At 43.1% G+C, this 288358-nt stretch overlaps 3 protein-coding genes, 1 long non-coding RNA gene and 1 pseudogene across 19 annotated transcripts; 3 read left to right on the top strand and 2 right to left on the bottom strand.

Annotated features, from left to right (window-relative positions):
• The first annotated feature begins 39311 nt into the window (after positions 1-39311).
• LOC306652771 (putative deoxyribonuclease TATDN3) lies at positions 39312-40104 on the top strand (annotated as a pseudogene). Its single transcript has one exon. The product of its transcript is annotated as a putative deoxyribonuclease TATDN3 (transcript).
• A 32384-nt stretch (positions 40105-72488) lies between these two features.
• Positions 72489-281893, bottom strand: FAM91A1 (family with sequence similarity 91 member A1). Of its 14 annotated transcripts, none has more exons than XM_079144071.1 (26): positions 279882-281893; positions 233652-233842; positions 166422-166504; positions 111917-112001; positions 110419-110570; positions 108855-108912; positions 108080-108147; positions 107440-107553; positions 106084-106174; positions 105614-105676; positions 101912-102018; positions 100882-100920; positions 100236-100348; positions 99301-99416; positions 98389-98501; positions 98008-98094; positions 96017-96149; positions 90842-90990; positions 89439-89573; positions 89198-89311; positions 84655-84727; positions 82228-82377; positions 80138-80242; positions 79469-79592; positions 78207-78276; positions 72490-76083 (listed from the first exon to the last, which is right to left on the bottom strand). In XM_079144071.1, the coding sequence occupies exons 3-26, from the start codon at positions 166458-166460 to the stop codon at positions 75898-75900; spliced, it is 2484 nt and encodes an 827-aa protein (XP_079000197.1). In that variant the 5' UTR covers positions 166461-166504; positions 233652-233842; positions 279882-281893; the 3' UTR covers positions 72490-75897. The 14 variants fall into 14 exon arrangements, with proteins under 14 accessions (XP_079000194.1, XP_079000188.1, XP_079000197.1 ...); XM_079144073.1 differs by lacking the exon at positions 279882-281893 and adding an exon at positions 255442-255460; XM_079144070.1 differs by lacking the exon at positions 279882-281893 and adding an exon at positions 247588-250910.
• Positions 143320-148978, bottom strand: LOC306663727. The gene is made up of 2 exons (XR_013764506.1): positions 143601-148978; positions 143320-143458 (listed from the first exon to the last, which is right to left on the bottom strand). It is a non-coding gene; the product is annotated as an uncharacterized lncRNA (long non-coding RNA).
• Positions 166652-197743, top strand: ANXA13 (annexin A13). Its single transcript, XM_079144257.1, has 10 exons — positions 166652-167841; positions 177597-177691; positions 180735-180905; positions 183730-183763; positions 183868-183947; positions 185338-185406; positions 185807-185908; positions 189826-189901; positions 193056-193168; positions 195719-197743. The coding sequence occupies exons 3-10, from the start codon at positions 180843-180845 to the stop codon at positions 195836-195838; spliced, it is 657 nt and encodes a 218-aa protein (XP_079000383.1). The 5' UTR covers positions 166652-167841; positions 177597-177691; positions 180735-180842; the 3' UTR covers positions 195839-197743.
• Positions 219517-227749, top strand: KLHL38 (kelch like family member 38). 2 transcript variants are annotated; one of them, XM_079144208.1, is made up of 4 exons: positions 219546-219844; positions 220501-221851; positions 225792-225897; positions 226703-227749. In XM_079144208.1, exons 1-4 carry the CDS (start codon positions 219603-219605, stop codon positions 226990-226992), a joined length of 1989 nt encoding a protein of 662 aa, XP_079000334.1. In that variant the 5' UTR covers positions 219546-219602; the 3' UTR covers positions 226993-227749. The 2 variants fall into 2 exon arrangements, with proteins under 2 accessions (XP_079000335.1, XP_079000334.1); XM_079144209.1 differs by lacking the exons at positions 225792-225897; positions 226703-227749 and adding an exon at positions 223849-225545 and having other exon boundaries at positions 219517-219844.
• Positions 281894-288358: the final 6465 nt, after the last annotated feature.

The following is a 288358-nucleotide window of genomic DNA, read 5'->3' as shown; positions in this document are numbered from 1 at the left end:
TTTGCTAACAGTAGCTTTGTGGCATAAGACATGGTCTATTTTAGAGAAGGATCCATGTGCTGCTGAGAAGAAAGTGTATTCGTTCTTTGTTGGATGGTATATTCTATATAAGTCAGTTAAGTCTAAATTGTTGATTGTGTTATTGAGATCTATGGTTTCTTTATTCAATTTTTGTTTGGACGATCTCACCTTCCTGCCTTCAGTAGCCTGAAGTCTTGGAGTAACTTGATAATGCAGTGCTTTCAAGGAAAGCTGCCCCTAGCCCGCTACTGGTTCCAGGACTTGTGGCTGGCTCTGTGTGGAAAGGCTCTCACTGGGGGGCCTGCTCCGAGAAGCTAGCCTAGAAAGGCGCTTCCCGCTGGAGGGGGCCGGGCTGCGGGCTGCTTGGGGAAGTCCCTGGCTGCTGTGTCCTGGTCCCTGAAGCAATCCGCGGGCAGGAACTCACCACCCTGGTTCAGGGACTTGAAGCTTGGTTCTGTGCAGAAAGGCTCTCACTGGGGAGCCTGCTCCGAGATGCTAGAAAATCTGGCCCTGTGGGAGAAGCCCACTGCCGGAGTGTGCAGAGCTGCCTGGGGAGGACTCTAGCTGCTCTGCCCTACTCTAATAAACCACCCAAATCCGGGCCTGCCACCCAGACAGCGCTTCACCGGGTGGGGGAGACTCACCCCGTGGCTCTGTTTTAGTCCGAGTCTCTCAATGCCTCCCCTTCTTGAATCCTGGGTTCTGGAGCGACTGGAGATGCAGTCACCCTCTAGTCCGCCATCTTGGATTGCCCAGATGTGTTTTTAGAAAGACCTTCTTTGATCACCCTAAGGGAGCCTTCTTCTCCCTTCCCTATCATATTGATCACACTTATTTCCTTCATATACTTAACACTATCTGACAATTCCTTTTTTACGTATCGAGGTTTTTGCTTGGAGACCCGCTTCATCAGCTCTGTGAGACGTCTTGTCTAACTTGTTCAATAACTGTGCTGTCTATGCCTAGCAAATAGTCAGTGCTCAATAAATATGTGAATGAATACAAGAATAATGAACCAGATGGACGTGGACCCCATTCTCCAGAATTCAGAACTTCTGCACCCACCCAATCAGCCTGCTCCCAGCTCTTCGATTTACACCTAAAGGACTTAAAATCAGTATACAACAGTGACACAGCCACATCAATGTTTGTAGCAGGTCAATTCACAATAGCTAAACTATGGAACTAACCTAGGTGCCCTTCAACAGATGAATGAATTAAAAAATGTGATATATATATATATATATATGATGGAATATTACTCAGCCTTAAAGAAGAATGAAATTATGACATTTGCCGGTAACTGGAGAATATCATGCTAAGCAAAATAAGCCAATCCAAAAAACCCCAAAGTCAAATGTGTTCTCTGATATGTGGATGCTAATTCACAATGGGGCAGGGACTAGGAAAGAATAGAGTTACTTTAGATTAGGTAGAGGGGAGTGAAGGAAGGGGAGGGGGTAGGAAGGATAGTAGAATGAATCAGACATTATTACCCTGAGTACATATATAGCTATATGACCGGCGGGGTTCTACATCATGCATAACCAGAAGAATGAGAAATTATACTCCATCATGTATGATGTATCAGTGTGCATTCTACTGTCATGTATAACTAATTAGAACAAATGAAAAAAGCTCTTTTTAAAAAAGCAGTGATTGAAAAATTAGGAGACTGAGTCGATTCCAGTGCCCTGTTGGGAAAGGAGGGCAGGTTGCGAGGCACGCTCTGTGGATCTGCTCTCCAGGACCCACAGGAGGAGACCTGTGTCATGTTGCTCTGTCCCAGCTTGAGAGAACAGGACCCACAGACCTCATTTTACTGGAAGGTCTGCCGAGCCCTGTGGGAGAAATTGTAGCTTCTCCCCAGTGAGTGAGGCTGAGCCAGTCCTCGGCCCTCACTCTTCCAGTCCTGGAATGTTGAGAGCTTGGCCTCCACCCTGGGGGAGCCTGCGGGGCTGGGCCGAGTCACCAAACTTGCCTTCCCTCACCCCCTCGGCCAGTGGGGCTCTTTGAATGAAGGAGAGGTGGAGAATATGTTCTCAGCGTCACCTTCGGACACCGGAACTCATTCTTTGCTCTGACTAAATATCATGACAATTTATCCTCAGAGTCTTAAAGGAAAATCAAACTAGTTCACTTCCAACGTGGAGATGGAGAGAGCCCGGGCCATCTTTGCCACAGGCCAGGCTCATCCGCCCTCTGGCCTTTCTTCCCCAGCTCCCCATTCCACCCCTTCAGGAAGGCTCAGCAGAAGACAAGCACGTAGAGAAAAGCCACTCTTCCCTACAGGGGAAGGATTTGGTATGTTCATCTTTCTCTCATTAACATTTTAAAATTTTTAGATGTTTATGAAAAAAATATTCATTTCCCAGTGAAGAAAAATGTTATTTACATATCTTTTTTGGGGGGGTTACAACTTTTCATTTCTATGGTTGTGCACAATGTAGATTCACACCATTCATGTAATCATACATGTACTTATGGTAACGATGTCTGTCTCATTCCAACATCTTTCATACCCCTCACCCCTCTCATTTCCTTCTACGTAATCTAAAATTCCTCTATTCTTCTCTCATCCCCCATCCCCCCACCCCCATTATATATCATCATCCACTTACCAGGGAAAACATTTGGCCTTTGGTTTTATGGGATTGGCTTATTTCACTTAGCATGATATTCTCCAATTCCATCCATTTATCTGCAAATGCCATAATATTATTCTTCTTTATGGCTGAATATTATTCCATTGTGTATATATATCACAGTTACTTTATCCATTCAGCTGTTGAAGGGCATCGAGGTTGCTTCCACAATCTAGCTATTGTGAATTGAGCTGCTTTAAGTATTGATGTGGCTTCGTCACTGTAGTATGCTAATTTTAAGTCCTTTGGGTATAAACCAAGGAGTGGGATAACTGGGTCAAAAGGTGGGTCCATTCCACATTTTCTGAGGAATCTCCACACTGCTCCCCAGTGCTCTGAGTGGCTGCTCAGTTTGCAACTCCACCAGCAATGTAAAAGTGTGCCTTTTCCCCCACATCCATGCCAACATCTATTATTGCTTGGACCAAGGAACTGTACAGACACTTTATAGAAGAAGACATACAGGCGATTAACAAATATATGAAAAAGTATTCAACATCTCTAGTAATGAGAGAAATGCAAATTAAAACAACGCCAAGATTTCATCTTACTCCAATTAGAATGGCATATTTACGTATCTTAAAATTGACCTCTCACAAAACAATCCATATGAATAAATAAATAAGTGAAATGAAACTCTCTGAAATGACACCTGAGGTGAACGTTCCCCATTTCCTGTGACTGGTCCCCATAGTGTAGACAGGACCACCTGGAAGAGACCTTTCCCTGGGGAAAGGGTGTGGGAGTTAAGCTGCAGATACGTGCAAGGAAGTCCAGCCTCTGTGGCACTGGGTGAGAGCTCAGCAGACTCTAAACACTGTCGAGTCCTGTTGTGTGTCTCAGGCGAAGCGCCCAGAACGGTATCTAAACAGATTACTGGCTGTCAGGCAGGGAATCCAGGGTCCCTACCTCATGGCAGAGTAGAATCAGGAGCCTGTTACCAGGAAAGTCAGGGCACAGAACAGAAACAGGGCCATGTGTTGGCCATTCCACCTTTCCTCCGCCCCGGCACACAGGAAAGCAGCCTGTCCGCACCCGAGGTGGCTGGCGAGCTGCAGCTCTGCCACCGAGTGCCGGCCAGGAGGAGGTGTGCTAGCCTGAGCTCCCTGGGTCTGCTTCCCTATTTGTCTTTCCCTGTCCCAACACTCAGTGGGAATTGGAACAACAATACTAGTGTCTCTGCAGAACTCGGAAAGCAACTCCAACGCTGGCTGTCCTACTAAAGCCCTCTGAGACATTAATTAGACTGAATTAAACTAGACTTGAAAAAAAGGGCTTCTATGGCCCAGAGATAAAGCCCACGCTGCAGACAGTCAGCGAAACGTCATGAAGAGAGGAGGAAGTTAAATGCAATGGACTTTAGAAGGAGGGGTTAGTTGGTAGTCAGTTTGTTGGTTGGTTAATCAGATGGTTGGTTGGTTTGATGAAGGAGAGTGTCAGAGAAGAGTGGAGGCGAGTGCCATAGAACACCAGATCATATTCCTCTTAGCAAACAATACCATTGAACCTGAACTTCTAAAGTTAACTGTATTTGTTTCTAAAAGAAACTGGGAATTGGGGGAAGAAATCTCTCTCTTACAAAGAAAATCGGTTTTGTGGGTGCATTCTCCAAAGACCCTGGGGGACAATTTTGATTTTCAAATTATTACAAGCTATGGTGTGAGTCTCTCAAATTACCTCCACCTCTCCGGAAGATTCTGATCTAGCCCCATCTTGTGGCATGGTAGTAGTGAGTAGAGGGTCAGCTCAATCAAGATGCAGCTCGACCCACAGTGACCTCAACCTCCTCTCTAGTTCCTGTGGACAGGAGGTGGCAGCCACTTGACAGGTCGTGTCCAAGGCTGACCACAGCATCTGCTCCCTGCTGAGCTGAGAGGGTGAGGCTGGTGAGGAGGAGAGAAGCCAGGTTAGACCTCCAGCACTTGTGTGTGTGTGTGTGTGTGTGTGTGTGTGTGTGTGCGTGCGCACCCTCATGCACGCGCACATGACTATTTCCCATAGTTGGGGACACCCACCAGATATTGGTGGTCCTAAGATTCTTTTAGATGACATTAAACACTATGGAAAATCATCATAAGAAAATTATGATCCTGCGATTACATTGGAGGGAGGTTTATCTGGTGCTGCTGTATCTTTAAGACTCAAGAGCAGGCACACCTTTTAACACCTTTTAACAGAGACTAGGCTGGGCTCAGAGCCTCACAGGGCCACAGGATGTACCTAGAATTCAATAGCATTGTTTTGTTCTCAACATTTTTATTTTTAGTTGTCTCCTTTTTACCAGTAACACTGGCTTTTCCATTTTCAGGTCTTCCTTCAGTAGGAGTTTCTTTTAGAAACAAATACAGTTAAATTTAGAAGTTCAGGTTCAATGTTATTGTTTGCTAAGAGGAAAGATCTGGTGTTCTATGGCACAGCAGGGTGAACAGAATTAAAAATAGTGAAGCATATCTCAAAAGAGTTACAAGAGAGGAACCTGAATGTACTTGCCAGCAGGAAATGACCAAAGTTTGAGGCAATGGGTGAGCTAATGATCCTGAGTTGATCACTACCAAGTGTCCATCAAGCAAACAACACATCATGCATATGCACAAATATATGTATCAATCAACATTTTTATAAAGTTCGTGAAGAATAGGTCAAATAGTATTTGGACAACATCCCCGAAAAATATTTTGTTTAACATACATATAGTTCTTGCTCTGTGTCGGACACGGTTCCAAATTGTTATGGTTTGGATGTGAGATGTCCCCCAAGATCTCACGTGGGAGACAGCACAAGAAGGTTCAGAGGAGAAATGACTGGGTTGTGAGAGTCTTGACCCAATCAGCGAGTTGATCCCTGATGGGATTCACTGAGTGGTAACTGCAGTGGTGGGTACGGCTGGAGGAGGGGGCATTGGGCATGGCTTGGGTGTGTATTTGTATCTGGAGAGTGGAGACCTCTCTCTCCACTTCCTGATCATCACATGAGCTGCTTCCTCTGCCACACACTCCGCCATGATGTCCTGCCTCACCTGGAGCCCAGAGGAATGGAGCCAGCCCTCTATGGACTGAGACCTCTGAAACCCTGAGCCCTCAAATAAACCTTTCCTCCTCTGCAGTGGTGCTGGTCGGGTCCTTCGGTCACAGCGGTGGAAAAGCTGATGAAAACACAAATGCTCCACAAACATCAGCTCATCCTCCTCAGGAGAATCCTGCGGGTGCGGAACCCTCAAGGTCACACAGCCCGTGTGGCAGGGCCTGGGGAGGAGCACAGGGCCATGTGGCCTCTCACAGCATCACCGCACAAGTGACAGAAAGCAGGAAACCCTGGTGTGGGGGACGGTGGCTCTGCGAGGTGGAATCACTCAGGCGTGGCTGCAGCGATGCCCTTGGGTTCGCTTGCCCCACGTGGAACCTACTCCTCTCCAGAGGCGGCTCCAGGCCTCCTTCCTGGCAGCTGACTCTGAATGTCGCCCTGCCCCGGCCGGAAGTATTAAAGCGCAGTTGGAAGAAAAATGCCTCCACGGGTCCCCTGAAGTCCCCTGCCCTAGTTCTCAGCAGTCCTCCAGCTCCGTGAGCTTCTTCCCGTCTCTCCTCTTTCCCGTGTCCACCCCTGGGAGGCTGGGGACTGGGACAGACAGTGCCACCCTAGCAGCCCCACCCTTCGCCCAGCTGTTCCCAATTCTTTCTAAGACATGCTCTCTTTAGGAGGGTGACAGTCCGTGACTCAATAGTTGTAAGTCTAAGTTCTAAAAGGAGGCCCTCCACCCTGCTTTAGAAATATATAAAATATGTTTACACAATTAGGACGTCAGCTTCTTCACATTAGAGTTCTCTCCCTCCCTCCTCTCTTTCTCCTCTCTCTCTCTCTCTCTCCCTCCTCTCTCCCTCCTCTCTCTCTCCCTCCCTCCTCTCTCCTCTTTCTCCTCTCTCTCTCTATCTCTTTCTCTCTCTCTCTCTCCTCTCTCTTTCATTATGCCTAGAAATGATAAATCTGCTGAAGCAAAGATCCCGTTGTCCTCCTCTGCTCCGGCTGGTGACTCATTTTCACAGTGGTACAAGCTTTTCTAGGCAAGGAAAACATCTATCTCATTGAAGGGTCCAATTTCTTTTTCTTCACAGAGGCAGGTCCAAAGACCAACATTAAAGGAAGTTCATTTCATTCACATGCATATTCAGTGTGTCTTTCACACGGTATGTTATGGAGTTCCTTGTCATCAGAGCAAGCTCACGAGAACGCTAATTCAAGTGCTGGGAGATGGGACTCAAACAAGAGGAAGCTGGCTGAGAGAACACTCCAGAAACTGCCCATCACAGCCGCAGAGTGACAGCAGCCCTCGTCCCTCCTGCCTTGGGATGGATTTGCCTTCTCCCCACGTCATCTCTTCTGATGCCAATACTGCCAGCTGCTTGGCTGCAAAGTCCCCGAGAGTCCTTCCTTCTCAACCCCACCTGAGCCCAGAGAACCCAGGTGCACGGCCAGGACCTTTGTCATTTTACACAGAGAAAAAGGCATAATCCAGAGAAAATTATACTGCTATTTTGGGAACACAGATAAAGTAAGATAAGGGGAAAACATGCTTAGCAGATGAGGGTTGGCGAAAACCATGACAGGGAGCAAAGGAGAGCAGCCAGTTCCAGACAATCCAAGGAATCCACTGTAACTAAAAAATAAATGAAAGAATGACTCTCAGGTGGGTGTTTGCCAAGCACTTCCACATGGGGTGCATCATCCATCCCACCAGTAAGCAGGTCCCTGTGCGACGCGTTGTGCTGGCAGCAGGGACAGGGCAGAGGGGAACACCTGGGCCATGCCTAGGAGAGTCTCAGAGCTGCATGGGGGGGACGGGGACTGGACAGACAGCAACACGCAGGTACAAAGCTCTGGGTGCAGGGACGGGGGGAGCAGAGAGGAGGGAATGGCCAACCCCACCTAGGGGCCCCAGGGACCCAGGGTCAGGAAAAGCTTCCCACAGGAAGTGGCGTGTCATCTGAGCCTGGAGGGCGTGTGCAGGTTCACCCGCACAAACGGTGGCCAGGACTGTTCTGGATTCTAAGGCTACATCAGCTGAAAGAATGGACATTTTTTTAAGCTGTCTGTTTTATCTCAACTCCCTAAGGTCTCCCTCCCAGTAATGGGAACGAAGCCCTTAAAGCTGTTCCAGGAAACAGCCCCAAACAGAGAGTAAAAGAGTAAATTGAGCCTGATAGCCAGATAGTGCTCAAACAGTAGGATTACCAGGAAACTATTGTAAAACATTGTGAAACATGTTGTATGTTATCAGCAGACCCAGACCCCCTTTGAAATTTCCCGGCAGCTTTGTTCCCCATTTTTCCTTTTTTTTCCCTCTTTTCCCCCTTTCATGTGCGACCCCTCCCAATGTGTGGTTTCTGCCTTTATAAACCTACAAGATTTTCTGCTAGGGACTTGACTCTTCGAGTCGGGTCCCAGGGCGCTGGAATAAACACCTCTTGCGGTTTACATCAAATGAGCCTCCTGCGGTTGATTGGGGTTGCCGTCGATCCATGGGACAGAGTTGGGGTTTCCTTTTTGGGGGCCTTAGACAGCAACAAAGCAAAGCCTCTGTCCTGGTGTAGTTCCTATTCCAGTTGGGAGAGAGAGAGATCATAAACACATACTAGTCATGTCAGGGGGATGAGCACTGTGGGGTATCAGGGTGAAGGTACAGAAGGGATTGCTATTTTCTCCAGGCAGTTAAGGAAAGACTGTCTGAAAAAGTGATATTTGAGTAGATATAAAGAAAAGGAAAAAGTAAGCCATAAATATGTGTAGGAAATAGGAATGAAAATATTTCTGGAAAAGGAACCAGTAAGTGCAAAGGCCCTGAGGTTGGAGCTTGCTTGGGGTGTTTAAAAAAAGAGCAATAGGGAGTTTGGCTGGAATGTAGAGAAAAAGGAAGGAGCAGCATGACATAACAGCAGTGTGGGCCAGATGGGCAGTGTCAGATGGCGAACATGGCCAGTTTCTGGGTATAATCTGAAGGTAGAGCCCACAGGTTGATTGAAAGTTTTGTGATGTGCAAGAGAGGGGGATGGAGGATGACTCCCAGGCTTTTGACCTGAAAACTTCAAGAAAGGGAAGTGTCCTTCACTCACATGGGGAAGACATTTACAAGAGGAGGTTTGGGCGGCACCAGAGGGACGCTGCAGTCAGCTGGGAAGGTGTCGAAGCTTCAGGGGCCTGTGAGAGGTGACCAGGGGCTTCATGTGAGCCGCTGTGTATCCACAGATGGAATTGGGCAGAGAGGTCCAGGCTGCAGATATAAAATTAGAAGACGGTATTTGAAATCATGAAACCCATAAGACCCCTTAAAAGATGAATGTGGATTTAGAAGAAAAGACAGAAGAGAGAAGCAAGAAGAGGAGCAGGAAGAGGAGAGGAGATGAGACTCAGGCCTGGATGTCCGAGATTGAAAGGACGCTGAGAAAAAATAGCACTGAGGTCAAAGGAGCACAGATCCAGAATGTTCCAGAAAATGGCCAAAGAGTGAAATGAGAACTGTTAGACTTTAGCAGCGTGGAAGTCACTGGTGTCCTCCTTCAGAAGGTCAGGTTCAAGAGACAGTGTTGGAAAACAGAAGGCGATGATCGTGAGTATAGATGTCTGAGATCTGCTTTAATGCAAAGCAGAGAAACGGGCTGGTCGCTGGAGGAACACACAGCGACAAAAGAAGGTTTAGGTGGGAACCGTTATCTATGTTGTATGTTCGTGGGAAGAATCTACTAGAAAGGAACATTAAATGATACAGGAGAAACTGCCCTTTACTAGTGACGAGTTCTGCTCCCTCTAATGTTGAAGTTTGAACACTAGAGAAGCAGCCAAGGCAAGCAGATTAAGCAGGTTTTATTTAAAAGTAATAATACAGACTTCTCCCGGGAGGGAGAAGGTGGCCATGGCTGATCTAAAGTCCCCAAAATTGGGCGCACCCTACATCTTTTATAGGTTAAATTCTCTTTTGTTCTCCAGTTCTCTCCCCACTTACCTCTCCTTCCTGCCTATGTGACTAGGCCTGGTTTTGCAGGTGAGATGTAGAAAGTGAGAAGCCATGGGCAGGGGGAGGGCCAAGTTGATTCAGCCAGGCAAGGGCCCAGGGGGCATTAATTAGCAGCTCCTTGCCTTCAGTCCTTGATAAGGGCAGGTAAATTTGGTAATCAATGAGCTCCGGAGATCCTTGACATCCCATTCTCCCAGGGCAGTCTCCAACTTCCAGAGGCAGATGGCTTTTATGACCTCCATTTTCTCAATTTGACCCGATCCCCTATTTCTACACTAACTGCCTGTCCCCGGTTCTGGCTTCCCAGGGAGGAGAGACAAGCTTCTGTGGGTGGCCTTGTGTTGGTGAAGGAGCTTAGTAATCAGGAAGGGACTTAGACAAGAAAGGTAGGAGTCATTTAATTAGTTCAAAGACAATGGAGAGAAGAAAGAATAGATGATCCTACCCAAATGGACTGGTAACTGAGGTGGCAGAAGTATGGGACAGTTCTTTTCTGATTCTTGGCTCAATCAGAAACAGGCTACCATTTCTTTAGTGCTTTCCATGCGCACGTAGGGCTGACCTGAGTAGTAACTGTGCACCCGCCATTTCATCATAGCTGTATGAAGTAGTTATTATCATTCTCATTTTACAGAGGAGCAAACTGAGACACAAAGAGGTTAAATAACTTGGATTAGTATGTGGCAAAGCCCAGATGTTATCCTAGGCACTCTGACTCCAGATTCTAAGATTAGAGAACAGAAAGTGCAAAATAGTCTTCTAGAAGAATGAGAGAATAAGTTAAAAGAACACACCAGCAAGGGCTACTTGAGTTTAGCAGTTCTGGAGCTAAAGTAAAACCAGTCAACATGGTTGGATATTTTTTCTCTAGCATGATTTTTGGAAGCAGACAAGGGTCAAGGGAAAGGAATAATTAATCTTGATCGAATTTGGTCAGGTGGGTACAATAAAGAGAGATAAAAGAACCAAGGTCTGTGCAGGGTAGCAATCACCAGATGGTTGAGAGTCTAAACCTGTCAAAAGAAAAGTGATAGCCTGAGGGGCAGTGAGAATATGATCAGGCTAACCTGTGTTAGGTCCAGTGGGCTGAATCCCGGTTGTTGGATTCAGGGTGTTAAGGGACAAACAGAAAGGTCAGAGTCACCAGAATGGAATGAAATAGAAACCGGATGCCATGACTGATAACAACAAGATCAGGGTCCAACTGCTGGATGGAGTCTGCAGTAGCACATCAGACCAGATCCTCGGAAGGGACAAGGGTGGGAGACTGAGAGGCCAGGATGTTGCAGGGTCACGGGCGGGGACATTCAGATCTCCCAGCATTTTATGAGAAGTAGAATTGGAGAGAGTCGCAGAGAGCCAGGACCTGCATCTTCAAGGGATGAAGAGGAACGTCTGGGGTTAGGGAAGGTTAGGGAAGCCAAGGGCTAGCAGGTGCTTTGGTCTGCTGACGTCAAATTCCAACCAGGAAGATCCCTGGAAGAAGAGGGAGCGAGCGAGCAACGGTTTCCAACCATCAGGGAGAAGAAAGGAAAACTTCCTCACTGTGAAGCCTAATAACAGAAGGACCTGGGGGGATTAAAAGACCCTCCTGGTCAGGCTCTGCTCAGTGGTGAGGCAGAGATGGATTAGAGCGAGGAGGTCAAGGCAGCCTTCAGAAAAGAAAATGAAGATGGGGGGAGTTAAGGGTCCCAAACAGTGGCTGGATCCCAGGAAACAGCGGGGAGTGAGAGGTGACTGCAAAACAGAAAATACAGATCCAAGAGGAGACGAGCCCCCAGGTGAGGCTACAGCGAGAAGAAACCAGCTGTAAACCAGGAGACGGGCCCTCTCCAGGAACGGAATCTGCTGGCACCTTGATCTTGGACTTTCCCTCCAGACTGTGAGGAGCTGGTGTTTGTTATCTGAGCCCCCAGTGTGCAGCGTATTTGTTGCGGCAGGCTGAACGAAGATGTTCCACTAGCTAGGAGCTCCAGAGGGGTGCAGAGTAGGAGTGATGAGAGGGACATTTTCATCTTGCTGTCAATCTTAGCAGGAAGCATCCAGTCTCTCATCATTAATGCGATGTCAGCTGGAAGTTTCTGTAGAAATTCTATATCACATTGAACCATCCCTGGTTTTCTGGGAATTTTATCATGAATGGATATTAGATTTTATCCAATGTTTTTCCTGCATCAGTTGATATAATCCTGTGATTTTTCTTCTTACATTGATTGAAGTTTCAATGCTGAACTAGTTGTGCATACCTGGAATGAATACCACTTGGTCACTGCATATAATTCTTTTCAGATATCATGAGACTCTATGCAATTTTAATATTGATCACTATGGCATCTGTGTTTAGAGCTGAAGACCACTGAAGTAATTTCGTTAAGGAATAAAAAGAACCAGAATTCTCCAGTGGCAATGATAACTGCAAGGTTAAAGGGTAGCATTTACGCTGCATTTAGAAGATAGAGTTGTCAGGACTTGGCAATAACGGGATACGTGAGAAAAAAAGAGAGAGAAGAGGGCCGGGGGCCTCTGTACCTGTAACTTGAGCTTGTGTGACTGGGCACCGCTGGTCAAGGCAGATATTGCAGAATGAAATGGACTTGGCAGGAAAGAGGCAGGGGATGAGCTCAGTGCTGGACATTTTAACCAAGAGAAGGTGATAGGACACATAGACATGCCCAGCCGGCATCTGGATATGCAGGTACAGAGCACGGGGCAAGGGTGTGCTTGGGGCACGACTTGGCTGCAGAGTGATGGTTGAAGTCACGGGCATATGCAAGGAAACAAAGATCATATCTGATCCTAACAACAACCCTGAAAATGCCTAACTCTGCAATGAGTTGGACAGTCACAAATTAATTCTTGGCTAGATGAGAAAGAAACTAATCCTTTCCTTTTTCTACCTTCAGACCTGACTCAAAAGCACTTGCTTCATTGTATCTGAGAACAATACTTCCATTACTTTATCTGAGTCACCTCTAGCAATCATGGGGTCTCACCTGGTGTCACCCTACACTCAGCCACTGGTTGATCCTAATGCATCCCTGGAGCCAACCTCTTAGGTCACAGCCCACAGCTCCACCCACCCTCTGGGTTGCTGATTAAATCATTTATGTTCTGTCTGTGGAGCAGTGCTGTTTATTTTCTTTATATTATATCTCCCTTAAACTGTCAGAAACTCTTTGGTGACTTCCGGCCTGGTTGGTCCATTAGCTCAGAATTGTTTTGTCGCTAGAGTGAAAGCAAAAGAAAATTTATTACCTCTATGTCCTGAAATTAAGCAGACAATGACTCCCGTTGGGTATAAGTGTAAAGATGAATATGAGTTCAAGCCAGCAGACTTCTACTTATTTTTCTCACAGGCATCCCAACAGGTCTCCTGGAAGGTGTGCGTGGGGAGAGCAAGCAGTGGGGTCGCTGGAGGGTACCTCACCCAGTGTGCACAGGCCGCAGAGAATCATTTTTCTGGGAATGAAAAACAACTTGTACTTTAGAGTGTGCTTTCATTATATGAAGAAATGAGCCTTGGTGATGATAAATAAAATGATGGAGGGAAATTGCTGAGGGAGACTGAAATGCTCTGTTGAACTGACATCCCAGTCTAGCGACAGGCCTGCTTTCCCTGTTTGCCCTAGAAAAGGTGCAATGTTTTATGTTCTTATGTATCGTTACCTGCTTTCTTTGATCCCTCTTCAAAGCCAAAAAATTGCTGATTCAAAACTTCCTACCATACTGGATTCTTAAGTGTCAGGAATTTAATAAGGCAGCAACAAAAGTTTCCCAAATCTTTTAAATTAGTCTAAGTAGAGGAGAATATCACGCTAAGTGAGATAAGCCAATCTGAAAAAAACCAAAGGACGAATGATCTCGCTGATAAGCAGATTATGACACATAATGGGGGTGGGAGGGGTTAGTGTTAGGGTTAGAGCTAGGGTTAGGGTTAGGGTTGGGGGGGGCAAGAATGGAGGAAGGAAGGACTGTATAGAGGGAAAAGGGGTGGGAGGGTGGGAGGAAGGGAAAAAATAACAGAATGAATCAAACACCATTACCCTATGTAAATGTATTGATTACACAAATGGTAAGCCTTGACTCCATGTACAAACAGAGAAACAACATGTATTCCATTTGTTTACAATTTAAAAAAAAACTTCAAAAAAAAAAGTCTATTTTCCTTTTTAAAAAAATTCCTAAGTCACCCACCCTGATAGTCTCTCTCTGAACTGGCACTTTATTCCCTTCCACCAAAACAGGAGAGAAGGAAGGAGAAGAGGAAAGGGAGAGCACAGATACGGTGCTGAGTGAAAGAAGCCCGGTGCACCATACCAATGTACTCAATATCCCCGAATCGTACACTTTGGAGGGGTTCGGTTTAGCTTGCGTGAATTTCACCCCAATAAAAACTTTATGTTAAGCTACTAGAATACAAGGTAGACTATGGTAGAAAAACGGATGCAGTCTCAGAGGCAGAGATGTCTCAGTCTCCCACCTCCCACTGCCCGGCCGTGCCTAGAGCAGCAGACCCCACCTTTGCTCATGAGCTCCCTCCTTCCAGAATCCATTTGCCTGTCCTGCTGAAATCTCACTCTCACTGCCCGGGCAGCTCAGCATGGTCCCAGCACAGCAAGATTGTGGCTTCAGGAGGCTCTCCGTGCTATTATTCCTCATCGTTTCTAACGTCCTTCTGGGCGCATGCTCCAAGTCAGCCTCTATGCTGATGTGGGGGCCCCTCAGGACAGCCCCGGGTCCTCCTGACAGCCAGGAGGGTGTAGTTTTAATGTGGACAGGTTCTCTCAAAATGCATCACCCACACCTGCCCAGATTGAAGCCCATCAGCTCCCCTTCTTCCTCCTCATTCACCCCTAAGTATTCAACTAAGTATCTCAGGAAAAAAGAAAAACCAACGATTCATTTTTCAGCAGCCTAGAGCTCAAATAATCTTTTGGATCATTTCCTTATCAAGGGCTCTCTAGGAATTATTGAATAAAAACTATTTCCTATATCTTAAAATCTGCCAGATAGGTAAGAATAGAATCTGCATAGAAATAGATATGTATGATGTATAGACCTATCTGTGCACATAATATTAAGGCAGTGGTTAAACTTGCCTTAGAATCTAGTTCCATAAAATAGAGTGTGCTATCCTAGATTGGTTTTTTTTAACAGGAAAAAAAGACATTAGTAGGATAGTTGTGAAATTCAAATAGAGTGAGAAATTTAGTTCATAGTAATGTGCCAGTGTTGGTTCCTTGGTGCTGACGACCGTGCCTTTGTACAGAAAGATGTTGCTATCAGAGGAAACTGGGTGATGACACATGAGAACCTGCCTCTTTGCAACTTTCCTGGAAAGTAAGAATTTATTTTTAAAAATCAATTTTGTGAATAGCCCGACATGTTCTGTGAGTTCCTGGGGCAACTTCCTCCATGCTACTTTTTGCCTACATAATCCCTTACCCATCTACCAGTCTGCCTCTCTCTCTCTTCCTCTTTTTCCCTCTCCTGCTCCCTTTCTTTCTACACACACACACACACACACACACACACACACACACTCACTCACTCACTCACTCCCAGCAACCTGAACTTCCACTCTCCGAGGCTGGCCTGGCTGTGACCACCACTGAGAGCCCAATCTGCCAGCAGCAGAGCCCAACAGTGAATCCCTGATATGGCACCATTCCCAGGGGTGACCAGCCAGCTACCTGGTGGCAGGTTGATTGCATTGGACCTCTTTCACTATGGAGGGACAGTGTTTCATCCTTACTGGAATAGTCACTTTCCCTGGATGTGGATCTGCCTTCCCTGAACACAATGCTCCTGGAAGAACTCGCCCCCATGCATGGGCAGATGCCTTGTCTATCTTCCTGGTGTTCTACACAGCATTGCTTCTGACCAGGAACTCACTGCATGGCCAAAGAAGGCAGCAATGAACTTGTGCTTGTGGAATCTGCTGGTCTTATCACGTTGTCCACCATCCTGCAGGGGCTAGCTTGAATGAACAGTAGAATGGCCTTGAGAAGTCACCATTACAATGCCAGCAAGGTGGCACTACCACACTTGGCTGAGGCAAAGTTCTCCTGCAGGCTGTAAATGCCCTGAATCAGGGCTAATGCATGGGGCTGTTTTCCCAGAGTCAGTATGCAGGGGTCCAGAAATCAAGAGATGGAAATAAGCACTCTCTGTCACCCCTAGTGACCCACCAGCAAAATTTTTGCTTCTTGTTCCTGCAAACTTATGCTCTGCTGGCCTAGAGATCCTAGTTCCAATGGGAGGACTCCTTCTGGCAGCTGATACATAATGGTCCCACTGAACTGAAGGTCAAGATGCTGCTGGCCGCTTTGGGCTCCTCGTGCCTCTGAATCAAGGAGCAAAGAAAGCAGTAACTTGGCTGCTGGTGTGACTGATCCTGACACCAAGGAGAAACTGGACTACCACTGCACCATGAGGAAAGGAAGGATATGTCTGGAACATAAGAGACCCGTGAGGATGCTTCTCAGTATTGCCATGCCTCAAGGTTAAAACTGAGAGAAAACTACAACCACCCAAGTCAGGCAGGACTACGAATGGCCCAGACCCTTCTGGAATGAAGGTTTGTGTCATCCCACCAAAGGAGAAATGTCAGTTAGCTAAGGTGCTTACTGAGTGCAAAGGGATACAGAATGGATGAAGAAGGTAGTTACGAGTACTTGAGATAACCACATGACCCGTTAAGAAGTGAGGACCATAAATGCCATGAACACTTCCTCCTTATTTTGTAATTAATGTTTAAGTGTGTGTATGCAGATTGCTTCAAGGGGAGCATTCCAGATTGGTTAGGGTTCTACCACCCAGTGTGCTGTTGTCCTACCTCCCCTTCTGTCCCCAGGTGAAATAACCAGACATTTCTTCTTAAAAAAATGTTCTTAAGAATGCTCTTCTTAAGAATTGTTATGCTCCCAAATAAATTCTTCCTTATCTTTTCTTCTAGCTCATACCACTGGAGGCCCCTTAGAAAACAAATAGAGATGAATTCTAGGGCCAATAATACGAGTGTTCACAGCAGCTATATTAATAATACACAAAAATGAGGGTCACCTAAATGTCCATCAGAAATACAGTAACTAAATTGTGGTGTACACATGATGGAATGCTCATCAGAAATAAGAAGCACACTAGGACCACAGGCAACAAGCTGGATCAATGTCACAGCCATGTTGGTGAGCCAAACTGTCTACCTGCTGGGGTCCAGCCCTAGCAGGGATCGGGGGTCCTAGGTGGATGGGAGGCATTGGTGCGTTGGAGAAACGGCACGCAGAGATACCAAGTGTTCTGAGGCTGAATCTGTCCTTTTTTTTCTGCCAGTCTTTTTATAGATATTTTTCTTTAGTAATGAATATATAATTTTATGGTTATTTTAAAATAAGAAAACCTTCAAAAGTACAATCTATGCTTCTTCTCAAAGTACACATTCTCTCTGTATGACACCCCAGACAAAACAATCTTATTTCCCAGCTAGATTAAAACAACCCTGTCTCCCAGCTAAACTAAAACAACCTTGTCTTCCAGCTAAACCGAGGGTACCATGATCTGCCAGCCTTTAACCTTCAGAACAAACACATCACTAGATTTTCTGAGAAACCACCCCCACCATGAACTCCAGTGTTTAACAGTGAAAAATTTTTACTATTATTAAAGGGCAAATGGGTAATATTTAGTCTATTCTATTTCATATAATGGCAGACTACAACCTTATTCTGATTCTCAAGGAATTAGACTAAACGAGGAAAAGCACAAATTATATTTACGACTAACCTAAATATTTTTATTATGTAAAGTATCCCTAGAATCAACTATTAAAACTAGGAAAGCAACAAAGGCTAAACACTGCATCTAAGTTCAGAGGAATGTCTCTTTATCCATCTATTATTATACTAAAGCAATCACAGGCTCCTTTTAACTCGAGCACAGCTACAATTGCTTATTTTCATATATTTTATCTATGTATTACTGCTAAATTTTCATTGTGCTCTATTTTGTGTCCCAAACAGTAAAATCTTCCCAATGTTTTCCCAATAAGTTTCTAATGATATATTCATTATTAATATTAAAAAGCAACTACACATGGAGACATGCCACACCTATGGCCCCCAAGAGGGCGGACGATCAACAGAACCATGTCAAGTGTTGAGTCTTATTCCAACAGAACCGTGTCAAATGTCAGAGTGGCAGGAAATAGATGCGGCAGCTACCTCTGAGAAGGACATTGGGAAGGGGCACAAATGGGTGTTCAGAGGTGCTAGAAATGTTCATTTCAAGTGTGTGCAAACACACCATACGAGTTCTCACATGTGCACGCACATGAGTGCACACACATTGTATTGGAGTCTTCCAGTTTCACAAAGAGATCAGAAAATGGGAAAGGTTGAGGGTTCTGCCATACATACAGCCCAGCAGAGCAAGGATGTAAGGATGGGAAAACATGGACAGGGTGACCAGCCAGGATCCTTTTAGACTATACAGTCTGTGAGTCCTTATTTAAAATACATTTTATCTTGATTTTAAGAAAAACTCGATTTGGTTCATTTTTTTCCTTAACCTTTGAATTGGTTTGAGTGAGCTTGATTGGCACAAGGTAATTTCGAGAGCTAGGTTAGAGGCAGTGTAATTATCTGCTCAGGTTTCAAGTTCCTCAGTTCCCAAACACGGGTCTCCTGAGAGTCCCCAGGCTTTACTGCTTATATTCAGCTGGAGATACTGGCAAGGATCTGATTAAGCTGTCACCAACTCATGTCCCCTGCAGGACACATCAGGTCTGGAAGTTTGATTACTGTTCAATCTCTAAAGAGAAATGATGCGTGACTGAATGCCTGCATCCCTTATTCATGAATCTGGTTTTATTTTATTTTTTCAAGGGAACGTTTTGGTAGGTGACTCTGCAGCTGCCGAGGTGGTATTAACAGGAAACTGTGCAGGGCATATTTGGTAGGACCATATGAAAGCGAAGCTGTTCTGTTCACCAGAAGCTCATTTTACCTTACTTAATCCTTGCATCGATCCAGAAGGCACATCTTATTCTCCCTTTTATCCCCTTTCATTTTCCTGGTGGAGAAAATAAAACACAAAATGAAGAGAGCAACCTGATTGAGGTTGTTCAGCCAGGATCCTCCCAAGCGAAACCCCTGCCCACATTGTTAGACGGCATGGTCCCAAGAACGGGCACTTCTTTGCTGCTTTTGAGGGCCATTCCCCTCATGCGACTGTCACCCACAGCATTGAAAACTAGAATGGGCCTGAGCTTCAAGATGAGAGGTAACTGCACCTGCAGTGTGAAGCTGGAGTCGTAAGCCATCCACAGAGGAAGGGCTCACTGCGCTGAGCTGATGCAATGCATTAAGTCAGGTGACCAGTAACGCACCTGAGGGTCCAGGGAGCTCCAAGGAACAGGAGACTTGGTTTTTATTAAATGGACCCTTAAAATATGCAGCCATTCTTAAAATGAGAGGACCATTCGTTATCATTCAAAATAAGGAGAAAGCAAAGATTCCTGAGAATAAAAGCAGAAAGAGGGTAAGAAAGAGAAACTGGGCACCTTCCCACTGAGCTTTCTAACCCACTCTTTCTCCAAGTCTAATATACGATGGTGAAGAAAGCTGCATGACCCCTTGGGTGGTGTATTAGGAGAGAAGAAAGACTTAAACAACCAGTTTTAACCTTGGGAAACTATAAAAAAGAAGAGCAAATTAAGCCTGAAGCAAGCCCATGAAAGAAAAATGCTATGTGTTCTAATTCTTACAAGATTCAACAGCATGATAATTTTTCTCAAATCAAAATTATGTCCTGGGAAGATCTGACTGTCAACTATATTCACCTTTCAATATCTATGCATTCTTCTTCTCCCCAGCATCCCTCAGCAATGAGCTGAGCCCAAGAGTCTCACACCACCACGTCCCTTACACCCATCCAGAGAGTGCCCAGGCCACCAAGCATCTAGTCCCCACCCTGCATCTCTGCCAGTGCCAGCTCAATTAACTCTTTCTTTCTTTCTTTCTTTTTTTTAAAAAGAATCTTTCCCCCTACATACACATTAACTCATTTATACCTGTCTTCCAGCTTAGTTAACATGTTAAATATCAGCTTAGGTTCAAAGGACAACTTCTATCCTTAAAATTTTCTGGTATAGGAATATATATTTCTACTTATCTCCAAGTTTAAGACCATTTTCAAATATAAGATAATAATTTTAACAAATATTTACTGAGCATTGACTATATGCCTTGCAGAAAGCTAGAGACTATTGTTAGGAGACAGACAGATGAGGATGGTGGAACGTGAGGTTCAGAAAATAATTCTATAAAATGGGCCCACTGTACTGCTTTCGTTGTGAAATAGCAATTTACCTGTAGCTCTGCCTGGTCTAAGTGGACAGGCTGTCACATGCCTCAGCAAGCTACCTGTTATCTGCAAGGAAATGCAGGGGGAAATAACATTGATAAGAGGAACTCAAGTTACTTTGAAAGGAGAGATTTTGTGACCTTTTTTACAGACCAGATTCCTCCTAACCATAAAACTTGTAAAAATGCTTAACAATTAGAACTGCTCAGCATGGGCCAAGGGAACCTAGACTTGTCATGGCTATAGGTACTTGAAAGTCTAATGTCACCCTGCTGTCAGTCAAAAGTCAAGAGGTGGACCTGGGTAGGACTTTCTGGAAACTTCTCTGGAATCCCCAATAAAACTGGATGGCAGGAGAGGCACATTGTCCCTGTCCTTTCTGAGAGGACCCACTCTCTCCCTTGAGAGTGTCTCCTTTCCTTTTCCCTATCCCTTCAATTTAACTCATGCCTGTACAAATTTTAAAAACAAAAAAATTCCATGCTTGTTACTCTGAGGACATATTTGAAATCCTTCTGACCTGATGGCAAGAATAAGGGCTGCTTCATGCTGCCTCATTTTGTCGGAAGGCCTTAGCTGTATAATACTATGAATATATTGTTTACTTTGGTTCTTGAAATAACTGAACAAATCAGGTACCACTATCTCTATTTTACATTGCATGCATACACACAAGGCTCATTGAGGTAAAGTAATAGATCTAAGGCATTCTAGACATCAGTGATGGAGCTGAGACCAGAAGCAAAACTTGTCTGATACCTGATCCAAAATTTTTAAACAGGGAATTTTACTGCTTCAGAGAACTTGGATCATCTGTCAGGTGAAGCATTTCTTATTCTCCTGTATGTATAGATTTGGAAAAACAGTGCAGATTATCCACCATGACAAGCAGAGTCAGTACTGATATTGTTGCTTTTGGTTGATGTTTTCTTCATGAGCAAACTAAGTCTCATGAAACACTGAAAGTCTGACTTTGCTCTTCATTGACTTATATGTATCATTCTCCTCAGTTCCTTCTGTGGTTGAACTACAAACATCACAGCCTTTATTTTCTTCTTCATGACTCCTGTGATAGAATCCAGACCAAAAAACCAAGCAAAAAAAAATTTTTAGTACTGTAGACAGATCACATTTGGAAATTGTTTAAACTTAGAAACTCTCCAAAACACTTTTTTATAATTTAATTTAAACTTGTTTAAAAAAAACCTCTGCAGAAAGAGAAAGCAATTTTAAATATCTCTCTAAGTTTTATTAAGCATATAAAACAAAAGACTTCACCCTAAGCAGAAAAATTTTTTTGAAAATTAATGTATGCTTAGATACAGCTGAAGTGATTGAAAGTTGGTATAATGTACTATATATCTCATGACAGATAAATCTTGCATTGTATTAGATTGTTTCTTACAGTAAGCATGTCTTGTTTTAATTTTTAACACCCAAATTATCTCCCTCAAAATTTGGCATCCATCAAGCATAGACGTTTACATACAAGTGATAAGAGATTAGTGATAAAACAATTTGACATCAAGAGAATCCTTATCTTTATGCAAACATAAAAGAAAAAATAATGAAAATAGACTACCTTTGAGTTTAATTACAAGACCATTGTCTCAACCTGATTATCAAGTAGGTTCTTTGTGACTCCCTGTGTCCTTTCAACTACTCCACAGAAATGGCATAGGACATAGAACTTCAAGAAATAAAGTATTTTTAGATTCAGTGATTTGCTTCATTTTCTCTATAATTAAAGATGATTACCTTCTTCAAGAAACTCAAATTTTTGATTTCTTATTTTCCCTTTTAGAGAAAAGGTTAGCAAAAATACCAGCAAGATGGTGGAACAGGAAGTCCCAATTCTTGTTCTTCCACAAAACACCAATTTAACGATGATGTACCAAAAAAAAAAAAAAAAAAACCTTCATAGGAAGTTGAGAATTCAGGTTAGGAGTTGCATTTCCCCAGGTAAGCTCAAAACTGAGAACAGTTACATTGAAAGAGGTAAGAAGAGCAATTTCACTGTATCCACATCAGTCATTCCCCAGTCAGCAGGCTCCGCATCAAGTGGTCAATTTAACCTGCAACTTCTCCCTGAGTGGGGTGTTTCTGGCTTGTCAATCCTGGAACACTGAAAAAACTAGCATAGTTCAGTAGGGGCAGCTAAGAACAAAGGAAAGGAGGAAGGCAACTTGCTGCACCCAGCATGGCTGTGCAAGATCAGGAAAGATACGGAATTCAAGACTTCTCCACAGGGAAAGCAGAAGGATAAAGGAACATACCTTACAAGTTCTGGCCCATGATATAGCAACCAGACATGAAAGGCAGCAAGAGATTATGGAAGAAAAGAAAAAGAAACCAGTAAATCTAATTGGGTATCTAAACGCCCAAGATCAAAGAAGATACAACCATAGAAAAGGTTTTAGAGATCCTCAGAAAATCAAGCTGGGATGATTGGTGAAGGACTTTCTGAGTCAAAGTCAGTCCATAAAGATTGGAATAAAGTGGCTTTTGTTCAAATGTACAGATATCAACAAGGAATAAAGATATCTACAATGAAACAAAGAATCATGGAAACATGACACATTCAGAGGAATAAATCTCTAGTAATTGAACCTCAAGGAATGGAGATCTGTGAATTTCCAGACAAAGAATTAAAAATAATTCTTAAGAAAGCTCAGTGAGTTATAAGCAAACACAGACAACTAAATAAAACCAGGAAAACAGTATGTGAACAGAATGAGAATATTGCGTTGGGGACATAACTCAGTGATAGAGTACTTGTTTAACATGTTTAAGATGCTGAGTTCAATTTCCACCTCTCCCACCACCACCAAAATAAAGAAAGGAAGAAGAAAAATAGAAGATTGACACTCAAATGGAAACTAAAAAAAAATTCTGAAGATGAAGAATAAAGTAAATAAACAAAAATATTTACTAGAGGAACTTAACAGCAGACTTTATCAAGCAGAAGAAATAATAAGTGAATCAAAGATAGGTCTTTTGAAATTATCCAGTCAGAAGAGCACGAAGAAATCAAGAATGAAAAACAAAAATTAAAAAGCAAGAGACTTATGGGACATCGTCAAACAAATTAATGAAGGCATTATAGAAGATCCAAAAAGAAAGAGAAAAGAAACAGAAGACTTGTTTAAAGAAATAACCAAAAACTTTGCAAATAAAGGAGTACACACACACACACACACACACACACACCTTTTCTGTAGCCTGTCCTTTTATTCTTAATGCTATGTCTTTATTTATACAAGTTCTTAATTTTAAGATCATATTTATGGTAAGTATAGCATTTATAAAATTTCCTCTTTAATGCTTTTGTGTCTATTTTAAAAACATTTGCCTACTTCAAATTCACAAAGGGTCTACCTTATGTTTTATTCTAAAATATTTTTACTTTCTCATACATGGAATTTAAACAAAGTTAAGTGAAATGTATAATAATGTTTACCGGAGGTTGGGTAGTGAGGTGGGTGAAGGGAAAATGGATTTGATCAGTGCACACTGCATGCATGCATTGAAATATACACTGAACCCCATTAATACATGATAAGAAAAAAAATAAAAAGTAAATAATAAACTTTGCTGTTTTATCTTCACCTTTATATCTACAACCTAGAATTAATTTTACAACTGGAATTAATTTTAATGTGTAGCATAAGAAAGGAGTCAAGATTCACCTTTTAAATGGATAGGTAATTGACCCAATACCATTTATGGAAAACATCATACTTCCGTGCTGCATTATAGAGTCACTTTGCCGTAAATTCCGTGGCTATATCTGTGTGAATTTGTTTCTTGGCACTCTCTTCTGTTCCATTCGTCTAACTTTGCAACACTATCCAAACTACCAAAGCTAGTTTTTTTTTATAAGTCTTGTTCTCTAGTAACTTAAAATTGTTTTTGTTGTGAGATCACCTTTTATATTATTTGTTCTCTAATTTTCCATATGCATTTCTAGGATCAGCTTGGAAGTTTCTAACACCACCCCCTAAAAACACCAGGAAATAACATCTTGGACAATGATTAGAATTTCTCCTAAAAAAACAATTTTAGGATGCTTAACTTATTATGTTAAATCTTCTAATCCATAAATATGGTATATCGCTCCATTTAATTAAGTCTTCTTTTACCCAATAATTATTTTGTAGTTGTCAAATTATGTCTCTCATTAGGTTTATTCCCAGGTAAAATGTCTCTTTACATAATTTTTAATCAGTTTGTCAAGGTTTCAGTTCTTCATTTATGTTGTTCGCTTTGTTTTGTTTAGATGATCCAATAGTAAATATAAATTCAGTTTTGGATGAGTGGTACTAAGTTACTACATGACATTAGCAAATCACTGCTATTTTCTGGGCCTCAACTATACCATCTTTAAGTGCGTTGACCTGGATTATGAACTTACATTGTAAACCTCTCATTCATAGCTCTTTACACAGTTTCAAATTTACCCTTCCTTGTGTGATGATGGACTAATGTATTTTCCCAATAAGACTACTTGCCCATTGATTGTAGAGACTGCATTCCTCTGTACTCCAGCCCCCAGTGCCTGACACAATTCCTACAACAGAGTAGATACGCAGCACATATTTACTGAATGAATGAATATAAAGCAAAAGAATTTATGTTTTTTCCTTCCCTAAAATTCCGTAAGTACTAAGTAGACCAGGAAAGAAAATGGGTAGATCTAAGAAAATCTGTTCTTCTCTTGGGAAAATGCTTTCACGGTATGTTGAACTCATTCTGGTGTTCACTTGACCAGACATTATCCCAGCTTCGATGATTCAGTGATGGTTGTTCCCAACAAAGGAAGACAACTAAAAGTCTACTTCTATGGAAATATTAGGTGCCTCATTATAACATGCTACGTAGCAGAAACACTCATAGATATCCAAGTGAGCATTTCCCAAGTAAACCTTGATCCTGGACCCTTCCACCTGTTGTTGAGGAGGTATACCAATGCTTGAACCTTTTTATGAACTTGAAGATTCTCTCTGTTGCAAAGTATGAAATTCAGTACTTGTTCCTAAAATAATGATCTGCCTTAACTCTCACCCTCACAACTGTTAAACCACTTTTTTCCATATATTTTTTATTTGTTCTAATTAGTTAGACGTGACAGTAGAATGCACTTTGACACGTCATACGTAAATGGAGTATAACTTCTCATTCTTCTGAGAGTATATGGTGTAGAATCACACCAGTCGTGTAATCATCTATGTGCATGGAGTAATAATGTACAATTCATTCTATTCCTCCTATCTCCAGACCCCCTTCCCTCCCTTCACTCCCCTCTGACTAATCCAAAGTACCTCTATTCTTTGCTAGCCCTCTCCCGCCTTATTGTGAATTAGCATCCCCATATCAGAGGAAACCATTCAGCCTTTGATTTCTGAGGATTGGCTTATTTCGCTTAGCATGATATTCTCCTGCTCCATCCATTTTCCAGCAAAAACCAACACAACAACTTTTGAGATGAGAAACTAGGTCACTTAATTCACCAACGTAGGGAAGTAAAGGAGTCAAAATTTGATTATGGTTCTGTTTCCACCTAATATCTGAGATTCTTTTCTCTGCTCACCATACCAGGGTTTTCCTAATTGCTTATTTTAAAATTTCCAAAGATTCACAGAGTTTTCCCAAAAAGTTCTTAAAGGTAAAGATACCACATTTTTCTTTCAAATTTTAATCAATAAAATAATTATCCAAAACCCTTCCATTTAATACAAGCAATATCAGAGTGCTTCTGTAAGAGAATCAAGTGAGCAAGCAACTCAGAGATTAGAAGAGTGTATTCGTGACTCAACATGTTACTCAACCGAAGGCTGCTGGCCACCATATGGTGACCACAATGCAGTTTTAAATAGCCTTTATTCTTAGCCATGCATTGTTTCCTTTGTGCTCTTATAGATCGATGATTACAAACAGAAAGAATGAGGCACACTGAGTAAGCACACAAGAAGGTTAATGAGAAGCATAAAATGAACATAATTCTGCATATCACCCTCAGCGTGGGCAACACAGACTAACTCACAAGCAGCTCGGCAGAATTTTTATTTGGTAAGTCTAACTGGCTCTGGGACTTCAAGAACTAACGTTAAAAAAGGGAAGAGACTGGGCTGAGGGTGGAACTCAACCGTAGCTTCCTGCCTGGCACCCACGAGGCTCTGGGTTCAATCCCCAGCCCCGCAAAGAAAAGCAGCAGGAAGCAGTGAACTTGGCTTTTCATTCATTGGAAATCAGGACTATTCATACTCCACACTTTTTGGGCAGAGAAGTGTAATGGTTTTAAAATTCATAAGGTAGTATTTGATATTATATGTAATTGTGAAAGCAGTTTGTGAGTCAGAGAGGCAAGGAAGGACCACACAACATTGAAAATATCACCACATGAATTTCTCATTTTCCCCTCGGTCTTCACAAAGGAGATCCAAGGGAAGAATAATATATATTTGAATAGACTTAGCCAAAATCTTAACTCAGTGGTTTTTCAACCCCAAATGCTCATTTGAGTCACCTGGGGAGCTTTGTCAAAGCGCAGACGCCTGGACCCTGTGACATTCTATTCAATTCTTGCAGGATGGGGTCCGTGCAGGGCTGTTTCAGCTCCTCCCAGGCGACGCTCATCGACCGTCTCACTCAAGCGGCCCCTTCCCTCCCCTCTTTGACAGTAGAACTCAATGACAGCAAATATTTATTTTACATCGAGAATCTATCCTGAGTGTAGGTGAGGAGAAAAGAGCACAGACTCAAAAGCCACGAGTCCTGGGTTCAAGTCCTGACGGCCACTGTGTGAACGTGAGCAGCCCACCTCTTTGGTGCTCAGTGGTCTGTCCTTTATTATTAGCACTTTCAGTCATTTAAGTCTTCAAGATCCCTACTGCCCCTATGATTCAGTTAAGTATCAAATATTATAAGTATTATATTAATAAGTCATAATAATAATCACCAAAGCAGATGAGCATTGTGAAAAGAGATTAAACTTCCAAGTCAGGGTGTACTCGATTCCAATTCCAGCCTGCCAACTTTGTAACTGTGTGACCTTATCCAAGTTACTTAACCTTTCTGAACCCACTTTTAAATGGAGATAGTACCTCAAAGAACTGTTATGAAGATTCAATAAAATTAACAACTTTGCACATTGTATAACTCAATAGACTTGATATTATTGTTTTTTATGCTCCAGTTATTGCTGTTACTGCTGCTATATGATTTCTCCTGCAGTAAGAAATGAAAGAATAATTCATTTGGGAAAGAGAGGGAGAAATTTCAAGAGGGTTGGTTGACATGGCTGGCCCTGGTTTCTCATCCAGACCAGCAGGAGGCTGACGGTAGATCACTCACACCAAGAGCTTTCCAAGAAGACAGTTTTCCTCTCCCACAACCTTCATGAACTTGACTGCAGACTGACCCTGCAGCTGGACTAAACAGAACCAGCCACCAAAACAATGCCCCAGAGAGTGGGAATGGCTTCCTGTTGCCACCTGAAGTTTGCACCCCGTCCGTCCAGCCCCACCTTTTCACCCCATCTCCATGCCCTCCCCCGACCACTGTCTCCACCCAGCACCTCACCTGGCTGAGGGCATCAGTCAGGGACTCCTGGGTTCTGTCAGTGAGCTGGACCTGACAGAAAGTGTTTTCTTCCTCCGTTTCACATAACTGTCCAGATGAAAGCAACCCAGGCTGCTAGGTAGAGATCAGGGATCATGGTTCCGAGCACTTTGCTGCTCCACCGTCCCCAGTCACATGGTCCAGAAATGTCACCCTGACCTTCTCATTACAGCTGCCAGAGAAGGAAAAGGGAAGAACGGAGCCGACGACTGCTCAGAGGACATAACCCACAGGTTGCACAGATAAAGCCTGCTTGCTCCCATTAGCCAGAATTTAGTCACCTGCTGCACCCAGCGATGGGAGGCTGGAGACTACGGAAACCCTGTTCCTGGCAGTTGTGTGCACAGCTTAAAACTAAGCATCTAGGGAAGCAGGGAAGAGCAGCTACTGAGGGACGACTCTCCATCTCTGTCACACAAGTAAAGACATAGGGTAAGGTTTGGGAAAGGAGAAGACGCAGACGTACTACAGGTAAAAAGTTGTCAAAGAATGCCCGCAAACAGGTCGTGAGCTGAAGCATCCTTAACTCTTCGTTTCTCTAGGGACTAGGAGGGCACATGTCTCCTACTGCCCAGCAAACACGGTATCCTTGTGGGTCAGGAGTAAGGAGTGAGGCTTCCTCATGCATTACTTGCTTTGTTTGTTTGGCCTTTGTTCCTGGTACTGGGGATTGGATCCAGGATGCTTAACCACTGAGCCATGTCCACAGCCCCTTTTAATTTTTTTTATTTTGAGACAGGGTCTCACTAAGTTGCATAGCCCTCACTAAATTACTGAGGCTGGCTTTGAACTCATGATCCTCCTGCCTCAGTCTCCCAAACTGCTGGGATCACAGGTGTGTGCCACCATGCCCACCACTTGCTCAGGAAGTTTTAGTACTATCAACTTTAGGCCATGTCAAAATGTCCCTTACTCTAAATAGACCATCCAAAATGTCATTTAATCCCGGGCCTCTCCTTAGTTCCGTAAGTCCTCTGAGGCAGACAATAGCTCTGGATCCTCAGACGCAGGTCAGGAAATGTCTGGCTTTCAGTGGACTGGTCACAGGAAAAGTCTGGAAGGCTGGACCTCACGTTCTTGCTTACTTCTGCTCTGGTGGGGTGTGAACCCCTGTGGGAGTCTGTGAAGTGCTCTGAACACCATGCAACCCCTACACCACTGACCTGACGCTCACAGTCACTGTACAAGTTCCCTGACCCCTGCAGAGGCCACGTCAGCTATGACAGACACCCAGGTGCCACTCTCTCCACGCCCTGCTCCCAGAATCAGACGTGAGACCCTGCCAGGCACAAGGTGGGCACCCTATAAACACAAGTTCTGGCTGGGGTGATGACTGCTTCCTGAAAACTGCTTCGGTTTGTGAGCTGCCTAGGGCAGGGATTGGGTCCTCTTTCATTTCTGCCTGCTCAGCACCTAATGTGGTCTGGGCCGAGAGCCAGGCTATTCCAGCTACATCCATGAAGCCTCTACTGTGCTAAACACCAAGCTGGGTGCTGGGGCTTGGTCATGAATAAAAGCCTTAATTCTTATTGTTGCTGACCTTGCAGTTCAATAGAGGCCCAGTATGCTTGTGGAAGGAGAGAAGGAGGAAAGGAAGGAAGGAACGCCTGCTACTTGACCATCACTGCAGGTACTGTCACAGGTACTTTAAGAGTGGAGCACGGAAGATGCACATTGGCCCCGGGCCACCTTGGAAATTCCTCTCAGATGCCCATCTCTGGCCCAGTGTTCATTGGTTTAGTCCTTAGCAATATTCCATTGAGTTGCTACTCCTTGCCCTGGGAGTTCAGATGGCTTGGGCTAAAGCAAACCAGCAAAAGAAAAGATGAGGATTAGACTCAAAGCAACCAGAACCCTGTAGGACAAGATGACCAAAGAGCTAACATTTTAAAATAAGAACCATGTAGGTTTAAATTTATCTACAGCTCTCTAATGCCTCAAAAGGAAGTAAAAGTCAATTGAATGTAGATATGCCTAATCCTCCTGTAGTAAGTAAATAAACTAGGTGAGAGTGACTCAGAGCAGGTTTCTCTTGGGAGGGGAAATAGGGTGATTACCTGGGAGGGGATATTTGATTAGGGCAGGCTAACTGCTATGTCAAACAATCTCAAGCAGGGGCACGGTCACAGCCCAAGGCAGGTTGAGAGAAGAGTTGGCTCCACACAGCCATCCAGGGATTTAGGATGCCTTAGTGTCTTGGAGTTCTTGCAGATCCAGCTGGTATTTAGTGAAAACAAGAGAAAGCTCCCTGCCCTTACCTGCCTTGGCTGGAGTCAAGCATCTCTTCTGCTCACTTTTCATAGACAGCATGGTCCTACCCAGATGCAAGAGGGCTGAGGAAACTAGTCTAGCAATTTTACTAGTGAGAACAGGGTTTAGAGAGCATTTAAGGAGCCTCTGCCAAAGAGGGCTTGAGTTGCTTTTAATGTAACTACATAAAAGTGAACTCATGGGTTTGGGAAGAGGGTATAGGGTAATGGAACTTTGTGTAGGAACATCTCTGGGTCCCCAGAAGAAAGAACTGTGAGAAGAGTCAAGGGATTAGGGCTCATTCATTCATTCCAGGAACATTTATTGAGTGCCTCCTATATGCTGGCTCTCCTGTTCTTGTGGAACTTACTCTCTACCTCAGAATACAGATAAGCAAATGAGAGCGTGCAATGTGCTGTGGTAAGTGCTCTCAAGGTGTAAACAGAATACTCTGAGCCTGACTCAGAGGGGGCAATTAAGGAAGATGTACTGAACACCTGTCTAGCTGGTCCCCACCCACTGTAGAGGATTTTCCTTACCTACCTGCCAGGGTCCAGCCCCAGCAGGAGTCCATGGGTTCCACGCTGGTAAGGGGGTGCGGGGAGACAGTGTCGGCGATGGATGGAGAATGAAAGACACAGACTCTAGTTCTGGTGCAATCATTCCCACTTTATTCTGGGGAAGGCTGGGTTTATATACATTTTTCTTTAGGCTTTGATGACAGGCTTGTGACTAATAAAATCAAAGAAGTTTCCAAAGCATAGGCAGAAATTGTTTTTACCGAAAGATTATGAGAAAACAGTAACCTTACAGATTATCCTTACTTAATCACCAGGGCTTGCCATTGATAAAATAAGCTGGTCCATATCTAGTAGCTACTGTGGGAGGTGCTTTGTGCTTAGAACTTGGGGAAACATTGTTATCTATAAGTTTCTGTGCCCCAACAGGTTCTGGCTGTGCCAGTAAATGCAGTGTTTGGTTTTTAACATAATAAAAACATTCTCCTGTAGTGAGGTTAATCATCACAGGGTTTCAACATGTGTTTTGTCTCCATGATGTTTTTCTGGAAATTTGTAGAATTATTCCCATCACCTCTAGCAAGATCCCCAGACTGAAGTGAATAATATATTATTAGGAAAACTCCACAGAATAACATCCAAGCTAGGGAGGCATACATCGGGCATGCAATCCTTTTAGGATGAGTCTTTGCAATCATCCTTCAGTGGATCTCTGTCAAGCACTGTAAGGAGAGCCAGGCGCCCCCGCACCTACCACCTATGTGTTCATTGTAGGAATAGCCAGTTTTTATAACATGACCAGCCACAATTGGTCTGGGCTCAGGGTTTGGATAGGCAAAATTCCCTTTCCTGAAATTATGGGAACTCAGATAAAGAGAGATCAGGCTCCCCCTGGGAAACTGAGCCCATAACATGTCAACCTTGGGAGCTGTTGGAGGCCACGTTTTCCTCAAACCAGACGAGACGCAGAGGAAACGAGCTTGAAGTAAAAGCAGAATGGAGTGGGCTTGCAAAGAAGAAGAGGACAGGAGAGTCCTGATATCTATGTTGTCTGTGACCTGATTCAGTCTCTGGCCTTGAATTCCTCCAGTCCCAGGACCCTTATACTACATGAGCCCACTTTCTAAGAAAACTGAACCAAATTTGTTTCTCTCACTCACGGCCAACCAAGAGCTCTAGTAATCATGGATGCTGCTGACGAGGCTCCTTACTGTGACCTAATGGGCAAGTAGGCGTGGAGAGCCGGGTGACAAGAGGCAGAGGGAGTATGACATTGAACGGCTCACTGTGCAGTGTGTTATAAAGAGAAAAAAGCCCAAGGTGGGCAGCATGTTAGTATGTTAGACAGGCCAAGAAAAGGGGCACCCCGTGTGGCCAGCAGAGGTTCAGAAGAGACACACAGAACCCTGGAAGGCAAGTCTGGGCAGTGGGCTGGACGTTGGGTGGGGACCTCCTCTCTTCCTGGATAGTCTTCAGTGATGCGTGTGTGCATTGCTTTCAGAGAGTGGCAGTGGGGAACATCAAGAGTGTGGCCTGAGTCACTAGGGAAGCTGAGGAGCACCTGCCATTGACCAGGTGGGCCACCTGGGGAGCCACCTCATCCGTCAACCAGGGGGGCCTGGGGCCTCTTCTGGGTCCCCTGTATCACCAATGGCATCTAGCCTAGATCCCGTCCCTGGATTCCCGTTTCAGTGCATCGCCCCCTGCCCTGTCCTCTGGCAGTGAAAGGTGACTCTTCTCACAATGACAGCAGACTATTTTTATTATTCATTTAGCTTCAAGGTTCAAAGTCAAGTTCTAAGAGGTGTCTGCAGAAGCACAGGCACCATTCACTCCTGAGCCCAGAGAACATCCTTGGTACTGCAGAGCAGGGGAGGCGGGAGGCTCTGAGGAGAGCGAAGGGTCAGCCATGTGGGTGGGACATCTGTTCCTGAGGACAGGAGGAGGCCCAGCGTGAGGCAGCACGGGCTGACGGGGTGTGACACTCCATTAGGGTCAGAGTGGACAGCCAGATTCACCTTTCTTTCATCTGAGCACCCAGCCAGTTTACCTGCCAGTTCCTCTCCAACCGAACCCTCCTCTGCGTCCCTGTGGCCACTGGTCCAGTTCACATCTTCACCATCTTATGCTCTCCTTTGGTAGCCTCCACTTCCTTCTCTTCGGTTCTTCCCTTGCTCCTGAAAACCACTAATCTGTTCTCCATTTCTAAAATGTTGTCATTTCAAGAATGCTACCCCAATGAGACTGTGTAGCTTTCCATTTTATGGGCATCCCACAGTTGGTTTGACCATTTGCCACTGAAGAACACTGGCTTGTCCCCAGTTTGGGGCTGTTATGACGAAAGCTGCTATGAGCAGTTGTGTAGTCTTGCACAGGCAGAAGTCTTCATTTCCCAGAATCTGAGCAGCTGAGGGCTCAATGGCAGTGGTGTCTTCCTTTTGGGTGGATTCTGGCATATTCTTTTCAGAGTGGCTGTACCCTTCTAAATTCCCACCAATAATTTATGAGTGATCATTTTTTGATCCTTACCTGTGTTTGGTCTTGTTTCTACTTTTTATTTCAGCATTCTGAAAGACATATAGTGCTATCTCCTTATGGATTTGACTTGTGTCTTTTCACATAGGTGCTCCATAAATGTTTAGTGGAAGAATAATGAACCCTGCTGCCAGGCTGGACTTGGGGTGAATGTCCAAAGCTCTTCCAGTTTCCCTGAGGTTCAGGTTGTGATGGGGGTTGTGGAGAAGGTGGGGGAGACTAAGTAAACACAAGACTGCCAAAAAATGGAGACTCAATACTTCCTTTCCCATAATCTCTACCTCCCCTTTTTCAAAAAAATGCCTTCTGCTCAAGAGAACGTAAATGATTGATTGGCAACCTGATTGGCTGATTTAATGAGGTTGTTAATTCAAGCTAGAGAATAACTGTAATTTTAGATTTAGAACATTCTGATTTATGTCTACTTTTTATTTTTTATTTTTTTATACCTAAAACACATCTATTTGTTCTTGTTTCTTTAAAGCCTTATTTATAAACACAAGCAGGTAATGGATGCTACATTATCAAGAGGACAAACTACCACATAATAAAGAACCCCAACGGAACTAGACAAAACAGGAACACAATCAACCAGGGTTATTTCATGCAGTCAATAGCTGTGCGGTTTGACCTTGACCTCCTTTCCATTGCTGTGACTTTAAGAGCAGTTTCAGAAGCAAAGATGGAGACATTTTTAAATGGCTCCAAAGCGTAAGCAGTCTTCAACTGAGACCTCAAACTTCTCTTTCTTGCTATTGTTAGCCTCCTTTCATAAAGTCCTGCACATCCTGCTGATTAGCAGTTTCTGCAAGGCTTTATTTGAAAGGAGAAAACTGCTGGCCTCGCAGGACGGCCGTCAGTGTCCAGAGGCTGGAGCACGATGGGCCCGGAGAACACCCCAGAATCTGCCTCCAGCAGCAGACGTGAGACCTCACTCATGCGTGACATCAGCACTCTGCTCTGGGATTATGTGTGATTTATTTTTTATTGGTACATTATAGTTGAACATACTGATGGGATATGTTGTTACGTATTTCTACAAGCACATGACACACAATCTAACAATATAATTTGGCCAATATCACTCCCCAGCTCTTCCCTCTTCCCTCCCCACCTCCCACCCCCTGGTCCCTTTCCTCTCCTGATCTCCCTTTGATTTTCATGAGATCCACCCCCATCTTTCTGTTCCTTTTTCTCTCCAGCTTCCACATGTGAGAGAAAACATATGCCCGTTCACCTTCTGAGTTTGACTTATTTCACTTACCACGATGGTCTCTAGTTCCATTTATTTGCGTGAAAATCACATAATTTCATTTTTCTTTATGGCTGAATAAAATTCCGTCCTGTATATATACCACATTTTCTTCATCGACTCATCTGTGGATGGACACTAGGCTGGTTCCACAGTTTGGCTGTTGTGAATTGTGCTGCTACAAACACAGGCATGCATGTATCCCTGTAGTGAGGGGACTTTAATTCTTCAGGATAGATACTGAGGAGTGGGATAGCTGAGTCACATGGTGGTTCAATGCCTAGTCTTTTGAGGAAACTTCATGCTGATTTGCATACAGGCTGTAGTAATTTACAGTCCCACCAACAGTGTAAAAGTGTTCCTTTTTCTCCGCACCCTCTCCAGCATTTACTATTTGAATTCTTGATGACTGCCACCATGACTGGTGTGAGTGAAAGCTCAGTGTAGTTTTTTCACTTCCCTAATTGCAAATGAGGTTGAACATTTTTTCAACCTCATAAATATATTTGTTGCCTATTTGTATTTCTTCTTTTGAGAAGTATCCGTTCAATTCACATGCCCATTTATTAACTGGGATTATTTGGTTTTTTGGGTGCAAAGTTTTTTGAGTTCTTTATATATTCTTAATAATATTAATCCCCTGTCAGAAGAGCAGCCAGCAAAGATTCTCTCCCTTTCTGTGGATTCTCTCCTCACATTCCTAATCATTTCCTTTGCTTTGCAGAAGCTTTTTAATTTGATGTCATCCCTTTATTAACTCTTGGCATTATTTCCTGAGCTTTAGGGATCCTATTGAGAAAATCATTGCCTGTGCCTGTATGCTGGAGTGTTGACTCTACATTTTCGTCTAGAAGTTACATAGTTTCTGGTTTGATTCCAAGGTCTTTGATCCATTTTGAGTTGATTTTTGTGCAGGGTGAGAGAGAAGGATCTAGTCTCATTCTCCTCCATATAGATAACCAGTTTTCCTGGCACTGTTATTAAAAAGGCTCTCTTTTCTCCAATGTACGTTTTTGGCACCTCTGTCAAGGATCAGATGACTGTATCTGTGTGGGTTTGTCTCTGTAGTTTCTATTCTGTACCATCAGTCTATGTGTCTGTTTTTATGTCAGTACCATGCAGTTTTTGTTACGATAGCTCTGTAGTATAATTTGAAGTCAGGTATTGTGAAGCCTCCAGCATTGCTTTGTTGGCTTAGAATTGCTCTGGTTCTTCTGGGTCTTTTATTCTCTGGAATTATGGATGATTTATCTTTGCTTCTTTCTGCTTCCAAATTATCTATAATTATATTCACAACCCAAAAAGATATGTGGGGCTCTTTTTAAATTTTTTATCATGTTCACTTTTGCTGTATTTTCCAGGATGCAACATGGAACTAATCAATTTTGCTAGAATTTCTAATTAGTAGAGGTTGAGGCAGAAGCACCCAAAAACTAATATTCCATGGCATTTGGAAATAGAAAATATAGAAAGACTGTTTCCTAAAAAGAAAGGAATTGCTTTTTTTTTTTTTCCATGAACTGTTGTTGCATTTCTACCCAAAGTGATGAACACCAAGCATTTTCTGAGAACTAGTTTGTTCTGTTTTCTGTTTTCTTTGATGGTAAAACCTGAGCATTTCAGTTGTCCAAGGAAGGTTGACTTCCAGCAAACTGGATTTTCCTGAGGTGGGTGAACAGGAAGGGGGTCAGCCTGACTGCACAAGATAAACCCTGATTAGAGACATAGTCCAAACTCAATGGCCAGGAAATGATGTGGTGGTCAGCAGGAGATGAGTCAGACTGACAGAAGGTCCCCTGAAGTAAATCCACTCAAGTAGGAAACAAAATGTTCACTTCGTAGTGCTAACAAAGTTTAAGCTGAAATTTTGCCTTCAAAGTACAAGCTTAAAAAAAAGATGGTCCTATTCACAATAGCTAAATGTTGGGAACACCCCAAGGATCCATCAACAGATGAATGGAGAAACAAAATGTGCTATTGTCCATGTATAACATAATCCAACCATAAAAAAGGAAGAACTGAAACATGCTATAAACACATGAACCTCGAAAACATCATGCTAAGTGCAAGAAGCCAGACAGAAAGCTCACAGGTCCTATGATCTATTTCTATGAAAGATCCAGAATCGGCAACCCAGAGGGTCAGACAGCAGATCAGTGGTTGCAAGGGACCAGGGCACAGGGAAATAGGGACTGACTGCTTAAGGGGTACTTGGTCTCTTCTGGGGGTGATGAGAATGGGTCAGAACTAGACAGAGGTGGTGTCACACAACACTGCAAGTGGAATCGACATCACTGAACGTAATGTCATGTTATGTGAATTCACCTCAACAATAAGAACAGATTCATTTTATCTAATATTTAACAAAATATGAGTTATAAATGTAATTATTTACCAACTCTTAGAATAAAAATGCAATAAACTAAGTGTTGGTTGTTGCTTTGGTATAGTTTTCCTGGAAAAAAAAGTTATGAGATAATGAAAGCACCCAGCTAAGGAGAGTATCTCATGTTTAATTTTTCACTCTCGCACAATAGATCTGGAACTTTTTTCCCATCTTGCAGACATGTTTACTAGATGAGTCATGGTCTGACTTGTGAGCCCCCAGATTCATTTTTTCCAACCCTGATCCCCAGCATGACTGCATCTGGAGGCTGGACTCCTAGGGAGGTAATTAGGGTTGAACTGAAGCGATAAGGATAGGCCTCTAATCTGATGGGATTGGTGTCCTTAAAAGAAAAGGAGCCACAGCTCTCTTGTTCTAACACACACACACACAAAGGAAAGGTCATATGAGGATGCACCAAGAAGGTGGCAGTCTGCAAGCCAGGAGGAGAGCCCTCCCCAGATTTCAAATTTGCCATCACCTTGGTCTTGACTCCAGAACAGTGAAAAAATAAACACTTGTTTTAGCTACACAATCTGTGCTAACTTGTCACGACAGCCCTAATTAACTAATACAAAGAGCTTTATCCTCTTTCCCCACAGCATTTCCTAATTCTTTAATATTCAAATCATGTTCCTTGGATGTGTGTGTCTCATCTCATCATTGATTTTCTTTTCTTCAGGAACGATGTGTCCTAATGCTCCCAGATCCTCAATTGTCAGTGACTCTGTGTGGTCAAGCAGGTCCCAGCACTCTTCATCAACTCCACCAAGCCATCTACTGGCTCATCCATGCACACATCCAGCACTTATTTGGACAGGCTAGCACTCTTCAATGTCAAGAAGTTGACATTAAGTTCATGTTGCTGAGTAACATTCCATTGTGTATACAGGCCACATTTTCTTTATCCATTCATTGGTTGAAGGGCACCTAGGTTGGTTCCATAACTGAGCGACTATGAATTGACCTGTCATAAACATTGAGGTGGCTGTGTCAGTCATAAAGAAGAATGAACTTATGGCATTTGCCAGTAAGTGGATGGGAATGGAGACTGTCATGCTAAGTGAAATAAACCAGTCCCAAAAAACCAAAGTCCAAATGTTCTCTCTGATATTCAGATGCTAACACACAATAAGGGAGGGGAGGGAAGAATAGAAGTTCATTGGATTAGACAAAGGGAAATGAAGGGAAGGGAGGGAGAATAGGAATAGGAAAGACAGTGGAATGAATCAGACATAACTTTCCTGTGAAACTCCACATGTACAACCACAAGAATGGGATCCTAACTAGAATCAGCTATACTCCATGTAGGAATAATATGTCAACATACACTCTACTGTCATGTGTATCTAAATAGAACAAATTAAAAAATAAATTCATGTTGCTTTCAACTTCCTCAAAACAGAGCCACACCCAGCAGAGACAGCTACTCTCCCACCCAAGATCTGCCTCTCCTTGCTGAGCTTTCCTCTGCTCTTTCTTCTCCATAAATCGTTCCTACTATCCACATCCCCACCCTTCTCCACTAGCCCAGGGTTTCTCAGACTTGAGTTATTTCCATGTCCCTTCTTAATGGGAAAAAGTCTCTTAGACAATTGGTGTGCATCGAGGTTACTTTTAATATAAAATTCCTGAAATGTGTGGGTATAAAATCCTCTTGCTTCTAAATGTTATAGTTTTAAATCCATCATGCTTACAATTCAACAAGCCAATCTTTGTAACCAATGAAAGCCAATCAAGAGCATTAATTGTACGTGACAGAGGTTCTGCTGTGTAGAGACCCGGTTGCCACACGCTCCTTGACCGTACCCCTCCCTGCCCCATGGGGGTCCACTGAGTCCTGCAGAGGATGGCTCACAGCCTCGCCCCTGTATCCTGGTTGACTCCACGAGTCCTTCCTGCACAGAACAGACCCTCAGAGGACCTGGCCACTGCTCCATCACTAGCGTCATCCCTAGCATCACTGGGCTTCTGTTCTTTTCTCGGTTGCTCCCAAAACTTAAATGAGCTTCAGCTGATATCAACAAGACGGTAAACACAAACTTGGAACTAAAAATAAGTGCCAACAGTTGATTCTAAGAAAGGCAGCTGAATATTAATATTTTAGATCGCCACTGAAATAAAAACAGAAAAGTATAAAATTTCTCATGAACCCCAACAACATGTCCATTTTTTGTGAAGCAGCAGATCTCACACTGAAAGACACTGTCCATTAGCTGTCAAGTCTCCATCTTTCTCAAGAAAGCCCTCTGCTGTGGTTGTTGCTAGCTTGGCAGGGCTACCATGCCCACCTGTTGGATCAAACACCAGTCTAGAAGGTGCCGTGAAGGCATTTTGGAGATGTGATCAACATCTATACTCAGTTAACTTTAAATAAATCATGTGACCATGTGGATGGGGCTTGTGCAGTGAGTTACGGGTCTTAAGATCAAACACCAGGTTTTCCCAGAGAAGGACCACAGCCTCAAGACTACCACAGAGTGAGCTCCAGCCACCTGACTCCCTGTACCAGCTGCCAGTATTTGAAGTTCTTACAACATGGCAGATATTGACAACGAAGAACAGGCGGAACTAGATCAAGATTTGGATGATGTTGAGGAAGTAGAAGAAGAAGAAGAAACTGGTGAAAAGAACAAAAATCAAAGCAGGTCAGCTGACTGACATTCAGAGGATGCAAAATCCTCAGATTCCTGCACATCTTCAAGAGCTTGCCCAGGTTTAGGGAAGTTGCGGCTGCAGGAGTGGCGATGCGGGCGGTCGGCGTGGGACTGGTGGATTGTCACTGCCACCTTTCCGCTTCGGACTTCGACAGCGATCTGGATGATGTATTGGAAAAAGCCAAAAAAGCCAATGTTATGGCCCTTGTGGCAGTTGCTGAACATTCAGGAGAATTTGAAAAGATTATGCAACTTTCAGAAATCAGGGAGGAAAAAGCATATTAACATAGTCCTAAAATACAGTGGATTCATCCTGCCATGCTTGGGTGTTCACCCAGTTCAAGGACTTTCACCAGAAGACCAAAGAAGTGTTACATTAAAGGATTTGGATTTAGCTTTGCCTATCATTGAGAATTATAAGGATCGGTTGTTGGCAATTGGAGAGGTTGGACTAGATTTCTCTCCCAGATTTGCTAACACTGATAAACAGAAGGAAGAGCAAAACAAGTCCTAATCAGACAGGTCCAATTAGCCAAAAGACTAAATTTGCCTCTAAACGTTCACTCACGCTCAGCTGGAAGACCAACCATCAGCCTCTTACAGGAACAAGGTGCTGACAAGGTACTGCTGCATGCATTTAATGGTCGGCCATCTGTAGCCATGGAAGGAGTAAGAGCTGGGTGGTACTTCTCCATTCCACCTTCTATCATAAGAAGTGGACAGCAGAAACTTGTGAAACAGTTGCCTTTAACTTCTATCTGCTTAGAAACAGATTCACCTGTGCTAGGACCCGAAAAACAGTGTCGGCAGGAAAGGCGCCGGCGTTGCATCCCCTGGCTGGTGACCGTGGCTCCCTGAAGGACACGTCCCTCTTGGAGCCTCCGCCATCCTGCAGACTCAGCCTGGAGGCTGGGCTGGCGCACATCTGCGGCCCTGTGGTCTCCGCTTGGCCTTTCCAGGCCTCGGGACCCCGCGGGCGTCTTTATGCAGATGGGGAATCAGCGGCAGGGAGGGCTGACCTTCGAGGACGTCGCTGTGACCTTCACCCAGGAGGAGTGGCAGTGTCTGAATCCCAAACAGAGACGTCTGTACCAGGAGGTGACCCTGGAGAACTACAGCAACCTGGTCTTCCTGGCAGGCCGAGAAGAAACCACCCCACCGGACGTGATCCTGAGGCTGGAGCGAGGCCAGGAGCCGTGGCCGGCGGAGGCCGGGGTGCAGAGCTCCAGCGCAGAAAAAGCCTGGAACATTGAAGGGCAGGTTTGGAGGCCACGGGCCGTGGTGGGAAATCCCCAGAGAGAAGCTGCGTCGGTGGACACACAAGTGCTGACCAGGAGCAGGCGGAGGGGCACCCCACACCAGGAGATGGTTGCACTGAGCCTAGAGGAGGTTCCCTCGAGATACAGGCTCCGAGACCGAGACCCGTGTGGAACGCACTTAAAACATTGTTCAGATAGGAAAGACGAGAATAGTTCACATAAATGTAATAGATGTGGGAAATCAATTGGCCACAAACCCTTCAAAGGTGTGGAGAAGCATTTTGAATGCAATGCCAGCAGAGAGTCGTTGAGCGCAAAGTCGGGCCTTCAGGGTCGCCTGGGGGTGCCTGGTGCGGAGGGGTCCCTGGCGCGCAGCCAGTGTGGCAGAGTGTTCGGGGAGCGACGCCGGCTGCGCACGCACCGGAAGATGCAGCCCCGGAGAAGCCGCACCAGTGCTCCGAGTGCGGCAAGGCCTACCAGCAGAAGCCGAACCTGGCCCAGCACCAGTGGACGCACGCCCAGGAGAAGCCCTACACCTGCAGGGTCTGTGGCAAGGCCTTCTCCTGGAAATCCGCCCGCACCAATCACGAGAAGATCCACAGCGATGAGAATGCCTATGGCTGCGGCCAGTGCGGCAAGTCCTTCAAGCTCAAGTCGGCCCTCGCCCAGCACCAGAAGGTCCACACGGGGCAGAGGCCCCACAGCTGCACGGACTGCTCCAAGGCCTTCATGTTCAGGTCGGACCTGCTGAGACACCGCCGGATGCACACCGGTGCCGCGTGTGCGGCAGGGCCTTTGCCCAGAAGTCCAACGTGGTCGACCACGAGAGGATCCACGCCGGAGCGCGGGCCTTCGCGTGCAAAGAGTGTGGCAGCACCTTCAACCAGAAGAAGAACCTCCTGCAGCACCGGGGGATCCACACCGGGCAGAAGCCCCACCAGTGCGACTGGTGCGGGAAGGCCTTCCTGCAGAGGTTCAACCTCCTCACGCACAGGAAGACCCACAGCGGCGAGAAGGCCTTCCGTTACGCAGAGTGCGGGAAGGCCTTCAGCCGCAAGCCGGGCCTCCGCCTGCACCGGAAGACGCACTCCGGGCGCAAGCCCCACGTGTGCGCCCAGTGCGGGAAGGCCTTCGCCGACGCCTCCTACCTCGTGAAGCACCAGAGGCGGGTTCACCCCAGGGCACAGCCCGGGGCGGAGCCCGGGGCACAGTGAGCACACTGGCAGGCAGGGCACGGGGCCGCACCCGGAAGCTCGCCCCAGATGGCCCGCAGCCCGAAGGCCACCGCTGGGGCAGTGAGGACATCTGCCTCTCCTTGGAAACACATCTGGCTTATGCATTCAGTGGATTTTGCTTGTTAGTTGTTTTTTGTTTATTTGTTTTATTTTATTTAGTACTGGGGATTTAACCCAGGGGCACTTAACCACTGAGCCACACTCCCGGCCCTATTTTATTTTGAGATGAGGTCTCTGTGGGTTGCTCAGGGCCTAAGTTGCTGAGGCTGGCCTTGAACTTGATCCTCCTGCCTCAGCCTGCTGAGCTGTTGAGATTACAGGGGTGCACACCACATCCGCCGCTCAGCACACATTTATTAAGGGCAATTTTTTGTAACAAACTCTTGCAAATACTGAATATACAACAATAATCAGAATGTGACAAAACCCTTCATGACCAGTGAGTAACGGCCAGTGCTGTCCATTCCTCTAAAACTTGGACACTTTCACTGTGGAGAATGTAGGAGATGGTCATGTCAGAGATTGCCAGGCTCACACATGTCATCTGGAACTTTTCTGTTAAGTGAACAAAACAAACTTAGAAACCCAGGTGAGAGATCGCCCCTTTAAGCACAGAGGTTGGGAAAGGAGGAGGAAGAAATCTGCTCTCGGCCTCCACCCCTCCCTGCCTCCCTGAGCATCCTTTCTCACTAGATGGGCAGGAGGAAAACCCTGAGCTTCCCATTTCCTGGAATCCATCTGTCACAGTGAGGCAGGAAAAGGTGTTCAGAGGGGCAGACAGGAAACCTGGGCTCTTTCGGGGTCAGGTCTCTGCCACAGGGCTGAGGATCTGGGCACAGGCCAGGCCGAATCCTGCGCAACCAGAGGGAAGAAAGTAACTGGTAGCGAGAGATCCACTGCCTGGTACCCAGACCCCACCATGAGAAGCGGGTGTGCACAGAGCACATGAAAAGCTGGAGGACACTGGGTGCCATACCCAGGATGGGGCAGGGGCCAGCTCTCGTAACCCTGTGGGTCCATGCACACCCCTGGACAGCAGCCACTCTGGGACCCCTCTGGGGATCCCTCCACGTGGGGAACACCGCTTGCCTGACTTCTGTTGCTCTAATAAATTCTGCCACTGCTCTCAAAAAAAAAAAAAAAAAAAAAACAACTCAGTGTCTAGAGTCAGCAAGATTTGATTCAAATTTTGTCTCTGTCACTGACTAGATGACTTTGGGCAAGCTTTTTAATCTCTCTGAAACCTTTTTCATTTATAAAATGTGGGTGAAATAATAAAATACTTCAAGGATTATAGTGAGGACTACACGAAGGTATGTGAAAGCACCTAACAGCAGCTAGTGTATTGTAGGTGATGAATAAATATTCATTTTTCTCCTTTTAATTAACATGTTATAATGTATTTCTTTCATTACAAGTATTGATAGACTCATAGATGTATGTATCTGATCTTTGCTTTAGTATCTCATTTTGTTATTGTAGGCCACAATTATCTTTTAAATTTCATACATTCATATTGCTACTGTTTTAAATTATTTTCTGAAAGGAAGTCACAGCATCTGCTTTATTTGCTTTAGACAGTGTCTGTTAGAGTTAGCTCATAATGTACAATCTGATAAGTGCTTGTGATGCCCATCAGATCTGTGTCTCCACATCTCCCAAATTCAGAGAACTGGCCCTTAAAATTTGGAGGTCTGGAAGCAGCAGAGATCATTATGCAATTATTAACAAATGACAGTTATTTGTAATTGCAATGTGAATTATGCTAATTAATGTCCAGTTAACTACATTTTTATACGTCATCTTTTCTCAGAATATAAAAGCCAGGAATTAGAAAGTAGAAGACCATAATTTCTTTTTTCTATTTGGGTATAGGTCAGAATGGTATAGAATTACTCTCCTGACTTGTGTTCAATGAAAGAAAAGGATCTAGCATTTTTCTCCTAAACAAGAATAAATTTTGAATGCTATTATAACTCAGTTTTTTATTTGTATTTAGGTGATTTACCAAAAACTGAGTTTTTGATATAGTGCCTTGTATATTCAATAAATATTTTTCAAAAAATAAAATTTCTAGATTTAAAAAAAAAAAAAAAGAGCTTGCCCAGAGTAGTTCAAAGGCAAGCGAATGCTCTCAGAAACCTTCAAGTTCGATATTCACAGATAGAAGCCAAATCCTATGAGGAAGTTCAAATCTTGAAAGGGAGTGTGTTGCTCTCTATCAGCCTCTTCTTGATAAGTGATTTGAGATCATTAAGGCAATTTAGGAACCTACGCAAGAAGAATGAATGGAAACCAGACAGGGAAGAGGAAATTTCAGAAGAAAAGAAAAGAAAAGCCAAGACTGAAGATGAGAAATAGGATGAAGAAGAAGGACCCTCCAGGCATTCCTGAAGTCCGGCTGACTGTTTTAAGAATGTTGATTTACTTGGTGACATGGTTCAGGAACACGATGAACCTCTTCTGATGCACTTGAAAGGCACTCACATGTAGGTCTCAGGTGCAGATCAGCCTCTGGAGAGTAATCAAAGAACTTCACCTTGAACCCAATGAATATTTCACACATGAAGTGTTCACGACGATATACAGGGTGAGGTCAGAACCAGATAATTCTGATCCCTTTTCTTTTGAAGGACCAGAAATTATGGGTTGAACGGGATGCCAGGTAGATTGGAAAAAGGAAAGAATGTCACTTTGAAAACTATTAAGAAGAAGCAAAAACCCAAGGGACGTGGGACAGTTCGTATTGTGACTAGAGCTGCTTCCAATGACTCTTTCTTTAATTTTGTTGCCCCCGCCCCCCAAAGTCACTGAGAGTAGAGATCTGGATGCTGCCTCTGAAGCTATCCTTGCTATCGACCTGGAAATTGGTCACTTTTTATGTGAGTATATGATCCCAAGATCAGTGTTACACTTTCTGAAGAAACTATTGAAGATGATCATGATTATTATGATGAAGAATGTGAAGAAACAAATGAGGGAAGGAAAGAAGAAGGAGATGAGAAAAATAATCTAGACTGCAACTCAAAGAAAGACCAAAGGGCTGGGGAGATAGCTCAGCCGGTAGAGTGCAGCACAAGGCCCTGGGTTTGATCCCCAGCACGGCAAAAAAAAAAAAAAAAAAAAGACCAAAGCCCAGCAAAGAGCAAGCAATGGGAGGCAGGCCACACCACCTTTTGCTTTTCTGGACAGGATGAATTTGTAGCATTTGAGTGGCCCATTTCAAGTTCTTTTGTCATTTGTTGGCTTGTTTTTGCAGCCTAAAATAAAAATGTCAAAAAAATACAAAAAAAAAAAAAAAAAAACAAAGCCAAGACTACCATTGCCAGGCACCATGTCCAGACCTATAGTTCTAGCAACTTGGGAAGTTGCTATAGAAGAGGATCACAAATTTGAGACCTGGCTTAGGGAGACCCTGTCTCAAGATAAAATTTTAAAAGGTGATGGGAATGTAGCTCAGTGGTAAAGCACTGCTGGGTAAATCACCAGTATCAAAAACAGTCTATACCATAGAACTCCTGCCCGAGTTTCCAAACTGCAGCCCACCCTTACGCATTCCAGGCTAGTGTGCCACGATCACAGCAGCACCTGAGCCAACCCCTTCAATTAAAGTGAGAGAGAGAGCAAGAGAGAGAAAGAATGTGTCTGTCTGTCCTGTTTTTCTGAAGAAGCTTAAATGCTATATTCCCCTCCGACTCTCCACACACTGAAAGGAAAAGGTGTTTAAATTGCTGGCCAATTTCCTCGAGTAACGTTGGGTCTACTTTAGTTCCTTTCAGTGTTTGTGCACTTTAATTCTTTAGCTTTTAATCTACCTCTTAAGAAAACAGACAAATGTAGGCAAGTTTCTGTCACATAGCAAGGAATCCAGAGGTTGCTGACATTGGTCCAACTGCTCAACAGTAACACGAGATCCTGCCTCTGTTTCTAAAGCAAAATTGCTGGTTTGTCATATGATGGCTGCTGCACCTCCAGATATCGTTACCAAGTTCCAAGAAAAGCAGAGAGGGCAAAATCCCTTTCTGTATAAGAATTTGTCTTTTGTCTTTTCCTTTGGGAAGAGAAGCAACTGCTCTCCCCAGCAGATGTTCCTTTTTATCTCATTAGCCAGAACTCAATCACTTCCCCTCTTTGATCAAATAAAGGACAAGGACCCGGTAGACTTACTAAGCCAATTAAGATCCATTGTTGTTGATTGCCTAGGGCTGGAATAGGAGCCAACTCATGCCAACATCCCTCCCTAGCTACTCCCATGAACACATTGGCAATCTGGCCACATCGATGTTCATAGCAGCTCAATTCACAATAGCTAAGCTATGGAATCAACCTAGGTGCCCTTCAACAGATGAATAGATAAAGAAAATGTGGTACATAAACACAATGGAATATTATTCAACCATAAAAAAGAATGAAATTATAGCATTTGCCAGTAAATGGAAGGAACTGGAGACTATCATGCTATGTGAAATGAGCCAATACCCCAAAACCAAAGGCTGAATGTTCTATCTGATATGTGGATGCTGACTCACAGTAAGTGAAGGGGTGGAGGAGTGGAGGTTCACCAGATTGGATGGGGGAGTAGGGGGAAGAGAGGAGGATGGAAATGGGAAAACAGTGGAATGAATGGGACATAACTTTCCAATGTTCATATACGAATACACAACCAGTGTCACTCCACATCATGTACAACCACAAGAATGGGAAGTTATACTCCATGTATGTGTGATATGTCAAAATACACTCTATTGTCATGTATAACTAAAAAGAACAAATAAAAAAGATTTAAAAATAAAAAAGAATTGGGGATGTTATTTAAAAAAAAGATGGGGTGGGGCTGAGGGCTGGGACAAGTGAACAAGACACATGGCCTGCCCTCAGGGACTCATGCTCTGCTGGAACAGGCAGGGAACGGGGAGAAGGCTCCGCAGCACAGCAAGGGTCCTGAGAAAACAAGCTCCTGCCCTGGGCGGCAGCCATCCCCGGCACTGCCCAGAGGGGTGAGCCAGGGGACCAACCCGGGGAACCTGCATGGCAGCAGATGCCAAGAGGGAAGGGACAGTGAGCTTTGAGGAGCCCGTGCAAAGGCCCAGAGATGAGGCAGGACTGCGCGCAGCATCTACAGGACGTGTTCGTGGGCTTTTGTAGGCGGCAGAATCCCAGGGACTCTGTCTGGCTCCTGGAAAGGCCAGAGCCTTACAAACGGGGTTAAGGAGCTCAGAAGGGAGAGAATGCCCCACGCCGAGAGGCAGAGTGCCCTCGCTCTGCAGAGACTGGTGACAGGACAGCAGGCACCACAGAGGCCTGTGGGTGCGGGTGGTGGCAGAGGCAGGGGCTGCACCAAGTTTCAGTGGTGGCCAGGCAGGGGTCCCGCCAGTGGCTGATGGTGTCGCTGGGGCAGTCTGAAGTGCGCATGCCCAGCAGTGACGACTTGCAAGTCAGGTCCATGGTGATGGGGCCCTTGACCTGTGGCCTTGAAGCCTGGCTCTGTCTTTTCTGGGGTTTCAGTTTTGGATTTTTTGTTTTTTCTGAGTCCCTTTGCTGCCTAATTCAGCCAGACTTGGTTTCTGTTTCTTTGAATTAAAAATCCAGATGGATCCAGAGCATCAACCCCAATACGTTTCCTTGGCAACGGATTCAGAAGGCCCAGCAGTGGCAGATGAGGGAGGGTTAACACAGCCACTGGAAGCATGGGTGACCTAGGGTCAGAGGTTGGTCAACTGGGCGCCGACTGCGCCAGGTTCCATCCCACCCTCAGGGCACATCCACCCTTACCATAGCTACCTGCAGAAATCCACTCCGCGGCGAGAAGCGCGCTCTTCCCACATCCTTCCCAGCCTCAGCCATGCCTCAGGCTGGGCCAGACACTAATACGTAAACACAAACACCTGTGCAGTTGTAGGAAACAGGGTTTTACCCAGAGAGCCGTTCTCCCTGTCCTGTGTAGAACAGTAATAACTCCATTTATGGAGAACTTGCTGCCTGTCAGACACGCTCTTTCCATCTATTATCCCATCTCATTCTGAAAACAGTCTCGAGGTGTCAAGATCCCCCTTTGCCCAAAGGAGAAACTGACAAATGAGAGGTCGAGCACTTTGCCCGAGGTCACGCCAGGGGTAAGTCAGGGGAGGCTGCTATTTGCCATGGAACCAACATTCCCCAAGTCACAACGAAGGCTTCTCCCTCATGCCACCTTGCATCCATCACAAGCGGGCAGGGGGCTCTACTCCGCACCGTCCTCTCCAGGGGACCCAGGCTGACCCATCCTCTGCATGGCAGTACCTCCTGAGAGAGTGACAGAGGGAAGGGAATGTGCAAGCTGCTCTGGCTTCCAGAGACTTCTCCCCAGAAATGACATCATCACTGCCTTTCACACCTCACTGGACGATGAAGTCATATGGCCAGGCCTGACCTCAAGGAGGTGGGAAGTAGGGGCCACAGATCAGAAGAGGAGAAATGGGTCCTTCATGGGCTGCCCTAATGCTGCCCGTAAACTGGCAGAGTTACAGTTTGAACCTAGGCAGCCACATGGGACTCTTCCTCCCCACCACACACCTCTCTCTCTCTCTTCTGTCATTTAACCCAAAACAAAAGAAATAGAAAATAAGGAAGTTCTCTTCCTTGATTCTCCATTCCAGACTACATGCAAATTTGCCCAACTAAATGACTTGCAAATTTGTTCTTAGACTGGTGTTGAGGATCCTAAATATATTGCTCAGAATACCTAACCATCACACAAACTCTGGTTCTGTTGTAGGCTATTTTCCAAAACAGATTCCACAGAGATAAGTTGCATAAACCTTTGTAAAACGACCCCCAAATCCTCTAAAACATACAAAGTTCTCTTAGGTCGATTTTGCTTTGAAGCTATTCATTAGTTTGGATCTTGAATTTTCACTAGATTTTTAAAAGAAATAATGGCTGTTTAGAATACATTTATTTTTGCATGATTGCAATTTCCAAGCAAAAAGATATCATCCATTTAAATCTTCACAGACTAGTTCTATTTTGGGGGAAAGGAAAAAGAACATCTTAATTTCAATGACAAAACTAACCAAGTATAGTTAAAGATATATGAGATAAACAACTTCTGGGATATATACCTCTTACATATATCTCACTGTGTTCCTGCAGGGAATTGAAAATCCTTTAATAACCCTCTTACCCAGACTGAGATATCTGCAGCAGCAGGTTACATCGTGACTAAGTTTCCTGTAACACAAATTCTTCTTATGGACCAATCCCAAATTGTCTTTCTCGGCATCCTCAGATGGGACTTTGAGACAGTTGTGATTTCAGTGCTGTGGCCCCACAGAAGAAACTGGAGCCCACCATGGTTATAGCTCCGAAGTCCCAGCTTGAGGCCCATGGCACTCCCCGTGACTTCAGGGGGCTGGCAGGAGCAGCCCGGGCTGGAGCATGTGCCAGCTGTGTTGATTTAGGCTGACCTGACCCCCTTGGACCCCAGCGTTCTCTGTGAAACAAAGGTGCACCTTCACAGGGTTACTGCAAGGGTTCAATTTGATAACACAAAGATAGTTCCCACACCAGGGATGACAAACAAGTTTCAGTTATCCCAACTCCAGTCATCGGGAACACTGTGTTCAGGTCTCTAACACAGCTGAGGTCAAGGGAAAGACTGTTGGATTGATGGTGCTAGGGATAGGAGGCCGATGGCCCAGGAGAGTCTCTTTTCTCTTTTCCTTTTTGTTTTCTGCACCTACAGGGTATTCATTAGGACCTTCTCAGTTACAGGAGACTTAGGCCCAATTCCAAAGGTCAAAATGAGGCTTAACTGGTAGGATGCTAGAGTATCTCAGAGAAATGAATAAGAGTCACAGGAGCCAGGAGGGCAATCCAGCAACCCTAGCGACAGGAACCAGTAACCAAAATCAGCCAGGATGTCGAGCACATAACCCTTCTCCCCTCTCCACTCCCTCCCTCCCTTCTCTCCTCTCCACTTCCTGTGTCTGCTCTGCTGGGGTCCATACTCACTCTCTGGCCTTCCAATCCCTTGCCTGTAAGTTTTGAGGGATGGCCTCAAGTCAATGGTCCTTTCCTCTGGTCTCAGGACCCCCACATGTGAGCGCCCCTTGTCTATCAGCCTCCATGCCTAATTGTGATGCCAGGTATTGTTTTGATGCCAACTGCCAATCCCAGGCACTTGATGCTCCCTGAAGCTCGCTGAATGCATGGCTGGCGTGACTGCCTTTTCCTTGATTGTTACCACATGGAGAAGCTCTTGTGTATCAAGTGCTTCTCCACTGAATACATAACTAGGGCCATTTTTAGTCACTACCAACCAGACCAGAAGAAGCCATAGAGCAACTTAAATAAAGAAGCTGATAGGACTCAGGAGGTTAGGGCCAAAGGCCCACCACTAAAGAGTTAGCCTCTGAGTTTCCTTTCTTGGCTGAGATTTGGAGATGGAGACCATCACACCCTGCACAATGACAACACAGGGTTAAGACCTTGCCAGTCTGCCAAGGCCACTGGAAAACGAGGGACCACTGCTGGTTTAGCAAATACCTCTTTTAGTTTACTCCTGCTCGAGTGGGAGGGAGTTAGGTTGTTTTCTTTGACTCCCCACAATCCCATAAAAAGAATGAGTAGTTCCACAGTCTTGAGAAACTGAGCCGGCTAGTTCATTCCTTCACTCATTCATTCACACATTCTTTCATTCACAAATGTTTACTGAGCGCTTCCATTTTCCACTCTAGAAGATGGAGATGCAGAGTAAACAGAGCAGAGAGAAACCCCTGAGCTGCGGAGGTTACATCCTAAGGAGGTGGGGACAGAAACTAAAGAGGATAAAGAAGGAAAGCATGTGCTAGGGCAGGTGGTGACAGTGATGATAAGGAGGGGTGGTAGGGCCATTGCTATTTGATTTCAGAGAAGGTTTCAGTCAGAGGCCAGCTGAACAAAGCTCCACAAGCTGAGTGACCAGAAACAACAGAAATGTATATCCTCTGAGAGGAGGATACAAAATCCAAAAGTCCAAAATCAAGCATGAGCAGGCTTGGTTCTTTCTGGAGGCCCTGCCGGGTCCGTTTCGTGCCTCTCTCCTGTCCTCCTGGGGTGCTGGAAATCTAGTCTCTACCTCTGTGGTCACCCGGCCTTCTCCCTGGTGAGGCTCCTCTTCTTTTTTAGTACCCAGTCATGGGATTTAGGCCTCACTCTACTTCATTATGACCTCGTCATTGCTAATCACACCTGTAAGGATCCTATTTCCAAATAAAGTCACGTTCTGAAGTTCCAGATGGAGGGGATTTGGGGTAGGGGTGACACTACTCAACCCAATGCAGTTACAGTCATATTTTTTTAGGAAAGACCTGAAGTAAGAAAACAGGTATCATCGCATCAGCTGGGGAGAGTGTTCCAGAGAGGGAAAGAGGCAATGGGAAGGCTCTGACGTGACATGCGCCTAGACATTCCCCTGCCAAGGAAGCTGATGAAATAGACTCCTCTAGGTTACACCATGCAGCATTGCAGAGCCCCCATGCCTCATTCTCCAAGACGAGGGACCCACCACAGCTACCAACTACAGGGTGCCCAGGGTCAGAGGGTCCCATACTTAACCTGTCTCCAAAACACCCCATCCCCATCCAGCCGCCATTCTCCAGGCTGGTGAACTTGTCCATGGCCTTCCTCCCCAGGGTCGGCAGAGCCATATTTCTCTTCCTTCACTCTTCGTGTCTCATCGTGTTGGGATTTAAGAAGGTTTGGATTAGGGACAGCAGTTAGACCTGTTACCCAAGCCACATCCTCCAGCCAGCCATGGGGCCGTGGTGACGGAGCACTGACCGGCCTTGCAGCCCTTGGTAGAATGGTATCTTGTTTCCCACTTGGCTAGTGCTCCTTATTGGGGCAATGCTGCAGGGAAGAGGTGATGGAGCCCAGTCAAATTTGGGCCACCTGGGCCCTGAAGTTATCGTCGGTTTAAAACATGCCCCAATTCTTCACTAATTGTATGTGCAAAGAAGCTGGCCCACAGTCTGCTTGATAAACTTATCAGCATTACTGATGCTGCTCTCATGGCCCCTTCTCCCTGCTTACTCCATCCAGGGAGACTTTCCTCATGAGACCCTGGGCCTCTTGAGGGCATGTTCTGTTTCTGTTTCCTCCAGAAACAGAAGACCTATAGCATCTCTCCAGAATGTACAGTCACCCCTGCCTTTGCCAGAAGCTCTAAGAAACAGAATCCCCTGCAAGTCTGAGACCAGAAGCAGCCATGATCTGCAGGGAAGGTGGCTCAGGAGCCCTCAAGGACCCTTGGAACAGTTCTAGACCTAAGCTCTATGTCTGAGACCCCAGAAAATATAAAGACCAATATATTTAGGAGCTAACGTAAGCAGAGAAAATTCAACTAGTAGACGTAGAAAACATTCCACTGTAGTCCAGAAAGAGGGGACTTGAAGCTGGTCTCATCTGCCCTTGAAAAGACTGACCACCCCCACATCAGTGTCCAGGCCTGGGCAGTGGAGAGAGTGAAGGATCAGCTTCAGATTTTAAATGCCACTAAAAAGCCTTGACAGGTATACGCTTTCATATCCACATGGAGGTAAGTAATCTTGCCCACTTTGTAGATGTGAAAATTGAGGCTGAAGAGGGCAAGCTGGCTACCCAACATCACAGAACCCATAAGGGACTCCCACTGTCATGACAGTCTTCATGGCCGAGCCAGGTGTTGGCAGAGCATGCTGCCTGGGCGGGGATGACACCTGGGAAGGTATGTAGTCTCCTTCTTAGGGTCTCCTGCACTGTGGGCTCATCCTGGGTCCCTCTGTCTGTACAGCACAGCCCTTCCTTACTGTTCCAAATGCTAACACGGTGAAAGCCTCTTTAAGTCATCAAGTCACCTGATTAGCAATCATTAGGAAAGGGGTTCCAGAGCCCCAGCAGCCTGCATTGAATGGAACTGTCTGAATGGAGACTGAATCAACCTCTCCCTCTCCTTCTCTCTCTCTCTCTCTCTCTCTCTCTCTCTTTCTCTCTCTCCCCCTAATGACTTATTCTTTTGAGCCTCTTGCAGAATACCTCCTACCTAACCACCCCTCCCAGAAAGAGACCACAGTGTGGGTCCTTCTGTCTCCCATAAGCTCACCATCCCCATCATTCACACAGGAGTGCTTGCAGGGTGACCGGAGCAAGGCCTGGCCCATAGGAAGTGCTGGGGAATGCAGGCAACTCTCTTACTGCTCTGTGGTTATCCAGGAGGGATCAAGCTGACCCAACATCAAGGGCAAGGGTAGCCTTGAATGAGGCAAAAGGCAAAAAAGACCGACAGCTCACCAGGCAGCCCCACCCACCTTCGTCCACACCAGGGAAGGTTTGTGGGTGACTCTAAGGCAACTAATGAAGTGCCCGCAGCGGGAGCTGCCTCCTCCTCACCTCTGCCTCCATGAACTGTTGGGTGCCATCAGGCCTGGGACATGGCAGCACCCTGAAGCAAAAGAAAACCTGGTACCTAGCATCGACCCTTAAGAGAGGCAGTTCCTCAGCTTCTCCCAAGAGTGACTTCTGCAGAAAGCTTTGCCACCTTGATCAAGTCCAAGGTGGCACAGATACTCCAGCCATCTCTGGCTGGATTACAGGCAGCTGTTTCTGCAGGCTAGCCACAGCAGTCAGCCAAAATCCCGAGTCTGCAGAATAGAGTTCCCATTCCCACAGCGGCCCGCAGTCTCCTGATGCAGCTGCCTCACTCTGGTAAATGTTCTCCAGCAGTGAAACCTGGGGGATCTCTGCCACCCTAGGCTTTGGTTTCTTTATCAGACATCGGAGGATCTCTTAGGGCCCACGTCTTCAAACACCGCACAAACAAATTGTAGTGGATGTGCTTTTTTACCTGCTCAGATCCATCCCTGATTCCCCTGGCTCTGGTGCAGCTGTCAATTACAGAATCACATGACCCCAGGGAGCCAAAAAGACCGCCCCATTCCTCCACCACAGTGATGGGTGCAGGGACCCATACTGAGGTAAGCACCTTCCTCTTTATGACTTTTTCTCTGGAGCTGATGGGAAAACACATTTTGCCTTTGAGAGGACAGAACAACAGGGACATGGAGAATGAAACGGGTGTAGAGAAAGAGCTGGATTTCTGTCACTTGCCCCTGAAAGCTGTCAAGTCCCCAGTACTGGGAAGTGTGTGTGTGTGTGTGTGTCAGGAGAGCGCCAACCTATAGCCACAGCCCAGAATGCTATCCCCCACGCAGTTCCCAAGAGGGCTCTGTCCGGACACCAACCTGGTGAAATCACAACAGGCCTCCACACACCTGGGTCACCAGCCCCACTGATATTCCCCTGGTCTTCCCCAGAGACCACCTGCAGCTTCGGTTCCTGTATATACTGGTGCCTTCCTGCCCCAAGCCCCTGTTACTCTACCTGACAGCATCCTCTGGCCAGGCCATGTGCTCTGTCCTCTGCAGCATAGGTCAAAAGTGCCCGAGTTAATAGGAGCAAGCCTCAGCCAGTGAGAACCAGGCTAGAGAAGCAATTCCCCACTCCCTGCCCCTCAGTGGGACAGCTCTCAGGTGGGCCGATTAGAGCCCCCAGCGAGTCCTTTTTGAAATTGAGTACTGATTGCTCACAGCATTAACCCTCTCACTAATCCACCCAGTAATGGCTTTTCTTCTCTCCCTGCCCCCACTTAACGGTGCTTCTTGGAATCTTTGAACTATTTATACCAAATCCTTATCATCTGTGTCTCCTTTGGAGATTATTCTTCTCTCTCCAAAAGAGCACCTTTAAGTTTACCTGAAAAGCAAAACATCAGAGCTGTCACTATCACTTCACCTTACTGCTTCAGTGCCAAACCTAGGGCAACTCAATGCTTGACGCTGAGCCAGAGCTGGCGTGCACCTGCTGAACCAGTCGGTGGGCCTGGCCAGAACCAGGTGCAGAGTAAACGTCAACATCTCTTTCCTCCATTGTTTCCATGCATTGTTCATGACTTTCAAACTCCTTTAAAATTTTCTAAGGTATTGCTCTTGGGATAGTAAGAAGAAGTTCTTGGGAACTAATGAGGCTTAGCGTGCACGCTATCTTAGCCCACGTTATGCCGGCTTCCTGGGCACAAGGGTCTCTGGTCAAGTCAAATTGGATCACTGAGGCTTAAGGGCCTTCAGGAGATTTTCTGCTTCTTCCAAGAAACTAAGCTGACCCCGTGTTCAGCACTGGTCCTCAAGCATGTCAGAACAACGGGGAAGTGGGAGACCAAAGAGGCACACCTGGGTTGGCCTCAGGAGGCCAGTACTGCCCACCTGCCCAGCCAAGGAGGAAATGCGCTGCACAGGCTCCTCTGTCTTCCTTCTGTTCCTCAGCAACCCTGAGCTCCGTCCGCCTCTGCGCTGACTGCTTCAGACGCCTAGGAAGCTTCTCCAGCTCCTCCTCCCTTGTTGGCTCCACTCATCCTTCAGTCCTCAGCTCAAGGGCACCTCTTCAGAGGCCTTTTCTAGAGAGCCATGGAAGGTGAGAGCTGTCAACAGTCATTCAGTACCTCCCTATTTATTTTCTTCATGAACACTTTATCTGGAAGTGTCCTGTCGACTCAACTCTTTGTTTATTGTATGTCCCCCACCTAACTTCTTGAGCATGTAACTCCACAAGACAGGGAGCTCAGCCCTCTTGTGGGGTTCTAAGACAGCCCTTGTCTTAGTTCGTTCAGGTCACTATAACAAAATATTGTGGGCTAGGTGGCTTATGAACAACAGAGATCTATTTCTCACAGTTCTAGAAGTCAAGAAGTCCTAGATCAAAGCTTGTGTAGATTTAGCATCTGGTGAGGACTGCCTCCTGGTTCAGAGACAGCCACCTTCTCACTGTAACCTCACAGGGTGGAAGGGTACAAGGGAGCTCTCTGGGTTCCCTTTTTATTTATTTATTTATTTATTTTTTATTGTAAACAAATGGGATACATATTGTACATGGCGTAAGGGCATACCATTTGTGTAACCATAAATTTACATACGGTAATGTTGTTTGATTCATTCTGTTATTTTTTTCCATTCCCCCCTCCCCTCCCACCCTTCCCACCCCTCTTTTCCCTCTATACAGTCCTTCCTTCCTCCATTCTTGCCCCCCTCCCTAACCCTAACCCTAACACTAACCCTTCCCTCCCCCCTTTATGTGTCCTCATCCACTTATTAGCGATATCATTCGACCTTTGTTTTTTTGAGATTGGCTTATCTCACTTAGCATGATATTCTCCAATTTCATCCATTTGCCTGCAAATGCCATGATTTTATCATTCTTTATGGCTGAGTAATATTCCATTGTATATATATACCACATTTTCTTTATCCATTCATCAATTGAAGGACATCTAGGTTGGTTCCACAGTCTGGCTATTGTGAATTGAGCAGCTATGAACACTGATGTGGCTGTATCTCTGTAGTATGCAGATTTTAAGTCCTTTGGGTATAGGCCAAGGAGTGGGATAGCTGGATCAAATGGTGGTTCCATTCCAAGTTTTCTAAGGAATCTCCACACTGCTTTCCAGAGTGGCTGCACTAATTTGCAGCCCCACCAGCAATGTATGAGTGTACCTTTTTCCCCACATCCTCGCCAACACCTGTTGTTGCTTGTATTCTTGATAATAGCCATTCTAATTGGGGTGAGATGGAATCTTAAGGTGGTTTTGATTTGCATTTCTCTTATTACTAGAGATGTTGAACATTTTTCCATATGTTTGTTGATTGCTTGTAGATCTTCTTCTGTGAAGTGTCTATTCATTTCCTTAGCCCATTTGTCGATTGGATTATTTGCATTCTTGGAGTAGAGTTTTTTGAGTTCTTTATAGATTCTGGAGATTAGTGCTCTATCTGAAGTATGATTGGCAAAGATTTTCTCCCACTCTGTAGGCTCTTTCTTCGCATTGCTGATAGTTTCCTTTGCTGAGAGAAAGCTTTTTAGTTTGAATCTATCCCAGTTATTGATTCTTGCTTTTATTTCTTGTGCTATGGGAGTCCTGTTGAGGAAGTCTGGTCCTAAGCCGACGTGTTGAAGATCTGGACCTACTTTTTCTTCTATAATCTGCAGGGTCTCTGGTCTGATTCCGAGGTCCTTAATCCATTTTGAGTTTAGTTTCGTGCATGGTGAGAGATATGGGTTTAGTTTCATTCTATTGCATATGGATTTCCAATTCTCCCAGCACCATTTGTTGAAGAGGCTATCTTTTCTCCATTGCATATTTTTGGCCCCTTTGTCTAGTATGAGAAAATTGTATTTATTTGGGTTTGTGTCCGTGTCCTCTATTCTATACCATTGATCTACCTTTCTATTTTGGTACCAATACCATGCCGTTTTTGTTACTATTGCTTTATAGTAGAGTTGAAGATCTGATATTGGGATACCCCCTGTTTCACTCTTCCTGCTAAGGATTGCTTTAGATATTCTGGGTTTCTTATTCTTCCAGATGAATTTCATGATTGCTTGCTCTATTTCTGTAAGGTACGTCATTGAGATTTTAATTGGAATTGCATTGAATCTGTATAGTACTTTAGGTAGTATGGCCATTTTGACAATATTAATTCTTCCTATCCCAGAACATGGGAGATCTTTCCATCTTCTAAGGTTTTCTTTAATTTCTTTCTTTAGTGTTCTGTAGATCTCATTGTAGAGGTCTTTCACCTCTTTTGTGAGATTGATTCCCAAGTATTTTATTTTTTTCGAGGCTATTGTGAATGGGGTAGATTTCCTGATTATTCTTTCCAAAGATTCATCACTTATATATAAAAATGCATTAGATTTATGTGCATTGATCTTATATCCTGCTACTTTACTGAATTCACTTATGAGTTCTGAAAGTTTTCTGGTGGAATTTCCTGGTTCCTCTAAGTATATAATCATATCATCAGCAAATAGGGATAGTTTGAGTTCTTCTTTTCCTATTCGTATCCCTTTAATTTCTTTGGTCTGTCTAATTGCTCTGGCTAGAGTTTCAAGGACGATGTTGAATAGAAGTGGTGAAAGAGGGCATCCCTGCCTTGTTCCAGTTTTTAGGGGGAATGCTTTCAGTTTTTCACCATTTAGAATGATATTAGCCATGGGCTTAGCATAGATGGCCTTTACAATGTTAAGGAATGATCCCACTATCCCTATTTTTCCTAGTGTTTTGAGCATGAAGGGGTGCTGTATTTTATCAAATGCTTTTTCTGCATCTATTGAAATAATCATGTGATTCTTGACTTTAAGTCTATTAATATGGTGAATTACGTTTATTGATTTCCTGATGTTGAACCAACCTTGCATCCCTGGGATGAAACCCACTTGATCATGGTGCACTATCTTTTTAATATGTTTTTGTATGCGATTTGCTAAAATTTTGTTGAGAATTTTTGCGTCGATGTTCATTAAGGATATTGGTCTGAAATTTTCTTTCCTTGATGAATCTCTGTCTGGTTTAGGTATTAGTGTGATATTGGCTTCATAGAATGAGTTTGGAAGGGTTCCCTCCTCTTCTATTTTATGGAATACTTTGAGAAGTATTGGAATGAGCTCTTCTTTAAAGGTTTTGTAGAACTCGGCTGAGAACCCATCTGGTCCCGGACTTTTCTTTGTTGGTAGGCTTTTGATGACTTCTTCTATTTCAGTACTTGAAATTGGTCTATTTAAATTGTTTATGTCCTCCTCGTTCAGCTTAGGCAATTCATATGTCTCTAGAAACCTGTTGATGTCTTCGAAATTTTCTATTTTGTTGGAGTATAGATTTTCAAAATAGCTTCTAATTATGTTTTGTATTTCAATCCTGTCTGTTGTGATATTTCCTTGTTCATTCTGAATTTTAGTGATTTGGGTTTTCTCTCGTCTTCTCTTTGTTAGTGTGGCTAAAGGTTTATCAATTTTGTTTATTTTTTCAAAGAACCAACTATTTATTTTGTCAGTTTTTTGTATTGTTTCTTTTGTTTCAATTTCGTTGATTTCAGCTCTGAGTTTAACTATTTCCTGTCTTCTACTACTTTTGGTGCTGGTCTGTTCTTCTTTTTCTAGGGCTTTGAGCTGTAGTGTTAGGTTGTTTATTTGTTGAGTTTTACTTCTTTTATTGAATGTGCTCCATGAAATAAATTTCCCTCTAAGTACTGCTTTCATAGTGTCCCAGAGATTTTGATATGATGTTTCCTTGTTCTCATTTACCTCTAAGAATTTTTTAATTTCCTTCCTAATATCTTCTGTTATCCATTCATCATATATGAGCATATTGTTTAATCTCCAGGTGTTGGAATAGTTTCTGTGTTTTACTCTGTCATTTATTTCTAACTTCAATCCATTATGATCTGATAGAATACAAGGTATTGTCTCTATCCTCTTGTATTTGCTAATATTAGCTTTGTGGCATAATATATGGTCTATTTTAGAGAAGGATCCAAGTGCTGCTGAGAAGAAAGTGTATTCGCTCTTGTTTGGATGGTATATTCTATAAATGTCCGTTAAGTCTAAATTATTGATTGTGTTATTGAGATCTATGGTTTCTTTGTTCAATTTTTGTTTGGAGGATCTGTCCAGTGGTGAGAGAGGTGTGTTAAAATCACATAGTGTTATTTTGTTATGGTCTATTTGGTTTCTGAAATTGAGAAGGATTTGTTTGACATACATGGATGAGCCACTGTTTGGGGCATAGATGATTATGATTGTTATATCTTGCTGATTTATGCTTCCCTTAAGCAGTATGAAATGTCCTTCTTTATCCCTTCTGACTAACTTTGGCTTGAAGTCCACACTATCTGAAATGAGGATGGATACTCCAGCTTTTTTGCTGAGTCCATGTGCATGGTATGTTTTTCCCCATCCTTTCACCTTTAGTCTATGAGTATCTTTTTCTATGAGGTGAGTCTCTTGCAGGCAACATATTGTTGGATCTTTCTTTTTAATCCAATCTGCCAGTCTATGTCTTTTGATTGATGAATTCAGGCCATTAACATTCAGGGTTATTATTGAGATATGATTTGGTTTCCCGGTCGTTTGGTTCATTTTTTAACTATTAACTATTATTTATTTATTTATTTATTTATTTATTTATTTATTTATTTATTTATTTGACACGACTTGGTTCCTCCTTTATTTGACAATTCCTTTAGGATAATTCCTCCCTTTGCTGATTTGCTTCTTTGTTTTTCATCTCTTCCTCATGGAATATTTTGCTGAGAATGTTCTGTAATGCTGGATTTCTTTTTGTAAATTCTTTTAGCTTTTGTTTATCATAGAAGGATTTTATTTCATCGTCAAATTTGAAGGTAAGTTTTGCTGGGTATAAGATTCTTGGTTGGCATCCATTTTCTTTCAGAGCTTGAAACATGTTGTTCCAGGCCCTTCTAGCTTTTAGGGTCTGGATTGAAAAATCTGCTGATATCCGTATTGGTTTCCCCCTGAATGTAATTTGGTTCTTTTCTCTCACAGCCTTTAAAATTCTGTCTTTATTTTGTATGTTAGGTATTTTCATTATAATGTGCCTTGGTGTGGGTCTGTTGTAATTTTGTGTATTTGGAGTCCTATAAGCCTGTTGAACTTGATTTTCCATTTCATTCTTCAGATTTGGGAAATTTTCTGATATTATTTCGTTGAATAGATTATTCATTCCTTTGGTTTGTTTCTCTAAGCCTTCCTCAATCCCAGTAATTCTTAAATTTGGCCTTTTCATGATATCCCATAGTTCTTGGAGATTCTGTTCATGATTTCTTACCATCTTTCTGTTTGTTCAACTTTGTTTTCAAGGTTAAACATTTTGTCTTCAATATCTGAGGTTCTGTCTTCCAGGTGTTCTATCCTATTGGATATGCTTTCTATGGAGTTCTTAATTTGGTTTATTGTTTCCTTCATGTCAAGGATTTCTGTTTGTTTTTTTTTTTTTTCAATATCTCTAACTCTTTATTGAAATGGTCTTTTGCGTCCTGTATTTGCTCTTTTAACTGTCAATTGGTACGGTCATTCAATGCCTGCATTTGCTCTTTCATCTCATCATTTGCTTCCCTGATCATTTTAATTATGTACAATCTGAACTCCTTTTCTGTCATTTCTTCTGCCATGCTGTCATGGGTTTTATTGATGTAACATCTAGATTTGTTTGCAGCATTTTCTTTCCTTGTTTTCTCATATTGTTCAGGTATCAGTGGACCGCTGAGATATTGCAGATTTCCTCTATTGACTTACAATGTCCCTGAAGATTTCTAGTATATCCCCTCTTAGCCTTCAGTAGGCTGAAGTCTTGGAAGAAGTTGATAATGCGGTGCTCCACAAGGAAGCTGCCTCTCTAGGGGTGGTGGCCTTCAGGTGGGGTATAATCCCTGCTAGTGGGCAGAGATGCCTCCACTTGTTGACCAATGGTCATCCAAAGGGTAACTAGGCTGCGGGCTGAGGCAAGGCCTGTTTGGGCCTGTGTCTCTGGTTTTACCGTCCTTGTGGGAAAACCTCACCGGGCAGGGAAGACTCACCTGGTGGGGAGGTCTCGCTCGTCGGTTCCCCTCCTAGAGGTTCCCCTCAATTTACAGCTACCGCCTGGGCTGGGCTGCCTTCCTCTGCAAAGTTCCCAGGGGCCCGGCCCTACTTTCTGGGCCTGGGAGCCTCACCCTTCGCAGATGAATCTCCTTAGGCTGCCCCTCCTCAGAGAATCTGCCCACAGGCCTGGAACCTTTGCTCCGCCCTAATCCTGTCTCTGTGCGGCTCTTCCACCAAGAAGACTCCTAGGTCCTGGGACCCTGCTCTGCACCTAATCGCCTGGCTATGCGGCCCCTCCTCTGTGCAGCCACCTGGAGCCCCGTACAATCACTCTGAGTCTCAGAGACCCACCACATGCCTCTTCCTCCAGACAGCCACCTGGTGTTCCGGTGCAGTCACTAGGAGTCCAAGCAACTCACTGCGAGCCTCCTCCTCCCGCCAACCGCCTGTAGCCCTGGGCAGTCACTCCAAGTCCAAGTGACCCGCCGTGTTCCTCCTCCTCCTCCAGGTAGCCCCCCGGGTGTTCAGGAGCGGTCACTGTGAGTCACTCTGAGTCACTCTGAGTCCACGTGACCTGCTGCACACCTCCTCTGGGCAGCTGCCCAGAGCTCTGGTGCGGCCACTGGAGCCCAAGCAACCCACCGCGCTCCTCCTCCAGGCAGCCCCCAGGTGTTCAGGAGCGGTCGATTTAAGTCCAAACAACTCACCACTCGCCTCCTCCTCTGAGCAGCCGCCTGGAGCTCCAACGCAGTCACTGTGAGTCCAAGCGACCCACCGCGCTCCTCCTCCTCCTCCTCCTCCTCCTCCGGGCAGGCCCTGGTGTTCAGGAAAGGTCGCTTTGAGTCCAATCAGCTCGCCACGCAGTTCCTCCTCCTGCAACCGCCCGTAGCTCTGGTATAGTCACTCCGAATCCAAGCAGCCACGCTTCTCCTCCTCCTCAGGGCAGGCTCTGGTGTTCAGGAATGGTCGCTCCAAGTCCAAACAGCTCACCGAGCAGCTCCTCCTCTGGCAACCGCCTGTAGCTCTGGCACAGTCGCTCCAAGTCCAAGCGCCTCGCCGTGCTGCTCCTCCTCCTCCTCCGCTCAAGCCCTGGTGTTCAGAAGTGGTTGCTCTGAGTCCAAACAGCTCTCCTCGCAGCCCCTCCTCTGGGCAGCCGCCCGGAGCCCCAGTGCTTGCTCCGAGTCCCAGCGCTGTGCTGAACAGCCTCCTCTACGACGCTCCCAGTTGTCCGCGTTCACTGCTCCAGCCTGGGTTCCCTTTTATAAGGACTTTAATTTCATTCATGAGGGCTCTACCCTCGTGACCTAAATTACCTCCTAAAGGTTGCGCCTCCTAATACCATCACAGTGGGGACTAGGTCTCAGCATGTGAGTTTAGATGGACGTAAACATTCAGTCTACAGCATCTACAAGACTCCCAGCCCCTGGTATATGCACACATGCTCTCAGTTGTCCAACTGGACAGTCATTAGGTGGTGCTGTGAAGGGACTGAGCAGATGGAGATAAGGTCCCAAATCAGGAGATCATGTGGTGGGCCTGGAGGCAAGACTGAGAAATCAGAGAGGGTTCAAGTTCAGGATTCAACAAGGGAGATTATCTGTTGCCTTGGAGATAGCCGGGGACATGTGTCAAAGAATGCAAGTGGCATCTAAGAGCTAACAGCAGCCCCTGGCAGATGGACAACAGAAAAGCAGGGACCTCAGTCCTACCAGACCTCAAGGAACTGGGTTCTGCCACATCCTGTGAGCTTGAAAGAGGGCCCCAAGCTCCCAAGGATGCCTTGCCTGGATGCCTTGATGTTATCCTGGGGGACTCAGCGCAGAGAATAAAGCCACGCCATGCCCAGACCTCAGACCTTCTGAGCTGTGAATAAATAAAGGGATGTTTTTAAACCACTAAGGTTGTCGCAATTTACTACACATCAAAAGCAACCTAGTAAATCTGGCATGTTTTCATTTAAGTGAATGATACCATAAGTGTTAGCCCTTAAGCCTCCAAAATCCACCTCCTCCCCACCTCACCTCTGCCCTTGCCTTGTGATGTCAGCACTGAGTCAGAGGCTCCTATGGCCCATGGTTAGGGAGAAGAGTGTTTCCTGGAAAAATCAGATAGGAAGAGGAGTCTGGGGATGCTGGGCAAGCCAATGAGTGGCCTCTCACCATCATTGCCACTCAAATGCATTTAAGTCACCTTCTAAGAGAGCTTCTGTGTCATCCTCCACACTGTGACAGGCTGACAGATTTGGCTCCATGGAAATGTTACAGGCCAGGCTATATGGGCAATGACTAAACAGACTCCATTTTGCTCTGAAACTCCACGTTATGTAGGAAATGCTTCTCCCATGTACCCACCATCAGTTTCTTAGCATGACATGTTTAGCAATACAAAATGACAATTCTTTTATGATGAAAAATCGTTTTCTTTTGATTCCTATTTCTCCTAAACAATGCACCATGTGAACGGTGATGTCAACAATGATTGTGTGGATGTTAGTAACCATTCTTTAGTTTGTACCTAGGTAGGGTCGTTTTGACCCACTTCTCCCTCTGCTGATGATCTCATGATGTTAGTTGTCATTTTGAATCATAGCAGCAGACACTTAAGATTGATGTGATTTATGATATAAGAACCCCTGCAACTCTATGGTCAGGGCTATTCTCCCAATAGCCATTTTGGGGGCATTGTGTGAGACAGTCAGCTGCCGGCTTAATAAAGACTCAAATTTGGACTTCTCAGTGGTCATGGGTCTGTTCTTAAATTGCGCCCCAAAACAAACACCAACACTCCCAGATGAGACCCTGTCCCCTGGAAATGCATTCACAATCAACCTGCAGTGTGAAGTCCTGATGTTCTCAAAGTAGTTCTGAAAGTGACCTCAGCATTTTTGGTTGAGACTACACTTGGGGTGAAGAAGAGGATATGTGAACTCTGCTGGTTCTTTCGGAAAGAAAATCTGCCACCCTCGTGCAAGTTGAGAAGTCCTAATAGAAATGAGGATTTGAAGGTGAAACACTGCCACCCACGGGAAGAGAAGGAAACCAAGGCCACGAGGTTCCCTGGCTGCTCAGGCCCCCGCCCTCACAGTGAGCTGGACCATGGCTGGGTCAACACCGACAACAGAGCAAGAAACACAAAGAGCAGTGTAAGGAGGCAACCGTGCCCTTGCGGTGTTCTGGATTACTGCAGAATGGTGCTGTTCAAGGGACAGTGCGAGAAGGGCGTGAAGGTGAAATTCTGCTTGCCGGTTCTGCTTGGGATTAAGTCGATTCATTGTTTTTCCTCATGTGGAAAACACACAAACGCAAGAAAACATTCCAAAGGAGAGTTGCAATTTCATAAAGCTCTGTCCTTGTCTCGTACACGAAGAGAAAAACCATACGTCTGGAGGCGGAGGCCTGACAAGGGACCCTCAAGATGTATTTAACCAACGCTCATTAGACTGTGATTTGGAGGCTTTTGATTGAGAAAATGAGCCACTCAGCTATGGACTTTGTTCTAAAATAAAAACTTGCTTTTCCTTCAGTTGCCCTTGGAATACCACGGAAGTTTTTATCTCCAGGAGATTTGAGGATGGTGTATTTCTGGGGCTCATGGAGCACACAGGGCAATGATGAAATTGTCCACCAATTTTTTTTTTTTTTTTTTTATAATTGGTCATACAGTGTTATTTATTTCCACTGTAGGACAGGGGTCTGTGGGACAAAGAGAAAGCGAGCCCCTTGCCGTGCCATTGTTCCCACAATGCCGGGACTTGGATTCGAACCGAGGCTGCTGCGGCCACAACGCAGAGCACTAACCACTATGCAATCGCGCGGCTGCCAGGGCCCTTGTCCGATATGTTGAAAGTACAGTCTCAGAGGCTATCTAATATGCAAAAAAGAGAATTTTCTAACGAAATTCTAACTTTAATTCTGTGAAGTGGAAAAAACAAGAGACCAAGCTTCACATGGACTGTGGTTCCAAACTCTCAGGCATTTGTGCGTCTGCATGGTTGTGCTTCTGTGAGGATGTGTTTGGGGGCTTAGTGGGAAAAGTGCTGCAAAGAAACACCCCTGCTGTTTATCTCTGAGCCATGAAATCGGGGTGACATTCTCCTCCTCTTTCTTTTCTACATTTTCCAATTGCTCTATATTGAATGTGAATTATTTTACTATCAGAAATAAAACTACAACTTAAAAAGCTTTCTAAAATTAAATTTTAAAATAAATAACTATATAGGCCATGACTAGTGGCAATTTAAATGTGTACATCCATAATTTCTGAAACACTCAGAATAGTGTAGGTGAGCAGTTCTCAAACTTTTTGATCTCAGGACTCCTTTACAAGTTTATCAAGGATCCCAAAGAGCTTCAGTTTGAGTGGACTATATTTATTGATGTTTGCTGTATTAGAAATTAAAACTGAAAAAAATTTTAAATATTTAAGTTAAAATTATTTTAAAAACATTATATAGTAACATATTTTATGAAAAATAAGTACATTTCCCAAAGCAAAAATAACTTAGTAAGAAGAACAGCATTGTTCTCAATCTTTGCAAATGTTTTTCATGTGTGACAACTGGATTCTCACCTACTTCTGCATTCCGTCTGTTGTGATATATTATTTTATTGATATACATGAAGAATAGCTGGTCTCATGATAAATACGTCTGTGGAAAAAGGAGGAGTAATTTAATGAGCAGTTCAGATAATCGTGGGTATTTTTTTCTAGTGGCCATCACAGGTCAGTGGGGGAGGGGGGTGGCCACTCGCTGCAGTCCCAGCTGGAGCACCTGCCATCTTGAATGTTACCAGTCACCTCATCAGATGGAAAGGAGAGGTCGAGAGGATCCTGCACTGGCAATTAACTCTTCTGCCCAGAAATGCCACCACTACTTCCACTCACCATTGAATTATGAATTGATTTTTCAGTTGGCCATTATACTTTTTTTATGAACTGCCTATTCATACCTTGGTCCACCTTTTCATGGTCTAACTTGTCTTTTCTTCTCATTGGGGGTTTTTCTATAGTAAGTGCAGCAGGCACAGAGACGGACCCGTTAGTCCCCCTTCAAAAATGGATGTGCTATAAAACTGCGAAAAGGGTAACTGTCTGGCAGCCTCCTGCTGTCAGTTCCGGCCTCAGTTTTCTAACCTGGGCGACAGTCTTCTCGGGGCAGTCCCCAGCCAGTGACTGTGTGAGAAGAAAGAACATTCAAGAGAGACAAGAACAAGATGGCCACCTAGCCAAGTGGAAGGCAGACAGACAAGGAGTGTGCACACACGCATGCTGACCTCCTTACTGCAATGTCCCACCCAGAACACCCACCACCACGGTGGTTTCCCTTGAGAGAAGTTGTCTCCTAAGGAAAGAGGGGGAAAGAAAGGCAGCTGACATGCAGCCTAGCCATTCTGTCCCCAGGGGACGAGGTACCCATGGGTCCATGCTGACTGGTCTGGCAGGTGCGCATCGTGGACTGACAGCTACCCACCAATTCTGCTTCCTCGTTTTTCCTTCCCAGGCATTATGACTCCCTAAACCCCCTCTCAGCATCTGCCTCCTGAAAACCCAACCTGCAATGGTAAAAAGTAAAACAAAAGACCAGGCTTTGTTTTATTTATAAGATTATTCACTCTCATTTGTCTTCAGGTCTACTTGGTCTTGTGTTAATATAGCGTGTATTTTGGTACCAATTTCTTTGTATATCTTTTTCATTGCAGAGAGTCTTTGACTTATAATGGGGTTATGTCCCAACAAATTCATCAGAAGTGGAAAATACCCTAAGTCAAAAATGCACTGAATACACCTAACCTGAACATGATTCTATATTTAGAAGAACCAAAAAAATTCCACCAGAAAACTTCTAGAACTCATAAATGAATTCAGTAAAGTAGCGGGATATGAAATTACAACCCATAAATCAATTGCATTCCTATACACCAATGATGAATCAGTTGAAAGAGAAATTAGGAAAACTATCCCATTCACAATGGTCTCAAAAAAATAAAATACTTGGGAATCAATCTAATAAAAGAGGTGAAATACCTCTACAATGAAAACCACAGAACATTAAAGAAAGAAACTGAAGAAGATCTTAGAAGATTAAAAGACCTCCCATGTTCTTGGATAGGCAGAATTAATATTGTCAAAATGGCCAAACTACCAAAAGTGCTATACAGATTTAATGACATTCTTCATAGAAATACAAAAGGCAGTCATGAAATTCATTTGGAAAAATAATGAAGCCCAGAATAGCCAAAGCAACTCTTAGTGTGAAAAATGGAACAGGAGGCATCACAATACCAGAACTTAGATTATAATAAAAACAGTATGGTATTGGCACCAAAACAGATATGAAGACCAATAGTCACAAACCCACATGAATGCAGTTATCTCATACTAGACAAAGGCACCAAAAACATATAGGCCTCTTCAAAAAATGGTGCTGGGAAAACTGGAAATCCATATTAGAAGAATAAAATTTACACTATCTCTCACCCTGCACAAAGCTCAACTCAAAACTGATCAAGGAACAAGGTATTAGATCAGAGACCCTGCACTCACCAGAAGAAAATGTAGGCCCAAAACTTCAACATATTGGCTCAGGAACTAACTTCCTCAATAAGACAACCAAAGCATAAGAAGTAAAATCAGGAACCAACAAATGGGATAATATCAAACTAAAAAGCGTCTTCACAGCAAAGGAAACAATCAAGAATGCAGAGAGCCTACAGACTGAGAGAAAATCTTCGCCACATTAATCTCCAGGATATACAAAGAACTCAAAAAACCTCAACACCAAAAATAAAAATAACCCAATCAATAAATGGGCAAAGGAACTGAACAGGCACTTCACAGAAGAAATATGGTCAACAAATATAAGAAAAAATGTTCAATTTCTCTAGCAATCAGAGAAATGCAAATTAAAACTACAGTGAGATTTTTATCTCACTCCAGTCAGAATAGAAATTATCAAAAATACAAGTAACAAATGTTGGCAAGTATGTGGGGAAAAAACTACACTCATACATTGCTGGTGGGACTGCAAATTGGTGCAACCACTTTGGAAAGCAGTATGGAGATTCCTCAGAAAACTTGGAATGGAACCACCATTTGACCCAGCTCTCACATTGCTCAGTATATGCCCAAAGGACTTTAAATCAGCATACTACAGGGACACAGTCACATCAGTGTTCATAGCAGCTTAATTCACAATAGCTAAGTTATGTTACAAACCTAGGTACCCTTCAACAGATGAATGGATAAAGAAAATGTGGTATATGCACACAATGGAATTTTACTCAATCATAAAAAAATTTTTTTTTTAAATGACTAGGATTTTGGCCAGTAAATGGATGGATCTGGAGACTATCACAGTAAGTGAAATAAGCCAATCCCAAAACACCAATGTCTGAGTGTTCTCTCTGATATGTGGATGCTAACACACAATAAGAGGGGGCAGGGAATAGAAGTTCACTGGATTAGAGAAAGGGGAATGAAGGGAAGGGAGAGGGGATGTGAATAGGAAAGATAGTAGAATGAATCAAGACATAACTTTCCTATGTTCATATATGAATACATGACCAGTGAAACTCCACATCATGTACAACCACAAGAATCAGATCCTAATGAGTTATACTCCATGTATGTATAATATGTCAAAATAACTCTACTGTCATGTATATAAGAAAAATTTAAAAATACATTAATAAAACATTGGAATAATATTAGAAAGAGAGTACACTTTGGATCCAGATGGTTTCTTTAGCAAACTTACCAATATTTAAGGAAAATGCAGAACTTCTTAATCTCTTCAAGGAAACAGAAGAGGAAACAATTTCTAACTCATTTTATAAAGCTCGAATTGCTTTAATAACAAAGCCAGACTATGATACCACACAAAACTATATACCAATATCCCTCAAGAATACTAACATAAAAATCCTCAGTATTAGAAAATCAGGTCCACTAGTATGTGAAAGGATAATCCATCATGAATACACGGGGTTCATACAAAAGCACAAGGCTGATTCAACATTCACAAATTAATAAAATTTATCCATATTAACAGACTAACAGAAAAAGTGTGTGTAAAGCAAAAAGATTTGACAAAAGCCAATATTCATTCATGGTAAACTCTCAACACAACAGAAGGGAACCTCTTAACCTAAAGCTTATCTATTTAAAAAAAAAAAAAAAAGCTACAACGACTGTTACTTTCTGACAGATCTGCTCTCACAGCTCGTGTTCAGTACTGCACTGGTAGTCCTGGGGTGTGTAACAGACATAGAAGGAAAATAAAAGGCATAAGACTGGAAAGGAAGAATAAAATGTCTTATTCATAGAAAACATGATTTCTATTTAGAAAATCCCCAAGAATCAACGACAAAACAAAAGCTTATTCATAAGTGAATTTAGCAAGGCTGGAATATACAAAGTTAACATAATCAAATTGCTATGTATCAGCAATGAAAACTTTCAATTTGACATTAAAAAACATTTCTAACAGCACACAAGAAAATGAATAACTGAAGTACAACTCTCACGAGATATGTGCAGGATGTGTATGCCAAAACCTACAAAACAGGGACAACAGAAGCCAAAAACACTGTCAATAAATACCGATCTCAGAAAAGATGTCAATTCTCCGCAGTCTGACCCATACATTTAATGCAGTTCTGATTAAAATCTTTGCAAACTTATGTGTGGATAGCAACAAGCGGATTCTAAAATTTATGGAAAGGCAAAGGAACTAAATGTGCCAAAATCAACTCTGCGAAAGAACAGAGCTGAAGGCCTGTTCACCACCCACCCAGTTTCAGGGTGGCACCGAGGAAAGGGCACACTTAGTGGAACTGAACCCAGACCACAGACAGTCCACATAAACACTGTCCACTGATTCTTAATAGAGTTTTATTTAAGTATAATCAACAAGATAAAATACACTTAAGTACCCTGCACAATGATTGTTTGTAAATGTACAGGTTCACAACCATCACCACGTTCTAGTTTTTGAACGTCTCCATCTCTCCACACAGATGTGTTATGCTCATCTGCAGTTGCCATGCCCCATTACCCGCCCAGGCAACCACCAATCTACTCTGTCTCTACAGATTTGTTGAGTCATCTTTGAGTAAGGCGATTCAATGATGAAAGAAGCACCTTTTCAAGAAACAGTGCTGATTTATCAACTGGGTGTCCCTATGCAAAAATAAACCTCAACACACAGCATTTATAAAAATTAGTGTAAGATGATCAAAGACCTAAACATAAAACAAAGACTTTTAGAAGAAAACAAAGGAAAAATCCATATGGCCTTGGGTACGGTGATGAGTTTTAGATAAAGAATCAAAAGCACCTCCTTTTAAAAAAATAATAAATTGGATTTTATCAAAATTAAAAATATTTGTTCTTCAAAGGCACTAACTCTATGACCACAGGACTATTAAGTGAATTAAAAGGCAATCCAGACTGGAAGTAAATATTTGCAAAACACATACCTAATAAAGGACTCTTACAGATAACATACAATGAATTCCTAAGTGTCAACAATATAAAAACCCAAAATTTTTTTTTTTTTTTTTTTTTTTGGTGGTACTGGGGATTAAACCCAGGTCTTTGATCATTCTAAGCAAGTGTTCTACCACTGAGCTACATGCCTAGCTCATTTTTTGTTTTATTTTGAGATCAAGTCTAAGTTGCCCAGACAGGTCTTCAACTTGGGTGATCCTACTGCCTCAGTCTCCTGAGTAGCCAGGATGACAGATAACGCACCGCTGCACCTGGCAACAACACACTTTTTAGAATGTAAGCAAATGATCCATACAGACAAGTCACCAAAGAAGATATATGGCTGGCAAATAAGTACATGAAAAGATGTGCAACATCAATTCAACCACAGTGAGATACTACTGCAACAGCAACTCTCGGTCACTGCTAGTGAGAGGGAAAATGATGGTTGCTTTGAGAATGGTTTGGCAGTTTCTTACAAAGTTAAATATATACTTACCAAATGACTCTGCAATCCCATTCCTAGGTATTTATCCAAGAAAGTTAAAATCCCATCATGAATGTCAAGTGATAAACCTTAATTTATCCATAGGTTGGAGTACTCGGCAACAGAAAGGAAAGCTACTGATTCATACAGACATGGATGAATTTAAAATGTATCTTGCTAGACAAGAAGCCAAACCAAAAAGGCTACATACAGTGTAATTCCACTACTTATAAGACATTCTGGAAAAGGCAAAGTTAATAGTACGGGAAAACAAGTAAGTGGTTGCCAGGGGTTGGGGGAGGTGTTGGGTACAAAGGGGACTTTCTAGGATGAGGATAATGTTCTGTGACTGTAAAGAAACTATGTGATATTGTACTTGGGTGTTAGACACAACTCAGCACATGTTAATGCCCACACAGATGAATTTACTGTATAATAAATAAAATCAACTGTCAGGATCTCAGATGGAATGCACAGTGTAACCAATGAAACTGTTTCACAAATGTGTGACAAACCTCAATGAAAGGAGTGGGGAATGAAAGGAATCAAACCAAGTTACTTGGGAAAATGGTGTTTGGGTCAGACACTGTAAGGTTAATGACCCCTGCACCCCACAAAAAAAGAAAAGAAAGAACATTAAATGCTGTATTTGGTCATCATCTTTCTCACAGAGACATAATTTAAGTATTCTGAAATCACTTTTAAGTATACTAGACTTGGACATGTAAGTATATAAATTGTAGCTAAAAGGAGCCAAGCTTTACTGTCAGACAAAGAAATAACAAATAAGCAGAGGTAAAGTTAGAATGAGCCTTGAGGTACTGGATTATAGTCAGCATAACCTCATGCTTAACTTAGATCTGGATAAACAGATCTTGAAATTGTAACTCAAGATGTGTGCTAGTACATCTATTGTTACTTCCTCGTAAACTTACTGAGAAGGCCTGGAAGCAGCGCCAGGGAAACTGCACGAAGCGTAGTACCCACTTCTCAGATTTTAGTTTCTAAATAGGTTTCCAATAAAGGGATCCAAAACTCCTCGGAGAAGCCACTAATTCTAGGGCTGGTACCAGAAGGAGGAATGATGGTTGTTTAAAAATGAACAAACAAACAAACAACAGAGGGTGAAGGGGGAATTATGTTTAAAAAATTTAGGTGCCAACCTCAAAGAGCTCCCATGGCCAAAACCGAAACAATCTGCCAAACCCAAAGGACAAAAAAAAAAAAAAAAAAAAAAGAAAATTAAAAAAGCCATGCTCATACCAATATAAGTGATCAAATAATTTTAAAATGGGAGGAACACATTTTCTTTAAAGAGGTTTTCTAAATAATATATGTAAATACTTCGCCCTCTAGGAAGTGGGAGTTGATTTCCTTCATCTTGACTCAGTGACCGTCTTCAAAGAATAGAATACAAAGGGTGGGGGGTGTGGATAGTTAACTTTTTGGAAAAACCTAGGAGCCACCATGTTAACCAATGAAGGAACATCAGCAGTAACACGTATTAACATCATTGTTCCCCTTGACATGAAATACAGAGAAGAGTGCATCACTTTTGCTGGATCCTTCCTGATAGAACAGCTTCAACCTAGTCATGAGAAAACATCAGATAAAACACACTGAGGAATAACCCCCCCACCCCACCCAAGCAGCTCATCAGTACTCTTCCTAAGAAACTGTCACATATTAGAAGAAAGGAGGCTGATGACCAATTAGGTACAAGGCATCCTGGCCTGGATTCTGGAACAGAAGACTGACATTAATGGAGAAACTGGTAAAAGCCCAATAAAGTCTGTAGCTTATTCAATGCCCAGGTTAATTTTTTGAGTTTTGACAACTGTGCTGTTATTTACTTAAGGTGTTAATATTGGGGGAAGCTCAGTGAAGGGTACAAAAAACATCTGAAATTGGTACAAAATAAAGTTTTTGAGACAGCATGGCTATATTTAAGAAAGGAACTTACAGAAGATTGTATACAGCTTCACAGCAAGTTGACCAACACCACAGTTTATTTGTAAACATGTTATATGTCAATAATCAAATTGACATTTTATACATTTCACTGTGTAATATTAACAGAAAACAATCCACTGTACTATTACAGTTTTGGTACTTTAAAATCTTTTAATACAAACTGTTTCTGAAACACCGAACATAAAAAAAGAAACATGAATGGCAGAGAAAACAAAGTAAAAGAAACCAGTATTTCCCCAGAAAACGAAAAAATCATCTGATACAGACTTTAAAAAGGAAAGAAGATAAGGAAATGACACAGTAGCATTTTTCTAAGTGATATAAAGTTGCATTTCTTTAGACCCAGTGGAGATATGAAATTTTTCTCCTACCAAATTCTATTCCCTTTTTGATATTCGCTTTTTGTTGTTTCTAAAGAATGTTTGCCATGGTTTATGATGCTTTAAAGGGCAGGAGAGGAAAAGAGGGGAGGTGGTATGAAGCCAAATGAAATCAACCATTTGAAAAAAAAAAAAAAAATTGATACAAATTTTCCAAGAATCTTCTTTGGCAAATGACAAAGTATTATTTAAAACTTTTTGTTGTTGTTACACTGGATCAACACTTGTAAGACTTAGGAGATGTATCTTTCTTTACATGAGTCAAAGTATAAATGAAACAAAACTACATTAAGACAGCAAAGCAGGAACATCAGAATTTCACATTTTGCTAACAGCTCTAAAAATGCAAATTCTCCCTTTGAAAGATTATGAGAGGTCTTCAGCTGGGTATCAGATGATTACTGTCCTCACTCAACACGAGAAACCTGAGTGGACCCAGTGTCCTCTCGAGTACTTTCACTGAAGTTCATGATCATTATTAGGTTCTACTTCTCCCTCCATTATCTCTCACAGGAAGTATAGCAGCAAATCACTCCCATATTTTAAGCTTTCGACTCAGCAACAACTGGGTTCAATGTCAACAACTACAAATGTTCAATTTTTTATTAGTGTGCATATCATTACAGTTGGCTTAGATGGTTAACACAAAAATAAATAAAATAACTACAGTTAATTCAAACAAAGCACATTAAAATGAGATTAAAGAGCCCTGATCAAAAGAAATACAACTTTCAGTTGAAACTGTAAAAGTTACATACATACATACATACATACATATATAACTAACAGCACTAGGAATGTACAATATCAATTATTGGAAAAATAAATGAGTGATTCACAGTCATAAGAAATTATTTTAATATTAGTACGTAGTTTTCCTTTTATAGACGCACAAAACACAGACGTGGTTCCTACCTTCTAGAAAACAAAGTAGAAAATTAAACATTACCGTATTTACCCCAAACACAGCAGGACTGTGCGATAGGTAATCTGGTCCAAAATATTCAACTCTATAGATAGGCCATGGTATTAAATGCATGGTTAACAATTTTAAGAAAGGCATATATTTCCAGAAGTATGTTAAATACACAAATATCAGTTCTATAAATAACGAAAATCACCAGCAAAAATGTTTGGTTATGACATTCCCAAATTTTCTAACTTTTTAAGTGTTTTAGATATATGCTGCTTAACCAGTTAGTTTGGTTACAGTTTTAAACTAGCAAAGCATTATCCTATAAGAGAAGCCTAAGCTAAACTATAACACTGCACAAACTTCCCAAGGAAGGTAACTTGAAAAATCTTTAAAAAGTGATTCCAATTATTCTAATTAACATTTGAGATGCTAAAGAATCAATGACTCAAGAAACACTTTGAAATTATTCAACTTTCCTTTTCATTTCCTCCAAAACTATTAACAGAAATTTAAAAATCCAAATTGCTTAAGAATATGCCTTCACAATAGGTTTATCACTGAAGTGTTTTGATCCAAAGACATAGTCTTAAAGCTTCTCATATGTACTTCTAATCTAAACTCACAATCCTTGGTTTGAAAACATCAAATTCAATTTCTAAAAAATTCATTGGTAAAGCTACAAAACAAAACAAAACAAACAAATCAGGGTGAAAACATGTAGCAATCTCAGCTATGAGTGGAAAATAAATTCTATTTTTCCATAAAGACTCTATGAAAATATAAAGCCCAAGGTGAATGACAACAGAAGTCCATATATAAACACTGTTTAAAAATAGAATGTTTTCCAAAGCTTCTCATGAGATGTCAATGAAAAGTCACAGCCTAAGACCTTATGAATCAAGGTTAAGTTATACATAGCTTCTGCTTACATACCTTCAACAATGTCCAATTGATATACATAATTTACAAACATCCACAGGAATTCTAAATGCCCCATCATATCACCTCTCAATACCAGATGTTTACTGTTTTACAGTTTCACTACTTTAAGTACCAAGAAGCCTTTTTAGAGGAAGAGTTCTGTCTCTTCCCTTGATCCCCTAAAGTATAGGTAACAAAATATAAAATTAAACAAGATTTATGTCTGATAAACTAACATATAAAATTACCATTGCAATATTCATAGTGACTGCTTATAAACATAACAGTCATTATAAAGCCTATAAAGTATATTATTAGTATTATAAAAGAAATGCAGATTGTCTCAAGGTAAAAAATACAGTGCTGGCTGCTAAAAAGCACTTTGTTGCAATAAAATGTGCAATAATGAACAACATGTCAGAAAACATGAACATGTTCCCCAGTTTTAATATCAGTTAAGCAAGAATTGCACTGTAGCAGCAGGATGCTTTTTAGTGGCTGACACTATAAAGCTAACAGTAAGAAAGAAAAAAGGCAGGAAGTGTGGGCAACAAATAGTGTAATCAAATTACTGCAAATGAAGATTAGCAATAAGAAGTGAGGAAGGTGACCGTCCACTCCATTCTGATAAGATGCCATCTTTAAATATTAAGTTTTTTGCAGGCAGTGGAACTCCCATATCCACATAGGATGACTGTGAAAGCAGACTTGAAAAACTGGGCTCTGTGTGGATATCCAGTGTTGAAGCACCTTCCTAAAAGACCAAGAAACAAGAGAAATAGCCCACATTCAATTTCACCAAAACCACTTACCAAATTAAAACCATTTAATTATAACTAATGAGAAATAAGGAGCCTGATTACCCAAGAACTATTCATAGACTATAAAGCACTACAGGAGATTGAAAGATCTACCTTGCAAGCCCAAAATAATAAATGGCAGGTATTAATCTACATAAAAATCAAAGTACAAGTCAGACTATAATAAATGCTTTGAAATAAACTGAAATAACATGCTATGAGACTGGGATAAGAAGAGGTTAATTTTTGGAAGACTGGACCTACCTTAAGGTATCACCTAGTAGGAAATCACCCCTAAAACCTGTTACAGCACTAAGCACCAGAACAATACACACACACCCAGGTTTCTTAGACTGATACACTCTGCTCCCAGCCCTCCATCTAACTGACCTGTGTCCTCAGCTATCTCCCGTGTATTCCGCACTGACCATGTCCATAATTGAACTCTCCAAGTTCTCCCACCTCTTCTCCCCAGTCTTCCTCACTTTGCACATCTAGCTAATCAAGAAATACAAGAATTGTTCTTGATCCCTGTCTTCCTCCACATCTTGTCTTTTTCTCACATTTAATTCATCATCAAGTTTTGCCAGTCTATCTCCAGAGTATATCCCAAATTAGTTTATTCATTCACCACTGCCAAGGCCAGTGGTCCCTGGAGTGAAGTACAGTGCTAAGAGAATTTTGGAACTTATCCACCTATTTATGTCATCCTTATAAAATTTCTCTTCTGTGTATTCTACAATATACTTAATTTATTGGTACAATAGTATACACACATAACAAACAACCCCTTATTAGAGTTACATCTAAAATTGGTTTGGTTTGGTTTGCTTTGGTTTAGTGAAAAGAGTGCTCAGCTGTCAGCATCTCTTGGGAGATTACAATGGCCTCTGAATGGATCCTGCTTCTACCCTTGTGACTTTCCAATGATAACATGTATTTTACAACATTGAAACAGAAATAATGTCTCTCCCTCGATTAAAAGCTTTTAATCACTTCTCTTTGCACTTCGCATAAAATACAAATCCTTTCACACACTCCCCCTGCTCTCCTCTTGCTACCTGCCCTCCTTCATGAGGTCTCTGCCACTCTGGTCTTCTTTTGTTCCTATGCACTGAGTACTTTCCTGACACAGGCCCTATCTATCTCCTAGGCTCTGCCTGGAATACTCTTTTCCACCCTACAGATTTCATTTTATATATTACTTCTCACCCTTGAAATTAGGCCTACCTTTATAGTCTATCCTAGCCTGGCTCCTCAAAGTAGTTATCAAATCTATAATTAATTTTACATATTTCAATGTTTGACTGTTGTCTCATACAACACTGCATTCTCCATTAGAGTCTAACACATCACTTTTGCCCTACTATTGAAACAGGCTCTGGCATAGGGTAAACTCAAGTATTGACTAAATGAATGAATGAAATAAAACTCCAAAATACTGATTTCCTAAGCTACATCAGATGTTATGAACAGAAATATTCTACTCTAAAAATCTGTCCGTAAATCAAGTTTAGAATGCCCTTTCCTTCCTAAGGGAAGACACAAGGTCCACAGCACTGGCCTCTACTGCTGCAACAGACAGAGACATTTCATCCCACCCAGCACCTGGCACGGTGTGCAGTCCCCAACAGATGCTTAGCACTGGCAAAGAGCAACGCAAGATTTAGTTTAGGAAGATGTGGTCAATAAAATATGCAAGTCAGTGAACTTCATGAATATCCGAATCTTCATTTAAAAAGCAAAATTAATGAAATCAGTACTTATTTCATGTCTTGCTGCTGTGGAAACTCAAAAACAAACATGGAAGTGCTTCAAATACTATAGAGCTATATACACATACCATTTATTTGGCTGTTATTTTATTTGTGGCTTTGGCTCTGGGGACTGAACCGAGGGGCAGTTTACAACTAAACTACAATGCCAGACCTTTCTATTTGAGAAGAGGGCCTTGCTAAGTTCCCCAGTCTGGTCTCAAACTTGCAATCCTCCTGCCTCAGCCTGTCGAGTCACTGGGACTACAGGTGTGCACCACCAAATCTGGTTATAAATGCCATTTGGAAATCACTTTTGTTACCTGGAATGAGTGAACAAAGTTAAGTACTTGTAGAGAGAGTTTTCTACTGGAATGCAAAAGATTTTGAAGGCTGAAAAAAAAGGAAAGAAAAAGTTCAAAACAAATATAATGGCAAATTAAATCTCACAAGATAATTTCAGCAATTTAAATGCATTTATGTATATATATACTTTCTAATTAATCACTAAAAAATTTTTAAATACAATTTCAGTGATTTTCATCACTAACATTTTTGCCTATGAGGATAGTAATAGTGTATAAAAAGGCCACTTTGAAATAAAACAATAACCAAAATTAAACTGTTAGACATATGTAAATATTATGTGAAAGAAATTTTGAAAATAAAGACTTGGGTACACTGAGGGACTTCCGACTCTGACACAAACTTCAAATTTCCAAAGTAATTTTAAAAGACAATCTGGGAAAAGGCCTGACAGATTTAACACATGGCAACTCACGCACATGAAATATTCTTCAAATCTGTAAATTGGTGAAAATCTTTAAAATTTTGTATTTCCACTTTTTATTCATGTACGTTATTTTCAGAGGGCAGCTATTGAAATTATCAGGTGAGCACTTTTAATTTTCTGATATAAGCTACATTAAGCCATCTAAATAAACTGTTGTCAAATTTTGTTTTCCTAAATAAAATGGTGATCTGTGGCTATCACTTTTCCAGCCACCCATCATGACAACAGACTCAGTGGTATTCTTTCCTGCTATCCCTTCCAGCACTGCCTCCTAGCAGCCACTCCCAAAAATTCAGAGTTTAATGAGATAAAACCTGTGTGTCATCTCTTAGAAAGGGGGGGAAGGGGGAGACACATGCTCATTTCAAAAAAAGGTAGAAAGTAAAAAATTTTTTACAAAGTCAAAATTCCACCACAAAAGACAATCATTATTAATATAACTTGAGTTTGTATATGCTGAGAGAAATGCACAAGATAAATTTCCTAAAGACATCTACATATTTATCTATATATTTTTAAAAAACTACATTCACATTCCATTATAGGCATGCCCTTTTCACCACACCCTCACCAAACCTAGGTACTAAATACACTTAACCAAAACATGGCAGAAGTTTGCTTGTGACTAATTTCTGATATACTGAAACTTAATTTTGAAAAATACAGCAAAATCTTTAAACTAGCAGTCTTTATTCAATCAATAAATACATATATAGAGCAATTACTACACTATATAGAAGAACAGTTTCAAATCAAGTAGATGAAAGTATGACAGTGACTACATGCCCTCACCTTTCTTTTCTACAGAGACCATGTGTGGCAATCTTCCTACACACTTTACGGTTTAATTCAGAACTGAACAGTGGAATTCCAAAGCACAACTCAAGAGGAACCCAATCTGCTTCTGTTGTGGCACCTAAAAAAGGACACAAAACTTATCCTGAACACCACACATACTGATATGTACTGTATAAGCAACAACAGCAGCTCCTTAACTTGAGGTCCCTAGGTTCCTCCCACCCAGTGATATGCAGCAAGGGCTTGCCAAGGGACAGGGACTCAAAGAGACTAATTAATCTCTGAAACAGAAGAGCATGTCTTTTTTGAGTGTGTATATGTATCTAGGGAGAAGGCACAACACTTTCATCAAATGTTCGAAGGAGTCTTTTGCCTCATAAAGGGTATTACAAGATAACTGCAAGAGAAAATGAAACAAGATATTTACCATAAGAATAATGAAATCAAAGTCACTATTCTCAGGTCACAATTTTATAGTACTTAAGTTATTATTCTAAGTATATAAAAATGTTTCTTAGAAGATTCATATTAAAAAGTCCACTGTGGATAATAAGAACAGATGAATAGTATTCAAATGACTCAACGGAAAATTTGAGCCTCTGATATCAGTCCAATAAAAGAATTATTAAAAATTAGTGTAATAAAGAATTTCTGACAACTTACCAGTGTTTTGTTTCACTGCTGAATCCATAGTTGCTTCCTCAATAACCATTTCAAATGACTCTGTACTCCCATTTACATCTGAGCCAGAAGCCAAATCAGGTTCTCCTATAATTAAAGGCCATACACAATATTAAGATTCTAGTAGTAAGCAGAAGTTGTCAATAAATCAGTCGTAACATAAAGAAGACTTCAGGCAATAGACACTGTGATGGGAAAGAATGAAGAATCACTGGTCTAATGTCGTGGTTCTAAAGCAAGGGTACACTGCAAAATGTCAATGTCTGGAGCCAAGCCTGGCCAGCCCCAGTGGGAACAATGCTGTAGATACCCATGAATGTTAAACATCCACCATGTACAACACCCACCTCAAAGAACTGTCCAGCTCAAAATGTAATTGATGCCAAGGGTAAGAAACCCTGGACTAAAGAAATTAAAATTCAAAACGCAGAACGCAAGTTAAGATTTTCACTTAGGTCACTTTTAAAGTCATTTTCCATTCCTGATTACATTAGTCCTCTTCGAAATTCTTTTTTAGATTCCCCACATCTTTTTTTTATTTTTATTTTTTAAAAATAAATTGGACACAATACCTTTACTTATTTATTTTTATGTGATGCTGAGGATCAAAACCAGTGCCTCACACACACTAGGTGAGCGCTCTAACAATGAGTCACAATCCCAGCCCTCCCCACATCTTTTAGTTTATAGATCCTCCTACATCTGACCTAATTCTCTATTCTCCAAATCTTTTCTTCTGGCCAAATTAAAGTGGTTTTTATAATTCCCTCTGCCACCCTCAAAAAAAAAGCAACCATCTTCTTGTTTACTCCCCTTTCTCAAAGTTCAGTTCCAAATGTCCCTTCTCATTTAACAGGTCTTCCCTGCTAGCTCAATGGGCTGAGATATGCCTTCTCTGACTCCTCCCAGCCCTCTAAGCAGTCCCCCATTAGTATTTTAACTTCTCTCTTACTCCTTAAAAATATGATCTCCAGCTTTTAAACAGGCATTTATTGCTTACATGTTTTGTGAAATGACTGACATAAAAAACAACAGCTCAGAAGTGACTAAGCCCTCTTCTCTGGAAAATGCCCCTGCAACATTTGGCAATCAACTGTTGAAAGCATCTCAACTCCTCTGGCAAAAGATAATGAACCAGGAGTGGAGAACTAACTCAAAGGGAGACAATTCAATCCACTGGATGAGTAGCAATCAATCACATTTTCTCAAGATTTCAAACTAAATGGAATAGGGTCAACCATGACAGACACTTGAATTGAAAGGTCATGCAGAGTCAATGGCCTAGAGCTGGCACCACGGCAACCAAACCAGATTCAAGCCAATATTATAAAAACATAAAAACAACTAGTAAGCAGGAGAAGGTGATTTGAAAATGGATTTTTAGATTAAAAAGAGAATATGGCATAATAAGCTGGTGTTAATATGCAGGACGGATTGGAGATATAAAAAGGACAGAAAGGCTAAGCAAGGAAATGGTGCAATACAGGTTTAAGGTATCAAGAACCAGACTAGATTGGCAATTGCAGAGAATTAAAAAAGGAAAGGGAAAGAAATGAATGTAAGAGACACTTCTAAAATCTGATTCACAGAACTTGGAAACTAACTACTAAGTCTATTTTTTAAATGTTTTTAACAAAATGACTTGAGTTCCAAAACCATCAATACTGAGGCTAACTTTAATTCAAAGCCTATAAACACAGATGTGACAGTAAAGGGTTAAATAGCCACTCAGTATTCCAACCTGATATCACCATTTTTTAAAAAAATATATTTTTGTAGTTGCAGATAGACAGCACACCTTTATTTTGTTTATTTTTATGTGGTGCTACCGATCAAACCCAGTGCCTCACACATGCTAGGCGATCACTCTGCAACTGAGCCACAGTCCCAGTGTGAGGTCATCACTTTTTAAATTATGCACCTTGGTGTTTGCTCCATTTAAACAACTGACATTTGTTGAAATAACCCAGAATATCATTGACTAATTCAACATTCCCACAAAGGTCTGCTGCTTTTTATATATTAAGATTGTGTTAAAACCAGTTATTTAAAAAATTCAATTCTTAGCTAACCTCTCTCATCAGAAGCATCACTGAGTTTTCTACTTGCAAGTTGGCTAGAAGAATTCAACATGGTGATATATCCACAGAAATGCTGCAAGTCCACTTTGTTCCTTAATATTTGTAATGCTTTATGAACACCCATATTGACACGAGTAAATTCTAAGAACAAAAAGATGATGTTGCATTAGTGAACAGCTCTATTACATAACACCAAACACTTAAAGATACTTTTCTTTCCTAAATAATTCTTTGACGTACTTTTATTCTTTAATCAATCAAGATTGAATCCAACAAAGAAATATATATAAGTGCAAAAAAAACTTCTCATATATATTTACAGTCTTCTAGAGACATTAACCATAGCAAAACAAATCACCTGCTAAGCAAGCAAAAATTCTCTTTGTAGTTCTATTCTGCTTCGAATACTTGGAGGGCTTTAATCAGGAAATGTAGTAAGTATAAATTATGTTTTTTAAAAATCTGAATAGTTATTGAAATTGATACTAAAAATCATATTTGAAACCATGTCTGATAAATTATTTATATATTAGCTTTTCATAAATATGTGAATGAATAAAAGAGAAAGATGCTCTATATCCCACTGTGAAGATACCTTTCCTTTAAATTCACACTATAATTTTCCATTAATCAGTTCTTGAAATTTTAAATTTCTTTTTATTTCTATTCACTAATATTTCAGTGGTGGGGTTTGAATCCAAGGCCTTGTACACACTAGGCAAGCACTCTACCACTGAGCTATAGCCCCAGCAGTTATTAAGATTTTATAAAACTTAAGATCCTCTTGTTACTGTCCTGTATGTCACTATCCTGTAGCTTCAGGTAAACAATTATTTTTTTCTTAGAATTTATGAAGTAGTACAGATTAAGTAGAAAAGTTAGATGCAGACAAGTATTCATTTCTGAATAAGACTATTTTGAGAAAGAAATCTCTATTTTCCAGGTTTTGTACATATTTACTCACAACAAGCAGAAGAAAGCATCTTAATTTCAAACATGATAACATATAAAAAGGAAAACAAAATTCTCCTTCCTTTCCCCTGCTTTGGAGAAGTGGGAGGGTAAGTGGTGGCTAACTGTGGAAGAACATTAAGTTCTATTAATATAAGTTCAATTATTTCAACTATTCACTATTCTCTAAAAGCCATGTAATATGGCTTTAAGAATCTGAAAAACAGATTACAATATAACAGTTGTACATGAAGGAGGAAAAAGAAGTGCTATTTAAATATGTGTAAGGTTTAATCACGTAGAACTTTTCTTTTGAATACAGCTGACCCTCTGTATCTGAGAGTTCTGCAACCACAGATTCAAAAATATCTGGGGAAAAATAAAGCTGTATCTATACTGAATAGACTTTTTTTCCTTGTCATTATTCTTTTAAAAACAGTCTAACAACTATTTATATAGCATCTACAACATATTAGGTAGTATAAGTAATCGAGAGAGTATGCTGGGAGATGTGTGTCAGTTATAAACATCTTATATAAGGGACCTGAGGATCTGCAGACTTTGATATCCTTTGGAGGGGGTAGATTCTTGGAACCAATCTTTCACAGCTACCAAAGGACAATTGCATACCATTTCTTAATATTCAACAGAGGAAAGTTATCTTCTATATTATAAGAGGACAAATGAATTTGTTTTTACAGAAATTTTTTGAGCATCTTTCATCAAATGTACTGTACCTCATATCTAAGTCTAGAGATGATAGTAAACAAAGCCTCCTCCCTTATTTCTCACTAGCTCAACCCAGCACAAACCCTGCATCCACTCAAATCCCTTCTACTGGCAAACTAAAATTTAATAGCAAAAACGAATATTAAAACAAGAAATATATGCATGTGCTCTGCATACTATAAATTCATACAAATGTTCATTAACATTCATTTTCAAACTATCTAAATTTTTTTATGATTACCATTAAAATTCTAGCAGCACTCCATAAGTGTATGTTGTGTGTACACACAGATGGATTTCCAATGACATTGGAAACTGCCTTGAATAATTTGAATAGTCTCTGAAAAAGAATGTATCAAACATATGGGGAAAAATATGAACTTCCTAAGCACAAAATAGTCCTCTATTCTGGCTTCTCCCTCAACCTTTAAACAACCTCTTGAAGGAAACTAAAAGGCTAAACATACAGAAAATCTTCCATCTAGACAAATATCTACTTACTCTCATCATTTCCAAGACAAACTAATATTCTTTCAAAGATATTAAATGGGTATTCATCTATCAGTTCCATGGGGAAAAAGCAAATAACAAAAAAGCTACTTTTTCCAATATGCTTAAATAGCAAAATGGTAAAAATCTAGAACTTAAAAATGCTAAGAATTAACTTCCTGTCAAGTTTTCCATCAAACAGTTGACATGATTAAGGATAAAGTCAAATGGATACAATTCAAAGAATACCTCCTTGCAGTTCTGTTTCATCAAATGGAAACGGTATATGGACAGTTTCTCCTATCCCATGCAAACCATGTCCCTAAACATAAGGAAACAAGAGTTGAAAAGTGTACAAGAAACCTATACTTCTAATCATTGATACGCAAACAATAAATAAGATTGTGACCTCTAATGCTATTTTCCACATAAATACTCCATCAGAATGCTTTCAATGATTTTTTTTTAATTTTTCTACAGACAACAATGACAATCTTATATGTATGTGAACATATAGGGCAATATTCCTCAAATTGAGCACATGAAAAAAATAGAGGCTTATTAACAGATAAATCAGGTAGATGTGAACCAAGTGAGGAGTGAATGAGGTAAAGTGCACAACACTGAAGAGAAGTGCAAGAATCTCCAGCCACATGGCATACCACAGACAGGAACAGAACTCAAAGACCCACCCTGAAATGGCATATAACCAAAGACACCTGATATGACAATATAACTACATACAATTAAAAACAAAATGGTCACCGACTGTTCAAATAAATTATGGTACAATTTTCATGCGGCAGAAAAAAAAAATAAAGTCTTCTATGAACTAAAAAAGGGAATGCTTCCAATTGGCAAATGGAAAAAGCAAGAACATGGGTGTATAACTGCCTACATTTACGTAAAGAATGCAATAAAATCTAATAAATGTGATTATCTCATATGAAGGATAGATGAGTGCAAACTGGGTAGACAGGTCAAGAAGGAAAGGGACTTTGTACCCCTTTAGTAGTATTTTTAAAATTAATTAATTAATCAATTTATTTATTTAATTTTTTTTAGGTGTTGATGGACCTTTGTTTTATTCATTCATTTTTATGTGGTGCTGAGGATCAAACCCAGTGCCCCACACATGCTAGGCAAGCACTCCACCAGTGAGCCACAACTCCAGCCCCTATTTATTTATTTATTTTAGTACCAGGTATTGAGCCCAGGGGCACTTAACCACTGAGTAACATCCCCAGTCCTTTTAATTTTTTTGTTTTGAGACACGGTCTCACTAAGTTGCTTAGGGTGTTGATAAGTTGCTGAGGCTGGCTTTGAACTTGTGATCCTTATGCCTCAGCCTCCTGAGACGCTGGAATTACAGGTATGTGCCACCATGCCCATCTAGTATTTTATTTTTGAAGAATGTGAATATACAATTAAATTAAAAAATTAACTTTAAAAAAGTCTGAGTCTACCCATGCCACTCCAATGTTGTAATTTAGTTTCATCCATCACATTCAATAACTGTTCATTTTAATTTTGTTTTAAAGTTTTACTTTAAATTTAATTTCTCAAATTCATGAATCCCTGGTATAAACGAGAGAAAGCATACTCATTTTAGCAGTTTGAATATATTTGACAGTACTTTTGTATCCTATTAAAAGATATATGATTTAGTCCTAAACTGGATGGCTGCAATAAAATCATGATTTTAATTAAAAAATTTGTAATATTTTAAAAATTACAAAAAGGTGAAAATTTTCTGTAAAATATAATAAAGGAGGTATTCTTTTTTTTAAACAAAAATACAATTCTTTAAAAAACACTTTAAAAACAGGTGCCATCTACTTATTTAGTTGTTTTTCTATCCATGTTTTTCCATACCAAAAAAGTTAACTTGCTTGACTTACTGAAAACTGCCTATAGAACAGACCTTGGCAATCTCACCCATTGTTTTACAGGTAAAAACTGAGGCTCAAAGAAGTGAATGACTGATCAAGAGTGACAGAAAAGAGTAATGGGTCACCACTGCCCCCTCACTCCACCTCCATTGCCAGTACCACCACAGTCAACATCTGTGAGATCTGCCTATGTGCTAAGTGCCACACTAAGCATTGAGTCAATTATCCACCTCAGCCTGGGGACCATACTGGGAATGGATGGGCAGGGCAGACACCTGAAGCAAGAGGGCAAACTAGGGTGGTGTGCAGCAGTCTAGCTAAGGAATTAGGTCACAGAAGTGGTAAGAAGAGAAAAGAAATAACAGACTTAAGAACTACTACAGATTTGGACTTTGTTATCTCCAGGTGACAAGTAAAGACACTCAAGTTCAGGGAAGTTATTTAACTGGCTCATAATGACTAGTAAGTGGTAGAGTCAAGATGTGAATTTAGGCCGTTTGACTTGATCACGTCCAGTCAGTTCCATTATGTTCTCTCTCACCACCACTCCTACCAAATGTTTTCCCTGGCTAATTTCATCCTCTTGGGGGTTCAATTACCACCTCTGTGCAGACATGGACACTTAGGACATTCCCCTTGTCCAACCTTGTTTGAATTTCAGAACATTCCTAAATGCCTCTCTACTGCCTGAATAGGCAGTTTATACTCAACATGCCCCAAAATAAAATGGCAATTTCAATCAAAATCTTAACTTGTAATATGTTTTAAATTCCAATAAGCCAGCTCTTTCTCCTACATCCTCTTGAATAGTGGCATCAGCAGCACTCTGTATCTTCGCAAGACTAACCACCAGGGCCGCTCCTCCTCTTCCCACAGCTTTCTCAGACATCTGCTCAATTCTATTTGTTTGTAGTAGTTCTTAAATCCATTATTTCTTTTCTCTTCTTACCACTTCTGTGACTTAACCCCTTAGCTAAAGTACTACACACCACCCTAGTTGTCCTCTTGCTTCAGGTGTCTTCACCCTGCCCATCAATTCCCAGTATGGTCCCCAGGCTGATTCCTAAAATACACTTGACCATGTTAATCCTTGCTTCTTAAGTGCTGCCACCAATCTATAGGCTAAAATCTAAGCTCAATAGCAGGACATTCAAGATACACTATACTCCAGGGCCTGCCTGCTTCTCCAGACTTATTTCTGTTCATGATCCCCAAACGCTCCAATCCACCTCTCAAAACTACCAAACAACTTGCAGACTCCAGCGTATGTTATGCCACTTTATATTACTATTCACTTGTTTATCAAACATTAATTAAGCAACTACTGAGAGTCAAGCGCTATGTTAGTACTTAGGGAAATAACAATGAAAAAAAAAACCTTCCTGCTGAAAGATTTATTCATGCTGACCCCTCTGCCCAGCCTGGCTCTCTTAAATCCTCCTCTTATACTTACCTGACTCTCGCTTTCTCTAAGGAGTTTAGCCCCCAATTCCCAAGGCTGGATTAGGTACTTCCCTTTAAACAATGGAGATAATTCTATTCAGCACAAAGTAAAAACTAAAACATATCATTCAACTTTTCCCACTAGACTTAAATTGCTGAAGATGGAAAAGATATCTCATTTGCATATTCATATTAATTAGTACGGACTTCAGCACATTCAGCTGCTAGCTGAAATAATGAGTGAGATCTCTATTAAGAACCTATCAAAAAATATCACAAAAAAGAACCTATCATATAGGAGAAGGTACACTACATACTTCATATGCATATTCTCATTTCATTCTCTCAACAACTCTGAGTGTACATTTCCCACCTCATTACTAGCTGCTATTATTATTTTTTGTTATTAAACAGTAGATACTGCCATCTATTTTATAGACAGGAAACAAAACATAAGGAGTATTACCAAAATGTCACATAGTCCAAGAAGTACATGAAAAGAGGTTTGATGTTATTAGTCATCAGGGAATGGCAAATCAAAACTACAATGATATGCCACTTCACACTCCCTATGGTGGCTATGACCAAACAATCAGATAATATCAAGTGATGGTAGGAATGCAAATTGGAACAGACACTGCTCAGTCTGTTCTGGCAGTTCCTTAAATGGCTAATAAGCAAAGAATTAACATATGATCCAGCAATTCCACTCCAAGAGAAACGAAACACATGTCCATATAAAACGTGTACACAAATTAGTCTAACAGCACTACTCATAACAGCCAAAAGATGGGAACAATCCAACTAACCATCAATGTAGTACATTCATACAATGGAATATAATTTAGTCATAAAAAGGAACAAAGTACTGATACATGCTTTAACATAATGAACTTTGAAAACACCATGCTAAATCAAAGTGTCTGTCTCTTTCACACACAAATACACACACACACACTCAAAACACAAATATGAGTCTATGTACATGTACACTCAGAATAGGCAAATCTATAGAAACAGAAGGGTTACTGAGAAGTCAGGGGGAAAATATGAGAATGATAACTAAACAGTATAAGGTTTACTTTTAAGATGATGAAAATGTCTAAAACTGAGTATGTTAACAACTGTATATATCTGCAAATATACTAAAAACCACTGAATTGTATAATTTAAATTCATAGATTATACAGTAGGTGAATTATACCTCCATAAAGCTATTATTTAAAAAAATGATACTGGCCACAGAGGTAGCAAAAGGTGAAGCTAAAATTCAAACCTGACTCTAACTTCAAAACTGTCAAAGGACCAGGACTAAAACCTGGATATATGATTCCCTATGTTTCAACTTTATAAATCTGAATTACTGATGTCTGACTGCAACTCAGTAGAAAGCTAGACAAATTAAGATCTTTATAATAAAAATGCATAATTAATTTTCTCAAATGAGGTAAGTGTACCTGAATTAAAACTGCAGAATGTGTTAAAGCATCATTCAACATGGTGAGTACATTTGACGTAGGAACTACCCCAGGATCGTGACCCCAAGACGTTATAAGTAATCGATCATAACCCTATTGGAAAAAAATGAATAAAAGATAGAAGGCATTTATAAATTTAAAAAAATTTAATTATCTATAATACTGCTTACCAATTTCTATCCTTAAAATTTTTAAATAAGAAAAACCCTCACATACACACCTGGAATATATCTGGCAGTTTTCGAAGTCTTGTACCTTTGGACAGTAATAGAGATGGTGGTCCTTGTCCAGTGACAAAGTAAATGTACAGTTTAAACCAGACAGAACTGACCTCTGGGATAGCTGGTCCAATATGCTACAATCATAAAATAAGTAAGCTCACGTTGTAGTAATTATCTAAAGAAACCAAATCTCACAAGTGATCAAGTATAATAGTCTTATAAACAGCAAATGCCTCATGTAAATTTTAATTGCCATTGTTGTTTTGAAAGTGAATGTTAAGTGTTCAACTAAAATAGTTTTGCTTTATATTGTAATTAAGGAGGCACAACATTTCCCTGCCGTTAAGATACTGGACTGCCTAGGTCTGAATCTGGGCTTCACCCCTTCAGTCATATCACTGTACAGTTACTTATGCTCTCTGTGCTTCATATTGCTCAGTCTATAAAAGAGCAACAAAATATCTACATTATGAATATGTTGCAAGTTTATTCAAAAAGGCTTACAACAGTACCTGGCATATAGTCAGCTCCACATTAATAATGTATTAACTACTGTTTTCATTAACCACATACAATTTTTCAATAAAGGGACTACCTTCTCTTTTTCCATCTTCCCATTTATCCAGACAAGAACAGATTTCTACTACACATACTGGTTGAGTTAAAGAATAAAATGGGAAGGGGAAAGTTTAAGGAATTACACAAAATTGGTTAAATAGAAACTCAGAAACATTCCTCTTAAATACAGAAAAAAAATTTGGAGGGGAGCTAGGTGCTCAATGCAACAGCTAGCACATAGGCAATAAAAACACGAGAACCCTTTTCTTCCATACTATTAAACTCTGCACACCTAGGAAATCTGATAGGCTGTAGCACTGAAGAACAGCAACATGAGCTCCACTCTGAAAATGGAATAGTTCACAACTTCCTAGCTAGATACAATTGATTTATTTTTAAAAAGTAAAAGACCGAAATTAGTTTTCACATATAAATTTCTGTAGTTAGCAGAATATTTAGAGTTCTACCTTTCGAGTACCATCTCTGGCCAATTTAGCACCACGGTTCCCCTTCTAAAACATCTGATTTTTCCTAATTAAACTTATCATACCCTTCAAAATGATCCAGACTCTCTTCTTAGAGCACCCCAAATATTCTCTTTAAAATATTCTGTACAGGAATAAATTTTAATCTAATGTATCACAAGTCACTAGATGATACATCAATTAAACATACCAACTGGACTTCATAAATTAAACATAAAATAGTATAAAATATAAAAGAGCTTTTTGAGTCAGTACTTTTAACATTTGGTATCTGCAAACTGAACATTAAGGAAATAACAATTTTATTTTCTTAATGAAATGATGGTACTACCAAGTGCATCTTCCACGTAGGGATTTACCTGAGGGGTACAGCTGCTGATGGGCCGGATTTCATTGGTGAGAGGAGCCATGGAAACAAGCAGGGTATAATTTTTGTTTAAAACTCTGCTGCAAGTGGCAGGGTCCAAACCAAGGAGGCTTTCACAGCGTAAGAGATCCAAGGGAAAACCTGAATTATGATTAAGCACATACAGAGAATAAAACAATCACGTGAAATGAAAATATTGAAGATAAATTATTGATAATTGCCTTTAAGCACCCCTGGGTTTAATTCCTGGTACCAAAAAAAAGAAAATTAAAGGTAAAATACCTCTATCTTAAGAAGTACCAAATTTCCAAGGAGACCATCAGGATACTTTGAGATATAAAGTTTTTATTCTGTGGTCTAGAAAGATAGCTGTCTAATGATGCTTCTTTGGTCTGTCTTCTACTTTAACAAAACAAGCTTGTTTTCCCCTAATATCCCAGTCACTATCTGGCATATTGCGACAACCTAAGTGCCAAGGGAAGCTGTGTCCCCCTCTCTCTCAATTTCTAAGTTCTACAAAGAGAATCACAGTTAGTTCTGATTTTAGCACAAGGACAAGCATTCCCCATTTAGAAATCTGTGCCATAGACCACTGGTCCATAAAGCATGGATTCAGTGTTCCTGTTGTTAATCCTTTAGAAAACACCAAATCCTACTGCTCTCTAAAATGAGAAGGTTGAAAGACATTGCAGATCAGTGCACTATCTCCCCGCTCAAGCAAGAATGCATCTTTAAAAAAATATGACCTAGTGAAAAGGGCCACTGAGCATAACCATCATCAGGATCCTGATCTCTAATACTATTCCCCAGGAAAAGAAACTGTGCTCCCAAGAGAAATGACCAAATCCAAAGCTGTGCAGAATAAGTAAAAGATAAGACCAAATCTCGTTTTGACATAAAGGAAATGCCCCCACCCCCAAAAAAGGAGGCAAGTCACAAGGAGACAGGATCCAGTTTGAAGGGATTCCCACTGACAAAATCTAACCAACTGGACTACAAAAATAACTAAGAGACAGCAATAACTAATTATAGGAATAAATCCACACTAAGAATATAAGAGAATGACTAATTTCAGCTGTTAGATATAGAGAAAGTGCTGAAGTTGGGGAAAAAATATCAATTTGCAACCATTATAATTCAGGCAAGAACCATCACTGGATGCTAAATCTAGGGGGAAATACTAATGAGTTGGATGTTTGTATGGTCTTAAAAGTACCTCCTCACAGACTGCTTAATTAGTTGTGGGAAAAAAATTAGTTAATGATACATAACTCAAACAACATGATAACTATGTAATAAAAACACATCATCAATGACAGGCAAAAGGATATCATGCACCTTTAAACATCACATCCTTAGAAACACCCAGTATCACTTATGTAGTACTCTAGACAGGAATTCCTAAAACTCAATCTATTCATGAGAAATCATGCCCCACCCAAAATGAAACTCTTCAGGAAAACCAAAAGTGGAACAGTATTCCCTAAACATAGAAATGTCATAAAAGGTAAAGGCTGTGTTCAGTGTAGAATGAAGAGATCAAAGAGACATGACAACTACATATGTATTATTTGGTACTAAACTAGATCTTGAACTTGAGCGGGTAGAAAATGCTACAAAGGACGTTAACACTATATCAGCTGACAAACTGAAATGTGAATGTTAGATTATCAATATTAAGTCTTCTGAAATTGTTATACAAGAATAGCCCTATTCTTAAAAAAAATATGCCCTAAATAACTTAGCAGGGAAAGGCCAGGAGAAGCAACTTACTCCTAAACTCTAGGTTACAAATTACTAGTCTTATTATTGCAATGTTTCTATACATTTAGTTTATTAAAGAATTAATAGTCTGATTTAATGGAGGAGATAGAGTCCTCAGATTTCTGGAGGAGCACATGTTCCACACTGAAGAGCAGGTAAAGGCAAAAGAGTGAAAGCATCAGTAGAAATGGCTTCTACCAATTTGACATGCCTGGCTGGAGCAGAGGATGTAGCCGGAAGTGAGGAGACATTAGCAAGTCGCTTGAGAAAGAAAGAGAAGGAAAATGTAACAAAATGAAAATTCTACAGAGACCAGAGACATTTATGTTTCACTAAGTATACTGAGAAACTGCACAAGACATGAGTGGGGAAATATCCAATAAAAATGGGAACTTAAAATGGAAAGACTATGTGAAAGAACTCAGGAATGGAGTACTGGTGCAATAGGAAAGAGGATACTATAGCAACAGTGATCTTAAGGGCTGCAAGAATCTGAAGAATTAGGCAAAACATGGTTGTTGTTGTTCTTCTTTTACAGAGTTACAAGTCAACAAAGTATAATGAACCAGGTGTGCGGGTGGGATCAAAGAGTAGGAAAAAATGTTCTACTATAGGGTCTGGGTTGCTTTTAAGTATGGGAACCTGAAGGAAGGAGAGAAGCATAACCACAGTTGGGTTAACAAATATTCTGTTCTGATTAATCAGCTGGGATCAAAAGTTCATCAAATCATTTATGAGGCAAAGAAAGGGAATATGAAGAGTCTGTTTCTGGTCTTATCAAAGGTGAACAAGGGGACATCTATGACTCTTATCTAACTTACAAGGAGAAAGGGTAGGTCCTTGTAGTAAGACACTTTGCCAGCACAAAAGAATAAGACTTTCTAAACCTTTAGGCAAAATTCAGCACTGTCAGTATCAAGTATAGAAAATATTTAAGGTAGACTAGGACACGGAAGGCATGAAGTCTAAAGAGTTCATGGTGTTTACACATTTTCTTAAGATTTTTACAACTGTGATTGATCTTTACAAATGTGGCTTAATTTAAAAACATCTCCACAGTATTAGGCTGCCGAATTACAAACAGTAGTTTTTATGTTTATACTGATCAGAGCAAAAAAAAAAAAAAAAAGTTTTTATTTTTCAGCAGGGACCTCACATTATTTAAAACCAAAAGATTACTAGAAACTAGTTGTCACATACTTCAGAGTTTGTTTCTAATGACAACATCACAAGGTTTTGCTTTAAAGTAAATTCCAAATATCACATAATATATCTAAAGTACAAATTGTTAGTGACATAAAAGGAAAATTCTACCTATACAAGGTGCTCATTAAAACCAGTACCACAGAATTTCTTTTCTAAAAAAGAGTAAGGTTCAGTAATCAAGTCAAGCACCTAGAGAAAGCACCATTGCTCAATAGGAGGTTGAAGCCTTAGTGCCTGGATATCCTCTGTATGGAATGAACCACCTTCTCCAATTGTACTAGTGATGCACCATCATTCCAGTCATCTTCTGGGTTCTCTGGTTCAGATGAGAAGTCCAGCTAAGAATGGTTAATTGAATAAATGAAATTCACAAGTAACTGTAGGTTTGGTCTTATGGGACAGAGTTAATCATGATTTAATTCTGGAGTTCTAACAATCATGATAAGCAATTATAGCTCCACCTGATGCAACAAGCAGTTGTCCATTAAACCTATCTTAAAGGTTAGGATTATACTTATTTTCATACAGAATAGATTTACGTTTACCATTTAACTTACTTGTTGGTACATACACTATCTGTGGCAAAAGCAAAGTATACTCCAGACTAAAGCAACAAACTGTACATGAGTAAAACAATAAAAAGCTTAATGTCCAAGAGAAGAAACTATAAGGGACAAAGCATTAGAAAACATGTCAAGAAAAAAATTCTGCCATTCCTAGCTTTTCTATACACTAATCATAAGGGCCTTGATGACTACATGGGCAGGAGATCTAACCAAGATAAATTTCAAATTTCTTAACTACAAAAGGAGTTGGCTGGTCACGATCACTCTCTAACATTCTCAAATTCTATGACAAGTAGGAAACGACAATGTATATAAAGGCAGCTGAAATATATGCTTTCAAATGTTCTTACCCACTATCTATAAATCACTAAAAAGTCCCAGAAATTGCAGGAATTTTATATCCAAAGACATCTTTGGTTGGACCACTATCTGATCATGTGATCTAAAATTTAGTAACAAAAAAAGTTACTCATCAATAAATCATTATTAGTAAGTGCTTCAGACTCTTGGCATTTGGTGATTTAATATTTAAATTCAGTTTTAACTACTTATGAATGACCTCAAAAAAAGAGCCTCAGTAAATGACAATCTGTAATTCTGCTAAGACATGATAAGGCTGCAAAAGTGAGTCACTAGATATTGAGTGAGTTCAGCTTCATTTGGCTAAGCTACCAAGCAACTCTGTTCTCAATTATTAGATAACTCTTGTTAAAGTGCTAATTGATTCCTTCCTTAATTTTTTAAACTGAGCTGAAGAGAGAGCCAGATGCTAGTGAGAGAAATAAAATGAAAATGGACATGACTAAGAAAATAATGGTTGTTGGCCAGAAAAACAGATTTTTTTACATAAATGAAATTAAATGTTATAGCAGCATTGAGAATTTATAAATTCCCAAGATGAACTCTTATGAAGGTCCAAGGACTTGAGCCAAATACTGTTCCAGGAGTGCCCAACCCCAGCTGAACCCCAGAATCACCTCTTTTAAAACATGCATTTCTAGGTGTCCTTCTCCAACTCAAAATCTTCTGAATCGGAAACTCTGGGTAGAGATGCTGGGACCATCAGTGCAACTGAAGTGTGGGAACCCTCATCTGTCACAAAACTGAGTGACTAACAGAGCAACAGCTTACATTAGAGTTCAGCCACACACTAAAAGTGCTACCACTTCTTTTTGTTTCCATTTTCATATTTCAAAGTAAAATACTTTACTGAATATCATAGTACCCTATGAACAGGAGGTTCATGTTTGTTATATGATAGAATCTATCATTCCTACATTATCCTCCTACCTTAACTAAGTTTTAGCACTTGTTTACCCAAGAGCTGATTGATGCCTGTTCTAAATCTAGTCAGCTACTTAAATATATATTTCAATCCTATTTGTAGGTACTAAGATTTAGATACAACAAATGTCAATGGCAAATGAGAAGAGAAAAAGTAAAAGTAATAAACAGTTGGCAAAGAAATTCATAAAGCAGCCTCAGTTATAAATTCAGTATATCTATACAAAACTTATTAAATAAGTGATTATTAAATAAGTGATGATAAAATAAATGAACATGATCTTTTCAATGTCTTAAAAATACATTTCTCATGATCATGTCTTCAAAATTACGTATATTTGTCATACCATAATTGGGTTGGTCTGGCTGAGCAGTATGTGCAACTAGATCTTTATTATGTCGCAGAAACAGTATTGTGTTTCTCAGAGTAAGTGCATGATCAAAATATCTCTGTGCTTCTCCTTCACCAGTGCTCTGAACCTAAACCAAAAGAAAACAGATTTTGCAATGAAAACCACTTCCACGCCACCGAGGCTGATAAATAATCATGTAATAGAGACATTAGGACATATTTAAAAGCAACAGATCAAAAACTTGCCCAGGCAATACCGAAACAATCTCTGTTGAGTTTCCAATTTTATTCATCTATAACGATGATAGAAATTACTCCAAGTAAAACTAATAATTTTAGCAAGAGAATACTGCTAACTTATACCATTATATAAGTTATAGGTCCATATATCATTCAAACAGGGTGCTTAAAAAACTCTAAAACCCATATGCTGCTTCATCCAGAAAGTACTCCAATCCCTGACCCCCAATTATATCTTTAATTCTCAACACTTTGCTCACAATTTTGTATCATCAGTTATGAGGCACACTGGAACATGTGAGTGAACATGGCTGTACCTCATTGCTGGACACACAGCTTAAATTCATTCACCAAGATTTACTGAATAATTTCTACATCATGTGACCTGTCTGTGAGATAAAGACTAAGCAGACCAAAGTTCCAACTTCGCTGACCTTATACCTAATGCATGCTGTTTGAACAATGAGACTGTCAATTGTTTTTATCTATACATACATATAATATATAAAATATATTTTATTCATATATATCCCAGGAATAAACACAGAAGATGGAAGGATAGATCTAAAGGGAAGAGATAATTAAATTTGATTGCTATTAAATTAACAAGATCAACCAATTAAGCTTAATGACAATCAGCCTACTTAAAAAATAGCTAAGAGACACTTTTAGAACTAAACTTTGGTCAGAAACATTTTACAAAGAATGACTATGTGGTAAAAAACAATACAGACATACAATGAGAAAAAGAGCAGACATGATCTTGGAATTTGCTACAAATAAAAAAAAAAAGACTAGCTGATGTAAAAAATATAAAAATCAGGAAACCAGAACTTAAATGTGCGGGAACATAGGAAAATGTTAATTAGCAAAAGATGATACATTATAAGAAATAGGGTTAAAAAGTGATTTAAAAAAGCCCTGAAGAATAACGAAGCAAATAAATGAAAATAAAACAGACCAATTAATAGCAAGGATTATCTCATATGCATTTTGTTTAAAGTAAAACTCCTATGAAGGAGAAGCAATAAAAAATACTTTAAGATATAAAAGATATACAAAATCATCAAAAATTCTATAAACAGCACATTTAACATAGAGTTCATTTAGAGTTCTTTACTAAATTATTAGCCAAGGAACAGATTAGGTACATAAACTCATGCACAAAGAAGAGCAGAAGACAGAATAATATATCCAGAGAATAAAAAACACCAATAAAGGGCAATCAGGATTTAGAACTAAGAAAAACTGGGGCTGTACTCACAGGGGAAAAGGTGGTTAAGAGCAAATATAGCTGAAGTCTTCAAGATACTAAAGGGATAGTGAGAGTGGACATAAATATGATACCCGGGGACACTGTTCCAGGTTCAAGATAACAGGAACAAAAACTTGAAATAAAACTGCTTAAAAGGTGAACTTAAGAATAACACCAGAAAAAAAGAAAGGTTATTTTAGAAAAAAATTAATTACAAAAATTACATATGGATGAAGATTTCTAGTCCCCATTTCTCATATGAAGAGAGAAATGAGGTAGACACACCGTCTTAAAAAAATTTTTTAAATTCAATCACCCAGTCAATGTTTAAGTCTAAATGACTGCCATAATACTAAGGTGGGGAATGACTAACAATGAGCAGGAGTATGCCAAAAATCCATGAAAATCGACAGCCAGCATAAATGATGCTTCATCAAGCAAGGAAAGGTTTCAAATGCCCTTTCATCCCCTAAAATGAAATCTAAATTTACCTTTTCTAGTTCTATAAGAAAGCTGTCCAGAGACTCATCTGAGAGTTTGCCTACTTCAAACATCGTGACTGCATGACTTTTCAAGTTCTGCAAAAAAATAAACAAAAATAATAAAATTCTAACTTTCCTTTTTTACACTAAACATAATCTTATATTTCTAATATACTTTCCAACACATTTAAACTTGAAAGTAGTTGAGGTAAGGAGTTGATTCTTCCAATTACAAAAGCAACCCTCATTAAAAATTATTATATCCCATAAGGAATATAAAACAAAGTCAGATATGTTTTCAGAAACAAATCCAATATTTAGTTATAAGAGCACTGAATTATTTTAATCTAATCAGTACGTATCTTTACATTAAACAAGCATTTGACTTACTGGTGAAAGATTTCCCATCATTAAAAAGGCAGTAAGAGTTGAATCAAATAGGAAGGCAATACGCTTTGTATATCCCGTAGACAGACTCAAACTGCTTATACTAGCTGTATCAGCTGAAAAAAATCATAATTTAAAATTAAGCAAATAAAAATTAATCTTTGTTTATTTAGAATGAGAAAGTATTTCATTTAAGCTTTATGAAAGTACATAAATATAAGCAATATTAGTCACAAGAGGTCCCAAGCATACCTATTTCAAAGCACAAAGAATTTATTATTAATCTTTTTTAAAAGCATTTACTTTTGTAATAAATTTCTTGAAAACTAATAATAAAGACTTGGTAACTATCAGATCAACAAGACTAACTGGCCTAACCCCTTCAGACATGTCACCTGGCTCAGGTAACAGAAAGTCCAGGTTGCACTCCTCTTCCCTGGCAACGTTAAACCCTAAGCAGCCCCCTCAGGCATTCCTCTTTACCTCCCTTTAGCCCACACTAAAGTGTGGCTTAGCCCACACTGTTCTCTTGGGCTGAAATGGCCCTCCTCACTGACCAGCAGGCTTGTATTCATTGGTAACCCAAATAACATCTTTGCCACGAAGACTTCCAAGAACACACCAGCCAATAAAGGGTCTCTTACTTGTACCCCAAGAGCACCATAATTAGTGCTTTCAATGTTATAGTTTTTTCAGTTGCACTCTCTTCTCCTTAGATTTAATTCTTAGAAAGAAGGTGCAATTTTTTTGTCAATTTTATACCCCAAAACTTAGCACAACGTCCAATATGCTGGTAAGCAATTAAAAACTGCCTACTGAATGAAGAAACTTTAAAAGAAAAAAACTATAAATAACTGTAAGAGTATATGTTTGGACAGATACTACAACCTCTAAATAAATGGAGTTATTGCTAACCTGGATCTTCTTGGCTATTTGTATCAGTGTCAGTAGCCGAAGAAGCTTCTTGAACAGGACTCCGACTTTCCCCACCATCCCATGATAAAAGCATCTTCTGTGGATCTAAAGTACTCCTATTAATGAAGAATACATCCACTTAAAAATAATATAAATTATCTTACATAAAAATAACTACTGAAGTCAGTACTTAAATTATGAACAATCTAAATTCAGTCTTACAGTCAAGTCTGAAATTAAGATTATAGGCCAAAAAATGCTCTGCCCACATACAACAAAAGCTTCTAACCAAGACCCATGGACAGGCTTAAGGGAATTCAAGAATTCTTCAAAATTATGTGTACAGTATTATATATGTTTTTTTTCTATAATGAAGGTTCTTAATTTTTACCAGATTCTAAAAAAGATACATTTTATACAAAAGATTTGAAATTACTAATATATAGGGTTTATACCACAACTGACAAACTGAATAAAATTTCCTTGTATAAAGTTAATTTCTTTTTTTTTTTTTTATTGTAAACAAATGGGATACAACTTGTTCCTCTGGTTGTACATGAAGTAGAGGCATACCATTTGTGTAATCATACATTTACATAGGGCAATGCTGTTTGATTTATTCTGTTATTTTTTCCTACCCCCTCACCTGTCCCACCCCTCCCACTCCTCTTTTCCCTCTATACAGCTCCTCCTTCCTCCATTCTTGCCTCCCTCCCACACCCCATTATGTATCATCATCCACTTATCAGCGAGATCATTCACCCTTTGGTTTTTTGAGAATGGCTTATCTCACTTAGCATGATATTCTCCAATTTCATCCAGTTGCCTGCAAATGCCATAATTTTATTATTCTTTATGGCTGAGTAATATTATACTAAATAATAGTAAATTTATACTAAATTTATTTTGTATATCATACTAAATAAATGAGTTACTTTAATCTGTTTACGGATGGAACATTCTTCCATGATGAATGAAGTTGATCCAAATTTATTACTTGTCCCTTCTTATGGGCAAAGCCCAATCTGCAATACATTGAAACAGCATTCTGAAAGGAATGTGAAGATAATTAGCATTTAAAATAAACTACACATCAGATTATCTGTAAAGAAAAAAAAAAAAATACTATAAGAGACATGCCTCCGGTGATACTCAAACATTTTCATACCACAATAGAAAAAAAAAGAGTCTCTTCAGCAAGCCTGTTCTTCCCTTCAGGTCTTCATATGTGCAATGGGGGCTGTGCGGCAGGCTGCTCCTCCTCTCTGGCCTCGCCCTTCTACATCTACTTCAATAAGGCAAAGTTGTGGCACTGACTGGGCTCCTCCCTACACGATCCCAATCAGGCCTCGGTTGGTGCACACATTAGTGCGAGTGCTCTCTTTAATTTCATCAGCAAAAAAATGATTCAGGGCTCCTCATCTTGTCCTTCTGTTTCTCTGTAAACATGCCTGTAATGTGCATTCTCCCTGAAGTGGCTAATAATCTCATACCTCTGTTACTCAGTAGTGTATCAAGATAAAAATCAACTTGTAAAATGCATCAGTCACATTATAAATAAAGAGTATAAATATATCATACCTTAACCAGAGATAAGTCTATCTCAAGGACATTGGCAAGCTGGAAAATAAAATTAAAATTTATTTTTTCATTCTTAGAATAACTAATCACTATACAGCAATAATAGATAAATGTAATCATTATCAGCAAAATTTAATTATCAATAACTGAAACTGAATAAAATTTTGAATTCAGAATTTTCTTCTTTCCTTATCTATAAGATACTAAGAGTTAGTGATCATACAATTTAAGATTCCTTACTCTTTAATTTTGTCTCATTTAAAATAAGAAAATTCCTAAATAAAATGAATATAGTCAGTAAAAGTAGGAAAATGAGGAAAGAAGGAAAGGAAAGGGAAAGAAATACAAAATGAATCTAACAGAATCATATGTATATATAAATAAACCAAAGAGAGTATCTCCTTTGAGTATATGTACCAATCAAAAATAAAGGAAGGCTGAGGCAGGAGGATCATGAGTTCGAGGTCAGCCTCAGGAATTTGAAGAGGGGCAAAGCAACCGAGAGAAACCCTGCCTCTATATAAAATATAAAAGAGGGCTAGAGATGTGGCTCAGTGGTTGAGCACCCCTGGGTTCAATCCCCAGTAGCAAAAAATAAACACGTATATACATACATAAATGAAAGGAAGATCAATACAGTACAGGAAAGAAAGAAGGGAGAGGGGGGGAAAAAGGGAAAGGAAGAGGAAAAGGGGATTGAAATCAAATTCCTTATATGTGTAATTATGTCAAAAGGAACCCAAATACTATGTATAAATGTAATGCTCTAATAAAAACATGGATATAGTCTATAATCCTTTACTATGAAGAGGCATATAGTTATTTAACCAAATTATAAATTATTGATGTAAAAATTTTATTATGCATATGCAGGAATTAAGAATGGTGACCTTTAAGTAAATTAAAGGTCTCTAATCTCCCAATGAATAGAATTTGAAAACATCTTAACCATATTATTAAAAAATTTTACATATTCTACGTAAAGTTAATTTGTAAGATTATTTTTTTCAAAAAATTTTACCATACTTACCTCTGCAACATTAGTGTGCTCATCTATTGAAACAAATATTTTATACAGTAGAGTTTCAAAATAATCACCCTGCACTCGATTCATTACAAAACCTTCAAGAGGAGGAACTAAAATAAACAAAATAGACTTTTCTCAGTTACATGATTTTATAAAAGAAAGCATAATTATTTATTCAAAAAAGAGAACTCCACCCCACTTAGAGACTGAATATAAGTTTTGATTTATTTTATCCACCCCACAGAAAGTTTTCTAAACTCCCAAAGTTAAAGTCATACAATAATACCTACATAGAAAGAACCAAAAAGGAAGACCACAAAATTTGAAAGAATCATTTAATTCCCTATGGAACTCTCAGTTATTGAGGAGGAGAAGCTGCTGAAAGATATGAACCTGGTCAAAATACAGAGGTATGGAGGCTGCTTCAGAACAGGGAAGCCTGCATGTGCCATGCCTCACAGGCAGCAGGAATCATTGGGCCAAAGCAGAAAAGTAAAGGACTTCAAGAAGAAACCAGGTGGATGGAAAGTACTGGCTCTCTGCCTTTCTCCCTGTCTCTCACTCTATCCTGAGAAGAGGGGGAATTCAATCTGCATGACTGCCACAATCACCAGCAGTCACCAGTATAATCTGCTCTTTGGGACTTTGTCTTTTTGGGACTCTAACTTCCTCAGTAGCAAGATGGCTAAGACCTCCTTCTGCACAGCAGGTGGCCCAAACACCACTCTCCACCTGAAGCTTCATTCATATTCATCTGGTCTAAATGCTCTAAATCTCATTTACCAGAGAGCTTTGCCAGTCAACGATAAAGAAGCACTATGCTTTCCTTTGCCATTCTCCCATTCGTACGCTTCTCAAGAAAATATCCTGGGAAAGAGGAGCGTCTAGGCATAGCAGCATTTGGGTATTCCTGTGTCCCCTGGCCCTAATGCCATCTCATTGTACACAAAACCTAAATTCTTCCTAAAAGTAAAAAATAAGATACAATTCAAGTGGGTAAAATTAAGACACTATAAAACTACAACATACATTTCAGGATACATTATATACTCTATAGGTCTGGCTCCTGTCATTTTCTAACTTAGTGCTATTATTTCCAGTCATCTAGGGACTTTAAATATGAAAGTCTTTTTAGAAATATTTTGGAAATTCCACATTTAATGCCATAAATTCTTACCTGCACTATAAGCTGTGTGAAAATAATATTGAACGATTATGAAACACTTACTAAGCACTGGACTATTCATATACGATTTCACTTAACCCTCTTAACCTCATGAGTTACATAGTCTAATTACCCCTATTTTAGAGAAAGAAACCAAGACACTAAGAGTTTAGAAATTTTCCTAAGTCACAATTTTGGCAACTCTATATAAAGAAACATGGAATAGTCTCTAATATATTGTTAAAATTAAAAGTGTGAACCAGAGTACACACCTCATTTGTGTAAAAATAAAAACACACCAAAAAGTATATATACAGAAATGCACATAGGCACGTATGCAGACGTGCCCATGTACATAGATTTACTCCTAAAAGGATACACCAGAAATTGGGTGGCTTGAGCACAGAAGTGGGAGGCAGACTCTTACACTCATTTGTAAATTTAAAGCTTTGCATCATAAGTAGTCCCTACTCAAAAATGTTTAAAAAAGAGTAAGTAAAAAGAAAAAAATATCCTGGAATAATCACAAGGAAAACCTGGTCATAACAAATATTAAAAGTTATTCTACGTTACCATAATCAAGAAAACATGGTATCATTGGGAGATAAAAATTATCAGAATTAGACCAATATATAGAGGAATTCAGTATATGACAAAAGTCATATTTCCACTCAACAAAAATGAGTTACTGAAAAAAAACAGCTAACATTTATATTGGCTATTCAAATAGAAAAAAATCAAGTTGAACCTTTATTTCACATCAAATATTAAAGTTCCAAACAGACTACAGATTTATATACATATATGGCCAAAGATTTCAAGATTCTTAAGATTAGTTATATATCCTAGAAGCATTCCACTCAAAGCATAACAGAAATCTAGAAGCAATAAAAGGGCAGACATAAAATACACAAAGTATGATCAAAGAAGAAATACATTCAATTACAGAGCCTTTAGAAAGATACTCCCTTCAGAGTACTTGTCCCCTCACATGTGTTTGTTCTACCACCCACAGTGTTTGTACTTTTGTTGAAACACATCTGAAATGCCTCCTCTGAAATCACCTTCAGGTGTCTTTTGTGTTGAGCTTCATGGTTTTCATGTTGCCAACCTGCTTTTCTCTCATGGTTTATTCCAACTTAGGGCCCAGCTAGAGAGGTAACATGGTGAAAAGCAGGGTGAATTCAGCAGTTACAATACCATGGATTTGTCTGTACCACCAAAAACTATCAAGTACCAAGTGTGGCAAAACACATCACTGTAATGGAGCAGCCATCCATTTGGCCCTTCTATGAAAGCTCCTTTCAAAATAACTTAGAGCTAATGTGTGTCAATGTTCAAGCTGTCAGTCAAAATGAAACAAAGACTAATCTTTTTAGGTGGATCTCAAATTAGTCAATGTCAGTTTATCAGATAAGAATGGGAACTAGAATAATGTTTTCATATTTTCCAACTGCAACAGGAAACCACTATCACTTGTCTTCCAGAAATCATTTCTTCATTAAACAGTTTTCAAGTTTTTAAACTAGTATTCTATGAGCCACCATCAACTATAGAAACCCAAATTAGTATTTTAACTTTTTTAGCTGTCTTTCCAAGTTTAAAACAGAACTCATGTATGCACATGATTAAAAATGCACTATTAAAGAACTGGAAATACATGTTAGCCCAAATGAAGGTCAGAATATAGTACAGCATGATAACGTGTCAAGATTCAACATTGACATGAGGGAATATTTCCTTCATGTCCCCAAATAATCCCTATCACCACTCAGTTGTTAACAGTATGTTCATTCCCTGTTATGATTATATAAATATTAAATATCTTAGTATGAATAAAAAAAATACCATGAACAAGAACAACAATTAAGACACACTAGAAAACAGACTTACTTGTAATACACACCTGAATATTTTAAGTGCTTCTACAAAGTGGCAAGAAATATAAACTACAGAAAAAGGATGTTAATGACTTTAGTACTATTGTAGGGGCAAAAAACTAAAAATGACCTAAATAATGAAGAACAGAGAAATGATTTAATAAATTGATATACCCATTAGATATAGAAGGAAATAAAAAGACAGGTTCTTAATATTGGTTTCACTTAAACAGATGGGAGGGAGGGAGAGAGAAGGAAATATAGACAAAAAAGACCATAGTAACATAAAAAAAATAAGACACGAATGTGTTAAAAGGAGAACATGGTTCTATGATATTGCTGAATATGTGTAAGAAATGCTATGCGCTAAACAATGACTAAAAGGTGACAATGAATTTATAACAACGCGGATCTGATCTGGGATTGTGAGAACTCTGACTTAAGGTTTTACTACCTAATACAGGGTGAAAAATGAAAATAAAAAATTTAAGTAGAACTATCACAAAGGATTAAAATATAATAAATAATAAATGTTTTTCCTTGAAAAATCTTAACACCTAAGATTCTGGAATGATCTGTGTCTAATTTATTGGGATGATATGTAGTGCCTAACACCTAGTAGCCATTCAAAAACCAGTAAAAATGTTAGCCCAGACTTACCTGCTATACAACTGTCATCAGATATTGGTACATCCAGATAAATAAATCCTTTGTTATATAAACCTACAGAAGTAAAAGCATCTTGTTTTATCTTGTTTATTAAATTACATAATAGTCAATTAAAAAAAAGAACTGACTCCAAATTTCTATAAAGATTCTTAAAGCAATGCTATGTAAAGAAGAAAAAAGTAAAATAGAAGAGAAAAAGAATTATATTAAAGTTTTAAAATCTTGGTTTCCTACATATGTTCATAACTATAAAATTTTTCTTACCATTTATATAAATTTCTAGTGTATGTCACTAATTATAGCTACAGTGGAAAATAACAGACTAGGGTCACACTTTAAATATTAACATCCCTTAGGAAATGGTAGTATTTGTGCCTAATTTTTAAGTAATTGCTATTAGTTATCCATAGTTGAAAACAAGTTTTTATGTTGATAAAAGACCATTTCTACTAACCACTTACTATGTACTACATTGTAATCTAGTGATCCAGAGAGTTGAGGGCCTGAATCGATGATCTTATCAATAGCGCATTTCTCAGGCAAAGTGCATATCTAAGAAAAGCAAAATATTTTCAATTAAGTTCTGTCCAAATTAACTAATTCATAAGTCTCCTGACTCCTGAAATCTATTCATTATTGAAATCAATGATTCCATGTCATTACTTGAATGAACTATACTTTCTTCATTTATCAGTCTAGAATTCAAAGATCTACAGAAATAAACATTACTTAAGTTGCCGAAATCTATACTACCAATAGAATTTAGAAAATGAAGTCACTATAAATACCAATATTCGTTGGTTAGTAATAAGTACACACTAATAAATACCAAGTCTACTCCTCTTCTTTAAACTGGCATCAGATCCATTTGCTGATTCTGAATCTCTCAAAAGAGAAATTGACTTAAACTCCACATATTCACATATTTCTTATCAGTGACAAGAAGGTTAATTAGCTTATAACACAGTTTAAAATCTTGGAAAGTACTTATAATGAAGCCAAACTTCTAAAATTTCTATTTCCTAGCTTCTAATATGCCCGCCAGAGAAAAATTAAATAGAGACCCCCAAAAAAAGGTCATCTACTCACTTACATTCAACTACACATAGATATAACCTGGTCTCTAGGCTCCCTCAATACTTCTCCCCAACACTTTCCTCTAAATCAACATCCCTTCCAAAACACATAAAGCTTTTATTAAATATTGTCAGACCAATGGGAATATCATTTCCCTGATCTTGACACTATTACCACATTGAAACACCTATCATTTCAGTATGGTAATTCAACAAAGTGATTAACACACAGGTTCCACAGCAAACTACCTAAGTAAAAATCCTTGATCTCTACTTACATTATGATTTGAGCCATTAACAGCTCTGTGCTCACTTTTCTCATCTGTGAAATGAGATACAAACAATACGTCCTCCTGGGGTTGCCATAAGAACTACATGAGACAATATAAGTAGTACTTGCAAGAGTACACGTCACACAGAGCACAAAACAAATTTTCAAAATTGATGGTAGCCATGTCATTGTTGTTGGTAGCTATAGCACTATGTAACACTTACATGAAACATCTGCCTACTGAACATGCCCAGATTACTGTACCTGAACCAAGTCAAGTTTCTCTCATTGTTAAAAAGCATCTTGAAAACTACCAATAGCAGAGCTTACTAAGATCATTTTAATTTAGAATTAGTTTAATTTTCTATAAGAAACCAAATAGTGTTATTTTTTAAAATAGTATATAACAGCAATTAAAAGTTGTAAAGTTAGTTTAAAAAAATTCTGTTTTCAATTTTAAAGATCTCTACCTTGATGTCATCTTCTGTGATATATCCAGACTGTACCACCCACCACGCCTCTATGGTGATTTCTACTGGCTTTATGGGCAGAAGATCCCGGGCCGTTTTCCTTCTGAAAAATTTCTGCAATAGAACAAACACTTGAGAATTTACAAACAACCTAAAATGACCACTTTCTTCCATTTATCCAATCTTATAAGGTTGTTTCTAACAGGCAAAATAAATACCTTTTTAAACTCTCGTGTTTTAAAATCTTACTATTCTATATAAACTGAATGGAGAAAGTCATTCTTAAACTGTTCCAAGTTAATTATCTTAAAAACTAATCATTGAACCTGAATCAAAATCCAGAACTTCAGAGGTGAAAAGTATACTTGAAAATATATACTTATTCACCCATTAAGTGAACTCCAAGTCTAGAATGGGAAAATAAAAAGATAGCAGAGCAAAATTATTTTAAAAACTAAATGTTTTATGCTCTGTTTTTAAATTTAATAATCACTTAAAATTATAACCTGAGAATACTAAAGAGTTATTTTTGTATTGCATTTGTTCAAAGAAATTACATACAATTCACTACTTTCACCCCTTCAAAAAACGACAAGATTGTGATAAAGAGGTCAAACAAGGAAAATGGGAAATGACTTACTTTTGATGATCTACACTGATTCATAAGATCAATATACTGGTTTCTTCCTATACCAAGAAGCCTCAGACCTGAAAGAAAGTCTTTCCTTTAAAAACATTTAACATATCTTGAAATGTCACAGACTCTCAAGTGATTTTAGGAAAAACCCTCAGGTTATATTCATCTTTTAATTATTAATTTACACAGTTCATCAATATCAAATTTTAAAAAATTCTTCAAAGTATAAAAGAAAACTAAACTAAACAGTGGGAGTGATGAACTCAAGCTAACACTAAAACAATGTCAAAAGAGAACATTTTTAAAAAGCAGAACTGCTCCCAATTTTAAGAAGTAAATGTGTACTTCTCAGCAAAAGCTTCTCATACAACAGAACTGTGCCACATTTCAGATACATACTTTATTAAAATAAGTATGATAAAACACCAACAAATTATGTTGATAGAAATGGCACATATTAGGTTGTAAAATTATTGTGGAAACATTTTCTCCTTCATTTGGTATATGCAGTCCAAATACCAAAAAGAATTAATTCTCTAGAAATATGATTAGTCCTATTTTCTTTATCCTACCACTCCAAAGTGTTCCTCTTCTAGACATTTATGTTAAATCTTACACTTGATGTGTATTACACAATAAAATTTCCATTAGCAATGTTCTTGCTGTTCTCATTTTTCACATCTCAAGCTAAACCACACTGCAATACTGACAAACACCACCATGCATTCACAAGGACAAAATCTTGGTGTTATCTAACTTGGTACAATTAAATACTTACAGTCAGCAGCAGTAAAATTGGGCAATGAATCATAACTTTTCTCACTGTTCATAATGTCCTTTTAAAAAGAAAAATATTTAAAATTTAAAATGCAAAATTTCCTTACATGAAATCATGAGTATAAATATATATTAATATTGACAAACAAAATACCAGTCAATTATTAGAGGAAGCAGTGAGATCTTAGTTTAGTGACCTAAAGCAAACATGCCACACTGTGGTACCCTAACCCTCCTAATAAGGGAAGAATAGACTTCTGGGTCTGAGTTTCTCACAACACTCTGAATCAATCTATGAATCCTAGACACTTTCCCTGTACCCTCTGCCCTATGGAAACTATACAAGGAATGCCTATTACAAGCTCAGGGTTCTAATCTCTCCACACTTCATACCTGATCCGAGATTCCTTCCCTAAGAAAAGGTCATAGCTCTACCAACATACACCTAAAATACATACTACCAAAAGTCACTTAGTAAGCTTTTACTCTTGTGAGTTCCAATTAGTTGCAGAGTTTAACTCAGTATGTAGCTTTTTCCACCCCCAATTTCTTTGTTCAACTGTTCACTGCAGATTAAGACCCATTTTCAAGCCAGAAGCTATACCAAATGGTGTAAGAAGAGAAACCAGAAAGCAACAAGCACATGAATGTAACTTGAATGAAAGCTGGTAAATGGACAAAAACTCCATCTATCTTAACCCCCAAACATTGTGGATGACACCAGAAAAGCAATCAGAGACAGCAATAAATATTCTACCACTAACTAGCTGCATCATGCCACCCTGGTTCTTTGTCATGCTACTAGGGCTGTTTGACCTCAAAAGGAGGACAGAGGAAACAGGACTACAGAAGTGCCCATGGAGAAATGGTTTATGGAGCTAAGTAAAGCGTGCCACGTCAACAAGGGAGCTAACCTCTCCTTCACTGCAGGTTCCCAGCTTCTTTGATTCTAGGCTTCTCTGCAATTCAAGTGGCTAGTAAGCCCAAAACAGCAGAACTCAAACATAATTAAATAGTGGTACTAGATAAATACTGCCAATCCTTACATAAAGCTCACTTGAAAGCAGCATATAACTGGTATTAAAGTTATTCGCCATAAGCCAAACATAAATTTCCTTTGGAAAAAGGCTAAAAATTAAAAGTTAATAATTACACAAAGAGATTCACAGCTCTACTGATATATTTTTCTCTTTAGACGCATGTATTACATAATGTTGGGTTTGATTCTGTCACCCACATTTTCAACCTTAATTATATATTAAAAGCAATAAATTTTATATAGATTCTGCTAAGATATATGACTGATTAATGCCAAAATAGCATTAAGGGTCAACAACACCTTCAAGAACACAGAATATAAAACAGGTACCTCCCCAGTGTGGACAATTATACAAGTGCACCTCCAACAGCTAAGTTATAACCAGCCATCCTTTTTACTTTGTAATTTCAGAAACCACGTTCACCGTAACTGGGGGCTGAACTGAAGAGCTGGCCATCCGCTACAAAGTGTCCCTGACATGTAGTCCCACCCCATTCTTAATGGTTCAGTCACCCTGTAAACTCACCTCCATAATTCCAGTATAGTATGAAAATGGTGTTATCCGTAGACCCTTCACCATAATATCTGATAAATGGTAAGGATACAGCATGAGATGATCTCTACTGTACTTCAGCAGTTCCTCATAGTACTTGCGTTCATCTTTTTTGACATGTTTAACTGCAGAAGAAGGAAATTTTTCAGTTTTTTTCAGGTTTCTTTTAGTTATGTAGTCACTATAAATGTAGTAAGAAATACTTTACAAACCAATATTAATTTTTTTAAAGTATATGTTAGAAGAAAATAAAATATTCTAAGTTGGAAAAAAGAACAATTATACAACAAGAAATAGACCTAAGCATAAAAGTAAAATGTACAGTGGTACATTTAAGTAGAGAAATAAATCTTAAATCAGAAAACAAACAGGAAAAACACAAAAAGGTAGAAAACAAAAGCTAGAAGTCTCAAATCTCTTACTGTGTTACTTTTCTTCCTTTTTATGAAGCAAGGTCAGGGCTGGGTTTATGGCTCAGTAGTAGAGCACTTGCTTAGCATGTATGAGGCACTGGGTTTGATCTCCAGCACCACATAAAATTAAATAAAGATACTGTGTCCACATACAACTTAAAATATATATATATATTTATGAAGCAGGGTCTTAGTAGATTGACCAGGCTAAGTTCAAACTTGAAATCCACCTGCCTCAGTCTCACTCGTAGATGGGATTACAGCTACTTGTAATCCTATATTATATATCACTGTACCCATCTTACTACATCACTTTTCAGAATAGACAAACTGCATGCTAGCTTTCAATGAAGTTAAGTATATTTTTGAAAAATCATTTAATTTTTTTTTTTTTTTTTTTTAATGTAAAGAGCATTCTGACTTCCATGGAAAAGGCTTATATAGAAAAACCATCTTAGGACTGGAGGTACAGCTCAGTGGTAGAGAACTTGCCTAGCATGTGTAAAGCCGAGGATTCAATTCCCACATTGCAAAAATAAAAAATAAAATATAAGAGCTAATGCATAGTAGGGTACAAATAGAACTAACAAAGTAATCTGACAAATAAAAAGCAAGTATTTTAAAAATGGAGATTAAAAAATGATGAAACCAATTTAAAATTTGTTCCAATTATTATAGCAAGTTTTTCATTAGTCTTATTATTTAGAAAATTTATAGCAGCAAAATAAAACTCACAGTTTAAAATTATTAAGAACTAAGCTTTTCCTTTTATGACCCCAGACAAAAAGAAGACACTGAATTAGGATGAATATTCCATAGGAAAAACGAATCTATAAACAACACTCTAAAAAAGTAATTTTCATCTGAAATGGAAAGAAAGTTGTATGTTCTAATACAAATTGTTTTTATTTGGAATGGATCAGTACAGTTCCTCAAAGTTTGTACATGGAATAATTTAAGTACCATGAAATATGTATTGAAAAAAATAGAATGAACTTATGAAAATGACAAATCAGCAACCATCATTTCCACCCCAATATAAAAATGTCTCTACTCACCTAAGTTATTTCTGTATCGTAGCTGATTGCGAATACTGTACAGGACAACCTGCTTTTCATATTCTCTCTGTGAATTTCCAAGACTCTAAAAGAAATTTCAGATAAATATTAAACAGCTTCCAAAATGAACAATACTATTTGTTTCACCCCACAAAAATTAAAACCATGACTCCTAACTTTATCCTGGCCTCTCTAATTTCCAGAACTGAATAAAAAATACTTTCTTAATTGTTTTGCTATGTTAACTTTCCCACTATGTTATTAGAGCAAAAGTTCAACGTTTCTTTTTAGTCTGCCTTTCTAAAGTTATTTACTAAAATTGCCCAGAGTATCAAAGAGCAGCATGAGTAATAACTTCACTTAACAAAGTTTTACATATAAAGATTTCCTTCTTGAGTGTCCCCAATTTGTGTGTGTTAAATGGACGGATGGATGGATGGTTTCTTACACCTACATTTATTCAAACTGAAGAACAGCAACTATGGAACAGATTCCTGACTCAGTCACTTGTAACAAAGGGTTAAGAGTATTAAAGATTAAGACTTTTAGATAATATATATTTCAAATGTACTTAAGAATGCTTCTTTAAAATGCCATTTCCTAGTGGCCTCATTAGAAAACTGTTTTAGGATTCTGACATACAGCCATCCCTTGGACTCTTCAGGGCATTGCGTCCACTACCCTGAGGATAAGAGGGATGCTCAAGTCTCTTACCTAAAATGGCACAGTATTTGCATATAACCTACACACATCCTCCTGTATGCTTTAAATCATCTCTAAATTACTTATAATACATAATACAACAAAAATGTTATGTAAATAGTTCTTATACTGTATCACCTAGGGAATAACAGTAAGAACAAAAATTCTGTACATGTTCAGTACCATTTTTTTTGCAGTATTTTTGGTCAGCAGTTGGTTTAATCTGCAGATGTGTATCCCACAGATACAGATACAATTGTATTTCTTAATAAGTAAAATACTTTCTAGTTGTGCATCTAAGTGTTTTAAGTTCAAAGTTGGAATCCTCATGAAAAGAAAGACCAACTTTGCTTGATTACAGTCAACATTATTACTTAATGTGTGTCCCTAAACTTAATTTAATATATGTGGGCTCTTTCCCTTCTAATTACTAGGTATGGTCTTCCCAACACACTATAAAGTGAAACTAGACATCTTTAATGACAGATCAGAGGATTCAGTTCATCATTATTTCTTGCCACAGGTTTTTGAAAGCAAAGCAAACTTCCATACCTATCTTTTGCTTAAGGCAATCTTCATAACAAGACAGATGAAACTCATATGTAAATAAACTGGCCCATAACTGAACACACTGATGGGACAAGATGTGAGAAAATTAAGTGTCCTCCTGCATCTAAATTACACTATCACAGGTTAAACAGAACTTACACTACCGCCAGAATATATGTGCTTATAGTATTTTCATCTGCTTTAAACATTACAAGTGATTAGGAGTAGAGTTCATTATACATAAACTACTCCACCATCCTCTATGTAGCACCAAAGGCAGAGTCAGTAATGAAGATATTTGGGGGATTCAAAATGACAGGCTTTCTGTGGAGCTTTTAAAGGTTTCCTGTAGCTCTACTGCCAAATAAGTCTCTTTCTCGAGAAACACAAAACATATACATGCATACTCACACAGCATGAATTCTGCTAAAACTTTAGCAAGTTCCAAACTTTGCTCTTCTGTTTCAAAATAAGTCTTTTAACAATCATTTTCTCCATTTCAAACTCTATTCCTCATAAGTCCAGAATTAAAAGTATAAATCAAACCACTCACATAAAATATAAGGGTTCATTACTTATAAGTCTCATAACAAAATACAAAATCTATTAAACATGTCAAGTTTTGCACTAGACAGTAAGCATTGACTGGCCCCAATCAATCAATATACAGATGTGTACACATAAACCCAAAAACTACAATAAAAGTTAACTTCATTCCTTTCTAGACAAACATATACAATAAAATGTCTTCGTTCAGAGATTCTTTGGCACTCCTTTCTACCCCAAATCTCCCATCATTCACATTCTAAAACGCTGTTGCCACCACAGAAAGAGTTTAAAAAAAGAAAAAGAAAAAAGTCACTTTACTCTGAGACAATGCTGGCCTTGCAGAAATACTGACAAGGCCTGACAAATGAAGTTGGTCTGTATATAAAAGAAGCTATAATAGAAGAAAGCGGGACATAGGAATAAGGTACTAGCTATAAAGCATTGTGCAGATTAAAAGCACAAAGACCTTTTAAAGCTTTTACTCCTACAATCCCCAATCTCAATGTATGCCATACCAGTTGTGTACTCCTCGCCCGTAAAAATGCACGCTTTTTTAAATTAACCCTTCTTGGATTACACAGAACTTCATCATTTCCTTAAAATGAAAGGAATTGTTTTGAACAATAAATACAAGTTATTGACAAACTACAGAAAAATCCAGAAACAAATGGTCCTACTCACGACTTTTGAAGGGATATTTTAAAACTCCAGTGTGACTTATATCACATAAAAAATAAAAAAGGTTTCACCTCATCCACATGAAAAGAACTAGCTTGAAATACTTTTTTTTTTAATCTGAATTTCCTCCCCCCAACTTTCAGAACTGGGAAATGTGACTCATTTCCAAATTAAACTCATCAAAACTTATTGGAAATCATCAGAATATTCCATTTGTATAATGCCAAAAGACATCCTTCCCTTACAAAGAATATTCCGCACTTTTAAAATGACTGTGTTTTAGCTCCCAAGGAAAAAACTCAGACTGATGGCATCGTCCAACTGAACAAATGTTTACTAAACGTCAACTCTGTAGAGGTACTCAGGGTTAAAAAAAAAAAAAAAGCATAACAAGTAAAGTAACCAAAAAATACACCATTGGTGTGAGTGCCATGAATGAGAAATAAAACACAATGACAACACATCCAAGGGTCAACTCCCCCAGGCTGAGGTTAGGAAAACCTTCCAGGAGGAGTATCTGAGTGAGATTCAAAAAGAAACTATAATATAAAGGAGACATTTGGTATTAGGACCAGGTATGATTTAGAAGTCCCACCCCAGCATCGTATGAAGAATGGATGAGAGGGTCCTAGTGTGTGGGCAAGAGACCAGGCAGCTAATATACATGGAGTCTGATCTAGAGAAACAGTGGTAAGAATGAATAGTGAAAGTCTAAGGAAGCAAACTTGTGCAGATGGATTTTGCAACATCTACAAGTGGCCAAGCTTATTCTAAGCTAAAACAGCCGATGTTTTAAGTGCTTTCACCAGAGGGGGAAAAAAAAATCTGCAATTTCAAATTTGGGCCTAATTTTAACATTGTCCTGTGATTATTTTTAATATTCTTAAGTAAGTTTTGTCTTTTGCCAATACTAGTTAAAATCAATTATTCATGCTGGACATAATCTAATCATGTATCTTTCATTATGCTATATTTATTTTGATAAAAATAGGAGCAGAGAAAAGGTGGAAACAAAGAAAAATAAGGACTATTGGTTCTTGCAATCATCCTCAGTTATGCCACAGAACTCTAAAGAACAAAACTGTCCACTAAAGCCCTCAATCAAATTTAACAAGAGAAAGATATTTTTTCAGGATTAGACCTTTTTATTCCAGTTTTAGATAAATGAATGCCACAAACACAGCCACTGATACCCAAGAATTCTAAGTCCCTGATTTATCTTTCCACTTTCTTAGGTTTGGATGTCTTAAAGTTAAAACTTTTTTTAGTCACATGATGCATCACCAGACCCTAGATTTAGGAAATTATTCATTTCCTAGATATACAGAGGAAGGGAGGCAAGTAAACTACAATAATTCTTACGCCAACACCACCAGCATTCCAAGCTTTCCAAAAATACTTTTGCCCAGTACTAACAGAAAACAAAAATTTCACTGTCCACCAAGTACAATGAGAGGAACTGAAGATCAGAGAAACAGTAACCAGAAAAACAGTACCTTAAACAGCACATTATCACTATCTTCATAATATTTAACACCAACAGCTGTGTTATGTATTTACTCACTTGTTTACCTTATCTTTGCTAAAATATAAGTTCCCTGAAGGCAGGGTTTTTGTCTTGTTTACCGGTAGAAATTACCTGTATAAAAACAGGGCACAAAACCTAGTAGATGCTCAATAAATATCTGTTAAACAACTGAGTAAAAGTGCACTCAAAAACTTTGAGCATTGCCTCAAACATCTTATCACTCTTACTGAATCATCATCTCTAACTGATCTTGTCTAGAGACAAAGTCCAACAAAACAAATAATGCAATCTCCGTCAAAACCAGGCCCTGACCTTTTATTCAGCCTCATCTGCTACTATCCCCACTCACTCACCAAACTCCACCTCCGAATACATTAATATATACACAACTCCAAACTGCGGTGATATTCAGTCGCTCACTACTCTTGAAACTTGTCTTTCAGTGATACAGGCCTTCGAAAATGACGTTCCCTCTACCTAGGAAAAATGTTTATTCCTTCTTATTTTACTGTTCTTAGTCCTCTCAAGGCCCAATTTAAATGCCTCCTCTACACATCCTCGCCACTCCCCCTGGACTGTACTGCTCACTCCCATATACACCTCGATGGAAATACGTTTGAGCTGCTATCTCCCATATCGTATTCATTTTTTCGTCCCTTCTGCATCTTCCTGAAGTTCTGGAGGTCAAGGACCACGTTTTAAATGTGGGTATCCCTGGCGCCTGGTGGTTCAGCGCAAAGGCACCAGGAGTCCTTTGGACACCATTCCATCCCCTTCAGCGACGGCCCCATCCTGTGCCTGTGGCCCCCAAGCCGTGAATCGGTTTTCCCCAGATCCTGGCGAGGAAAGGGCAGGAGTCCGGCGAGGGAAGCCAGCCTGGGCCCCGCCGGAGGGACGAGCAGGTGACAGTGGGGCGGGGCTGAGCCAGTCGGGGACCAGCCCCAGGTTCCGGCCGTACCTGTCTCACGTTGGCTGGCAACTTGCTCCAGGGGTAGTTGTGCCGGATGTGGAACTCCACGTCTATGTTCATGATGCCCGAGCCGGAGCCGGAGCCGGAGCCCGAGCCGGCGGCGGTGGCCGCGGCCGCGGCTGAAACGACGCCTCCCGCCTGCCGGTCCCCGGCCTGTCAGGGGAGCCCGCGGGAGGCTCCGCGCCTCACACTGCGGAAGGCCCGGGCTGCCCCATGGTCAGGCCTCCCGACAGCTCAGCGCGGTCCGGGCCACGGGGCACAGCAGCGGCGGCAGCGATTGGTAGCTGGAGCGCCTTGGCTGCTACAAGTTTCTTCCTAGTTTCTGCCCGCCGGAAATGGCTCTGGGCTTGCGTCACTTCCGTCCGTGACGCGACTGGAGGGGCGGGGCTCCGGACGGGCCTGTCACGCCCCCTAAAGTCTGGTGGGCGGGGCAACGAGGTGGTACCCTGAGATGCTCGGTGGAAGTCGCCCCCTGTCTGCCTGAATGGTATTGGGTTTTCCCTGGATGAATTAAGATGGTCGGTTGGGCCTGCGTTGCGTTGTTGGATGGACCAGGTTCCTCGAAGTGTGGTGGCCCAAAAATCAGAGGGTTATAGGCACTGGGGTCGGTTGTCTAAGAAAAAGCATCCTGAGAAAGGACCATTGCTGCTTCAAATAGCGGAAGAGAAGTGAGCACCCTGGCGGTTCTCAACCGCCCACACCCCAAGACAAGCCAGGTGAACAAAGTCCAGGCTCAGGAGCAGGGGGAATATGTAAATCAATACTTTCCCCTGATTGAGGAAGAAGCCGTGTTTCATCAAAGCTACGGCGAACCTTCCGTCCTTCCAAGTAGTTGCTGTATCTTGTGGAAGAACAACTGTGAGCTCCTTCAAAGATTGAAGACCTTTAAATGTAGGGATTTAAGGAGCAGACATTTTAAACTGGTACTGACAAGTCAGGCTGCCCAAGAGTATCTAGAAGACCATGACCCTTGCCAACCTTTGGTATGTCTCTGGGTTTCTTCTGCTCCACAAAAATGCCTCTAACGTCACTTTTTAAAGGCAGAAATCCAGCACATCTCCATTTTAGCTCCAGGGAGATGGTCTTTGGAAACGGTTTCTTCCAAAAATTGTTACACTGCCCAAGCGATCTCATGACTTCTGTTAAGGGCAGCAACTAGAGACAAGTTCTGTATTTTTGCAACTATTTTTCAGTTTTAAACAATGGTTTTAAATTGTTTTTATACACTAACAGATATAAACTCAGAACTTTTTCTATCAAATGCCTAGCCCACACCTAAACAGCTGGAGAATCTGATGGATAAATCCCATAATATCTGATTTATTGAAACAAATGTGATATACTCTGCCTTTGCATAGGTGTAGTATTAGTCACATTTTAGCCAACTGTACATAGAAGCTTTGAATCCTATGTTTACAGATCCTCATCAGCATAGTTGAAGTTAACTGAACTCCAACCATGAGACACATGTTTAATAAATAGTGATTGCCTACCTACTAAGTGTTAAACCCTTGACTTGCAGGAGACTGTCATTCCTCACAATCCTGATTACCATCCCAATTTAATACAAAAGTAAAATGAGGCTTGGCAGGGCTACATGACTTGCTCACAAGAGAACTCAAGCAGCAGTGACAGAGCTGTCTTACTCTAAAGCCATTCTTGGAATTCCCCAAGTCCAACTCTCACTAAACTATTCTGCCTTTTGTTCCAGTTTAGATAATATTCATGTAAAGCCAACAACATAAATTCCTCCATAAAATAACCTTTCTACAGTTCAAAGTGTTTAAGAGCCCATATCCTTCCAAAGTCTTAGATCTAATGTAACAATGAATATTAAGACAAATTAGTTTTAAAATCTCTGTAAACCATTATTTTAGCAATTAAGCAAGAGGGTGCCTGTTAAACTTATCGTAAACTTATCATTTTTGCTTAGCAAATATTAAATATAATATGGACATATCACAACAGAAAAGCAATGAGGGTATGTAGAGGTAAACTTATGCCTGCTAAATCCAGAAGGCACAGATTTTTGAAAATTTGATAATGGTGAATACAGAAAATTCTAACTAAATAAGTAGCTGAAAAAAATCAGAAATTTGAAAGAGGAAATGGTAATGGGTCAAAGCTATGTGAACAGGAAGAACACAAATAAAAATTCCTTCAGAGTAAGAACTGGTGACAGTTTAGTTTATGAAAATACAGAGTATTGAATTTTTCTTAAAGTACTGAACTGCCTCCTTTATCCACAAGGTGACCAGTCTTTGAGAATTTGGAAACACAGCAATTTGGATAGTTCATCAGTTAACCTGCAAGGCTAAGGTCTGTAAGTTTAAGACAAGGACTGCTTCCCAAACATCAGAAAGCAAAAACAACTGTTCACTGGGCTTCAGATACACACTCATTACATCATCAAACCTTTGTGGTAAATAATAACGACCATCCTTTTAGGTCCCTTATTCAGGTCTCTGCTGTTTCTGCTTCAGTAGACCTTTGTCTTTCAACCTCTAGAGAAGTCTGAAACTACAGAGTGTTAGCAGCCCCATCCCAGAAGTTGTTGTGGGCAAGCAATGAGTTCAAAAGCACAAGTGTAATGAGATTTGTTCTTATCTGGCTTTATCAGATTGGATTAGGGAAATTACCCAACTGTCTTGAGTAATGTACCCTTTATTAAGAGTACAGAGCTGTTTTATTGTCATTTTCAACAGAAACAATGAATAGAAGAACCTGAAACTAGGAAGCTGTCTGATGACCCTACTCACAGACCCCAGAATGTTATGCCCTATTGTAGAAAGAATAATGGCTCCCTATCTAATCCCTACAACCTGTAAATGTTACCTTCATGGCAAAAGAAGCTTTGCAAATACAATTACATTAAGGATGTTAAGATGGGAAGATTATCTGGGATTATCTAAATGGACTCAACATAACCCTGTGGCCCTCATAAGAGGAGGCAGGAGGGTCAGAGTCAGAGAACAGGATATGGTGATAGAAGCAGAGGTCAGAGTGAAGGGAGACCACAAGCCAAGGAATTTCATTTCTGGAAGCAGAGAAAGGAAATGGATTCTTGGAACAGCTCTTCAAAGCCAGTCTGGACTTCTGATCTCCTGAACTGTAAAGTAATAAATTTATATTGTCTTAAGTCACTACTTTTGTAGTAATTTGTTACTCCCCCAACTATAAAATACTCCAATACTCAACTGATGCATCAAATTTTATAATTAAAGTCATTGTAATTTAAGCATAAATACACTGAGAAGAAATAATCCCTTTTTGATCTTAGCATTTTGGGGTGTTTGAATTATCACATCCTTTTCCAACAGTAAGTATGAAAGAGAAAGATCTGAGGGATTAAATGAAGTCAGGAAATGGTTTCTAGAAGAAAGAGGAGAAAGTCACCGTAAACATTTTCTATTTCACAATTTTGCTGGGCCTGGCCTTGGTTGTGGGTTTCCATACCAGAAGTGCTCTACTCTGTTCCCATGAACCAGGCCATCTCCATGGTTGTTTGACATCTTGGCCTAGCTTCTCCCCGACCTGGATGGTTTTCCCTGGACCCTTGTACAACAAGCTCCTTGTCACTTAGGGAAACCTTCTCCCACTACCCTGTTCAGCCTATCCATCTCTGTAACACACTACCTTGGTTTATGCCCTTCCTTGCAAGGAATCACTATCTGACATCCTCTTTGGTTTTTTGTTTTTTATCTGTCTTTCCAAGGAAGGAAGGACTTGTCCATCTCATTCATCGGTGTATCTCCACTACCTTGAATCATGCATCACATATAGTAAGTGCCCAGTATTTGAGTATATTGAGTGAAAGAATTACATGAGCTCACAAATGATGCTTCTTATTTAAACCTTCCCTGACCACCTCATTCAGAGTTGTAATACATCTCCAACCTACTGCCTCCTCCCCTGCATTATTTTTCTCCATAAAACAGAGATGGCACATACTGCCATCTAAAACATTTACTACTCATTTTAATTAATTCCCCATTAGACTGAAAGCTCCCCTCTTTTGTTCTCAAGTTTAGGTCAGCAAATACTGAGTAGATGAACAAATGAGACATAAAAAGCAGAATTCTCATTAAAATCCAGATATGGGAATTCTCTGGAAACTGGAAAGTTCTGCCACATGGCCCTCCTTTCTCACACAAGTCAGTGGAGCTGGGAAGAGCCTGCCTCACTGAGTCAGGACACAAGCCTTCTCACAGGCCATAGTGTCCAGTCCTTCCTGCTGCGTCCCTGCTACGGAGGCCCATTGTGAACATTGTCACACTTGCAGTGTGTTTATCTTGGAGTGGAGAAACACATCTGTACCTTGTCTATGTTGAAATATGAAGGAAATGTGAGCTAGACAGGAAAGCCCAGTCCATCCTGCCCTGCCTCACACACTTCATAAATTCACCCTTACAGATTCCTTGACTTGCCTAGGGTTGAGTCCCTTTTGGTCTTTTCAAACAGAATACCCATCTCTGCAATGCTCATCCCTACTTCTCTACCTGGAAAACTTAGCATCCTGACACTGTGGGAGGAGTTCTGAAGAATCCCAAGGTGAGGTCGGAGTGGAGGAAAGGGTAAGATAACATGGGGCTATTTTCCTTTTAAGAAGTTTCTGGGATTTCTTTCTACAAATGAGGAAAGCAACTGAAGAAGTGCAAGTCTTTTTTAGAGAAAGATTAATATTATATCATCTACATGTAGATCATGCTGTATGTCGGCCATCTGGAGTCAGCCTATGTTTGGAACACCTGTGGGTCCAGTGTGGCCAGGAACATGCCAATATCAGGCCACCTCCCCTCCAAACTCTGGCAATTGTAGTAGTCAAGGTGACCACCAGGGGCTGATCTCACACAACATTTCTATATTTAAACCTTTAAGTTGTTCTGTTTCTGACTGTTGACTTTCGAACAAACCATTTTCTCAGACCTAACAGTCCTTGGAATTCCTTCTCTAGTTTATCTCCAGCAGCTAGTAGACCAAACACTGTTGCTTCTTCCTTTGAAATTGTTGCACTTGGGCACTCTGGGCAGTGGTCCAGCTGAGGTTTGCACAATCTCAAGGTCATCATTAGTGGCTCTTTTTAGCTCCAGTCCATTGCATGAGTTGTGTAGTTGTGAAGTTAGTTTTATCCTTAATTGAAAATATTTTCACAGAATCCATGATGAGGAGTAAAATCACATTGTGAGTGAACGAGGAGGGTCCATAGTGGTATTCAGTTTTGTTTTTTGAAGAAGTTGGACCAGTTGGAAAAATAGAGGCCAAAGAATGAGCTGAAGCAAGTTCATAGAAGTGAAGAGTCCCCTAGAGAGTTCTTCTCATTTTTTTTTCATTTCTTCATCAAATTAATTTAAATACATAGGTAATCTTCAAGGGATAAAATATAGAATAAAAATTTCCAATGCCAGTTTTTTTTTTTTTTAATTGGTGTGGGAGGAGGTAGTCCTATGAGCATTAGAATATGAGGAATGTTTTAAATCACCAAGTCCAGGCATCATTGCAGATTAGCTCTATCATAGTTTCTGGGACTAGAACCCGGGTCTGCACATTTATGAAGCATCTCCAAGTAATTCTAACATGCCGTAAGGGTTGACTTATCAGGCATCTTGGAGCCCCAGGTACTCAATAAGCATTTGTTGGGATGAATTTGAAAAATTAGGAGATTGAACAAAGATAATTTCTAGTGTCCAATTCTAACTCTATAAGTCAATTCCTGACCAAATATACTAATTCTCTTGTATATGCTAAATAATTTCCCCAACCTAGGCCCTTTGCTACAAGAAATAAACTGTATCTCCTCAACATGCATATAGTCCAAGGAAATTACTTTCTCCATTCCTTGGTAACAATCAAGACAGTCATGAGACAGAATCACACACTATTGGGCCAATGTGGAACTTATCTGAGTTTACATTATTCCTGTGGCATGGTCCTCCTCAGATCTTTTTAGCTTATTTAGATATATTGTTACAGTGGCTTAGAATTTGGCTGAAATATTTTTTGTTTCCTCCTACATTATGTCATTCAAACATGACACCTTTAGCAACACGTAATTTCTCAACTGTCTAACAAGAAATACAAGTCTGTCTACTAGTATTAACTATGATCATGGATTAGGTTCAAGTACAGTAGGACAGTTTCGTGACCTCTATAAACAAGATGTGAGTGAGAGATAGGTTACTTTCTTGGCTACAACTATAACTGATTCCAGGAAAATATCAATTGGCTAGTCAGTGGCTCACGTCTATAGAAGCATTTGTTACTCCCTGTACAGAGAGGTGGAATTCTGTTCCTTTTAGATTTAATTAATGACCACATCTTTTAAGAAATTATATAGTAATTTTTTCTTCATTTTCCTTTCCTTCATGTACATACCACATATACATACTCACAGACATATATAGCTAGCTTAATCATGTACCTAGAAAAATTAGGGCTTAGGAAACAAATAAGCAAAGTGTTAAAAAAAAAAAAAAAAAAAAAAAAAAAAACAAGAAATCAGAGACATCTACTTACCTTTGAGAAAAAATAAGAATTATTACAAAGAAAGGCAAGAAGAAAGTCAAAATTGAATACAAAATTGGAGTTTCAAGTTTAAGCAAGACAATAATAGTCTTGAAAGCCAGGCTATGTGAGGAAAGTTACAGGGGTGGAGGAATCTTTCACCAGGGAACATTTTCCAGGAGAAGCCACTGACCCCAGAAGACTGCATCTAAACAGGAAGAGGCCAAATGCAGAGTCTTTTAATTGGTAGCTTTCAGAATGAATGCATATGCATGCAAGTGCACGCAAACGTATACACACACACACACACACACACACACACACACACAAGGCTTACGCCTACCTAAGGAAATCAAGCAGCTGGGTTTTCTTTGTGTGCGAATATTCACATATAGACATTTTCAACCCCCAAAAATCTACCAACTTAAATATGAACTAAGAACTATTTTCTGTACACAGGAGATAAGGAGTGAGTCTGAACTGAAGTGACAGTCCCTCACTATCTGCCTGCTGAGACAGCATCAGTGTCCACACATGAGGATCCTCAGGAGCAAACAGCAGGGCTTGTCAGCAGGGGGGATGAGGCAAGTTGTCAAGGCACATTTTCCAGACAACTCAGAAGGAGAACCCAAAGAGCCCATATCTGATGTGAACTGCAAAGATTTTAAAGGCTAAAAAATTCTGTGGGATTCTTTAAGGCACATAATCCTGACTCAGCCTATCTAGAGCAGAGGGATCAAGATTGCTTTCTGGACTCCACCAGTAAAATACGTGAGAGATCACAATTCATTCCTAAGTGTGAAAGAAACGCATTTATTAAGTTCGGAGCAAACGAAAATTGCAGAGGAAAATCTCTCACTCTATAAACAGTGGAAGAGTATGGAAATACTCCATACCAAAATCCCACCACCAAGATGATCCTTAGGGCCCAACAGCAAAAACAGCATTAGTAAATGATTGAATTCTTGAGTCTAGAAATCTGAAATTAATCTGGGAAGGATTGATTTAAGGAAAGGATACATTATTTCAACAAATATAGACTAAGGGTTGCTATGTGCAAGGTGTCATCTTAAGTATTTGGGATGCACCCTTAAATAAGCATGATCCTACCCTTCAGTGATTTACAGACTGGTAGGGTTGAGAACCCAGGTACATAGTTCAATGGAATGTAAAGTAGAATGCAGAGATGGGTACAAGGTGCTAGTAAAGGAAATGGATCTTCTCAGTGAAGATTCTGGAAGCAACTGTGGAAGAGGAGGCTTTTTTACTGAGCTTGAACACTGTGCCATTGTGATCCGACGTAAGTGAAGGATAAGATATTTTAGCTGCCAGGGAATTATTTGGGAGTTCACAGAGGACAAGGGTGCACTAAAATAGATTGTCGCTCCTGCCAGACTCTGGGGTCAGGGATTTAAGGACCAGAAGCCCCTCCTGAAAGGGAACTTGTCCTTATTTAGTTCTTCAATGTTTTATGATGTATTAATCTATCATAGTCATAATTATTAATTTTTTCTTTAAAATCCTAATAAAGTTATTCAAATGTAGAGAAAGAACCTAGTTTATAATCTGTTCTAGTTTTACACAGAACCAGGAAAAGTTCTTGATATGATCGAATACCAAGTCAAGAAAGAAATGTGGACTGACTTAAATATTTAAAGAAATTCAAAATGATTTCTTGTTGAACCAAAAATACCAAATATTCTTGTTCCCGGTGTGGTCACTGAATTCTAGAAAATAAGAGACTGGTTCTTCAGTTTATAAGTAAGCCACAAAGTTAAAGGTTTACCACAAGTTTCATTAAAACCCAGTAGCTGGCACCAAATGGTACCGTCTATTTATTGCTGATATGCGAAGCAAGGCACACCCACTATTAACAAGAAATGACTTGATACTGCAAGAGACTACTTGAGGAAACATACCAGAGCCGATGAGTCACATCTTCATCATGCTGGCAATTATTAATGGGCCCCTCACAGAGACACTTTGTAATTCTCCATGCCAGTTGCTTTCCATAGGGGCAGTTGGGTATGCCCAGGGGTCGTTTGGCACTGTCTGGAGACACTTTCCATTGTTACCACCAGAGAAGATGCTGTTGGAATCTAGTAGGTAGAGATCAGAGACATTGTGCTACAATGCGTGGCACAACCCCAAATGCCAAACGTGCTGAGTAAGAACACTGCTCTGAACTACACAGCATGACTACTTGGCATGATAAAAAAAGTATCCAAAAGCATTCACCCCCGTATCTGACCCCTGATCCAAGTCAGTCCTGAAGGTATCAGGTGCAATCACTGCAGGGTTATCCATGTCCCTGCTCATCCTGTAGCTCTCAGAACAGGGATGTGGCCTGACTTCAAGTCCTCATTTGACTATTTACCATAGCCCCTGGTCATTTAACCACTTTGTGCCTCAGACTCCTAATCTGTAAATTGATAATAGTTACCATCACATGAAGGTGTTGTGGTATTTAAATCAACAGGATCATCTAAAGTGCTTAGAACAGTGTCTGGTCCCTAGCAACAAAAAGGGTCAGTTTCTTGTTATAAACACTATTACCTGGCACAGAAATAAACTTAGAGATTTGCATCTATCAAGCCCAGTTTCCAAAATCTCACTGCCATTTACTTAAGATTCTTCTTTAAATTGTTGCAATAGATATGAAACTTCTAAACTAAAGCCTCACAGGTTTGATATCTTATTTGTATTTTCCTGATACACATAAAATAATGCAATGCTATTAAAGTTTCATGTGTGTTCCACCCAAGATCATCTCACATGCCTTGGTGGTGGACATACAGTAGTCACTGGGAACCACCGGTGTACAGAGCCTCCGACTGGGAAAGAAACTCCAATATCCAAACCCTTTCTAAGGGACCTTCGCCACCATTTAGGGGAGTTCCCTTCTCATCAAAAAAGCTATAAATGCAAATGTCTTCTTTCCCAGTTTCCTTTCTGTCTAAGGCCTCAGCAGGTGCCTCAGCTTCACTCATTAGAAGGGGTGGCACCTGAATTGGGATCTGATGACCAAAAGAAGCAGACTGTGAACCTTGTCCTTTGCAACAATGAGCTCCTGGGGGTGAGAGCATCCAAGGGAGCAATGGTTTCTCAATTTTGCTGCATGATTTTTTGGTGATCTTATTTTCCAACCTGGTTCAGCAGCCTTTTCAGAATGTCTGTGAATTATACAATATTGTTTGATGAGACCTTTAAAAAAAAATCTTTAGTCCCACTGGTGTCAGTTATCATTGTGTGCAAATAAAGTACTGAGCAATATCTTCTCCGTTCCAGATGAGGAAACTGAGCCCTGCAGAAGTTGTGTTCTGCACTGCACAGCTGTGGCAAAGTCAAGATTAGGACCCAGGCTGGGGCTTTTCAACCATAGCATAGGTTTTTCTAGATTCTAAACACACTTTGCTGATGTTGGTTCTGGGGGGAAAAGTTGGCTCTTCAAAAATATTTGTAGGTTGCTTTGTTGGCCAAGTAAACTAAATGTGGTAACATGGGTAGACAAGTTTCTGCAACTCAGGATAACCATATTGAGTGAACTCCCAGAATTACAAACTGAAATGCCAAAGGGACAAGGTGAGCCAATGAGTGCCAGGTGCCAGGTGAGGGAGTGGCGGGTCTGTGCACACTTGAGCACCTCTGCAGCTGCCGCTCAGCCCCACTCATCTGTTTCCAGTGGAAATGAAATCTAGTTCTGACTTTGCAAGAGAAACAAGACTTTTGATTTTTATATGAAATTGATGGACAACCAACAAAACCAAAAATATCTGCTGAGCGGCCAATACTTACGGGTACATGCCCATGAACCAGTCAGACCTCAGGCCACATGTGTACGAATTCCAGGATATGCTTAAACCCTCTCTCTTCTCACCTCCTTCTCACTGGAGGTTCATCTGAGAGAGGATGAAGCAGGCCTCCATCTGCCCCAGCAGAAGTGTCAGGAAGACCTCAAAACTCCCACCTCCTCCAGTTTGCCAGGAAGAAGCCTCCTTCTCTGAATGCAGCACGTCTTCATGGCCGTTTTGGGGCTTATGTTATTTCATCTTTCATCAGCCCCACTTTGCCTGGCTACTGTACTTTTCCTTCTAGAAGGGTCACCTCCTTCTGGAAGCCTTTCCTGATTTCATTCCTTCCCCAGCTCTCAACACATTCCCCCTTAGGGAGGGCACCCCTCAGCTCTGGAGAGTAATGTTCCAAGCATTTAAAGAGCAACGGTGGCCTCAACCCTCTAGTAAACAGAGGGCTACCCCTGGATGGTAACACATGGTCAGAGGACATCAAGCTTGGGCAGACAATGTGGGTGGGGCGGACAACATGAGGCAGGAAAGGCAAGAGGCAAGTACAAGATACTGTTACCAGGAGACCACGACTTCCTACCAAAGTAGCTGCTCACTCCTGTGCGGCCCCTCTCAAGAGGCTGTGTGAAACCACCGTCCCCCAAGATGGTCACTTGGGGGAAGGAAGAATGGGGCTCCTTCCTTTCTTCAATCTTCTGTTGGTCAAAATGTGAAATATGGAATAGCAGCTGCCTTTTACCAGAACGAGCCTCCAGGTGCACACAGGCCTACCAGCAGGAATCCGCCACCCCAGCACCTGCCACGGGGTATGAGATGATGCCCTTGACAATTATTCAATCAGTGATACCAACAATATCTGTATCACTTCCATCTTTGGCATTTACGTAGTGCTCAGCACTTAGCTGGGGGTGAATTTGCTTTGTAGATCAACAAATGCTTACAAGACACCTACAGGTTACCAAGTGGAATGAAATGCAAAGGTGGGTTATAATAACGTTAAAATATCAAACCTATCTTTCAAATCAATGCCACACCTTTAACGAACCTTTGCAACCCTTGCTCTCCATTCCAAATTCCCTCTGGCTTCTCAAGCACATGGATCCTCTTTAGGTATCAGAGGAAAACCTTACCCTTGGTGGTTGCTCTAAACAAAATTTCACCAAATTAAAAATCAAACTGTGTATATAATATCTACAATCGTCATCTAGGGTTTTAATATTGTTGATATTGACAATGTTCACATGCCTACACAATGCCATTGAATTTTCAACAAAATAAGAATGTTCCCGCCAGGTGTGATGGTGCACACCTGTCATCCCAGTGGCTCGGGGGCTAAGGCAGGAGGATTGCAAGTTCAAAGCCAGCCTCAGCAACTTAAAGAGACTCTAAGAAACAGTGAGATTCTGTCTCAAAATAAAAAATGAAAGAGGGCTTGGGGGGTGGCTCCATGGTTAAGCACCCCTGGGTTCAATCGCTTTTACCAAAAAAAGGTGGGAGAGTTAAAAAATTAATTCTGGGAACTGAAGAAGTCACTATATGTAGATTAACAAAATGACCAGTAATGATAGATTCCATTTGTTACTTGAAGAATTTTGCCTCTAAAAGTAGGCTGGACTATCAGGAAAGGTTGGAAAGCCTTAGTTTTCTGCTAACAAATGATGTGTAACCCTTTGGCAGCTACATTTTCCTTGGGCACATTAGCCAGCAGGTATTAGCTTCCTATTCTATTAATCATTTATCCATTATCACTCTACATGACTAATATTACAGATTTCTACAGCTGTCATTTAAAAATTACTTGGAAGTATTCATGAGAGCTAGCAGGCTGGAAAAGGATTATTATGGTGCATGGGCTTTACCTTTTTCCAGGTGTAGATAATCAAAGCCTGGTCTGGCCCCTGAGTGGAGCCCATACATGTGTGGTCCTGGGGGGGAGCAACCAGCCTCACAGCTGATAGCTTTCAACACGGGCTTTCTTTGGAAAGTTCAGAGCTCAGACCCAGTCAGTAGCACAAAGCCAGAACACAGTAACGTCCAAAAGACAAGGAACTCTTACCATAGGCATCTTAGTCACAGTATCCCCTAGTAAAGTAAAATTTAATTTCTAACATAGAACAGGCGTTAAGCTGCCATAAAAATGATGGAAGTCTGAATATGGGGCTCTCCCATCTTGCTATTGGAACTGCTTTTCTAGAATTATGAAATGAAAAGTTGGCAATAAAAATATTCCTTTGCCCATTCCTGCAGGTGATGCTCATCTTAGGCAAAGTTTGGAATCAAAACAAAGAGAGTTTTACTGATGCAATTGCATTTTAATAAGGACTAGACAGATGCCCCTAATTGGGGTGGTAGAATCAAGGAGTCTGAGATAGAAGAGGATTTGCAAGCCATCTGGTCTACCTTCTTGCTTTAGGATTATGTACATGGAAGCTGTAAAGAAGGGGCTGACTCACAGCCATGCAGCTAGTTACAGAGAAGTAGCACCATGTGATAAGGTGACCAGCCAGACCCAGAGATCCTCGGTGACCTTATGAGGAGCCACCTGCTCTTGTTCATCCCATCAGACTGATACTGATCGTCTCCAAACTTCTTTGCACAAATCAAAATAAGTTAATTTTATATTAAATAAAGTAAGTTAATTATCTGAGAAAAGATGCTTCTGTTCACATGAAATGTATGCTCCTGTGAGGTTGGTTTTAAAAATTAAATGTATTTTGGACATTTTACTCTCTTCAGATGACTCCTGGGACTATCTGCTTTCCCTCTTGAAGCGCCCTGATCTCGCCACCTAGACCCTACATCCTTCTGCCCCGCTTGGCTCCTGCTTGCTTCTCTGTCTCCTCTGCCATCTCCTTCACTTCCTCTCTCCAGCAGCTTCATACAGGCACACCTGAGGCTCATGCTTGGCCCTCTTCCCCTCCTCCCTTCCCTATCTCCTCTCCTCCTCCCTCCCCACCCCCTGCTTCCCTCCTCTCCTCTCTTTCTTCACACTTCCCACCAGTAACAGTAACCTGACTTTTGACTCGTGTAAATGCAAATGACTCCCAAATGAACCTGCAACCCAGGCATCGCCCATACTCAACCGTCACTTTGACGTCCCCACGGGATGTCTAACAGAAATCCCAAACTTAACACCATCAAAGCCCACATCTTTATCCCCCTGCTCCACAATCTCCTCCCCCACTAAGCCTTCCTCTCCTCTATGAACGGCACTATCGTCCACCCAGTTGCCTGAGCCCAAATCTGGGGGAGACACCCTTGATTTTCCTTGGCTTCTCTTGATAGTTTCCCCTTTGCCACCATCCAAGTAAAGGTGTCTCACCTAGATTAACTTCTTGGTCTCAGTTTCAATTCTCCCCTAAACACACCACCCTCCTGACCACCTCCAATCATCCCAAGGATGCTTGCCACTCCCAGTGCTGACCCACGATGCCCTTCCCCACACCCCTCTCAAGTCCCTGCCACTCCACAGAGGTGGATCCCAGAGCACCAGCTGAGCTGCCAGGAAGTCTGCCTCACTCCTTAGGGCAACGACTTCTGCCTTCCCAGCTTCTGCAACACACCGGCTCCACAAGTCATTCGGTCTTTCCATCCTATCCTGGCTTCGGATCGCACACCTCGATATGCTATCCTCTCCAAACGGGTTTGGAGTTCCTGGGGCGCAGGTGCTCTATTTGTCCCTCCTTTTCTTCTGTCCCATAGTGCCGAGCACAGTGCTATAGCATCCCACACCCACCAATCAATGCTTTTGTGTTAGTGAGTGGAATTCTGCAGTGAGGCTGGCCGTGGTGGCTCATCCTCACAGAGGCCTTGGTGACACAGTGCTCTTCACCAGCCAGCACTGCAGCAAAGCTCAGGGTGGAGCAGACCAGGAGTGGATGCTGGGTGGGCACGTGGACACACAGTTGAATGTGCCGCTGCAGTGACCAACCACAGGTGGGCAAAGCTGTAGGGGAAGTGAAAGCCCCACAGGGCAGGGCATGTCCCTCTCTTGGTGGCTCTAATGTCACTGCTCGGCCTCTGAGCTACTGTTTCCACCTCCTCCCACTCTTCATGGTCTCTTCCCACCTTTCACCTTTTCTTTCTCTTCTCTCGAGTCCCTAAAGATTCTCCTTTTGCTCTCTGTTTTGGACATCTTGAGACAGGAAATCCCTTTGAGAGGGGAGAAGCAAGCACCGAGAACTGGGGAGAGAGAGTGCATCCTGGGGCATGTATTTTTAAGTAACTGGATCCAGCCATGCCTGAAGCTAGCATACCGTTTCAAATGTTATGAGCCAAAAACATTCCCTTATTTGCCCAATTTGTGAGTCAGATTCTCAGTTACTTATGTTCAAAAGAGACCATACCTGATGTAGCTTCCCAAAGTCAAATTGTTCATAGTATTTGAGATCTGGAAGTAAATTTAGAGATAAAGAAGTAGAGGGAGTAAGTGACTTATGACTTGGATACACCCCTAAAGTTGTAGCAGAAACCAGCCTCAAACCCAGGGCTTTGCTCTCTCAGGGGTTTTTCTACCACAAAATGCAAATTAAATTAAGGTGTGTTTCCTGATATGGATGTTTTATTTCCTCTTCTGGAGTATAAGCCACTGAGAGAGTAGGAGAGGGACATGTGTCCTCGATCTGTAGTATGCCCTGTAGCTCAGGTGTCTTGAACGTGGCAAATATACGAGAAGTACTTGTCCACACATCCGTGAGCTGAAGAAGCCATTTCTTTTCTTTTCTTTCTTTATTTTTTTAATTTTTTACAGACTGCATTTTGATTCATGGTACACAAATGGGACACTTTGTTCAGTGAGATTTTTGTTTTTAAACCTACAAGTTGAATGTGTGACTTTTGGTGTTTTTGCTACCAGAAAAATGTAGAAGTATAGAAATGTAGCTGCTTTCACCAATTATAATCCCGTGCTGTCAATTTCAGACTTTTTGTCTTAGTGAAGCAACAACTTTGAGGAAGTAGCCATTGTTTGCAGACACTGCGGAATGTGTCAAGCAACAGGCCTGTCTTTGCTCTTGGGAATTTATTAACTAATGTTGGGGAAAAAACTATAAGTAAACATGACAGAGATACCAACATTTTTGCTTTTGTTCGTGTGGAGAAAAATATCAGTGCAAAATTAAACTAGAATTCTGGGGTTCTACCTAAATTACACTGCAGGAATGAAATACTCTTAATTCTGTCTGCACAAAGGAAGATTGGGCACGCGATCAGGCTTAGAAAATTAGTATTTATACACTTTTGATATTTTATTCAATACTCTGTGGCTATAAAAGAATCTGAAATATTTATGATCTTGATATCATATTAAAGTTATTGTCTCGTGCCGCTTTCTGTTGCTATCACAGAACACCTCAGTCTGGGTAATTTATAAAGAAGAGATTTATTTTATCTCATGGTTCTGGAGGCTGGAGGTTCAAGGTTGGGTGGCTGTGAGGGACACAGGCACTTCAACTCATGGCAGAGAAACAGAAGGGGGAATGGGCAAGCGTGAAAGAGGCAGACTCTAGGGGCAGCTTTGCTTCTAAGGACCACTCTCACCAAAACCAGTCCACCCTATGAGGAAGACATTACCCTCTTACCAACCGGATCACTTCCTAACAGCCCTGCCTCCCAGGACCACCACAATGGCACCAAATTCCAACAGGTTTTGGAGGGGACAAACCATATTCATACCACAGCCATATTTTCCCAAAGATTTTCTAAATGGAAACAAACTGAATATAAATTGTATAGCATAATGTATTTGCTGTGAGAATTAAAGCAACCGATGGATCCTTTTTTAAGTGTGTTTACTTCCTAGGACTGCCCTATCAAAGCACCACAAACTTAAAATGACAGAAACCTATCATCTCCGAGATCTGGGGGCTGGAAGTCCGACATCAAGGTGTCAGCAGGGCCATGCTCCCTTTGAAACCTGAAGGGGACTATCCTGCATCACTTCATCCCCGATTTCTGGTGAAGGCAGTCAGACCCAGAGGTCCCTGGCTTATAGACACGTTGCTCCAGTCTCTGCCTCTGTCTTCCCTGTCCCTGTGTGTCTGTCTCCACAGAGCATATCCCCATCTGCTAAGGACCCCAGCCAGATGGGATTCAGGTCTACACAGATGACCTCAGCTTTACTCGGTTATATCTACAAAGATCCCATTTCCAAATAAAGTGGCAGTCACAGGTGCTGGGTCTCACATAGCATTTTAGGGGACACAATTTGACCCAGAGCAGATACATGAACCATCTTTTTAATAGAAAAGTGTTAGAAACTTAATTTTGGCAGATGATGCAGAAGGACCAGCTCTCTTGGGCCAGATTGACCTATGGCTTGCTTCTGAGACGCCTAAGGTGAGTGGAGAGTGAGGCTTTAACTGACCCACCTTACCCAGGACTGCAAAGAATGAAGTGGAAACCGACCTTCAGTCTGAAACAAACTTACTTCCACCTGCGGTTAGAAACCCGGAAGTCATCTTGCCCTTCCTCTTCTCCCTCATCGCCTGCATCTAATGAATCTGTTAGCAGGTCCCCAAACACCCAGGTCACTCATTCATCACTACAGTAAGCACATACGAGTGCCAGTCCCTGCCCTAAGCACGGGGAATACAGTGAACAAAACAGAAATCCTCACTCCCACACTCATACATTGCTGGTGGGGTTGCAAATTAGTGCAGCCACTCTGGAAAGCAGTGTGGAGATTCCTTAGAAAACTTAGAATGGAACCACCATTTGTCCCAGCTATCCCACTCCTCAGCCTATAGCTAAAGGACTTAAAATCAGCATACTACAGAGATACAGCCACATCAATGCTCATTGCTGCTGAATTCACCATAGCCAGATTGTGAAACCAATCTAGATGTCCTTCAATTGATGAATGGATAAAGAAACTATGGTGTGTATGTATGTGTATATATATATATATATATATATGTATATAATGGAATATTACTCTGCTATAAAGAATAGTAAAGAATAGTAAAATTATGGCATTTGCAGGCAAATGGATGAAATTGGAGAATATCATGCTAAGTGAGATAAGCCAATCTCAAAAAACCAAAGGACAACTGATCTCGCTGATAAGCAGATGATGACACATAATGGTGGGTGGGAGGGAGGCAAGAATGGAGGAAGGAGGGGCTGTATAGGAAAAAATAACAGAATGAATCAAACACCATTACTCTATGTAAATGTATGATTACACAAATGGTATGCCTCTACTTCATGTACAAACAGAAACAACATGTATCCCATTTGTTTACAAGAAAAATAAATTTTAAAAAAAGAATAAGAAAAAAAGAAATCCTTGCTCCCCCTGGAGCTTCTACACCAGTAAGGAGAAGAGACGCACAGAGAAAAAAGCATCCAAACAACAAGTACGAAGTCTGGTGGTGCCATGTGCAAGGAAGACAAATTCACCAAGGAAGGACTAGGAGGTTCAGAGAGGAGGGCGGAAAGAGGCAGGGAGACTTGCAAGTTTGAAAAGGGTCATCAGTGAAGGCAAATCTGAGAAGATATTTTATCAAAGACTGGAGGAAATGAGGAGAAAGCCACACAGACAACCGGGAAGAGCTTACCAGGTAAAGGGGACAGTGGTCAGAGTGTGACTACTGTGTTTATGGAGCAGCAAGGAGGCCACTGTTCTTGGAGCACAGGACATAGGGGAGAAGAAATTGGGGAAGAGGTTAAAGAGGGACAGGGAATGGAAGGGACACAGACCTTGCAAGGACTTGGTGGATGGTCATGGCAAAGACTGCTTTTACTGAGTGCAACGGGAAGCTCCTGGAGGGAAATGACGGAGGAGTGACATAATCTAGAGTGTCAATGGGATTGTTTGTGCTGCTGCATTAAAAAGAGACTACAAGGAACAAACATGGAAGCAGGGAGACCTCTGGGTGCAGTGATCCAGGCAAACTGTCACGGTGCTTGGACTTCAGGGGTGGAGAGAAGTGGGCAGGTTTTACATACGCTTCTTAAATAGAGCTGACAGAACGTGTTGACAAATGGCGTGTGGGGAAGAGTCAAGGATGACTCCCATGTTTTACTCTGAGTGCCCAGACAAATGCAATCACCATTCACAAGGTCGTTGCTTTATGCCTCTGTATCTTTGCTGACGCTGTTGCTGGGACTAAAACGCCCTTTGTCATGCCTCTCCTGCCAGGCTGACCCGTTCACCTTAGCCTCAGCTCAGGAACCAACTCCAGACAACTTTCCCCAGTGTTCCCCCCACCTGCCCACCTGTCCCCACACACGAAGCTCGCTAAGGACCCAGCTCCTGCGCCTGTGGCCACCACACACACAGCTCCCATTGCACCCGCCTCTTCCATTCATTCGTTCAGCAAATATTAGCCTAGCCCTGTGCAAGGAACTGAGCTCACTGAGAAATCGGCAAACTGGTCGCTGCAGATGTGACGTTTCTAATCTAGAGCTGTGCTCCAGTTGGCAGCCACCAGCCCCGGTAGACAGCGAGCACTGAGGTGGGACTGAGCTGTGCTAAGAGTGCAAAACAGACACCACATTCCAGAGACTTGGTGCCAAAGACTAAGAACATAGGGTGTCTTCCTGTGTGTTGAAAAGGTAACATTTTTGAGTTGTGTGTTCAGACACTGGGTTACAGAACATATTATTAACTTACCAAATCTATTGCTCATTTTACCTATTTCTATTTTTATGTGGTTACTCTCAATTGTTAAATTCCATACATGGCTCGTTTTATATATCCGTTGAACAGTACTGGAATAGAGGACGTAAGCATGATACAAAGATAATGAAGTGTACGCATCATTATGAAGAAACTGGGTAGGACTCCCTTGGAGAATCCTTCTTAGAATGTCCTAGAATGGCCCCTGAAGCTGGAAGGACAAGGTTGAGTCATGAAGAGTGAGAAGGGAAGAAGGCCTTGGGGTTGGAAAGGCAGGACTTTTCCTGGTGGGTAGAAAGCTTCTGCAAGACCCTCAGGGAGGAAGACCTTGGCATGCAGGGGAAGCCTGTGCAGCCCGAGGGAACACTGGGGAAATGACGTGGTGCGTGGAAATGACCTAGCAGTCCAAGCACACACTAGCCAGGATCCCCCTGATGGCATAAACATACCTTACTGTTGTTTTACGAGTAGCACCTAACACATTTTCTGCTGAATCCCGATTAATTAGGAACAGTCTGCAGCACATTTTTGATAAGCCAAAAATGTAAAAATAATTTGAAGCAGTTACTCATATGTTTTCATTACCTCAAGTCAACTTGGTGTGCTTCAGGAAGGGCCCGGAGGGGAAAATATTGAGAATTATAGATGCTACATATTCTCATCCCTCTGGCTTTTCTAGTCACTAATCAACTGAAGCTGTGTAAGCCACAGAGCTTCTCTGGACCCGAGTTTTCTAATCTGTAGAATGAGGGAGTTGTCCTAAGTGATTTGTCCCTTCCAATCAACCAGCTCACTTACATGTCATCCATCTTCCTTACCTTTCCTGGGTCAGAATTACACTCATAGCATTGCATCTGTCAGACCCAACAGACTGCAAAAGCCCAGGGACCCCGCAGAAGTACACTCCCCTGCAGAAGGGGAGCACCGTGGGCTTTGGGGCTGGACAATCCTTCCTTATGTGGAACTGTCCCATGCAGTGCAGGATATTTACTGTCCCTGGGCTGGGTTCCAATCCCCACTCTGCCAGTCATTACAGCAAGCCAGGCGCTCCCAAACCAACCGCCAAAGTCCTCTTGGTGGGCAGCTTCACCCCTTGCAGAACAACCAAAATCAAACAGATGCAAATAAATATGCCCAGTCTAGCCAAGGAAGCTATTACGCAGGACCTGCTGTAATTTATAATCATGAAATATTTATAATGATCCAAATAAAAGCCACCTTCCCATCCCTCTTCTTGTGCCCTTTCATTCACACGGATTCCTTACTTCTATCTTTCTTTCCAGGACTGTTCTTCTTCTTCTCCCCTTTGAACTTTCAATTATTCACAGCCTCCCAGAAAAGTCAGGAATGCCCTTTCCTTCCCCAAGGCTGCCGCTGCTGGGAGCTATCCCAGTCGCCTTCCAGCTGGGGAAGGAGAAAGGAGATGACCACCAGGGTTGTTCCCTTTCAGTACTGTCCAAACTATGTGCACATTTAACAACCAAGAGGTGTCCATAGCATTGGAGATCAGCTCTAAAAACCACGTGGGCTTCCTACTTGCCTCCTAGCTTTCTATCTCTCACCTCCCTGGAGCCATAAACTCTATCTCTTCTTTAATGAGGTATTTCCTGTGCTCAACAAGTCAGCACTCTGAACAGAACTTATCTCCACGGCGAGCATTGACATCCAGTGCCCTGCTCCTCCTCCTGACCTTTGAGCTTCAAAAACCAGAGGTGGGAGAGGGAGGAAGGGAGGGGGACATCACTGATGGGGGGTGGGATTTCCTAGGAGGGTGCATGACACAGACAGTGATTCTAAAGCCAGCATCGGGGTGGGACAGGGAGGACGTGGCCTGAGAAGAAAACTGGGGTTAACAACTATAAAGCAGAACTCGGATCCTAAAGGAAAAACAATAATAGCAAATGGCCAAAGCATTGATTGCTAACTTACATTCTCTCATTTTCTCCATATTCCACTCTGGACTCCTGGACAAGAAAGATATTGTCCTGTTCACTGTGTATCCTCAGTACACAGCACCCTACCTGGCACCCAGTGGTCTCCAGTCTCTTTGGCCATCCCTATTTCCTCCGATTTGCACAGCTCTTTCCTATTTTGAGCCTTAGAACAAGCTAATATCATCCACACTGGAACAGTCTGTTTTCAAATGACAACTCCTCCTTCTTATCCTTTAATTCATGGTCTAAATGTTAGTTTTTTGTCCCCATTTCAAGGAAATCACATGGACACAGACACATACAGTCTAGTCTCTGTTATAACATCCTGTTTATCTTCTTTAGAGCACACATAACCATTTCTTGTCATTTATTTGTTTGTGTCTTTTATAGGAATTTAAATATAAATGCTAGGAAGAAAAAAGGCATATTCATCCTGTTTTCTGCTGTAGTTACAGTGATTAGTACATCCAAGGCCCTCAACAGATAGAAGTTGAAAGGACAAAATGGTGACTATATACAATAAGGACTTAATAAACCCATATAGAATTCTAATTCTGTATAATAAAAGAATTTTTCATAAAGGTGATATCATATACCAATAGAGGAAAAATGAATTATTTAATAACTATCTAGGATTGACTATCTAACCAAAACTAAGTCAAATCCCTCTCTTCCTTAATCTATATCAAAATCAATTCCTAATGGGTCAAAGATGTAAATCTTAAAACAATGAAGAAACTGTGCAAGAAGATTTAAGTATCTTAATATAGAAAAAGCTTTTCTAAGCAAGTGAAAGACTGATATTTGATTACATAAGAACTAGTACTTTCACACATACACACACATATACACACTCAAAACATAAACAGAGAAAAAAGGCAAGCAAAGAAGCTGGGGGGAAATAATTGATACACTTAACAAAGGCCTACATTTCACTATAAATAAAATGGCTTACAAATACAAATGAAAAGACTAAGACATGAACAAGCAAACCACAGAAAAATCCATAAAAATAGCTTATAAGGAATGGAATGTAGAAGTCTAAAGCTATCAAATGAAGGACATATAAATTAAACAATAAATCATTTTTCATCTTTGAAATTGGCAGAAATGGCAAGTTTGATGTTAGCATTGGCCAGTATGTGGAGAAATAAGCACTTGCATATTATTGTAGGGGGTGTTCATTTTGTCTATTGTCATGGGCCAGTTGATCTCTGAGAGAGGCCCAGCATCTGTCCTTCCAGGTGGAGAGCAACTTGGCAACATCAATCAGAATTTGAAGTCTATATGAGAAATATTCATGTAAAAAACCAAAACAACCTAAGTGAACAATAATGGTGTACTCATGAAATGAGACTTGGTTCACACCCATAATGGATTTCCATCCTGCCTCTGGAAAAGAAATGTGCCACTGTTAGGCATCTCCTAATATAGGAAGCACAAGGCCTGGAGCCAGCCAAATGCATTGTACAAACTGATTTATTGAGTGGAAGAATAGACCAGAGATAAACAAAGAAAGAGAAGGAGAGAGGTAAATAGACAGACATGGCTGCGCGTGCATAGACCATTTCTGGAAGGATTTGCAGGAACCCTTTAGTGGAAGGCTCTGGGAGGTCAGTAGGCTTCCTTTTGTATGATTAGAAAAAATTACCATCTGCACGTATTATTATTTAAATTTAAAAACTACTAGATTACAAAAATGATGACCTAGTAGAACTAGTATAGACATCACTAAATGATAGTAATATTAATTAAATAGTAAGATTTTTCATTCTATTTGGTTAATGTTTTTATTACTAAAAGATCTAAATTTTCAAAAGAACGTGAAAGAATAATTCTAACAATTCAGAAGTGAGGCAGGGTTAACTTTTTAGTTGTAAATAAGTTATACAAAGTAGGAAGCTTAAATTTTATTTATTAGTAGTTATTTTTTTCTTCATGCTTTATTATTCCAATTTTTAAAATAATGTGATTTTTTTTAATTTAAAGGAAAATATAAATAAGGAAGATGCAAGAAGAAACAATATCCATGGCCCATCAGTAAAGATGATCATGTTAGCACTGCAAAACATTTCCAGGAAATATGTATGTGTGTGTGTGCCTGCATTTATGTTTGTTGATTTTAATTTCTTTCTCAGATTTCCCACTGATTAGGCATCCTGAGTGATGAGGTGAAGCTGCCTTTTCTAGTTGGAAGCCAGTTGATTGAGTGACATTCTTCTTTACTCTCTCCAGAAGCAGAAGGTGCCCCAGGAACATCATTCTTCTTTGAAGGTCTTACATAACTCAGCTGAGAATCCATCTGGTCCAGGGCTTTTCTTGGTTGGTAGGCTTTTGAGGGTATCTTCTATTTCATTGCTCAAAATTGATGTTTAAATTATGTATGTCCTCTTGATTCAGTTTGGGTAGGTCATATGTCTCTAGAAATTTGTCAATGTCGTCAAAACAAAGAATTAACAACCAATGCTCCTCAAATTATTTCATGAAATAGAAAAGGAGGGAACCCTTCCAAACTCATTCTATGAAGCTAGTTATCACCCTGATACCAAAAACAGATAAAGACATATCAAGGAAAGAAAACTTCAGATATTTCCTTTTACATCATGAAATTTAGTAATTTGAGTTTTCTCTGCCTTTCTCTTTATTAGCATGGCTAGGGGTTTATCAATTTTATTTATTTTTCAAATAACCAACTTTTTGTTTTGTCTTTTAAAAAATTTTTTTTCTTGTGTTTCAATTTCATTGACTTCAGCTCTGATTTTAATTATTTCCTTTCTTTTGCTGCTTTTGGTGTTGGTTTGTTCTTCTTTTTCTAGGGCTTTGAGATGCAATGGTAGGTCATTTATTTCTATTCTTTTAATAAATGAGCTCAGTGCAATGAACTTTCCTCTTAGTACTGTCTTCATAATGTCCCAGAGATTTTGATATGTTGTATCACTTTTCTCATTTACCTCTAAGTATTTTTTCATTTCATCCCTGATTTTTTCTGCTATCCATTCGTCATTCAATATTATTTAGTTTCCAGGTATTAGAGTAGCTTCTATTTTTTATTTTATCATTGATTACAAATTTAATTCCATTATGATCTGACAGAATGCAGAGTAGTATCTCTATTTTTTTATATTGTTAATTATTACATTGTAGCATAGGATATGGTATGTTTTAGAGAGGGATTCTTGTGCTGTTGAGAAGAAAGTGTATTCACTTGTTAATGGATGATATATTCTATATGTCTGTTAAGTCTAAATTATTGCTTATAGTTTTTTATTTAGTTTTTGTTTGGAGAATCTATCAAGTAGTGAGAGAGGTATGTTAAAGTCACCCCAGTATTATTGTGTTGTGGTCTATTTGGTTCTTGAAATTGAGAAAGGTTTGTTTGACGTACATAAATGCTCTATTGTTTAGGACATAAATATTTATGATTGTTATGTATGATCCCCTTGAGCAGCATGAATTTTATCTCTGACTTTACTCCTTACACCATCCTTTACCTCACAAATGGGTTTACCTCTGTACATTCTAAACTTCTTCTCTGACACTTCTTTCACTGTGGTGTCATTGAATTCTATTGTTGGCACTTCTTGGTTTGTTTGGGGCGATTTGTTCCCTTGTTTCTTCATGCTGTTTGTGTGCCTGCCCATCTAGCAGAGTGGATCTGAGGCAGTACAGTATCTACCCTATAAACTTATAAGTGCCCTGAAGGTTTCCAATACCTTACCTTTAAGGGGAGAAAAAATAACAGCAACCTATGCAAATATACAGCCTTAAACCAAATAGCTCCTAAGACATCTACTGCTTATTAGGAGTAATTATTTTATCTTAAAAAGGCGGCCTATCAATGCAGCTTGGGCAGCTTAGCTCATTCGTAGCCATGGCCACTCCCTACCCATCCTCAACAATGTATTCAAATCCAATGCCAGAAGTTACTCATTAAACACCAGAGATATTGTGCCCTGGGAAAACCATTATAAACTTCGTCTGTGGGAGGACTGATCTCTTAATGCAACACAGACCGACATCTCAGAGAAACGAAAATGGGCAATCATCATGTAAGTTTTTTCACTGCTTTTGGGGATTAGTTTGGATTTTGGTTAGCCGATGGAAGAATTTAGACAATGATTTATGATAACAATTTCATGTTTACTGCTTTAATCACCTTTTATTGTTGGTTTTGGCAACAGCATACCATGTTTCAAAAATGCATTTGGAATATGTTTCTCTCTCATAGACTAAAAATCCCCTTAGGAGGGGCTAAAGAGAAGTGTTTAAATTAAGGCAGTAAACGGTGCCTTGCAGAGAGCAAATGGTTGAGGGCATATATGTGAATGTATAACTAAAGGTATTAATTTTTGGCAAAGTTGTCCAAAACTTCATAGACTGGGCATTTAGAGTTTAATGGGAAAGACAATCCATGCTACAAGTATCAGTAGGCCAAGGCAAAAGTGCTTCTGCAAGGCCATATAATTTGGATTGAAAGGTAAAAATATTCCAGTATGATCTTTAATCAGCATCAAACATACAAGTATTTGCAAAGATCCATGGAATAGATTGAATATTTTACTTTTTCTTCTAAAATATCTAGGCCTAGGCTTGTGAATAGTGTGTCTATAACTTGCTAATGACTAACAATGAACAAAAATATTACCACTTGGAACGAATTATGCACCAGACAGGTAAGAGTTGATTTTTTACTTTTTTTACACTGAAATATGTCTATGTCAGGCTTAGTGCATCTACTGCAGTTTCTCACACCAAGTTGATATGTTGCCTGTACCCCAGGAGGAAAGAGAATAACCTCCCAAATGCCCTGGAAACTGTGGCTTTGTTTATAAGCTGTTTCCTTTACTGTATATGAAAAGAGCACTCGGAAGCTTAACAATCCTACCAAGATTTTCTACAGAGAGGCATTATTTTTGAAATTATATGTAAATAGCACTTTCACACTTGCCAAGATCATGAAGCTATCCACTCAGTTTATCTTTCACAAAAATTAACACCCAGTCTTAAGCTTCTTCTGCTGGCTGCAGAGGACCTCAAGAATCATCCTTTGGCCCTTGCATTAGCATTTTTGGAGGACAATTTTGGAAATTCGACCTCATGTGACAGTGGACTTTGACAGTGGACCAGCATCTTTATATATTTCTGTTTTGAATCTTCAGAGCCAGTCTTACTCCCTCTCAGAAGGCAATCAACAGCTGCCCAAAGGGGACACCCAACCCTCAGCAGCCGTGCAACCTGTCAGCCACCCATCAGGGACTGGAAAGCCAGAGGCCCCACAGCCTGTAAGCACTTTGTTTTCCCTCCCAATTGTAGGCTTTCTCACAAACTCAATATTACTCCCAATGATCTGTCATTTTAGACCCCCACCATCCTCCAATCTGAAAATGTCATCACCAGGCATAATTTCCAAGCCGGAGATTTTCCCCTAGAAAATGTTTCTTACAATATTTGCAGCTAATGTAAAAAAAAAAAAAATGTAATCTGGGAGCTCAGTTTATGTTGCCAGCAGTGTCCCATTAACACCCCCCTAGAGTCTACACTTAGGCCACTATGACACCTCAGAAAGTTCTTATATCTGTCTCAATTTAATTATTTTGTGCTACAGAAAATATTAAAATATTTTTCTGTTAAAAAAAAGAAAGTGGTAAGGAAATATAATATGCATGAGGAATAAATACACTCTAACAAAGTAAATGCAACACTTTCTAAACAACCAAAAGTCTCAGTCATGGCTTAACTTAATTGCATTAGAAAATTACTTGAATATGTACAAATTAAAACTAGAATCCTCATTTTGAAGCAATCACAGAACCAAAACAATTTTCAAATTAAATCCTAGTGAAATACAAGTCAATGATGTTTTAACGTACATTATGAATTTTGTGTAATGGACACTATTATTAAATTAAATGGCTATGTTCAATGTGAAACAGTTCTGATTTCTATAACATGATTTCCTTTGAGTTTCAGCATGTCTTAAATATGATGTGGTGTGACTTCTTAGTTCTGAGGGTTTCTCTATTTAACCCACTGAGCCACTGTTTTTTAATAATACTTCCTGTAAAGCCACTGGGCCTTCTCATGTGATGCTTATGTACACTCTCCTACTTTTCTTTTTCCCGTGACAATTAAATGAAATTTGGCATATATACAATTATAAATTCAAGGGCAAATGCAGGCATTGAAATCACATGCCAACACTTTTTCATCCTGAAAGTATCCTTTACATTTGTTTTTAAGTTACTATCAGCATGGGATAGGCTGTTTTAAAAGCCTCCTAGAAAAGTTTTAAATCCCCAAGAATATGTCACAGACCAAGGTCCATAGATAACTATTTGACAAATATTTTTTAAAGTGAATAGAACATTGGCCAGGAAATACATTTTCCAAGACACTATGATCTAGAATCTTAGCCAGTTCTCAAACTGAAAATTATTTTTGCTTTGTACTTTTCTCATTTTATTTTTTGCCATCATTAATGATTTTTTTAAAACTGAAGACATAGTTTCTGTGAGTAAACTATTTGGAGTGGCAATAACCAAGATAGTGAGTTATTATCATCTGCAAAATCACATGATGTTCAAAGAGCTTACTTAGCCTGATAGATATGTTCTTGTGCTCAGTGAGCTTCACAGATAGAAAAATAAAATCCACTAGGGGGGAAAATGGGCTTAGGTTTAGCTAGATAACTTCAATTCTTTTTGTGTGGGTTGTTTTAAGGAGAATTATTATCTAGAGAAATACAGAGAATGGAGCTTGCCTTACCATGAGATTGTAGCTGTGGAAAATGGGTAGAAAAACAGGGAAGAAATATGACTTAGGGAAGCCACTGACAATGTGGAAATAATTGCAAACTCAAAAGGATAATGATTTCTGGGAAATCATTTGCAAGGCTGATGAGGTGGTTCTAGAAAAGACTACAGTTTTGCAACTCAGCATATAGTCCCTGAACTAGTAGCAGCATCGTATTGCCTGGGCACTTGTCAGAAGTGCAGAATCTCAGGCCCGCCCAGACTTGCATTTTAACAAGCTCTTTAAGAGAGCCTTGTGCACATTACGGTCTTGGAAGCACTGGACCTGGGAACAAGTTCTCAAACTTGGCTGCTTATTGGATTCACCTGGAGAGTTCTTAGCACCACTGATGCCTGAGTGTGAATTAACTGCCAGATTGTGAATTAATAGGTCTGGTGGTTTTCCTGAGCATCAGGATTAGTAAATTCTCCCCAGGAGGCGCTAACATGCTGCAGAGTTTGAGGAACACCGAAGAGGTGTATAACACTGACCTTAGAAAACAGTTTTGCACACTGCTGACAAAAGCAGGTGTTATGTGAATGCCCACAAATTAAAACCAATTTGTAAATGTTAGAACATCTGTTTAGCGATCTGCCATGATATTTGTGAACTTGGCAAGCTAATCATGCTTGTGCCAATATTTAGTCAACATAAATATTATCTAAAATTGAAAACAGTCTGGGACTAGTGGCAGATGAACACCAAGCAAGTTCAGGTGAAGGTGGACCAGGGGGACAAGGGAGATGCCTGACAGGTGGGGAATAGGCCCAGATTCCTAGGAAAAGAGGGGAGATTTCTGGGGAAAGAAGGAAGACTCCAAAGGCAGATTAAAATGTGAGGAGTTTGGAAGAAAAGTAAGTATGGCTTTAACCAAGAGAGTGCATTAAAATGTGATTCAAAGCAGGGAAGAACCCCAGGGGGTCCCAAGCAGAAAGCAGTCTAAACCATGCAGTCATACCTTCCTTATCAGGAAGACTTTTGTTGAAGAAAGTTCATCCTTCAAAACGTCACCATGGGTATAGAAGGACACAAAAAGGACCTCTGACATCAAAGTATAACATACATACCTAAAGCATGCCTTCATTTAAAGACAAGTCTCCATCCACAATCTAGCTACATTTCAAATGCAATTACACTATCTGGGCTTTTTTGATTTCTTGTGTACAGTAGATAAAAAGCAATCATTTTAAGAGGTGTCAAGAAGGCTGCCAAAGACAGATAGATATACAAACAGAAGGAAGAGCCTGCAAACTAAAACATCGACACAAGAATTCTAAAGCTGCAGGATCCTGGGGTCACTTAGGGTAAGGCCTAGAACCCTGCACAGCCCAGTGCACATGCTGGCCTCTCTGCTCTCAGCACAGCAACAAGAACCAAAAATCCCAGTGATAGGGGCACAACTGGAGGTTTAAATGGAGCCTTCTGAGATGCTGATGATAATTGGCATCTATCTGATGCTTAATAGACTGTGAGTTGTTTTAGGGCATGAACTCTGGTCCACGCCGTTTGAGGTTTTCACTATTTCAAGCAGTACATGATATGATGTCACTTCAGGCACTCCTAAGAGACTGATACTGTTATTATTCCCTGTTAAAAATGGAGAAAGGGAGGCCAAGGGAGGTTGGGTGATTTGGACACCTAGTAAGAAGTAAAGCATGGATTTGGGTTTAGCAGAAGTTTTTCACTCTATCTTGGGTTTCAATAAAGGCGCCTATTAAAACAACTAGAATCTCACCTTCTAGGAGGTGCCTTTTATCAGCCTTTTCATCCCTTTCCCTAAGCCTCCTCCCCTCCAAGTCACCTTAGGTGTCACTTTCATGTAATACACTATGTATAACTGTCACCACCATGGGGTGTTAAAATCATCTCTCTTGTACATCTGCCTGCCAGCTCCATGAGGGCAGGTCTTGTTTTCCTTTATATTCCATCACCAGCATGATACCTAGAGCATAGCAAATGCTCAATAAATGTTTGATGAGTTCATCAATTCATCACATTTTCCAAATAAGTCTTAATCAAACCAGCGTTTCACTTAGCTGAAGTCCAAATCCCTCAGTCTGGTCACACAGACCAATTTGTGGGTGAGATCCCAGCTTCTACACTTTTTTCAATCTTCCCAAGGGTTCTACTATATCCAAAGCTGAGTTGTGGCCTAATGTCAAGTATTTTTCTAGTGCAGTTGTTTCCAAATGTGATCCTCAGGTCAGTATCATTGGCATCACCAATCATCTTGTTAGGAATGCAAATTCTGGGGCCCCATCTGAGATCTGCTGAGTCAGAAACTCAGGAGGCAGGACCAGTAACTCTATCTGAATAAGCCCTCCATGTGATTGATACACATTCAAGTTTGAGAACCACAGTTGAAGCATAAATCTCTCACTGGCCCAGGTTAGAGCTACATCCCAGCTTTGACTATCGACCCCTTTCTCTACTCAGCCTGCAGAGACACCTGCACTGAAAGCCCACTTAGCTCCATACTCTCCTCCCTGGGTGGGACCCACTTCCAGTGCTACTTGGTGAACTGTTTCCTTTGACTCCCTGATGCACCCATCCCAGATGCACTCTCTCCCAGCTCTCTTCCTAGGGCTGCACTGGGAAGGGGCCACTGAGAGACCACTCTCCTTCCTTGCAGTCAATTTCATGATTTCAGTTCAGTGCAACATATTCTTTTAAAGAAACTCCCACAATCCAGGTACTATGTGACATGGTAGTAGATAAAAAGAGGAGTAAGGCAGAAGACCACAATCTGTCCCCTCAAAATAGCTCACAGTCTAGTGAGGGAGGCAGACAATTCCAATAATGTCTGATGGATGCTCTAATAGGAAAGTGTGCACTGTGGCAAAGTTCTGAAAGAGATCATGGAGAGACTGCTTCTGCACAGGAGAAATTAAAAGCAGCAGATTCTTAGAGTGGAGAAGGGTATTCTGTGCCAAGAAGGAGCATATTCAAGAAGGTCTGGAGAAGGAGGTGTGTCCACGGGTTTCAAGTGCTGGTGGCATTTGCAGCTTTAGCCCTGCCAGAGCATGTAGCACACTGTACAGCCATTGCCCATCCAGCTGCTGCCCTGTCCCCTTAGGCAGCAAGCTTCTGCAAGACAGTCTCAGTCATCACCATACCCCTTGGGCTCGCCACATAATGGGAATTCCTTGCATATTTTTGATAGAATGATCAATGAACAGGGAAGAGTGACAGGAGATGGCCTGGACAGGTGCATAGAGGTGAGCCCCAAAGGCCCTCTCATGCTGTGTTCCATGTATCGGTTCCCTGGGTGGAGCAAAGTGCCACTAACTAGGAAGCTTAAAACAACAGAATCTATTCTCTCAAAGTTCTGAAGTCCATGTGTTCAAAATCAAGGTGTTCACAGGACACAATCCATCTGAAGACTCCAGGGAAGTATCCCTTCTTGCCTCTTCCAGCTTCTGTTGGGTCATGACATTTCTTGGTTCGTGGCAGTATAGCCCCATCTCCATCCCTATCTTCACCTGGCCTTCTCCTCTGTGTGTGCCTGTATGTTCTCTTTTCTGATAAGAACACTAGTCGCTTTAAGTCCAAGATGATCTCATTTTGAGATCCTTTGCTAACTCCATCTGCACTCTTTTTCCAAATAAGACCCATTCTGGGACTCTGTCCTAATGCTAACATGAATTTGGAGAAGACACTATTCAACCCACTATCCCAAGGAAATCGGATTCTGTTGCATTGCTCGGGTATTGGTTTTAATCTTAGCACACCAGATTCTCTTGGAGGGCTGTGTAGGCAGAGAGCTGGATCCCATCCCCAGAACGTTAGTTCAGCAGACATGCTAAGGTGAGGCCTGAGAATTTGCATTTGTTGAGTTCCTTGGTGATGCTGATGCTGGGGTTCCAGGTACCACACCTTGAGAACCACTGTCTTAGGCAAATAGAGAAGCCCTAATGAATCTCAGCTAAGGGAGTCACAAGGACAGAGCTGCTTTTGGTGCACTATCTTCTTAATATGTTTTTGGATACAGTTTGCCAGGATTTTGTTAAGGATTTTTGCATTTATATTCATCAAGGATATTGGTCTAAAATTTTCTTTCCTTGATGTGTCTTTGTCTGGTTTGGGTATGAGGGTGATAGAATATTCTTCATAGAATATTAGTTTCATGAGTTTGGTAGGGTTCCCTCCTTTTCTATTGCCTGGAATACTTTGAGAAGTATTGGAATAAGTTCTTCTATTAAGGTCTTGTAGAACTTGGCTGAGAATCCGTCTGGTCCTGGGCTTTTCTTGGTTGGTTGGCTTTTGATGGCTTCTTCTATTTCATTTCTTGATATTGATCTGTTTAAATTGTGTATGTCCTCCTGGTTCAGGTTGGGAGGATCATATGTCTCTAGAAATTTGTTGATGTCTTCAGTACTTTCTATTTTGTTGGAATATAGATTTTCAAAGTAGCTTCTCATTATGTTATGTATTTCAGTAGTGTCTGTTATATTTCCATTTTCATCATGAATTTTAGTAATTTGAATTTTCTCTCTTTGTTAGTGTGGCTAAGGATTTGTCTATTTTGTTTACTTTTTCAAAGAACCAACTTGTTGTTTTGTCAATTTTTTGAATTCTTGTTTCAATTTCATTGATTTCAGCTCTGATTTTAATTATTTCCTGTCTTCTACTACTTTTGGTGTTGTTCTGTTCCTCTTTTTCTAGGGCTTTGAGCTGTAGTGTTAGGTCATTTAATTGTTGACTTTTTATTCTTTTCTTGAGTGTGCTCCATGCAATGAATTTTCCTCTTAGTACCGCTTTCATAGTGTCCCAGAGATTTTGATATGTTGTATCATCATTCTCATTTACCTCTTAAGAATTTTTTTATCTCCTCCCTGATGTTTTCTGTTATCCATGCTTCATTCAATAGCATATTATTTAGTCTCCAGGTGTTGGAGTAATTTCTGTTTTTTATTTTGTCATTGATTCCTAATTTCATTCCATTATGAGCTGATAGAACACAAGGCAGTATCTCTATTTTTTTTTTTGCATTTACTAAGGGCTGCTTTGTGGCATAACATATGGTCTATTTTTGAGAAGGTTCCACTGCTGAGAAGAAAGTGAATTCACTCCTGGATGGATAGAATATTCTATATATGTCTGTTAAGTGTAAGTTATTGATTGTGTTATTGAGTTCAATGGTTTCTTTGTTTAGTTTTTGTTTGGAAGATTTATCCAGTGATGACAGCGATGTGTCAAAGTCACCCAGAATTATTGTGTTGTGGTCTATTTGATTCCTGGAATTGAGAAGGATTTGTTTGATGTACACAGATGCACTGTTGTTTGGGGCATAAATATTTACGATCGTTATGTCTTCCTGATTTATGGTTCCCTTAAGCAGTATGAAATGTCCTTCTTTATCCCTTCCGACTAACTTTGGCTTGAAGTTCACTTTATCTGAAATAGGAATGGAAACCCCCGCTTTTTTACTGAGCCCGTGTGCGTGGTAAGTTTTTTCCCATCCTTTCTGTCTGTGGATGTCTTTTCTGAGATGAGTCTCTTCAAGGCAGCATATTGTTGGGTCTTTCTTTTTAATTCATTCTGCCAGCCTTTGTCTTTTTACTGATGAGTTTAGGCCATTAACGTTCAGGGTTATTATTGAGATACGATTTGTATTCCCAGTCATTTGGGCTTATTTTTGGTTTTTAACTTGACTTGGTTTCTCCTTTGAATGGTTTTTACTTTAAGGTAGTTCCTCCCTTTACTGACCTACATTGTTGTTTTTCATTTTCTCCTCATGGAATATTTTGTTGAGAATATTCTGTAGTGCAGGCTTTCTATTTGTAAATTCTTTTAACTTTTGTTTATCATGGAAAGATTTTATTTTGTCTTCAAATCTGAAGGTTACTTTTGCTGGGTATAGGATTCTTGGTTGGCAACCATGTTCTTTCAGAGCTTGACATATATTGTTCCAGGCCCTTCTAGCTTTTAGAGTCTGGGTTGAGAAGTCGGCTGCTATCCGTATTGATCTCCCCCTATATATGTAATCTGATGCTTTTCTCTCGCAGCCTTCAGAATCCTCTTTATTTTGTATGTTAGGCATTTTAATTATAATATGCCTTGGTGTGGACCTGTTGTGATTTTGTGCATTTGGTGTTCTGTAAGCCTCTTGTATTTGATTTTCCATTTCATTCTTCAGGTTTGGGAAATTTTCTGCTATTATTTCATTGAATAGGTTGTTCATTCCTCTGATTTGTATCTCTGTGCCTTCCTAAATCCCGATAATTCTTAAATTTGGTCTTTTCATGATGTCCCATAGTTCTTGGAGGTTCTGTTCATGATTTCTTACCACCTTCTCTGTTTGGTAAGCTTTATTTTCAAGATTAAATAGTTTGTCTTCATTGTCTGAGGTTCTGTCTTCTGAGTGGTCTAATCTATTGGTGATGCTTTCCATTGGGTTTTTAATTTGGTTTGTTGTTTCCTTCATTTCAAGGATTTCCTTTTTTTTTTTTTTTTTTTTTTTTTTGAGAATTTCTATCTCTCTGTTGAAATGATCTTTTGCTTCCTGCAGTTGCTCTTTCAGCTGCTTATTGGTGTGATCATTCATTGCCTGCATTTGCTCTCTTATCGCATTCTTTGCTTCATGAATCATTTTAATTATGTATATTCTGAACTCCTTTTCTGACATTTCTTCTAACATACTGTCACTGGATTCTATTAATATAGAATCTATGCTTGTTTGGATCATTTTCTTCCCTTGTTTTTTCATGTTGTTCATGTATCTTCCCCTCTAGCAGTGCAGATCTGGGGTATAGGCTTATAGTGACCCTATAGGTTTCCAATACCTTTTCTGACAATGAGCTTCCAGTCTCCAACAGGTGTCTCTGGATGAGATTTGCCCCACCTAAAGATGGGAGATATGGTTTCCAGGGTTATCAAGATGGCTCTTCTGGCTTTCAAATGTGTTGGCAAATGGGGAGCCGCAGCACAGGGTGTGGGCATGGTCGGCTGGAGGTTCTGGAGGTGGGGCGTGGTTGGCCTGGTTGCGGGATCCTGCAGGCAGGACGCAGTCAATTCATCTGGGGGTCCTGGTGGTAGGGCACAGTCAGTCGGTCTGAGGGCCCTGGAGGCAGGGAGTGGTCAGTCAGGCTGAGGGGTCCTGGACAGGGCTCCTGGAGTCAGTCCAGCCAGGGGTCCTACAGGTCCTGGCTATAGTCTCAAAATTGCAGAGCTGCTTTTGGATGGACCATCTTGGGATCTAGTAGAGTGAGGTTGGGAGATGAACAAGACCAGAGGCAAGTAGAGTACTTAGCAGGCAGTGATCCTGGAGAGGAATGAAGAACCTCTGCCTCCCTCCTGCCGACTGAAACTGTGACAGTGAAATGGAGAGGAGAAAGACTGGGGTGTAAAGTACACCCAACCTGCCAATTGATTGGATGTGAGAGGCAGAGGGAAATGAGGACAGCAGAATAACTGCTAGGTAGCCAGCCTTTGTACCCAGGTAGACTGGCACATGGCAGGGAGGAGGGCAAGGTGATGGCTTGCTAAGTGAGATGGCCAGTTCAATGTTGTGACCTGTTGGGTTCGAGATGTCTCATCTGTGTATAATGCCCAACGGGTGCATGTCTGAAATTCAAGAGAGAAGTCTGGATTTGAGGTAATTGGGGAAGTAAGAACAAGTAGTTATTTTCACTTGTTAATTATTTAAACAACCAGTATGTGCTTGATTACAAGCAGTCCAGTACCTGACCAACATTGGCTTAAAGAACAAAGACACTTAATTGTCAGCCTTAATGGGAAGTCTGGAAGGAGGGTTCCCAGGTTGCTTCAGTTCCTCAATCACATCACTTAGGACCTGAGCTGTGTCTGCCTTTCCATTTTGCCACCCACCATGTGTGGGCAACATCTCCCCTCACATGCGAACTGGTGATCTCACATGATAGAGTGACAAGCAAGAAGGAAGGAGACAGACAGAGAGTGACCTTCGCTTTGGGCACCACTCCCCAGTCAGTGAGGAAAACCTGAAAAGGTTCAGGCTGATACTCCTTTCTACCTCACTGGCCAGAACTGGTCAAAATACCAACCCTAGACTGGCAAAGGGAAAGGGGAGAGCCATGACCCATGATTTGTACCTGGGCCAAGCAAATCTTCTTGTCCCCCTCTCCCACACACTCTCTCCCCCATGTTGGCCACATTCTCTTCTGAAAATGAGTTCTTACTTTCACTGTTCAATGGTGTGGGGTGCAAAAGGAGCTGGTGGGAGGAAAACCTGGTCACAAATAGCTCAGGTGCCACCCAGCTCCCGCTTAGCAACTGCAAGAAGACAGTTGTCCCTTGGTATCTGTAGAGGATTGGCTCCAGGATCTCCACCCCCTCCATGCCAAATCCACAGGTGCTAATTCCTTATATAAAATGGCATGGTATTTGCATGTGACATATCCACATCCTCCTGTACACTTTCGGTCATCTCTAAATTAATGTGTACATATCACCAAGTGCTATGTAAACAGTCATACTCTACTGTTGCAGAGTAAGAAAGACATCTGTTCAGCATATACACCTTGTTTTCTCCAGTATTTTTGATTAGTGGTTGATTGAATCTGCAAAAGGAGAATCCATGAAGAGGAATGGGTGACTTTATCTTCTTTCTCTCAGTATCTACATATAAAATGTCAGAGGAGAATTCTGGTTGGCTCAAGTCATGTCTCTACCCCTTGGATGATCCCTGGTCAAGGTTGATTTTATGTATCCTTGGGGGTGGGGACATTGCCTTGCCATTACTGATGTCTTATAACTATGATTTTTATTAACATTACTTCTATTCCCAGTACTAATTCTAACCCTTGGGGACAAATGAAAGGGAATGAAGTCTTGAATATCTGATAGAAAGGAAGTGAAACTATTCGCCCTTCAGGTGATGGGGCTTGGATGTTTACAGTGGGAATGAAAAGAAGAGAGAAATGTTAGAACAAATTTTAAAGAAAGAATTTGTGGATTTGGATCCAATGCATATTTAAGCTCTCTTACTAGGGGAAAGAATAACACTCCTTGTTTTGATACTGATTGAGACAGGAATTTGCTCAAAGCAAATTTAGCTGTTTCACCTCATTTCCTTCTCTGCAAATCAGAACTTGTTCACCACAGTTGCTTCTACCCAACTAGCAGCACATTTGATACCATGAGGTCCTCCTCAGCCCCCAGTATTTTCTCTTTTCAGTTCCATCCATCCACTTATCAATGGCCCTCAAGGATTCCAGAGTACACTAATCTCTCTTTTTTTTTTTTTTTCCTGTAAATAATGAATCCCACGTTTATACTCTCCATCGAATTGGCAGAAGAGAGCCCTTGGCAATCTAAGAAGGAAATGGGCCATTCCTCTCTAATGAGACACGTGCTTCCTTCTCTGTAATTCCCAAAGGCTTGGCTCCTCTCACAGCTGAGGAACGGTTGCCATCTCCCCACAACCACCTTTCCCCAAAGCTCACTTTTGTCGGTGAAATACATCAGACACAGGATATCTGGAAGTTAAACACTCTTCAGAGGTCTCTAGCTCCCAAAACAATCTGTGACAACCTCAAAGCAGACTGTCATTTTCCCCCTGGACACAAATCTTATTTCTAGATAAAGAATGCTATTCTACCTCTAGTGGAAGTTTCGAGTCCTCAACCCAGCTCCATCGGGCCCTAAAACGAGAGTGTCACATGACATCCTCCCAGTGATGCTGGGATGCTCACAACAGTCACGAGGCTGACGAAGGAGCGGGAGGTGCTGACCGGCTTCTCGCTGTGGTCCATCTCCACTCAGATTCTTCCCTCTAGCTGCTTATCCTGCTACTCATCTTTCAGATTTGTCCTCCGGGTTATTTTACAAACAATTAAAGAGAGACATCACAGACCACTTCTGATCTTCCCTGTTGGGTAACCACAGCAATTCCCTTTTGGTGACCAGAGGCCTTGCCCTTAATCAGCACCCATGTGACATTTACCACTGGAAGCTCAGCCTCCTTGACACAACCACGAGGCCAGGGTTACAGACCCTGGCACCGAGGACCTTGGCACCATTGACGTCTGGGCCTGGATAAGTCTTTGTTGCGAGGGAACATTCTAGGCATAGGTGGTCTAGCAGAATCCTTGGTTTTTGTCAGTAGGTATAGCGGTAGCACTCCCCTATTTGTGACAAGCGAAAATGTCTCCAGACATTATCAGCTGTCCCCTAGGAGGAGAAATTGCTCCTGGTTGATTGAGAGCCACTGCATTAGACACAGACCTGAGATAAGCAAGGCCGTGGGGCAGGAGATGTCTCCATGACGTCTTTCCTCTCTGGGTCTCCACCAGCAGCCCCACCTTCCATCCTTGAGGCCCTGGAACTCCCTCACACTGATTCCCTCTCTTGTGCCAGGTGGAATCCAAATGCTGTTGAAGGTTGGCTCTTGTTCTCCTGTTGAGGAAGCAGTAGCTGAGGTCACAGCTGTTCTCCCAAAGGCGGTCAGCCCACACTGTCATCTGATGGCCAGGCCATTAGAAAGGCTTCCCTCAGGAACACTGAGGAACTGGACTGCTGGGCTTTGAGCTGAGTGTTTCCCACCTAGATGAGCCGTGCTGGCCTGAAAAGACACCTAAAAAGCTCCTGCCTTGGTCTGCTCAGCTCTCCTATGCTTGGGGGTTGCCCCGCAAAAGGCTGGCCCACTTGGTGTCCCCACACCCGAGCACAGGGCACAGCAGGCTGGTTATGTGGCTTGCACTTCTCATCATTACCTGCAGCAACAATGGTGCCACCATATTAGGGCACCAGATGTTAAAGAACCTTAAGGTCAGATTTCCTTGTTCTTGCCCAATTCCACAGTCAGCCTTGATAGGTAAAAATCACATCAACATGTATAACCCAGAGAGTATACAGTCCAAGGATGCTGGTCTTTCTGGAAAATGACCTAACTATACCAATCTTCATCAAAAGGTACTAAAATGCCAGTACAAAAGCAATCCCAAGTGTAGAAGAAAGTCTTTCCTTCCTTTCTTCCTTCCTTTCTTCCTTCCTTCCTTCCTTCTTTCCTCCCTTCCTCCCTTCCTTCATTCCTCCCTCCCTCCCTCCCTCCCTTCCTTCCTTCCTTCCTTCATTCCTTCCTCACTTCTTGCTGTCCGTCCTTCTTTCCTTCCTTCCTTCCTTCCTTCCTTCCTTCCTTCCTTCCTTCCTTCCTTCCTCCCTTCTTTCTGTCCGTCCTTCCTTCCTTCCTTCCTTCCTTCCTTCCTTCCTTCCTTCCTTCCTTCCTCCCTTCTTTCTGTCCGTCCTTCCTTCCTTCCTTCCTTCCTTCCTTCCTTCCTCCCTTCTCTCCCTCCTCCTTTTCAGTCCTAGGGATTCAATCCTGGGGTTCACGCATGCTTGGCAAGTACTCTACCACTGAGCTACATCCTCTGTCCTTTTTACCTTTTTTTAAACATTTTGAGACAAAGTCTTACTAAGTTGATGAGGCTGGCTGCAGACTTGGAATCCTCCTGCCTCAGCCTCCTGGGTAGCTGGGATTACAGGTGTGCAATGCCATAGCCAGCTAAGAAAGGTCATTTTTTTCATCTAATGCGTTTCCCTCCTTTTTTAAAACACATAGTCAACATATGTAAGTCATATTGAGCTCTGATCACATGGATGTTTTCCCACTTTCAGCCTTATTTGTTAAATGATGAAAATATTCCTACCTATGTCAAGTGACGGTCAAATTATTGAATGTGTCACTTTAAAACTGCATTTCTTTTTCTTTCTTTCTCCCTTTTTATTTTTTTTTATTTTTTTATTTTTTTTTTTTTTTAGTTGTAGATGGACACAATACCTTTATTTTATTTATTTTTACGTGGTGCTGAGGGTCAAATGCATGCCTCACAAGTTCCAGGCAAGCACTTTAACTGAGCTGAAACCCCAGTCCCTAAAACTGTATTTCTAAAGAAGGGATCATTGGTCATCACCAGCTCGAGAACATTCCCAGCACCCTTCTGACTGGGCAAAGCTCAGGCTTCCTGATACACTTTCCTAGCTCTCTGATTCATGCCCAAGATCAATAAACTTCCAATGGATTTAAGTGGGGAGGGGATCTAAGAACAGGGAGGGCTTTGCTCCTAGTTGGAGTGGTCATGGGAAATCCTAATGAAAATAGAGCAATAACCACATGATGAAATACAAAATATTCTTATTAGATTCAAACTGCTTACATATACCCAACAGAGAATACAGACTTTTTTTTTCCCCCAATTTGGTAGTTTTACTTTTTGCTCATACAAACATTTAAGTGGGTTGACTAAAAACCAAAAAGTAAAAAAGAAAGGAAGATTTTCATTATATTTTTTTGTCCTAAGGAAACCATACTCAAGAAACAATCAACTTAATGAAACCAATATATGACTAATCACTGAAGAGTCATGTTTGAAATGTGGACCGCCTCTTGATTCTGCTTAAAAATGCACATTAGTCTCTACTAACCCTGCCTGCGGAAATATTATCAGCTTATATTCTTGCTCTGAAATCCGTGAACTTTAATAGTACAATACTTTGTATTCACACTAATGAGCTTCAAAGTGCAAATGAGTAACAAGTTAGAGGCAAAAGACTATTGTCCTGATGTTGTAGGATTCTCTCACAGTGACACAGGACTCCAGGGCTATCAGCAGGAAGCAGTGTCTGTTAGTGCCAGTTCTGGCTCAGCGGATTCTTGTCCCAAGGCCGACACTTTAGTGCAGGGCAGGGGCTTAGCCTTACATACTTTTGTTAGTTTTCTTTTACATACTAGTTCTTTGTCTCCCATAGAAGACAAGACACATTCCTGGTTGGGCTTTCTATGTCTATACTACAGAGTGGCAACAATATTGCAACTGAGTTGTAGAAGGCTCCCCTTGGTACTGATGGCATCATGTTATATTTTTCTTTGTTCTGAGAAAAGTCAGGTATTTCCATAAGCAAGTAGGTGACCCAGTGCAGCTGACCTAATAACCAGACTTCTGTAAAAATGAGGGTATTAGATAACTTTGATGTTTCCCAAATTTCAGACATAAGCATGACCCCCTGATGGTTGCCAAATACTGCATCATCAGTTCTGCTACTAGTTCTATTAATTATTGTCTTTTAATCCACTCATTTTTTACCTCAATCAATTTATCTTAAAGTCAAGTTTAATTTAGTACCATAAATGGGGAACTAGTGACAGTTGACACCAAGGTACATGAGTAAATGAAAGTAAAAGAAATGTATTAAAGACCAAATTTCAAGTTGCCACCTGAAGACTTGGATCCTGTCACTTGTTCTTTGACTTAAAACTGCTCAACTGCTTGCATGGGATAGAGCAGAAGGTGACAGAATAAAATTCAGGCCTTGTGGGCCATACAGCCTCTACCACAAGTACTTAACTCTACCATTATTATTATTATTATTATTATTATTAGCCACAGATCAAATATAAATGAATGAGTTGGCTGTTTCCAAGTAAAGTTTTATTTAAAAAAACAAATGACAGGGTGATGTAATTTACCATCCCCTGGGCGAGAAGAATGAGAGAGTTGATATCACAGGTGAAGATGTAATAAAAATTGAGACTGAATTTAAAAAGGAATTCTTTTTCCTGTCAGAGGTCCAGTGAGCTTTAATGGATTCAGGGTTCCATGTCACCTATTTGAAAAAATCTGGGTTGAATTTCCACCCTGAGATCCTATTATTTGCCTCTTCTCTTTAGCTCTAGCATCTAGATAAGTATTACACATGCATACCCTCAGTACATTTTTATCTTTCACCTTCCTTGAGATGTCAACAGGGAAAGTTCCTGATGGCTTTTGTTAGACCAATGGCTCTCAGTACTAGCTATACATTAGAACTTCTGGGGAGTTTTAAAAATGTCCCTGGTGTATTCCTATGTCTCAGAGGTCCTGACTCAGTAGGACCAGTTTGGAACTCAGCTATCTATATATTTTAAAGCATCCCAAATGATTCTAATGTGCAACCAGGACTAAAAAGCTATTAATCTCTATCTTGGCCAGGTCATTTTCCCCAGAGTCCATTCTTCCCTCCATATGTCATTAATTCTAAGAGCCCCAAGTTCTAATTAGCTCAAACTAGTCCTGTTGCTCTAGGATCTAGGCTGTGTGGACAGAACTCCCTATTCCATCACTCACTGGCCACAGGACCTTGGGCAAGTTATCAGTTTCCCTGTGTCTTCGTCTTCTCATCTGTACAATAGCAGGTTATAATACCTACCTCATAGGGTTATTGTGAGGATTAAATGAGTTATTATACATAAATTGTCTATACCGGTGTCTGACATATAATAAGTGCTCTATAGTTAGTTGTCATTCATAATTTTAAGGGGTTTTTCCCCACAAATTTCTTTTAGACTTTTAGCCCCTTCCATTACTTATATGTCAGTACAAAGTGATTTCTGATTTAAGGCAAAATTCTCTCATCAGTCATTCTGAACTTAGGGTGGTTTTGAAGTCACCACATTAAGCACCATGGAAGGGGCTCATTCAACACTCACTAGGAAGCAGGTGAAGACAGAAGGAAGTCATTGATAATGACACTGAGCACTCCCTGTGCCAAGCGCTCCGCCAGGCACTCTGAATATGTTCCTTGTGACAACACCTAAGAGGGAGAAGCCGCTATCACCATCTTTCAGGTGGGAAAACAGACTAAGAAAAGGTAAGAGGGAAAAAGATAGCTCCATTCCTGGTCAAGGGTAGATACCCATGAGGCAGGAGGGAGAACGCATGTGATCTCAAAGAAGTCCCTTCCCCAAACTGGACCTCCGTGTCCCCAATTCTGTAATGTTCCCAAAGTCTATACAAAACAAGTTTATAAGAGAATATTATTTGGCCTTAAAAACAGATAGAAATCCTGCCACTGGTGTCTATCTGAATGAACCTGTAGGACATCATGCTAAATAAAATGAGCCAGTCACAGAAGGACAAACGACATGAGTCCTCTGACGTGAGGACCCTAAAAGAGCCAAACTCATGGAAGTAGCCAGTAGAAGCAGCCAGGAGTCTACCAGGAACCAAGGGGAGGAGAAATATGGAGTTTTTCAGTTGGTATAGTTGTTTAGTTACAGCTACTCTAGACGAATTTGTTTTAGAAATCTCCGTACAACATTTTATCTCTGGCCAACAACACTCTAATGTACCCTTAAAAAATTTTTGTGACTAGGGTAGATCTCATGGTAGGTGAGCTCCCCACACACAACAAAGGGACACACAGACACTTTGGGAGGTGATGGGTGTCTATTATCTTGATTGTGGTGATGGTTTGGTGGGTATGTGCATATATCTAAGTGCATCGAACTGTATACACTAAATGTGTGCAGTTTACTGTATATTAAGTATAGCTCAATAAAGTAGTTTAGATGTTTTCCAGGAATTTCGTTTTAGAAAAATCTGTGCGAGGCAATTTAGGCAGAATTGTTGACATGGCCCAAGGTGCCACCACCTAGCAGTGCCATGGTAACGGGTCACACTGAGGAAGATCTGGGCACATCAGAGCCTGCCCCAGCACATCCTTCACCTGCCTGCTCTTTGCTCCTGCTTGCTAGATCCCGCTTGGTTCTAATCCTGGTCTTTCTTTAATCTCCTTGGTCTCCTCCTATTTCATGCCAGCCCAAACGGCAGCTCTTGGTAGATCAGTGTACAGCAAGCCCTGTGCCCTCTGCTCCCTGGCACTTCCTGAGAGCCCTCTTGGCTCAGAGCCTGGATACCAGGCAACCACTTTCAAATATTTACTGAGCAGAGTGCAGCAAGTCAGGGCTTCTGAGGAACTACACTGGAAATATTAGACAATCCAGGGGCCACTCCCCTTACATTTTTGATCATACCTCAGTGTTTACAAATGACCCTTCCATCCTTATGTCACCAGGCATCTCACCTCCTACGTGCCAACAACTGAGTGCTCCCTGTAATCCAGCACGGTGCTACTCCATCCCAAACACGACCGCATTAAACATCACGTGCTACCAAGAGCAGGTGCCGCTCCATCCTAAAGATGAGACAACTAAGGCTCAGAGACATGGGTCAGCCTGCCAGGGGTCAGGCACCAGCAAGGGTCAAAGTACAGTTGAACACAACAGACAGGGCCCTCAGGTCTATGCAGTGTAGACCAATGTCACCTTCAGATGCAACTGGGTTTGCAGCACTACAGCACATTTATGTCACAGTAAGCACATGAGCACGCTAACCCCAAAAGCATCATGCTGCCGTCCCTCCCAGCCACATCCTCCCTCACCTCCACCCATCCCTTCTTACTTTTTGCTTGCCTAACTCCTACTTGTCTTTCAAGTACCAGGACAAATGTCACCTCCCCCATGAAAATTCCTTTCTTGTCTCAGTTATTTGCACCTAAAGTTCTTACTTTATCACAGTGCAATCATTATTTCTCTGTTTATTTCACTGGAGACAAGGACTGTGATTCCTGGATCAATGTGTCCCCCTCACTTAGGACAGTGTTTGGTACATGATAGCTCTTCAGTACCTGTTTTTGAAGAAAGAGAAGAGGAAAGAGAAACAAGAAGAGGGAGGAGAAAAAAGAGAAAGGAGGAGAAGACAGGGCAAGGAAGTATACTGAGGAGAGTTTAATCTGCCTGCAATATATTTTTCAATGAATTCCAATGTCTCTCGTGAATCAGTATATTCTTAGTGTCCAGTCTCAATGCTATCCAAATAGAAAATCAGGACGTGAGGATTGACAGGCATGAGTGTACTGTGTGAATGTACTTCAAGCTATGTCCTAGAAAATCTTTGCTACTGCACAATATAGAGAGCAACCATATGTAAACCATTTCTCTCAGCCAACTCTTCACAAACTCCACCCCAGAGTTTGCTGCAACCTAGAAGAAGGTTTTTCTAGAATGTTCCATTTCCATCGTAAGTGTTAAGACTTCCTCGCCCTGGAAACTGGACTGGGACAGAAGGCCTTGATTAGGTGTCTTGCATTCTGGCCCTCTGGCTGGGAATACCAGGAACTTGATCCAAGAGTCTACTTTCCTCTGGGGCGGTCATTGTGATGCAGCAGGGACATCTGGGCCATTTCACAGAGCACGTTTCAGCATTCTTTCTTCCCCAGGTGACACTGCTACCTAGGATCATATCATCTCAGTTTATTTTCTGTGTCTCCTCCCTCAAGAACAATGGGTCACTTCCTTGTTTTAGGTATAAACACAGAGACTCAGGGAATGACATGTACACCTTCTAGAAGGAAGAAACTCTAAGATAGAAAGTCCCAGCTGTGCAAACAGGGGGTGCCTCTGGTAGGGCAGATAGTACTCACTTCCATGTTGAGTTGTTCTGGGATGACTGGCAAGCACCTCCCTGGGATTGTAGCCCGGCAAGATCCTGAGTCCCATGAGGTGTGAATTCTCACACTTGTCAAGTGAGACAGCTAACAAGGTGTGGTGTTGGGGCTTCATCCCAGGCCACCAGACTCCACAGCCAGAAATTTTAACCACTTTACTGCCCCAGTGCAATATGTGCCTGAAACTCAGGACCCAAGTTGTAGGTCAGAAAGGAAACATGGATCCTTAGGGTGCCCTTTACAAGATAGAAATTTCTCAAGCAAAAAGTATTCCAAAGATTCCAGAAAACTCATTGCTGATCTGACATTTATTATGCATAGGCTCTGCTAAGCTTCATTTGATGCTTGGCATGAATGACTTCATTTAAATTCTCACAAGAGCCTTATATAAAATAGGCACTATTATGCCCATTTACCATGAGGGAATTATGGCACAGAAAGGTTTGGTAACCTGCCCAAGGTCACATGACTAATAAGTAGTCATGCTGGGATTCAAATTTAGCCTGACTCGAAAGCCTTTTTCTGAAATTTGACTTCTGTATTTTCAGTGTTCACCTATTGTAAATTATGATATGATATTGTTTGGGGTGTTGTGAGATATAGATAGATTAGATAGATAGATAGATAGATAGATAGATAGATAGATAGATAGATAGATAAACAAGTTTGCAACATATCTAGATAGCTTCCAAACTTCTTGAATCAAAATGTGCGGAATTAGAAATCTATCTACATATGTGTGTGTATATGCATATATCCTCACATATCTAATTCTTTCAAACTTTTCAAATCAAAATACATATCATTGAAATCTGCATAAACATCACCTTATGAAGTTTTATAAATATCATTATAAGACAAAAAGCCAAAAGACGGCCCAAAGAAGCAGGGAAGGACTAACACTTGTACAGTTCCCTAAACCTGGCTCTTGGAATGTTATTCCATGTAAGCTTCAACCCTTGAAAAGTGTTGAAACCCATTTTACTGATGAGGACATAGTGACCTGGAGGTTAATGGCCCAAGTTTACATGGCTGCTAAGGGGCAAAAAACCACATTCAAAGCACTATTCCTATGGGCTCAAAGCCCAGAAGGGTTGTGATTGGCATCTAATTTCTTGTGCCGTCTTTGTTTCCTTAGTGTCAATGCAAATAATGTTAAAAAACAAACAAAAGGCAACAAGTCCTGCAGTTCTGCCTCTCCAACACTTAAAGGGGGAAAGCAAGTGGAGTCTCCCAGCCTCAGGAAGCGCCTGGTCAGGTGCTGGAGTCCCTAGCATGTCCACTCTGGACCTGACTTGAATTCCCACTTCATGTGGAAGTTCTGTTCAGTGGCTGCAAGTTTCAAATTAAATCTCCTAATTGGCAGGCAGGACTGAGGCCCCAGAGCCAGCTGCCTGTCCTGCCAACAATGGACAATGGGTGTGGAATGTGGTCCCTATACATCCAGAGAAGTGCTTTCCTAGCTCATCTGAAGGAGCCACAGCACACTCTGGCAAGGACACTGACATCTCTGATGGAAGCGTCCATTGTTGAGGCAGCTGCAGACACAGAGGGGAGGATTCCAGGCAGTTCTCTCTTCTGTCTTTCTCTCATTTTTAAATCGTCACATCACATGGTTCCCTTGCTCCAACACCACATATCCTACTGCTACAAGGAACAAGACTGTGTTCTCTTCCTGAGCCGATTAGGAAGGAAGACCAACAGGACTAACAGCGGTCCCTACAAGGAGCCAGGGGCCAGTGACCTCCGCCTGCCCTGCTGCTGGCGGTACCTCTGACATACACTCCTACCCCTCATCACTGCCAAGCGAAAAATGACGTAAGCCTCAGCATCATCTTCATTCCTAGCACGTGATCAGCACCTGTCCACTGCATCCCCCAAGCCAAATGTCACATACTGACTGACCTTTTGATCTTGGATAAGCAAACTAGACAAGTTCAGAGGGTCCTTTTCCCATCTCTCAGCTTCTACCTTTGTATGCTATTTGGATCGTGGAACAACCTTACTAAAACAGGAAGGGGATGAGGGCCAGGAATGTCATTTTATATCTGCCAGAATCAGAAAGTCCTGGTTTGGTCCTGGCTCCAGCCCAACCCTTGCTTGGCCAGGGGACTCTCAGACAAGCCTACACATGGCTGCTACAAAGTCGCACAGCTTCTTTGTGCGAAGAGGAAAAGGTGCCCCTGTGTGGGGAAGAGCCCTGCCAGCTCTGGGGGACAGGAGTGACCCCAGCCCTCAGGGCCCCCAGGTAGGGCACAACCTGCACAGCCGTTTCCAGAGTCTGCGTGTTTCCATTTATCAGTGAAGTGGGACTGATAGCAAGTGTCCCATCACACGCTCTGCCCTGAGAAGACTAGCATGACCCACAGGACAGTTTGTGAGCTAGTCTGTTAGTAGATTTCTGGTTCAGGTCTGCCTCTCTCCTAAAGTCCTCCATAATACTTCCAATGAAAAGCAAAGACTCCCACACACTCTTCTGAGATGGCCACTTCCACCCTCTATAGAATTTGCTGGAAAAGTAGGATGGGCCTCTTAGGTGCACAGCCTGTGCTCAGAAGGGTCTCCCGTTGGGTTTAATGCTCCGATGCATGTCACCGTGTTAAGATTCTGATTTTTGAGTGAGGGGTCCTGCACATTCACTCTGTGTTGAGTTCTTCAGATGACGTAGCTGGCCCTGCCGACAAGCCTTCAAAGGCACCCAATAGCTTCCTCACACCCCACGAAAGTTGCTGATGAGGAGAATGGGCTATGTCATCCTCTGCCTGAACACAAAGTCCTTTGACATATCCAGAGTGCGAGAGGGCGGTGGCCAGGTGGAGCGTGTGCTTCCGTTGACCAGTTGAGCTGGCTGCAATTCTGCTTGCAAGACCTCAGACAAAACCCTCACCTGTCTGAGCCCAGTCTCCTCACCTCTAAGGGGGCCCACTTGTGTTTACTCTTCCTTATGAGTGAAGAAAAAGGTCTAGAAATTACCTGGTACAAGGCAGGTGTTCAGAAAAATATCCGCTTCCCTCCCAGCTTGTTTCAGGAATAGATACCTCAAGGTGAACCAGGCCCTCATGTTCCGAAAGGCAGTGAGGTGATCGGTGGCCCTGCAGACCCTTTGGCTCAGGAGCTCGTGATTCTCCGTTAACCAAACCCCTCCAGACCATGGCTATTAGTCGGACACTTAGGTTGCCAAGGCAGAGATCCAGCTCAGAGTAACTTAACCAAGGGCAAGTCTGCCGTCTGTCAGTTAATGGAACTGGGAAGTGCAGGAAACAGGACTGCTGCACCTGAGGATGTTATTCCCTTTCTGTTTCTCTTCCTCCCTCCCTCCTGCCCTCTCCACTTCTCTCCCCTTTGTGTTGAGGACAAGATGGTTGACAACAGCCCTAGATGCTCTCAAGCCCGGTGGGGAGAGACATCTATCTCATTACACTAACCAAGGGAGAGACTAATGGATATGGTGTGGCCCACATCCCCACTCCTGAACCAATCACAACCACCAGAATGACAGGGCATGTGCCCACAATGGTGATGGGGCCTAGACCACTGGGTTCAAGTTCATGACTCCGTGAGACCACAAAAATGGGGGAAGGGGCATTCCCCCAAAGGAAATCTGGTGTCAGGCAGAAAAACGTAGCATGTGCTCTGAGCCCTGCAGGGACTACAGATCACTCCCGCTAGGAGACAAAGGACACGAAAGGAGGGGAGACCAGTGAGAGCATTTCAGGAACTAGCACTTAAACCAGCCTTCACGGAAGGACGGGAAATACACGCACATGTGCTGCCTTGCTGAGGAAGGGGAGGCAGAGAACCGAGAAAGCTCTGGGCGTGCTCCCGGTTACCAGCTGCATCACAGCAATTAGCCTCACATCTTTAAATTTTTAATAGTGATGCATATATTTTTATGGTTATCTTCTACTTATGCAAGCAACACTGGTTTTCCAGTTTAGTGCTAATGCAAGTTTCTTTTTAAAAATTAACTTTAAGTAAAAACAAAGTAGGTCGGTCGAAAGAAAAATAGTAAGTAATGATGATATCGACGTAGTAACTGTGGACACATTAGTGCATGAATTAAGCCAAAGACTGAAGGATGGGACATGGCTCAGCATATAAACAGGACTTTTTCTACCCAAAGAGCACTAAAACCCCAAAACTATGTTCATACTGGTTCTTATAATTTACCACTGACAAATTAAATGTATGTACTCATTGTGTGGATGGCAAAGATCCAAATGAATCTGTAGTAAGATCCTACCATTCTTAGCTTCTGGCAAATCCTATTCCCTAGATAGACTTGTGTCTCATGGCAAAGGCAGAGAACCCACATTCCAGAACATTGGCCCACTGTATTATTCCCTGTTTCAGAGACAGACACACAAAGAAGGGGTTGATATGAAAATTGCTTTTGACAAAGTTGGCCAGGACTATTGTCCTTGAGAACAGAAGGGTCTATTCTTCAGTGGTCACCAAGGCCAGCTGGCCCCGAGGAGTACCAGTTATCTCTCCAGGGCCAGAGCTCCCCCTCTGATTTCCACATCACCCACGTGAAACGTGGCAGCTGGTCTCTTGTTTAAATGACAGCTTGGTCCTCCAGTTAGCTACTAATTTCAGGCAGAGAAAATTTAAACAACTATATTATCCACTCACCTTTTGAATTATTTTCTCTAGGCCAAAGAGAGAAGTCATCAGGTTTTCAGTGTGGATCGAGATACCAGAAAGCTGTACAAAGCCTGCAAAGGAATGGGTACGAAATACATTTCTGTTTTCTAATTTATTTCAGAAATTGATTAAACTTGATCTCATGATCAACTTTCCCATGATGGTGAGAAAATGACCCTCTTATCTTGTGCATTCCAAGTTAATTCAATTCAATCACTTCTAATAATCTCTTTATTCAAATTCCTAAAGCTATAATCAGATACTATAACTTCAGTATTCTATATAATAGGCATACGGTGGATATTGGGACATTTGAGGTGAGAGAAAGTTCATGAGAAGTGCAGTTCATGCAATCCTAATGTCATCTAAATCCCTCTGACCCTTTTGTGGGAAATCAGGTCTGATGAGAACTGGATTAGGGATGTGGGAAGTGCACAGAGAAGTGGATCGAATGGGCACAAAGCTGTGGCCACAGTCAAGCGTCCCCAGGGTCAAAACTGGAGGAGCTATTTATGCAGTGCAAGAGTAAGGTAAATCTAGGACCAGGAGAGAGTACCCAGGTCCAAGGCCATGGAGAAAAGCTCTGGACCCAGGGAGGCCACTGGTGAAACAAGGATTTGATCCAGGAGTTTGGAAGAAGGAGAAATTGAAAGTAGACAGAAGAATTTGCCTTGAACTAGAAGGAGGAGGGAAGGAGCTGAGATTGGCAGCTGGAGGAGATACATTCCACAGTGTTGTCAGGGCAAAAATTAAAGGTACTCATGCATGAAAACTGGACATATTCAGGGAAGGCTATCTACGAAAGCGACAGTGCAGTGCGGCCTTGAGTCATGGTTTGGAATACCCCTGGAGTGGCAAAGAAATGGAGACAACCAGGAAGACTGCCACTAAGGGCCCCATTGAGTAGGAAAACCATGTCTTTTCACAGCTCCAGCTCACACGGCAGCCTGAGAGAGGAGGACAGGAGAGACAGGTGTGATTGACCCTGGGTCTACTGATGAGGGGTTTCTAAAGAGTAGTAAGTGAGGGCATTGAAAGGGAGAGAAGGGTCAAGGGACAAGGTTGATTCCATTTCCTAGATCTTCTTTTTACACTTATTGGAAAATTTTGAAGTGTTTAGACACTTTATATACAAAATCTCATTAGGTTCTCCTCATAAAAAAATCCATTTTTCCTATGAGGAAATGAAGGCCCTGACAAGTTACATAACCAACCCAAAATCACCAAGCCAGCTAGTGGCAAACACCAGGGTGGATGCCCTTTCTGTCACTCACTCCAGATGTCACCAATTCAGACATTATAGTGAGTCCACCTCGGTCACACAACTGCAGTACCAGAGGGTGAGGATGGCCTGAGAAGTCCTTGCTCGGGGTCATTAACAGCTGGCAGGAGCCATTTGAGTCCACAGGTACTTTATTTTTCTTGTTGCAATATAACTCACATGCCCTAAAATTCACCCTTTTGCAGCCTATAATTCAGTGGGTTTTAGTATATTCACAGAGTTGTGCAATCTTCACCACTAATTCCAGAACATTTCCATCACCCCAAAATGAAAGGCCAAACCCATTAGCATCCCTCTCTTCAGCCCGAGGCATTCACTAGTACACCACCTGTCTCTAAAGATTCGCCTGCTCTGCAACTTCATATAAACAGAATCATACAATACGTGGCCTTTGTCTCTGGCTTCCTTTCCTTGGCATGTTTTTTGCAAAAGAAAATGACAGATTTGTACTTAGAAGGAAATTAGTGGAGATTCACTTGCCTAGGAATGGCTGCGTGGTAGAATAAATACGGCCATACATTTTTTTGTTTGTGACTACAGAGGGAAAATAATCAAGATCGATGATGGGAGTTCTCAGGGGACATATTTTGCTTCAGTCAGAGGAATAGTCTGCCTTGCCCAAGAAATGCAGAGAAGTCCTGAGGAGCTGGGGTCGGGGAGATCTGGTAGGAAAGTGGTAGAAGGATTTTTACATATTATATATTCTTGAGTAAATCAGAAAGAGATAGAAGAGAGGGAAGGAGGGAGAAAGGCAAGGAAGGGGAAGAGAAAGAGAAGGAAAGAGAGAGAGAGATGAGAAGCAGGAGGAGAGAGGGAAGAGGGATAGAAAGAGGAAGGGAGAACACACACACTGGCAGTGAAAGATGATCAGAAAAGTCACTTGGTTGGGAGGCCTGGGAGGAAGCTGCTCCTTGCTCACAGCCCTGGGCTCAGTTTGTACTAGGAGGACAGCTGTCGGAAGCAGCAGGATGTTTATGACTGAGATCTGCTGAGCGGTGGGACTGCAGGTGCTTTCCAGGCAGGGGAAGCTTGCCTGCTGCTCTCAGGAGGTCCCGACCCCTGGCCTGGGGATGGAGACTGAGTGAGTGTGAGGTTGGCACAGGCCCTACTGTCTTACCCACTGTGAAATCCAGCTTCGTACACACTGACTGAGCGCCTACTGAATGCAAAGTTTCACAGCATTCTCTTTCCCCTTTTGGATGTGGCCATTGGGTGAAACCGATATGGGACTGTTTACCCTGTGGAGCACCATTTTTGCGCCCAGGGCTTGGCTGAATGTCACTCACCTGTCACCATATTCAGAACCCCCACAACCTGTCTAGTTGGTGTTGTTGGAACCACTTCACCGATGAGAACCCAGGGCTCGGCGGTTATGTATCTTGCCCAAGGTCATCAAGTTATGAAAAGCAGAGTCGCCCAGAGCTCTGATTTGAAGGTCCAGCCTCCCACCCTCTATTGATAAGTAGAAGCAGAAACAAGGTTACATTGCTGGCCAGGTCTATCTGCAAGACCATGTGCCCCTCTCATGGACATACCAGCCCTTCCAGCCTGGATTTTAAATGAAGAGTAGGGTCATTTAAAATTTTTGAGAAGTCACATTTTAAAAGAAAAACTGCAGGCAAAATGCATTATTTTAGATTATTTCAGTTAACCTCGTTTTATATCAAAAATATCACCTCCTTAGATCAATCAAGCTAAAACTCGTTAACAAGGTATCTTGCATGCCGATCTTCATCTTAAGTTTCTGGAATCCAACGAGCGCTCTACGCTTACACAAAGTTCAGACTCGGATCAGCAGCATTCCCAGTGAGCAGCCACTGAGGTTCTGAGCAACACTAAGATTATGTGCCCTCCCCACCCGTCACCCACCTGTGTGAGTTAAAATAATAATGGCGTGCCATAAAATTACATTTTATTTCTCCAAATGACACAGAATTTACAGATTTCATTTCCTGACATCTCTGCTCTCCTGGTGTTCTCTGCGTGTGGTCAAGGTCATGGGTGACCCCTAGCAGCCCCTTCATCCCAGGGCTCCGGCCCCTCTGCTGCCCTGCCCCAGCCCCCAGACACTGCACGTATCACCAAAGTCTTCCCAGGCCTGCTTTTGCTGGGTCAGCCCAGGAGGACTCTTTTAGAGGTTGACACTGCCAGAGGTGATTGAGGCCACAGCTTCTTGGGTCCTCAGGGGCGCTGGAGCCAGCTGGGGTCTTGGTAGAGTGTGGGAGGAGGCAGAGTTCCCACTTTCACTTCCTGTAGGCTTCCAGGTGATGCCCATGATGCAGGTCCCAGGGCCACGCTCTGGGGTCCTCCTGAGATGCTCAGCCACATAGGCGCAGAACCAGGCCCAGAACTGAGTCACCCTCTGCCCAGCACTTTCCATATGCCAGGCATGGGAACGAACTTCAGCTCCCACTCTGTCACTTACTTGTGCCTGCGAACTTAGCTTTATCATCTATAAAATGGCATAGCAAATGGCTCCTCATGTGTAGGTGACGAGGATACAGGTAGCACCCTGCTGGCCCTCATCACGTGCCGGTCTCCTCCTTCTGAACCACATGCTCAGATCCAGTCAGACCAGTCTGAGCACGAGGAGGCTCACCCTGTTCTCCGCCCTGGACCTGTGAAGGTGACCTTTTTTGGCAAAAGGGCCTTTGCAGATGTAATTAAGGGTCCCAAGAAGAGATCATCCTGGATTGCCCGGGTGGATCCTAGATCCCATGACAAGTGTCCTTAAGAAAGACAGAAGATGTGCAGGGAAGGTCGTGTGAAAACACAGGCAGATGAGTGATGTGACCCCAAGCCAAAGATCATCATGGATTGCCAGCTTCCAGAAGAGGCCAGGAACAGATTCTGCCTCAGAGTCTCTGAAGGGACTGTTCACGCTGATGCTCCATTCAGACTTGCAGCCTCTAGAATGGCACTAGACTGCAGGAGTTTTGTTTGTTTGTGTGGTGATCTTTTTGTTGTTTGGTTTCGGTTCTGGTTTTGGTAAAAAACCAGTGCACCCAGGGGCACTCTACCCCTGAGCTACAGGCCCAGTCCTTTTCATTTTGAGACTGGGTCTTGATAAATTGCCAAGGCTGGCCTCATACTTGTAGTCCTCCTGCCTCAGCCTCCTGAGTGTCTTGAATTATAGGCATGCACCACTGTACCTGGCAATAGATGGTTTGAAGCCACCAAATTTGTGGTGAAACTGATACGGAGAACAAGCAAAAGGCCATGATCTGCTCAAGCAGGCCAGATTCTGCCATTTGTTGCTTTATCTCTCTTCCCTGCACCCCCATTTCCAAGGAGAAATGAGAGGCTGGCCTCCTGGTGGTTGAGAGACCAGCTCTTGGGCACCAGAAACGGGGCTGCCGCCTCCTGGCTCAGCAGGGCAGGCCAGGGTGGCATTTGAAGCCCAAAGGGAAAGCAGAACTCTGCCACTGGCTCAGACTGTTTATCTGGCACACAGTTCCCTGGGGCCTTCAAACCCCATGACCTCCACCCTGTCGAAACAGAAACCCCACTCTGTATCTTCCCAGAAAAATGCTGGGAAAGCAAACCACAGAGAACCTCGGGCACTTCCTGAGGCTGATTGTCACCCGGCTCTGACCTCCACTGTGTAATCACCCCTCCGTGTCCAATGCTCAGTAGGACTGAGGGTCCTTCTTTTAAGACTCAGTTTTTAGAAAGTCTTTCCCAGAACCACTGGGGACTAACCCAGTGCCTCGAACCAATGTAAATGTTTGCTGGAAAACGTTGGGCAGCACAAACTTCTTATGTGACACAGGTATTGTGAAATGTAGAATGAGGTCACCTTTCACCAAATCACTGGTTGAGTAGCAAAAACAGCTCCCAGGATCAACCTCTGCCTGGGGCTTTAGGGCTTGAGGGAATTGTCACACCTCCCCCACCTCTAGTCGGGTGCGGAGCCCTCCCACACTGCCACACACCAGGCTCCCTCTTGTTGAAAAGCTTTCCAGGAAGAGAAGTCTAGAAAATCTTGTTTTTTTTAAAATATTAACTCAGTTTTCCCAACTATGCAGATTGGGTTGCTCATGGCCTCTGAGTAGTGAGGATGTTCTCTTGGTCCTTGCTGCACGCAGCCCAGCTGAGTAACTTGCCATTTCCACCAGCACCAGAGATGTGGTTTCATTGTAATGCTCTGCAATTATTAATTCCTCCACTCCTGCACTCACACATTCATTCAGCAGGTCATATGATCAATATTGAGAGGCTTTTGTGTGTGTGTAGCTGAAAACAAAATCCCTGTCCCAGGGAACTTGCAAGGTATCATGGCAGAGACACAAGAATACGTAGCATGAGGGACACAGCTATCAAGAAAAGCCTGTTGAGTCCTGAAGGAGGAAGTGAAGGTTCAAGGTCAGAAATATAGGTGTGCTGGAGACCCAGGCAAAGACCCTAGGGAGAAAGAAAGAATTGCTTAGGAGCTCAAATTTTTACTAGCATGGATGAACATGGGGTCTGGGAAAGGACAGCTAGGGAGGCAAGACTGAGAGGCTCCCAACTGAGCTACTCCCAAGGGCTGCACAGACTCCACTGCAGAATCAATTGAGGCTTCCTTCTGCACTTGAAGGGGCTCACATTGAACAGCTAGAAGCAGAGGAGTGACAGGTCGATCTGTACTTCAGAAAGGCCCTTCTGTGGGCAGCCAATGCTGACAGAAAAGGGGAGAGTAAAACAACCCGCCGTGTGGGCAGTGTCCGCAGTTCTTCTGGGCAGTATGGTGGAGGTGATGATGGAGAGGAGCAGGTAGACTTGAGAGGTACCAAGCCTTGGACGAGAGGGGCTTTGGAGTGACTAGCCGGATGTGTGGTGAGGGAAAAGAGGGAGCCGAGGATGAGCCCCAGGCTCCTGCCAGCCCAACACACCCAATGGACCACGTGGAAGTGGGAAGCTCCTTCCAGGGATGGCACTGCCAGAATACAGGCCTGAGGTGTGAGGCCCTTGACATGGACAGGAAGGAGCGGCCAAAGTGGAAGATCTTGCTGGACCCAAAGGGCGAGCTCTAGTGATAGTTATGAGAAAAAGAGACCCCTTTCGAGGTGAGATTTCTGGCACTTGGAAATTTAAAAATTGATCATAACATCACAGACTAAGTAACTGGATACACATTACGTAGGTGAAGCTCCGGGAGGAAATGAAGAGGAACAATGTAAATAATGGTGTTGGATCTGAACCAGAATGAGCAATTAATTCCTGCAAGTGAATTAACTTTTGCAAGTGAAGTCATCCCAGGCTCTTCTATTTTTCCAGTTGGAATCAAACAGCTGAATCTTCCCAGAATTATAGAGGTGGAAATAATAATAATATAGAGGTGAAGTGAGTGGTCCAAGAACACAAAGCTGGTGGTCTTGCCAGAGTTAGAAAACTCTCTAACTTCCAGGCCAGACCTAAGTCCCTGCTGAGCCTTTCCAAAGATGATTTTGAGGGCTGATGCCAGAGTTGAGGCAAGAGGGAAACATCTCAAGTTTTGCCAGCTTCCTTTTTCTCTCACTCCTTCTCCAGCCAGGTCCTCTCCATCCCATGCCCACACCCATGGCCCAGAATTTTTCCTGCTACCAACCTGTCAATCAGAATATATCAGCCTTCCCAGGCTTCCCTTATCGAGTGTGATAATGCCACCTGTTCAATTTCTCAACTCTCCATTCAAAAGTTACCAGCACATGCCCTTCAGAGACAGCAGATCATAAGAGTCAGACTAGTCAGCAGCAACTGCAGGAATTTGCACAGTTCTGGAAAACAGAAGTCCAAAATCAAGGGGTCAGCAAGACAAGGTGTCCCCTGAAGGCAGTAGGGGTGGATGTTCCTCGCCTCCCTCCAGATCCCGGTAGCCTCTAGTTTCTGTGACTTGTAGATGCCTCTCTCCTCTCCTTTCCCTCATGGAGCACTCTCCTTGTGTGTCTTCAGCTGTCATCCTCCCTCTGTGTGTATCCTTCTCTGTGTCCAGGTTTCTCCTTCTAATAAAGACCCTAGTCATATTGAATTAGAATGCCTTCATGACTTCACTTTGACTTGATGACCTTGTAAAGACCCTATTTGCAAATAAGGTCCCATTCTGCAGTACTGAGGGGTAGGACTTCAACACTGCACTTTGGAGGGACACAACACAACCCCTGCAGGTGCCTCTTCAACAGCCAGGATACAGGGAGCTTTGGATAGGAGGTTCTACCAGCGTACCCCTTCCTGTGGAAATGTACACGCTGCTGCAGGGCCCAGGATGGACAAAGTACTAACACCGGGCCAGAGCTTTACTGTTGTCTAGGCAGGAATTTTCAGAGTCCCCCTCCTCTCAAAGGCCCTGAGAGATCAGTGCTACGATCTCATCCCCTGGCAGGAAGACAAGGCTCCACAAGGCAGTGCTGTCTGGTGAGTCACACACGCAAATTCAAATTTTCTAGAAGCCACATTTTTAAAATGAATAAACAGGTGAAATTAATTTTAACTATATATTTTATTTGACCCAAAATATTATCATTTTGAAGTAACAGGCAATCAACATAAAATCTTGTGTGTGTGTGTGTGTGTGTGTGTGTGTGTGTGTGTGTGTGTGGTGCTGGGGATTGAACCCAGGGCCTTGTGCATGCAAGGCAAGCAGTCTACCAAATGAGCTATCTCCCCAGCCCCAACATAAAGTTATTAATGAGATATCTCACCCTCTCTCTATATATAAAGCTGTTGAAATCCAGTCTGCATTTTGCATTCCCAGCACATCTCAATTCCAACTCACCCTATTTCCAAGGTAGCAGATGGCCATATCTACTACAGGCTGGGACAATAGAGCCCAAGAGTCCAGCATCTTTTGGCTCATGTGGGGCAGAGATGGAAGTCCAGTCTGACCCCAAAGGTCATCCTTCTCCCTCCACACCAGTTGCTTCTCATCCCTCGGGCCTGCTAGGGAACAGGTGATCTCCATGAGCTATTCTCTGCTCAAGTTCATGTGCTGGTCTAGATACCAGTTCCAATGGGCGCCTTCAAGAGACTGCCTTAACTTAAGTTCCAACAGCAGGGAACTTGGGGCGTGTGACAGGAACAGTAGAGAAGGGGTTTGGCGACCAAGGAGATGCTCTTCCCTGAAACCTGGAGTCCTCCCATGGAACCTGCTGTCTACTTGCACCCACCTCTGACTTCAGAAGCATCGGATCAACTGATATTTGACCATGGGGTAAGGGAAGTGGCTTCAGCCCATTCCTGGTCTCCATTGCCTCTAACAAAGCTTCTTCTGAATGATGTAGACCAAGGAAAAAGAGCATTTGTTCCACGAAAATTCAGGTTCAAACAAGTCCCCTTACCTCCCTGCCTACTTCCTCTCACCAGAATATAGCCCTGAGGTCCTCCATGAAGAAAAATCTGCAGTAACAGCCCACTCTGAGGTAGGAGATCATGGAAGCTCATGAGTTGTACAAGAATAAAGAACTCCAGTTGCTCTTCTTCCTCCCCTGTGTTGGGCAAGACCTGACCATGAGCCAGCAGCCCCTCTCTTCACTTCTCCCTCCAATCAAACAGACCTTCCTTGCCTCTTCCACCTACGACTGGCTGCTAAAGTCCTCTTGTATGTCATTCAAACAAGATGGCAAAACATTGGCTATATCCCTAGACCCTCCGAGACCAGTGGTGCTCCCAGCCTCACGGTGATGGAGCTTCCCCCCAGCACACAGCAGGTCAGTGCATTGGGACAGGGCCAGAGAAGGGAATAGAGACCCTGCCTTCAGAGAAAGTCCCATCCACATAGATGGCCATGGGCAATTGACAAGAAGATCGGAACTCAGAGGACCAGAGGGGTTGATCTAGGGTCGTCAACAAAGGGAAGGGGTCATCTGTGGGAGGAGTGACCATACAAAGATGTTCTCCAGGCAGTGCAGCTGGGCACAGTGGCATACACTTGTAATCCCAGCAGCCTGAGAGGCTGAGGCAAAAGGATCACGAGTTCAAAGCCAGCCTCAGCAACTTAGTGAGGGCCTAAGCAACTTCGTGAGAGCTTGTCTCTAAATAAAAATATTAAAAAGGGCTGGGGATGTGGCTCAGTGGTTAAGTGCCCCTGGGTTCAATCCCCAGTACCACCAAAAAAAAAAAAAAAAAAAAAAAAAAAAAATCAAATCAAATCAGTGCAAGACAATACAACAGATATTTGGAAAATAGTAAGCACAGCCAATACCCACTGGAGGGTGGGGTTTCAACCATAAGACACAATCTGTCACCAAAGAATCAACTATCCAGTCAACAATCCAATCTAGACCTCAACCATTTGAACTTCCATGATTTTTGCTGATCTGAGTACTATTAACTTAGCATTTTTCTTTTAATCAACTCATTTTAGCTCTATTTTAAACACTAGGTTCGGATTAAAATAAATTTGAAACTATTAAAATAAAAAGGTGCCAAGTAACTTTTTATACCTTCAGTGATACACTTGGAAAACAGTTCTGGTGTGCCAGACAGATGCCACTCTCCAAGCATCCAATTATGGCCCAAGAAATATGGCCATAATTGGCACTGTAATAGTACACACTACCATTTAATGACCACTCCCCGTGACCCAGCCACCAGGCTCAGAATGTCTCACTCAGGAAGTCCTATAATCACTGCAAGGATCCTAGAGCTCTGTAAGCAATGGGCTATGGAGGAACGGAGGAAGCTGGAACCTAGTTCTTCAAGGTTTATAAAAGCCCTTGATCCACTGGCCAATGTGGTTGAGATAAAGTGAGTTCTGTGTCTGTGACAGCAGGGATGGGTTTGAGACCAAATTACAGGAAGTCTTGATGCTCCACTGAGGGATTCCAGAAGTCATGAGGAATCACCAAAGGTATTTAAATTGTGAAGTGAGATGAGCACAGATGTGGTCCAGGGTGGAGTGTGGAGCCTGGCATCAGAAAGACTAAAAGCAATCAGGACCTACTAGGCAGGGGTGGTGGGAATGAAGGAGAGGGACAGATGCAAGAGTTATCTCAAGGGCGAGGCAGATGGGACTTAGTGACATTGGAAAGCAAAGGAGACGGAAGGCAGGCACCCAGAGGTGACTTTGGATCTTCCACTTTAGGGGCACTGAAATGCCCCACAGCCACTAATCTACTTTCTGCCTCTATGGGTTTCCCTATTCTGGAATTGCATATGAATGGAATTTCATATGTAGTTTTCTGTGCCTGACTTCTTTTACTTAGCATAAGGTTTTCGAGGTTCATCTTTATTTTCCAGCACTTTATTCCTTTTTCTGGACAAATAGTATTCTATTATGTGGATATACCATATTTTGCTTATCCATTTGTCCATTGATGGAGTTTGGGGTTGTCTCTACCTTTTGGCCATTAGGAATAATGCTGCTATGAAAATTCATGCAGGGTGTGAGGGAGGGAAGAATGGAAGGTAATTGGATGAGACAAAGAGGAATGAAGGGAAGACGGGGCATGGGAATGGGAAAGACAGTGGAATGAGTGGGACATAACTTTCCTGTTCATACATGAATACGTGACCAGTGTAACTCCACATCATGTACAACCACAAGAGCAGGAAGTTATACTACATGTACGTAGGGTATGTTAAAATACATTCCAAAAACTAAAAAGAACAAATAAAAGAAGAAAATTCATGCACAAGTTTTGTGTGAATGTGCTTTTGCTTCTCTAGGACTGAAATGAGGGATCAGCTGTATATGTTCCCCTTTCCACTAGGATGCACTGCACTGTGCTTCCTGCAGAGAGAGGGCTCGATGCACTTTGTCAGAGTGAGTGCTGAGAACACGCTTTTCGGCACAGGGGCCGCCCCATTCCACCAAAGCCTCTGATCACCTTGAAGCCATGAGTCATGGCCTCTGACCTGACTGACTTGATCCTCCATCTTGTGTCTTGCTCACTCTGGCTTCACTTCTCTCTCCCGTACTTTAGGAACAGATGAAGCCACCATCATTGAAATTTTGTCAAGTAGGACCTCGGACCAGAGGCAGCAGATAAAGCAGAAGTACAGGGCGAAGTACGGCAAGGTGATTGCGGGGTGCCCCGGGGTGGCCTCCACCGTCTCTGCTTCCTCCACACTCCCCCAGCCACGGAGAATGTCTTCAAAGCTTTATTGAGTTATCCCCGGAGAAAAACTGAAATAACCATTTAAAACTTGTAATTGACTTCAGGAAACCTGAAATTGCTTTGCTAACTTAATAGCTTATACAATCAATACTCTTTAACTTGTTATTTTTTATATTGACTTCATTTTTCTATTAAGCCCTTAGTCATTTTTTCATTCAATTTGGACTAATTCCACATAATAACTTAGAGATTGGTCAGGGATTTGAAAATCAGTTTCCCCAGGTGGGTTTTTATGCACGAATTTTTCATATATTCAACTCTCTTCAAGAATGATATGGTCTTCATAAATATTGTTACAGAAAACTTAAAAAAAAACTCTTCATTCCCATCAATACTTTTTTTCTTTCTTTTTATTTATTCCCTTTTGAAAATTCTTCTTGTTGATGATGCAGTTATGTAGAGGAATCTTAAAATATGCATTAGGCTTTCTTGTTCCTTTATCAATGTATAATGAACACAGTTTAACCTTTTCATAATGTCACTCCAATTATCATTATGCAGAGTGAATATCCACCATTATGGTGTAGTCTCATCCATATTTATAAAACCTTTCCCATTTCAATAACCAGGCAGGTAAACAGACATGTAGAAAGAAAGATGGGTTCTCCTCCTTATTTGACACTGGGCAGGTAACAGTCCCTTTAGGCCCTTGGTCTCCTCACACATAAATAAAGATGGTCACTTCCCTCCTTTCTCAGGTTGCTGGTTTATCAAACAAGATAACATCAGCACACACCAACAAAGGGAAGCTGTGATGGGTAGGATTGCTCCCAGTGCACAGACAGAAAAGGAAAAGCTCACATGTTCCAAGGACTTGTGTGAACTCATGAACACAGAAGGGGAAAGGCAGCCGGCTCACATCTAAGTCTCTGACTTCAGGGCCAGCGTCCGTCATTCCTGGAGGACTCAGGGCCGGGAGCAGAGCTATTTCCTCATATTCTAAACAGCCAGGTGGCTGTGCTTTCATGCTTTTCCTGCTTCTTTCCTCATCAGGAGGCCTGTCAATGCCATTTTTTGTGAGTGTGAAAATAAGTGAGTCTCCATTCAACCGCATTTAATTGACCTGAATAAAGTGGGATTTTGATCCTGGTCCACATGACAAAACCCTAGCAGCCCCACTTGCCCATCTGTGTCCACCCCACCAAGATGGAAGGTCAGGCACAAGGCTCCTCCACTTTCATCCTGCAGTAGGAGAAAGGAGGTCCTGGGGTCCCTGCTGAAGCTACAGAGGGCGTGTTCCAGCATGGAACGGGGTGCCTGTCTGCCGATCCAGGCTGCGTTTCTGCTTCTCAGCTGGATTTTAGAGAGCTGAGACCAAGGAAGGGATGCTCACAGAGTGTGAGTGTGCCCAAGAGGAGGAAATCTGAGTCCCCATCTCAGCTGAGCTCCAAAGAGAATAGCCACCCCAAGGCTGGTTAGCAGGAAAGCCAGGAGGGGAGCTGAGGAGTCCCAAGTCTGCTTCTCTCGCCCAACAGAATATAAACACACTAGGATTTATTTCCAGGCTTGTGGCTTCCGAGAGCAGTCACCTGGGATTTCTCTTCTCCGCAGTTCTGTATAATGCCATTCTGACCTAGAAAAGGGTTTCCAGTTTCCAGGTGGATGTACACCACAGAGTCCTGAGCAAAGGTCACAGGATGCAGTATTAAAGGAAGAGGTAGCAGCCGGGACAGAGGTGTCACATTACAGCCCTCTTAACATGGTAAATCCCAAGGCCTCAAACAAAAATCTGGATTTTTCTCCCAGGCCCAGGACTCAGAGGTTCATTTGATAAACAGTTGATTTGCCTCCTCTCAAGACATTCCTTTCAGCATAGGCTAACAATGATAATATTTTATATAATATGCATATTATTAATAAGTATTTATTGAGCATTTCAATATGCCAGGCACCATGTTCATTATTTACATGGATCTCTCATTTAATTTTCCTATCGATCCTATAAGTCTGGTTATTCTTCCCATCTTCTAGAGAAGGAAATTCCCTGTTGATGTAATTAAGTTTTCCAAGGTCACAATGCTGCTGTGACTGTACCCTTAGCCACCAGCCCTGATACTGAGTAGCCAGCTCGATGGGGCCTCTGAGATGCCCACAGATCTGTGGGCCTCTGATCTGACCCATCCTGGGCTGTGGCTGTGTGGAGGATCCTTCATGTAAGTTGGGTGCATGGACTTACTTCCCCTCTGGATCTTGTCCTTATTCAACCCCCTCATCAGAGAGGGACAGGTAAAAAAAGGCAGTTCCCTCACCATGATGACAGGGTGCTCTAAGAAAAGAGGAAGAGTATGCCCCCAAAAAACAGGGAGCCAGGGGGAATCTCCCTGACACCTGCCTGTCTGAGTTCTTTCTCACATGCATCCCTCTCGGGGTTTAACAAGTTAACTAGACTGACTGTACGTCTGACTTGATCAAGAGAGTCCCTGTTTACTCCTGCTGTCTGCCACAATTGTTTAAAACAGCCCCCTTTCTTCTCAAAACTAGCCCAGTTTGGATGGTAAATTATCAGATCCCTCTAGAGAAAACAGACCTGCCTTTCAGTCCTTTCCAGGTGAATGTTTGGCAGCAAACCCTTCCTCGTCTGAGGCTCAGTGAAGGAGGACAGGCCAATACTTCTGCTAGTTTTTCAGGGTTGTCTTGAGGATCAGTTGAGAAAGGTCTCTGAACCCTGGAATGTTCTGCAAATACTGCTGTCACAGTGATCTATCTCTGGAGTCTCCAGCCCTGAGTGGGAAGTCTCCTCTTGGCCTCTCTGCCAGCCTTGCTGAGGGACTGGATGGACAGTCATGGTGACCACTATTCTCAAGAGTAGGTCACTTTTTCCAAGTCCCTCTGCACATGCCCAAGGCAGGTTTCCTGTCAGGCCTGAGCACACACAATAGTGCAGGGAGACACGTGTCCATCTCCTCCCAGTCACTCCCAAACAGGTCTCTGTGTTTCCTTTAGGACCTGGAGGAGGTGCTCAAGAGTGAGCTGAGTGGAAACTTCAAGAAGACAGCCTTGGCTCTGCTGGACAGACCCAGTGAATATGATGCCCGACGGCTGCAGAAGGCCATGAAGGGTGTGGGCACAGACGAGGCTGTGCTCATCGAGATCCTGTGCACAAGAACCAATAAGGTCAGTCCCACGTAAGCAGGAGTCCACACACCTGCCAGAGGTGGCGGCAGACCCTGGAGGGAAGCCACTTCCCTGCCTTCTGTCCACAGGTGAGCAGGAGTCTGGACAGAGAGGTGTCCACTTTGGCCCATGGAGGGGGGATATCGTGTCCAGTCTTCCATAGGTCAGTCTTGGTGTTGCTACCCCTGCTTGATAGAACAGATTCTTCCAAAAGAGCTGTGTCAATCCAGCTTTTGTTTCTCTAACTTGGTTCTACTTTCCCTCTCCCTGCCTGGCTTTGGGGACCCTTGGGCATGAGTAGTGCCGTAGGTAACACAAGTGTGTTTGTCACTGCCTCGTCCTTGGCTGTTAAAAGACCATAACCAACCTAAAGGTAGGTGGAGTCAGGACCCCAGTGAACACCCCTAGCGGCCGCCAGCACCTCCCTGCAGGATTCTTCTATCCACTGATACAAGGTCCCTCGGGCTCACGCCATCATTTCACGTGATAAAAAAAGCCCCAGCAGAAGCCCATTTGTCTTTGGTTCCAGAAGCCAGGAGGGCCAAGGACTTCATTGAGAGTAAAGAGAGTCCACAAATCATCAGTAGGTGACCCCTTCTTCTTCCACAAGCACCCATCACAGAGGAATGGGGAGACCCAGCAAGAAAAATGCCAAAAAGTCCCCATCCTGAGGCCTCCCAGGAGCGTTAGTGTTGGGGCAGACAGCAAGATCTGAAGCAGGGCTTTGAAGCTGGACATTCTTTGAAGCCTTGAGTGCCGGCACCTGCTGACTCTGTTCAGCCCAGGGCGCAGGCTCAGCCTCTCCGCCCAGAGTTCCATCACGCCCCACGCTAAGGCTGTAAATCCTTCTCCACATCCTCATGCTCCTTCCTGTTTCCTGCTAGGATAGTGCCTCAGAGGCTGGTTACCACCCACCCCTGGTGATGCCACGGGCCCAGGGTCACACCGCTTTCCCGGTTCATACCGCCCTTCCCAGATGGACTAAGGTTCCCGCAGTGAGGTGTCCAGTGTGGGGCAATCAGCTCCTGCCTTTGCAAAAAAGGTTAATTTTCTTATTCTTCTTCTCGCCTTGGCCTGATTTCTTTAAGATCCAAGCAATAAGCAAGTCCTTTCTTTCCATCAAAGAGGTCTGATGATAAAGAGAAGAAAAGCAGAGAGAAAGCAGGCACCAGGCGGAGGCAGGTCCTCAGGGTGGGCTCGGCGGGCCCATCTCCTGGTCGCCCTCCCTCCACCATCAGAGCCAGCAGGCGGCTCCTCACCTGCTGTCCCCACCTGCTCCTGTCACCGCTGCCCCGATGTAGGGACACTGTGGGCAAGCTGCTCTGGTACACTGCTGTTTCCAGTAGAAACTGAGGCAGCTCCCGAGGCAGCGGCGGCAGAGGACATTCAGTGTGATGTAACAGTTCCTCAAGCTTCATGCCCTGGGAGCAAGGCATACCCTGAGCGAAGCCTCGTTTGAAGTGGCAAAAAAACTAGAAATAACCTAAGCAGCCATCGGTGGGTGACTGGCTAAACCACAACCTCTTGTAGGACAGAACACTTTGTCTCCCTCTAAAAACAGCAGTTGACTACACGCAAGGACAGCTGGATCTCCAGGTCACTGTGGAGTCAAGAAGAGAGTCGCAGAACGATAAGGTCCCACGCCACCTCTAAACGTGTGGCACACACACGAAACCATCCCACATGCTTTAGACGGCACCCTAACTCTAACCCTAGCCCCCGCAAATGCAAAGGAAAGTATTTGGGAAGGTCCACAGGGAACTTTTTTTTTATGGGGGATTGAACCCAGGGGCGCTCAACCCCTGAGCCACATCCCCAGCCCTTTTTTGTATTTTATTTAGAGACAGGATCTCACTGAATTGCTCAGCACCTTGCTTTTGCTAAGGCTGGATTTGAACTCGAGATCCTCCTGCCTCAGCCTCCTGAGCTGCTGGGATTACGGGCATGTGCCCTTGCACCTGGCCCACACTAAACTTGTAATGCTGACTATGTGGGTGGATATGGGCCACTGAGACTGGCCCGGAGGTAGTGAAAGGTCCAGCTGTAACATGTCCACCTTTTCATTTTTAGTTGACATGGAATCTTTGTACATATTTGTGGAATACAGTATAACATTTTGACACAACTAGCATATCCATCACCTCAAACACTATTTCTTTGTAGTGAGAAATTCAAAATCCTCTCTTCTGGCTATTTTGAAGTATACAGTATATTATTGTTGGCTGCAGTCATCCTGATATGCAGTAGCACAGGAGAACTTTTTCATCTCTTCTCATTGTAACTTAGTGCCCATCGATCAGCCTTTCCCATTCCTTCCTCTTCCCTCTCCCCCGCAGACTCTGGTAGCCGCCATTCTACTCTCAACTTCCACGAGATCAATTTTTTAAAATTCCAGAAATGAGTGACATCATGTGATACTTGTTTGTGCCTGAATTATTTCACTTAACATAATGTCCTCCAGGCTCAAGCATGTTGTCACAAATGACAGGAATTCATTCTTTTCATGGCTGCATAGTATTCCATTGTACAAATATAATACATTTTTTTATCCATACATTCATCGATGGACACCTAGGTTGGTTCTGTATCTAAGGAGACTGTATGAATGTGTTACTTATGTGTCTGAAATGTTTGCACAAAAAGGGTCCCTCCACACCCCAGGAAATTGCCTCAGACCTGTGGGCAAGTCCCACAGAAATGACCACCCTAAGAAGTCAGGCAGACACGCCTGTGTCTGGAAACAGACATCTGCCTGGTTGGTGTGCCTCTGCCTCTTGCTGATTGACTCCACCTTGGATATTGATTTGTTTTAATTTTCTTCCAGGAAATCAGCGCCATCAAAGAGGCCTACCAAAGGCGTAAGTGACTTTTTATTCTGACTTTGGATAAAGTCCGTCCCTTTCAAAATACCTCCAGGAACTGAATCATCTGCTTTCTCCTCTCCCTTTTGCTTCTTTAAAAGTGTTTGACAGGAGCCTTGAATCAGATGTCAAAGGTGACACAAGTGGCAACCTGAAAAGGGTCCTGGTGTCCCTGCTACAGGTAAGAGTGAGCAGGTCTCTCCTGCGTTACCATCTGAGGGAATCATTCTTGGCTACATGGTACCATGACAAGAAAGGCAAAGTAGATCAACGTTTCCTTCTTTATTAAAAGTCATCAACCCTTGCTGCTTCATCAGCCCAGGGGCCAGGAAGTTATTCGACTGGGATTTCTCCTCATATCAATCTGCCCAGTCACATGCTGCTCCCAAAGCCTTTTGGTAAATGAATTACCTCATTAAGCATAACCACCTCATTTGGCCAACGAGAAAAGTCAGGCCTCCAGAGACGGTAAGACCCAGCCCAGGAGCAAGAACCAACCATCTGACCCTAAACCAGGTCCTTTCCACACCACAAATCTGCCCCTACTTCTAGGATCCATCCTGAGTCTAGGCCTGTAGGAACCGCTGCGGGGAACTCCGCCAGGGACCCAGCCCCCCTGCTCCAGGGTCTCCAGGTGGATAGCACCTGCGTGTCACTGACACAGCCATCTATTTGAGCTCTGTGCATTTCTTCCATTTCATTTATCCCACTGTGGACAGACTGACAGAAAAGAACCAAGAAGCAGGCATCAATGGCCACAGGAAGGTCGCACAAGTTTTCTCCAACTGCATCACAAATTGCCACACACTAAGCAGCTCAAAACAACCTAGATCTACTGTCTCACCCTGGCCCTGGGTCAGAAGTCCAGGGATGGGTTGGCTGTGTCTTTTGCTCAGGGTCTCACCAGGCTGCAATCCAGGTTTGGACCAGGATTGCCATCTCACCTAAAGCTCAGGGAGAATTTCTGGTCCTCCTGTTCACTTCCCAGCTGTCAACCAGAGACCACCTCAGCCACTGGAGACCATCTGCAGCTCCCAGCCATGTGGCCCCCGGGAACAGTTTGCAACACAGCCGTTTGGTTTCTTCCAGGCTAGCAGAAGCTCATCTCTCTGACTACTCCCATCTCTCACTTTTAAGAGAGTCCTGATTGGGTTAGGCCCACCAAGAACAACCTCCTTTTTGATCCGTTCAATTGATTATGGACCCAAATGACATCTACAAAAATCCCCCAGGCCATCTCTCGTAACATAACCACGGGAGCGACATCTCTGTGTCCACTGCTTCTACCCACATTCCGAGAAAGGGGATTGTAACCAGGTTGTGGGTCACTGAGGTCATTCCATCAGCCTGCTCTGAGGTCAGTGGGGTTCCTGAGTGACCCTGATTTCCACAAGCGTTTTCACAGAAGCAACACTGTTTATCAGTCATGCCCAAAAGATGGCAGCAAAGAGCAGACCTTGACGGTTTGCCAGGCTGAACTGAGCTTCAGGTCACTCTGAAATCACACTCAGCGTCCCAAGGCTGTGGTCCAGTAGAAACTCAAGTAAATAACAATGTATCAATTTTTCTAGGCTAATCGTGATGAAGGAGATGATGTGGACAAGGATCTGGCTGGTCAGGATGCCAAAGATCTGTATGATGTAAGTGTGCTAATGTGCCAGTCTCTACAAATTCTTTTGTTTTTAAATTATTAGCATTGTGTTCAAGAAACATTTCCTTATTTCATGCATACGGGAGTTACTTGGGAAGTAAGTGTGACCTTTAAGGAATAAATATATGCTTAGATCTGTTCAGATCTTATGTAGGGAATTGTTCCTATTCTTATACTCTGGAGCTAACCTGGATCCATTTCGGAACAAGGAAAAGTATAAATAATATAAATATATGACGTATGTTTGTGGGTTAGATCCTCAAAGTGCTTCGTCAATCCATTTGACTTTTATTCAACTTGTGTTTTATAATTGCCTCTAAGTGAGGTCTCATGACAGCACTCAACATTCAGTCTTTTCACAAAGTCTTTTTCAAATTGCTTGCGTCCAGGCAGGGGAAGGCCGCTGGGGCACTGATGAGCTTGCCTTCAATGAAGTCCTGGCCCAAAGGAGCTACAAGCAATTACAAGCCACCTTTCAAGCCTATCAAATTGTAAGTAAGGGGAGAGTGCGCCCTCAGAAATATCCTGAGTTATTTCCAAAGGAAGCCAAGGCCTGGGATAGAGACTGGAAAATCACATGCAGTAGTGATTCTCAGTGGTGGGGACGGGTAAGGCCCAGGACAGCCCCTAAAAGCTAAGGCTGGGATACCCTGGGATATCAGGGACATGCAGAAGTAATATGTTTAGGAGCAAAACTCTAGAGTCCAGGGCCCAGGGGCAAATGCTGGTTGTACCACTGGCAAGTGACCAAACCTCTTCTAGCATCTTCTGTAAATCAGGGACTGGAGCATCACTATCCCCAGCCTCGTAGAGCTATTTTAGTAGTTAAATAAGACAAAGGCTCAGAACAATATCTGACAGGTTGTAAACTCTTCTTATTAGGAGTAGTATTCCAACTGGGTTCACAGTGTACCCACAACTCTCAAGACAGACGCGAGATCCCTCATGAACTGCATTTTTAATCTCATGATCACTTTAAGCCAACAAAGTGAGTTTTGCACTTTCAGAGTACTTAGTGATAAGTCCTTCCTTGAAAAATAATCTTGGATTTGCAAAAAGCTCTCAATGGAGCATCGAATGTCCCCCCCCCTTTTTTTTTTGCCTCCTATTTTATTTTCGTAGAATGGCTTTACCTGTTCGAAGCATTTCTGCGCCTTGTGTTTCATTTCAATTTCACGACAATATCATCACTGTAACGTAGACTGAACAGCTGTGGGGGCCTGTAACTGTTGGACAGGCAAGTCCTCCGAGTGAGGAGCCATCTGTAACTTATCAGGACCACACAGCAAGTCAGTAGCAGAAAGAGGATGAGAACTCCAAGCCTCCCTGGCCCAAGCGCCTACCTCAGCTGGAGCTGGCTGCTCCTCACTCGAAATAGCCTTTCCTGTGAGCTGCCTGTAGATGAAAAGACAGCAAGGCTTTGGGATTTTATCATTACTGTACGTGAGCCTTGAGGGGCCTTTGCTTTCAAATCGTGCCCAGAGTCGTGATCAAAGGCAGCCAACCCAGCATCCCCTGCTCTCTGGGTCTACAGTCCTCTGGCCTCTGAGCTGAGGACCATGGTCCTCCTTCACATGATGGGGGCCACTGATGGAGTTTCCGAGGATGCCTGTCATTGGCAATCACCAGAGACTCACACACGAGTGTGTGTGTTGTGTGTGTGCGTGCACATGTTCAACTGTATGAACTAGTGACTACCTGCAAGGATGCGCTCTCAGCCGATATCTCTAAGTTGATTCCAAAACAGCAGCATCTGTATCACCTGAGAACCTGTTAAAAATGAGAATTCGCAGTCTCCACCCTGGACCCACTGAACCAGATTCTCTGGGGTTCGGGTCTAACCATCTGCAGGACTTAACAAGACCCACAGGTGATTCTGATGCATGATGAAGCTTGAGAAGCCAGCCCTATGCCACTAGCAGTGTGATTTGGGGCAAATTCTTAAAGATCTGTGCCTAAGTCTCCTCACCTAAAAAATGGGTTAAATGATACCCACTTCATAGGATTAGTAAGGATCAAATAAATTCACAGAGGTAAACATTAGATAGTACCTGGCATACTTTATGCATGTGCTCAATAAACATTAGCAATTGTTAGCCATCTCCCCATGTGAACCAACAGGACCAAAAATCAGAGCAAATCTCAAATGGTAATAAGGCACCCTACGGAGGTGATGATTCTTGAAATGAAACCAGCTCTAAAATGCTACCTGTGTATTCTAAAAACCCTGCTCAAATGTCATTCATCTTGATCTTCATTGCTTATTTTTTAGAATTTACCCTGTTCTTAGAACCTAGGTTCAATAAGTTTTGGATGATCTCTGACCAAGAGCACCAAGACACTCGCGAGATCACTGGAATTATTATGTATTAGATTGTCATGGCATAGAGTTGAATTTTAATTTTTGGTACAAAAATTCAGGGTATGTCCTTTACTTTTGCCTTCTAAGCCTGAGTTTTAACTTCTGACTTGCTCAGCAGTCAACCCAAGCAACAGAACCTCCCCAAACCGGTGCATCCTGCAAGATTATTCCAGTTCCAAGTTTTACCAAACGTGAAACACACTGTCCCAAAGCCAAAGTCAGTTCCACGAACGGGGCTCAGAATAAATAGTGTGTACACACACCCATGGACCAGCCTCATACCTCCCTGTCCTGCACCTCACCCTCTTGGCCCTTCCCTTTACACATTCCTTAGCCATCAAGAGCCTCTGACCCTCTGTCATCAAAGCCAGAGTTCAGAGGGCTCTGCTGTGGCATCCATTTTAAAAGAGAGATGTGTCTCCTATATTCTAATAATCTCCCTACAGGTACTGCTACCTGTTTAGTCTCTGAGACTGGTTTGGAATCTACCCTCATAATGCGTTTCTATCCTGAGATCAGAAAACCTGATTCTGTCCAAAGCCCCCATAGGAATTATTGTGGTAACTAAAGTGAAGAGTGAGCACAGAAGAGTCCAGTAGCTGAGTCAGTCCATTGTTTCCAGACTGTTCCAGAGAGTCCAGGAAGATGCCTCTGCAGCTTCCAGGAAGGGGTGGATCCAGAAGAGAAAAGGAGGCAGTAGCATCTCAGTGCAGCGTGTGAATAGTGCCCCCTGGAGTTGGGCAAGGAAGAGCACTGAGCGGGCAGAGCATGGCGTCAATGTCCAGGGCTAGCGTGAGGATCCCCTCCCCTCCCCAGACCAGCTGTTTGTCTGCTTTTATCTGATTTGTGGGCTGAGAGTCTACAGAAAATTGAAAATCACTCTTCAGGCCTGGTATTAAGTAGAAACAGAAAGTAGTTTAATGTGAGGATTTTTTTTTTTTTTTAAGTAAATACAGATCTGTGTGAACAAAAGTTTGTCTTGAAATGCAAATTTAGTCTGCAGAAGAAGAACTCTGTTTCTGGGAAAGTGGTAGGCATTCCTTCCTACCAACTTCCAGACCAAACCCCAGACAGGGGGTGTTGGGGGCGTGCAGCTGAGGCAGGGACAGGACTGCAAGCCCCTGCCTCTTCTACTCTGGCAACATGGCTGGGGACCCCACAGCACAGCCTCACTGGATCTGGGCCCTCCTCCTCTCACATTTATTGTGCCTGCATCTCAAAGAATATCTTGTTTACCCACATTTCCATAATACAAAGCATCAGCTCCACTGCTGTGTACTCAAAGGTCCCAATTATTTATAGGATCAATTGTACCATATCCTGAAAAGATCGTTTCTAAGAAAGAGGAAAGTGCTTAAACCCTGCAAAGAGCTCTCCTTTCTATTTGCCTGCCCTGAGCTTGGCCTGGGCTGTATTTGTGTTAAGCAGAGTCACAATTTACTCTAACTTTAGCTTCTATAAATATTTGGAAAGAAACCTAATGTGCAGAGTGACATGCAAGCCAGCGGTGGATATAAGATCATCTGCAGTCGCCCCAGAGCGAAGGAAAGTGGCATTTTGATGTGGTCAGCCCTACTCTGTCAGGAACGCTAGATCATGTCCCCATCATGAACTTCACAGCCTCTACTTATTCCACCCAAGCCATAAGTGACTGAGTCCCCAGTCCTAAGACAAGGAGACGAGGGAGATGCAGGTCAGATTATTATACCACCATCTCCTGGGAAATTGGAACTGGAAGGGATAAAAAAATATATTGGAAGTTAAAGTACTGTATGATGTAAAGAATTACTGTTGCAGTGTATGTTAAATGTTCCTGGTCGAGTCCAGTGCAGGTCCCCTTTGGACTAACTCCTCAGCAGTGAGAGCCCCTCTCAAATAAGGGGCAGCCACCCCCACCCTGAAGAGCAAGAGCCAGGACAGGAGCTCCCCACAGCTGAGGTACTAAGTCTGGAAGAGTTTAGCACTTCAGCTAGAGGAAAGACCCTGAGAGTTCCAGGACCAAAAGTAAATTCTAGAGTAACAGCCAGACTTTGCTTGTCTCTCCAGCTCATTGGCAAAGACATAGAAGAAGCCATTGAGGAAGAAACATCGGGAGACTTGCAGAAGGCCTACTTAACTCTAGGTAAAGTAAACTTAGGAGGGACCCTGTCCTAGGTGGGGCTTCCTGGAGCCAGACTGGGAGACTGAGTTCTGCATGCAGGAGGATTTCAGGAATGACACACCTAAGCGGCATCCAGTTTAGGTGATGCTGTTTCTGTCCCACAGGGAGCTCTGAAATGGGGATGGTCATAGTGGATCAAGGGGCCAGGTTTCTGCACCCCACATCAAACAGTAATGAGGTCTTTGCAACCTTGGACAAGTCAGCAATCTGCAGAGGGCACCAGACGTGAGCAGTCAGTAAGCAACCCCTGGGGTGCCTCAGCCCTGAAGAAGACATCTCATGGCGCACCAGTGTCCCCTACAATCCCACCAAGACGGGGAGTCCTGAAGATTGTTTGTCAATAGCCCAGGACCATCATATAGTCTCAGGTGGTAGGATAGGGCTCAATGACACATGCCCAAGAATACCCGTGTTTAGGATCAAGACAAGTTTTTGCACATGCCTGATGGCCAGAGGGTTTCCTTTCCATTTGATTCCCTTCAACATTTGCAAAGAATGAGTTTTGTGTAGAAAGGGAGGGGAGGGAGACTAGATCTTGGTCATGCCAAGCAAACCCCAGGACCTTCTCTCTACGTGTTGCCCAAAGGCAGGAAATAGCAGAGAGATGGGCACAGGGCCGTGTCTGGCAGGCTCCCTTTTCCTCTTTGAAAGCACTGGAATGGAGGCATTGTCCACTGTCCACACTGCTGTGGCGAGGCATCCAGGGCACCATCCCAAATGGCACGAGGAATGGAGAGGCTCATCCCCAGAAGAGGAAGAACCAAGCAAGCAGCCCTGAAAGTTCAAAAATGTGCTCCAGTTTCCAAACTCTTCTTTTACTTGCTTTTTGGTTTTTTTTTTAAACAATGTCAACAATTGGGGATTTTTTTTTTCATCCATGCTCATTTTGCATTCAAATTAGCAGGGCCTCTACTATAATGTACAGGGGCCTCAATGTCCCTGGTATTATCGTGATGCGCACTGGACACACGAGTCATCGCATGGACCACTGTCCTTAGAGCTTTAAGGAAGGGTCTCTTAAGCAGATGGAAGCCTCTGTCACGGCCTGGTTCTGAAGCTCTAAGTCCTCACAGTGTGGAGAAGAAAAATAGCAGAGTGTTGTCAGAGGATGGCCATGCAGCCGGTCAATGTTTTAACATTATCTCAGCACCTGCCTGGGCACAGGGACAGGGACCAAGCACAAATAAGACCCAGTTCTTGCTTTTTCCAGAGTTTAATATCCATGGTGGATACGCACAAATCAACAGATTGGGCTACAGTAAAGCAAACAAAAAATTGACAAAGAACAAGGAGAGTATAGAGGAGGGAAAAGCTAATCCCTGGGATTGGGAGCCAGGAACTGCAGGAGTGGAGATACCGGGTGATCCAAAAGTAAAAGTAATTAGAAAAGAACTTATGAACAAACCACACAAACAATAGAACATAATTTTGCAACTCCAGTTTCTAGACATTCCTCACCCTGCCCCCACCTGACTCCTAAAGACACCAATTTATGACAAAAATCTAGAAAGAGAGGCTGGAACCAAATGGCTCCTACCATGACCGTGGGGCCCAAGGACCACTTGCCTCAGAATCTCCTGTTACAACAGTGTCCTGGGCCCACTCCAGCTTTCCTGTGAAGAAACCTGATGGAATGGAGCCCAGAAGCCACACTACACGCTCCCCACTTCTCATCTTGTCCCTCCTGGAGTTCGAGAGCCCCTGCTCTTTTGAGTGAGGTACAGAATGCTGGCTGGCTGCCGGGCCTTCCGCTTGCCTGAGCCACTTAACCCCATGCTTCCCTGGTTATCCCGCCCAGCCTCCTGAGGAACTCCTGCTGCTAACAGCATGGGCTGCTCCCCAGGCACAGACGATCTGCAGTAGAAACGTTGAAAGTTTTCTTCCCATACTCTCAGGAAAAAGGAACGTGAAGGGAAAAGACCCTGAGGTAGGTACAGAGCACAGTGACGCTGGGCCCACAGTGGCTTCATATCCATTCATGCTGCCTGGAGAGGAAAAGTTTATAGATGTCATTAGTGCCAGTTGCCTGGGGACCAAACATGCTGTTCTTCAAAGCAGCATACAGGTTTCTACCAAGGACAACCACCCAGGAGCTTTTGGATTGTTCTTGGGATAAAGAGACCAGACATCTGGGTTGGCACTTTTCATTTCCACTAAAACTCTGGTGGCTGCCATGTGGCCTATAAAAGAAGACTGACCCCCATACTAGGCTCTCCTTCCCTAACCCTGCTCCCCTCCCTTGCTCAGAAGCATCAGCCATGCAGAGACTTAACCTGGAAAATAAGAGCCCCATTCCAGGCCATAATAAGCTTGCACAGTCCACACTTATGCTGAATTTATACTTAGTATTAATAAACATCAAGAAATTAAGTATTTAGAGAATACTGATTATTCGAGAGTAAATAACCTGTTCCTCTTAAGCGTTAGTCACAACGGATGCCTGTGAGCTGGAGGAGGGAGAGAAATGGTGATTTAGCCCAGGAGCAGAGAGGCACCCTAATGCCCAGCTGCTGCGTAGAAAGCACACTCCATTAATCTGTGGATACAGCAAAGTGGCAGACTAGGGGAGGGTAAGAAAGGAGAGCAGCATCATGGGAAGGCAATCTTCAGAGAGGATCAATCATCTTATCAAACCTACATCCCAAGTCTCTGACTGAGAAAATCATGGAGAACCTGGAGAAGGTTTGGAGGCAAGGCTCCCAAAAGTGGCTGAGCCCAGGAAAGCAGTCCACAGTCCCGCTGGGTCAACCTGCGAGATATGACGTTTTATTAGCAAGGTTGCTGGCCGAGGCCTGCTCCAGCACCAGGGATCTCCCTGAGATAGGAACGGTTATTTCTGCAGGTGAGAACCCTGAACCCCCAGGACAATCCTGAGGATGAGCCTTCAGGGAGCAGGATGTGTTCTTACTCTGCTGAAGTGCTTTTGATCTGGCTCTGGTTGAAGGCCCAGGTGTCTTCATCTGGGGAATCTTCCAGATTTCATTCCAAAACAGTGTGACATCAGCTCCTTCCAAACCTCTGCCTCAGGGCTCAGTCAGCTCCAAGGATCGCCAGGGGCCACTCTGGGCCCTTGTAGGGTCCACATGTTACCATCTCCTTTTCTCATCCTGCCCAGTGAGATGCGCCCGGGACCGCGAGGGCTATTTTGCGGGACGTCTGTACAAGTCCATGAAAGGTGTGGGGACTGATGAGGAAGCATTAATTAGCGTCATCGTGACCAGGGCTGAGGTAAGACACACCCCACTCCAAAGAGGCAGCTGCACCTTCACTTAGGTGCACCACTGATGTCGTGGACAAGTAGTCTTCATTAGGGACCTATTTATAGGAAAAGCAAAACGGAGACGGTCCCTGCCTTCCCAGAATGTGTAGAAGGCTGTGCTCTGCTTCAATCCATTTCTTTTTATAAAAAGACAATAGTGATAGCTGCTTCTATTTTTGTCCTCTGTGACTCTGGAGAGTTCATGGCGCTGTGTGGAAGGGGAACTTGCAGAAGCTACGCCTGGCTCCATTTTAAGGAAGACAAAACAGGAACACTGAAAGAGGTTGCCTAGCCACAGAGACAATAAGCAAATGACTCCCCAGTTCCTCAGAGAGGCCTTTTAAAATCGAACACACCATAGAAGCATGATTTTGCACAAGGAACTCTAGGGCCCAAGAGAGTGTTTCTCGACCTTTTCCTTATTGTCCCCACTAAGGACCCTTTTCACACACATCTTTTTCCTAATTGAGAACCTCCCTGCCAATTTTTTTTAAAACCACAGACAGTATTGCTGATCCATTTATGTGCCATTTGAATGATTTATTTCTGGGAACAGTAATGTGGCCTCTATACACTAAAAGATTAAGGATCTTTTTTTACATTCTATGGACAAATTTTTGTCCCCTGTCAGAGAACGTATGTGTCTAAGAAAGAAAAAGGAATGAATAGCCAAAAAGTTGGGAGCAGCTGCCAAGATGCCAAGCTAGCGCTTCTGGACATCGGGTCACAGAGGGGTGTGACACAAAGGGGAAAGGGCATTTTTGCAGTGGCAGCCCTGGAAGATAAGGTGGAACAAAGCAGGTAAAAACCACAGACATCTTTCCCCCATGAAATGTTAAAGGAAGAGGGAGAGACGCCAGCCCAAATTTTGATCCATGCCTTTTGAGGAATACTTAACATCTGACGCTGTTTTTAAATATAACTTCGCAGCAAGACAGTTCTTTCATTTTTCTTTCTATTCCTGGAATATCTCCTCCCCCTTTATCCCTCCTCCTCCATGACTTGTCTTCTTCTCTAAGTCTGTTTCTCTCTCTCCTCCCTCTCTCCTTTGCCAGTCTCTCTGCCACTCTCCTGGAGAGCTTTCCTTCTCCTCTGTCCTCTCCAAGAGCCTGCTTGCTCTGGCTCTCTGGCTCTTACCAGTGCATCTCCCAGCCCAAGACACCAGAGATCTTGAGGGACTCAAAGGAGTCAGGTTCACAACAGAGCAACCCAAGGTTCTGAAAGAGCCCCAGGGAGATTGGATCCCTCCAGAGTTCCTGTCCACAGTTCCCGTTCACTCTGACATGGACCGTGGAATGTTCAGTTCCAGGATGCTCTGTCCCACCTCACTATTGACCACGTGTCCTGGGTAGACAGTTTCTTCTGGCCACTTAGATGGAGTTTGGCCAGATCCCTTAATCCCTCGTAGCCAGAACAGAGCCCCACTGTGTCCCCATCCTGCACCCCACCTTCCTGCCCCTTCCCCAGGACTAGGTAAGGAGCCGGGCAGGGGGGTGGGGATACACACCCTCTGCCTCCAGTAGTGTCTCTCCTCCTGCTTGGCATCCACTTCAAACAATCCCTCACTCCCCCACCTTCTCCTTTCTCTCAGGTCAGCCCTCTAACTGGGGCAGGAGAATAAAGAATCAGATACCTGAGCCACAGTTTCTAGGTCTACAATGCAAGGCAGAGACTAAACCAAAAGAGAGAGAGAGAGAGAGAGAGAGAGAATACTCCTGGTTACAGAGAGCTCTTTGTTTCTTTCATGAGACTCATTTTGTTCAATCTTTTCTGATGCAAGTTACCTCTCAGCTGGAAAGAATCTTCAGCAGAACAATCTTCTTACCTGTTTTTCTCCCAAGTTTTATCCTCAGCGACAGCACCCAGGTTTTTAAACTCTAAAATAAATCCTACAAATGGATATTGATTTGAATTTTGTTGACTGGGTGCTAATACCCATGCTGATCAGAGTATAAGGGGAAAAAAATGCTTCACCTCAGGTTTCTATGATGATAATTTCTTTTACTTTCTACCAAGGGTCAGCAAAGGATGACCTGCTGGCTGAGTGGTACCCGCCACCTGTTTTTGTAGTCCTTCTATCTAAGAGTGATTCATTTCCAAATCAGGACAAAAATAACTCAAAAGAGGGCTGGGGTTATGGCTCAGTGATGGAGTGCTTATCTAGTGTATGTGAGGCACCAGGTTCAATCCTCAGCACCACATGTAAATAAATAAAATATAGGCCCATCGACAACTTTAAAAAAAAACAAAACTCAAAATAAAAATTGTCTGGCATTCAGGTTTTGGATTCCATCAATACAGTTTTAATGGCACATATACATACATGCAGACACCTCTGCTACCTTTGGGGAACGGACTTTAGCTTTCCTTTTCCCATCTACAAAATGGAAATAACAGTGGCTCTACCTCTAAGGCTGTTTAGAGGCATAGCGAACAAATGAGTGTAAGGGCTTAGAACTGCCTGTTCGTGGGGACCACACTATCAATGTTGATGTCCCCTGCCTTTATCTTTCCTACAGGTGGACCTGCAGGGCATAAAGGCCAAGTTCCAGGAGAAGTATCAGAAGTCTCTCTCTGACATGGTGCGCTCAGACACCTCTGGGGATTTCCAGAAACTGCTGCTGGCCCTCTTGCACTGAACCAAGCCAGAGCAATAGGAACATGGGGAGAAACCGCCTTTACCAAGAGCACATTCCAAACCAAGCCTGAAAAGGGACCACAGCACCAAAACCCCTCAAGTCCGGGTTTGTTTTCTTGGCATCTTAAGCAGTTGAGAAAGGCCAAGCTACCTACATCAAGATGCTTGGACAGGTCGCCTCGAATGCTGGCTTAGCACATATCTAGGTTGCTTTCTAACCTTCCTTTAGCATGGTAACTGAAAGCCTTCTAAGCACAAATAAACTCAGCATTTGATAAAATATTAAAAAAAATTTTCTAAAACTATGCCTTTGTAATAAAAATGTTAATACATATCACACAGGAGTGTGGGAGTGCATATGGTTCTGGTAAGGACTGAATGGTTATGGTACAGCCAGTTTGTTAATTTTCCTTCTGTGTGTTCAATTTCAAAGCCTCCATGTTAATTAAAGTTGTGGATTATGACTCCATTCACTGCTTTTCCAAACTGGTTTGATTAGTTTGGGCTCTTGTCCTGGAAATTATAGGACTAGTGAAATGCAAACATATTTGGAAAATGCAAACAGCTCCATTTATTAACAATCACCAAGGACAGGGATCAAGGATGGCATCAAGAAAACAGTGACCTGCCCATGTGACAGGGGTAAACTTCGCTAATCTGCTGCCTGGTTTAATTGGGTTTTCTTACTTCTGGAGACTTTTGACTCATCAGAGCATTCCTTCTGATCTCCAAACACCCTTAGGCTGAGCAATGTGCCAATAGGATCAAGGCCAATAACCTGCCCCTCAAGTTCTGCACCAATAGAATCTCTGTTGCAAGGTGTTGGTCTCATGGAGTTAGACACAGAGGGATCTGTCAAGAGAACCTGGGCACCTCTGTCTAATACTTACAGTTCCCATTCATTGGATCACTCGTACTTGGCACTGGTCAGAAGCATAATTTTATAGTCCTTCCCACAGTTCTATGAAGTTAAATATTACTCTCATTTATCAGTTGAGGAAACAAAGACATCAAGAACCCTGACTAAATTCATTTGCACACAATAGAATTAAGATTTGAATCTCAGGTTGACTGACTCTAGAAATCACACTAATGACCAAGGGGTAACTTTTTTGGAAAAGTAATTGAAGTGCATGGGAATGCTTAATTCCCTACTAACAACCGGTCACTATGCTGGGGACACAAAGGTAAGTAGAACACAGTCTATACCTTGGGCAGTTCATTCTCAAGATAGTAATGGAGATGGAAATCTCCATTAGTTAACAGAATGCTCCACCAGCTTTGAGAAGACCAGATAAAGGGCCCTACTCATGACTAAGAAGATGAGCACGGAGCTCCGCATGGGGGATCTGGAGAATGCTTCACACAGATGCATTTGTGTTGGGCTTTAAAGAATGCACAGACCTCTTCAGAGAAGTGAAAGAAGAAAGTCACTGCAGAGGCTCAGAAGCGTGCGTGGGCAGGATGTGCTCAGGAAAAGATGGACTCTGTTCTTTTGGAGCATAGATGTGGTGAAAGGAGGAATGAGCTGGGGCAGGGGCAGCAAGGAGTCTGCTCAAGACACCTTTGGATCCCATCAGCAATGGTTCTATCTGCCACATGTGGCCTGGGTCTTCTGGACAGTAGCAGGAAGCAGAGGTGTCTAAAACAATGAGATCAGTGATCAGATCTGGGGAGATCACTGTGGTAGTGTGATTAACATATAGCAAATCACCCCAACAGTCTAAAAATAGATGTCATATCGGGGTGTGTTGTTTTAATGGCTTTGAAACAGTGACTGACAAATTAAGAAGTTACATTCATGTTGGTGTTCTCTACCCAAGGTCAACATCACCCTTATGAGCTTTTACTTATAAAAAGCTATTTTTCAGGGCTGGGGATTTAGCTCAGTTGGTAGAGTGCTTGCCTTGCAAGCACAAGGCCCTGGGTTCAATCCCCAGCACCGCAAAAAAAAAAAAAAAAAAAGCTATTTTTCATATTTTTCAGAGTCAAGTTCAGTGACAAAACATACTCACTTTCACTTATTTATTGCCAAAGGTGATCTTTACTTTTATAAACAGAAACAAAGCACCCCATTCTTAGGCTCTGAGCTCATGGTAAGAACAGAAAAGCAAGCCAATAAGAAGAGATCTGTTAAGAACAGAGAAATTTGAGATCGCTGGAGGCCATGATATATGCAGAAGAGCAAAATGTGTTTCACAGAAGAAATGGGCAAAGTGAGACTATAAAGCAAGGTCATTTGCTCAAGGTTAACAAGGAAAGGGCTAGAGACAGAATTCAGTCCCAAGTCTTTCTGACCCTAAGGTCAATGCTATGATTTAGGGTCACAATGACTACTTGTATAGGTTGTCTACTGCACAAGACTGCCTGGTGGGGAGATATCTGGGGCCTAAAATTCAGCCCTAGCTCTGTCCAACCCCGCCAGCAGGGCTGCGGCTTCCTAGAGAGGGTACCTTCTGCTCCTTTGCACAGAGCTGCCATATGGGCTGGTTCCAACTGGCTGGTGTTGCACACAACCTGTTTTACCTAGGAGAATCCACTGGAAAACCTCTCCCCTTGACAAGATGCCTTGTTACCAGTTTTCTTCTCAAAATCTTAAATTCTGACTCTTTAGGCAACCCATAATACTATAAAATCAGTCTTTGTAAATCTCAGGAGTGTTGCAAAGGGAAGATTAAGAAGAAAAGGTATGATTAGCTAATAAATTCTTAGTCCTGGTTTTAGTTTATTGATTTAAGACTCGCTGTTTCCTTTTCAGCCTCGGTTTTGTATGCAACCCACTGTTTTACAGTTGCATGGAGGTTTAATGATATATATCAACCTGTATATATATCTAAGGTATATACTTTTATCTCTTAACATGTGCACCATGAAACCAGCACCACAATCAACAAAATTAACATATCCATTACTGCTAAGTGGACCTAGTGTCCTTTTAAATCCCTCCTTTCTGCTCTTCCTCAAAAATCTTTACGTAATAAATTTGATCTTATTGAGCAAAATGAGAGGACAAATATCAAAATTATATTAAATTCTTGAATTACCATAAAGATAACACATATATCTACTGTTTACATCAAGAAGCGAACATAATACTGTCCCACCGGCCCCTTTATACCCTCTTCCTCTTACTATCCCCTCCATCCTCCCTAATGGGAACTACAATCTTTGATTTCAGCCAGTACTGTTAACGTGTTATTGTTTAGTTAGGTCAAAATGAATTAAGATTCACTTAGACTCATGTTATCTATATCTAAAACAATAAAGAAAAATGTACTATTTTAAGACAAAATAAACAAACAATAAAGCAGAAGTGTGAAAGAAAAAAAGAAGGAAAATCAGATGCAAGTTGTCCGGAGCCGGCAGGCCACACCCCCGCGTCGCCACATGTTGAGCTAAGATGGCGCCTGCCAGATGCTGGGGCGTGTGCCTCTCCTGCACACATAACTGTCAGACAATACCAGGTGCATCCGACTAGATTGCGTGGTGCTTCACGACTGGCCAAGTACACTTCCTTATTTGAGCTCTGGCACGCACTTTCCCCTGATTGGTTTTTGTAATTTATATTAACTGGGTTTTATTCCCCTAATAAACGAGACTTGATCAGGCTTTTGTCTTGTCTCCATTTCTCGTGTCTCTTGTCTCTCCCAATCCCCGCTCCCCTCTCCAGGTTCCCGTTGCAGTCCTGCGGGTTGGGACAGCAAATAATGGTCCAGCCAGGAGCAGTAGCACACACCTATGTTCCCAGAAGCTCAGGAGACTGAGGCAGGAGGATCTCGAGTTCAAAACCAGCCTCAGCAAACCGAGGCGCTAAGCAACTCAGTGAGACCCTCTCTCTAAATACAATACAGACAGGGCTTGGGATGTGGCTCAGTGGTTGAGTGCCTGAGTTCAATCCCTGGTATCTAATCATCATCATCATCATCATCATCATCCAGAAGATGACATAGGGGTTTTTACCACATAAAGGAGATCAATGGTGAGGAAGCACAAGGAAGCAGAGCATGCCAAGGCACCCACTGGACATCACCCTGATTGAGCTGGATGTGACAGCCCCTGGGAGATGTCCCCATCCTCACCTGGCCCAGGAGCATGCAGCCTGGCTCCTGGAACAGCAAAAGACTAACACCCAGGACTCCTCCAGGCCACAAGCTATGTCCCAAACCACACACGGCCAGAAGAGTGCCTCAGAGAAGCCCCAGCAACTAGATCAGCTCAGGTACCAAAAAACCCAGAAATGGACTTCGGCCCTCCAAGTCGACAAGTGAGAGCCCACACATTGAGTACAGAGAGATGTCAGCTGGGCCAGCGTCCCTGCTACTCTCTAACGGCCAGGGCATAGAGTGCAGACCAGGTCAGGAGAAAGAAAGGGATGGTCTTGGAAGGGGTGAGAGTAAATTTTTCAGTTTCATGTGTACAGATTGTAGGTTTACAGAAGAGTTGCCGCCCTCTTAGAATTCGTGAGTCCACGCTCCCAGGTCCCACATCACTAACATTCGTTTGGGGCATTTGTGCCAGTCGACAAATTAGTATTGGCACGTTATCATTATGTCCTTCTTCTGTTCCAGGTTCCAACCAGGACTTCACCTTCAGTCTCCATGTCTCTTTAGGCGCCTCTTAGCCATGACTGTTGCTCAGATTTTTCTTGGTTTTTGTGATCTTGGAAGTTTTGAGCAGTACCAGTCAGGCATTTTATAGAATGTCCTATCAGTTTAGGTCTTTCTCTTGTTTTCCTCAGGGTTAAGGCTTTGGGAAAGGAAGATCCCAGGGCCAAAATGCCATTCCCATGACATCATATCCAGGGTGCATGCTGTTAACATGACATTCCTCTGTTGATGCGACTTGGATCACCTGGCCCAGGTGGTGTTTATCAGGGAGCTCCACTGTGACAAGGACAACCACTTTATTGTTTTGTTGTTGTTATATCTCTTTTCTATGCTCTACTCATTGGAAGGAAGACCTCGTGTGCACCTACACCTGAGGGCTGGGGAGGTATGTCCATCTCCTTGAATGGGAGTATCTGTATGAATTATTTGCAATTCTCCTCTACAGGAGGTTTGTTGGTTCTCCCCTGTTTATTTACATAGTCAATAATTCATTTCTTTCAGTAGAGACTGACATTTATTTTATACTTTGGGTTATAATCTACTACTACATTATTTATTTTGTTGCTCAAATTGTTCCAATTTTTTCTTTTAGGAGCTTACAGTTGGCTCCTGTGCTCCTTTGACCTATCCCCTCATTTCACTTTTGAGGTTTCCTTTAATTTCTGCACTGTAGGATGCTCTCTACCCATCTTACCTATCCTTCCCCAGCCCTAAAACCAGTCCTTTTTCCAGGGAAGTCCAGATCCTTTTATTGGAAAATAAAAATAAAATCATTCTGGATGGTAGAATTTTTTTTTAATTAAATACCACCATTTGGGCCCCATGTATACTTGAAGCTGCTGGGATGACCTTGCTTCAAGGCCCACTGTGTAGACAGAACTAGGAACTCTAAGTGTATATACTAATTACATGTATACGCACATTTGAAATCATTTCTATAGAGGTTGAGCATCCCTAACTGAAAACCCAAAATATGAAATGCTCCAAAATCCAGAACTTTTTTGAGAATCAACATGATCTCATTATATATGTGCAAATATTCCAAAATTCAAACAAATCTGAAAGTCAAAGTACTTCTGACCCAAACATTTCAGAGAAGGTTCTGATGGCAGAATTTTTTTCAAGGTATAAAGAAGTTTATTTAACTTATTGATTTGGAGGCTGGAAGTTCAACATTAGGTAGTGCCATTGGCGACTCCTACCAGTGGTCTCATGGCTACATCACAACGTGGTGAAGTGGAAAGAGAGCCAGTAACATGCAGAAGGGGCACATGAATGAAGCAGGAAGTGAGAGAGATTCAGGGGAGATGAGACTTGCCTACAACAACCTGGTCTCTTGGGCCTTCCCATGAGAACAAGAACTCCCTTGAGAAGAGCCTTAATCTCTCCCTAGGGCAGTATCCCTATGACCTAACCACCTTCCACTGAGCCCCATCTCTTAAAGGTTGCACATCTCAACACAGCCACAGTAGGAACCCAAGTTTCCAGCACACCAGCCTCTGGAGGACAAACTACTTCCAAACCATAGCAACACATATACAGACATAAATATGCGCATACACACACATAGCATTTCATTTGTTTTCAATATTTAGTTATAATATGCACTACTTTATTTGTGGATGGCTGAATCTGTGCCCAGGGACTGGTCAGAAAGGGCAGGCCATTGCTGAATGGTCCATTGACCTCCATTCCTAGATATCCATGGAACTGGCATTGAAGAGAATCTTCCAGATGTTCAAGACATCAGTAGTTCTTTGTGACTACTGATATCTTCTTTTCCCAAGCATTCAACTTGCAATGAGTTCAAAGTGTGTTCCGCCAATACTGATACCAGGCAAGGGGACAGGAAGGCAGAACATCTGAGAAATAAGAGGACAAACAGGAAACCCCAGGGAAGCTCGAGCTGGGGCCAGTCCCTGGAGGGTCATACGACTTTTGAGATAGATCGGGCCTCTCCCACCGGACAGAGCTGAGGCTGGGAGGGATTGTTTATTTGATGAGCATTTGAGTGAGAAGAGTTATTGATCCATATGGGCTGCCTCTGCAATAGTGTACTGACCATCGTCAGCCTCTGGACCAGGAGACAGTGACATTTGCTGTCAGTCTCTTCCTGTTAATGATTTTTGGTCTCCAATGAGTGGCACTTCAGGACCGCTTAGGACAAGGACAGCTCAGGACAAAAGAGACCGGAGGCATTTTTAGACTCTACATTAGAAAGGGGATGGAAAAAGCACTGGTTTGGAATTATTCCTCCCTGGGAATAATATGGACCAGGATAGATGACTCAGATTGAAGTGGATGACATTAATTGCCTGAACTCTGAACCCAACCCAAGTATTAATTTTTTTTTTTTTTTACTGTCCTAAAAACAAAATCAAAGTTGTTGTTTTTAAAATCTTACTGAACCAGTTCAAATTAGAACCAGTCTTTGGAAAAGGCCAAGCCAGAATTTTTAATCAGAAAAGCAAAATCATTTCCACACAAATATTCCATTCACTTTAAGTACTTGGCACATATAAAAACATACTGTTTATATGTATTTCAATCAGTCAGACCTTCTTAATGAAACCTATATGCCAGACTAATCAGCATGCCCTATTCCCCTGCAAAGCCTATTGGTTAATCCCCAGATGCCCCAAAAGCAGGCAGCTGGTGGGTACTGAGTGGGAAGTCGCCTCTCTTCCAGTGGATCATGTACTTTGCAACAGAAGATTGTATTTGTGTCCAATTCTGCTTATATCTATTTGTAACCAAATAATTTAATTAAATAGCTAAAAAACTGATCAACTGTAAGTGCAAAAAAAAAAAACCTGTTTCTGTGAAAGTCAAAGTGGATGTTTTTGAAAGACTAGATAAAGCTAGGTTGTGTTTGTGAAAAATGAATAAACAGTTAACACTGAATGCCTATCCAAGACTCATTTTCTAAGAAAAAAATCTCAGCAAATCAATGTGTATTTGAATTTTTCATAAGAAAAATAAAATTGTTATGGATGTTTTATTTTAATGATTCTCATCTTCAGGCTTCAATATAAATACGCCTCTCATGTGTCAGGTAGTTGTTGAGCGTCCACTGTACACACACCCTTTCTTCCTTCTGGAACACTTATCTGTCCATGAGTCTCCCACAGTCTTCTCTTCTGGTCAAAACCCATCACGGCATTGCATGGTCCCCCACTTTCCCGACACAGCCCCCCTTGGTTGAGTAGGAACAGGGGCTATGGAGTGAGGAGGACTAGGTAGGGGCTCCTGACAGCTCCAGTCACAGGTGTCTCCTTGGGAAGCCAAATGCCCGTCTGGGACTCAGTTCTTTGTCTGTGAAATGGGGGTAATAACACTGCAGAAGCTCCCCTACTTAAGAATCCAAAGCAAAAGCACCTTCATAGACAAGAACAAAACCACCTCCAGGGCAAACCGGCTATCAACAGATGTCTTTAGAGGTTATTTAGTGCCATTTTGAGCTTACCAAAAGCAACAGCAAGAACTACTAAATTTATTAATAAGTGGAGGAACTGTGTCCACCTTGTGGGATCTTTGTGTGGGTTAAATGAGATCAAGTATTGGAAGCCCTTAGTCAGAGATGGACCCACACAGAGAACTTGCCACATATCAGTGTTCTAGAACAACCTGGTCCTAATGTATGAGGACCTACCCCAAAGAAAGAGAGGCAGATGGATCCAGGACTGCACTGAGCACAATTTATTTGGAGGCTCTTACAGATAGAAGCATGGTCCTGGGTGACAGCAGGTCCAACTGGATCACTGCAATTTGGGTCAGAAAGAGAGGCATATTTATGAGTTAGGACACTGATGACTTCTTCCTAGCTGGTTGATCTTAAGATGATATTGAAGAGTTGGGCACATCCCTAGAGCCAGGTTCAGTTACAAAGCACCACATATTACTCTCATGGCTTTATCTATTTATTGTGCTGGGAAACTATGCAAGAAAACCAGTCAGGGTTACTTAGGAGCAATCATGGTGGTTATGACTCAAGATGGCTGCAGTCATGTCAAGCTCAACTCATGATTGGCTTTATTATTGTGTTATGATTATCTAACCAAGTCACCCCATCCTCAGTGCTGGGTATCCAACCCTGAAATTAGATCATGAACCAGTTCATTGCAGGAGGAGGTAAATCTAAGGTGCAGGTGCTGGATGGATTCAGGTCCTTGCCCTGTCCCACAAGACAGACCAACTTGGTCTCTCTACTTCTAGTCACCTTCTTCCTCCAAGTTTCCCCCAAACCCTACCAAAGGCCAGCATTGCCTTTCCCAACTTCCAAAAACTTGGTGCCTATGCTGTCCCCAGTTACCTGGCCTCCACAGAAGGATTTGCACTCTCAGCTCTCAAATCTTCTTGAGAGCAGCTTCCTCTCCCCTGGGATGCCCAATTAGCATCCCATTTTAAACACAACTAATACAAAAGTTTGATTTTCCTTGCAGAACTAGTTTCTTTTCTGGTCTTCCCCATCTCAGCATCCACTCCCATCCACGCCACAGCTGAGACCAAATGCCTAGGACTCATCTTTGGCTCCTCCCATCCCTCAATCCTCAAGGACCCTGTGCCATTAGTTCTTTTCCTCTAAACACCTATAGTTTCATGTTTCATCACCTCCACGGTAATCACCCAGTAACCACACAGTGCTTGCCTGTCCTTTCTAGCATGGACCCCCACGACGACTTCATAACTAGGCTCCCTGCTTCCCCCAGTGCCTTGTCTCTGACCCCTGCTGGAACGCCTGCTTTGCCCTCACTCACCAGGCACCCACCACCCCGGGCTTTTTCTTGTTGCTCAAAGTTGGCACACTTACTCCTGCCTCAGGACTTCTACACCCCTAGTCCCTTCTGACCAGGACCCCCTCCTCCCACGTGGCCCATGGTCCAATCTCCATATATGGATCTCCTCCTCCATGGCTCACACTGGCCACCCCGTCAAGTGGTGCCATCACTGTCCTCAAAGCACACCCAGATTCTCTCCTGTATTATCTTCACAGTAGTTGTCACCATTCAAAATTATCTTATTTATTCCTCATCCACTCCACCTTGCCACTAGAATGTAAGTTCTGGGAAGCCAAAGACTTGTTTCTCTATTGGTTCCCGTTGTAACGCCAGCACCTAGAACAGTGCTCCCACATAACAGGTGCTCAATAAAACGTGGTTGGCCAGATGGACACTTAATGTCCTTCCTCCCTTCCTCCAGCCAGCTTTATCTCTGGACTTCCCCATTTCCTTCTGGTGTTAGCTCAGTAGAATGACCCCAGAAGGCAAGTCTTCCCTTCCCATTGCCATGCGTTGGTCAGTCCCTCTGTGTGCTCCATTTTATATAACCGCATCACCACCTACTGCACCACCCTCCATCATTATCCTTATTCATATCCCCAAGTACACAGGGAGCCCCGTGAGGGCAAGAGTCACATCTTACTCAGCCTCCCGGCACCAGTGCACACAGTGACTCTCTACACGCCTGACCTCCTCACCACCAGGTACCAATCGACTTCCCCTCCCGCCCCCTCCTCTATCACAGCCTGTCTTCATCTCCATTGTTCATCTGTTCTGCTCATCTATTGTCTGCCACCCACTGTGTCCCTGCTGCCTAGAACAGTGGCCAAAGCATAGTAGGAACTCACTATAGATTTGTTTACAAATGACTTATCCAACATGCTGGTTAGATGAATGAATAATTAATTGATTAGCCACCTCTGGCACAATAAATCTCAGCGTACCCAAAAAGCAGGGAGATTCAATATATTTATAGTAGTTACTCATGTTTTCCAAAACAAGACACAAGGACATGATTCATGAAAATCACATCCCGAGACAAATGTGAGGGAAAAGGGTAAGGAGGGATTTAGCAAATGAGCAAAATGGGTCTCCGCAAGCTCCAGGGCACCCACCATCTGAATTATCAACAGACAGATTCCCCCTTTTGTTTAGTGTACAGAGCCCAGACAGGAACAGGAAGTCTCTCTGCGGCTCTAATTCTATTTCAATTAGACCAGTTAGAAACATGTCTATAGATAATTCCCCAAGTGTTCGATTACATCATAGGTCACATTGCACAAGCAGCCCAAGAAGATTAACATGCCTAACTGCATGCAGAAGATGGGCGGCAGTCAGCCAAACAGGTTTCAAATGCAGAAGAGAAAGCAGAGATTTAACAGCCTCTTTACAGGGAGCCCTTAGCTCACCTGCCTTCTCCAAGGCCCACATCCTGGGCCAGGGGGACAGAGGGTATGTGAGATCTGCTGGCAATGTCGGTTTGGCATCTTCTGTGTGGCATGTAAATAATATTGTAAATTAAGTCACAGTGGATCCACAGAACTGAAGAAGACATGATATATACAAGTTGGGTTATGTGGGAGCCACAAAGCAGAGAAAGTGGAGACTGGGTTGATCGACAGGACCAGCTTGGGGCTGTCAGCAACCAACCCCAAACAAACGTTTCATCAGGATGGCATGCAAGGCTGGCTGGAGCAGCCCCACCCCAGGTGTGCCTGATTCCAGACAGGTAACCAAAGCTAGCATTGTACCTGAGAACTGCCTGACCACCTTCACCTTCGGGCAGAGTCTCCACAAAAAAGATGAGAAGAAGTTATTGGTTTCCACTTCCTCTCTTACTGTAAGAGAAGCTGGTGAATCACACCTACAGCACCCGGAGATGTGTGTGGGCTGAGCACAGCGGTTCCCAACCTTCCCTACCCGTGAAACCCCCAGGATGCTCACAGAACACCGATGCCAGAACCCCCAGAGGTTCAGGCTTTATTGAACTCGGACCAGGGTGCAGCCTGGGAATTGGGAATGTTTAAACCTCCCCAGGAACTTTCATGTGAAGCCAGAGTGAGAAACGCTACCCTAACACAGCTTCAGGTTGAGGAGGTTCTGAAAACCTGAGGAGGCTCCAGCTGCACCCAAGGACCCCCAGTCACCCCCATTGCCCAGACCAATTTAAATCAGAGAGAAAAGACCGCTCATGAACTCATCGCCAGAGTCGCTCTTCTGAAACCTACAACATTCTCCTGCATAGGTTTTATTGAAACCCTTATAATTTTCTACAAAATCCTAATTCCCTAAGCTAAACTTCGAGACCTCTGGTTCCCTGCTCATATGTTCATCCAACAAATAGTCACTGAGCCCCTTCCATGGGCACAATGTCCTTATTCACATAGAAATTTCATTTTTCTTAAATGAGATGGAGAATAAACAATAAAACATCAATAGAATCATCGTGAAAACTGAATATGCAATTAAACAAATAAAACAGAGTGATGGACACAAAGAGGGAGGCAGGTGGGGGCTATGTGCTGCCTCTGGTGCTCAGGGAAGGCCTCTGAGGAAACCATGTCTGAGCTGAGTCTGCGCAGTGAGGAGCCAGCCCCATGAAGAGCCGCGGGGAAGCACTCCAGCAGAGGAACTTGCGGGGCAAAGGCCCAGCCTGGCCTCCGTCAGCCCCACATCAACTCCTCCTTGGCTGTGCTGAGTGTCACTGGCTCCCCTGACTTTGCACTTTACATTTGTGCCACCACAGGGCCATCTTCCAGTTCAAATCCATGACCTCTTCAAAAATCACCCCTGAATAAGAGGTTTCCCACGGCCAGCCCCAGCTCTCTCTGCGCTCGCTCCTTCACCTCAAATGTGTGTGGATGCCCGTGATAAATTGGAATGGGTATAAAAGCACAAGTCTTAGTTGCTGCTGTTCATGCCTCCTTAGCAATGTCCCTGAATTCATGGTGAATCATCACGACCTTGATTTTATTGTCTTGTTGTTTCACCTGGGTACAACTACTTTCCTCCCGTGGGATTGTCAGTCCTTCAGGGCATAGATTAGGTTTTCTGCTCCCTTGGTATCCCCAGTCTCTCCTCGAACAGAGCCAGGCATTCATTCACAGCCCCTGAACAGAGCCGTCAGAAGGAGGGGTTATCCAGGTTGTCAATCAGTGCTTGTGTGAACGAAAGAACTAATTAGCAAGGCCTGCCTTGAAACCACACAGCCCTCATTCTATTTTGCTGTCATTATCTCCATTTCATAGATGAGGAAACCAAGGTGCAGATGGATTAGGCATCTTGCTCCAGGTCATGCAGCTGGTAAGTGGTAGAGCTGGGGTTTGAACCCCAGTCTGTCTGGCATCAGATGCTGCACCATCCTGTATGACATGACCTCATGGAGACTGAAGATCAGTAGCCCCATCCTGTATTTTTCAATGAAGAAACTAAAACTCATGAAAGAATGAATAGAGGTGGCCTGGCCCATGGGCCTGCCAAGGCCAGGGCAGGCACTCATGGCTGTGGGTGCTGAGGGCTCTGACCCTCTGTTTTGCCTTGTGCCTTTCAGGAAGGTCAAAATTCTGGTCAAGAGTCAGCTATAGGACCAGATCATCACCGTGCCCTCTATTGAAGTGATGTCAGGGAGCATCTGACAAGAGTCTAACAAAATGGCAGATGGCAGAAGGCCAGAACATATTCATTCATTTTAAATAATTTCCTTCCTTCTTCCCTCTTTTTCTCTGTTAACCATTTGGTGGAAACAGGGAAGGACAGGAGCAAGAAAACAACCTTTATCAAGCACCCTGAGTAAGTTACATAACCTTGGCTGTAGTGCATGTTTAATGGAAAGTTGCCAGATTCAAAAAATAAAAATACAGAACACATACTAAAGTTGAAGTTCAGATAATGAGAAAATTGGGGGCATAAATATGTCCTATAAAATATTTGGAACCTACTTACACTAAAAACCCTTTAGCAAGACCTTCCACACAGCATTCTCAGGAGACTCAACATACAGAAGATCTGGTGGTGAAAGGTACCCAACAAGCAAGTGGCAGCACTTTATTGCACCTAGAAAGGACTATTTTTCTTCCTTCTATAATAGCTGGAATGGTTAATCCTGGACCCTCATACAGATTTTTTCAAGGGTCCTTATGGGATATTGACTCACTGTTTAAAAAGCAAATTTACTGAAGCAAACCTGGCTCCCTCTGCATGTGAGACTCTCGACGCTCTCCTCTCACCCAAGGAACTTCTCTCTCCGTGAGCAGCCCATTAGTCCTCCTTTGAGCTTCCTTGTCTTGAGCAGAGGTGGCTTCCACTCAGAAGCTATGACTAGAGAAGTGGCCCTTTCCATCCAGTCATCCCACTTGGGAGAAGTTGGGTACACCCAAGGAAAGAAGTGGGAAAGAGTGGAATCTGGCAGTTAAGTCCAGAGAAACACCTCATGAGGAGTGATAATGGAAGAGATAAGAGGAAAGAGGTTTTGCAAGCAAAAAATAATTTGAACAAGAAGAGAAACGAGCTGGGTAGATGATGAGAAGTGGGGTGAACAGGGCCTAGGGAGAGAAAACAGAAGAGAGCAGGGCATTGCCAAGTGGAAGGTCTGCTCTTCCTAGATCAGACCTCTGGGCATTTCGCATGAGGCACTGGGAGAAGGACTGTTTTCAAAGGCCCTCAGACAACCTCAGTATATCTGTAAAGCAGATGAGTTTGTCTTCAAGAAACTTCCACCACCATTCCAGTTCTTGTGCCACTGTTACCTGTCCCAGGAGCCCCTTCTCAGACCCCAAACAGCTCATCAGACCATGGCAGAACCAGAATATCCTTTCTAGGGATAAGTCACATTTTAATAGCACCTTCTGAAAGATCTCTTTCCCTCCTCCCCTGGGCTTTTCTCCTCACTGTTGTCTAACTCATCATCTGCTCTAACCTGGGGAGGGGCTCATTTTTCAGGTAGAAGAGGGCTAGCTTATAGCCTGGCAAATCGGGGTTCTTTGTTTTTTTTCCTCCAGATGCACTACATGAGTTGTGACTACTGCAGTTATGTAGTACATTTCAATAATTTCATGATGGTAATTGGTGAATATGAGTCAGTGGTGCTCCAAATTTCAGAAAAGATCACTTAATCCTCATTAATCTTCTTAGACAATTGTTTCTGGAGGAATTACTGACGGCTAGGAAGCTCAACCATGTCTACCTCCTCTGTTTGTATAATGTTCTACTTTGAGAACCACAATCAGAGGAAGTTCCTCCTTTGGGTATTTGTGTCGAAGAATATTCTGGAAATGACAATAGGAATAATATGCACATCTCCCAGGTGGAAGAGCAGATTCCTGGTTGCTATGATTACTACTGATATTATGTAATGCCTTTGGGCAACTGACAATGCACTAGGTGTTAGGAAGAGTTTAAATAGCAGACTCTCCGACCTCTAGCTCATGTCTGAAACTCCATGGCCTGTCCCGGCCTGCCCATTGGAATGGAAAGCACAAGAAGATACTCCCTACTTCCTTATCCAAAGCCCTGGGGACTTTGGCAAGTTTTCCTAGGAATGGAGGTTACCAAATCAACCATGTTTGCCTTTGCCCACTCTTGATTATTCAGCTGTAGGAGAAAGTAAAGAGGGGACAAGGGAAATCTTTATCCACCCAAAGGGATCCTGAATACCTGGTAGCTTCTGGGACTGAATCTCAAGAATATGTGAAGCTAGCATTTTAACTCAAATTGATATATGGTTGGTTACATCTATTTCCCACAAAAATCACTAACAAGAAAGATTGAACATTTACCACATCCCAGAAAAGTAGGGCTGACAATAATCCAAATATCAAAATTAGGAAGTCATTTGAATCATGACAAAGACAGAGTGGTTGGCCTGAGAGAAATACTGAGTGATATGTTCATGCTAACTCAGAGAAGATTCAATCTCCAGAGGTCAGTAAGGAAAGAGTTCATTTCTGACATATTCCTGCTCTTCTACTAGGAGACCCAAAGAACAGACCAATCTTAAGATGGAGCCAGTTCTTCTCTACTATCTGGGTGGTATTTTGGGAGGCAAACAGAGTAAAGCATTAAACACACACACACACACACACACTCTCTCTCTGCACAAAATCTTTCTGTTTCCTTCCAGAGACTGCAACTCTCAAGGCAAGGTGTGGAAGATGGTGGGAAGCATTCTTGCTGGGGAACCTTGGCATCCTGGAACGTGGAACAGCATTGACATAAATAAAGTTTTGAAATCCGTGGAGAAGACAGGAAGGACTGGAGGGCTGTTTGTAGGCTAGTTGAGGATTATTGTTTTTGAGGCATTGACGATAGAAGAAAAACACATCTCAGCCAGCAGCTCCAAAGTCCAGGAAGGCTGCTAGACCCTGGGCCCAGACCTCCTTCCAAGTGGAGATATAAGGACAGACAAACAGCACCCAGCAGGTCTGTGGATTGATATCACTGTCCCTGGGGTTGGATCAACCTTCTCATTTAAAGTTGAATAAAGAAAGAAAAAAAGTGGCCTATGGAAAACTACTGCAGGACAAGGAAAGAGAACATTCTAAAGACAAGGGTAAGGCCAAAAGACAAAATAAAAAATAGGAAGACCTTCAGCATCGATAGAAAGACCAAAAAAAAAAAAAAAATTCCTCCTGTGAAATATGTAGAAATGCAAAGAGATCAAGCCGAGTCCGAGCGGCAGATGAGTCAGGGGATTGCTTCAGAGGGATGAAAACACAATGACATTTTTCAAAACAGCAAAGAGAAAAATTAGCCCTTGTGGGAAAATAAACCAATGGTGTAAAGGATAAATTTAGCATGGTGTTTCAGAAAGCAGGGTAAGGGATAAGCAATTAAATATTTTTAAGAGAGAGAATGACTTAGATGAGGAAGACAAGTTTAAAAACAGACATCGTTGTTTAAAAAAAAAAAGCAATTGAAGTAACAAAGAAATGATTGAAGAAAAATTTCTTATGCTGTCAAAGGCAATGCACACAAATACACAATGCTGTCTTGAAGACCAACTTCATTATAGGAATATGGACTTAGATGTATCCTGGCAATATTTTCTAATTAAAAGTATAAAGAAAAAGAAGTATAACAAACAAAATGGTATATATATATATATACCATTTATATATATATCACTCAATTTTCAGTGTTCAGCTATAATATTTCTAGTTTTCCAAAATAAAATGAGTAAAAATTTGAAAAAAAATATTTTTTTATGCTAAACTATTATGCCTGATCAAGTTGTGACTCATAGGTGGCAAGAAATAGAAAGAGAATCTTAGAAAAAGAAATGATTCAGAAAATGCATCCTCCCATACCTTTTAAAAAAATGCAAATCAATGATGATCAGAAGATGTATCAGATTAAGCATTTAAATTGATTTTTATTTTTTGATACTAGGGATTGAACCCAGTTGTGCTTTACCCACTAACCACATCCCCATGCCCTTTTAATTTTTTATTTTGACACAGGGTTTCTCTCACTAAGTTGCTCAGGACCTCACTAAATTGCTGAGGCTGGTCTCAAACTTGGAATCCCCCTGCCTCAGCCTCCCTAGTTGCTGGGATTACAGGCATGTGCCACCACATGTGGCCAGATTGTACATTTAAGAATTGGAAAGGTGTAGCATAGAATTTGCAGTGAGGACATAAATCATCAAATATACAGCTAAGCATAAATAATTATTGTGAATAATTCAAAATTAAAAAGCAAAGTAATTTTTTTTTTTTGGTATGAGGAACTGAACTCAGGGACACTCAACCATTGAGCCACAACCCCAGCCCTATTTTGTATTTGATTTAGAGACAGGATCTCACTGAGTTGCTCAGTGCCTCACTGTTTCTGAGGCTGGCTTTGAACTCACAATCCTCTTGCCTCAGCCTGCAAAGCTGATGGAATTACAGGTGAGCACCCCTACACGCGGTGCAAAGTAATTTGTAAAAGATAATTATATAACATGATTTGATGACAATAATCTGAGATTTAAACCTCAGATTATCTTTATAAAAATTAGAAAATGGTATGAAAGAAGTATCTTTTTCAGATTGTTTCTTACCTATCAGGGATTTAAAAATACATATATGTCTCTGTCTACCTACGTACCTATCTACCTATCTATCTTCCTTAACTCTTATTTTTAATCATTAGAAAAGCTTGGATTACAAACATCTTTGGAAAATTTTAAGAGAGTCACTATTAAAGACATAAACATCCTGAAAGGGGCAAAACGGACCACCCCCCAGGGCAGCCTGATTCCATTACATTTTTCTGCCTTTACCAACGAAGGGCAGAGGAGCACCATCTTATCCTGCCTTGAGGAGCTAGTCTAACACAAGAAAGAGAACTGGAAACACATGATTAAAATTCAGCCTGATGTGACACCTTTTCAAATATGTAAATATAAAGTTCTCCTTCTTGGGGACCCAGAGTTCATGGGGGCGGGGTCTGAGAGGATGGTGAGGTGGGAAGGAGGATGATCAGAACACTTCAATCACTTGTTAATCTGCCCTATCGAGTTGTAAGCTCCATGAAGACAGAGACCTTGCTGTCTCCCTAGTGCCTCACTGCATGGATGGATAGATGGATGGACAGACAGACGGATAGACAGAAGTGGAGAGATAGGTGCCTGGTCTTAATCAATCAGCTCTTTGCTCAATTCCATTTCCCATGGGGAGTCTAATCCTATTTGTAAGATAGCAGAGTTGACCTTCCTCACCAGACCTCCCTCTATGGACTTCTTGCCTTCTGTCGCCCAGCATCCCTAAACGTCAGGAGAAGATGAGACCCCTGCCTAAATGCCACCTCACTGTCAGGGCCCTGGGCCTGGGCAGCAGGGATGCCACGCGGCGCTTTGTTCTTTCTGACTCAGTGCTAACAGGAGAGTAAGGAAGCACTCTTGGTTCTGTCCTTCTCCCTTCCCAGTTTGATTGAGGGCCCAGTAAACTGGTCTGTGGCATGAACGATGTATGAGGTCAGACTTGCATTTGCGGGAAGAAGGGGCCCAGACAGCGGGGTTATACCAACAATCTGCTAACAGTCCTGACGTCGTCTCTGTTGGCCTCTTTTACCCCTGTTTTCCCTGAGGGAAAAAAAAAATGAAGATATTTTCTGGTGGTAAAGCAGGGTGGAGAAAGAGTTGTGGATGTGGTCATTTGTGTTATCAGGCTAGTAACAGTAGTGACAGGCTGTTAGCCCCTGGAGGATGGTTGTCAAGGCAACTCCTGGATCTGGAAGCAGGCCCCTTTTTGTCTGGAGTACAAAGTCCTTGTTCAGTTTTCCACATGCTGGTTAAAAAACACATCCCGCAGGAGAGATACAGAGACAGACCCACATACACAGTCGTCCTTCAGGATCTATGGGGGTTGGTTCCAGGCTCCCCCGTAGATACCAAGATCTGTGGATGATCAAGTCCTGCATATAAAATGATGTGGTGTTTGCACATAACCTGTGCACATCCTCCCATACAATTTAAATCATCTCTGGATTACTTATGCCTAATTCAATGCATATTCTGTCATAGTCATTATGCTGTTTTGTTTAGAGAATAATGACAAGAACAGAAGTCTGCACATGTTCAGCACAGACACAGTTTCCCCCAACATTTTTGATCTGTGGTTGGTTGAATGCAGGACTGACCACTAGAAAAAAGTTAAAAATCATACGGGGGCAAGTTCCTTCCCATCACTTTTAAGGGTCCAGTTAGCCTTGTTTGTCTGTTTCTCTTCCACCTGCCCAAGGCAGCTGCTCAGTTGCCAGCAGGGAGCTGCCTTCCAGGACCGGGCAGCCAGCCTGGGGTCCTTGTGTGCAGTTTGTCCATTCTTCAAACACAGTTCCTGGGCTGTGGCAGCCAACATTCCCTAATTAATGTGAGGTAACTCCCTGCAGAAGGGGAGGCAGGAATGCACCCAGAGGGTGTGGAGGGTAGGAGTCGGGGGTGGGGCACATTTTGTGGCTTCCTGGCTATAGTCAAACCTGCTGCTGACCTGCACCAGCCCCCAACCCTTTCCACAGGAATCCAGGTCCAGCACACCCAGACGGGGAAGAAATCAAGGCTGCCTCAGAGTGCCCTATAATATCAATTGGAGCCTCCATGAGGAAAATGAAGGCTTCCTAACCTTTGCACAAAGGGAAAATAACAAAAGGCACTAGCTGGCCTCTACACCGGTGTTTCTTCTCTGCAGCTGCTTCAGGCCAGAGATGTGCTGAGGAGGCCTCATTGCCGAGGCTCAGCCTCTCTGGACCCGAGCTTGCAGAGGAAACCTCAGGGCACAACCACAGGGAGGGGCGGGAAGACACTCTCAAGGCCAGGTGAGGAAGTACCGAGAGGTGATGTGATTTGTTCCAAGACACACAACCAAGTTCATGACAGATCTCAGACTAGAATCCAGGACTCCCAAAGACTGAGTGGAGAGTGAGGCAGAGCAAACTGCTAGGACGCTCAGGAGGCCAAAGTAGACCAAAACCCAGACACCAAGACCTGAAGAACTCCACCAAGGTTATCTCTGGGTCACTGATAGAGTATTAACCATGCCAGGCACCTTACCGGACACAGCACATAATTTCTACAAGGACTGTTATACCCATTTAGCAGATGAAGAAATTAAGACTGGAGGAATATAAGTAACTTGCCAGAGACCACTCAGATGCTGGGGGACGTGCCCAGCTCTCCCCAGCCCTTCTTCCCCCACAGTCTGGGTCATGACTAGTTATGACGCTGATTTTCCTCAAAAGCAGGAGCAAGGTCCTGAGTATCCCTCACTTATCTTAGGTCACCACATGCTCCAACAGTAAGATACCCTCTAGATGAAACTTAAGATGAAAAGTCATGAAACACTGAGAGAAATGAGTAGGTGGGCTGGAATTACTGTGGAGAGGAGAGATGCTTTGGATTGGTCTGGGGGTCATATTGTGCTTTTGCTGTGCTGAACACCAAAGTGCCCTGTTATGGTTTGGCTATGAGGTGTCACCCAAAACTGTTAATGCAGGGATAGTCAGAGGTGAAATGAGTGAATTGTTAGAGCTATAACCTAATCAGTCCATCCCAGTGTGAATGGCTGGGTGGTACCTGTAGGCAGGGGAGTCATGGCTAGAGGAGGTAGGTCCCTGGGGGCATGCCCTGGAAGGGATTTTCTTCCCACAACCCCTTCCTCTCCCTCTTTCTCCTTCCTGACCCCACCATGAACTGAACAGCTTTCCTCCACTGGGCCCTTCCCCCATTGTATCCTACCTCAACTTGGGCCGTCTATGGACTGAGACCTCTGAAACAGTAAAACCCACATAAATTTTCCTCCTCTAAGTTGTTCTTGTCAGGTGTTTTGGTCACAGTAACAATAAAGCTGACTAAAACACTCCCTTTGTATCTTTTCCTGACACTTTACCTACAGCCAAAACTCTCCTAGCAGACCAGGCCAACAAGATGGGGCCTGCTTTTACTAAGTGTTACAACCAAAAGATTTATTAAAGTCGGTCAGACGTTGACATTGCTGGCCGAGGCTCATCTGAGCACTGGACAGGGCTGGATTCCAGAGGGACCAACGCGTGGGGAGATCAAGGGAAAATCCAAGATGTCTGCCAGTGGGCGGGGCTCATTGATGCACTCCCAGCATCCTACCTCTACCCGCAGAACAAGGCCTGGGCTTGCTGGCCAGCTGGGGAAAGAAAGAAACTAGGCACTACAGGGCAGTGGGGAAGTTCTATTTCCCTGGTGCTGACTCCCAGGGACCTCAGTGCAGTTCCCAAGCCAAACTTAACTTTTGCTCTATAACAGAGAGCAATTGTTCGCTTTCCACTTCATCCTATCATTGGGTTTGAGTAAAATAAGGGACACAGGGCAGTTTCAGGGTACCTCTGTGTAATGAGACTAGGAAATAATAGGAATTTCTATAGTTGTGTGTTATCCAGTAATAATAAGCTGCATTTGGTATTTGCCTGAACTTGTAAAACTAAAATAAAGGCACCTGGAGACAAACTTGCTGTGTGGCAGGATGACACTCCTGAACAATGCCGATATGAACCTTTATCTATGATTTGAGTGGTGGCTCCTAGTCTAGTCATGTTATGATCTTTATCAATGAAGACCAGAGCAGATTGGGCTGAAAATCACTACTTAAACCCCTGGACTTTTGGAGCAAACTGTCAGCAGCACCAAAGACTGGAGACCAAAGGACTCCACGTTGCTGTCTCTTGACTGTCCCGGCTGCTGTCCACTCCATCACTGATTGCTGACTGACTGTTGTCACTGAGGCCAGACAACTGACCACCTTTCCCACGGTGATGACTGCCACCCAGCCTCCGGCTTATTGGACACCCAAGGACAGCCAAAGACATCCGAGGAGCTGAGAGAGGCTACAGCTGAGAAGAATCCCCTCAGTCTTGCTGACTGACTTCTTGGCTAAGAGACATTGCATTGAGTAAGTCCACGGGGATTGGACTCGAAGTGAACAAGGGAGTGAATCTTCAATGTATTTGTGACTTGCTATTATTAGGAATGTTAAGTTGAGTGTGCATTGCATGAATAAAATCCACTTGTTGGAACCAAACTTGATTCCTCTCTTACTGCTCGCGACAGTCTGCAATGCCGTCTACACACCAAGCTGTTCGCAGCAGCCCTGCTACACTGCACAGCGACCTAGGTATGGAGGGCACCTGACAACGCTCCCTCCCTTGCCCCAGTCTCTGTTCTGCTACACTCCATCAGAGAACTGGATCTAATCCACCCGCTGAAGCCAGGCACATGCTGCACACCAGGGACGAGAGACACTGAAGGCAAGGTCCCTGCTGCCCCGGGACTTCCTCTCTGAAGAGAGAGACAGACGGGTAAATAGAGCTGCAGCGTGGTATGAGGCCTGCCATGTTAGAAGTCTGTAGCGGAAACGGGAAAGGCGCAGAGGAGAGAGCAACCATGCGAGAGGCTCCAGGACGATGTTCGCAGAAGCTGACATTCAAACGAAGTCTTGAAGGATGAATAGGACAAAGGGAATCACATATGGAAAGGCAGAGTGCAAGGTAGAGGGGCCCTCCAGTCACACAGGTAGCTACTTACCTGTAACTAGCATGATCAGAAGCCCAGGAAGAGTCAGCAGCTCTGACATCTGCCCTACTCCTCTCTCCCTCTCCTTGCCTGCATCTCTCTAGGTCTCTGACCTCCTTTGCTCAGGCCCTCTGCTCCTAATTCTGACCTCCAGGATCCTGATCCCAACCACATGTTTAGGATATACCTCTGTGATGTTGGCCTTCTGGACTCTTTTGGGCATGATCAACTCTATGACCTGCAACTGTGAGTGAGACGTCCCTCCTTCCACACTGCCCTGGGGTACCCTAAAGTCCAGCCTAGCCCAGCCTCCCCAGCACAAACCAGATACATCTGCAAGTTATTTGATAGAGCTAGAATAAAAATAGATAAATAGGAGGAGACACAGTCCTGGAAGCAGGAAGGAGACCTGGAATGATGTGGGGGGCTGGCAAATTCTGAGCTGCCTTCTCAGGGGTTACTCTGGTGGTGACAGGGTAGAAGTATGAGAGGGAGAAGAAACTATGAGCAAGCATTGAAGTAGCCTGAGCAAAAACTGAGAAGAGAAAGCGACCCCCTGCCACTCGTGGCTTGAACAATTGTGAACCACCCTGGAGGCAGGGAGAGCAAGGGCCTTCGTCCCCTTTCACGCTTCCCTGTGGTTCTGAAGTCCTCCACCACGGTCCTGATTCACAGGATTGGAGGCTGCTCCTACCCCATTCCTTCCCCCTCTTCCCCTTCTTTCTCTCTTCCTAGAGCAACAGGCCTTGCCTCCTGCCACAAGTTCAAGCCTGCCTAATGGAAGAAAATGGAAAAGGAAGTCAGGAGAGGAAGCCTGATGGGGAGGATGTGGCCACCTCAAACAGCAGCTCCCCAAGAAAGGGGGCCCAACAAACTCCAGGGTACTCAACAAATATTTAAAACAAAAAAGCGAAACACACAAAAAACTACTCTGTCATTCTGTCATGAATTCTGTCACCTTAGACCCTGGAGGAGGAGCTCACAGCCCTCTCCATGATCCTGCCAAGTGGACGGTGGGAAATTGAGACCCAGCCAATAGCACCCAGGGGTCCAAGCTCCGGCTTCCCTGTGACCAATCATCACCTTTACCATGTCCCAGAACTACTTCAGTGAGTCTGGGCAGGTCACAGCAACCTGTTTACAGACATCTAGAATTCCCAGGCAGTCTTAGGACAAGGGACTCGGGGACCGTTCCAAATGGGCAGCAAAGATTTACTAAGAGAAACCATTCCTCCGGGTCTATTTATGCCGATATAAACACTTGCCAAGGAAACAAGGCATGTGGGCATGCGCCGACCCTGCAGGCCCTCGGGTGGCTGCAGAAGGCAACTGGAAAGTCACATGTCATAACAGTGGAAAGTACATATGCAGCTATTCTTAGCCCTGGAATGTATACACGGTCTCCCTGCCCAGCGGCCCTTGCACAAAGCTCTAGAAAACTGTGGAAGTGCCTTCAGCATAAACAATCCAGAACTCTCCCAGGACAAATCGTTTGCCAACCAAAGGAAAGGCCTGGGGTTTATGGTTTCACTCGGAGCAAGAGGTGGAAACTTTCTGGGGGGACAAGACAGAACAGGCATCGGTGGGTGTCACGGCAGCAAAACAAGGTAAATATCCCTAATGCTTACTTCTCCACAGGTAGACTGATGGGGTCACCCAGTTGACCATGGTGTTGCTTTTTCTCTGCTTTCTACTGATTCCATCCTTAAAGCAAAGCCCCAAGACTCTGTGCAGTCATGTTTTCTAACTACAGATAGATAGAGAACTAAAGATACAACTCTCACAAGGGTCCATTTTCATCCCTCATCTCTGTCTAGTTTCCAGAATACCACACTCCCAGAATGTCATGCCTGGAAAAAGACTAACATCCAGACAGAGATGTTTGATGAGTTTACTAAATATCAGATACACTGAGAATCTGGGGAAAGGATCATCCTTCTGCTGGCCAAATGCACGGACCGTTAACTGTGCTTCGGGCTAACGTTTCAGCCCCAGCAATCAAGTAATGTCCAACAACTTTTATTTTTCCCCTTCAGATTAGATAACAATAGTATTTGCCTATCACTTTTGAGAATCATCATAACCAAAAAGAGACAGGTCAGCTTTGGGATCAGGGTGGGGGTGGCCTCCCTTTCCTGCCTTTACTGGGTGGCATTCTTGGCCATACCCACAAACCTCTTGGTGAGGGACAAAGGTGCACACCAGCTAGAGCCTGCAGTACCTGCTGCTGAGGCAGGCTTGACCGTTGCTGCCCTCTCTGTAGGATGGACGAGGAGTCGCCAGATGGGCTGCTTTTCAGAGACCACAACTTCTCCTCTGACTTACTGAGGCAGCTCAACAGCTTACGACAACACAGGATCCTGACAGATGTGAGCATCTGTGCCGGTGCCTGGGAGGTCCCCTGCCACCGCAATGTGCTGGCCTCCAGCAGCCCCTACTTTAGGGCCATGTTCTGCAGCAACTTCCGGGAGAGCAGTGAGGCCAAAGTCCAGCTGAAGGGCATCGACTCCCCGGTGCTGGACTGGATCGTAGCATACGTGTACACCGGGGAGGTGCGCATTGCGGCCGACAACGTCCTGGCCTTGATGGAGGCGGCCTCTATGCTGCAGTACCCCAGACTGTTCGAGGCCTGTTCCTCCTACCTGCAGAGCCAGCTGGCACCCAGCAACTGCCTGGGCATGATCAGACTCTCAGAAATCTTAAGTTGCCAGACCCTCAAGAAGAAAGCCAGGGAGGTGGCCCTGGCATATTTCCCTGAGGTGGCTGCCTCTGCTGATCTGAAGGAGCTCTGCGCCTTGGAGTTGAGAGACTACCTCGGAGATGACGGGCTCTGCGGGGAGGAGGAAAAGGTGTTCGAGGCCCTCATGGCTTGGATCAAGCATGACCTCCAGGCCCGGAAGCGATACATGCAGGAACTGTTCCAGCAGGTGAGGCTTCAGTACGTCCACCCAGCCTTCTTCCACCACTTCATCGCCAACGACGCCCTCCTTCAGTCTTCGCCCGCCTGCCAGACCATCCTGGAGATGGCCAGGAGGCAGATGTTTTCTCTGTGTGGCTCCAGTGCCCCAGACTGCAAACCCCTGTGGCACGTCCCTCCAAGGAGCTCCTACCAAGATTTCCTCATCCTCCTGGGTGGAAGGAAGGACAACCAGCAGACCACCAGGGAGGTCCTGCTCTATAGCACACAGACGGGCCAATGGCAGAGCCTTGCCAAACTCCCCACCCGACTGTACAAGGCCTCGGCTGTCGCCTTGCACCGCAGCATTTATGTGCTCGGGGGCATGACTGTCAGCGGGGGGAAGAGTCTGGTCAGCCACAATGTCTACGTCTTCTCCCTGAAACTCAACCAGTGGAGGCTCGGGGAACCTATGCTGGTGGCCCGCTACTCCCACAGAAGCATCGCCCACAAGAACTTCATTTTCTCCATCGGGGGCCTTGGAGAAGGGCAGGAGCTCCTGGGCTCCATGGAGAGGTATGACAGCATCTGCAATGTCTGGGAGAGTATGGCGACCATGCCCGTGGGGGTTCTCCACCCTGCCGTCGCCGCAAAGGACCAAAGGCTCTACCTCTTTGGTGGAGAGGACATCATGCAGAACCCTGTGCGCCTTATCCAGGTAAATAGCTGGCCCTTCCCATCATGTAAATGCATGAGTGTGTTTGTGTGCACATACATGCATGCACACACCGGCATACATATGTGCATGCATGCACATGTGAACATACATGCATATGCGCACATATGCACCTACATGCCAGAAGATGCATGTGCATACGCATACATGCAAACATGTATGTAAATCCTGACACAAGCATACACGCATGTATACAAGCACACATGAATACATGCATGCATGTATAGACACTTGTCTTTTGTAGGGAAAGAAGGGGGAGAGAGAACAGGACAGAGAGGTAGAAAGGGAAGAAGAAGGATAATTTTCAGCAAGAATTTTTTTCAATTTTTCAATTTTTTTCATGTAAGACTAACAACAAATACAATCTTTATCCACAAAGAGTGTGTCTTCATTTGAGAAAAAAAGTGTATCTAGAAATTCAAGCTAGAACATACTGAGTATGTCAGATAATGGAGCCCTATAGGACTCTAGCAGATGCTTCTACACCATAGCAGTAAGGTCTTAAAAGAAGATTCCCAAGCTTTGGTCCACACCTCTGTTACCAAATCTCCTGGAACCTAGCCCCAGACCCACTGAATCAAAATTTCATATTGTGGGATTCTGACATGTGTGATTTACAAGCCTCCAGGAGGTTCTCAGGTGCAGTTAGTATGGGGAACCCCTGCCTTAAATGATAGAAGATATTGATTTCACTAACAAGCTCTCTGAGAAGCATAATTATCAAAGGCCACATTTCAGAATATTAAGGGTTTTCCAACTTCATGCAAGTTTCTAGTAATCTCTGTATTCATCTACTGATATGAAAAATTTAAACAGCAAGTTTATCTTTCAAACAACCTAAAGACCCCATGAGATGCAGTTCGTTCATTTCTAAGTGTTATATTGAGCCCTAGCCACGGGAAGCCCTGGCTGGGGATGTCAGCCCTACACCTAATCCTTGAGGAGCTTGCAAGCAATTGCAATTCAGAAGCTGGATACAGGGACTCTCAGGGCATAGGGGGCATCCTTAAACCATGCAGACGGAATCGGAGAAGCTTGGGGGAGCTTTGGAGGGAATCCTGCAAGGTCCACATGAGGGACTTGAGCAGAGGCAGAAGAGAGAGGGCAGACGATGGAGAACAAGGAGGGAGGAGGCAGGGTTGGTGCTAAGAGAGCACGTAACAAGCTCAGGCCGGGTGGGGCCCTCTGCCAGCTGAAGCAGAAGTCAGAGCAACACTGAGTAGCACTGAGGGACGGGAGGGACCCCAGGAACTGGAACACTTTTCAAAGACCCTGAAGCACAAAGGGTGCACAGCCCGTTGCCCCCGGGATCAGAAAGCCTGACAATGGTGACCATGTCCTTGCTAAGCAGAGCAAGGAGGAAGAAGGGACAGTGCCAAGGAATAAGTACAAGTCCCCACGTCATCCCATCAGCCCTTCCAGCCACCCAGCAACCCCTCCACCCAGACTGCTGCCCCTGAGACCCTCCTCTCAAAATTCTGGAACATTCTTGAGGGATGGGCATTTGTGGAGACGAGGCTGGCCTGGCAGGGTTTTTTAGGTCTCGTCAAGAAACTGGGATGGCAGCCTGAGTGCAAGGCAGGGACATCATTAAAGGGATCCATGCAGGGTGAATGAGGTCATCAGATTTTCATCCACAGAAGTTCCCTCTGGATGCCGGGTAGGGAAGGGCTGGGAGCAGCAGGAGAGTCCAGTCAGGAGATTCTTCAAGAAGCCCCGGCAAGGGAGGATGACGGCCTGGACTCAGTGGGTGCTGGTGGAGGTTTTTTCCCTTGCCTTCACTCTAGCCCATGTTCTCCTTCACTATCGAGACAGATTCTTTGTCTTTCCAGAATGAAAACTGTACCCGGTTCCATGCATTTACTTGAGCTGGAAGAGACATGTTAGGCTCTGCTCCAAACTCTGACCACACAAAATAGATCTGACAAAATGCTTCTATGTAAAGCTAACACTCCTCACTCCTCTATTTTTCAAAATAGAATCAACAAATATGCTGATGATATCACATTGCAAAATTGTCGTCAACTTCCTAAGAATAAAATGCAAAGCTCCAAAAAGCTTTCAGCTAGCCTATCGAGAAATGCATAGTACGATCAAACAAGATCCTGGTAAAGCCAAAAAATTCTAAGCTCATGAGTGGCTCCTTTCCTTTATAGCCATGGATGAGGGAAATGGGTAGAAGTATTCATTTGGATGCTTTTCTTATCTATTGAGCACTAACTTTGAAATGAAAATTTTCCTCACTTGAATATAATTTAAAATGGGTGCTGGAAGGTCCTGGGTAGAGCAGGTTGGATTTTCAGGCTTAGCCTTGGAGTTTTCTTCCATAGCTTGGTTCCTCTGCGTCCATCACGTTTTCAAGAGCTACCCTATGGTGGCCGCAGATGAGAACTGCACTCCAAACTGTGGTGTGTGTCCCTTTCTACCTGCCTTTCTTCCTGCCTCCGTTCTTTGATGGCATTAGGCAAATCCTTTACCATGACAGTCTCACTTGCTTCCCGAAGACCTTCCTTTGTTTTCCCTGCCAAGGTATCTCTGGGGCATTAAGAGGATTGTGAGCAAATGAGGAATTTATTGTTAAAACCATACCCAAGGCTGAGAGAGAAGAGAAGGCCAGGAGGCAAGGACTCACCTGAGCAAATGCAACCGACGCTTGCGCTTCTTCTGGGGATCCCACTTTCCACGAATCTGTCACCTGTGTATTTTCAGACGAAGCCTTGAGGTTTCACAGCCCTGTGGGTGCCCCTGTCTCTAGCACCCAGACCCCTGCAGCCTTCACCACCCTGAAGAGCTCGATGAAGACCTCGAGGGGTCCCAGTCTCAAAATCCTCCACAAGAAAGGCCACACTTCCATGACCCCACACAGAGCCAGGAGTGTGGTAGTTAAGAGTGTGCACTCTGGACCCACCAAAGTGACTCTTCCACTCACTCAGGCTGTTTGACCTTGGGCAGATCACTTAACCTCTCTGAGCTTCAACTGTCTAATCTGAAAAATGGCAGAAATAATAGCATCTACCTATAAGGATGGTTGTGAAATTCAAATTTTTCTCAAAAAAATCTAGCAACTAGATTTCATATGGAAAGAATTTCCCGCAAAGAATATCATACCTTTTTTCTCTGTAAATAAATGTTTTGGTTCCATCTTTTCTTTGTGGAGTCCATCCTTGATCTCTTGTGCTAAACTTTTCCTGTAATGAACTAAACCCACCTTTGGCAGTTGAATTTTAAACTGAGGTCATTACCAGAACATGTTCTAGGGACCGTTTCAGAGCCTGGCAAAGGAGCCTGCCCTCTCCTCCTTGGTCTTGCTTCTCTTTCTCATGCTTCCTTTTTGTTTTCCTGAGACTCTTAATTCCTTTCAGGCATACACTGTTCAGAAGCCTTCCTCATTTAGCCCCAAATTTGTTCTTGGCTCTATGACCCTCTTGGATACACCAGAACATTTAGAAATTTAAACATGAGCTAGAAATAAAAATGATTGGATAAGTCACTGATTTTCTAAATACCCAAGTTGCTTTATTTCTCAATAAAAGAAAAAAAAGTTCCAAGCAAGTTCAGCAAAACATATATCACCGTGCAGAACTCTCAGTTCATTCTATAGAACTACAGCCACTGATCTCATGCACTCACAGAAAGACCAACTTCTAATCATATATATATATATATTTTTTGGGGGGGGTGCTAGGGATTGAACCCAGGGCCTGTGCTTGCACTCTAACAACTGAGCTATCTCCCCAGCCCTCTAATCATATTCTTCTGTCATCTATAAATCATCAATAAATTTTTATTGATAGTCATCCAGCTACACTTTAAAACCTGTAAAAATTAGAAAGAAAAAACTCGTGCCCAGTTCACCTTGTTAATTACAAGTTTAAAAGAAAATTTTTTCAAATATAGTGCTGTGATTCTGCTCCTCTCTCAGGTTTATCACATTTCCAGAAACACGTGGTTCAAAATGGAGACGAGGATGATCAAGAACGTGTGCGCCCCTGCGGTGCTGCTCGGGCAGCGGATCGTCATTGTGGGAGGTGAGTCTGAACGGAGGCTTGCTGTGCTGGACGTGAACTTGGCACTGCTCGTGGAAAAACGGGTCACTAATAGATGTTGTTCTGCAAGACAGTCTTTTATAAAGCACATCCATCCATGCAGGAGAGCATGGACAGTCTGGCAAAGCTCTTTCCTCTTGCAGAAGTTTCTCCCTGTCTTCATTTGTAAACAAGGGACCAAATAATACTAATTTCACAGAGCTGTTGCTGTGCTCAAACGTGCCAGGATATGTGCAGCACTTGACACTGACCCAGTCGATAAGCAGTGATTGCTACTGTGAACGGTATTGGCCACAATGCATCGCTGCTCTGAGACTGCGTAACGTGTCCTGGTGAAGAGGGCAGGTTTGGGGGGTCAGAGAGGTCCTGGCTCACCCACTAACTAGCTTTCCACACTTTGGCAACCTTTATGTTTTTCTGTGCCTCAGTTTCCCCATCCGTAAAGTGGGGATCCTTAAAGTGCCCACGTAGAGGGCTGTGGTGGGGACTTAGGTCTGAGTTCCCACAGAAAAGCTTCTTTGGGTTGTTAAGCTCCTGGATGGGCACACGAGACGGAAATGCCAGTGAGGCTGGCATTCTATGAGTAGCTTATGTGGGTTGCAGGGGTCAGGGTGAGAGAGACCTGGGGTGCCAGCCACAGACTGGGCCGCGGTCAGGTACCTCAACATCCCATGCTTTAGTTCAGGGTCCCAGCCTCACTGTCAGCAGCGAGCTGACACATTGCAGAGCTGCGACCCCCAGGCCAGAGAGCCATGCAGAGCTTGCTCATGTGTCTTTTGGTTTTCAGGTTACACAAGGAGAATTCTTGCTTACGACCCTCAGACCAACAAATTTGCCAAGTGTGCAGACATGAAAGACCGGAAGATGCACCATGGGGCCACAGTGATGGGGAACAAGCTCTATGTGACAGGTGGGCGGCGGCTGACCACAGACTGCAGCATTGAGGACTCGGCCTCCTTTGACTGCTATGACCCTGAGACAGACACCTGGACATCCCAGGGACAGCTGCCTCACAAACTCTTCGACCACGCCTGCCTCACGCTCCAGTGCATACCCCACATGTCCGTCCACTCTTAAAGCCCACAAGGAACCTCTGTCAAAACGCTTTCTGTTGCAAAGGACAGAAACCCAGCTCCAAAGAGCCTAATGAGGATGCAGGGGGTGCTCTCAGGACTGAAGGTGCCAGGCCCCAGGCCCTGGCACCAGGCCTATGGCCAGAACTCTCTCCTCCCCCAGCCTCTCCCTCTCTGCCTTGTCTCTACTAGGCCTCATGCCTCAAGCTTCTTTATCCATACAGTAGGAGGACTGTGCAATGATAGACTCTGACTCACATTCTCTAGCTTTGCATCTTCAGGAGACAACTTTACTGTCCCACGATCCACATATTCATCTTTAAAAACAGTGCTGGTGGCCCCTTTGTGAATTCCATGCCTGCCTCTTGAGGCAATCACTATTGCCGGGATGGTGCTATGGTAACTGCCTAGTCCTGAATCAGGTCCCTATGAACAGAGTGGGGTTAACTCCTATGATTGACAGCCCATCCAAACCACATGTAACAGGATGGAAGCAGTTCTCCAAAGGAAGAAATTCTGGATGGACAGAAAGTACCTCTGGCCCAGGACACCATTGCAATCTGGAACGAAAGGGCTGAGAGGCCCAAGAGACCCCTAGAAGCACTTGGTTCAGGTGGCAGCGTGAGAAATTGGCCATGACTATGTTTCTCTGAATTCTATGGATGTCGTGCATTAAATTTCCAGAGAAGTATGTGTAATTCAGTATCTCATGTTGGCAAAATTATCTTGCACTGCAGGATATAAAAACAGAACAAAGCTGGTTTCTGGTGCCAAATGGTGTTTTTCTCCAATCTCTGGGGAGCTGTAAACCTACAGAATTAATCTGGGTTTTCATTTTAGTCAATGTTATGAGCTTTGCTCTTCTGGGGAAAGCCGACGAATTCCTTCAGTGATTACAGGAAACATTGCCCTCCAGAAGCCAGGGCTGAATCCCCTGCATCCCTTTATCTTGAAGCACCTCCTACACTGGCTCAGTCTCAAGTGGAAGAACAAGCTGAAGCCGAGAGCAGCCGCTCTCCATGCCACCAACTTGTCACAGTCACCTGGGGAGATGTTTGGAACCAGGACAGAGCCCCCTTCAAGACAGATGATTGGGGTTCTACTAGGTGGGGCCCAGAACTCTGGATTTTTTTTTTTTTAAGTTTCCTAGATGAGAAGGTAAAGAAGCACAGCCCTGCTCAGTCGTGGGCACTGAAGACCTTCAAGTCTGGTTCCATTCCCATCCTGTCCTGGCCAGCCCTATCCAAACCCAGCATTGTACACAAAGCACCCCCCATGGAAGCATCTGGAACGAGTCTTGCTGCCTGAGCCTGGCACCAGAGTGCACTCATGCCGGAGCCTCCCTTCCACCCAGCTCTCTCAGTCCACGTTCTGGACTTTCTGTGCACCTCAGGGTCTCTTGCTGAGGGTGAAGCTCTGCACACTTCCTGGGCCGCTTGGCTGTGGTCCAGAGACTTGCTGGGCTCCCCGTTCTTGCTGCCCCCAAGCTGCTGAACGGCATCTTTCCCCAGCTGGTTCACCTCAATCCCCGCTTCCCTGACTCTGCTTGGAAAGGTAACCAGTGGCCAAAATCAGCATTTCCTGTCCTGTTGATCAGGTGGCAGCATATGACATTGGTGCCCTCCCTCCATCTTGTACAACCTCTTCCCCACCTCGGGGGACACCACTCACTCTTCTCCTCCCCACAGTTAATTCTCGTCTCCTTATCTTCCCAACTACTAAATGGGGACGCACCCCGGCTCTGTCCCTAGACCTTCCGTGTATCTACTCTCCCTGGATGGGTGACCCACGGACTGGCAAACCACCCCTACGCTGCTCGCTAGCCAACGTTCTCACAAGCCTACCCCTCCCATAGGCTTCCCCACCCTGGGGAGAGTGACACCTTTCCCACACACACTGCACTCTGCTCCAAGTATCCAGAGTCCAGCCCAAGTGCCACCTTTTCTCTTCTGCTTCCACCTTCGATCCCAGAATCCTTCTCCACGTAGCCCACCTGTTTGACTCCCTATGCCCCCAGCCTTGGTACTGGGGATTGAACCAGAGGCAGTTTTTCACCATACTCCCTCCCTAGCCCCTTTTTTATTTATTTTTTTTTTTATTTTTGAGACAGGGTCTCACTAAGTTGCTGAGGCTAGCCTCAAACTTGCCATCCTCCTGACTCGGCCTCGAGAATCGCTGGGATCACAGGCATGCTCCACCACAACTGGGCTGTCTGATCATTTAAAAACATAAGTGAGTGTAAGTTGACAGCATGGCAGAGAAAAAAAAAAAACATGAATATAAGTTGCAATAGGTCTTTCCCCCCTTAAGTCTCCTAAGCCTTCCCAGCTCACTCAGCTGACCCTCAGACACCAGCAAGGTCCCTCCACCTGGCCACCAACTCTCTGTCCTTCACTTCTCATCTCATCTCCCACCACATCCCTCTCTCTCCCTCAGCTTCAGCCTCACTGGCTCTTGGGCTTGCACATCCCAGGCAAGTCCCGGCTTTCTGATTTCACACCTCTGTCCCTGCCTGGAAATGCCTGGCCCAGATGACCCCCACACGGTCCCTCCCCGCCTCCCCAGGGCCCTGCTGGGAGGCGCCTCCCTGACCACCTCCCCCATCCATCAACAGGTCCTCTTGGCCAGGCCCTGAAATAGCTCACAAGTACCTTCAGCCCCTTCACTGCCACCTCCGAGGGCAAGCCATCCTCTCTCCCGTCCAGCCTCCTGGAGGGACTCGGCGCCCATCCCTGCCCCTGTGACCCTTCCTTGAACAGCAGCCAGGACGGTCTTTATACAGCACAGACCTGAGAGTGCTGTTCTCCTGCCGAAAGTGTTTCATGGCTTTGAACGAAGTCCCCACTCTGTCATCAAGGCTGGGGCCATCGAGGCCCAGCGCCCACCTCTCTCTCTGACCTCATCTTTCCCCACCGCCCACCCTACAGGTGTCCCTGGCAGCCATCCCGCATCACCCTGGGCTCTCCTCTCTCTTGCTTGGGGGCTTTGCAAGAGCAACTGCCACTACCTGAGAGATGCCCCCCAGGTTTCACCTGAGGCCATTTCAGTTAGGCCTTACACACCAGATTAAAAGTCCCTACATCAGGGGGCCACCCGTGCCTCCCGCCCTGGCTGGGGTCAGCTCTTCCATTACATGCCCCGTCATTCCCCATGCTATACCTGGAGACCCTCATCCTATCTGGAATTACTCCATCACTCTGCTCCCTGCTAGCTGCTTTTACCTGCCCCATTCTCCCTCCTCCACATTCCCAAAGCCGGCCTCTGGGTCTGCACATATGTTGTAGATGCTCAATAAACATACAACAAATGAATTAAAGAACCGGCAAATGAATAAAGAGGCTGAATCCATCTCATCTCTGGGTTTTCATCTCAAACTCAGAGGGAAGTCCACACAGGCACTACTTAAGTGTCCCAGAGCCTCTGCTAAGGGTGGCTCTGCCCTTCCCTCCATCCCCTGTCGTTACCCTGAACCAAAGTTGGCAGGTCTGGCTGGTATGAGGTGACTTGGCCTTCCTGGGTCTAGCCTGGAGGTTGACAGCCTTTATTCAGGGGGCCCCATTTGCCTGGAATTGGAAGTGAGAGTCTATAAACTCCTTCTGTGGCCTCCAAAAATCCTTCTGTCAGAAACTTGCTAATGCCTTGACTTTCTTTTCCTTTCTTCTTGGTGCAATAGTTGATAAATGTCCAGCGCCTGTGGCTACTCGAAGCTTGTCCAAGTCTCCCTAGGGGACAGAACAACTATGTAAATCGCCTCCTGGGATTCATAGAGGAGGATGGCATCAGGGCCAAACTCTCTTGAAAACACACCCCAGGCCAGCCGTGTGTGACCAGCACAAAGCCTTTGTGGCAGATGGATCCGCACACCTGGCCAAACCCAAAATCCGAGTTGAGTTGCGAAACAACCTCGGCCTACAAGGGGTCCTTCCCAATCTGCCAAGGACAATCTGTCTGAAACGAAGGAGAGGGAGATGGTTTTGGCAGGAGGCTCCCTGGGCCTTGCGGGCTGGAGAGAGAGTCACCGTCCATAGCCGAGGTCAAAATATATTTAGCCAGCGGCAGTTAAACTGAAACATTTTCAGTTAAAAAAAATGTCAAACGACCTGACTAATTATCTCAACAAGCAGCAAGGCAGGGAAATGACATGGAGCCAGAACTCAGACTCGTCTCAGCAAGAAAACACCAACAGAAATACCAAACGCCCTTCCAGCCTGAACCAGGAGCCGAGGAGCTGGGAGCCAGGGCAGGGAGCAGGCAAGGCTGCAGGGCCCTGGCACCACGCAATGTCCCCCAGCCCAACTCCCAGTGGGCCCCCAAAAAGAAGGCCTGCCTGTCCTGAGGCCACCATCAGACCCAGGACGTGGCCAGCAGGTGCTGCATGGGACAGTTACCTGGCAGAACGACTTGTCCCAGGCAGGACAGAACCACTCCTTTCAGACCCTCCCTGATCCTGTGCCCACAAGCAGATGGCTCCAAAGGTGGCTCCCTGCCTCCATGCCCCCTCCAGGTGGCCAACTCCTCATGAGCCTCCTCATCCTCCACTGTGGCCCAAGCCTCTGAAGAACAGTACGAAGGCCCAACTATCCACCTGTTAAACTCGAAGCCCAAAGCCGGCTGGATTCACCTTCATCACCTCTAATTAAAATCCACAAATCCCAGAGAGCAAAATGTGACCAGCTTTACACAAACGCTTCATCCTTCCCAGGATGCCTGGTCCCTCCCCAGCCCCAACACATCAAGCATGTCACCTCTGCACCTTCGCACAGGCTGTTCCCTCTGCCGGGTGCCTTTCCCTGCCCTGCCTAATGAACTCTTCCTCAACCTTCGCCTCCCCTGTGGAGCCTCCTCTTCCCAGCCATAGCCCCTTTCACCCTCGAGCCCCACAGCGCGGGCGCTGGGGAAGGGGCCTGCTTTCTGAAACGTCAGCTCTCATGCAATCAGACGGGAACTCCAGGCCCCTGTTCAATGCCACATCATTCTCTTCATGCAGGGAATTTGGTCTTTGTTTTCCCCTAAGATACTCATGAGTGTCTTTTCCTCTTCGTTTCACTTGTTTGATTTAATTAGAAGGACAAGACCTGCGCGCCCAAAATTCTCGATGTTTCCCCACAAGTCAGTGGTCCAGAAAATGGAGCCCTGAGGGCACAGACAGGCATTCGAGAGCCCGAAGTGTTTGGAAGCTAGGAAGAGGCAAGCTCGCCGGCTCACCTCAGAGTGGATGAGAGAACACACTCTGGTCTGAAGTCCTCGGTTTCAACCCAACTCTGATCTCCCCTGGCTGTGTGGTCTTGGGAAAATGAATCAATCTCTCTGTTACTGTTTCCTCATTTTCTCTCTAGCAGAATACCTTCCCCCTCACAGAGTTTTTGTGAGGATTGATTGAATTGATATTAAGTGTTATCTGTGAATTCACCACTATTTTTAATTGTGTGGCCTAGGGAAGGTCTCTTTACCCCTCTGAGCTTCAGTGTGCTCACTGGTAAAATGGAGAAGATGATATCACTGTGCAGTGGGTTGAAAGCGCCCCCCTCAACTACCCACAAAAAAAGATATGTCCGTATTTGGGAAAAGGGCTTTGCATATATAATTAGTGAAGGATCTCAAGATGAAATCATCCTGGATATCTGGGTGGACCCTAATTCCAACGGCAAGTGTCCTTAAAAGAGAAAGGCAGAGGGAGACGAGGAGGCGAGGAGCAAGGCTGGGGCAGGGCAGGTGTGATTCAGCGACAAACCAAGGAACACCAGAGCCACCAGACGCTGGAAGAGGCAGGATGCTCCCCAAGGGCCTCAGGGCCGCAGGGCCCTGTCTCTTGCTTGCCCACCTTCCAGGACCATGAGCAGAAGTACAGCTGTGTCCGAACCACATCTGGGTCCATCTGTTACAGCAGCCCGGGCAGCTGCCGCACGCCCTCCCAGGACCCGCAGGCGTGAGCGAGGTCCTGTGTGCATGGCCAGCAAGGATCATCAATGTTCCTGCCCGGCCCTGGGCCTTGGTTTCCTCCATAAAAGGATGATATGGACTGGGACAGAGATGGCCAGGTCCCGGCTCCTTCACCACCCGGCTCCTTCACAAGACCTTGGGACCACTATTCTCCATCCCCCCACCCTGCTCCCCACCCCAGGGTCCACGACAGGCAAGGGGCCTCATTCACAGGCCTTCACCCATCTGTGTCCACTGCAGAGGACAGTGGGCTCCGGATGGTCACCCTCTGCTCTTCCAATGCAAAGGAAGGCGGCAGGTGACTCAGTCACCCCCACAAGGACATGGTGGCCCAGGTTCCATTTTAGGAGATGTGATATCTTCCTCCTCCTCTTCCTCCTCCTCCTCAGGGCTCAATGAGGAGGAAACAGTTAAGAAAACCATGTAAATGTTTAAGCCAGAAATCGTACCTGCATGGTGAGAGTGGGGTCGTGTACACGAGTGAAGCGTAGCAAGTGGCCAAAAAGGCGGGGGCGGGGACGCCACTGCTCCAAGCTGCACTGTGTGGGATCCAGTCACCTCCCAGCCAGACCATGACAGAAGCCCCCTGGCTATTGTCCCTGCCCCGTCCTCTCCCTCCTACTCCAGGATCAGAGGGCCAATCCCAGTCGGGATGGGGATGGAATAAATCCATCTGTCATCTCAAGTTCCCTTCCAGGTTAACCGCCTTCAGGGCTTTCCTACCTCAGGATTCCTGACTCCGTCTCCAGACCCCTGAGTTCCTTGATGTGGGAAAGAATAAACAGTGTCCTCTTGATTGGGTAAGAATAAAATGGGAGCGAGGTCCCTCCACAGGCGCTCAGGGGTGCAGGCTCTCTGCTCCCCCGACCGGCTCTCTTCTCTCCAACGGTCCGGAGGAGCGCTCTCGCCTTTGCCTGTGGACGAACAATGCTTAGCTATAAGCTGTGGACACGTAGAGACTCAATAGATCGCCAATGCCTGGCCACCACACCTCATCTAGTGGGGACACAGTGACCTGCTCTCTGTGCCTGAGACACGGGATCTTTGTTCCATAAGGGCCGAGTCCCTGCGGACGTGGTCAAGGCCTTTGTTTCTCAATAAGTTTTCAAGGAAATACTTTTGCCCTCAAAATTGCCCCCTTCTTTTTGTCTGGAATGATTTATTTCATTATTCAGTGGCTGAAAATTCATGAAATGCTGTGGTCAGAGCAAAAATGTGTCACACGCAATTCCATATGTCCATGGAACAGGGCTGGAAAAAAATCTGACAATGGAATCCACCATTTCTCTCCCAGGGTTTAATGGACCGCTGACCTATTTTTTTTAATTTATAATATTTTTTATTCTTTTAATCAAAAACATAGTCTTTTTAAAAAAAAGTAATTAGAGATAGGCTGTACAAATAAGAATAATGGTCAAAGCACTATAATTTCTTGGATTCTGTTTCAAGACTCAAATTCTCAAATGCCTATGTAGCGTTTCTGACTCAAGGAGGTAGACGGAGGCCTGTTTCATCCAGAGAGGCATCCCGGAGATAGGGAACAACGGTGGGCTTTGGAAGAGCATCTGAGGACCTGTGTTTGAGATGCAGCCCTCCTTGGACTAGGCACGAGACCCTGGGCAGGTCACTAAGCCACAGGATCCTTATGGTCCATGCTCACATGCCAGCACTCCTGAGAAAAATGAAACAACAAACGTGAGAGCAGGGGTGAGCTACGACCACCAGGAGGAACTGTCCCCCACAATCCTCCCTCCATCTCCCAGCATCAAGGCCCATTTGGCCAGTGGAGGTAAGAACAAAGGAATATTTAGAGGAAGACATAAAACCTACTCATGAACCAGCACCCAGATCAAGAAATAGAACTTTATAGGATCCCAGGTGTTGTGGTTTGGGTGTGAGGGGTCCCCCAAAAGCCCACATATGAGACAGTGCAAGAAGGTTCAGAGGAGAAAAGATTGGGTTGTGAGACTCTTAATCCAATCAGTGATTTAACCCCCCTGATGGGATTAACTGAGTGGCAACTGAAGAGGCAGGGTGTGGCTGGAGAAAGTGGGTCTTTGGGGTACATATTTGTATCAGGTGAGTGAATCTCTCTCTGCCTCCTGATGATGTGAGCCACTTCCTCTGCCACACTCTTCCGCCATGTTGTTCTGCCTCATCTGGAGCCCTGAGGTATGGAGCCGGCCTTCTATGGACTAAGACCTCTGAAACCATGAGCCCTCAAATAAACGTTTCCTCCTCTACAATTGTGCTGGCCGACTCTTTCAGTCACAGTGGCAAAAAGGCTGACCAAAACACCAGGCCTCTCAAACCCACTTCCAGCCCCCTAGACTCTCTAAGGGAAACCACCATCCCGACTTCCAACACCTTTGCTCAGTCATGCCTGATTGTGAAAGGCATATAAATAAAATCGGAGAGTTGGAAGTCTTCAGACTGGCCCCTCTTGCTCAACACTAAGCTGAGAAGCTCCCCATGTGACCATGTGCCCTTACAACCTGCTCATTCTCGTGGCTCAGAGTATTGGGCCACAATGACACCATAACTCATGCACCTGATTGATGCCCGGTGAGCTCTTGTGCCATTTCCCATTTGGAGTTATTACGGACATTCTTATGCAGCACTTTTGGTGAATGTATGAAGGCAGATCTATTCCGTACATAACTGGGAGTGAGGGTACTGGGTCATAGGGTTTCACAAACTCACTTTTACTGACACGGTCAAGCCATTTCCCAAACTCGCCATCCCAATCTCTCCCCCTGCCAGCAGTGTTTGAGGATTCCAGTGGCTCCCCAGCCTCACCCACACTTGGGATTCTCTGCCTTTTTCACCATGGACAATCTGGTGGGCGGGAAGTGGGATCACATTGCAGAGTGATATTTTTAAATGTAAACCGGATTCTGTTGCTCTGCATTGGTTTCTCTTTGCACTGACAATAAAGCCCAACCCCTTCACCCGATCTGCAAGGTCCTGATTACCTCCAACTTGCTACTCACTGTGCCCCTGCTGCCTTCTCACTAGTGTTCAAAAGCAAGGCCATTCCCACTCCACGAGATTTACGTTTACTCTTTCCTCTGCCTAGGATGTTCTTCCTCCATTTTTTCCCATGACTAACTCCTTTGTGATCATCCAAACATTCAACAAATATCACTAAGTAATGATCAGTTTCCTTCTCACATGTCACCTCCCTCCAAGGACCCTTCCCCAACCTCTGTCTAGTGTAGCCATGGTAGCTCCTACCAGCACTTTCCATTGCCTCTATTAAGATTTGTTTTCTGCCTATCACACTAAAATACAAGTTAAGACCTGAGACAATATGTTTTCAATGCCTAAAATAAGCACACGGTTAAGTATTCACTGTGTTGGATAAATGGAGAATGGAGGGGAAGAAGTTCATGGTGGCATTCTCAAAGATAATTATAGAATATTAAAGCTAGTAGGAACCTCTTCTGCCCCTACCCCAACTCAACTGATCAAAATGACGCTCAGAAAGATAAAGTGACTTGGCCACATTCATGGCCAGCAGCAAAGACGCTCATGATCTCAAGTCCCAGCATATCATGCTGCCTTCAAGAAAAGGAGACAAAATCTTATTCCATATAAACAGTTTCAGATTATGTGAATGTGGGCATTAGGAACTGATTTAGTCTGGAGAAGTCTCCCCTCATACCATGAAAGCCAACAACACATCAAAAAGATATGAGATGGGAATCCTTTCTGGGTCCCCCAAATCACCCTGACCTTAGTTCAGAGGAAGAGGATGATGTTGAAAGGGTAAATATAAATAGAGGTGGCTCCCAGTTCATCTTCCATCCTCTGAAAAGAGGAAAAAGAACCATCTTGGCAGGAACAATTTCCTTGGACTCCAAGAACCTGAGATCTACCAAGAGATCACACTGTACCAGGTGAGAGCCGGCCTCACATTCTTAGATTGGGTGAGAATCAGATTGGACCACAATGTGGGCCTTGGGCCGGTTGCATAATTGGACCTGTAATCTGTACCTTAGAGAACTTCAGCCAAAAGCACTCCTGACGCCACTTCGCTCTTGCTGAGTCATCCCCAAACCCTGTGACTGGATGATTCACTGATCTCCACTGGGGTCATGACTATCAGGTGCTGATCCAGAAATGAGAACTAAATTTATAAGGGGAGATATCCTCTAACTGGAACTCTAGTTTTTCCAATGGTTCAAACTACCACTCTTTGGATTTCCAAAGAGTAGTGGAAGCCATGTTGGTCTCTTCCTCAAAAATCTAAAAAAATGGAAAAAGACAACCAGAAACCCACTGAAAAAAAGAGGGAGTCCATGTTTGGGAGGAAACCGACCTGAAGTGATACATATCCACAATCCTTTATCACAATTCTAAGATCTAGAAAACCCTAGAAACCAAGATTGGGGCTTGTTTCTTTTGTATATTTGTAGCAAATTTACTTGGCAGCAAAGCCTGACAACAAAAGTGATATAAGACTATTGTTAGTCTTTTATATCACTTTGGTTGCACACGCATGCATTTTGGTGTAGGAATGTTATCATTTGATTATGAGGAGCTGAATCAAATTCCAATATGGTGTTTCACAATATATAGCACAATGTGCATCTCATTACCTATATAAAAGCTAAAACATTCTTAATACCAAAATACATTTTGTACCCAAGTTTTCTGATGAAGATGGTGGACCCATAATTCTTCAGTTATTTTATATGCTCTTTGATAAACCAGGTTAGGTGATATTGTCCACATACAAGTGGATAAACTGAGATTTAGAGGTTAAACCATGTAAGTCCACAAAAGTAATTACTATGAAACTGGAACTAGAACCCAGATACAGTGGACATCCAGTTTTCCCCATTGGACATCCATTCATTCTACTTTAGAAAACCACTCACCTCTCCTCTACTGCTTGCAGACTTGGGAGGTCCCATTTTCACCTAGGCATGGGAAGGGCACATGCCCAAACTAAGCCAATAGTCACTCACTCTTCCTAAAAACTGGATCCAGAGAGGAGTGACTTAAAGGTTAACAGGAGCCAAAGTTGAATGGTCCCAGCAGTGGTCCCTGAAGATGTGCTAGGTGTTGAGAGCTCCCTGGCTTTCCGAAACCTGACTATATGGCTAGTCATCCTTTATTTGTATAGATTGGTCAGAGGGGATTTCTTTAGCTTTCATTCAAAGACCCTTGACTGAGATACCATGCTTCTAGCACCTAGGCCTCTACTCTTTCTTCCCTCCAATGGGGAAGAATATCGTCACACACAAACACACACACATACATGCATAATAGATAGACATTAAATATATATATATACATATATATGAAGTACATAAAATGGAATATGGTACCTTACAACATTCTGCATTTCAGAGTTCCTGTGAACATGAAAAACATCTTATACAAAATACCTAGCACCTAGCCAGACATAGCAGCTCACTCCTGTAATCCAAGACTCAGGAGCCTGAGGCAGGAGGATCACAAGTTTGAGGCCGGCCTCAGCTCTCACTTAGTGAAAACCTCTCTTGGGATATAGCTCAGTGGCAAAATACTCCTGGGTTCAATCCCCACTACCAAACTAACAAAAATCAAAAGTAAAAAGCAAGTGAACAAAAAACGTAGCACCCAATATTTGGTTCCCAAGGCTCTCTCCTCCCTCCCTCACTTCCTCTCTGCTTACTCTTCTCCACTATGTCTTCACTCATCCAATTATTTTCTTTCTTTACCCACGTGCTTTTTTACATCCAAGTCGACCTTCCTCTTAGTTTACTCTTGCATTCATATGCGTTTGCATGTAGGTACTTCTTGACCCTGTAAATAATCGTGAGACTGAAGGAAGTGACTGACCACGGATTTTAATACCCTTGCTGACACTCACATTAGCTTTGGGGGCCTGTATTCTTGACACATCCCACAGTTCTTGCCTCTCCTGCATCAAAGTTGTTTTCTAGACTCTCTCAACTTATGGTTTGCCTACCCCGTCAAACATAAACAGTGCTTAAGCCACAATGCTTTGGAAAATATTTTGAAAGTACAGATGATTTTAAATAAATAACCTAAAACAGTCATTGTAGAAAATCTGGAAAAACAAAACAAAACAATATAGAAAAAATTAGCATCATGTCATCCTAGAGATAACTATTTTTAACATTCTGGTTTATTTCTTTGTACTTTATTTTCATCATATTTTATCATATAGATACATGAAATTATAATTATGAAGTTATAATTACATATAATACCTACTAAGTGAAAGACCATGTGCAAGTTTCTATAAGTAATATATTATGTAATCCACAAGACACCTGAGTGCCCCCAACCTTGCTGCTGGGTTCCCCCAGAGTGAATAATCCAAAAGAGCAAAATGGAAGCCACACTGTCTCTTATGACCTAGACTCAAAAGTCACGTTCCATCATTTTCACACCAGCTACTCGGTACCTAGGTCAACCTTTCCAATGTGGGAGAGAGCCACACAAGGACATGTTAAGGTCTGGGTGTGATGTGTCCCTCAAGCAGGCGGAAGATAAGCTCCTCAAAAACTGGAGGTTGGTTCCTCAATGTGGTGGTATTAAGAGTGGAACTGTTCAGAGGTGGGCCTAGGGCGGGGCTTGTGGCTCAGTGGTAGAGCACTTGCCTGGCCTGGGTGAGGTCCTGGGTTCCATCCTCAGCACCACATATAAATAAATAAAGTGAAAAAGGCCCTTTGACAACTAAAAAATGAAAAAAGAGGTGGGGCCTAGTGAGAGACAATTAGGCCACTGGGGGTGTTGCCCTTGAAAAAGATTAATGCTGGCCTCACAGCGTCTCTTGAGAATGGATTTTTGTAAAGTAAGGGCACCCCTAAATACTCAGTCCCTTCTGCACAGGTCACTTCCCTTTCCACTTCTCTGCCATATTTTAATATAGTCATGGGAGGAGTGGTCCCAGAGGCCAAAGAAATGAGGCCCCATGAACTTGCAGTTTCAGCCTCCAAAATGATAAGCTAAATAAACCCCTTTTCTTTATGTACCTAACTTCAAGTATTTTGCTATAGCAACAGAAAACAGATTAATACACACATGAGTCTCAGGAAGAGGGTATCAATAGGAGCCACCATGGAAGGATGGATACCTCAATTGGGTAATACTAGTTTCTTTACATTTTACAGAGGAAAGTCCAAAAGCTTGGCTGAAGGATGCATGGCTTATCAGCCTCAGAAGAAGACCTAAAGCTGGATTGACCAACTCAGGAACACAAACTTTTAACTATGGCATGATACCACCTCCTTACTTCAACCATGCTATGAATGTTGGATATTTAAGTAAATTCCAATTTTTTGTTACTATAAATAACCCTGAAGTGAACTCTTTCTACATAAATTTCTATCTCCATCTCCTGCTACTGCCTCAGGACAACTCCTAGAGATAAAATTGTTAGGTCAAAAGGTATGATTTCTTTAATGCTCTTGGTACATAGGACAAAATATAATTTCCAGAAAGGAAACACCAATAAAAGTCCATGTCAATGTCTGTCTGTCTCTCTGTATTCTTAATACAACTGAATATTATCATTGTTTAAATCTATTTTTATAGACTAAAAATGCTAGTTTTGATATGCATTTCTTGGAACATTTCTTAATTTACTCATCATTATTATGTATTTGCTTCACTTAGAATCTTTGGTTATAAGCAAAAGAAGTCAATTAACTAATTGGCTAATTTTTTCTTTTTTATTAAGACATAATATTTGGACATGGCAATATAATAATTTGATACATGTATGTAATTTACAGTGATCAAATTAGGGTAAAAACACTTCCATTTCCTCAAAAGTTAACCATTTCTATGTGTTGGGAACTTTTATACTTTTTTCTATTTATTTTGAAATATAGATTGATATAGATAATTGTTTGCTTATTGTGCTATAGAAAATCAGAAGTAATTCCTCCTGTGTTTTTTTCCATAGTTTTATTGGTGCGTTGTAGTTGTGCATAATGTGGGATTCATTGTTACTCACTTGTACATACATGCAATATAACATAATCTGGCCAACGCCATTCCCAGTATTTCCGCTTTCCCTCCATGCCTCCCTCCCCCTGGTTCCTTTCCTCTGCTCTGTTGGTGTCCCTTCAATTTTCATGAGGCCACCCCACAACTTTCTTTTCCTTTATCCTCTCAAGTTTCCACATGTGAAGAAATACACATATGACCCATGACCTTCTGAGTTTGGCTTATTTCACTTAACATAATGTTTTCAAGTTCCATTTATTTTCCTGCAAATGACATAATTTCATTCTTCTTCGTGGATGAATAAAACTCCATTTCTAACTCTTTTGGTGCCCCTTATCTGAGCTCTTTCCACCTCGTCTAGTCACTAGTGACCACTCTTCCATTCCATTCTGCTATGAGATCAACTTTTTAATTCTCCACAAATGCATACCAATGTGGCATTTATCTTTCTGTGTCTGGCTTATTTCATTTAACACAATGATCTCCATCAGTTCCACCCATGTTGCTACACATGACAGGATTTTATTCTCTTGTATGGGTGAATAATATTCGTGTGTGTGTGTGCGGTGTGTGTGTGTGAAAGAGAGAGAGAGAGAGAGAAAGAGAGAGAGTTAGATATTTTCCTTATCTATTCATCCACTGATGGACACCTTGGTTGATTCTATATATTGGCTATTGTCAATGGTGCTGCAATAAACACGGGTGAACAGAGATCTCTTTCATATAATGCTTTCATTTCCTTTAGATATATACTCAGTAGTGAGATTGCTAGACCATATGGTAACTGTTTTTAGTTAGTTTGTTTGTTTTAAAGAACCTCTATACTATCTTCAATAGTGGCGGCACTAATTCACATTCCCACCAACAGTGTCTGAATTACCCTGTCTGCATCCTCGCCCACATTTATGTTTTGTCTTTTTGATAATAGCCATTCTAACTGAATGAGGTGATATCTCATTGTGGTTTTGATTTGAAATTCCCTGATGATTAGTGACACTTAAATTGGATTTGTTATTGTCGTTGTTAAGATTTTTTTAGTTCCTTATGTATTCTGAATGTTAATCCCTTGTCAGATGAATAGTTGGTAAATATTATCTCTCATTCCATAAATTTTCTCTTAATTCTGTTGCTTCCTTTCCTATGAAGATGATTCTTAGTTTGAATAATGCAATTAATTAATTTTAATTTGGAAAATTAAAAGAATACCTGGGCCAGGTACTGTGGAGCACACCTGTAATCCCAGCAGCTCAGGAGGCTGAGGCAGGAGGATCATGAGTTCAAAGCCAGCCTCGGCAACTTGGCAAGGCCCTGAGAGACTCAGCGAGACCCTGTCTCTAAATGAAATATAAAAAAGGGCAGGGGATGTGGCTCAGTGGTTGAGTGCCCCAGGTTCAATCCCCCCGCCCCCAAAAAAAAAACAGGAGGAGGAGAGGGGGAGAGGAGGAGGGGAGGAGAAAAAGACAACCACTTAGTAGCTCATGTAATTAAAGGGAAGGTTGGAAAATCTGACTTGAAATTCGGCAGGGCCCAGAGCATCTCCAGGGCTCCAGGCAACAGGAAGGGATGGCAGATGGTCTTGCAGACTACCATCACTGGGCTGAATCAATTCAACACTCCATCCATCCTGGGTCACATGTCTAAGCTCAGGTGGGGCAGGGCAGGACAGGGTGTTTGATTCAACCAAGACAGCACTTAGTGGGGGGAAAGTAAACAAATTTCTGTTACCAAATAAAAAAGAATGGATCCTAGATGGCTAAAGAAAAGTAGATGTCCACCACAAGGTTTGATTTTAATGGCCCCCAAACCCATGCTCTTTTCATTAAGTTAAAAGGTCTTGCCTCCATATGCTGGTTCTTTGTTCTTTTTCTCAATGTGTGCATTATAATTATGCATTATGTCATATTTGTGAACGTACATAATCTCATCAATCTCATTCCCCACACTGTCTGTTCTTATTAGTTGGTCAAATCAAGAATGATGACTTTGCTTTTACTTAAGAAGTTCAGCATCATTGGAGTCACCGCCATGGGTAAGCTGAGGAAGAATCCTCCGCAGTTGGGAGAAATGTCTAGAAATGCAGAAAGATAAGACTCCCTGAACTTCACCAACTAAAATAACCAAGAACAAAGGGATTAAGGGTAAAGAAATCAACCCCTTTCCCAGAGGCCAGCAACTTTCTCTGGAGGGGCTAGGTAGCAAATATCTGAAGTTTTTCAGGGTCATCCAGTCTCTGCCCCAACTTCTCACTTCTGCTGTTGTCGCACAAAGATAGCAATAGATAGCAAGAAAACAAGTGGGCATGGCTTTGTTCCAATAAAAGTTTATAAAATCAGGTAGCAGGCAGGATTTGACCTGGGGCCATAATCTGCTGATCTCTGCTTAAAACCAAATCATAGCAACTAAACACATTATGCTTCTGTTTGTGGTTATTTCAATTCTGGCTTCAAAATATGGTTATTTCATCCTAGTTCCTGTGATTTTAAAGAATTAACTTTCAGTTGTCAATTCTTAGGGCAGTGTTCACTGAATTTATCTGCCTGCATTATAAATTACATCAGTTGATTTTGACTTGGAGAAAACATGACAATAATGAACATCAATTTTGCTATTTATGTAGATAAGGAAAAGTAATTGTGATTATTCATCTAGATGACCAACACACATTTGCTTACCACCTACTATGTGCCAGGGGCTGAGACTAGATGAACAAAATACACAGACCCATGCCTTACAGAGTTTGAGTCTGGTAGAGAAAGTCAGAATCAAGAAAACCAGTCTATAGTAAGTGTTCCTCTCACTGGTGATGGATGGGTGTGACAGAGAACCAGAGTCAAGTCTGAAAAGCAACTATCTCCAAATGGAACAAACAGACTCATGGAATGGTCAGAAGAACACCAGTAAAGTCCAGCTAGCCAGTGCCCATGGGAAGTTCCTATTTCAAGTAAGAGTTCAAACTAGAGGATCTGTCACACTCTATAATCATCAGACATTTCCTGAGGTGACTGCAAGATTTATAACAATATCATCAGTATGCCAGGTAGGTTGAGCTCCCAGTGGCTAAAGCTATTCCATGTTCATATCCATGTGCCCACAACTGACTGACCCAGGGGTCAACAACTGACCCAAGAAGGGTATAAGAGAAAGTGATCGAAGATGACCATCGTCAATTCCTTTGCTCCTTCTATGCATTTGCTGTTCCTCAAATTAAGAGTGAAGCCTATTCTGCCAATGCTTAAATCTGGGCTGGTCTTTCTCTTGACCAAGAGAATATGGCAGAAGTGCTACACTCTGAACTCTGTGGGTAGGTCAGAAGAAACTTTTCAGCTTCCATCTTAGTCTCTCAGAACATTTTCTCTTAAAGCCCAGTTGATGTGCTGTAAGGGAGCCCACACAGCCTCATGGAGGGGCTGATGTGAAGAAGACTGAAGTCTTCTCACTGATGGTCCAGTTGAGCCCCAACAGGCTGCCAGCACCTGCTCGTCGTATGAACATGCCGTCTTGGAAATGAATCCTTCCTCCACTCTTCAGTAGCCCCAGATGATGATGATACTGCACAGAGCAGAGATGAGCTACCCATCAAGCCCTGCCCAAATTTACTGTCCATAAGTCATGAAATAAAATTAAACTATTTTCAACTGCTACATTTCAGGATAATTTGTTATTCAGTGATAGACAATAGGAGCATGATGTTTATCAGTTCTTTTCTCTGAAGAATTTGAAATTTTTGTTGGATGTAAACAAATATTAGAAATTTTTAGAGCCAAGTCTCATGAAGAAGCAACCATTGGTGTGCATTAGAATCACATGAAGAAACTTTGCAAGATAGAAAGTTCTAGGCCACCTCCCACCCAAATCTCTGATTCAGTAGATTTGGGATGGAGTCCAGGAGTGTTTTAAGCAAGCATTTAAAACAAGCATCCTATGCATCTGTTATCATGTACTGAAATTCTGATTTGTGTCATCAACATGGAATACCAATACACAAACCCCAAATAGCCACAACAGTCCTAAACAAAAACAGCAATGCTAGAGGTACGACAATACCTGATTTCAAAATACACTACAGAGCCATAGGAACACAGTATGGCGCTTGCAAAATATAGAGATGTAGACTGACGGAATAGAACAGAGGACACGGAGAAACCCCCACGGCTGCAGCCATGTGATTCCTGACAGAGGCGACAGAAACACATGCTGGGGAGAGAGAAGATGAGAACTAGACCCCCGATTCACCCAGTACAAACATCAGTTAAAAGTGACCAAAGACCTAAATGTCAGACCTGAAACTGAAACTGCTAGAAGAACACAGCGAAACCCTTCAAGACATAGGCACCCCAACGGCTCAGGAAGTAACAGCAAGGACCAAGAAAGGGGATGGCATCCAATTAAAAAAAAAAAACAACTTCTGCCCCACAAAAGAAACAATTGACAGAATGAAGAGACTGTCTACACAATGGGAGAAAATCTTTGCCAGCTGCTCTTCTGATAGAATCCAGAACACATGAAGAGTTCTAAAGAACTCAAAAAAACTTAGCACCATAAAAAACAAACAAGATCACTTAATGGGAAAATGAACTGAACAGACCCTTCTCAAAAGAAGTACAAACGGCCATCAGGCAAATGCAGATCAAAAGTGCATTGAGACTCCCTCTCACCCCCCTCACAATGGCATTCATCAAGAACACAAAAGACAATAAATGCTGGTGAGGAGGCCAGGCAAATGAACCCTCACGTGCAGTTGGTAGAACTGTAAACACGTACAGACACAATGGCAATCAGTATGGAAGTTTCTTAAAAAGCCAAAAATGGAATGACCACATGATCAGCAACACCACAACTCATTTATACCTGAAGAAATTAAAATCAGCGTACTACAGAGAAACCTTACACCCACGTTTATTGGGGCACAATTCACAATTGCCAAATCGTGGAATCAGCCCCAGAGCCTGTCAACTGATGAAATGGTAAAGAAATAACATCTGTATACATAACGAAGTATTATTCAGGCATAAAAGAAGAACAAAATTATTCCATTTGCAGGAACTGGATGGAACTGGAGATCCTAATGTTAAATAAAATAAGCCGGACTCAGACAGACAAATGCTGCATGTTGTCCCCCATATGTGGAATCTAGGGATGGAAAAAGATGACAAGAAAATATAAGGAAATAATAAGGGAAGAGGAAGGGGTTCGGGGGAAGGGAGGGCATAAAGGAGTAGAAAGGATCAAAGTATGTTATTAGCATGTATAAATATGCCACAATGAAACTTTTTATTCTGTATAATTAAAATGTACTGATAAAAAAGAAAGAAAACCAACACACACACACACACACACACACACACATACACATACACACTCAGATTTTCCCTCGCCCTGTGTTCCCAAACTGGTCTTAACTTGAGCCCCTGGCAATGCAGTCTTGGCTATTTGTAGCCTCAGATGTGGGTGGACCTGAGGGTTCAGAAAAAACTGTCCATCAAAAACTCAGCAAAGGAGATGGTAATACTTTATTAACTCACAGTTGAATCCAAACTGACCTGGAAGCCAATCTTCCCAACTTTAGAATCCTAAAATAACTAGGATTGCAAAATTAAAGGCCTCTGTTTAAAATACAAGGTGAAATGTGTTATAATTTTCATTATAATTTTTCCTCCAAAAGGCAAATCTCATCCTACACCTTGGGGAATCTCTTGGAGTCTCTCACAGATGACAGGCCAGTGACTCCGCCATGATCTGCAGACAGTTTCAAAGGGCTGGGCAGCATGCAGGAGCCCTGGCTGAGGCCTTCGGGGGAGACTGGCTTTGTGGAGTTCAGACAGGAAAACTGATTTACAGGCACTGAACTCCCACGGCCCTGCGCCAGTTAGACACAACCCAGGTCAAGGTCTGCATGTTCTTTCCTGCTTAAACATTTATTTGGGAACGAGAAAAAAGAGGGGAAAAAAGTCTGGAAGCTTTTCTTCACCTCTTCCCACAGCCAGTCCAAATAGGCAAACACTAAGTGGTCATTTGATGGGTCTCCAAGTGACAAGTCTGGAGTCTCCAAATGCAGTGGGCACCATGAACGTGTCCTGAGCAGGTGAAGTTGACTTCAGCAACCTTCTCCCAGGTTTCTCTCCTGCCTTCACTCTCGATTTCCATACTGCCATTCTGTCCCTCAACTGTCCCCCAAGCTCAGGTGCCCCACCCAGAGGTGGCTTATTCATGAGCTGTTTTCTTTCTTCAGTCTTCCTCTCATCCACCCACTTGCCTCAAACATGGCTTTCCCTGTTCCGGCCCCCTGGGGACCCTTCTCCCAGCCCCTCACCAATCCTCCCCCAGCAGTCATGGGTGATCATGTCAGTATCACCCTCAGGCTGCGCTCCTGCCATCTCACAGGTCCTCCTAGAAGAAGTCCCCCAGGGTGACTGACGGTGGAAGCAGCACGGGCTCCCGTCTTTCCAGCAGGCACGCACGAGGTGCAGAGGAATCCAGGTCCCAAGGAGAACCCTGGTTCTGAGGGAAGGAGAGAGAATTCCTAATGCAGCTATAAATGACATGACTAGATTTTGGAATAGAAATAGCCTTTCCTATGACTTATTACCTGTTCTTCTCCTGCACAAATGAACAAAACTTTTTTTCAAGCTAGAAAATGGAATCACCCCCCAAATAAAATTAAAAACAAAAACCTGACACTCACCCTCACAAGCTGTTACTGGCCGTTGCTGTGCTACATATGGAAGATGGTTTGCTTCGAAGGCACATCATAGCCCTTGGCTGTGGCTCACTCTAGAGGAGGAGGGGGCACCAAAACTCTTTTCCCATTCTGCCCACTTGGCTCCTGAGATTGAAAGAAATCTGGACTGGGAATCAGAAGACCTGAACTTACCCCAGGTTCTGCTCTAGCACAGGTTCTGTGGGGTTTGACCACAACTGGAAAATGAGGAATTGAAACCCTGGAAATTCTCTCCACCCTAAAATCTATCTGCAATTCTAAGACTGGAACTCTCTGTTAACGAGTTACCATTTAATGAGCAGTAACATATTATTTGACTATTACACACTTAGCTCAAAAGAGCCTCCAAGTTTCATGTGCCCATCTTCTTACTAAAAAAAAAAAAAAAAAAAAAAAAAAGCGATTTAAGTAGAGAAATGAAAAAAGAAAGATCTCAAAGATGGGGGTCTCCCCAGGGAGAAGCAGCGAAGCAGCAGCGGATGGGAGACCAGGCTAGACCATGGGAAGCATAGGGCTTCCTTTTGGGAGACACCAAAGAGAAAGAGGAATAGACAAGGTCCAAATAAAACTTGTTTTTCTTATTTCATATTTTTTCTTGGCTGGACCTTAATTAAAACTACAAGGAGTCTGCCCTGGTAAGAGGCTTTTAGACCATTATGGATGCTCTTTAAATGGTAAATAGATACAGTTATACCAATCCTCAGAAACGGTAATCCCTGACACCTATTGAAATAGCTACTCTCTTTCCTGTTTGGAAAATGATACTCACTCATGTGGGGCCAGGAGGGGTGAGAAAAAGAGAAAAGAAGAAAATAACCACCCAAGTACCTTCTCCAGCTTTCACTCCGTGATGCACTGTACTGGTTGTTGGCTTCTCATGACAAACTTACAAATGTACTAATACTAATCATTCCCATTCTACATATAGGGGATATTGAGGCTCACCAAAATCCATACTCTTCCTACAGTAGACACCAAAAAAAAATGATCTTTTTCAAACAAGTCTTAGCTTTCTACTTCAGTGATAAGCAAAGTAATAATCACAATAAACATTCCATGACGACGTGTGATTGGCCAACCACTACACCATCATTTATCAGGACTTTTAATCCTCACTTCTACCCTGTGAAACAGCTCACATTGTCCTCATTTCACTGCTGACGAACCTGAGGTGAAGCAACGTGCCCAGGGATACACGGTGAGATAGCAAAGATTTCAGCCAATCTGACACCAAACACCAGAATCTTAACCACTGTGCATAGCAAACTTATTTTAGCTCAATCGCCCATAAATAAAAACTTGTTATTGCTCAGTGTATTAAGAGAGATGAAGAGAGAGCAGATTTCAGTTGCAATCCAGCCTGTTGACAGACCCAGAAATCGCTCTTTGACAGAGACTTGAGGTTACTGAGGGGTGAATGTCTTCAGAGGGGCAGGCCAGCCTCCAAATGGATTTTTTTTTTAAAATAGCAATTTCCCTCTCTGCCCCAAAATGCAGTCAAGGATTATACATTGCATTTGGTCAATCCTTGCATCAAAAACTTTCTGACTCCCTGATGTTCTTAAAGAACACAGGACTATTGTAATCATCTCAGGACACATGGCTGTCCCAGTACCCCATCCCAGAGAAACAACATCCTGGTCCTCTCCCCTCAGGGTCTGGAAAATGTTTCTGGCATCTTGGCAGAGGTGAGAAACTGGAGCAGGAAGAGGCAGAAAGGAGAGGTAAAGAGGGAAAAGGAGCCAATGTTCACGTATGTAAAATGCAGAGGGAGGCTAAGCTCACAAAAGAACATATTTTCAAACCTGGAACCAAAACATATTTCACAGACTCTTGGCCTTGTGAAGGATTAGCTGCTAAAGGACATGACTGTGGGTACCCACTCTCTGTTTACAAGCTTGCCCTCTGCCCTGCATGTAGACGTGACTTTCTGAGTCCTGGACCAGGGCTGGTTATCCGGTTACCTGGGCTGCATAAACCCAAACAATTCCGAGTCTCTAGGACAAAAATTAAGGATCGGGACTCACAGGAGTACTGGCTGTGGTTGCATTTTTCTCAACCCATGCAGACATATGTGTGTATGCTAGGGTGTCCCCACCACGACTAGACTGTATGCTTCAAAAATGTCAGTGCCGTGAAAGACAAAGGCTGAGGAGCTGTTTGAGATTAAAGAAAATGAAAGAGGCATGACTACCAAATGCTGGGTGTGATACATGTTGGGCTGGGGGGTGGAGAGGGGAAACCACCATGGGGGATGTACTGGGGGCAATTGGTGAAATGCAAATATGGAGTGTGTATTAGACAACAGTGTTAAACCAAAGTTAAATCTGAACTTGATTGTTGTAATGAAAGACCAAATGGACAATGGCCAAATCATACATAAAAATGGAACTTGGACACACAACCTGCAAGAGCTTAGCCAGGAAACCAACCCTTTATGATAATCAGCCTAGGAGGTCCGACTGGTATGATTCAAACTTGTAGGAAGCCAGATGGCCACCTCCAGTGACAATCCAGGAAATAAAACAATCACTTCTGTGACAATCAACACCAAATGGCCAGAACTTGATTAATAACTGACAGCTTCCCTAATTTTTATTCCACCTCCAAGTTAGGACCAACCAGAGAAAGTCAAAATGCCCCCTAGCCAATCACCTAGAATGCCCAGACTCAAGCCCAGCTTCCCCACGGAGACAGCCTCCAATAAGACATGCCCGCACCTTCCCCATAAAGCTTCCCCACACCCTGCCTGCCTCTGCGTTTCTGCCAACACGTAAATGATGGTATCTGACTCCTTGCTACAGCAAGCTCAGAATAAATAGCCTTGCCTTTCTCGTTTGGTTGCTCTTGGTTTATTTCCACAGCACTGTGGTTATATGAGAGAAGGTCCCCATTCATCATCAGGCACACATGCTGAAGTGTTGAGGGACTGCCCTTAGTCCTCAAATGATTTGGAAAAATGCATACACATACAGAGAGGGAGGAAGTGACAAAGCAAATGAGGTCACAGTGATGGATCGGGGCAGATGGTCTCAGACTTCTTTGTCCCCCTCTTGCAACTCTTTTATAAGCTGAAATTATTTCAAAATGAAAAGTTTTTTTTTTAAAAAAACCTCCCCAGTTGATTGCTCACATTCTGTCCAAAGAGTCACACCTGTTCACTGAAGACCTCGGACAATGCCCAGGTGTACTGTCTGTGTCACTGTCTGTTCTCCTTGCAGAATCACAAATGCAGAAATGGGGGCTTCTTAGCCTATCCCCCAGAGAACCATCACACTCTCCCCGGCCCCAGCACCTTCCTAATCCTTTCTGACAGATTTTTTTGGGGGAAACTTTCCAACAGATCATTTCTGTAAAGACCTAGTGAATCATAACCACTGCAGGGGAATTGCCCTTATGGAGCGGGGAGGTTTGGTGAGATCAATCTTGGAGGGAGTGATCAGGAGTCTCCCTAAAGTAACCAGAAAGAGGAAATGTCTGGAAGGGAGGAGCTTCATCGATCGGTGCCCACGGCTCCTCTCTCCGTATGTGTGTGTACATATATTTTTCTGAACCATATGAAGGTTAAGGGGAGAATTCCAGCTCCTTTGTCCCTAAACACTTTAGAAATATATTTCCTACAAACAAATTCTGGCTCCTTTGTCCCTAAACCCTTCAGAAGTGTTTTCCTCCAAACCACATGTTAAGACAGTGGTTCTCAGTCTTGGGTGCACACATTAAAATCTAACTGCACAGAAGAATCTTCCATGGGGATTTTGACTGCATAGAGAATCTTGAAGCCCCTTCCTTTCTCCCTGGGCCAAGGGGCACAGAAGCTTAGGGCGCTGCTCTCATTATCAGCCCTCACATGTGCCCTGGACCGCGTGACACCAATGGCTCGTGAACTGGGGATTGCAAGGATGTTTGGAGGTTGGCCATCAGTTTCTTAAGGCTAAGCCAAGTCCTTGGAAGTAGCTGGATTTAACTATTACTCTCCAAAGCTGTTGTCTGTGACTATTTCCCAACCTGACTTTGACTCTTCTTCCTCCCTTGCAAAATATTGGAGCATCTTCTTATTTTCAAGCCTCTCTTATCCTTTACTCAGTGGTTTTTTTGTTGTTGTTGTTTGTTTGTTTGTTTGTTTTGAGGGGGATGCCAGGGATTGAACTCAGGGGCACTCAATCACTGAGCCACATCCCCAGCCCTATTTTATATTTTATTTAGAGACAGGGTCTCACTGAATTGCTTAGCACCTAGCTTTTGCTGAAGCTGGCCTTGAACTTGCGGTCCTCTTGCCTCAGCCTCCTAAGCCACTGGGATTATAGGCATGTGCTACCACACCCAGCTACTCAGTGGTTCTTAACCATGGCTGTATCTTGGGATCATCTGAGAAGCTTTAAAAAATACCAGTGTTGGGTCCCATGCCCTGGACACTTACCCAGTTGTCTCCAGGGTGTAGCCTGAAACTTTTTTTAAGATCCCCAGAAGATTCTTAAGTGCAATTAGATTTCAATGTGTGCACCCAAGACTGAGAACCACTGCCTTAACATGTGGTTTGGAGGAAATATACTTCTGAAATGTTTAGGGATAAAGGAGCGGGATGTCTGCCCTTAGCTCGCACATGGTTCAGAAAAAATATATACATGTAGGGAGAGAGGGACAGACAAAACATCAGGCACCCATCTATGAAGCTCCTCCCTTCTAGACATTTCCTCTTTCAGGTTGCTTTAGGAAGATTCTCCACCATTTCCTCTAGGACTGATCTCACCAAAGCCCCCCATGGGGACAGTTCCCCTGCATTGGTTAGGATTCACGAGGCCTTTCTAAGAGTGATCTGTTTGAAAGTGTTTCCCAACAATAAATTAAGGAAAAATAAGCCATGTGTAAGCTGCTCCATGTGCAAAGGTGATCATCACATTTCTTATAAACAAACTCACCCGGCCTGCGTTTGCAGGACACAGCCCCAATGGCACCACGTCCCCTTGGGACTGTACAAGCAGCTACAGGGCAGAAAACAACAGGTCATCCATCCAGATGTACTTATAAGACACCGAAAATACACGGGCAAAGAGATGATGAAACACCAGATTTACAGCAACAGGTGGTGGCCTCTCCAAGCAGCGAATGCACGGTCATCTGGCCTCTCAGTCACACGAAAGAGAGAACAAGGAGACCCAGCACCAAGACGTCTGTTGAAAGATCTGTGGCTGGCATTCAAAACAGGGGGGCCACAGAAAGCATGCATTTGCCTGGTTCTCAGACTGAATAGGCATAAAACGTCTCACAGGGGGCTTCCAAAAACTATTTGTCAGTCTCTGATCCCCAGCCTGGCCCAATTAAATCAGTATCTTTAGATAGGGCCCAGGCACTGGTGTTTTTTAAAGCTCCCTAGATAGACGAATATGCTGCCTGCTTGACTTTGCATGTGACCTCCACAGAGAATTCTCTTATCACACTAGCAGGGCAGGACACTGAGTTCCCCATGCCTTCTGAGCCAGGTTCTGAAGCCATGATTGCTTTCCCTCTCCCCTCCTCCTAACCCTTCTCCTCCTCTCACACTCTTTCCCCATTACACACTCACACACACACACACACTCTTAAAATCGCACATATAGGACCACAGAGCAAAAACCCCAGAAAGACCATTTGAGTCATTACAGTTTTTTTGCTTGGTAGTCATTTTCTTAATTACACTATATATTTTGGGAAAACAGATATTTCCTTTTACCCTATGAAGGGGCCCACAACAACTAGCAGAGTCTGGGCTCAATATAATATAAACATCAACTGGCTGAAAGTTGGGTTGATTTGTTCAGCCAAAAGTATCAGAAGACAGACTCACTGAGGCCTGGTATCCTTCGGTAGTCAGCCCCTGAATAATAAGTACCATGGGCTAGATTTGAATCCTGGCTCCAACAGTTATAAGCTATATGATTTATTTGTTTCTTTAGTGCTACTGAGGATTGAACCCAGGACCTCACACATACTAGGCAAATGCTCTACTGCTGAGCTACATTCTCAGCCCCAAACTGTGTGGCTTTACATAGCTAAATAAAATATAAATAATAAAAGTTTTGAGGTGACTCAAAACTTTTTCTCCAATCCTCAGTTTCTGTACCAAACAAATGGGAATAATGATATCTAACTCGTAAGTCTGTTAGATACTACAGGCACAGCACTTTGCAAAGTGCCTAACAAATAATAAACATTTCAAAATGGCAGTTGTTTCAATAGCCTCATCTGTGGACCAAAGTTTGCTCTGAAATGTCGCCCAAGTCTGATGTGAACATATATAACATCTTTTCTAACAAGTGACTACGATTAGCAAAAATGGGATGGATCCAGATGGGAGAGGTCCCCTGACTTGTGGCTTGCTAGCAAGGTTCCAGGGTCCTGTCTGGGTGATCCTGCAGCTCCAATTCTGACTGTTGTCACCCTAAAAGAACCAGTCATGCAGTGTCAATCCTTGACTCTCCTGTTTCATTCTTCCCTTACAAAATGATACTGAGCAGGTAGCAAGAAATCAGACCAACTTCGCAGTCTCTGAGGACTGTGTATTCCCAGAATCTTAGAGATGCCCATAGGCCACCCCATGACACAAGTGACATTAGAATCTCCTGAAGAGCTTTCTAGAAAGGCCAGGGGTGGCACTGTAACGAGACTCTGACTCCACAGATCTGGACTTAGTCCATACCTCTGCCCAACAAGCTTCCCGGTGATTATGAGGTAGGTAGCTGGAGTAGTACCATTCCTGGAGAAACACTGACCTTGCAGAATAATAAACACAGAGAACCCTAAGAAGCAGTATGGAGATGGAAAGAATGTGGCTTCTGACATCAGACATAGTTTAAGTTTCAATCAGTTACTTAACCTCAGCACGAGTTTCATCACTTGCAAAATGTTAGCTTCGTTACTTGAACAAGAGTAACAACACCCATTCCACAGGATTATTAAGAGAATTAAATTCAAAGATACCTGTAAAGCCCCCAACACAGTGCACAGAACACTTACCTGAATACAAGTTTATTCTTTATGAACTAAATGGCACATCACAAAAGTAACTTGACTTTCTAACCTGGGATACCAGGCAACCATGATGCCCTGGACCAAGATGGCAGCAATACTTAAGGTGAATAGGCTGGGAGCAGATACAGGAGTTCCAGCCTTAAAAGAATTTCTGCAGACCAATATGGCCCTTCCCCTGCCAAGAAGGAGAGGCCCCAAGGTCAGTCCTTGTCTGAACTGGCATTTCCCACCCAGACCAGGGTCTTTCTTTCATCCTGCTGCCCCACAGCTAATCTTACAGGTTCCTCTTCTGAGATTGGTTTTGTATCACCAAAAAGCTTTTGTATTGCCACCCCCAAGACGAACCCACAGGCCTCGCTAAGCAACAGACAACCACACATGTATTCTTCCAAAATATGTAAAATACCAGAGTTTTAGGCTGTCCATGCTGGCTCCTCTCTGGGGTGGTGCCTGGCAGCCCCTCTAGCTCTCCATCTCTACTTTCAGTCCTGAGGCTGGTGCTCACCAAAGCTCCACCTCCCAAGCTCCTCCTTTTAATGGGGAGTAGGCTCCCCTTTCTGCATGACAGGCCCTCAGTAGAGAGGTTTAGGGTCAGAACTCCTGGTGTCTGCCAATGGCCCTTCAGGTACCCAATTGTCTCAAGTGGGTGACTTGCATCTTTGAGGTGCCAAGGCCAAAGTAAGACTCATCTCTTGGTCCTGGCCTCTGCGGACTTTTCTTCACCCAAAAGGTAATGAGCAGTGAACCACAATATTTGCAAGTCTACAGAGCACAACACACAAATGTCACTCATATTTGCCCAGTCATACCTACCTTGGGAGCACAACAGGGTCCCTATGACAGCAATGACACAGAATTTGGGGGGAACTTGTGAACCCCTCACACCACCACCTCCACCCAACTCTTTCTCAGTTGGTTCCCAAGAAGATGCTCACGTGCTGGGAATGTAGGCCCCTGGGTTCTTGTATGAACTGCTTCGTGCAACAGCAATGGCTCTGGAGCTCCTGCCCCATCCAGAAACAGGTTGGTCTGGCTTCCCACTCAGCTCAGGCTCGGTGGCCATGGTCTTTTGCCTCTCAGGTGCATGATGTTCTCGCCTGTCTCCCCACCCTCAGTGTGTGCTCCATGAAGTACAGCAGCCTTTGTACCAAGCTCTTTCCAGAGTATGACTCTGACTTCGCCACATAACCACCTCTTCTCTCTGGGTCAAAGAACCCAGAGAGAGAAAGCTCCTGAGACACACTTACTGCGCAGCTCAAAGTTTCCTTCCTTCCAACACCATCCCATGCCCTTACACCAACTGTGTGGGCGCCTGCACCTCTGTCTCTCCCACTCCTAAGGGCTCTTGGTCCCTCCCATTCACAGTCCCCTGGAAGGCTGGCCTTAGTGGCCTCTGGACGAATCAGAGGTGTCTACAACCAACAGAAAATTCAGCTGTTAAAACTTCAAGCTAGGAACACCACCCATAGTTCTCTGAGGCATAGCAGGGAAGCACTGGGTCAGGAAGGACATGGTCCTCCAGGGGTTTAACTCCTCAGACCTGAGGAAGAACCACAGAATGTAAGATGATAACCTCAGGGGACACCAAAATGGGACAAGGAATATATGGAAACTCTCTGCAGTATCTTTGCAACTTTGTTGTAAACCAAAAATTATTCCAAAATATAAAGTTTATTTTAGAAAGAAAAAAAAGAGAGAAGGAAAGAAGGAAGGGGGAGGGAGAAAAAGGAAGGAAGAAATTAACTTTCTGTAGGGGTTGAGACAAGGAAAGACAATGTCTAGTCAGGGGTGTTAGTACAAAAAGTATTACAAAATAAAGAACTATCAAATCTTTAAAATATACATACACACACACACACACACACACACACACATATATATGGGGGTAGGTCCCTCTTTCCCCATGTACACTTACACACTACCTCCCTACACACACACACACCCCTACCATCAGTCCCAACCCATTAGCAGGGAATAAAGGGTTGGCCACAATCCTACCCTCTCAGGTGAATTCCATCTTGCCATCTAACCACTGCTGCTCACCAGAGAGCTCTGACTCTCCTCCTACACAGTGGGAGTGTATGTACTTCCTGGCCCCCTGGTAGGCAGTAGAGTCATGTGACAAGTTCTAGCCAATCAGAAATGAGAGGTTCCAGCAGAACATTCAATTAGGAGATGAGAGTCTCCAGAGCTTACTTTGCCTCTGCCTCTGTGGTTACTGGTGACTGTTCTGTCATCCAGAGTTTTAGAGTGAGAAGCATGGAGCCAAACCTCCAGGTGGTCACAGTGGTTATGTGACAAGCCTGAGAAATAAGCTTTTGTTATCATAAACCCCTTACATATTTCTGTTACTGCAGCATAACTTAGCCTGTGCTGGATGATATACCCTCTTAACAGATATTCTAGCCTTTCTCCCAACTGGCATATCTGTGAGCCAGTCAGAGCAAACTGCAACCTGATTTTCATTCTTCCTAGATACTCTTTATACACCTCAGAATAATAATGTCTTTATGCCTTTCTCCATCTCCTCAACCTGAAACCTCCTTCCTCTCCATGTATTGAAATTAGATTCATCCTTCAAAGCCCTGCTCAACATAACCTAAAACCTCTCTAAAAGTCCCATATTGAAACTAATGGCTCCCTCTGCCTTCCATAGTATTTATTCAACTTGTGGTTATAGATCTTATCATACCTCCAGAGAAGTTTGGGTTTTTGTGTTCCATGGACCATCTGCTTCTTGAGGACCAGCACCAGAGCTAGTTCCCCTTTGTAGTCCTGTTTATAGCTGGAAAGTTCTAACATTATTATCCCCAGTCTTGAAGTACACTGACTTTGAACCCATAAAACCAAATTATTCACTTATTAATTCAATGTAGGAGTACAAAGGTTTATTGAGTCCTATTTAGGGGCAGACACTGGGTGCTGTGAATTCTGAGATGTAAATTACATGACCCCTGCCTTCCAAACCCCTTAATCAAATGGAGGAAAAAAAGAGACATGAGTGGATAATTACAAATAAGTACATATATGTTCAGTTTAACTTGCTTCATGAATTAAATGATCAAATTTACTCATTTGCTTTTATTTTTCTAATAACTCATACCAATATTGGAAGAAAGTCCATTATCTTTCTATGAGGCATCCCTGTCTCCCTCAGCACATACCCATAGTGACTCATACCAAAGCAGAGCAAGTAGGGCAGGGCTTTGCTGGCAGGCCCATCTCTTCCATATCCATGCAAGGGAGAGCTAGCGTCACCCCTCCGCCCTCCCACTGCTGCTATGGCTGCCACCTGCTCAGCTGGAAGGACAGTGGTCAGCCTGCACTCATAGGTTCAGTTCCTGCTCATCCCACAGATTTGCCTCTGAGTGGGTGTCTGCTCCACCCTTCTGCTGAGCCATGGTGCTCCAAATCTGAAGCCCAGGCTTCTTGGTCTAGAGAAACTTCCATCATCAACCCCATGATCACATGGCACAGAAGCACAGAAGTGAAGGACCACCTCTGCCTGAGAGGTCCAGGAAAAACTCAGTGGAATCTTGGAGGTGGATCTATAGGGCCTCCATCAGCCTAGACAATGTCTTGAAAAAATTAGAAATGGCTCTTGCTTTGGGGAGATGAGTTAGAAAACTCCACCTGCCCCTGGGAAGACAGAGTGGAGGCTTGATGAGAGGAACACAGGCTGGGCCTCAAGCCTACTTGCAGGCGTGCAAAAGGTAAATGCACTTGAGGTGACCTGGCCTTGCAGGACGAGGACAGTGAAGGATGAGTGTGAGCTCCCACAGAGGGAAGGGCATTCCAGGCAGAGGAACCTGGACAAAGGCCAAAAGCTGAGGCAGAACGTGGTTCTGAGGCTCCTTTAAACTTCCTGCCTGAGCAGGAAGTGGTCCCAGTGTGCAGGTGATCTGGGTTCACAGGTAGGAATTGTAAGACACTTGCCACCAATTAGACAACAAAAGGAAACACTCTACTATTGAAGAGCAGTTCCAAACCTAACAGGGGTAGGGTGGGAGAGTTGAAATGACTGGGTGGCTCTGTCAGCCGCAGAGAAAGTATTCAGCAAGTTTCCAAAATCTGGAAACCACCTGGGACCCATCCCTTTAAAAATGAAGCTTTCCCTTCTAAGCCAGGATTCAGAGACCCTCCCTAAATAATTGTCCTTCGCTCTTTGCTTCTCTCTGTGAGTTTGGAAAGGAATAAACACATCTCACTTGGCTGGACCTGACCTTCTCTGCGGTAGACATACCCCCACCCACCGGGGGATGAGTCACCAGGAAGAGCATTTTAATCAGACCACCACCATCCAGACAATCCGAGGAGATAAAACACATGTGAGCAAGAACTTTTAGAGCCAATTCTTTTATGAAATAAAATAAGCCATCGAATTGCTTATTCTAGATATCCTGGAATTCACCAAAAGAAAAGGTAGAAGAGGCCTACCGCCCCACCAAGCCACCAGTGGTGTGATTGGAGAGAGGCAAAAGGGTCTTCCAAATCCATCTCAAAATAGCCCCAACCCAAGCTATAAAAACCGCTTCCTTAGAAAATGGTATTTTCTCCTGAAGGGCCTGTCTACTGAGCAGCCCTGTTCCCCTTCTCCTCCTCACGGTGTGCTGGTTTCCGGGGCCCTCGCCCTGGTGCTGCAGGGGACTCAAGCCCAAGCCCAGCTTCAGGAATTGAGTCAGGACAGGTTCATGCACGTCACAAGGGTCCGGCTCCCCCTGCCAGTCTGGGTTTAGCCTGGGCATGTGATACCATTCTGTCCAAGAGCGAGGAGCAGCTTACAAAAAAGACCTCTGAGCCCTTAAAAAAAAATAACCCGTAAAGACACAAACTGCATCTTTGCCTGAGACTTTGGTGTGAATGGATAAGTTTCTGAAACGGATGGCAGTTAGACTGATGGACACACACTAAAGGTGGTGAAGCCAAAAGACACAAGAAACCTGGGTCAGGGATGAGATTGTGGAGCCACAGAACCAGAACAGAAATGTCCCTACTCCACGACTTTTATCATACAAATGTTCTTAGTTTTAAAGCATTTTAAATTGGGTTTTCTATTTTGTATAGCCAAAGAAATTCTCATACAGAACTTTCGACACCTTCACTGCCTTGACACTTATTTATCCCTACACACAATCATAATCTGGATTCTGCATGTCCCAAATGCCAGTGAGCCTGTCTTGTCCTCAATCCCCAGTCGTGTCCCAAACATGGGACTTGGTGGCCATTGCCAGGCTTCTCTTCCTCAGCCTCTCTCCCGGGTTGGATGGCTCACTCCTCCTAGACCCTCGCTACTCCCAGTTGATGGCACTGAAATCTCCTAGTTCTCCTTCTACCTGTCTGAACACGGTTCTCGGCTTCCTTTACAGACCCCCTCCCTCCAGTGTGCTCAAGGAGGCCTTAGGCTGTCTCTGGCCAGAAAACATATTTTGTTTGGCCTCCACAGTGTACATTTTTAAAATTCATTGCCAACATTAATAATTGAGAAATTTCACCAAAACATGGAGTTTCCAGCTTGTTGATCACTGGAGGAATGGGTAACTCTGGCCTGGCATTCCCACACAGGGTCCATATGTTGCGACTCAGGAGCAACTACCCCTTAAGTTGTGCCCGAATGGCTTTACCCTCTACCAACTGCTTCATCAATTTATATGACCTGCTGGCACAGTCGCTACCAGGTTCCTTGATGGGCAAGGCCTGCTGGCTTCTGCCCTTGGCCTGCCACTCTGGCCTCATCTCCTGCCTTTGCAGCCCACCTTGAACTGAATGATCCAGTCACACCTGTCTGTTCCTGTAGTTCCTAACTTCTCTTGGCTGGTTCTGGACCCCCAGGCCTGGCCTCTGACTCCTCTATTCCACCTGCCTTCCTCCATCACCACTTTTGCCTTAGTGTGTCTTTGTCACCTCATAAGCTTTGGGGTCCTCTAGAAAACCTTCTGTGACCCCCTCTTTTCCATGCAAAGGACGCTGTGGACATAACATATCTGTGTCATGGCACTTATGCTGCCATATAATGACACGCTTATGGGTCTGTCCCCTGTGAACACTGTCCTCTGTGTGGGCAGGATCTACATCTTATTCATTCCTGTGTGTCTAGAAGGTAGGACATTCCCTGGACCATTACAGGAACCCAGTAAATTTTGTAAACAAATTCATTGCTGAATAATACACATACAAAGAACATGACCTGGGGGGAAAGGACACAGAACTGGTAAGTTTTCACAGAAGAAAAGAAAGATCTTTAACAATCCAGAGCAGAGCTAGCTAGAGAACTTTCCTGAAGGTCTTGGCATTCAAGGGCCACCTGAGAGGATTGGGGTTCCTCCTCCTCCAACGGTGACTGTCCTTCATGCCCACTGTATACCTTTATAACGTGGCTTTTAATACCTCATCTAATTTCTCTTGCTTAAGCTCTTAATTTGCAGCTAAGAGGCTAAAGAGCCACCTGGAACCCTGCATGTGTGCTTTTCAACGTCACTACGTTCATCTTCTGTGTGATCTGCAGGACATACACTCTGCTCCTCCGGTGGATATCCACTGCCTCCTTCCGGCTCCTCCTGTGTCCCCGACCCCAACTCATCTGTACTAATGCTTGATATTTCCACAGCATTAGAAAGGCAGCAGATTGTGATTAACACACAGGGTTTTGGAGCCTGGCCACTTGGATTGGAGTCCTGGCCCTGGTCTGGGTCTTAGTTTCCACATCTACAGAATGGGAATGACAACAGTATCACCATTGGGTGGCTGTGAGTTAATAGAAGGAAAGCACTTTCCATAGTGCCCAGCAGATCCTGAGCACTATCTTTATACAAATTTTCTTTTACTTCACACTTTGGAAAATGCAATGTTAAATAATTAAATAAAATGTGATACTTGTTTTGATGATGGGAGTAACCATATGAGGTAGGTCTCATTATCCACAAATGTGGAAAGGGAGGCTCATAAATTTGAAGTCATTTGTCCAAAGTCACCTCTGAGTGATGGAGTCAAAAGTAAGAGCCTGACCACTAAATCCATAGCCATGCTCTTTCCTAAGGGGTCACACCCGCTCCGTGGTCTCATAGCAGTGGCCCAAGCAGGTTTTCGTTAGCAAAAGAATTCATTTGTCCTCGATCCCCCAGTCTACCTGCACACCTGCCTTTTCCTACCAGCCTAACTAGCCAACATATTTAAATGCACAGCCAAGGTCACTGATGGTGTGTTTAATATAAGCCAGGAACCAAGCTAAGCACTTTGCTTATATCTGATATAATACAACAACCTCACATGGCAGAACTTAAATAACCTACGTAAGATCACACAACTAAGAAAGTACAGAGACAAAACTTCAAACCAGGTCTATCTGCCTTCAGATCGAGGTTTCTAACCACTAAGTTATTAGACAAGCCTTACTTTAAAAATGTGTTTTGTGTAGTTTATAAGTGGTCATTCATGTATTCATTCATTGAATAAGAATCTATTGAGTGTCTACTATGTGCCAGAAATGCTAAGCTTTGGGAATACAATGGTGAATAAATCAGACAAAGATCTCAACCTCATGCACAGCAGACGGACAATAAACAAATATATAAACATATAGAAAATGTTTCCCTTTCTTTTCAGGTTATGCTATGAAGTAAGAGGACAGAAATGGGGAATGGAGTTTGAAGGGGAGGGGTCAGGGAAGAATGTCTGAGAAGGCAGCATTTGAAAAGAGGGAATGATCCAATCAAATATCTCAGAGAACATGCCAGGCAATGGCAGCCAGAGTGAAGGGCTGGGGGTGGGAGTGTATTCAGCAGCTCCAGAAGCAGCCAGGAGGCCAGGTGCTCAAGGGAGTTGACAGGTGGTCCCCTTATGCCAGGAGACAGTTTCAGGAGATGAAATCAGAGAGACCTCAGAAGGAGCAGGTCCAGTAAGACCTGAAAGACCACAGAGACTTCAGATTTTATTTTGAGCAAGGTGGGAAGTTGTTCAAGGGTTTGAGAAGTAACATAACATGAACGGACACGTTTTTAAAAGATCGCTCGGGCCACTATGTGAAAATCCATGGTAGGAGGGCAAGAATGGAAACCAGGTAGGCAGTTCCTGCCAAATTGTAAATGAGAAATGGTGGTGTCTTGGACCAAGATGGTGACAAGTGGTGAGCATGGCTGGAGTCGAGATATGCTTCCGATTTAAACGAAGCAAGACTTGTTTATCAGTTGAACACCAAAGACAAAAGAGAGAAGCCAAGGGTGAACCTCAGACTTCTAGCCTGAATGGAGATGCCATTATCAAGACAGGGAACACAGGGGTGGTACAGCCTTGGAAAGTGGAGCAGGATAGAAAGTTTTATTTTGGAAATAATGGTATTTTTAGACCTCCAGGATGGACTATTAAACACACAGTTGAGTATTGTTATGGGGCGCAACTTAAGAACAGACTGATCAACACTGAGAAGTCCAAATTTGAGAGTCTTTATTAGCCGACCGACTGACTGTCTCACACAATGCCCCCAAAATGGCTATTGGGAGAACAGCCCCGACCATAGGATTGCAGGGGTTTTTATACCATAAATCAGCACATCAACTGTAAGTGTCTATTGCTAACATTTAAAAGTACACACTAACATCGTGAGATCTGAAGTCGTTAGCAGAGAGGGAAGTGGGTACAAACTAAAAAATAGTTACTAACATCTAAACAATCACTGTTGACATCCTTGTTAACATGGTACATTGTTTAGAAAAATAGGAATCAAAAAGAGAACAATTTTTCATTTTACAAGAATTGCCATTTTGTGTTGCCAAACAAGTCATGCTAAGCAATTGATGATGGGTACAGAGGTGGGGTGTCCCCATGGGAGAAGCATTTCTTACATAACATGGAGTCTCAAGGTAAAATGGAGTCTGTTTAGTCATTGTCCATATAGCCTGGCCTATAATATTTCCATGGAGCCAAATCTGTCAGCCTGTCTATCATAGGTATATCAGTCTGGAGTTTGGGGAAGTACGTAGGGATGAAGATACAAAGTTGAGAGTCATCAGCCAATAGAAAGTATCTAAAATCAAATGATGAGAGGAGACAAACTAAGGGGTGTACACACATAGGACCAATCCTAGGGCACTGCGACGTTTGTACGTTGGGAAGAGGTGCAGTAGATAGGCAAAAGAATTTTCCAGAATCCATGTAAAAGATGAATTTTGAAGAAAGAAGTTTCAATTATGTCAAAGGCTGCTAATGGATCAGGATGAAAACTCAGAACTGGCCAATGGATTTGGCAACATGGAAACAGAAGGTGACCTTGAGGAGACTATTTTAAGACTAAAAATATTCTTAAAATAAGGGAGCAGTTTCAAAACATAAAAAAGTGGAAAATAGTTTGCATCACTAACAAAGTGGTTGATTCACATAACCCACAACGCAGCAATTCTACTTCTAATACCTACCACAGAGGAATTCTAGCACAGTCTACCTGAAAACACACAAGAACGGTCATGGATGCGTTGTTCATAATAAGAGTCCCAAACTGAAAACAACCATCAGTAGTAGAACAGAGAAGTGCATTTGGGTATTTTGATACAATGGAATGATGTACAGCCTGAAGATGAATAAATTATCAGAACAACAACATGAAAAAACATCACAAACATATTACTGAGCTTGTAAAGGAAATAAGACACAAAAGAATATGTATGCTATTCTTTAATTCATATAAAATTCAAAAATGGGTAAAAACCAAACTATGTTATTTAAGGATGCATACACAAGTGCTAGAACTCGGAAGGAAAAGCAGGAAAATCATTATCTGAAACTAGAGAGTGATCAGTTCTAGAGGGAAGAAGTGCTTTAGGAAAATGTAGGGGGACTCTGGGTGCTGGCAATGTTTTATTTCTGGACTTCAGATTTTGGTTACATGAAGGCTTGATTTATAATTATTAAATTGCATATGTGTATTTTAAGGACCCTTCTAAATGCATATATTAAAATTGAATGAGGGGCTCAGGGTGTGGCTCAGTGGCAGAGGGATTGGGCAGCATGTGCAAGGCCCTGGGTTCAATCCCCAGCATGAATGAATGAATGAATGAAAGAGAGAGAAAGGGAGAGAGACAAAGAGAGAAAGAAAGAAAGAACAACAGAAAGAAAGAAAGAAAGAAAGAAAGAAAGAAAGAAAGAAAGAAAGAAAGAAAGAAAGAAAGAAAGAAAGAAAGAAAGAAAGAAAAAGATTTAGACCTGTGATCCATTTCCTAAGCAACTTAGTAAGGCCCTAAGCAACTCAGTGAGATTCCTGTCTCTAAATAAAATACAAAATAGGGCTGGGAATGTGGCTCAGTCAGAGCACCCCTGGGTTCAATCCCTGGTACCAAAAAAAAAAAAAAAAAAAAAATACAACAGAGGAAGAGCTAACAGACAAAAGCGTTTCCTATGCATGACTGCGTTTGACCGCATCCTGGGCCACTGCTGAATGGACCACCCTCAGTCACTTCCTCAGGAGTGTCCAGGACCACTCAGGTGGAACTGTCCCAGCCTCCTCCCCTTCATTTCTTCTTCATGCTTCTCACTTATATAATATCACAGTCATTCACATTGTCCCTGGTTTATCTCCCCAGTGGGGAGAAAGGGAGACTAGAGACTGAAGAAGCGGTGGCAAGCACATGCCTCTAATCCCAGCAACTCAAGAGGCTGAGGCAGGAGGATCACGAGTTTAAAGCCAGCCTAGCAACTTAGCAAGGCCTTGAGATCTTGTCTCTAATAAAATACAAAAAGGGGCTGGGATGTGGCTCAGAGGTTGAAGGGACTGGGGAGGTGGCTCAGTGGTTAAGTGCCCCTAAGTTCGACTCCCTGTACCCTGTACCCCCCCCCCAAAAAAAAAATCCTGGAGGCGGTTAAGATTAGCAAATATTTCTGTGATTTTTTTTTTTTCAGGGGAGAATAAACACAGCAGGAGACAGACCAGGAGTGGAGAGGGACTCTTCTTTCCTTTTTTAAAAAGGTATATGTTACAGTGTGTCCATGATGATGGGAAGCATCCTGGAGGAACGGGGGAAGGGGTGATGCTGGGGGAAGAGGGCAGTTGGGAAAACCAGAGGCCAGAGAGAGCGATGGGAATAGGTTGGGCTGGATGCAGGAGGGCAAGGTGGGCCTTGGCTGAGGAGCAAGGACCCCGGAGGAACAGGGTAGAGTTCAGGTGAACAGTCACAGGGAGGTCATGGAGTTGACAGCAGAAGGAAGAGGAAGTTCTCATCTGGTTTTTCTGTTTTCTCAGTGGGAATGAGAATAAGGGAAGGGATGCTCGAGATGAAAGAGGAGACGTAGAGAAACAGCTCTCTAGAGAATGGGCCATGCTATGGTGTAGATATGAGGGGTCCCCCAACACTCACGTGTGAGGCAATGCAAGAATGTTCAGGTGAAATATTTGGATAATGGAATCTGTAGCCCAATCAGTGGATTGACCCGCTGATAGGGATTAACTGGGTGTTAACTATGGGCAGATAGGGTGTGGCTGGAGGAGAAGGTTCACTGAGGGTGTGCCTTTGGGGTTTATATTTTGTCCCTGGTGAATGGAGCTCTCTCTCTGCTTCCTTGTGTGATGTCCTGAGCCACCTTCCTCCACCACACTCTTCTGCCATGATGTTCAGTCTCACCTCAGGCCTAGAGCAATGGAGCTGGCTGGCTATGAACAGAGACCTCTGAAACCATGAGCCCCAAAATAAACTTTTCCTCCTCTACTGGTTCTTATCAAGTCTTTTGGTCATAGCAAAAAAAAAATAAAATAAAAGTAAAAATCCTGACCAAAACAGGCCAGAAATTGACCTGAGAAATGCTGTATGCCTTACTGAGGGCCCAGATAGTAATCAGGGTTCTCCAGAGAAAGAATGTCAATAGGATATGCAGAGTTAGGTGCAGCAAGAGATTTTTTAAGACAGGTTGCTCCTGATGATGAAGACAGTCCCATGATCTGCCATGTGCAGGCTGGAAGCCCAGGAAAGCTGGTGCCTTGTTCAATCCCATCCCAAGGGGACTGATGCGTAAGTCCCAGTCCCCAAGCAAAGGCCCAAGAGCCAGGAGCACTGGTGCACACGGGGAGGAGCTGAGGGACATCTCAGCACAAGAAAAGAATGATGCTAATCTCTTCCAGAAATGTACTGCAGACATAACCAGAAATCAGATTTTACCAGCTATCTGGGAATTTCTTAGCCCAGTTAAACAAACACAAAATTACCCATCACAGGTTTCTTAAAAATTGTGGTCTCCAAAGTCAAGTTAATTTATAGCAGTGAGTGTTCTTCTCTATCTATGTTCAACTGCTTGGTTCAGGTAAAGAATAGGAAGAGCTGGAATCTTGTCTGCAGAGTATAATGGAGGGGAGTGTCTGTGTGTGTGCGTGCACATGCAAGCAAATAGGTGCACACATGTGTACAAGGCAGTGGTTGACACAGCAGATCCTGATCCTAAGTCTGCCAAGGAGGGAAGTGCAAACAGTAGCAAACTTTGTATCCACCATGGTGAACACCATCTTCAACTGCCAACGTTAATTATTATTTTAGTTTTGCTATAGCAATAGAATTTACTCCAACAACACATTTTATCTGCTGTTTGAATTTTATTTTTTAGTGTCTATAAAGATATGAAAGTCCTTGGGGAAAGTGGACTTTTTGAGTCTGTCCTCATAGGCTCCTGGTTTTTGACAGGACAGCTGATAAGAGATGAGAAAGTCTGGGAAACACTGTTCCATGCACTCTTCACCCATGTTAGGGTACATTTCAGAGGAACTGCAAATTCTGTTGATGCCAGCCAACATGGAATGAGCTAGAGAAGGACCGGGCCGCCAACCCCATCTCCATCACCAGGTGACTCTGGCAGGTTCCTCAGCCTCTTTTTTTTTTTTTAATTATTTTTTATTTTTACATACTGCACTTTGATTCGTTGTACAAATGGGTCACATCTTTTCGTTTCTATGGTTGTGCACGATGTAGATTCACACCATTCATGTAATCATACGTGTACATAGGGTAGTGATGTCTGTCTCATTCCAGCCTCTTTTAACCTCAAGTCTTCTCATCCAAACAAGAGCATCTACCTCCTGGAACTGCCATGAGGATTAATGAGAAAATTCATGCCAAGTATTTGGCAAGGTGACAGGCACAGGGTAAATATTCAATTAAAAATAATTATGATCTTTTGAGGAAGTGCTCAGCACATGTTCGCTGGTTTGGGTTGGTGGCCGGTTGCTGTCAGTAAGCCTTGGTGGGGAGTAAGTGCTCACTGATGAGCAGGTGTCAATTCCCCTGGCATTCTGTTCTACAGTCGGACAACTGTACTTGATCCAAGACAGGAAACACTTAGCTCTCACCATTGCTTTAAGCATTCTCTGTATGATTTCACTTAATCTTCAAAACCACATCTTTTTGCTGCAAAGGGGCCTCTCCCTGCTATACCCAATCATTTGCTCTAGTTATGCTCCCAGAGGGCCACAGGAAGTGAATTCCTAAGTGACAGTTTCTTCCAAACTGCATTGTTAAGTGCTCCCAGAGACAGTCCCCTTGCCTGTCTGGGACTGTTGAAGTACTGGTGGCAGACAAATGCGGAATGTCCTCAGGTGCCACTGAATGACCCTCTGAGCTTCATGAACTGCTGAAACCCCTTCTCAAGAGAGAGCCTTCATCTCAAGTGATTTCCAGAAGTCCAGGGAAGCAACTTCTTTGCCCAGTGCAACAAGGGTCTGCTGATCCCGAATCCCCAGCACAGAATGCTGACCCATGGCCTTCTGTATCCCTACAAGCTTGTAGTGCAGATTTACCAGGATACATAGGCATTGAAGAAACTGCAAAGGAAGTAGGAAGTCTAGCCCACGAGGACACCCCAATAGCCGATGTGACCTCAGGCCAGTCACTTCTCCATTCTAACCCTTGGCTTCCTCAGGATGGACAGTAACAACACCAAATGCCAGAATTAGTGCACAGACTGAATGAGATGTCTGCTGTTATGGAATATAACCTCACCTTCATGTTATCAAAACTCTAATTTTGTTCAGAAAAACACCATATCTTCCCCCAGACTTTGAAGTAAAATTTATCTGATTTGGTCATGATAACCCTCTCTCTCTACCAGACACAGACTTTCCTAGGAATGTCCATTTGACCTTGTTCTGGCCAATGAGAAGTGAAGTGAAGTCATCTGGGAGGCTTCCCTACGAAGGGAATTGGCATGAGGTAATACACATAACTGCTCCCCTCCCCATCCCACCCTACCCTTACATGCACACACTATTTCTCCCATCTTGCTCCCTTGAATTCAGATGCAAGGCCTGGAGCTGTGGTAGTTATCTTGTATACATGAAGTAGCACTATGAAGGCAATAATCACAAGACAAGGAGAGAAGAGAGAAATGATAAAGGCCCCTGGATACTTGATGAGACACTAGAGCTGATGAACCAATCTAAAAATTTCTACCTTAGAGTAGATAGCAAACAACTGAATATTTAAGCCACTGTCAGTCAGGTTCTCTGGCTCACAGATTTGATAGTATCATCTATCGTTACCATTTATTTGAAGCTTCCTTCCTTGGAGCAGGAAACCACCTTTATGAGTACTAAAAGGGCCTTTTGAGGGGAATTAGTTTGAACCAGTCCATACACAGTAAAGTCAAGACCCTCTGTTATTCTCTGTAAAGTCCTATGCAAAGGACTCCAGCAGAATCAGCCAGTGGTTCACCAGGACACCATGCTGCCGCCTTCCTGTCCAGCCCCATCTCCAGTGTGTCTCCTCTGCCATGCGAATGCTGCTCTGGGAGTGTCCTGAGCATTCTGCTCTGCTTTAATGGGAAGCTTCCTCCTGATTCTCAGTAGCAGTTTATCCTGTGGCCATGAGGACTAAGGAGAGCTCTGAACATGGGAAGGAATGCATAGACATCGCCTAGCGCCATGATGGATACCTAGTGGCTTCTCAGTAAAAGGCAGCTCTGTGGTCATGAGCATTAACATTACATAACACCACTGCTGCCTCTTCTGAATTCAGCTGTTTCACAAAGGGACAGACAGGCCCTACACTTCTGAGTCCACTTACCCTCTATGAGTTAGAAATTAGGATTCTTTCTGACTTGGTAGGTTTCCAGAGAAAGTTCTAGTAAGTAATCATGTGCACAAATCGGCTACCTAAAGAAAGAGGGAGGACTTGGACTGGCCATTCAGAAAATGAGTCAGGACCATGGTAAAGATTCATGCCCTGTCTTCCCAGCCTGAGCTGAGAGTCCAGATGAATTTTACATTATTCAGCACACAACAAGCATTTACTAAGCTATGTGGCAGGTGCTCAGAACTATGCTGGAAAATTCTCCTTGAAAGTGAGGGAGAGAGTGGGACAGGCACTGCAGAGGGGGTTTGTGACTTGGTGAAAAACACCCTAGGAAAACATCCTCAGGTCTCAGTCCCTCGCTTTCTCAGAATTCTAACCAAATTCCACCAAGCTGGAGGACCCCAAAAGACACACCAAGCTTCCCTGCCGAAGTCCCCTCTAAAATGTCCCTGCAGCAACTCTATAAGCAAGTCAAGCTGAGCAAAGATGTGGACTTGCCTTCTGTGGTGCCAAAGCAATGAGAAGTCTCTCTGTATGTTGGTTTCTGCCCATGGGGGTTCCCTGGTGACAGGCACAGGGCAGAGAACACAGAACTGCAGCCAGAAGACAGCTCTTTCCCCTGCTGCCTACCCTATGGACTTGCCACATGGCTCCATACAGACCCCTGAGCCTCCCTGGACCCCATTTCCCCATTGTCAAGTGAGAGGGCCGGCCTTGATGGCCCCTGTGATGGTGAACTTTGTGTGTCAACTTGTCTGGGCCACAGTACCCAGATATGTATTCAAACAGTATTCTGGATGTCTCTGTAGGTGCCCTAGGGATGAGATTTACTTTAAGTAAGGCAGGTGACCCTGTACAATGTGGGAGGACCTTATCCAATGGGTTGAAGGCTGAGTAGAACAAAGACTGATCTCCCTGAACAAGAAGAAATTCTACCAACAGAGAGTCTTGAGTTGGACTTGAACTTCAACTCTTCTTTGAGTCTCCAACCTGATGGCCATTCTGCAGATTTTAGACACTCCAGGCCACCACCATAACATAAGTCAATTTCTTAAAATGAGAATGTGTGTGTGTGTGTGTGTGTGTGTGTGTGTGTGTGAGTGTGTGTGTGTGTGTGAGTGTGTGTGTGTGTGTGTGAGAGAGAGAGAGAGACCCACACATCCTGTTCGTTCCATTTCTCTGGAGAACCCTGGCTACCTCAAAATCCTCTCAATCTCTGAGATGCGGGGAATCCGAATGGTGGTGGAGGGGATGCTGAGGCCTATAGTCAGCTTGCAGCTTCTCAGGGCAGAGATGTTAAAGTGATCAAGACAAGGTCCTCTTTCAAGAGAACTTGTGCAATGGACCTCCTCAGCACAGCAATAAATACCAGTAGTTCCAGAACTGGTACACCAAGTACTGTGCGGGTATGAAGAGATAAACTGGCATGAACACAGCCAGCGGAAATCCAAAATAGGAGGTTCTGAAGACAGCTTCACATTCCACCAGGTTTGCCACGGTCTGTCGGGACCTCCCAGCTCCTTGTCACGTTATAATGCCAGCATCCCAGGACAGGAAGCAGGGGCTTAGACTGGTGATGGATGAGGCACTGGGCAGAGGAGGCCAAGACCCATGTAGGGAGGATGGGAAAAAAGGCAGAACAGGAACATCCTGGTACTCAAGCCCACTCGAGGGCCACAGCAGTTCAGAAGCGCCTGCTCCAGGCCAGCTCTTCCCTGCATGCCCCAGGACCTTGACAAGCCTCTCCTGTACCACACTCCACAGATCTCAGCCACAGCCTTCAGAGAGGCCATGGGCAGGAGATGGCAACTCATCCTCACCCCCTTTTCTAGCTGGCCTTTCTTTCTCTTTAAATTCCGTTTGTCCCAGGGCCACCCAAGGTCCCTCTCTTCCCTGCCTTTTTGCAGTCTTCCAGGCGTCCCTCCACAGCTGAAGCTCCCAGTACCTCCGTGTGGATGAACCACAAATTCTGAGGCTCATGCCACACCTCCCCTGCGCCCTGGCCGGAGCTCCCCTAGATCAGCTCAGTGAGGGTGAGCATGACTGCCTCTTGTTCCCTGATGTGTCTCCAGCACCAGGGCTGTAACTGCGGTGAAGGAACGCCTGCTGAGTCCATGTGAGCCCGCATCTGGCAGCCTGAGGTCACCTCCACTGTGACTCACTTGGACCCAGCAAGGGTAGGCCCAGATTCTTGACCTGCCTCGCGACATGGGGGCCTCCTCCTGTGTCCCTGCTTTATCTGATTCCTCCATTGATTTCTTACTAGGCACTGAAGTCCAGGGTCATCTCTATGTCCTTTGCCCTCTGTCACCTCCCATTTTCAAGGAGTCCCCAAATCCTTCCTTTCCGTGCCTCTTACCTGATCAGGGTTCTCTTTCCCCGTCTGGAATGAGGACGGAGACACTGTCCTCCTTACTGTATCACGTCATCTATTTGCTTCTCCGCTTTTCCAGCTAAGCAATGAGTCACGGGATGGCGGAGACCTGCGGCACTGACTTACTTGGGGTGGGGGCAGGGTCTGAGTACCCACTTTTTATTTGGGGGAATATCTTCCATCAATTGAGGGTTGGTGAGGGCCAGGGCCCCCTCCCTACAGAAAGGAGCCAAGAGAGCCAGGAATACCCTCCCGGACGGTCATAATCACATGACCTGGCCCTGTCCAACCAGAGCTTCCACCCAGAGCTTATTCATGCTCCAGCTGTTGGTGATGGCTGTACCCGAGGGCAAATGCCTGTGTAAGTCTGACCAGCAGGCTGCTCCTAGGGCAGACCCTTGGCCATGCTCTCTGCAGCACGCTCCCTTGGTCCTTTGCCTGTTGTCCAGCCCTGTCTTCCAGGTTCCTTCAGCTCTGAGAAGCAACCACCATCCTGTTAGGAACAAGTCTAGCTAGAGTCAGCCTCTGGCTAACCAAGGACCCTGACTGATATCCCCGGCTTCACCTGTCTCAACCCCAACAGGTGCCTGGTGTCTAACAGGTAATTCATGTGTGGATGGGCCAATAAATGAATGAGAAGTGGGGGAGCAAAGATAGTCCTTCCTTTTTTCCCTTTGGAAACAGGGAGAGAAGGGCTGGGAAAGTTCCCCGCGCTCTATATGCATGAGCCGTGGGTCTTTTCAGCGCCAAGACCTCCCTCTTTTTCACTGCTGAATCTGAAGAGTCTTGGGAATATGAGAAAAGTGCCTCCTGAGCCCTGAGAAATCACTTAGTATCCCACACTTTCGAGGCAGCAAAATGATGACCCACAGTTCTTTCTAGAATGACATGACTCCTGGTCAATTGGAAGAGCAAGAGAAGGATGGAGTAGGGTCTGAGTGGTTCTGGAAGGAGAGAGGAAACAGGAAGCTGAGAACTTAGGAAGGCACATGAATAGAGCCTGTGATATTCCCATGCTTTATGGGAACCAGCTGAGACTATAAATTGGTGTAAGTTTTCCGAAAATCACTCTGGCATTCCTTTTGACTAAGTAATTCCACTTCCAAGCATCTGTCTTCAGAAAGTAATCAAAAATATGGACAAGGATTTATGTATTAAAATAGTCATGTTGATATTCCTGATAACCAGAAAAAAAATTGGAAGCAACTTAAATCTCTAACAGTAAGGAAATGACTGAGTAAAACATACCTCAGCAGTTCAACAGAATATTCAGCAACAGTTAAAAATAACATTCACTAAAATCTATGGGGAGATGTGGTGATATAATGTGTGCAGAAAAGACAGGCCACATGAAAAACCATGAATATAACATTGAGCTTGATCTCAAATAAAGGCCATGCTAGAACAAAGGCTGGAAAGGGATTATCAAAGTGTTCACAGTGGTTATCTCTTTCTGATGAGATCATAGAACTATTTTTCTTTTCAGAAAATTTACTATAGTCTTCTACAAGGCATCAAGATTACTTTGTTGACCAAGGAAAAGAAAATGAGATTAAAATGCAAAAGTAAAAATTAAAATTAGATAGTCCAAACCACATGCACAGGAATTGCCATATTTGTGTTCTGAGTGCCTGGAGCTCTTGGTGGATTCTGAGGCTGGAACCCCCATTGTGCTCCCACACTTGGTCTTCTATAGGGATTTCAGGTCAGTCAATGTACAGAGGAGTGAAAGTCCTTCAAGTCAAGCACACTTCTCAGGACAAAAGGTGCTCTTGTTTGAATGGCTTAGAGATGCTCTGCAACTCCTCTGTCCTTGAGGCCTGGAGACATTATCTTGTTATAATAACCTTTGGTACTAGTGGACTCTGAGAAGCAAGCAAGTTATGTGATCTGCACATGTGCAGAGCTAACTGTACTATGTAACCTAGGTAACTCGATATGATCCTAGATAATAAACTGAACTGGCTTTCCCACGGGAGCCACTTCTTTCTCTTCACCATCCTGGGTCTTGCCTCTTTATTAGCTCTCCCCTTAACCCTTATAGTTGGACCCTAATTAACCTTTAGTCTCCCACCTACCTCCCTCCTCCTCAGGGGAGACAAGGATTGAGGGGTCTGCACCTCCTGGTCCATGAGTACAGTCCCAACTTTTCCCCAAGGTCTCACAACAACTTTGCCACCACCTTTTCCCAGACTCCCAGCCTAGATTCCTCACAGCTGAACTATGGGTGCTACTCTCTGGGGTGGGCATGTCATCCAAATGAATATGACAAACTCATGCCTGTCATCCGGTGAATAGGAGGTTTTGGATGCCGTTGGACCACCCACAATTGAAGAGCCTGAAAGATGACCTGTGACTGACCCAGACATACTCGCTCCCTCTAGATGCTGCCTGAACTGAGAGGTTGCTACAGGTGGATCTGGTAAGAGGTCCAGCACTTCAGCACACGTAATGCAGAGAAACAGGAGTGTGCACCCTGCCACCAAATTAACACGTTTTCTAACCTAATATAGAGTTGTTCTCTCCTCAGTAAATAATGCCACCTTTTTATTAATCCTGGTGTCTTCTTGCAACAACATAATAAATGTTAGAACAAATCTCACCTCAATAATTTAACTACCCTTGCCAATAAACACTTAGCTAGCCAAGTTCAACTCATCCTCTGCTCCAGCTGTTTGAGTCGTACATAAGAGATCACTGGTATTGACTGACTTCCTAAGAAGAATATTTGTAACAATAATGGCTCATAGGTGCCATGCACTGTACTGAGGTCATTATTTTCTTTAATATTTACAATATAACATGCAGAAACAGAGAGAGAGAAAAGGTGAATTACTTGCCCCTTATCACACAGCTAACAGGTAGAGCTGGACTTGAACCTGGGCAGACAGCCTGGGTGCCCACTGCATCTTCCTGGTGCTCTGCACTCTGCTCTACCTCCTAGTCCCAGCTGTGGGACAGCAGACACGGTTCTCAACATCCCCCAACCACAGCCACTGCTGAACTATGCTCTCACCATCCTGAGATTCTATTTTAGGGCTCACAAAAACCAACTGTCCTAAAACCTTCATGTTCCTGACCACAGTGCTTATTTTTTCAGCTTGAGTATCTGGCTCATTGTCTAATGTCATCTTTAATCATTATTTTTAGACTTTTTTGGGGACTTCTTAAAGTGCCAAATCCCCTTCCCTTAAAAGTTTCTGTAAAACCTCTGTAGAGGAAGCAGAGCAGAATCATTACCAGGAGCAAGGTAAACAGTCAAGTCCATTATACCATTTTAACAAAGGAAAATTATTTTAATTAAGCCAAGAGTATACATGCCGACTAGTGGAATTTTGTTTGTTGGCAGCAGCCTGGTAAAGAAGATATTTTGGCTTAGACTGTGTTGTAGAGGAAAGCAAACCGAATACAATAAAAAATAGTTCTCATGTCATATTTAAAAAAAAATGGGAACCCATTGAAAATTGTATCTAATGACTTGGCCTGCCAGGAATTTACTGTCTGCTCTCAAAGGATTGTCCTGAGCCTGTTCAAGATGAGGGTGGCGGCCATCAGCAAATGATCCTGAGAACTAACCAAAGGTCCTTCCACCATAGGTGGAGAGAGAGAGAGAAACATCCCTTTTACCAACATTTATTGAGCAGCTACAAGTGCTGGAGTCAGTGCTAAGTCCTGAGGTGCAGAGATAAATAACTCAGGACTTCTGATGAAGATGGAGGACAAGATTGTAACTATTACATCGCAAATGAGTCCTGGCATGATTGGAGTATAAAGGGCAGTTAATTCAACAGAGAAGCACAAACCATAGGTGGAAACTCTGCCTTTGGGGAGGTCTGTAGTCTGGAGGGCACAGAATTTGAAGTTATTTCCTCTTGTCCAAAGGATTGGGACCCAAAATCCTCCCCTCAGATCCCCCATGCATCATCCCTCCCCAGGTAGATCAAGGCAGCTGGAAGCAGAACCCAGGGGTCCAAACACAAAAAGGAATCCTGAGCCTGCCTCTGCTTCCCTACAGAGGGTTATTGTAGAAGCCAGAGGACTAGAGAATAGTTTTAGTCTTCCTAGAGCCCAGATCTCTAGAAGTCTGGGCCAACAAATGAGTCCCATTCTTTTTTCATGAAATGAAGTTTTTTTGAAAATAAGAGATATACAAATGACACTTTATATATATATAAAGGTTGTGGATAGCTCCCCAGTAGAAGGGCAAGCTGGTGCTTCTGTTTTTTATTAATCATTAATCATATTTCTAAAGACTGAGAAAATTCTGTGTTACTGAGAATGTGAGAAGATGGATACTCAGCATCACTGGTTGGAATAGAAAGTAGCTTTCCTTCTTGGTAGACCAATTGGAAGCACCTACAAGGAGTTGAAGGCAAACCCTCCAACCCACATCTCCACCTTGCAGAAACATTTATACATGTATCCAAGGTCATATGGACAAAGATGCTTCCACAGATGTTTGCAACAGCTGACTACAACATAAACTACCTACATGCCTGTCAACGGAGAAATCATTACATCAGCTACAACCACCCATGCTAGGCCATGCCGTGTGCCGCAGTTCAAAAAAATGAGGCAGGTCTATCTTGTCATGGGTATTCTGATAAAGAATGTGAGTGTCATAATAATACACACTATGCTCTTATTTTTTTAAAATTTAAGTGTTTGTGTGAATACAGATGTTTAAGAGAGAGTGGTTGCTTTTCCTTTGTTAGCTAAAACTTCACAACATATATTCATGTTTCGCTTACTGAACTTTTTTAAAATAAGAAAAATAAGAGCATGTTTGTTTTTATTAGTGTATTATAGTTATACACTATATAATAGTGCAGTTCACTTTGACATAATCATACATGCATGGAATATAATCTGCTCGGATACAATATCTAGTACTTCCTCTTTCCCTCCTCTTCCTCCTTTTCCCTATTTCCCTTCCTTGCTCTACTGGTCTTCCTTTTATTTAATATTTTTAATTGGTGCTTTATAGATATAAAGGTGAAATTCACTGTGGTATATTCATATATCTACATAGCATAATTTGGTCAGTTTCAGTACATGTTCTACCCTTTTCCCATCTCTCCTCCCTTCCCCTCAATCCCTTCCTCTACTCCGCTGATCTCCCCTCTATTTTCAGGGAATCCACTCCCTTTTTAATTTCCTTATTTCTGTTTGGCTTCTGGCTCCTGCATATGAGCAAAAACATTTGACCCTTCACTTTCTCAATCTGGCTTATTTCACTTATCATGATGTTCTCCATAATAATATTCTTTATGGTCGAATAAAATTCCACTGTGTATACATATACCATATTTTCTTTATCCATTTGCCTATTGACAGGCACATTGTTTAATATAGTAGAAGCTGAAAGAATTTTCAAGTCCAGGAGACGAGGAGGTCAGCGGCCCTCTTGGGTGAATTGAGCACAGCTCTGATGCTGGGTCTTCACTGACAGGCTAAAACTTGATGACATCGTACCCAAGAGTGGTTTCATCTCTCAGCAGCAAATTCAAACTAATAAACTCATGAGAGACTGATGGGCAAACTAGAATATCAGTTTGCCATTTCATCAGTGTTTCTCAACCTCTACAGCATATATTGACATTTTTGAACTAGATCATTCTTTGCTGGGAGTGGGCAGAGGGAGTCCTGTGCATTTGTGCATTGTAAGGTGTTAAGCAACCTCCCTGGCCTCTACCCACGGGAGGCCCCTCCTCCAGTTGGGACAATGAAAAATGTTTCCAGGCATTGCCAAATACCCTCTGCAGGGACACTGCCAAAAATCTCTCCATAATTGAGAGCCAGTGATTTGCAGTGAGAAGATGCAGCTGCCAAGATCACCAGATGCTGTCAAGGCAGGAAGAGGAGGTGGATAGACAAGTCACTACTGAAGGTCACCGGCAGAGCAAGAAGTTAGAACAAAGGCAGTCCTTGAAAAATATGATTTGATATTTGAAGACTTTTATCTGTGACAGCCTGAGGCTGTCCCTGCCCCTGGACAGTGCCTTCAATGGCACCACCAGCCTACTCTTCTGAGTCTTCAGTTGGACACTGGCTTCCAGAGCCACCAATGTTGTCATCAGGCATGTCGATGCCTCTGGAATGTGCCCAAGGCCAAGAACAACAGAAGTACATAAACCAAGAAGGCAGGTAGGCAGAGCCCACTCCCCATCAGGAGTATGTCACTTCTTTGAACTTGTGTTTTATCTGAAAAGTCCACATGATTTTGTTTTCTGCTCTATATTTTACTGTATATATCTACTTTAACAAAAGCAGTTTTCCCAGATCCTAAACAGAGAACTTTGGGAAGCTGCCAAAGTTTATCCTGCGACTTCATGCACCCCCAGGCACATTCCCAGATGTAAAGAAGAGACGACTTCCTGAACTTCCTTCATCTCACCCCAAGAGGATATTTTCAGGAGACTGAAAACGGTTAAAGGAAGTTGCTCTGGGATCACATGACTCTTGTGTGCGTCCTTCATTCATATATTTGACCTCTTCAAGTGTACTACACACACCCCAGGACCAAGCTGAAGATTCCCCAGTTCCCTGCGCGAAGCAGCTCCCACTCTCACCCCAGCTAATTCAGCAAAGGAATGACATGCCAGGCCCAGCCATCTCCGCAGCAGAATTCCAGCAAAGACGACCGCGCTGCCCGTTTTGTTTCCAAGCAATATAACCTCTGGAGATCATTTTTAATAGAAATTGCTCTTAGCAAAAAAGAAATAAGACAAAAGCGTGGGAGCCTCTATTTCTGAATCAGACTTGGGATTTTTATCCTAAGAGATTTTAGTATGGGAGAAATTTTAAAATATAAAAGTCTACTTCAACAATGACTCATTGAAATGATCCAGACTGGCTTTTGCAGAGGACAGAGGACTTGTGGATATATAAGATAAAAGAAAAACTTGGACAGTGGGGTAGTGGGGGTGAGCTGCCCTTGACTGTCTTTTGAAGTTAAGGTGTTGAATTACAACGTGCTGGGATGAGCCTAGAATTTTCTGAGACACAATCCTTCTAAGGTTACAGACATTGCCTCTCAGAACTTTTTTAGAAGCTTAGATTCTTCTCTTGTTCCCATCTCATGCCTTTCTGTTCCTTCCTTATTTATATACTGTAAATGTAAAATCTGAGAAAGGACAGAACTAGACATATCTTTTTCCCCGATTCTTCCCAGCACCAGGGTGGAATTTCATGTTTCACCCAGTTTTATGTGTGATTCTGTTGTACTGTGGAGAGTTTCTCACAGAACAAGACTTTCTATTTTTACATTTCCCTTTTAAAATGACCAAGAGAAATGGACTCCAGATTTTCACTTCTTCTTCCCTGTGGCATTTTCCCCCCAAGGAATCAAATCTCAGAGCCCTTATTCATCCTTAGCACCATGCCACCTAGGGAGGGAAGACCCAAAGCCATGGTGAAGTCAGGCTTATGGAGAGAAAAGCGGTGGTGTTGGTTCTGCAGTTCCCAGGCCTGTGAGAAAAGAAAGGCTCAGCCCCGCCAGGGACTATTTACACAGAGGGGAGGCAGGGAGAAATAGGAGGCACAGTTCTGGGAAATCATATTCCATGTCAAGAAAAGCAAGGCCAAGTACCAGTTAGGTGGCATGCCAGAGCAGAAAAGTAATCCTGCCCGCTTCGGCCTGGTAAGAGAAACCAGGCGAGAGAAAGCCGCACCACCCTGAAGCACACATAGTCTCAGGGTCAAGGGTGTATGTTTTAGAGACATGCAATATAGGTTTGAACCCCAGCTCTGCCATTGCATTAACTGCAAGTTACTTAGCCCCTCTGCTGCAATTTCCTCCTGACGTGGTGACCACAGCCCTGATTCATTCAACACGTGCTTATGGACACCTCGTGAATGCCAGGTCCTCTTCTAGGTGTTGGGGGAAGGCAATGATGAGCGACACAGATGAGGTCCCTGCTCTTGGGAAGTCTACACTCAAGGGAAGAGGGATGAACAATTAAGAAGTAAGTCGAATAATTTCCATCACAAATGCTATAAAGAAAATAAAACAGGATAACGTGAGAGAAAGTGATGGGGACAGAGGTAATGAAATAGTAGGAGAAACCACCAAGCTGACGCATGAACAAAGAGAACAATCCAGCCACATGAAGATGAGGGGACGCGTGCTTCAGGCAGAACCTGCCTCAGAGGGTATTTCATAAGGACTCGGGGAGATAAAGTGTGGAAAATCTTAGTACAGGATCAGACAAAACAAATGTAGGTTACTCAACAGATGTGGGCAGCCATTATGATTCAGAGTGTGGGGAAAGTCCCCAAGTCAGGTCGTGGGGAAGCTGGGGAAGGTGGTGTCACAGGGAATGGAGGCTGGAATGTTGACTGGCCTGGCCTCAACCATGGAGGTCAAATGGAAGAAAATGTTTGGTCAGGTTTTTGGGGAGGACTGTAGAAGAGGCCCTGGGGAGCTGGATTGTTCCTGCCCCATCTAGAAGGAGCAGCCAGAATGCCCCAACTCCCCCAATTAGCCAAGTCCCTCTGACCTGAGTGTGCCACCCTGGGCATTCCGCTCAGCTCACTTTGCCCAGGCACCTCCCACCCTCTGCCCAGCTGTCCTAGATCCTGTGTAACATGCAGGCAACCAGTTCAAAAAACATCCACTTAATCTTTCTGTATTACAGATAAGGAAACAAGCCCAGAGAAGTTCTGAGACTCTAGTAGAGACCACAACCACCCACACAGACTTGACTGGAGAATGCATAATTCTCTAGCCAAGGAGATTGTCTTCTTCCTCCTTGACTCCATCTGCATCTGCCCTGCAGGTTGAGGTGACATGCACAGAGTAGTATGAGAGAGAATAGACACCTGCCTAGCTGAAACCCTCACCCTGTATTCCCTGGGGTCACCAATGTCACAGTGGAACTATCCTTACACCCAAAGAAAGATGCTTCAGCGTACACAGGCTTTCAGAACTCTCAGGAACAATATTTTTTTGCTACTGGGGATTGAACCCCAGGGATACTCTACCACTGACCTCCACCCCAGCCTTTTTTCAGACACAGTCTTGCTAAGTTGCCAAGGCTGACCTCAGACTTGCAATCCTCCTGCCTCAGCCTCCCAATAGCTGGAATTAAAAGCATGCTCCACCTTGCCTGGCTTCAGGAGCATATTTTGGCGGGTTGTGGGGATGGAGTGGAGGCCACAGTATTATCACTTTCAGGGCACCGATGGAGCAGATTGTGAAGATGATGGAATGGGGCCTCAGAGTGCAGTCCTAGAGAGCAACTCTGGTCATGACAGTTCGGTAATCCAGAGTGTCGGTGGCACAGTCTCAAACACAGAAACAGCAGAACGCAGGAAAAAAGGGACACACCTGCCCACTGCAAATTGCTTTCACATTTCTTGTCCCAGAAAGTTTATAGAGAAGATGAAATGGTCCAAAAGGGGCTGAGCTGCCATGACTCTCACACGCTGATCCCATACAAGTCACAGCCCACGGTAATTGGGACCACTAGGACCTGATGGTCCGTGCTCCAGAGTTTTGGATTCCTGTAATTCCTAGACAGTGCCGTGCTCTATAGACTTCTGCAAACACCATTTCCCAGCCTGAAACCCTATTCCACACCATGATCCTCATTCCCCTGGCCGAATCCTGTTCATTGTGTCCCAACTTAAATGTCACCTCCTCCAGGAAGCCTTCTCTCACACCAAGGGTTGCACCTCCATGATACTCAGTGCCTCACCAAACGTGTTTCCTGTGACTGCTTGTGTTCTGTCTCCCCACTAGACAAAGCTCCACAACGGCAGAAGATAGTCTTATTCACCATCATCTCCTCTGGCCTCAGGAGCTGCTCGATACATGACTCTACAGAATCGTGACGGGGCCAGACCCCTGCCCCACAGAGCTGTGGGGAACTCACCGACGGGGATGCTGACTGCACAGCAGACTCTGCCTGAGAGTGCCAGGCCTGTTATGGTTCTTGTTTGTTCTCTCCTCCCCACACCCTGTCTCTACCCTCCCCCACTGTCGTGAGCGGGACAAGGTCTGGATAATGCCAACCAACTCCAGGGCCAGCCAGCTTTTCTCTGCAGACCGGGCACCAGTCCATCTGATTTTCTGCCCTCCACGGGCATGAGACGCAGCCAGGAAATCAGTCTTGGGAATATTTGGCCTTTCCTGGCCCTTGGGATCAGAGCCTAAAAATCAGATCCAGGGAGACAAGCTAATGACCGACTCCCTCTGGACTTGTGGGGTCCCCTGCACTCACCCAGCGGCCTCTTCTCTCTCCTTCTCCCAGTTCCTATCACCATCTACAGACTGGTTTCTATTTTTGACAGTGAGTGTGGATAGGCTTGATGGAACACCTTTTGGGCTACCTGCCCAGTTGACTATGACCCTGGGGTGCACCACTTACCTGGAAGGGGTACTGATACCTAGGCTTTCACCTCACACCCTGTTCCCTCACCAGGATCGATTGCACCAGAGCAGGACGCCTAAACCAATTGGAACCAATCATACTCTTTCGCCTCAGAATTCAGACCACGAGTCTTGCTCAGTCTAAGTTGATCTCTTAAGTGGATCATCACATAACTGATGCACGTTGGGACCTCGAAACAGGGAAAGGGCCCTGAACCAGCCTGAGGCTAGTCCTAGACCATCGACTAGCACAAAGGAGCTCAGATTCTAGGGGAAACAAATGATAGCAAGAGGAAGGGGGAAGACTTCCCAACAGGGGCAGAGCTTGAAGAACTGGGCGCCATCTTCCTGGCCACCTAGACTCTGTGCCTACCGCAGGATACCAGGAATTGGGTGGGGAGCAGAAAGTCATGCAAGGGCATCTCTGAAGTCCTGCACAAGAATCAAGGAAAGACAGCGTGTCAATGAGGTGCAACAATTAACGACCTACTCTCTGGGGTGAGGAAAGCCCTGGTTTGTAGCATTTACTAAATTACAGTGGTATAAACATACCCATGATGGCAGATTTCAAGTTACTAACATGACATCACTGAAAGCAACGATGAGCACGCGGGGGCCCTCATGAGCTGGTGTGAATTGGCTCCAGCTCACTACTGGTCACAGCAAGTAACCTGAGTGAGCTGTGTTGGCTGGGGTCACCTGGGAATCATTCACACTTAATTCCTGATGTACCTAATCAACAGCACTTTCTGTTCATTAACACACTAAATGCAAAAGGGAACTAGATCCTTTGTAGTCTACTCTCCCTCCCTTCCAAGAAGGGAGATCTTGGGAGATCCTCCAAAGAGGATGTGTCCAGATCAGTGGAGGAGAGGCTGCTGTGGGGGGCGGGGGGGTGGGAAGGGGGTTGCTGAAGAGGGAAGCAGGCCGAGGTTGGCCATGTGGAGAGAGGAACTTTGAGGAGAGAACAGAGATGCTGTAAAGGGGAACTTTTTTAAGCTTTTGTTGTGTGGTATGTAATATTATTCTCCAGATTTCACCAAGGTCTGCATTTCTCACTAAAACATTTGAAGTGCAATTTGACTTAAGGAGGACTAGAGTAAAGTACTGAGCTTGGTCTCGAGGACACGGTAGAGAAGAGACTGGCAGCAAATCAGAGCCCCAGCTTGACTGATCACTGTGCCACATGACCTCCCAGTGGAGAGTATGGAATCCAGAATACAGAGTGTCTTTTTAGATAAACAGCCTGCGCTTCAATCTAGACCATCTGAGCTCTTTGTGGTTAAGATGTTTGATCTAGAATTCAGATATTCCCGCGAGAGCTGGAAACCTCACAGCCCTTCTGGCAAGCGTTGCTTTGAAATGAAATGAAAACCTTACACAAACAGGCATCCATCAGGGAGTTGGATGTTTTCCTTCTGGGGCTCCTGAATCGCTACAGAAATGCACTGTGCACCAGCTGCCTGCCATTCGATCCAACAGACGTTATGAAGCACCCTTTGGGGGCTACAGCACTGCCCTCCCCAGCTAGGGGCACAAGGCAGGGAGCTCCAGGGGAGGGTGAGGAAGAACAGGAGAGGCAAAAACAAAAATAAGCCCTGCTCAGGATGTTGTGCAGAAAAGTCCTCAGAAACTTCAGGGGCTGATCAAGTAACTGGACCTTGAAGGATCCCGACAGACTCAGGGTGTTCCAGGGAAAGGAAAAGACCCAAGCAAAGAGGCAGCTGTGACATGCTGTAGGGCAGGGATGAGACCCTGAGCACAGGGCAGAGAAACCAGATGCTACTATCCGAGGGCTCACAGCTGGCTTTGGATTACAGCAATGAACTAGAATAAATTTATAAAGGCATTATGATGGAAATAAATATGACTGATTAACAGGACTATTTTCATTTCAAGAAAATAAAGAGCATCTTGAAATCTAAACAAAAGTAACTATACTTCCATTAACGCTAACTAATACTAATTAATAATTAACCGGTTCACTGAGGCTAAACATCAAAGAGCAAATGACTCAGAGCAGAGCTGATAGGTGATCAGTTTGCTTTGGAAGGCCCCGCCCCATTTTCCCCACCCCCTTCTCTACTTTTCCATCCTCCCTGAGGCTCAGTTCTCAAGGCTCTGTGCCCTTAGCTTCCCTGGATTCCATTCCAGGATGTCCTTACAAAGTGCTTCTTTCCAGATGGTATCTTTTCTACCAAAAGTCATCTGTGTCCCAAGCCCCTGGAGCTGGGCATAAAGGGCATTGGAACTCAGGGGCTAGTTATGGTTAATTATGGCTCAGTGGGGACATACTCAATTCAAAACCAAAGTTCTGGTAGGACGAGAATTTCAGGCCAATGAGAGAGATTGGGATAGGGTCTTCTGAGTCCCCTCAAATCAAACCCATTTGGAGATTCCTTATCACCCCCGGGGTTGGCACTGGTTGTATGATATCCTCTGGGAAAGCATAGGCCAAGTTGTTTGAAAGAAAAGGCGGGACATGGCTAGCACGTCCTGGATGCCCTCCTGCACTCTGGTCCTTGGGCCCTGCCTCCCCAGGAAGCGTGCAGAGGTGCTTCAAAACGTCATTCCAGCTAGCCTGGGCTATGGCGTTCCATTTCATCTGGCACATCTTCTAGGCTGGGAGGAGCCAGCAAGAAGTGAGAGTCAAGCGGGGACAAAAGGTGGTGGTGACAAGATGAGCTTATGGAGGAAAGGCCTGAGACTCTGGACCCGCAGGCTCAGGTTCTGAGCCCAGTGTCCATCTGAAGGTCAAGGACACTGCCACCCACCCTGGCGGAGTCCCCAGCCTTTCCTCACTGCCTTGGCAGAGTCCACAGCCTCTCTCATCTCCAGGTTTCACTGTTTGCAGAGCCCTACCCAGACAGGATGCCTCACGATGGCCCCAGGACAAGGACAACTGCTGTTGATATTCCCATTACACAGACGAGTTGGCTGAGGCTGAGATATGCAGGGATTGGCCCAGGCGAATGAGCGAGAGAATGGAAGCTCCACTCTAGTTCTGCTCGTTTCAGAACCGATCCCCTCCACCTGTCAAACGACCACCCAGGAAGCTCTCTGATTCCATTTAATTGGTGTCCTCTCAGCATCTACTACCCACAAACACCTGGTGTTAAGCAACATCGTGGAAAACAAAGAGATGGGGAAACAACCTGTCCTTTGCCCTCTAGTTACAAGCTCGAGAAAGTCTGGATAGTGCTGCATAGCCCTCTGGCCTCTGTGCTTTCCAAAGTAACCATGACCCCCACCGCCCTCCAGAGTCACCCGACTCTCATTCACTCAACAAGCATGTATTGAGCACCTGCTCTGTGCCTGTCCCGGGTGCTCGGGTTTCACTGGGGACAGGACAGTTAAGGTCTTTGCTTTCACAAAACTTACATTTTAATGCAGAAAGACAAATAAGAAAGCAGTAAAATAAACAAACAAGTGTATGTCAAAACAAGACGGATACAGAGCTTCTCTCAGGCAGAAATGGGCTCAGCTCCTGCAGCTCAGGTCAGGCTGAGCTGCACACACCAGCCCGAAACCTTCTAAAAACCAAGAGCTGGTTCTCTTACCAGATCATGGAAAACAACTCCCTTTGTTACAAAACCTTTAGAAATACCATGTGAGAGCCCACTCAAAAGTCAAGCTGGGAGAGACTGCGGCAAGACCTGAGGAAACATGTTGCTAATAAACCGGAGCTGAATGGATGCAGAGCCGGAGAAAAGGGCAGATTCGTTCACGTTCGAATGATCTGGGAAGATGACATTCTCAGATGGCTTCAGGGTCGAATTGGAGACTCTTGTAAATCAAAATTAAATTATACTGTCAGTATCATAAGCAAAGATTTCAGCTTCCAGGATGTCAATATGCACTGGCTCACACGTGGCTTCTGTATTTCAAAAGAATAGTCTGAAGCCAACCTGGCCCAGAGAGCGCTCTCTCTTTGAACCTGATGCATTTGACAACCACTGTACTTATCTGGCAATTAGCCATACCCAGCCCATGAACTTGAATTGTTTTCTTACCTTGTTCTCTTTCTCTTCCAGTATTGAACTTCTCATGCAATGGTGATTCATCCAACAACTGGTTTACAGGGATCGCATCTAACCCTTGTGCTCTTCTAACCTTGAACTATACCACAGCTTTCTGTTAGTACACAATTCAATGCCTGTTCAATGCCTATTATGTGCTGAGTGGGTCACTAGACACTGAAGAGGGAGACTTCCTGGAGAACAGAGTCTAGAGGAAGGAAGAGACATTGGCCATCACTGAGATGGAACTGCTGTGACCGATTAAGACCAGAGCAATGATGGAAAGGATTCAATTGCATCAGAAGGGGTCACTGGGAAACTCAGCTTGAACTGAAGGGAAGCAAAGGACTCCCTAAGAAAGCAGGACCGCAGCCGAGATGGGAAGTAGAGAAGAATGTGCACAGGCCCTGGGGAAGAAAAAACATGGGTCACTGTGTGTGCCAGACACAAATTTGCATTGCCAAACCAGCACAGGGGCCCAAGCAGAGAAAATAAGACAGAGAGTGAAGCAATAGTCTTAGGTGGGTCCTTACAGAAGGTTCCTTAAAAACAAGGGGAAGCCATGAGAAAATGCACCATAGAGCAACAGACTCAGAACTGCACACTGGCAGGCCTCCTGGCTGCAGTGGAGAAGCCTCCTCTAAACATTTGGTTACACTCCCTTAGAGGGGAAAAAGTTTTGAGTACACACCTTCAATTTTTGTAAATCAGACATACTGTATATTCCAAGTACATTATAAAACATACAACTACAGAAATTTTTTAAAGGGGAACCAATAGGTAAGACACAGTGTTGAACACCTGTAATCTCAGTGACTCAGGAGGCTGAGGCAGGAAGATCACAAGTTCAAGGCCAGCCTAAGCAACATAGGAAGACCCTGACTCAAAGAAAAATAAAAAGGACAGAGGGTGTAGCTCAGTGGTTAAGTGCTTGATTAGCACACTTGAGGCCCTGGGTTCAATCCCCAATAGTGAAAAAATAAATAAGAGCTAATGACAAGGTTTTTTAAAGTCTTACCTTGACAAAATACTGATCGTTATTGAAGCTAAGTGTTAGGCATGTGAGGTTTCACGATTATATATTCTATTTTGTGTGTTTGTGAAAATGTTCCCAATGGAAAATTTTTCTTAAGTCTTGAAAATGATGATAACTACATACTGTTCTCAGTTAATAACTCAAAGCACAGGAGACTTAGGGCAAAGTTTGTTATTAACGAACGATAGTAGAAGCATGTGCATACTTACTCCAGGATTTTCGATAATGATGAACATGGGGCCAACTTCATGTCAGGTGTGTTTAGATCACCACCGTCTCTACTCACCAAGTCGAGAGGAGAACCAAGTGGCTGATGGAGAGCTCCTCGGGGAGGGAGGAAAGCTCAGCTGGTGCTTCTAGCTCCCCTTTGTTTGCCTTCAATCTACAAAAGCGAGGTGGGAATCATTTTGAGTTGCTTATCTGGTTTTTTTTATTTATTTATTTTTTTGTAAACAAAGGGATACATCTTGTTTCTGTTTGTACATGAAGTAGAGACATACCATTTGTGTAATCATACATTTACATAGGGTAATGGTGTTTGATTCATTCTGTTATTTTTCCCTTCCTTCCTACCCCTCCCACCCCTCTTTTCCCTCTATACAGACCCTCCTTCCTCCCTTCCTGCCTCCCTCCCAACCCCCATTATGTGTCATCATCCGCTTATCAGCAAGATCATTCGTCCCTTGTTTTTTGAGATTGGCTTATCTCACTTAGCATGATATTCTCCAATTTCATTCATTTGCCTGCAAATGCCATAATTTTATTATTCTTTATGGCTGAGTAATATTCCATTGTGTATATATACCACAGTTTCTTTATCCATTCATCAATTGAAGGGCATCTAGATTGGTTCCACAATCTGGCTTTTGTGAATTGAGCAGCTATGAACATTGATGT

The sequence above is a fragment of the Sciurus vulgaris genome (genome assembly GCF_902686455.1).
Source record: "Sciurus vulgaris genome assembly, chromosome: 1".
NCBI classification, from domain to species: domain Eukaryota; kingdom Metazoa; phylum Chordata; class Mammalia; order Rodentia; family Sciuridae; genus Sciurus; species Sciurus vulgaris.
The sequence above is the reverse complement of the archived record's forward strand: the minus strand, read 5'-3'. Positions and strand labels throughout refer to the sequence as shown.

Bases quoted from the DNA above. Each gene is read 5' to 3' on its own strand.
- KLHL38 (XM_079144208.1), top strand. From the start codon at position 219,603: ATGCAGCTATTCTTAGCCCTGGAATGTATACACGGTCTCCCTGCCCAG. The intron at 221,852-225,791 runs GTAAATAGCTGG...CTCCTCTCTCAG, and splicing joins ACCCTGTGCGCCTTATCCAG to GTTTATCACATTTCCAGAAA. The intron at 225,898-226,702 runs GTGAGTCTGAAC...TTTGGTTTTCAG, and splicing joins GCGGATCGTCATTGTGGGAG to GTTACACAAGGAGAATTCTT.
- FAM91A1 (XM_079144062.1), bottom strand. From the start codon at position 177,549: ATGGAGGATCAAGTCAGTCAGGTCAGAGGCCATGACTCATGGCTTCAA. The intron at 98,095-98,388 runs GTAAGTCAAATG...ATTTTTTTGCAG, and splicing joins TGATGGGAAATCTTTCACCA to AACTTGAAAAGTCATGCAGT. The intron at 78,277-79,468 runs GTGAGGGCATGT...CTTTTTTTTCAG, and splicing joins GGTCTCTGTAGAAAAGAAAG to CCTTCAAAATCTTTTGCATT.
- ANXA13 (XM_079144257.1), top strand. From the start codon at position 180,843: ATGAAGGGTGTGGGCACAGACGAGGCTGTGCTCATCGAGATCCTGTGC. The intron at 180,906-183,729 runs GTCAGTCCCACG...ATTTTCTTCCAG, and splicing joins TGTGCACAAGAACCAATAAG to GAAATCAGCGCCATCAAAGA. The intron at 189,902-193,055 runs GTAAAGTAAACT...CATCCTGCCCAG, and splicing joins GAAGGCCTACTTAACTCTAG to TGAGATGCGCCCGGGACCGC.